Source organism: Pipistrellus hanaki (assembly GCF_964339955.1).
Source record: "Pipistrellus hanaki genome assembly, chromosome: 1".
NCBI classification, from domain to species: domain Eukaryota; kingdom Metazoa; phylum Chordata; class Mammalia; order Chiroptera; family Vespertilionidae; genus Pipistrellus; species Pipistrellus hanaki.
Window position 1 is genome coordinate 47978052 of NC_140503.1, and position 207495 is coordinate 48185546.

At 45.3% G+C, this 207495-nt stretch overlaps 2 protein-coding genes across 2 annotated transcripts; one reads left to right on the plus strand and one right to left on the minus strand.

Annotated features, from left to right (window-relative positions):
* Nucleotides 1–2548: 2548 nt before the first annotated feature.
* MYO1E (myosin IE) lies at nt 2549–180126 on the plus strand. The gene is made up of 28 exons (XM_084871309.1): nt 2549–2945; nt 77933–78076; nt 87231–87320; nt 90419–90513; nt 106647–106734; nt 109382–109471; nt 113128–113259; nt 115075–115209; nt 116843–116975; nt 122592–122788; nt 126137–126217; nt 126536–126622; nt 127935–128021; nt 129450–129617; nt 130633–130718; nt 132668–132749; nt 139117–139223; nt 144548–144646; nt 147448–147592; nt 151330–151444; nt 151649–151818; nt 153849–153994; nt 160529–160675; nt 162165–162322; nt 164604–164696; nt 164960–165161; nt 176878–177047; nt 179095–180126. Exons 1-28 carry the CDS (start codon nt 2943–2945, stop codon nt 179169–179171), a joined length of 3327 nt encoding a protein of 1108 aa, XP_084727435.1. The 5' UTR covers nt 2549–2942; the 3' UTR covers nt 179172–180126.
* A 3422-nt stretch (nt 180127–183548) lies between these two features.
* On the minus strand, nt 183549–201830 carry CCNB2 (cyclin B2). The gene is made up of 9 exons (XM_084873959.1): nt 201624–201830; nt 197683–197811; nt 197492–197605; nt 191317–191487; nt 191058–191216; nt 189091–189327; nt 188655–188795; nt 185057–185167; nt 183549–183821 (listed from the first exon to the last, which is right to left on the minus strand). Exons 1-9 carry the CDS (start codon nt 201645–201647, stop codon nt 183711–183713), a joined length of 1197 nt encoding a protein of 398 aa, XP_084730085.1. The 5' UTR covers nt 201648–201830; the 3' UTR covers nt 183549–183710.
* Between the last annotated feature and the right edge of the window lie 5665 nt (nt 201831–207495).

Sequence of the window (207495 nt, forward strand, 5' to 3'; positions counted from 1 at the left end):
AGAAATCTCAGCCAACAAAAGTGTCCAGGTAGTTTTAGAGCCCTGGCCACTGTGGATCCAGTGGGTGAGTGTCATCCTGTGCATGAGGAGGTTACTGTTTTCATTTCTGGTCAAGGCACATGCCTAGGTTTTGGGGTTCCATCCCTGACAGAGGGGGTCGGGGGGGAGGGTGGGGAAGGCGCGCATGCAGGAGGCAGCTGATTGATGTTACAATCTCACATAGATCATAGATGTTTCTCTCTTTTTCCTTCTCTAAAAATCAATAAAAACTATTCTTTTTTTTTTTAAGGTAGTTTTAGATAAATCCAAGATTGAGTAGGTTGTTGCTAGATTATTAAGTAATTTTAAGTGTCTCATTGGATCCCTGGGTTAACCTTGGGGAAAACAACCAGATCTTGGCCTGTATCACTTGAAGCCCATGTCAATCCAACTACCGGTCAGGATTGAGCACGGTAGCAGAGACAACATGTTATTTTTCAACCTAAGTAGTGTTTCTTGTGTTGGTAAACTCACATTTCCCTCTCAGTAACCGCTGGGCATTAGTTCCTAAAATGCCTGATGGTTTTCTGAAGCTGATGTGCCCCTGAGACATGGAATCAGATTTATCTGAGAATTTGGTGAGTCGTATCTGTTTGTACCTAGTAATGCCTAGCACATAGTGAGTGCTCAACAGATGTCTGTTTCCTTTATAGTCTATACTGAGGTCCCTCCCAGGTGAATTTTCTAACCTAATCTATAGCTACAAATATGGCAGTCCTTCACACAAAGGTACTGTCACATCTCATTATATTTGTACTTTTCTTGCCATTATTTATTGGTTTAAAATTTGTCTTCTCTCTCCCTCATTCTAAAATCATACGCTCAGTGGAGACACAGGCCATGATGCTCACAGTGGCTGTGATGACCTGTACAGTAGGCATTCAACTATATCTATTGCCAAATTGGGTGTATGATTACTGTAAGCATTTAGTCAACATGATTTTCTTTCCATTTTTAAAGTAGAGATATTACATATATTACATAGGTTCACTCCTTTAAAATGTACAATTCAGTGGTTTTTAGTATATTTACAAAGTTGTGCAACCATCACCACTGTCTAATTCCAGAACATTTTCATTGCCCCAAGAAGAAGATGCATATGCTGTAGCAGTTACTCCCAGCCCCTGGCGATCACTCTCACTTTGACTCTATAGATTTGCCCTATTCTCTACTTTCATATAAATGGAATCATAGAATATGCAGTCTTTTGTGCCTTGCTTCTGTCGATTAACATTTTTTTAAAATATATTTTATTGATTTTTTTACAGAGAGGAAGGGAGAGAGAAAGAGAGTTAGAAACATCGATGAGAGAGAAACATCAATCTGTTGCCTCCTGCACACCTCCTACTGGGGGTGTGCCCACAACCAAGGCACATGCCCTTGACAGGAATTAAACCTGGGACCCTTCAGTCCACAGGCTGACGCTCTATCCACTGAACCAAACCAGTCAGGGCTCTTCCTTTTTAATGGCTCATTAATATTATATGGTGTGGATTTTGCCTTTTTTTTTTTTTTTTTAACACATTCTAATCAAAATGGTTTTAAACATCCATTCCAACTTTAGGATGCTATATTCAAGTGAATGGCCACCACCTCGGTTCTTAAATAAATCACTATGTTTCATAGTTGCTCTTGAAACTTTGTTTCAAGTTTTCAAATCTTACCCAGATACCACAATCCTGTTGTAACACATCAAGTTTACTTCCGGAACCCTTAAAACACTAAAATCGATCCCTTACCTTTATTTCAGGATTCTATTTTTTCCCCCACCCCATCTTCTCCTTACTGCCCACGTGAGTTCTGGAAACCCCTCACTCTGGAATAACGTACTTTTACAGTTCTGATGGTCCTGCTAATTGCTCTCAACACGTATAGGTAGACCAAGGTTGAATGGTGCTTTCTCCCCACTTACCTCTCCCCTGCCCTGTTCGCTGCACGTGCAACTTCACAAAATAAAAAAAAAGGGGGGGGGCGGGGGGAGCCTTCCTTTGTTTTCCAAGGAAATTCAGGTAAAGGGAGGGGTGGGGGCAATGGTATTTTTTTACTTTCCTCACAATCCAGACGTTGGAAAGAAAAAGGATTTCCTTTGGGTTGCTGCCACAACTCTGATCTTCTATGCTGATAACCTGTTTCCTTCTTTAAAAAAAAAAAAAAAAAAAAAAAAAAAAAAAAAAGTTATGGGAAAATCATACCCCTCAAGCTTGGAAGCTACAGCTACTTTGACTTTCTGGTTAAGAAGAGAAAGAAAGAAAAAAGAAAAAAAAAAAACAAAACCGAAAGGTTTGCTTCTCTTTCGCAGTTTTCCTCCTGACAGTTCCCCGGGCAGTCGTCCGGAGCGCGCGGGGTGTGCAGGCAGCGGCGGGGCCGGGAGAACTACAGGATCCAGAGGCCTTTGGAAGCGCCGGCAGCTCCCAGCGTGTTGGCTGCTGCGGTTTCCCTAAGGAGTGACGCCGCGAAAACAAACCCTGATTGGCCGGGCCCGAGCTGAATTCTCCATTTATGGACAGATTGCCCTGCCCGAGCCGAGACTCGGCCAGAGGAGTCCGGAGTTCAGTGGCCGAAGAAAGAGGAGCGAGGCTGGGCAGGCAGCCGGGCGGGCAGGCGCGCGGAGAGCATCGGACCCCTCCGGGCGGACGGCGAGCTCCGGGTCCGAGCCGACCCTGTGCCCGGGGCAGCATGAGCCCCTCCTGCTGAGTCGCCTCCCTGTCGCCCTCACCTAGCGCCGCCGATCCCTCCTGGATGGAGTCCCCCTGAGGTTGCCATTGGCTCCCGGGAGTGAGTGCTCGGGTGGCGAGAGCCCGGTCTTGGCGAAGGGAACCAACTTTTGAAGTTTTGCCCAGGAGACTTTATCCCAGCAGCTCCAGCTCCCCGACCGGCAGAGGCGCGACCGCGGTGCGATCACCATGGTGAGTTGGCCGCGCCGCGTCCCGGGACGCCTGGCCCCGCGGCCGGGGCAGGAAGCCTGGGCGCGGGGCACCCACCTTGGGCGCGCTGCCCGGGCCAGGGGCGGAGAAGGTGGACGCCGGAGCCGGCACGTCGCGATCGCTGATTTCCTACCGCTTTCCTGCACCCGGGGACAGGGGGAGAGGGAGCGAGAGGCCAAGGAAAACTTTCTTGCAAGTCGCTTTCGTCGTCGCGAAACTTTTTGTGGCCGGGCAGCGATGGCTGCCAGCTGTCGGAAGCCAGGGTGTTGGGGAGATGTGTGTTCAGGGTCACGGCGCTTGGAGAGGGGATTTTTGGGGGGTGTCCCTTCCCTCCTGCTGGGAGGATGGGGCAGTCGCCTGTGCCTCTCTGGTCCCACTGGCCGGGCGCCGATCGCCGCCCGCACGTTGGCGCGGGAGCCGGCCGGCTGCGCCCCGCGGTCCCCGCGCTCCCCTCCCGCCCGCGGGCACCGGCGGGGCTGCCCGGCGCTCCCCCTCCGCACGCCGGTGGGGCGGCGCGGGCTGCACAAAGGCCGCCGGGGCTCCAGGTAGGGCGAGCACCTGGCGGAGGGCAGGCGCCCGAGAGCGAAAGGGACCGGGTGCAGCTCGGAGCTGCTCTGGCCTGGACTTGGCGAGGAGCCGGCACCCAAGGTCTTCGCTCTGCAGAGGCGAAATAAACACCCCAGACCCTTACCCTCCACCCCTTTCCCTTCCCCTTCCCCAGGGCGCGGTGACCGGCCCTTTTCGGGTGCATCGTGAACGGCTTGCTCTGGAGGAAGTCGAGCTCTTTTTGTTCCTTTTCCTTTGGCACTTGGGGAATACCTGGAAGTGGCCGGCTTTTTCTCTGACTTATTATGACTTTTCCTCCTTGGCCCCGGCCGCCCCGCCCCCACCACCTCAGCCGCACCCCTGGGGCCCGGGTGAGCTGCCCTTTCCCAGGCACAAAGGCGAGGGGCTCTGTTTGGAAGGGATTGGCGGTCCCTCCGAAGAAAGACGACAAAGTTCTACGGCAGGGCTTGCTAGTTTCCACCCAGAGATAATCCTGCCGAGGTGGATGGACTGGTCCTCTGCTGGTCGGGTTGGTTTTTAATGACCGTGAGAGTGCAGCTACGTCAGAGTGATAACAGGCACAGCAGGCATTTACCTATCCGCCCCGTGTGACCAGCCTCGGGGGCGTGTAGCTCAGGCCCCTCGGAACCTACTGAAAAGGAGCCCTTGGCCCAGTGCTGGGTTCGTTCAAAAGTGTAACTAAAAACCAACAAAATATTCAAAAGGACAGCCTTGACCAAAGATTTTTTTTCCCCTCACATAGTCCAAGATGATATCACCTTTGCCCCTAGCTAAGAAGACACTTGGTCTGCCAATAAAGCTCCTCGTTCAGTCTCAGGGTTTAAGAAGCACATCCACCCCACCTTGTTCAGGGAACACCTACAAAGAACCATTTACTCAAGCTGAGTGTGTGTCTGGGTGGGGCCACCTAACTGGGCCACTGCCTAATTGGCCACTTACACTTAAGCAATAGGATAGTCCTAGTGCTTTAGAATGGCTATAATTATTTTCCCTGGCTCAATATTTATAGAAAGAAAAAAGAAAGAAATCAATGTGTTTTTGTCAAAGAGCTTAAAGAATCTTACTGAATTCAGATGCTTGAGTAAGTGGTACCCTGAGAAAATTAACTTCCCCTGAGGGAGCTTACTTTTCACGCTGGGCAGGCTAACAGCCAGTCTGCTGGCATCCTCTTTCTGGTGTCTTCATGAGCGTGGTGCTCAGCTCCGCCCCACTGCGTGAAGGAGGTGGTCGGTCGTGTGGATACAGAGGAGGATGTTGAGCGAGAGAGCGGTTTCCAGAATCGTGTAGCGTGTCTATGGGAGGACAGGTGGGGCTTACCTGTGGATGGCTTCCCTGCCAGCAGCGCAGATGGCCACGTCGAGGGCCGCCTGGAGACTATCGGTGGTGCATCAGATACGGTTGCTGAGGCCACGATCCTCTGACAGAAAAGTTGAAACAGCTGGCTGCCCTGAAATAGGAGATTTGCCGTGGCTTCATCTACTGGATCTAGGGTAACCTGGCAAACATTCAACAAATCATTTCTTTGCTGGCTTGAAACATTACATTTGTTCATTCGGTGGGTGAGGTTGCCTGAGAACGGAGATCAGCCTCTCAAGTAGGAAGAAACCTCCGTGTTGACGTTTAATGTTTATGTAAGACCCTTCCAGCCAAATGCGGCTTCACATCCCTCTGGGTCTGCCCAGCTGCATCCCCCAGCTGCTTAGCACAGGAAGAGCCAGGGCACTGCCCCGGAGGGTGTGGCTGAGGGTTAGCGTGGAGAATATAATTCATCAGGCCCTTGGCTGGGCTGTAGGGAGAGCACCTGTGCTGTGGGTTTCTGTGTGTGTGTGTGTGTGTGTGTGTGTGTGTGTGTGTGTCCATCCGTCTGTGGTCTTTTAGGAAGTCTGGCAGGTCTCCATTAGGAAGGCTGTCCACCAAGACTCAAACGCAGTTGTGACTCATAAGGAAGACTGCCATTTTTCTGAGTTTATATTTACCTGGTAAATATAGTTTATATTTACCTGGTATCTTCCTTCTGAAAACTCACTTTGGGACACTTTTCTCCATCTTTGGAAAATCAAGAATACTACTCCTAGGCAATAGAAATTTTTAGGAGACTCGAAGAACTGGGAAAAGAAATCTGATGTCTTTATAATTTTGTGTACATTAATTAGGAGGGTATGACAATCTCTTTTGACTTTACTTAAAGTCAAGGTTTAAAATTTTAAATTTAGCCCAGCTGGTGTGGTTCAGTGGTTGAGCATCAACCTGTGAACCAGGAGGTCACGGTTCGATTTACATCCCCAGTGTGGGGCATGCAGGAGGCAGCCAATCAGTGATTCTCACTCATCATTGATGTTTCTATCCCTTTCTCCCTCTCCCTTTCTCTCTCTGAAATCAACTAAAAAGAAACACATATTAAAATTTTAAATTTAATTTAAGGTTTCCTTCTTGGAATCTCGCTTTATCATCATCCACAAGGGAAACTCTGCTTTCGTGGCCATGGCCAGTGTGGCCTGCTGAGGAACGAAGCCCATGTCTATAACTCTGCTGTATACTTTCAACCCAGAAATGATGATTCATAGGTCTTCTGTGACTTAGGTAAACTGAAATATTTGAGTAATCAGAATTGGCCATCTCCTCAAAATATGTTCATGATACGTTTCCTTGTCCTTACTTGCATGTTACTTGTGAGTAAACTGCAGATATTACGCACAGAAATAGATTCATGAAAGTAGAAGTCTGATGATAGCTGACTATAAGGTAGGTAAGTTCCTTTGGGCCTTCAAGGCATGACATGTATTTCGAAAGTCTGGAATCCATTTCAACTATGTATTTTTGGGAATGTAACCTAGTCCATCCCCACTGATTAGTTTATCAGATTGCTAAGTAGTTTCCTGGCCAAAACAACACAATACCTACAACAAAATAAAGCCAGGCAGAAATGGGATCAAGTGTCCTGGCAGGTGTTGCTAAGTGGTTAGAGCACGAGCCTGTGCACCGAAGAGTCCTAGGTTCAAATCCTACCACACCAGGTTTGCTCTCTCCCCAATTTGGGGCACGTGAGGGAGACAATTAATTGCTGTATGTCTCAGATTGATGTCTCTCTCTCTCTCTTCCTTCCTCTTTTCACTCTAAAAATCAATTGAAAAAAATATCCTCTGGTGAGGATTAACAACAATAACAATAACAAAAACAAAACAAAAAAACACACACAAAAGAAATGGGATAAAGTGCAGGAAAGTTTTGATGGGAGGCGAGGAGGGAGAGGGATGGAAAAATGGAGGAAGCAGACATTTGCAGAAGCTGAAAGTCATCTCCTCCACCATTTTGCCCAGGATTTCAACTCTGTCATTGGTTGCAAACTCGGCTGTCTATAGAGCACATGTGTCAAACACAAGGCCCTCAGGCCAAATCCAGCCCGCCAGGCCTTGCAATGTGGCCCGCACCGCGCTGTCATCACTGCACTCCGCTGTCAGTTTATGACATTGTCAGTTTATGACTGTTCAGTAAACCATTCGGCCCGCGATTTAGGCTGGATTTTAGATTTTGGCCCCTTCTCTGATTGAGTTCGACACCCCTACTATAGAGTGATGGAGTGAGGTTGGCCTCCTGAGAGTAACTATGGAACATATGCCCATCCTAAAGAGACACCATTACTTGATCCTAGGCCATAGTTACATCGACCATATTATTACCAAATCATCTTTTTTTAAGAGAAACTGGAAATCCAGATTTTAATGCCAGATGGGCCACCTTTTAAGTGTTCCGATCATCACTGAGGCCAAACAAACACCTGCAGGCCAGCTCTTTGCAGCCATTCGGAAAATCTCAAAGTGGTGGCCTGTGAACCACAGCGCTTCCTTCCTGTCACTCACCAGTGGGAACGTCTACACTTTAGCCACATCCCCAGAAATGGTGTTAGATTTTTATTGATTAAAGTCACACCTTCCCACTGAGTTTCCATTGAGGAGAAGTTAGTGCCTGGGCCTATGGGATCTCTTAGCTAAGAAACAGGGGAAATCAGCATCCAGCTGCTACTGTTTAGAGCTATCTGAACACCAGTGAGATAGTTCTGTGAATGGTGGCTATAAATTGAACTTCTCTTTCTTAACCCATCAATTCCCTCCTCCAGTGACAATACCAGTCTACCCTCCCCCCCCCCCAATATTGTATGATGCACCTTTTTTATTAGTCCTTTCCCAGTTGAATCTCATGAATTCAAGGTCTGTTTCAAGGGTAATTCTTTGGAATAGATAATGATGGATATGACTTGGGATATGGCTTTTTGCTCCTTAGTGTTAATGTCATGAACTCATGTGAGACTAAATGAAAGAGAACACGGAGTGCTTTTGCTCTTCATTTCCTGAGGGGGTTGAATCTTATTACTTAGTAGGAATGTATGAAGGCTCTTTTCACCAGCTTCAAAGAGCAGAGATATTTTGAAACCTCTATACAAGTGCAAGGTATTACGAACGTCATAATGGGATATGAAGAAATTACGTGCATTTGTGATTTTCCAGGTTTGAGCCATCTACTATTTTGTTTTCACAAAGATGAAGCAACTTATGCCTTTATTAATATGTGATTAAAATGAGTTTCTCCTTGGTGAGTTTTTAATTTTTTTTTTTTAATCTTGCTGAGACTTGATATTTACAGAGCAAATTAGGGGTTAAAGGTTAAATGCCAAGGGTATTAAAAATAAACATCTCGGCCTTATAAGCACATTCTGTAATAATGGTAAATAAATTATGTTTTGAGTTTCAACTTCAGAATTTATTTTGGCAGAGACAAAAGGTTTTTGGGGTATCCTAGCAAAGTTTTTTTTTTTTTTTTTTAACATATCTTTAGGACAACTACACTTGAGGAGAGAAGTAGAACTCCAAGAATCTCGCCTGAAGTAATGACATTGGCTTTGGCTAACCGTGGAACTTACACTACATCCATCAGCACCTCCTTCTGAGTTGCCAACATAGGAACAATGTCATTAACATTGTTCAAAGCACTTTTAAATGGTCTTTCTCTTTTTTTTTTTTTTTTTTACTTCCTTTGTGACCTAAAATGTTTGTGTCCAGCCTAATCACCCATGGTACTCACCAGAATTAGCTCCAGGTTCCTCTAAGCTGTTCCCAGAAGTTACATTCTGCCTTAGCTGAGGAGAAATGGGCCCTACTGAAGATGTGCAATATCGTGTAGAACAGGCTGTGGAGGCCAGAGGAGAGGTGGCTCTTTCCAGGATCAAGTGTAAGAACCGCTCTGGCCGAAACCGGTTTGGCTCAATGGATAGAGTGTCGGCTTGGGGACTGAAGGGTCCCGGGTTCGATTCCGGTCAAGGGCATGTACCTTGGTTGTGGGCATATCCCCAGAAGGGGGTGTGCAAGAGGCAGCTGATCGATGACTCTCTCTCATCGATGTTTCTAACTCTCTATCCCTCTCCCTTCCTCTCTGTACAAAATCAATAAAATATTTTAAAAAACAAACAAACAAACAAACAAAAAACGCTCTGAAGGCGGACCACACTCTCCTGCGTGTTCTGAGTTCTGATGTGCTTGTTAAAGTTCATTCACAGGACTTTATCATCACACGCTACATTGTAGAAAGTAAAACACACACTCCATTGTAGAAAGCCCAGAAGCAAGCTTCAGAATCCTGTCCTAAATCTTTTTTGCTGGACTTCACAGAGATCTAGAAGAGTTAGATGACTTCTGAAGTCTCACAGCTAGGTGTTGGCTGAGCTGGTGCCAGAATCCAGTTTTTCTGATGGCAATCGAAAAAGGCTTTGCCCCCAAACCATGATGGTGGGTTAGAGTCTATTTCCTTAGTGTCTAAACATGACGAGGCAATTTTCTTTCTGGGGCCAATAAAAAAAAAAAAAATGCCTGTTTGGAGATGGAAGATTGCTACCTACCTATTTTTGATTCATTACTATATTAACTTTAAAAGATTATAAGAAGTAAATCAGGATAATTCACCCATAATAACACTACCTAGTGGTTTTATCTTCATGTCTTCGGGTTTCCTTCTAGTCTATCCAAAACACATCATTTTGTGTACTTAAAATTATGGGACAAACAAACAATTTGTGCTCTGTATTGCTCCACTTATTTTATAAATCCTTTTCCTTGGTAATCATATGTTTATCATATTTTGGTGGCAGCATAACAATCCCATGTTGCCCGATTACCCAACTTGAGCCATAATTGTACAGGGACCTCCCCTGTTGGGACAGTGTCATTGTGTGATACTGTGCATCGGGAAGAGTTCCTCCTGCTCCCACTAGAACTGCTCTGGTCTGTAATGTGCTGCTCCTGTCAGTCCTCAGACATGGAGCCCTTCTTTGGTGTAGAGTCTGGAGCAAGACAGGCAGGTTTGGGGTGCACTACACACTCCCAAGTCTTGGCCCAAAGGTAGAAACTGTTGGTGTTGCCCTTACATTTTGGCATGCAAATGTGACACCAGTGGGTGCTCAAGCTTCTAGCTCCAGCTTGGCAAATATGAGTGGTCTTAGCAGAGAACACAAGTGGTTAGAGGTTGGTGCCGGGTGTTTCTCAGCATCTGGAAGGGTTCAGAAATTTGGAGAAGGGCCGAAACCGGTTTGGCTCAATGGATAGAGCGTCGGCTTGGGGACTGAAAGGTCCTGGGTTCGATTCCGGTCAAGGGCATGTACTTTGGTTGCAGGCATAACCCCAGTAGGGGGTGTGCAAGAGGCAGCTGATCGATGACTCTCTCTCATCGATGTTTCTAACTCTATCTCTCTCCCTTCCTCTCTGTACGAAATCAATAAAATATATTAAAAAAAAGAAAAAGAAAAAGAAATTTGGAGAAGGGCTGCGAGTAAATTAATAAAGGGACTAGACATGAAATATAAATTTGGGAAGCATTTTGGGGAGCCAGAGGAGACCTAACTTCAGTAACCAAGTTCTCCGAATCTCTGGACCCCTAGCTTTTTATTAACATAAATTGCCTTAAAGCAAAGCAGGCAGATATATATGGTAAGGTTTGGTATACAGTAGGCATTGTCAAGTTGGGGGAACTGCCTTCAGCTGTCCCAGTAGCAGGCAATAATATATGCAAATTTTCAGGTTTGGGGAAATGCTTTCAGCTATTCCAACAGGCAATAATATGTATCTTCAGCCCTGCTGAAGCCTCAAGGTCCACTAACCTTTTCATGAACTTCTTGCATTTATAATCTGCTGGAATTAGCCCCCAGCAAGTAGAAAGCTTTGATCCCTAAAGTGGAGAACACAGAGCAGTTACACAGGAGGTTAGCATACATGCTTGACATGCAAGCATTCTTACCAAATATGATGGCACCAGTGGGAATCAAGATGACTTAAATACTGCCTCTGCTTATGACGAGCTCATAGTCTAATGGGGAAATGATAACAGAAGGTTTTCATAGAAGTGATTTCATTTCATTCTTGTACCAATGATGGGTTTTGTTGCCTTTATATTATAGGTTAAAAAACAAAAAACAAAGTGTGGCCAGGTAAAGAGAATTGCTCTGGACCATACAACTTGTATATAATAAACCAAGCCTGCTAACTTTATGCTCTTTCAAAAGCAATTAGTTATTTCTAAATTTGAAATTTCTGAGTCCAAGTATCTGTATAACACTTCATCATTTCATATACTCCCACGGGAAGGCAATCTTGATTTTAAAAATCATCTATTTTAGCTCATTTTACTTACTAATACCAGGGTGGAATAATTTAAACCTAAAAACATAGTCTGTTATGACCAGCTTTTAATTTCTTTGTTTTGGACCTTTGCATATCAGTTTTGGGACTAGATGACATCACACTGGAAACAAGCATGAAAGTAAAAGTCATGCTAGAAAGATTTTTTTTTTTTAATCTCAATTAGATTTAAAAGATAGAAAATAAGGGAAATGAAATAACCACAAGAAATTCAGTTCTTTAGTCCATATATACATGACAGAAAACAAAGGAAACAAATAGGATATCATATCATTAGTCTCTTAGTAATTTAATTGGTGTGACCAGCATTTGATGTTAACAGCAATTTAGCATAGTATCATATTTATTACCTGGTAACAGTGATGGGTAAAACCTAACTTTAACATGGGTCACCATGTTTTGGGCAGAATCATTGCCTGATTCTAAGGAATTTTCAACAACAACAAAAATATAAGGCTATTTTTCTGTGTCCCCAAGGAGATGCAGACCTTTGTAATGGGAAATTTTGGATTTGAATATAGTAGCATTGATTGAGCTGTCTTAGGGTGTAAGTAAAGACAGCTTCCTCTAAGACTTGAGAATGTGCTAATGCAGAAATACCTCTGCAAAGTGATACAATCAGATTGTCAGAGTCCCGAGGTCCTCTGAAAACGTGCTGGGAGCTATTGACCTGACCTGTTCCTTGACAACTTTTGCAATAGCAAAAACAAACAACAAGGAGCAATATAAATGTCTTCCAGTAGAGAAATGCATAAAGACAAGACTTACTGATAATAGAGTACCAATATGGGTAGATCTCACAAAGGCAGTGGTTGGTGAGAAGCAAGTTATAGAAAGATACATATAATATAAAACCATTTGAGAAAAAAATTTAGGGGAGGGGAGGTCGGGAAACTGGGTGAAAAAGGTGAAGAGGTTAAGAAGTACGGATTGGTGGTTACAAAAAAAGTCACAGCATTTCTCTACTGGTAGACATTTATATTGCTCCTTGTTGTTTATTTTTGCTATTGCAAATGTTGTCAAGGAACAGGTCAGGTCAATAGCTCCCAGCACGTTTTCAGAGGACCTCAGGACTCTGACAATCTGATTGTATCACTTTGCAGTAAAGTGCAGCATAGTGAATATAGTTAATAATATTGTAATAACTATGTATGGTGCCAGATGAGTGCTGGAAAGATAAGGGGATGGATCACTTTCTGAACCACATGATTGTCTAACCACTATGTTGTACATCTGAAACTAATACAAAATAATATTGAATGTAAACTGTAATTGAAAAAAATTGTAAATAAAAGACTAAAAACAACTTAAAAACACAAAAGAAGACGGTAGATACTGTTTGGGGATATATATGTATTACATAATATATTTATGTATATATTCTTTTCAAAATATAAATCAGTGGACTAGAAAGATACCCAATTCAAGCTGCTGAAGGGGGAAGGAGGAAAGCAAGAGGACTAACTTTAATGTTATCAGTAATGTTTTAATTATTTTATATATAAAAATTCCAAAGCACCTGTGATGAAATAGTATCATTAATTCTGGGCAGTGTGAAAATAGACATTTATGATATTCTCCATAGTTTTAATATCTTTTTCCAATTAAGAAAAAAATACACATAAACATACAATTCTTTGTATAATTTTAGGAAGTTCATAAACTTCCAAAGCCCATGCAATATTCTTCCAAAAGTAGCAAACATTGTCTTGAGATGAATATTAGGGAATAAGTTCAATTTTGGACCTATGTCAGATTATTGTATTGGGAGTTGAGAATAATCAAACCAATAGTTAAGTTCCATTGAGTGTTACGTAAAGTGTCAGGAGGTTCAGTACATTTTAGCATCTTTTGGTCATCTTTTCTTACCCTGTTGTGTCTGTTAGCTTTTGGTATAAAAATGCATCCCAAACTTGGCGACTTCACTAATAACACATTTATTATTTCTTGTGATTTTGTGCATCAGCTGGGCAGTTCTGGGCTGGACTGACTCATCAGATCCCCATGGTCACTGGTGGCGTGGCTAGGGATGGAGGATCTAGGATGACTTCACTCACATGTCTGATAGTTGGCGCAGTTTCAGTTGGGGCAATAGAGATGACTTGGCCATGTGTCTCTTGTCAAGGATAGGCTAGTGCTGGCTTGTTTACTTAGCAGTGGTCACAGGGTTCCCAAGCATAGCAAAAGAGAAAGCAAATGCCAGGGCACACACATCTTTTAAACCTCTGCCTGCTGTGGTCCCACTGGCATCATACTTGGCTGTTGTCCCATTGGCCAAAGCAAATCACAAAGGAGAGGACTACCTGGGGGCTCAGATTCAGGTCTCCACCCACAACTTTCTTTCCATTTGCCTTAGTTGGGTGAATACATTGAGGCAGGAGTGGTTTCAGTGGCAGCACCAGTTTTTCTGGGCTGACCCTCTGAACCCCTGTGTATAACAGAAGCTCCCATGGATCCTGGTATGTCCACTGCTATTTTTCCAAAGAATGAGAAATTGGAAGGAACTGCAGGTTTTTTAAAAATTACAAAATGGAGACTCAGTGTGATTTTTTTTTAAGTTTATATTTTGTTGACTCAATATGATTTTTAAATTGCTATTTTTATTGGGGGGGGGGGAGTAAAAACAGAAACAAACAAAAAGTAAAAACAGAAACAAAAAAAATTCATTTCTATCTATTAATGAAAGCTTTGTGAGAATAACAAATATTTTATAATTAAGTCCAAACTGGGAGAGCAGTGAATCATGCCAAACAATTCTGGGCTAGATGGCCTATTGGACATAAGGGTGGAATAATTCTGTTGGAACAGGTGGGGACAATACTGCTGGACAGTACTTTCCAGCGAGCACTGAGCTGTTTATGTGGAGAAAGACATGCTTCTCACACAAAAATACTTTTTTTGTCTTGATTGAAAGTCATTTCTTTTGAACTGTTAGATGGTTGATTCTTAAAATAACCCTGTGTCAATTCCATAGTCTGTGCTATCTGTGGGCTTCTCAACAAGATGTAAATTGAATAGGATTAATTTGTGTACAGGCCTCAAAAAATCCATTAACCTATGGATGTTTCAGTTTGACTTTCTCCTCACTTTCTAAATGGAAAAAAAAAAAAAAAAAAAAAAAGACTAACAGTCAACAAATGGGAAGAAAATTCATCCCCTAACTTTGACAATTGAAAACTCATGGCCAATCTTATTTTCTCCATTTTGTTATGTGGTGCATCACGTTGACTGATTTGTGGATGTTCAGCCATCCTTGCATACCTGGAATAAATCCCACTTGATCATGGTTTATGATCCTTTTAATGTCTTACTGAATTCAGTTTGCTAGTGTTTTGTTGAGAATTTTTGCATCTATGTTTATTAGGAATGTTGGCCTGTGATTTTCTGATAGTATCCTTGTCTGGTTTTGGTTTCAGGGTAATGCTGGCCTTGTAAAGTGAGTTTGGAAGTGTTCCCTCCTCTTCTGTTTTTTGGAAGGGTCTAAGAAAGATTGGCATTACTTTTTTAAATATTTGGTAGAAAATTCACCCTTGGATCCATCTGTTTCTGAACTTTATTGGGAGGTTTTTGATTAGTGACTCAATCTCCGTACTAGTAATTACTCTGTTCATATAATATTTTCTATTTCTTTATGATTCAATCTTGGTAGGTTGTATATTTCCAGAAACATCGATTTCTTCTGGATTGTCTAATTTGTTGGCATATAATCATTCCAATCTTGTTTTTCCTCTTCTCACTTTCCCTTGGTTTATTTAGAAGCAAATCCTAGATATCACATCATTTTATCCTATGTCCGTATTACATTGGCTTTTAAACAAAGCAAAACTCAGCTCTTGGCTGTAACTACTCCTTGGGCAGGAAAAAGGGGTGTGTCCTGGTGAATCAAAGCAAGTAGCTTCCCTTTGACTTTTAACAGTAATGGCTTTGTTTCACAGAATAATGTAGATATCTCTAGTCACTGGGTGGACTTCTAAAAGCTTGGTCCATTCTCATCCACAGGAGTCTCTGGCACTGATATTGTAACATCTGTTGTCTTGGTGTGTGGGACAGGGATGGCTATCCCTTCCTTCCCAGCACGCCCCCCACCCCTCCACAGTCCCAGCTCTACTCAGACACTGCCTTTAGGGATGATGGATAGGACCAGTTCATGGTTATTGATCTCTTAATTTCTTATGCCTACCTGAATCATGGTGATAGCTAAATAAATAACACTTATTTCTTTCAACAATCAAATACCTTGAACACAGAATGTCAAGATGAGGAATACCCCAGAGATTACTTGAGGGTTTCTATGAAATTGTAAACTGAAGTTTGTGTCTGTTTCATGCATGCATTTTTTTCCTGGGAAGAAGATTCAGAAATCCCCAGTGTGGTCCATGGCCTCCCCAAAAGGCTCTCGAAGGTCCAGAGAATCTAGCCTAACTAAGCTCGCCGGGAATGGGAACAGAGAGGTGACCCTAGAAGACAAGTCTCTTGACCCACAGACCAGGGATCTTGGTCCTCAATCTGCTTTTACTGGAAATATTTGAAAATCAAACACAATAAAGCATTAGAAGGGAGGTTGAAAGCAGTAAGTTAAAGTCATTTTTTTTTAAATTCCTAGAGTCACTAAGCCAATATAAGTTACCGTGTGGTAATGATAGGTATTATTTTTGACAACTAACTTGATTTTTCAGAATGATAATAATAAAGCATAAAAACAGAGTCACAGCATTGGTCTTGAATTTATTACATTATAATATTCTCTTCTGATCACAGAGGAGGAATACATCTAATACAGACTTCAAATATAAATCAAGTGCATAAGGTTTTAACTTTTTAAATAACTGAAATCTCCTTTTCCTGGTGAGGACTTATTGTTATTTAAGTATGACATTAGTATTTACTAATTGAAGACTCAATAAGAAGGAAATTGCTGGGTGCTAGAGCAGATTTCTATGCTCTGTTGATGTTATCTAGGACTAGGGCTTGGGATGTAGAATAAAATATGGAACTGGGATAGTTTCTTGTTCATTTTATATCCCACCCTCTGGCTCTTTCCCCTGCTCCAAGCCCCAACTACATCCTCCACCTATCTACCATTCTCTTCTTTCCCTCAGGACTCATGTCCTTCTAGAAGTAGGAGGGGTGGGTGAGAGGGTGGGAGAACGCAGGAAAAAATAGTTGGCACCTGTTCAGAAGTGAGGATGTAGAATTAAGCCTGCCAAGAGGAGGTGAGTCCTCTTTCCGCTCCTCTGCAGAACCCTGCTTAGCACCTCTCCTGTGAGTTTGGGGCGGCAGTGTGTCACAGGTTATCTGTTCTACAGAGACAATAAGGCATTGTCCTCCTAGGGGTTATACATCAAAGTCTTCACTTTTTGCACCCATTGTATTTCAGTGTCGGTTGGCAAAGTTGTACTTTGTATGCGCTAGGTATAAAATGCAGTGAATCGCAAGATTCCACCATCCGCTGAATCCCGTGGATTCCATCTCTGCAATGTGACTTCAATCTACCCTTTTGCTTTTCTCTCCCCTAGATCGTCTGGCCAAGTTCAACTATCTGTTGTGTCCCTTGCGGGCTTGGGTGTTCTCACCTTTAGCGAATGTCTGGCTGCCCTCAATTCCCTCCTCTCCCTTACTCCAACGCTCTAATTGCCCTTTTAGGCCAGACCCAATGGCACCTGCTTGAGTCTTATAGTGGGAAGTTATTCTGAAATCCCCTGGCTCTTTATGTGGGAAGATTTCAGGATTGTTTATGCCCATTTCATCTTCCCTTCAGACCAGTTACTTTTCAGGTAGAGTCCTTTCTTGTTCATTTTCTCTCCCACCTGCCTATACTGTGACTTGCCATACTAGGTACATAGAACTGTTTGTTAAACATCCTGGAGGGGGAAATGCTTGCCTTCCCTTCTGCTGTGTGTGTGTGTGTGTGTGTGTGTGTACCTTCTTTAACTCGCCCCCGGGTCTCTATCTTGAGGGACCGCGGCAGCATGCTGAACTGCCGGCACAGAGAAGCACTCTGGCACCTGTGACAAAGAAGCGCTCTGAACATCCACTCCAGGAACCTGCTGTGCTTGGTTCCTCAGCTCAGGGAGTGAAACAGGCAAGGAGTTGATCAGCCAAAGAGCCCTGTGATTCAAATGTCACTGGAGCCTTTGATTTTCGTGAGAATGATGCAGTCCTCTGATGTGGGTGTCACTCCTCACTTCAGCCAGCCTGCCCTTTGGAGGGATGGAATGGTGAGGACAGCGGGATAAAGGCACTCAAAAGGGCACTTGAAAGCCAGGCTGCTCTTTCCCGTGAGGCAGGAGAGTCCATCCGGCTGCCCGTCGCCTCTTTCACTCAGCAGCCAGCTACACTGTGGAAACCGGCGCCCCAACTCTTTTAGAATCTGTGGAGAAAGATAGCTCTCCCAAGTATGGACATTTTCACAAGTATGGATATTTAAGAAATAGGCAGAGATAATGGATGGAAGAAGGAATTGAGAGAAACAGGGTTTTTTAAAAGCAGAACCATCGGTTTGTGTGTGGGGTTTTGTTTTTGTTGTTTGTTTGTTTGTTTGTTTGTTTTTAATTGTAGTTGGTTTGGGAGGACAGGTTGAATTCAGATGTTTAAAATTCACAGGAAATCCAAATGCTGGTAAATTCAAACCGTCCTCAGGAAATATTTGTCCCGGAACCCAACAACTAACCAAATGGGCAGATGTGTACTTTGGGAGAGTTTTCCAAGCTCAGCTCCAGGTGGATGTGTTACCGGGAAAGTGATGAGACATAGGTTCTTGTCTTCTTGAAAGAAAGATTTTAATCAAGAGACAAAGTGTAGAAAAGCAAGCAAAAATTTATTGACTGCCTCAAAAAAAACACTTAGGAGAGTGAAACAAAGGAAGAGATAGAAGAAGCAACAGGAGGGCCTCAGCTGCACTGTCTTCATTCACTGGGAAGTCAGAGAAAGGGGGCCTTGGAGACAGAGTAAGGGGTTAGGCCAGGGATGAGCTGCCACTGCCCAGTGCTTCCCTGGTTGCAAGTCTCATGGGTCCCTTAGAGGTTAGGGGCCACGTGCCTGTAGGGGAAGGGACAGAGGAAGGGAAAAGCATGAGCCTGTTCCCTGGAGGGAGAGAGAGTTGAGATCTTTTGGGGGGGAGGGGCGGGGGAATCAATAAAATATTCATCAGCTTTATGCTGATGTACCATAGTGAGATTTATTCTCTTAATTTGTCTGTCCTTGGGTGTGGTTGGCAAATGGCACTTAATTGGATTTCTTTCTGCCTCCCTGAGTAGGGTGATTTATTTACCCTCTGGATGGGGAGGAGAAGTGCAAACCATTTACTTTTAAGTTCCTTGGTTTAGGGAAGATAGAGTTACTTGGTGGCTGCCAACTGCTGTTTAACTATCTGTCTTAGTTTGCCTGTTCTGCGTGTCCTGGTATTTTCCTAGCTGCTTACCATTCTGTAACAGATGGGCAAGGTTTCTGAGTTCTCCAAAATGTAAAACAAATGGCCTTCAATGTGAGGGAAGAAGAGAAGTCCAGGTAACCCGTGGGAGTAGGAATTTTGAGTGGCTTGCAGACCAGGGATGGAGAAGTTGGTACAGGCAAGATATGGGGTCTTCCTGCCAATGGGAGGTTTTTGAGTGATGCTAATTCATTAAATACGTGCTTATTATTCTGTCCGAGTAGGTTGTAAACTCCTTAAGGGGACACTTTGTTATTCTCCTTTTTTGTGTGTGTTTCCATCACTTAGTGCAGTGTCTGCCATGCGGGATTTCATTGAATTGAACCAAACTTCCCCTGGGAGGGCTGAGCACCTCCCAATGCGACTGGGTGGTAGCAATGCAGCCTCCAGTGAATGAGTGATTGATGAGAGTGGGCGGACTAAAGCAGACAGTTAACTAATTGTAAACTGGAAATGTTTTTCTAAGATAAAAATAGCCACCTCACATAAAACCAGGAGAGCTTCCTTTTGAGTTTTCTTTTAATAGAACCGGATAATGGTAAGCTCAGCTCAGCTCCTGCAAAGGCAGACACTGCCAAGGGAAGCTGGGTAAGCTCCCTTTCGCTCCCTTTATCCCAACTCTCCTGCCATGGAGACCCAGGGAGGCCCAGACACTGGCCTGAGACCACACAATGCGTCCCAGTTTATCCACTCAAGGGGTGGTGCAGCTCTCCAGGCAAATGGACACAAAATTCCCCGGACCCTTTCCCATGAAAGTTCCCAACACCGAATGGAACCCTTCCAAATCAGGTGTGAACGTTAGGCTTTCTTTTTGCACTGTGGGCCCCCATAGATAAGAAGATAGAAAGATCGATAAGAAGGTTTTCCTTTTCCAGCCAATGTGGCCCTTCAAAACGTAGCATTTCCTGGCAAAGTTTGTATCTGCTCCGTTTTGAAGAGGAGGATTACGGCCTGTGTTTTTCCTTCAGCAGTCTCACCCCTCACCTGCCCAAGCGAGGTCTGGTTTTGCTCTCCAAAGGCCAGATTATTTCCAAGGAGACATGCTAATAGCTTAATTGTTTTTGTTGATTCTGTCCCTCACTAGTTTCAGTTGCTTCGTTTGCAATGAGAGCAGAACTTATTTCCACTGTCAGGACATTTCTTTTGGTTTTGAATGGCTCTTAATGTGTGCTCTTAATGTTTTGTTTGTTTGTTTGTTTTGTTTTGTTTTGTTTTTTTGAAAAGGGTGGTTAACCCTTAGTGAGCAGTGTGGCTTTCTCTAAACAGTTTTTCTGGGTGTGGGATGGAGAAAGTGAAAGGGAGGGTTTTTTTTTTTTTAAAAAAAGATTATATACACTCTATACAATAAACTGTCGATTATTTTGGAGCCTGGCATTTCTGCAGTTACATTCATTTTGCTCACATACTTTAGCTTTCGGGGTGAAAAGCTTAATGCATGCAAGAGAATGTTGATAGGTAGTCTGATAAAAACTGTGCATTTACAAAGATGTGGTTTGCTTTAGAAAATGTAGAAATGTAGGCAAGTTTCGCTTCTTCACCTATGACAAAGAACCCAAGTATAAGACTATTCTGGTTCATGTAGTAAATGCATTTTTATAAGTTCATTCAGTGACACATTTTAGATAAAATAGTTGCCCTAGGACAGTCATTCTCAGTGTGGGGTGGGGGTTGGATCTGACATTTGGGAAGGGGAAATGTGGAGGTTGGAGAAGATTGAATGCACTGATGTTTGCTAAATCTAGATACACTGCCCTCCTTTTCCTGCCAACTGGAGTTTGGGAAGTTTACAGCTGGGAAATCATGTAGTAGATCTCAGTGTTGTAAATCGCTCAGAGAAAGACAGGGTGATGCTATTTTTGGTCATGTTTGTAATTAAGCAGGGTTACATGATGGTAAAACGTTTCCAATGGCTTCTCCACTTTCTTTTCTTTTAAAAATATGTTTTTATTGATTTGAGAGAGAAAAAGAAACATCCATTCATTGCCTACCGTACATGACCTGACCCACCACCTGGGTATGTGCCTTGACTGGGAATCTGATGACCTTTGGCGCATGGGATGATGCTCAACCAACTGAGCCAACTGAGCTACACCAACCAGGCAGCCAGGCAGCCTCTCCACTGTCCACAGGTGTTTTGTGCTTTGCCTTCTCAGTAATTTGCTCTGGAGACCTTAGCCTGTGGTGGAGGGAGGTATGTTTTTGTGAATTTAACAGTTTTCCGCCCTGTTGAAGAGAAGAGAATCTGCTATTGGAATTAACCCGTGACCAAACACCCACTCTGAATTACCCAGCATTTGTACTTTCCTAGTGGTAGGTGTCATTTTTCTTGGTTTGCAGATGAAGAAACAGTACATGAGGTATGTAACCTACTCAAAATTATCCACCTGAAAAGTGGCAGCGGAAAGACTTAAGTTCAGTGTCCCCTGAATCTAAGGTCTGCTTTGGAGAGAAGCTCTCTGTTCCCAGGCACATCCACGTGCGGGTCCATGGGCTAGCAGCATGGACACCACCTGGGATGTTGTTACCGCTGCAGAACTCAGACTCCACCCAGACCTGTTGGTTCTGAATCTGCATTTGAACAAGATCAAATTGATTGATTGCAAAGCATGGGTGCACAGAAACACTGTGGTCCGAGCAAGGTGACACCCCTCTACACATGTCCCCAGAGTCTGATGGTTGTCCTCCTGGATGTCATCTTCCAAGGGCAGGGATGCAACTAAGCATTCTGTGCAACTAATCCATCATCTCTAATTATGCTGCCCAAACAAAAACCAAGTCCAGGAGGGGATTGAGGGAAAGTTTTTCCCCAGGCAGTTCTGGGGTCAGCTGTCCTCAAGCAGAGGCACGGGATAGGTGGCTGTCTGCATTGCGCTTGGAAAGCTCTGGCCCAGAATGCCTCCTCCATGGCTGCCTTGAAGCCAAGCTTCTACTGTTACTGATTCCTCTGAGCTACTGCATTGTGCTTCCTAAAAGGCTGCTTGCTTCTCAGTAACACCTCACTGTGAAGTCCCCTGTTGAGTCTTCTTCAGGTAGCCGAGAGCAGATTTTGTCTGGGTGGAGAAGGAAGAAAGTGGTCCAGACAGGAGCATATCAATAGCCTGGAAATACAGAAGGGCATTGAAATGGGTCCAACCTCCACAACATTATAGTCCTGGGACTGAAGAGAGTGCACTGCCTTCTCCTCCTAACTGGTTTTCCTTCTAGAATTCCCCCGGCCATCTAGGCTGTGGGCTTCAGGGCCGTGTCTGTCATTCTTCGTCCTCCAGACTCCTGTTGGCTCCCAAGCCCCACGAGTATGTCCTCACAGTGCCTCCCTTCCCTTTCACAGCCGTCGCCCCACTGTGTTTCACTGGGACCATCACAAGAGTTTAAGTGATCTTCACTCTCCTCCCGTCATTCACAGAAACAGCATTGCCTGAACCATCTTCCACCAAATACAGCTTTGTACCTGTCACTATCACTCAGAAACTCAGCTTTTCCTAAGAACAGACTAAAACCCAAAATGCGGTACCATCTCAGTTAACCCTATTCCAGCTGCCTCTGTCTAGTAGGCTCTCTGGAATACGTGAACTCCACCAGTACAGTCTGAATGCCTTGTCTTCACCGTCAGATCCTGGCATAATGCTCATTCACAATAGGTTCTCAGTAAATATTGAATGAATGAACGAGCTGATTCTCATGTTGATGTTTTACATTCTGGCTCAAATACACTCCTCGGTCAGGCCATTTTCCATGACTGGACTTCCCTTCCTTTTTTTGCCATTTATCAGGATCCTCTGAGGTCCAAAAAAAGGCTCATTTCCTGGAAACTTTTGATTTAGCTCACTGAGATCAGTCCTTCTTTAAATCCCCAGTCCTTGTCCTGGAGTTATTTATTTGGTACTTAATTATATGTGATCTTGCATTGTTATCTGCTCGTGTATGAGTCACACTGCCCAGAGAGAATGTAAGCCCCTTGAGGTCCGGAGTGATTCACATTTCTTTATGCTCTGTGCAGAATTTGCCATCTTTCCCTTTGGCCTTTCCACAATCCTGTGGACCCTCCTCATTCCTGCTCATTCTGCATCTCTTCCATAGCACTTGTGTGGTTGCCATGGACCAGGTTCCTCCTCCCCCCAGGTATGCGGAGGGTCCTTGGGGGCAGGGACTCTATCCTCTGTTTTTGTTTTGGGTCATCTACGGTTTGTTGAATGATGTATGGTTTGTTGAATGATGGATGCGACAAACTTTGTCCTTTTGAATTTTATCTCCCTTGTTTTCCTTCCATTCAATTCCTTTGTCAATTTCTGCAAGTATTATCTTAGTGAATAGAAGTCAATGCCTGTGACTTAGTGTGTCCTGCAGCCAGGGTGTGAAGGTGAGTCAGGAGCCACCGCAGACACACTATTGGGAGCAGGATTAGTGATCAGGACAGACTTCCCCTACTCATGTTTCCTGGAACTGAGTAGAACAAATTACTGAGCTCTCTGTACTTGAGTTTCATTCTTTTTGTTGTTTGGTTAATCCTCCCTGGAGGACATTTTTTTCTATTGATTTTTTATTATTTTTATTTATTTATTTATTTATTTTTAGAGAGAGAGAGAGTGGAAGGGAGCGGGGAGGAAGAGAAAAAGAGAGAGAAACATAGATGGCAATTGGTTGCCTCCCGAAGTCGCCCCAACCAGAGGGCCCTTGATTGGAATCTAATCTAAGACCCTTAGTTTTGTGGGCCGACACCAGGGCCACTTTCATTCTTTAAAAGAAGGAAGAATAGTTTCCATTCTGCATTCTAGGGTGCTGCCTTGAGTATTAATCAGAACAATATAGATGCTTTGAATCCATCATTGAGATCCGTTAAGTACCTTGTCACTGCTTGTGTTAGAGGCTGCTCCTTCTGGATCTCCTGTCTCACCCCAAAGTTGGAGGCAGCTATCCACAATACAGATGCTATATTAGCATTAAAAAAAAAAAATCCTCACAATAGGATATGTTTTTATTGATTTGGGAGAGGGAGAGGAGAGAAAGAGAGACATTGGTGTGAGAGTGAAATATTGATCGGTTGCCTCCTGTACATGCTCCAACCACAATCTACATATGTCCCCTACCCGGGAATCCACCTGAAACCCCTTGGTGTATGGGGATGATGCTCCAACCCATCCTGAGCTACATTAGCATTTTTCTAACAAACTTGTTCAAGTCCTGGCTCACTAAACTCTAGGGAAGCCATGCTATTTATCTCCAGTCTGTTAACAGATTGTCTTGCACGTTGCCTGTTAGAGAAATACATGAAAATTGGAATCAATTGAGTAAGGTTAGAAATGTTTCAGGAAAACAGACACATCTCTGCTTGACCTGTCCTGCTTCAAACTTTCACATTTCCTAGTTTGGGGAGAAACAAATGGCAAAGAGAAATCCCAGAGTGTAGTGAATTAGCAATGTAGTCATAGAATTTGGGCAGGGTAGTTTGCCTATTTGAAAACTTCTTGACAAAATTTCTCCTCCTCCTCCTCTTAATTGGCTGGGTGATTTAAAGTAGGCGTATGGCATTTGAACTTTCTGAATAGAGTGAGTGCAGTTTACCCTTTTGTATATGATGGATTGTTTGAAGTGCATTCCCCAGGGGGATTGGGGGGGGGGGGTGGCAAGACAACCATTGCTGCCCTCCCCTGGGCTGGTGGAAGTACAGCCTTGTTTAAAAGCATGCTGAACATGTGATTATATATCCATGTTACATGCAGTGGACAAAATATTCCATTACTTAATGACAAGTAGAAATAAAAAGAAAGCATATGTGTGTGTGTGTGTGTGTGTATGTATATACAATATGCGTGTGTGTGTCTGTGTGTATCCTATATAATAAAGAGGTAATATGCAAATTGACCATCATGCCCTTGCACAAGATAGTCACCACAAGATGACCGGCAGGGGAGGGCAGTTGGGGGCAATCGGGATGGTGGGGGAGTGGTTAGGGGGTAATCAGGCAGGCAGGCAGAAGCAGTTAGGGGGCAGAAGCAGTTAGGGGCAATCAGGCAGGCAGACAAGCAGTTGGGAGCCAGCAGTCCCGGATTGTAAGAGGGATCTAGATACATATATATATATATATATATATATATATATATATATATATATATATTAGTATATATGTGTTTACTCACATGAGAAGTTATAGGAGGAAAATGAAATAATCACTAACCAAACTAAGGTTTCTAATGATACCTCCCCCCCCCCCCCCCCCCCGCCTGGGTGCCCTCCCTCCATGCGCAAGTCTTAGACAGCATTTTAGATCTAGGCTCAACAAAAATCCCATCTCTCCAGACAAGCCTTCCTCTTCCATATGTCCTCGGCACCTTGTTTGAAATGCTCTTACCTCATACACCGTGGTCTACCTTGTGGTAGAACCATCAGGATTCTGTGTCTTGTTAAGATGTGGGACTCCAGAGAGTGGGGATTGTTCCTGGACATTAGCCAGTGGTCTCCATCTAATTTAGAAGCACCTGTGAGAGCTTTTTCAAAAAGTCCATCCCTGGACTCCATCCTAGACCAGCTGAAACCAGAGTTCCTGGGTGGTTCCTAAAAGCAGCCAGGCCCGAGAGCCTGTGTTAATGGATATTTAAGACCGCTGACTATGTCATAATATCTGTAACACCACATGCGCTGAGCAGGATGTATTTTGCCGAGTTGCAGCAAACCGCTGAACTTCGGAGTTTGGGGGGTTTTTGGCAGGTGGGGAGAGATGGATAGTGGAGGGTATTTGTTTAATACATCAGACTTCTGTGCAAAAAGGAGACTAGCTCCCAGAGGACTCTACAAAAGAGGAAAGCTTGTTCCTGGGGACCTTCAGTCATGATAGGACAGAAGCAGACTGGCTAACGCTTGCAGCCTGAATCCCCCTGCCCGCTCCCCACTTTGGTGGGGTACCCTGAACCAGAGGCCTCCACAGCATGGCCAGGTCTCAGTCCCCCTGGGCAACAGGTTTGGGATGAGGCTCAGGAAAGTCTTTTTTTGTTTGGGTTGCAGGTGATTCCAGGGGGGAAATGGATAGCTGAGAGCCACTGCACTACAGAGCTGTGGAAATGAAAATGACACAGGTCTTGTGTCATAAGCAGTGGTTCTTGTGTGTCTCTCCTAGGTTGTCTTTCTTACCCCCAAATCGTGTTCAGACACGAGCCACATAACATTTCCATCAATACAGACCAAATATATGAGGGTGATCCCATCCTATATAATAAAAGGCTAATATGCAAATTGACCAAACGGCAGAACGACCAGTCGCTGTGATGTGCACTGACCACCAGAGAGAATAAGCTCAACATGGAAGCTGCCCCCTGGTGATCAGTGCACTCTCACAGGGAGAGCACCACTCAGCCAGAAGCTGGTTCACAGCTGGATAGCACAGCAGTGGTGGTGGGAACCTCTACTGCCTCCATGGCAGCACTAAGGATGTCCGACTTGTATGGAGAGAGCCTAAGCCATCAATTGGACATCCCCCGAGGGCTCCCAGACTGCAAGAGGGCGCAGGCTGGGCTTAGGGGCCCTCCTGAGTGTATGAATTTCATGCACTGGGCCTGTAGTAAGATTATAATGGAGCTGAAAAGTTCCTATCACTCAGTGACATATCCATCTTAATGTCCTAACCCAACACAGTACTCCTGTGTTTGTGCGAAGCCGGTGTAAACAAACCTACTGTGCTGCCAGTGGTTTAAAAGTATGTACAGTTTCTAAAATTACATAGAGTTCATCATACTTGATGATAATAAATGATTTGTGTTATTGGTTTATGTATCTATACTTTTTAATTGTCATTTTAGAGCCAGGGTGGGGAACCTTTTTTCTGCCAAGGGCCATTTGGATATTTATACATCATTTGCTGTCCATACAAAATTATCAATTTAAAAATTAGCCTGCTGCCCTAGCTGGTTTGGCTCAGTGGATAGAGCGTCAATCTTTGGATCGAAGGGTCCCCGGTTTGATTCCAGACAAGCGCATGTACCTCTGTTGCAGGCTCAATCCCTGGCCCTGGTCGGGTGTCTGTAGGGAGGCAACCAGTCAATATGTCTCTCTCACATCCATGTTTCTCTCTCTGTCTCTCCTCCTCCCTTCCACTCTCTCTAAAAATCAATGGAAAAATAATCCTTGGGTGAGGATTATCTAAAAATAAAAATTACCCTGCTATATTTGGTCAAACGTTTAATTAACTCAATCCTAATGTCCTGGCAGGACCAGAGCAGATGATTTCTTAGGCCTTGTATGACCGAGCCTTTAGGGCAGTTATTCCCCACTCCTGTTTTAAGTGTATGCTTTCTCCTTACAAAAATAAAAATAAAATAAAAATTGCTGTAAGCAGTTTGCTGTGTTATGCCAACAGCAATCTCATACCTCTCATGTTTATTGCATTCCTTGTTTGCATCATTTCTCTTGAGCTTGATTTAATCTCATATTTTGTGCAGTTACATGCTCTACAGGCTTGTAGCCCAAGCACAACAGGCCATCCATCTCATGAAGCCTTAGGGGAGTAGCAAGGTGTGTAAGCCAAACCATCTAGGTTTGGGTAAGTGTACTCCGAGATGCTCGCACAACGACAAAATTGCCTAACGATGCATTTCTCAGAATGTATCCCCGTTGTTAAGTGGTATGTGACTGTAATCATATACCTATTTTCTCTACAACTTTTATGTATTTTTAAAATTTAGCTTCTTATACCATCTGAAATTTATTTTTCTGGTGTGAGGGACCTACACCACAAGACTTTTTCCAAATGGTCCTAAAATATTTTATTAAATAATCTTCTGTTTTAAAGTGCTGCTTTTATCCTACACTAAATTCACATCTCTAATATGTTTCTGGCCTCTCCCAAATCCATTGATTCTTTTCTCTATTCCTGGACCAGCTATCAATACTATACTGTGTAACATTCTAGTTTTAGAATGCTTTTATATTTGTTTGGGCAAGACCTCCCGTAGTTATAGTCCTTTCAAAATGAATTCTTGGCAACTCATATTCCTTTATTCTTTCAGAAAAAAATTTAGAATCAATGTCGAAGTTCCACCACAGAATTTCTTTAGAATGTAGATTGCCGTTGGGTAGACTCTGTAGTGCCATTTGAGAAGGGGAACATTTTTATAGCTGAGCCTTTTATACGCCATCCCCATCAGCTCTCCTTTCTATGACCTTCAAGACAATTAATTATGCTTTTCCTAACACAGTTCTTTAACATGTCTTACTAAGTTTATTATTACTTGTATTTTATAACTTCTGATTCAACTTCTAATGACCTATTTTTAATAACATTTTTTGGAAATATTTTTATACCTTTTCCTTATAATTTAATAGCTATCAAGTTGCAACCCACAGAATTAAAATTAAGAATCTCATTGATCTGACTATGAAGGGATTGTGGCATTCTGATTCACTCCATTTTGTAATGAATGAACTTTTTTTCCCCTTGAATAAAAAAATGAAACAAAACAATTTCTGCCTCTCTGAAATCAATAAAAAGTATATTAAAAATAAACAACAACAAAAGCACACACAAAACAATTTCCCACCGAAGAACCTAGTGAATTCTTAGTTCGGTTTCTTTAATAGATTGGCTTGAACCATTGGGTCATCATTCTGAAGCCTCTTGGCGCCTGTATGGCCCATGGGTACAGAAGGGGCAGAAGCTGGACTCAGTGTGTTGGTGGCAGGACACACCCTGGGCTTCTGAACAGTGGCCAGATGTTCAGGGATGTGCCTCCTCTTCCTAAAGAAAGCACAGTTCAAGTACAAAGAGGAGAGAAGTGTTTTAATTTTGTTTAGCAGCATGAGAGATTCAGAAGTGGGAGGGTGTCAGGCTTTTGCTTGGAATCTCAGTAGGGAAAAAGAATTACCCCAGGAATCAAATGAGAACTAGTTATATAAACGTGTTTTTTCAGACTACTTAAAGGGATATTCAAATATATTAGGAAGTACTAATTCCATGTGTGTTAGCTACACTGGAGAGACTTGTAGACAATAAACAATGTCATTGTTGGATAAAACCTGGTCCATCTAACCCAGGATTCTTGTCATGGCTTTAAAGGAAGTTTTCTGTGAAAGCAAAATAAATTGTAAGATAGCTCATTCATTCAAATACTTGTCTAAATCATAAATAACACATAGAAAGTTGGTAATTGGTGAATCAGCTGTTTGTTGTTAAATACCTCTCCATTTCCAGGTGAGGGCTTGGGAGAATAATACTCTATTAACAATAATTAATTAATCATGTCCCATTTCTGGTACTCCTCTCTTGGCCTTTCTCTGTCTTTCCTCAATCATTTCGTTTCTTCAGAAATGTAAAAAGTAGGTAGGCAATCTTGTCTTCTGTCATTAAGATAAAATGCTTAATCAGGTTCTAACAACTAGTGAGTCAAGAGTTTCATGTACAAGAATTAAGTATTCTGTGGTCCCAAGAAACTACATTACTTTTCTCATCATATTTTCACACTATATTCTGCTGCTATGAAAGAAGTAGATGTGAGATTTTTTTGAATGTTGACTTTCTTTCTAAAGAAAAGTTTAGAAAAGGAACCATTAGGAAAACAATGAAGGTGTTAAAATAAAATCTGTCCATGAACTGGAATACTTGTTTGTCATTACTGGGAGGGATAAGGGGAGGAGAAAATAACAGAGACTTCTTAATATAGAAACGACTAGGAATTCCTGGAACTGATATTTTCTTTAGGATCTTTGGGCTCATTATTCACATATATTTCTTTACTGGGTTTATACTCAAGTGAATGGAGAAGTCAAAATGGCTTTACTGCTGAGTTCTGCAACACTTTTCAAGAAATCAAGTTTTTTTCTATTATAATATGTAGTTTGAGAGCAGAGAAAAGAAGATTTTGAGTTTCTTTCTATGAGGTTAGTAATCCTCAATTTAAAACGCTGGTCAAGGATGGCTCAAGAAAACTAAAGACTAATTTCACGGATAAACATAAGTGTTATTGGCATCTTTATAGGGTGCTGTCTTTATTCACGACGTGTATATTTTATTTAGTTAGTCTTTGTTAATCCTCACCCGAGGATATTTTTTCCTTTGATTTTTTAACATGGAAGGGACGGAGGTAGGAGAGGAGAGAGAGGGAGAAAGATTGGTTGCCCGCCCAACTTGTCCCTACTGGGGCCAGGGATAGAACCGCACCCCAGGTATGTGCCTTTGACTTGGAATTGAACACGAGACCCTTTGGTTCGTGGGCGGACACTCTAACCACTTAGCAACCCTGTGCAAGGCTAAGTGTGTATTGAAAAAGGCTGCTGAGATGTTTGTAGTTCCCTCCTGGCTTTGGCCCTCTAGCACAGTGTATCTCACAACATCCCAAATTTCTGGCCACAGCGGTTTGTGGAAACCTGCCCCTCCTGCCAGGGGGAAGTGGTTACAGGTTGCAGAGGCTCGAAACTCCCCTATTGTCTTTCCCTGGTCGGCAGGCTGGGTGGTTACCAGCTCCCACACTCCTGAGATCCTGCAGCAGCCATCCTGGGTGGCACTTGGGGAGCAGGGCTGGCTCGGGGCTGTATGGAGCAGGCTCAGGGGAAGGCGTTCTGAAACCACAGAGGAAACAGTTGTCTGTTTCCCACTTCATCATTCAGCAGACGATTGGCCTTCACGGACCGATAATATAGCTCTCTCCCTAACCGACAGGTTGAAAAGGAAAATGGGCTTGGCACAGGTCTGGGAGGCAGGAATGTACTGCGTGCTGAGTGAAATATTTCAACCTCTCCCCGGAGCAGAAGCCAGGTCTCAACACTGACCTCGCTTACGTGGCTATCCTCTAAATATATATTAAACTGCCTATTGAAGAAAATAGAAATTCAGATGTCATTGGAAGAGGCTACCAAATTTCTAAGTTTTCAAAACATAATTCCATCGGCTTAGCCTCAATGCAATCGTTGCTGTGGGGCCACTTGTGTTACCTCCAGCAGCTGAATCTGCAAATACCACAAAGCTGACTTCCTTCGGAGGATTTAGTTTGATTAATTTACACTCTTGGGTGACGTTTCCCAGTTGCGTAGGAGGGAAATACTAGCTTAATTTAACCACATTAGCCACATCAGGGATGGGGAAATGGAGGGAGTGTGTGGAAGTGATTTATTGGTCTTGTGCTTACCTGAAGATGATTCCAACCTTGGGTTTTACCTGGTCCTATAGGAAGTTTCTGAGCAAGATATTTTAATCTGGGGTAGTTTCAATGATCTTTTAAGTCTGATGCTGCAGGCTAAAGCTCTGTTTTCTGCCAAATGTGAAATAGTAGAGCAGAATTAAACCATGTGCTTTATACAATAAAAACAATCTCTGATGGACATTCACGTTTAGAAAGATCAGAATCAAGCTCACCATTTTGTAGAGGTGGATAACACAACTCTACCAAGTTAATTTCATCATAGTTGCTTGCCTTTAAAACTATTGGGTCGGCAACTAAGTAATTGCGGGTTTCACACACATAAGGCTTCAGTTGAATTTTTAGGTTTGCAGACGTAGTACAAATGTAAAACACATTTTGTATTTGATAGTTGGCTATTCAGCTGTTAATCAGTAAAAAAAGTTTTTTGATCTGTTTTGTAGTTTTTGTTTGGCGTTCGTTGAAAAATGGAAAATCAAAAGGAACATTTTCGTCATATTTTGCTTTTTTATTTCCGCAAGGGAAAAACGCATCACAAGCTCATAAAAAGTTATGTGCTGTTTATGGTGACGAAGCCTTAAAAGAACGGCAGTGTCAAAATTGGTTTGCCAAATTTCGTTCTGGTGATTTTTCACTCAAAGATGAAAGACGCTCTGGTCGTCCAGTTGAAGTTGATGACGCCCTAATCAAAGCAATAATCAATTCGGACTGTCACAGTACAACACGTGAGATTGCAGAGAAGCTTCATGTATCACATACATGCATTGAAAATCACTTAAAACAACTTGGCTATGTTCAAAAACTCGATACATGGGTTCCTCACGAACTGAAAGAATCACAGTTAACGCAACGCATTAGCAGCTGCGATTTGCTAAAGAAACGTAATGAAAATGATCCATTTTTAAAACGACTGATAACTGGCGATGAAAAATGGGTTGTTTACAACAATATCAAGCGGAAAAGATCGTGGAGCAGGCCAGGTGAACCAACTCAAACAACATCAAAAGCTGAGATTCATCAAAAGAAGGTTTTGTTATCAGTTTGGTGGGATTACAAAGGAATTGTCTACTTTGAACTCTTACCACCCAACCGAACGATCAATTCTGATGTCTACATTGAACAACTAACAAAATTAAACAATGCAGTTGAAGAAAAGTGGCCCGAATTGACAAATAGAAAAGGTGTTGTATTTCATCATGACAATGCAAGGCCACACACATCTTTGGTCACTCGGCAAAAATTAATGGAGCTTGGTTGGGATGTTTTGCCACATCCACCATATAGTCCTGACCTTGCACCATCTGATTACTTTTTGTTTCGATCTTTACAAAACTCCTTGAATGGTAAAAATTTCAATAATGATGATGATGTCAAATCGTACCTGATTCAGTTTTTTGCTAATAAAAACCAGAAGTTTTTTGAACGTGGGATTATGATGCTGCCTGAAAGATGGCAAAAGGTCATTGATCAAAATGGGCAATACATTAAAGAATAAAGTTATTTAGTTCCATGAAAAAATTGTCTTTGATTTTCTTTTAAAAATCCGCAATTACTTAGCTGCCGACCCAATATAAATCATAGTTTTATTCTCATACTAGAGGCCCGGTGCATGAAAATTCATGCACTGGAGCGGGGGGAGGGGGGGGGAGGGGGGCGGGAGCGCAGAGAGGATCCCTCAGCCCAGCCTGCCTCTTCTCACAGTCCAGGTGACCTCAGGGGTGGGAGGCAACCCGATGATCAGGAGAAGGCGAGGCCCCATCACACCTCTGCTGCTGTCACTGCCAGCAGCATAAGCCTCTGACGGCCCTGGTTACCTGAGCCTCTACCAGCCCTGGTTACCTGACCCTTGGGCGGCCCTGGGCAGCCATGGGCAGCTGGGCAGCTGCCATCCAAGGCTTGCCTACACCTCGGGCCGGCTCTGGGGGGCTGAGGGGACTGGGCACCGCCATCTTGTGGCTGTGGGTGCCACCGTCTTTGAGGGCGGGACAGTGATTAGCGTATTTCCTCCTTATTGGCTGTGGGCGCTGCCATCTTTGTGACAGCATGAGGGTCAATTAGAATATTTCCTCTTTATTAGATAGGATTTGTAGTAAACTCAATTTGATTGTACTTTAAAACTATTCAGTGGAAATTTGTAATATGGAGCCTGGTCTGAATGCTGGCTCTTAGAATTTTAGAGCAATTTCCTCAGTTTTCACATATGTGGTGGAAATGTTTGCAATATTCATAATAATAATCACCTCCTGGAGTTGTTGTAAAGCTCACATCAAATAAAGTACTTGGAAGTATATTGTATACTATAAAGAATTTAATAACCATAACGAAGTATTATATAAACAGATTTGCTTTAAAACAAGGGGGTTTCGCCCAACTGGTGTGGCTCAGTGATTGAGCAACAACCTATGAACCAGAAACTCATAGTTCAATTCCTGGTCAGGGCACATGCCCCGTTGCCGGCTCGAACCCCAGTATGGAGCATGCAGGAGGCAGCTAATCAATGATTCTCTCTCATCATTGATAATTACTATCTCTCTTCCTCTCCCTTCCTTTTTGAAATCAATAAAAATATATTTATAAAAAACAAAACCAAAAAAAAACCTAAGTGGTTCTTAGAGCTGCATGGATTACTGGATGTACCACAGAATTTTCCAGATGGTCCAACAGGTGTCCAAAAATCAAGTCTGTTAAAAACACACATGTAAAATAATAAAAGATACTTGCCATGGCATTCTGATTTCTAGATTTAAAAGAACATAACCATTGAACACTTTTTTTTTTAATCCAGGAAAAAGCTTTAAGATTGTCTTTTGCTTTTGGTATTTGCCGAATGAAGCAGAGGAGAGGAGCAGCAATAGGAGTCACCGCAGGACTGGTCCTTCTGCGTGACCAGAGCGGTCCCCACACCACGCAGCCAGGAGGTTATCACCTGCAAAGGCCTCGGAGGCCTGTGAGCAGACAGCACTGCACTCACAAGTGACACTCCTAGCATTCCTCACGTTAGCCAGGGCCACACAGGTTCACATGATAAAGGTTCTTTCCCACAGTTCTCAGTGGGAGTCATTTGAATTTATTAATCACCCCCCCACCCCCGTCATGTCTGCCAAAGTGTATCAATAAGTAAATACGCAGGCTGCTTAGCAGTGGCTATTCTCTGAGGCCGGAAGTGTATGTATATATTTTAAATGCAAGTCCGTCCTCGCTTGGGAAAAGGAGCGAGGAAAAACAGGTGCTGCTCTTCAAAGAGACCTGGGAGGGAGCCTGGCCGGTCCCTTCCACTTTTCCACCCTGAGCATCATGTGGCGTGTGCATGGGACACTGAAAAGCAGCCCTTGACACAGAACCAAGTGGGCTTTTCTTGCTATTCCTGTTCAGCACCGAGCTGTTGATGCAAAAACCATGCTCTCCTGATGTGGCCACGGAATCGTCACTTGCTTCTTTCAATATCCCTCAAATCTTGTAGTATTCCAAAGGCATTTGGTGGGTCACATTTCAGACTCCAAATCTTGTGTGGCTTGTTTTTTTATTTTAACGTCAAAATTGTACTTTGTCTAATAATAAAAGTATAAAACCATGAGCTATGCAAGGAATGAATAAAGATTATTCTGAGTAGGCTAGTGTCCCACATGAATGCCCTAGTTTTTCTCTTGCATAGTTTGATGTTCATATTCTTTTCGACAGTTTTTTACTGTATTACATTTTTCTTACAAAAGCTATCAAAGACTTGAATCTTTAAACTAATTTGTTGAAACTTCCTCAGCAATATGAACAGCAAGGAGAGGTTGATGGGATATGTTTTTTGCAAATAAGCTCTTGTCTGCTTAGTAATGTCCTTCTGGGTTTCTGAAAGTGTCACCCATAGTGTCACCTATCTGTGGATGGAGCAAAATGAGGGAGACATCTGAGCCAATTTGATGAGAAAATAATCATAAAATAATATTAACTATAAGCTTAAGAAAAAGTTTTACTTATTTATTAAACATTGTACTCTATAATTGATGTTTTGGTGACTGCAGATAACTATGTAAAATGGGGTAGACAACTAACCAGGTGCCCTAGGTCTGTTTATTGGCTAACCTTTTCTTTTCCTTATATATTACATAATGCTACCTTTATAAATCACTACATTTGTGCTTATCTGGGAGGCTATTTGGGGACTATTTTCCAATGTCTTTATATTCTTGCATTAGTAATAAGCTGCTCTAAATTTTAAATAAATAATGCTTATACGTCCATGGTAAAGAGCTGGCCGGTTTCTCTAGGATTCCCCACTATTTCTGATCCTCCAGATGGAACTAAAAGGCCTGGCAGTGTGACAAGAAAGGGCTGCTGAACTCTGCCAACTGACAGGCTTTTGAGAATATTTGGGTGAAGTCAGTGGCAATTTTATTGCTATTTTCTAACTCTACACTGGGCCTGTAGCAGTTTCCGCCACTTTAAAACTGCCATCACCATAGTGGAAAAAGATGACATTTGGTAGCATTTTCCAATCGCCATTGGAGAAATTGTCTAAAATGGTCATATTTTGAAGAGCAAAGCATTTTGTTGATGCCGATGGGCCCCGAGACATTGATTGCTTCTTCTAATTTTAAACCATAGTATCCGTCATAAGCACGAGCAGCATGAAGTAACAGAAGCTGGCAGTGGGACTACATGGAGGTTTCCCAGGCCCCAGCTTTCACTGGGTCTTATATTCTCGCCAGGCTATGGCCCGAGGGAGTAGAGGGTCTGCCTCACTCACCACTTTTTCTCTGGGACTCAGTGCTGTGAGTGTAGAGTAGAAGCTCAATTTGTTGAATTAATTAAGGGAATGAAAAATCAAGTGGAAAAGGAGACTCTGGGAACAGCTGCAAAAGTAAACAATTCCCGTGATCACTCGCGTTTTGTGCGGGCTGTTTGGTTGGCTGGTGGGTTTTGGAAGGAAGAAGTCAGGGGAGATGCCACCAGGCCGCAGTCTTCACGAGGGGGACACCCATCCGCAGGAGAGCTGTGGTGCTAGGTTGGAAAAGGTTGTTGGTTCATGATGTGATGATGGATGGAAGGAAGGTGCTAGGTTTTTCCAACCTAGCACCACAGCCCTTCGGTCAATGGGTGTCCCCAACAATTCCCACTTTGTCCCCTTGTTGGTGATGGTCCTCTACTACTTAGCGATACTCAATATTGCGGGACATTTAGATTCTTATCATTTTCGCCAAACATTCCTGCTGGTGTTCCCGTGAAGCAGGATGGCTGATTCATGGGCCATATGCATGGACACTTGGAGAGGAACTCCATCACTGGCTTCTGGAGAAGTTTTGCCCATTTACATACTCATCAAGGACACACATGAGTGGAGTTATGAAAATAAGGTGGAGGATAACTCCAAGTCACTAAAAGCCAACTGCCTGTAAGCTCACCAACATTTGAGGACAAGAGATGCTTTATATTTCTCTTTTACCCACCACCACACAGTTAACTGATGATTGTAATTGACCTATTCAGTCAGGAAGTCTCTACCTTTTATACCCTCCCCCATTCCCTGGGCTTATTTCCAGGGGGTTTCAGAGGATGAACAAGTAGCTCTTTCCTGTGAGGACATGCTGGGTACATGGAAGCGCAAAAGGTATTTATTGAATTTACTCTTGTGGTTCAGCTTTCAACTCTAACTAAACATTATATGAAGGAAGGGGGGGAAAAAGGAAGAAGACCCGGAGGCTGAAATCTAGGCAGGAAGAGAGAGCAGGTCTAGACGGAAGTGAGGAATCAGTTTGTTCAGAGGAAGCGGAAAGGCCACCAGTGGGAAATGGGTGTAGTGGTTGTGGCGGGGAGAGTGTGGGGCAGCAGCACCTCTCACACTGTGTGAGAAGGTTGGTAAGTGGGTGGACTCTTTTTGAAAGTAGAGAGTGACGAAACTGGGGAATTAAAGTGGTACCTTGAAGAGCAAGATGTGGAATCGGAATGGATGATTTCAGAATTGAAAAGAAATGCGACATATCTCCGTAGATTGTACTTAGGTTGTGTTTACCAAGCAGCAACCACCTAGCGAGATGACTATATATGGCCAAATCAAATAAGAACACCAAGTCTTGATGGAAAGGAAAAAATGCGGGATTCATATCTCTGCCTAGCTCAACTCCTTGTACAGGGAGGACAGTTGGGGGCAGAGGAGGAGGGAATACCATTAGATTTGTCTCCATAATGGGGAACATGATTACAAAAACAGTATAGAGCCAGTCTTGGCAATCTAATTGGCTGTATCCAATAAAAGCCAACAAAGCCAATGTCTTAAACTCTTCTGCTCAGTGGTAACATAAAGGTATGACTTAAGTGATGGGGAAATTTTAGTTTATGCGGCTTTAGCATTAGACAGGTCAATGACAGTCCTGCTGTGGATTTATAGGACAGAGAAGACTATCTAAAAATACCTGTAACTTGACTGCTGTTGTTGCCAGGCTAATTTATATTCTAATAAGAATGAACCTCGCCTCCCCAGTGACTATGAAATAATGGGTACCCTGGACCAGTGTGTCCACTAAGTCCTGTCCAGCTGTGCGTTGTAATTTGGAAATGTTAGCTTTACTTTTAATTTTGAGAAGGTAAATGTTTGAGAGCTGTGAAAATGCATTTCCATGAAATTGGCTGCATTCTAAGACATTGTAATCCTATCACACACTTTGTATCACAAAAGAAATAGCAGCAATTCGATGCCTTTGAATTCTTTACCCAGGACTTTGAGCAGGTGATTTAGCCGCTCTGAAAACGCAGATCCTGATCTGCAAAATGGAAATGATGTCTAATTCCAACCACAGAGCTGTTTGAGGGCTCAAAATGGGGAAGGTGGATACAATACTGCAAAATTGTAGGGTACTTTTTTTTTTTTTTCTTTTAAATTAATTTGCACTCGGATGTCAGTTTTTATCTAGGGCCTACATTCTAGGCTAAGAGAGCTCTTGGGTTTCATTGTACTTGAATTAGCCCTACTTTATCCTTACTTTAAAATTAGTCTATTTCCTTTCATCTCTTTTGAACATCATCCCTATTCTTCAATAATAACATAGGTCTGCAAGTGGTGAAGTCAAACTGTGAAACTACAGTTGTGAAGCCAGAACTAACTACAGATCAAGAGAAAGCAGTCTGATTAAAATAACTCTCATCAAGGTTATTTGGCTTTCTTTAACAGGCATAGCTCTAGCAGGATTATTTTTTCACTTTTTAGAGATGTTCTACTGACTGTTAATCTAAGTAAATTTCACTTTGTGTAAGACATGAGGTTTCACAATTTGGGACTCATTTCCTTTAGCTCAGTCTTTTGGGGGTAGAGGAGTGCGATGTGTACATAATTTCCCATGAAGAAAAAAATTGAGGCTGATGTTGACAACCAAATTGATGGCAATCCATAGAAGAGGAAGTCTTTCCCATCTTTTTCTTGTCGTTTGTATATATTGTTTCACCTCCTCCATCTCAATATGGAATTACTGGGTTCTAAAAACGTTCCTTTTCTGACATGCTGCTGACCTCTAATTCCATAGAGGGTTCTTTTTTTAGGTCACGGTTTGCTTCTTTTAATTGTAGATTAGGGTTTGAAAAGAAAGGTAGTTGTGACTTAAAAGGCTTACCTCACCCCTAGCCGGTAGGTGGTTGAGCGTCATTCCATGCACCGGTTGAAGATCATCCCATGCACCCGAAAGGTCACTGGTTCTGAGTGCAGGAGGCAACTGATCATGTTTTTTTTCTCACATCTTTCTCTCCCCCCAATCCTTTCTTCTCCTTTCTTCTTTCTCTAAAATAAAATTTTAAAAAATTAAAAAAAAAAAAAAGGCTTGCCACCTCTCCAGATATTTCGGTGTTCCCCTGGGGAGTCCACAATATAGTGAGCACAGTATAGTGGGCTGTGAGAAGCTCCTGTCATAGCTTTGGAGATTTTCTTCAATTTGTCAACAAACTTCTGTAAAAGGTCGAGCTAGTAAATATTTTAGTGGACCATATGGTTTCTTTGAAACTCCTCAACTCTGCCATGGTAGTGTGAAATTAGCCACAGACAATGGGCATGGCAGCTAAATAAAACTTTATTCACAAAAACAAGCAGAGGGTCAGATTTGACCTATTGGCTATCAGTTGCATCATTCCCATAAAGACAGGACAGATAGGTCATTTATAATGTTAAATGGAAGGCGTTTAGTTAATTTGGGATGTTAATTCGTAAATGCCCTAAAGTTGAATCAAAAATAGATAAGTTTGCTTAGAAATATGCCTTCAAAAGACTGGGTTATCACAATTTTCAGTCCTTTACATTAGGAACCTATAGATTGACTCAGGCTAAGGCCTGCTAACAGGCTTTGGGAATATTTACTTTTCTCAAGTATTTACTTTACACTTTGCCGGCCATTTTTCACATCGCACTGGCATTTTAAATTAATGCCGCTGACCTAATGTAAAATGCACCACTCCCGGAGCTGGGAACGCTGTAAGAGGGAGAGCCAAGAAGGACTGGGAGAGGCAGGTTTACCTTAAATGGTCCTTGAAGCCAACCTCAGATACCTTGAGAAGCCATTGCTGCTGTTTGTAAGGTCTTCAATTACAGTACTTTGATTCTTAACCTTAAAAAAAGTCTCCTTCAACCATGTCCAGCCATGTGGAATATCTATTACTGCTCAGGAATTTACTGTGGTTTCTCATTGATCGCGGCCCCAGACTCTGGAATATGTATTAATTTATCTGGGCAGAGAGTGTAGGAATCCGCATGCAGAATAAAGTGAACTTTATGCCGAGGCTGAATGTCAAAGCTGGGAATGATTAATTCTTAAAAAACGAACCATCAGCATTAATAAGTATTGAACTCCTAAAAAGGTTACTTTGCAGTTTGCTTTTTAAAGGACTGAGGTAACATGACTGAGTTCCCATTTAACAGTGAGGTTCCCTTCCCCCTCCCCCATGAACAATATTTGTTTAGAGTCACTGGTAAATTATTAATCTGCGTTCCAGTGCTTCATGTCTGAAACACCAGTCCCCCTGTCCGTGGGGCACTGGATCTCACGCTGCGCTCAGCAGAGGGTTCTGGGAAGTGGGAATGGCTGTGGTTTGCTCTTTTGAAGACCTGAGGAGAGAATCAAAAAGCTGTCGTTACACAGGAAGCGGGCCTGCCCAGTGGCTGACAGCTGGCAGTTTCCACGCGCAGTCATATGATGCCACGAATTTGGACGAGACACGGAGCTGTGGGAAAGTTTGGGTGGGCTTCTCCCGCCTCTGATTTGCAGAGGTCCTGGCATGCTCTTGAAAGTGATCCTGCAGTTCTTTTTGAACAGACGTCAAAACCTCTTTTGGTTTGGAGCTACTCCCACATGTTTATGTTCTGAGTCTCGAGTCCATTTCCTCCAACAAGGCACATTTGGGGTCCCTGTGGAGGCGCCTGGTGCCCTGGACCGGTCATGAGGCTCCTCTGGCCCCGGCTCCACACCCCTTTCCAGCCATGACACTTTGGGTGAGTCACCTCACCTCCCCGACCGCCTCCCTGAGCGCAGGGTGTCACAGCATGGACATCGCTGTCGGCCTGGGGATGAGAAGGAGTAACTCCTGGGGCCTGGTGCGAGGGCTCCCCCGGAGAATGTCAGCTCCCTGGGGAGGCGGGCTCCTGGGGCCTCAGGCCGTGCCTGGCACACTGAAGGAGCTCAGTCAATATTTGTTAAAGAAACGACTCCCCAAAACTCCATGTTAGCTATTACTGCCATTGTCAATAGTAGCCTCATATTTATCATTCCTTACGCTACCCCCAGCTCGGGTCTCACCCGGTGCCCCTCTCCTTGCCTTGTGCGGGTGACAGTGAGGTCTGAAGCAGCCGTGGCGCCCGCAGAGGGCTGGGTTCCGGTCCTGACCTGCCCTGGTCAGCCCCCGGGCAAAGCTGCTTCCTCTTTGGGACAAGAGTGCCCTCTCACCGAGCGGAAGTGAGTACCATGTCTCTGCCTTCATTTTCTCGAGAAAAAGGGAGATATAAACAGTGCTGACAGCCACTCCTTTTCTCATTTCTTGGGTTTTCACTTGCCCTGACTGCTTACCCCCCTCGGCGCTGTGTGCTGCACTGGAGCCCGGGGCAGACTGCCCGCTGTGTGCAGGTGGACACTGCCGGCCGGGGAGGCCTCTCCTTAGAGAACAGCTCTGTTGAGGAGGTTGTCACCAGTGGCCGGGTTTCCTCTCCACATGGATGAGACAGCTGTGTTTGGATCAGGCTTATCTCTGAACAGTTAAAATTGTGTATGTCCTGTAAGTCTCCATGATGTGTCTTCATAAAATACTACTGCTTGGTGTCAGAGGCATTGGAGAGAGACCAGAAACAGCAACAGCACGCCTGGGGGTTCAGAGAGGCTGTAAAATTAACTTTCTAACACACACCCCCTCCCGGTCTGTCCCCAGCACCTTTGGTTCAGTGTCTGGTAGGTCACACACACGCACCCATGCAGGTCGGTTTCTTTTCAGAGCTTGCAGAGCTCACCGGCTTGAGTCTGGAAGTAGATGGAGTTCTTTCCTCCTGTCCCGTTGCTTCCAGTCCACACTCCCTAGGAGGTGGCACGGGTCCAAGGAAAAGCCACTTGCCCAGGGCAAGAGAATGCCCTGCTCTGCCCCACTCCTGTCTGTGAGAAAGGCCAAATTCCACAAGGCTTTCTTTCACCCGCCCAGGTAACGCCCAGGGATGCACTTTCTCTCCCTCTCCCTGCGACGGTCCCCTGGCCCTGGGACTGCTGGGCGAGCACCGTGGAATCAGGAACTGTCACCAGCACAGCTGCTCCTGCTGCCCCCATGCTGCCACCCTCCCCGCTCCGTCCCCTACATCCCACCACCAGCCCCAGCTCCTGCAGAGGTAGGACCCTCTGTGGGGGCTTTGCCTTCTCTGCCTTCTTTCCGCAGGGTGAGCTTCCGCACCCCTGCCCAGCACCTGCCCCCTTAAGACAGCTCCCACAGTGCAGGGCAGGGGAGAGCGTGTCCATGTGGCTAACACATCAGGCTGGCCCAGGGTGTATCTGAAAATGGCAACCTAACCTAGCCTTTCCCTGACTTCATTCTTTCCCTCACCCATCACACCACGAGCACATCTTGCATCTCTGCTTGTGAGGATACATGGAATCTGACAGCTGCCCATCACTCCCCAGCTGGCCCCCTGAGCCAGAGACCACCTACAGTGGCATACGCCATTCCTAGAGTGGCATACGCCATTCCTGTCCAGTCTCGGCCTCCACACTCGCCCTCCTGCGTTCTCCACACAGTGCTGCCGTTTTTTCAAGTAAACAAATGCAAATATTTATATAATGTTTACTATATGCCAGCATATAAAGTATGGCCAGCATTTAAATTTAGGACTGGCATAGGCACAGGGAAAGGTGAGCTGCTGGAGCCTGGCAGTGGGGCTGAGAGGCATAGTCTTGTCCCCCACAAGGGGGGCACCTGACCGGAGACTCCTGTGCAGAGCTGTGTGCTCAGTGAAATAGGCAAGTCAGAAAATACCGCCCCAATAAGGGAGATGGAATCGTAGACACCTGCTTCTTTTACTGAAACCCCACTTCCAAGTGGCTGATTGCTCAAACTTTAAGCTTCGCACCTCCCTACTGTCCTGTAAGCCTTAGGGGCTCCCTTACTTGCAATTTTACATACATGGGAAGTGGGCGGGATCTTGGTCACTCAGCCAATAGCAGGTAGGTTCTGAACTAGATGCTTTTGAGTCATTTTCTAGTGTCCATTCTATTATATTTCAGGAAGGAAGAATTCATGTATCCATCGCATCATCTCTAATTAAAGCATAGCTATATAATACACAAGTAGCAATGCACCCAAACTAATCCTATTTTGCAATTTTCCAGAGGAAGTGAAAATTATTTGTATATTGAGAGTAATATATAGTCATCTGGGTTTCCCCCATCCCTCACGTAAGCATCTGGTAATTAAAAAATGTACTCAATGAAAGAGGAACCTGATTAGAGTTTGGTCTCTAAAAAATTAAAGACCATGAAGAATGTGTGTGACTTTCCTTTTCTCATTACTTTGAAAGATCCTTTTGCTCTGTGAGAAGATTCTTGCGGCCTTCACTTTGTGACTCACTGGACAGCCCAGGTCATAGGTTATGGAGGTCAGAGTTGGAAGGGGGTGTGGAGATCAATCCATGCCTCCCATTTGTCAGGTGAGAAAATCAAGAGCAGATATTGACAATCTAAAGTCTTACCTAAGCTGACATCAGGCCACTACAGATGCTGTGAAAATAGACACCTGCTTCTACTCCCAGCAGCCTTTCCCCAGCCTAGGTCAGCTTAAGAAGGAAATGCTGGTTTAATTTTAATTCGTTGAATTAACTTCTTTTTAAAATAGGGATGAAATGTTAGATTAACTTTAAAAAAATAACTCCGTATGCTTTCAAGCAAAAACGTTAAAGTGATTGGATATGTACACTTCAACACTCATTTTTTATAGGCTGTATTATTGGGCGGCACTAGCAAACTCGAGAGAATCCTGAGTTGAAATATGTCAGTCATCTCTTCCAATTGGTTAGTGTGGAGTATCTGATCTCACACCTGCTGACTGGCATTCACTGCAGGAATGCAGGGCCTTCAGTCAGACTGGGATCATTTCCACTAAACCCCTGGTTATGTAATTTGAAGATTCGACCCTCCTCCCCACAGAAAAGAAAAATTGAATTAGTTTAGACCGTGAAACTCCACAGAAAGGGTAAATAGTTCTCCAGACCAGTCATTCCTTTCCAAAAAGGCCTTAGAATGCTAAAAATAAAAACAAATCCAACCCTTACTTTAAATTTGCAACTTGCAATTGAGACCCTTTGGATTCTGCTCTGGGCTGCTTTCTGTGGGAGGCGGTTGGGTAGGAACAAACACAGGCAGGACATGGCTCTCTCCTCCTTGGCTTCCGGAACGTCCACCTTGGACTCGGGGAGCGCTGTCTGTCAGCATCTCTGAGGTGCTGCTTCCCCATCTTTCCTCGACCCGGATTCTCCAGCATCCCTGGCCGCCAGCCCCACCACCTTCCCAGGTTCCGAGATAGCCTGATTTTCTCATGGTCTTTTTTTTTTTTTTAAGTTAAAAAAAAAATTATTCTCTCTCTCTTTTTAAATCTATATTTTTTAGTTTGAAAGAGAGAGAAACATCAATGTCTTATTCCACTTAGTTATGCATTTATTGGTTGCTTCTTGTATGTGCCCTGAGAGAGCAAACCCACAACCTTGGTGTATCAAGACGGTGCTCTAACCAACCTAGCTAGCCGGCCAGGGCCTCGTTCGCTTTTATATAACTTGGCATTTAACCGATTCGACCTACGCTTGCACTGGCGTCTGTTGACACTGTAAGGACACTGCATAGCAGAGTTACGTCTGGGTCCACCAGTTCAGCTAGCTGTGCTGCTCTGACTTTGGGCCATGCTCCTTGACCTCAGAAAGTCCAGTTAACAGCTAAGCCTTCTTTTCCTGTGTGTGGCTTGTGGCCAAAATGGGTCCTGCCTTCTAGGACTGAGGGCACATGGAAAGTCCACTTCACCCAAATAGGCAGCTGGAGCAAAGATTTCTCTAGGAGTCTGTTTCCATCCTGCTTTGGGGGCTTCCTCTGTCTCCAGACAGCCAGCGGGGTGCCCAGGTCCCCAGCCTGCTGTTCTCCCTCCCCCTGGAGGTGCCCTCCCTTCCGCACGGTGAGGCCTGCAGCCCATGGCAACATGTATGCAGTCATTGAACAAGCTCACAACCATTCTCCACATCGTCCTCCACTCTGACGTCTGGTAGTTAATTGTCACATCGAGATTGCTTCTTTTTGCATCATGTTCAGAAGTTATGATATTGCATCAAATCTAAGGCTCCGTCGGCTTAGTATTTATTTTTATTTTTTTTAAGAAGCTGATTGTTCATTTTTCATCAACTTTATTTCCGTTTTCGGTTGCCATAGATTTTTAAGAAGCACTGCCTTTATGTACCTTTAAGAAAGAACATGCTGCTGAAACCGGTTTGGCTCAGTGGATAGAGCATCGGTCTGCAGACTGAAAGGTCCCAGGTTCGATTCCGGTCAAAGGCATGTATTATACATTGGTTGTGGGCACATCCCCGGTGGAGGGTGTGCAGGAGGCAGCTGGTCAATGTTTCTCTCTCATCAGTGTTCCTGGCTCTCTATCCCTTTCCCTTCCTTTCTGTAAAAAATCAGTAAAATATATTATTTTTAAAAAAAAGAAAGAAAGAAAGAACGTGCTGTTAACAAAATCAAGGCCTGCCATCATTTGTAAGATGTATCCTGATTTCAGATATGTTAAAACGCAAAAAGCAAAACAATGGGCTTTCTTTCTCTCCAGTGTGCTTCTTAGAATCAATACAGTCTGGGTCAGGACTTGATTAGAGTCCACTCTCCCTCTGACCGAGCTACTTACGTTTTTTAAAATAGCCAGGTAAGCAGGACAATTTCCTTTCGGCCCATGCCCGGCTCTCAGCTTCCTTCTTATCCCTGCTAGATAAGCATTTTGAACTTGAAAAACACTTGACTGGACTCTCAAGGAGTCTGGATTGTTTAACCACAAAAGGTTTGGGCTTTTTATATCTAAAAATGCTGTAGGTTTTTTTCTTTTAATTTTACTTTTCAAAACTAAGAAATAGCTTTTAAGGTTAAAATGGTCACCGCAATGTGTAGGTATCGATAGCTTCATTCGGACAGTTTCTTAAGTTACAAAGGTGACACAAAGGACACCCTTTCTCTGGAGCGCTCAGGAGCATCCTTCAGGAAGAAGAGTGTCATGGAGAAGTGGCCAGGGAAGCGAAAGGCAGGAGTTCAAAGGTAACTGTCTCAGGTTCTTATCTTGCAGCTTTGCCTTGTCCAGGATTCTTCTGCTAGTTTCTGACAGAATTCCTGACCATTTCCAGAGATGAAGAACTCAGAAGGGGGCCTGTTTATTTTTGCAACGTCAGGGCTATTGTGTTCCTTTTATGTTTATTTTTAAACACATTATGCAATCCATTTGTTTATTTTTTTTTGAAATTAGAATAAACACAGGTTAATTTATTTTGTTATGACATTTCTCAATTCATATTGGTTTTGCTTCTTTAGAATTTGCCAGCCGAGCAAGCCTTTCTCATCTATTGTCTCCTATTCCTCTGAGACTTGTAGGAAATGTCCAGTACCTGTAAGATGTGAAGTTAAACAGACTACTCACTGTGTGGCCTTGGGTAACTTATTCATTTTCCTCGTCTTTAAAATAGGGAGAATAAAGAATTTTGTGAAGCGGGGGTGTGTGTGTGTGTGTGTGTGTGTGTGTGTGTAGAAGAGGTTAAAGAGGGTGTCAGATTAAAAGCCTCTCAGCTCCTGGTTCCAGCTTTCTCTGGAGAGGAGGGGGTGCATGTCTTACCCTAGGTGACTTTTATCAAACTTGGAATTGCTATTGACCTGTCTCATTGGACAGTAAGCTCTGTGAGGGCAGGCAAAGTACTGGTCTTCTTTGTCTCTGCCTCCCAACTCACAGCAAAGTGCCTGACACATAACAGACACTCAGTAGATATATATTGGGTCAGTGGATGGACGGATAGATGGATGGATGGAAGGAAGTACTTACTTCCTTCTCTGCCTAGGGAGAGGACCACTTCCAGCAAGAATATAGCTCAATGCTTAGAATACTTGGGCTATTGAGGTTGTTTGTTTGTTTTGTTTTTTCTCTGTTGCTGATAAAGCTGTTAGAAGTTAGTCATTAGCATTTATGAGTGATACCTTACTAATAATGTCAACTTTTACCGGTACTTGGACTGAATTCAGATTTACTTCCCTGGTGTAGTTTTAATTTTTAGTTTTCATTATTTGCTTTGTATATCTTCCTTACATAGCACAGTGCTTTCCTAGAGATGGTGAAAAAGAGTTGCTAATGAACCCAGACCTCCCACAGATCCTCTCCAAAGTCTGCTAGGGGAAGCAAGAAAACCAGTATTCAGTCCATTCATGATGAAATGAATTTTGTTATTGCAAGACCAATTAAAATTGGCCAAAAGTGACCAGAAATAAAGTAGGAAGGACAAATGTGAAAAAAGCAGATGTGATCATTTGGTCTTAATGTCGGAATTTTTTCTGGATTTTATTCATTTCCATTTCCTTTTATTTCTCTCTCTTCTCTCTATAATGCTGCTGGCAAGAGAATGCTGCCCACAGATTTCTTTGGCAGACGTGGGTATAAGTTAATTAGCATTTTGGCCTCCAGTCTAGAGAGCAGACCCTGTTCTCTTTGTAATGGGTGCCATCAGGGAAGCTTTTCAAAGCAAAGGGGAAAATGGCACCCACTCCACTGTCAAGGATTTTTATGAGGGTCAAGTAGTCTTGGCAAGAACGAAGGCCAGGATGACTTGGCTGCCGGAAAGAATGCCACAGCCCTTGTGACAGGTTAGATTTCCCATAAACCTGAACTCACTAAATTCTTAAAATGGTGAGAGATTGTTGCACTCTGGCCTAAGAATTTCTTGTACTGCTTACCACTGTTTTCCTTCTTCGTGTGTGTCTGTGTGTGTGTGTGTGTGTGTGTGTGTGTGTGTGTGTGTGGTTTGGATACTTTGACAGAACTCTCCTGCTGTTCATGCCCCTTCTCAGAATTACCATAAGCCACGTCGCCCTGGTGCTCGTTGGCCCACCGTGCATCAACACACAAAATACTCTCTGGCGTCCGCAAAGTGTTCCAAAAATGTGTCTAAGTAACCGATGAGTCGTGGCTTATTTGCCCTGGGAAAGACTGATTTAATGTTCAAGTTCCACGCTGTGTTGAGTTTTATGCTAAGCCTCAACCGAATATTAACATCACTCTTGACCTAAGTGGGTTGCTTTTGTTACTGGTGTCAGCAGCAGCCGTTGTGCCAACAGGAGCGTTCTTTCCGAAGGCAGCGGATTCAGGGAGGTTATGTGAAGTGTGAACTCAATCTTCCCAACAGCCAATGAACTATTCATTATTATCCATGTACAAATGAGGAAATGGAGGCACAGTTAGGTAACTTATCAAATGGTTTTCTTGGGAGGTCAGGACTAGACCTATTCTAAGGTCCCTTCCAACACCTACAGATTGACATTCTTGTTTGGATGGAGATCCTGAAGGTGAGAGAGACAGACAGAGAGACAGGGTGAGAGGAGTGGGGTAGTTAAGACACCTTTTAGAGAACTGTACACTTTAAACCTATGTAATTTTATTAACCAATGTCACTCTACCAAATTCGATTAAAAATTAAAGATAATAAAAATGAAGCTCAGCCCAATTTAAAAAAAGAGAAAAGAGAACGTTGGGGCTGCCATGGAACGTCCTGGGATGCCTCAGTGTCTAAGGCAGCGGAGGCAAGTTCAAGCAAAGAGACATTGGGCCTTCTCTCCAGATCACAGGTTGCTAACTAGTGACCTCCTAGGCTTCATGACGCCTGGAGATGAATTCATTTGGCCCAAACATTTAAAAATTTGAGGCAGCATTTAAAAACTAAAAGATTTCACATGAAAATCTGATTGGTACTTCATCTGGAAACATCAGACCTGGCCACAATGAGTCTGTTTCCTGTGCTAGCACTGGGCTGAAGCTCCGCAGTGACTGTTCCCTTCTTCATTCCCCGCCCCCTTCCTTTTATTCACACCCTCCCCCTTCTTTTAACCTTCCTCTTCCTGGGACCCTCTCCCTCCAGGCAGCACTGGTTCCCCAGTGCTTGAATCATTCCTTTATCACCTTCCGGACCCTGCAGACATTTGTCCTGTAACCTCTACCGGACATTCGGGCCAGGTAGTCCTGTGTTGTCAAGGGTTGCCCTGTGCGGTGGAGGATGTTGAGCAACATCCCAGGTTTCTACCCAGTAGATGCCAATAGTACCCCCTCCTCAGTGTGACAAACCAAAATGAACCTAGACTTTGCCAAATGCCCCCTGGGGAGTAACCCCTCCTTCCTATGAGAACAGGGGTAGTGTAATTAATGAGCCTAAACCACGGACATCTCATCCTCTCCGCCTCTCTATTATTTTTCTGGGCACAAGAATCTGACTGGTCTGCCTTGGGTCAGAGGTCTTCTGTGGCCAGGGGACAAGGTGGCATGGATCCTCATGCCTGCCACCTCCTTCAGAAAAGGGAGCAGGGCAGGAAACTCAGTAGGTATCCATCGTTAAGTTCAGAAAGAGAATGCAAGAGCTACGATGTGACAACACAACAGAGTCCAAGAACCACGCTCAATAGTATGACCATCTTAATTTCCGAAGGGTGGTCTTTGTGTCTATTTCCTCGCTTTGTTCTGTGAAACAGTTGAGGCACGGAGCTGCCTTTGTCGTTCTGTAGATGAGGGAGGTGGAGCACAGAGAGAAGTTTAAGCATAGCAACTAGAGAAAGGACTGGAACCCTGCTCTGAGGTGCCGATGCTGTCCCTCTGGTTACCCCTGAAATGGGAGCCCTCAGTAACACACACCCCTGGACACCCTGGGGAGATTGTGAGAAAAGAAAGCCGAGCCAGCCGGCATCAGACCCGCCGCCTGAACTCGATGGACGACGCAGTCCCTCCTGTTTGCAGAGCAGGTTTAACTGGCCAGAGGCCACCCTGTCTAACTCCCGCTCCAGCTCGTCTGGGTGTAACCCAGCCATTACGGCCTCTCTCAGGTTACGAATGCACAGGAACAATTAAGTCATTCTCATAATTTCATGTGGTACAGAAAGTCCCGAGCCAAAAATACCATCCTCAGTTCCTACTTTTAGACTTCCAGGGAAACTTCCCCCTGCTCCTCTCCCCACAGTCCACTTTGATTCCTTCTCCTCTGCTCGCCTTGAATGCCTTGGCCAGACGCGGAGTCCTGGTTTACTTAATGAGGAGCTGCAGACCCAACACGAATCAAAATAAACCCAGCCTTCATTTGGCGCAGGAGCGGTGCAAGTAGGAACAGTCGGAGGTTCTCAGATACAGAAACTTAAAATGCAAAGAGTGTGCCAATCTTATCTCTGGTTCTGTGGGGCGGGGGAGGGGGTAGGAGAACTGGCCACCATATCACACACACACAAAAAAATGATGGTGTGACAAGGGAAGTTGTTGCATCTACACTCCTCTTATTTGTGGGCCCTGGGTAACCACAGTTAAATCGATTTCTTTATCTTCAGCATATAGAATTTCTTGTCCCATGGAACTGTGTATCAGACCTGTGTTGCTGCCTTAAATGATTAATTTTTCCAGCTCTTCCTCAGATGTATACGACCAGTGACTTCCTGGCAGTCAGAGGGCTGAGCTGGTCCATGTGCACACACCACACATATTCCTGTGTGCACACGGTGTTTCTGCCCTGGTGCTGGCACATATCGCCGGACCTCCATTTAAGTTGTGTTTAGAACTAAATGAAATGATTTCTAATTAGAGGTGGTTTTAAAGTTTCCTCTGTAGGAATAGATATTATAAACTTATTGATAGCATGTCTTCTCCCTGGAGCTGTGGTTCTCAAAAAAACAAACAAAACGTTAGCCTGCTTCAGATTCACCTGGGGAATTTGTGAGAACAGATTGCTGGTCCCATCCCGTCCCCAACCCCAGAGCATCCTCTTCAGAATGTCGGGGTGGAGTCACGACTTTGCATTTCTAACAAGTTTCTGATGTTGCTGGTCTGGGGGCCCCTGGACTAATCAAAAACTAGACCTATAAAGCCTGGTGCTCTAAACCTCGGGGTCCCCAGCAGTGGTGGGGACTGCTCCTTCTGCTTCTGCACCTCCCTTTGTGTGGCCCTGGAAAACTTCCTCTTCCTGGTGGCTCATTCAGTCTTTTGCATCTCCAGGCCCAGCCCAAGTTCCCATTCCTCCACCGACCTCTTTCCAGACTGTTCCAGCGCTCGCGGGTCGCTTCCCTTCTCTGAACTCTCCCAGTCTTTCCATTGAGCCCTGGAGTTGAATCTGCGGCTTTTTATCATGTGCACACTGCATGCCAGTCCTTTCCCCAAGGAGGCTGAGCGGAGTTGATGAGTGAACCTGGCATGCCTCACATGCTCTTCTGTGCGTCCCTGCAGCTAGCACAGGGCTAAGCGCCTTGTAAATAACTCGATGATTTATCGGCTGGTGAAGATTCAAAGGGAATTCAGAGAGGAAACAGAACACTGCGTATACCACCCAGCTGATACACCAGCTTATGCTGCTGATATGGAAACCCCTGGGATTTCTGCGCCCAGGGCCACAGATCCCCCTGCCTGCGTCAGCATTGCCTGGACTTTGTCTTCCAGAGCAAGGACGTCATGGGCTTGCTCGGTACAGTGGACACCCAGGCCCAGCCTCAGGGTTGCCATGGCCAGCCTTGCCTGTTGTCCACTGCGAACAGGAATTGCTCGCTGGGCGCCAGGGCAGTGTGATGGCTGGAGGTCAGTGTGCAAGTAGGGAAGGGGAAAGCAGGAGGAGGATGACGATGAGGCTGGAAAGGTAGATTGGGTCAGACTGTGAAGGCCTTACATGGCACCTCAGGGATTTGGACTTATGTTGCTATACCTTCTTATTTTAGGGCTGAAAGAGGCAGGGAGCTGGCTGTCAGACCCCAGCTGGCCAACTCAGCTGTGTGATGTGCTGTTGGGAAGAGTTAGGAAGCTGCCTTCTTGGCCAGCAATAATAGCAGTTCACTTATGTAATTACTAGAGGCCTGGTGCACGAATTCGGGCACCAGTGGGTTCCCTTGGCTTGGCCTGTGGGATCCGGCTGAAACTGGTTCTCCTACATCCCCTGAGGGGTTCCAGATTGCGAGAGGGCACAGGCCTGCCCCAGGGACCCTACCAGTGCACTATTGAGCCTGGGGAGGGATGTGGGAGGTTGTCCAGCTGGGGAGGGACCACAGGAGGACTCCAAGGCATGTCCAGCTAGTCTCACTCAGTCGCAGTCAGCCGTACCCCAGCAGCAAGCTAACCTACAAGTCAGAGCTTCTGCCCCCTGATGGTCAGTGCTTGTCATAGCAAGCTGTTGAGTGTCCTTAGCATATCATTAGCATATTACCCTTTGATTGGTTGAGTGAATGACCAGACACTTAGCATACCAGGCTTTTATTATATAGGATGAAGGGAGGGTACACAGGACTGAAGCAGTGGTACAAAAAGACCAGTTAGGCTGCTAGTGCCGGTGAGAAAGAATGGGCCCTTAAGTGAGTTAGTAGCTGGAGGAGAAGGAGGGAGGAATGGAGTTGAGGAACAGGTCTGAGGTGGAACCAATAGGATTGGATGAAGGGAGAGGAAGGCGTCAAGGGTAGTCCTTAGCCTATGGGAAAATGTGAGTGTGTGTGTGCAAGTACATAACAGCGATGAGTGTATTATATATTTTGTGTGTGTGAACATAAAGCTTTTAGACAGCCTTCTCTTTGTCTCTCCCCAGTTACCTTGAATTATGCTGTATTGTGTTGGAAAGGAGAGTCATAAAGTGGAAATTATATGGAAGAAAGTGGGGAGCAGCCTTGGGAATACAGATGTTTTTAAAGGAAAAAGGGGAGGGAAACTCCCACAAATCTTGGTCCACAGCCTTCTTTCAAGGTTCCTCTAAATGGGCGTCTTTGTCTAAGGGAGTGGCCACCAGTAAATAACGTGGTTGGTGGATTTCTGAGGTAACCCTCTGTGCCCTGGAGGCCGGTCAGTGCCAGGCCACCATCTACCCGAGACTGTGCTTCTGGCCGACCACCAATGTGCATTGCCAGGCCTCGGCATGATCAGCATGGAATTCTCTCCCCTTCCGAAGCTTTCGCATCCGTTATCTCACTTCACAACCTTGGGACAAGGGGAATCCATCCCTGACAGATCAGAGGAACCGAATTCAAGTCCCGTTTTATTTTCTGGTTGTTTTTCAGAGGGTTGGGCGTTAGTGTTTGGACAAGATTCTTAACTTCTCAAAGCTCCACTTTCTCAATAGTAAGGATTATAGGATTATAATGCTTATAGGATTATTGTGAGGCTAAACACCAGTTAATGTATGGAAACTGCCTGGCCCAGAGCTAGTGCATACTTATGGGGTGGGCCAAAAGGAGGTTTACAGTTGTTTGCATAGAAAATAATACAATAAATAATAATAAAATCTGTTTCCCACACTCACTACTGTAAACGTACTTTTGTCTTCATCCTGAATTTTATTCCCTTCTCTCCCCACACCCCCCCACCCTCACCTCTTCGTTTTTCTTTTTCTTTCTTCTTCCAGGTTTTCTGACTCGTTAGGACTCTGGAAATGAAGCTTTAATTTAAAAAATTAATAAATAAGGTATAACTTGCTGTGGAGGATCTGTTTTAAACACATCAAAGCCTGTCATAAATTGCTTACTCACGCAAAGGGCTAGACCAGGGCGAGATGGGAGAAGGTGAGGAGCAAGCGTCAGAATTACCATTTGGATTCATTAGATTAAGTTTGAGAGGCAGAATCTGGTTCCCGCTCCGTCCCTTTCCCACACTGGCCAGTCGCACTCCTGCCAGCTGTCTTTCCAATAAAGACCAACTCCGCTGAGCCGCCTCCTCCGGGACCCGGGGTGCTGGTGCGGCGGCTGGCTGGCTGGCCTGGTTGGCGAGCCCACACTCTGGTGCCACCTGAGACGCTGGAGGGGGGGCCACCGCCCAGGTCAGCCCAGCAGCTCCCCTGGGTGACGGCCACTTGGACTTGGTCTAACTCAGAAGTTAGAGAGCCGCGGCCTACATTTCCAGCTGACTGAAACTAGGCTGAGGATCTGGTCAGGCCTGCCTCCTCAACCTTCCTTCCCTGTGCCAGGAAGGCCTTGGGGGGGGGGGGGGGGGGGCGGCGGGCTGTACCTACTCACTTCCTGTCCTCAAACCCCTGGCCAAAAGTTTCACTCGAGGGCTTCCCTCCGTACTGTTAGCCTAAGGTGTAGAGATAACGGCCCCCAGAAGGCTTACTGCAATCTTGCTGGAAGGCAGGAACCAGGAACATCGCCCAAAGGGCCATTTTCTCAGGGTTTTGTAGATAAATGGCACCACGAGCAAGTGACTCACCCTCTCAGAGCTTCTAGCTCCTATATGTCAATTGCTAGCAGCCATCCTGACTGAGAACCCTGAGATGATGATTATGAAAGCACTTTGGCAAATTGCAAATGGCTTTGCAAATGCAAGGGATATGATGAGTCAACGGTGAAAAAAAAAAATCCTTTCAGACCTTTTACAAACAAAGGCATTTTTATATTTAAACTCTTGGCACTCACCCATTTAACATTTGAGTTGTTGCCAACCTGTGGAGCCCTTTAGCAACTTGCACTTTAGCTGAGATGCATCTCTGCGTCCATCCATGAACACGAATGTCTCACATGGGATGAGAAGTGAATAAAAGAGGTGGGAGAGGTTGCAATGTGATTACATTACAGAGTCTTTTTTTAAAGACTCATTAAAGCAGACATTCGTTCAGTATCTTTTATGACCCTGTTAGGAGGCCTGGCATGGTGGGAAAGAGTGAGGCAAAAATCAGGAGTATACTCTATAATTGGGTAAACCGTAAATACACTCATAAAACAGTGAGTGAGCATAGCAATATGCACCAGTGTTGTAAGCAGATTCCTCTCTGTGCTGTGCATTCCTGGGATGAGGGGAGGACTGAAATGCAAAGCAAAGGGATTCAGGTCGGGATAGATTTGTGTGAGCTTGGTGCCATAGAGCAATTCCAGGGACTACATTTAATTTTATCCCGTTTAGATGGGAAAAATTCCCACCTGAGGATATGCAGCTGCCATGAGGAGTGCGTTTCATTGATTGTCACTGTGGTGTGAGTGTTTATTTCTCTGCCACTTAACGTTCTGGCTGTAGAGAGGGCCAGGCTGGTGTGGAGCTCTGCAGTTGCCCTGGTTGCAGGCTGCTCCCCATTTTCTGCTCAGCCACCCTCTGGGCGTGGCCCGGGTGCTTCTGGGCCCACGCAGCACTCAGGCTACCACCTGCCAGGCTTGACTCAGGGTTGGGTAAGTGGGACCACACCCCCTCCCTCCCTTTATGACGTCCGAGAACAGGCACACACCCCTTCCGCCTACATCACCCGGCCACTCCTAGCTGCACAGGACTCCAGGAATGAAGTCTTTATTCGGAGCAGCCCTGTGCCCACTCAAAGCCAGAGATTGTGTTATTCAAAGGAAGGAAGTGCGACCTTGGGGAACACCTCACAGGTGCTGTCTCAGTGCAGCCTCCCGGTCTGCCCACAGGCCGGCCGAGCTTCAGCCGGGAGGAAATGGGGAGGAGGAAGGGACAAGTCCTTGCAAGGAGACGGTGACTCAGAGCTTATCACATCTGCTAGGGAGTTCTTGGGATAGTTCAGCTGATTGTATTTTTGGTTTCAGTAAGTAGAGGTTTCATTTCGATTCAATTGTATTGAATGATCTTCTGACTTTCTGTTCCAGAGGAAGGCTGCTCAGAGGCAGTTGTTGGAGAAAGAAAGAAGCAAGCCCTGGCCTCCTGTTAGGCATGAGAACACTCAGCCAACACCCGCCTCAGACCAGGGCCCTCTGAAACCATGGTCCGGTGAGCCCAGGCAGGGCTGCTGCGATGTTGTCTAAGCAGACAAAAACAAGGCTCCCGTACAGCCCCCACAAATGCCTGGCAAACACCCCCTCCCCTAGGAGTGACTGCTTCTTTACCATCCTCCACTCCCTCTATGCTCATTGGCTCTCCTGGAGAGAACACTCATTGAAATACCCACCCTAGGACTCCCCAACCTAGAGCGAACCCCTGCTGCCTGACCACTCCCCAAATCCACCGGCCAAAGCCAGGTCCTGTAATAGGTCCCCGTACCCTCGCACTGTGGGGGCCCCACAGTTCCTGGGGTGCACGCTCTCCCTCATGCAATGAATAACGAACCCAACTTGCACAGCTGCCAGTGTGTTCCCTGTGGCTTTGGCTGGAAGACATAGACATGTTGTGGGTGTCCTGTATACAAGGGGTCCCCTCAATTCAGGAAAGCTGGGTTCACTTCAGAGAGGCCTCACTGCAACCTTGGGCCAATGTCTTCACCCCTGAAAGCTTCGGTTTCCTGATCTGTACATCAAGAAGGGCAAGATCCACTTCCCAACGATGTGGAGATCAGATGAAAGCATGCGTGTGAGAGTGCTTCTTAGAACTGCAAAGCCCTTGGCACAGCTGAGGCCGTTAGTTTTGATTGTGACAGAAAAAAAAATGGCATTCCAGTTTTCTAAGGGTTGATTTGAGTCGAGGTCTGTGAATAACTCAAGTTATATCTTCATTGTTATCAGTAAGTAATTTTTCATCCAAGGTTTCCCTCCAATCCAGTCTCCCTTATCTGTATTTGGGAAGGAACTCTAAATCCAAAGCCGGATTCCTGGGCATTTCTGCCTACACCAGGGTAGTTCCTTGAAAAGAAGTTATTCTGGAAAGAATATACAGCATGCGTGTGAGTAGAGAAAACAATGAAGGCAAAGGTCGCATCACGACTGACTGTGTGCCTCCCTGACTGCTTAGAAGGCAGCCCTTAACTTCTCCGTGGGCTCCAGCCTGAAGGAAAACTCTACGACCAAGGCTTAGTTCAGCCCCAGTTACTGCTCAGTGTCGTCACCCCAGTTTTGTGACGAGATGCAAAGGCTGTACCTGAAGTGGAGGAAGTGGAGTAAGCTCCAGCTCTGCCTTCTGCTTTATACGTGACCTTGGCCGAGGACCTGACTGTCCCTCTCCTCATTTGGAAAGTGGAGCTAGAGGGGCCTGCCTTATCGCTACCTCAGCCGCCACTCCTGGGGTTCCGGGAAAAAACGTACATTTCCCTGCCCACAGGGCACTCTGAGGGCTGTCAGAATCAGCTGCGAATAGGCCTAATTAGTGTCAAGACAGCAAGTCAAACCTGGCTAGCGGGATGGGTCCCTGGCCCTGCACAGTTTTCTTACCGTTTCTGTGAGTTTGGCTGTGACCCTCTCTTCCTGGATGAGGAAGGGAGACCCGCAGTGGCTGCTGTGGGCATCACTAAGGGGTCTGACGTGGGGCCCTGGCCTTTTCCAGCCCAGCACACTGCTCGCCCTCTGGCCTCTCAGCGTTCTTTCATAGCTGATGGCCACGTCAAGATGACAGATTAATTTCTGTGGATGATAAAGAAGTTATATGTTGGGTTGGCTTTCTCTCCTGACGTTTAGGAAAGTGCCTCGGTGATCTGGACATGTCCCCCAGTCTCCCGGCAGCAGCTAACTGATCTCCTCATTGCCAGGCTGGTTTCTGTGAGCTCCGAGGTGTACTGTTTCTCACCTTGTCTTGCGTCACCTTTCCTCACACCTGATGCTCAGCCTGCCCGGGACATCACTGGGGTTTTACCAGATCTCATCCTCTCCCGTTACCTCAGGGCTCCAAGCTTTTGCCTCTGCCCCGTGGTGGACAAGTTCACCTTTGTGTAGGTATTCTCCTTGCAAATTGAGGGGGAACAGATTTGAGGATGGGAAGGTAAGTTCTGTGAAGTATATCCTACTTAGTGTGAGAGCATACATTTCTAAATTAATAGCATCCCTGATTTGCTCTTGACATTATCAAAACTCCTCATTGATACGGCACCAGGAGGGTCACAAAGGGCTTTCTCCTTCTTTATCTCATCGGTCCCTCACTCAGAACCCTGAGAGGCTGGAAAGCAGGGTAGCTGTAAATCTCCCAGGCCACCCAGCCAGTAAGGGGCCGAAGAGGACGCTGGGGTCTGTTCTTCAGGTCCCACTCCTGGGCCCTTGCTCTCCGCCAGGTCACAGCAGACACGGGCTCCTGTACGGAGAGGGGCTGTGACTCACTTTATCCCTCCCACTGTCCAAGAGAACCTTCGCAGACTTAACATACAGACTCTGGCCTGAGCCCTGAGACACTGCTGAGGGGCCTAAATGCTTGCTCCGAACTCGGGGCTCCTGCTGACCAGGCTGTGAGGGGGATGAGTGCCTCCCAAAGGGAGGCTAGCTCTCAGGATGGCGGCCCCCTGGGGTACATTTCCCAGCAGTGAGGACATTTCCGAGGAAAGAAGGTGAACTCTGGTGACTGCCAGTTCCCATGGTATAAACGGGGGATTTATCTATTTTAAAGTACTTAGATATAAATACACATTCTGATTCGGAGTCCACATTTCCTGGGCTGTGGGCACACTAAGTAATGTAGGTCATTAACTAGGGAGACATTTCAAACAAATGCTGAGGATTCATAGGCCGTCACTGCTAACATAAAATGAAAAGAGGGCGGGCGTATAAAGTAAGCCTGCTCAGAGAGTTTGTTATTTCTGTTACTCTTGTTATGACTGTTATTTTATCATTTGGATAGTCTCTGAGAGCTAGGCTACAATCCCTTCAGGAAAGCCTGCCAAAATTCTTCATGCCCACACCTCCAATCAAAGAGGGTCACTTTTGGAATATCCTCTCTTTCTCTCTCTCTCTCTCTCTCTCTCTCTTTCCCTCTTTAACATATTTTAAGTCGTTATTTTTAGTTGCATTTTTTAAACACACAGACATGCACGTATTCCTGGGGTGTCTTTCTACGTTGGGACCCTGAAAGACATCTAGCTAGAAGGCGATGTCAGGTTTCTAGGTTGCGTTCCTGCTTATGGTCTTCAACCAGGGCTCCTTTATATCATGTGACCCACTTCCGGATTTCAAAAGTTGTGACAGCATCACGGATAGATTCACTTCCTCCCATGATTCGATCTGAGAGCGAGGAGTGTGTGGGAGCGGGTGGCTGAGAGCGGTGGTGGAGACCGTTAAATTGTTCCAGTGCTTTCGGTGGTGTCTTCTGCCATGAAGACCTAGGGAAGGGGATGGCCTCCGCGTGGGCCCGCAGGCAGAGCCTTGGGAACAGGAAAGCCCAGTCCACCCTCAGCCTATAGCCAAGGATGGTTTTGTTGGACCTGCCTGCAGGGAAGAGCTGCCCTAGGTTTTCATCGAGAAGCGATTTGGGAGGACCCAACCCCAGGCCTTTAACACTCAACACTGTGCCTGGTGATAAATTATAGAGCAGCTCGCTGGTCTGTAGCAAACGGTTGCTCAGATGCCCTTGCAGTTTCTCAGTGGCAGCAGAATCTGATCGAGATCTAACATCCCATGAAAGATTCAGGGGCTCCAGTTAGGATCTGTAAAACCTGGGGGAGATGGTGTCATATGCCTCACACCACATTTCTGAGTCTCACAGCTGGGCATCGAGATTGTTTAAAAGACAAAGTTGGAAGTGGAGGCAAAACTTTTTTTGAAAAAAAAAAATGTAACCATCTTAATTTAAATGGAATGAATGATGATTAAAGCTCATCGTTGCCTTCCAGAGCTTGGGCTGGTCTTTCTAAAATGAAATTAACTACAGAGTTCTTAAAATGAGGGCATGGGGGTTAGAAGTCAGTGGTCCGTGAAGATCAATGCTTGTGTGAACACAGGTCTCAGCTTACCTGGCAGCCTGGGGTAACGTTTCACAACTCCTGTGAACAGCGTCGCATTCTTTGTCCAGGAAGTCAGCCCATTCAGCATTTTTATAAGTGAAAGAATTGAGTCTTATGCCCACAGAATTCATTCTTCACACTGGGACTACAACTGCAGACTGAAGTGATTAATTTGTAAACCTTTGTATCTTAAAAAAAAAAAAAAAAAAAAAAAAAAAAAAAAAAAATCATTCTATCACCAGGGCCTGGCACAGTACCTGCCCAGGTTTTGTTGACTGGGTTAAACCATTGGATCAGGGAATGACTGAATACGTGAGAAACATAGGATGTAGTCAGGAAAAGACCACAAGAGCACAGTTGTTATGAAAAGAATGCCATCCCCGAAATTACTATTATTGATGCCAACTCCTGCTTGTTTATGAATCCCTGGGAATTTTGGCGTACACGCCAATACTTCCTGCCTCATGACTCTAGCTAGAAGAGGGAAAACAAATCTTAAGTGTAAAATTTTTACCTAAAAAGTGTAAAACTTTCATTTCCCCAGCAATAGCTATTGAAATCACTACCCCACACACCTTCCAGGAGTGCCTCCGGGCTTGTAACATGTGGGTAATATCGGTGGGGCTCGAGAGCCTGGTCTGCAGATAAGCTCCCTAGTCCCCAGTTCTGTGATGTGTGCGGTAGAGACAGTTTGGGGTCTTCCCCCCGTTTTGTCCCCGCCTCCCTGGGCGTGGAAGTGGCCCTCATACTGGCGGTCCTTGTCCTGGTATAAAGAAGTCTCTGAGGTCATATTTCCGCGAAGTGATTTTTAGCAGAAAGACCATGTTGGACGACTCTCTGCTGTGGGAACAAGAATGGCTGGGGTCTAAGGTGTTCCCTCTTCTGTGACTCAGAACAGTTGTTGGCAAACTCTTTGGACTGACTTCATCCTTTTCACTCACCTTGTTCTTAACCCCCAAAACGCTTGTCCCCATCTGGCTTCAGCTCTCCGGCCCCAAAGCACGTCCACCTTGTAAGTAGACACTCATTCAGCGGTACTGGAGCTAAAGAAGAGGTGCGGAGCAGGGGGGCGGTGGGGGTGGGGACCAGGCTCATATAGCACACGGCCAAAGGGAACCAGAGATGCATGTCCCACACACGACAGCTTTGCCTATGGACAGCCCGGATCCCCTTGTCTCCTTTCCACGGTGCTGGCTGGGCCGTTAGCAAGCACCCTGACTCATACTTCTGGGTTTCAGTTCAGCTTCTAGGAATGCATTACTGCACATCCCGCGGAGGTGGAAGTAGGTGTCACATGAGGGGCGCAGCCACCCAGCAACCTCAGCCTGCCTGGACCCCGCAGGTGTGGAAACCAGGTCTCCTAGAGCCCACAGAGATGCTCCACAGCCCGTGTCTGATTCACAGCTTCTGAGAGTAGCTCATTCTCCTTGGACGCCAAGTACTGGGCTTTACATATTAAATTTACTTACTTACTTATTCTCAACAGGTGTACTTTCCTTTCTTTATTAATATATTTTTTATTAATTTCAAAGAGGAGAGGAGAGGGAGGGAACATTGATCAACTGCCTCCTGCACGGTCTCCATTGGGGATCGAGCCTGAAACCCTGACAGGTGCCCTGACCGGGAATCAAACCTTAACCTCCTGGTTCATAGGCTGATGCTCAACCACTGACTCACCAGCCAGGCTGGACTTTACATTTTAATTCTGTCAAAGTTTGATGAGGAACAAGATATTTACATAGTCCCAATGTATCTCCCACAAATTGCATAGCACTTACAACAGGGGAAAACATAGAAATTATGCAGTAGAGAAATGGGACGAGACTTAACTAAGTAATAAAAATAGTGTCACAACAAACATCATGTACCTCCAGATGTGATGATACCCTGAGAAGGACACAAAACCTCTTGACTAGAATTGTAGCCAAGAAATGCAAAAGCTGAATCTAATTACGAGGAAATATCAGACAAAACGGAACTGAGGGAAATCTTGTGAAATAATTTTTTAAAATGTCAACATCGTATAAGACAAAGGAAAGCTGAAGAGTTGTTGGAAATGAAGAGACTAAAGAAATGTGAAAATCCTGCACGAGGAAAAAAAATCTCCTCGGAAGACATTATTGGGATAATTGATGAAATTGGAATTAGACTTGGACAAAAAGCATTAATGTTACATTTCCTGAAGTTGTTTATTCTGATTATATAAGCAAATTCCCTTCTTAGGAAGTACACATTGATGTATTCAGGAGTAAAAAGTATACAATCTATTTTCAAATGGTTTAAATAAAACACCAGAAAGAGAGATGAGGGAGGGAGGGAGGGAGGGAGGGAGGGAGGGAGGGAGGGAGGGAGGGAAGGCAAAGTATTACAAATTGGTAACAAGTATAAGAATTCTTTGCATATTTTGTAACTTTTCTGAGATGTTGAAATTATTTCCAAATGAAAGGTTTAGTAAAAGGCCCTCCTACAATCAAAAACAAGCAAAGTGAACAAAACCCTCAGTTGTCCCTCTCCCCGGAATGGATCCGCAATCAGTCGAAAGGCCCGGAGAGAGACATCTGTCCCCCATCTACCCCCGGCCTCACCCCGGAGTCAAAGCAGCCCGGGGTGGATGTGCGCGCCGCCCGCCCGCAGAGAGCCCACCAGCAGGTCCCCGCTCTGCCCAGGGCAGCAGGCCCGGGCCCGCGAGGCCACCCTCAGCCTCGGCCCCGCAGAGCCCAGAATCCTCTCTGCCGCAGTGATGGTGGCCGCAGATTGAGGTCAGGAGGAAAACAGATCTGCCTGGGGTTGTGATGTTGCACACGCAGAGCGATGAGTGGACAGAAAAGAATGTCCCCCCAGTGAAGGCACGGCCTGTGAACTCCGGGTCTGGTTCTGAATATCCTCACGGTGCCCCGCGGAGAAAACAGGAAACACCAGTTAAAATGGGAAATCGCTGTGGGCTGAATGGCTGTAATTCCTCTTCTGACTGAGAAGCTGGCATGGCCCCGGGCCTCCATCCACAGCCTCATGTCTCTCCGCCTGGGTAATTTGGCCCTTTCTCTGCTTTAGGGCGGCGGGGAGGCTTTCAGGCTGGAATTGCTACCTTTCAGGGTGCTTGGAAATGGTGCTTTTAAAGAGCCGCTTGTGTCTTCCTTGTCTTTAGGTTAAAAGCAATCTCCCTTGGTCTCTGGTTTCTAGGTGGGCGAGATCCAGCGCCGAGAGACTCGCAGCCCAGCTTAATAGTAACCCAGCAAGAAGTGGCATAGCCATTATGAGGCTGGAGGGGTCAACAGAGGACATGCCCCAGTGTGGGAGAGCCCAACAGGAAGTTTGCTCTTCAATCCCCCCCCATCTTCTCCACCATTCCTTGGGGGTCCTCTAAACTGTTGGGGAAATTTTGCCGGCCTGCCCACACTGCAACATAGAGATGATTATACCTGCTCCCCGCCTGCCTCACCGAGTTGCTTGGGACTCACGGGGGATGCTAAACAGCTCAGGGGTGAGATACTGGAAGCCACGCCCCACTAAGAGGTGGTGTTACTTCTCTGACTGGCTAGGGATCTGACTGGAGGAGTTGGGCCCGTTCCCTTTGGAAAGAGGACAGTCTGTCTGCATGACCTGGGCTGCACTCGGGAGGGGATTCCATTCTGGCTGCCGGTTTCCTGTCTCCACGGCTCAGTGCCCCCCTGGCCTTCTCTCTGCTGCCTCGATGTTTCCTAACTATCTGTTCCATCTGGTTTTTCCCCTGCCTCCCCAATGAGAAAGTAAGCTTGCTGAAAGTAAGAGCCTTGTCTTTGTGGTCTGCGTTTGTTACCCCCAGGCCTAGAACAGAGCTTGGCTCTAGTAGGGGCATAACTATTGGAATGAATGAATGAATGAATGAATGAGTGAGTGAATGAATGGCATGCTTCCCATCCTTAGTTTTCTTCCCTCCCATTTGGTCCCTATTCTGCACGGTCTCACTCAGATGCCTATGGTAACAACTTGTTAGTAGCCATTGGAGGGCTCCCACATGGATGTTCCCGGCTCCCAAGTTCCTGAGCTCCAGACCCTAACACCCAAGGCCTACCTACGTGGAAAAGCTAAAGAAAGCTCGATAACGATTCTGGAACCCGAGCATTTGCTTACTGCTGGTGGATCTGAGGGAAGCGGTGTAACTTCTCTGGGCTTCCCCGTCCGTACAGCGGGGAGTGATAATAATACCGATCATAGAGATTTGTGAGGACAATCGAAAGAGTTAATGTATGTAAGGAGCTTAGAGGGTTGCTTGGTACATAATGAGTCCTCAGCAGAGTGCAGTGGATTGGCGTCTCATTCTAGCTTAGTGATCCATCTGGTGCAGGGGGTGATTGCCTGCTGCCTTACATCCTGGTGGAAAGGAGGGGCTCTCTGCTGGGCCTTGAACCTTCTTCTACCAGAGCAGTGCAGGCTTATCCTTTGTGGCGTTTAGACATGGCTGTTCATGCCTCCCTGCTCAGCACCAGAGAAGCGGCTTTCCTCACCCTGCAAACGCGGTGGCCGAAACAGTTCTCGGGCTCTGAGGCCTTTCCTTGGCCTGCAGACTCCCATTTGCCCACCACCCGCAAGCCATAGGACACACACACACACACACACACACACACACACACACACAGTGCAGGTTCACTTCTCCAGCTCTGGCTCCTGGGAAGTCAGTCCCTCCTTTGGCTGTGAGAAGGATTCAGGCAGCAGATAGTGGGTTATGTCCCGATAAGAAAGACCCCCCCTCAATGGGTAGGCCCGTACTCCTTTTGCGGTCTTGTTTGTAACTATAGTAATGTCACAATGCAGCTGAGATTTCTATCGCCCTCGTCAGGAAATTCATAGTGAAGGTTACTACAGCAACCTTAACTCTGCTCGGGAAAGCATACCCCTCACAATGGGCCCTTTCAGAGGCCGGCCTCGGCGCTGGGCCGTGATTCAGTCCATTCAGAGCACAATGGGGCAGGACAGAATAGCCAGGGACTAAACATTGTGTTCAGGCCTCCCTTCGCCATCTGTGGCCTTGCCCGCTGCAGTCATCCTTGTGCCCAGCTCTCGTTTTGTTCCTGCCGCCGCACACTCTGCTTTCACAACGCGCTGGCCGCCGGTCCAAGCGCACTTCGTGGAAGTTTAAATAACGATCGCTCTGTAGCACTGCACCGCCTCAGAGCCAGAGGAGCTACAGAAACACCTTTAAGAGAAGGAGGTGCAGGTTTTTGGTTTGGAGACAAGGGAAAACACCAATTGGGTACATTTTAAAACATCTGAACCACTCTTCAAGACTGATCAATTGGCCTTGATGGCCTGAAAAACAACCATGGATATATGTTTGTGTGTGTGTGTGTTTTTTATGGAGAAAAATTTTAATGACAAAAAAAAGTAAAATCACCCTAGCCTTTCTTCACAGCCACTCAAAACAAAACCACCCAACAAACATAATTTGCCCACTGATTGGGAACGAGTGATCACTTAGGTGTTTTTTTTTAAACTAGAGAATGTTCTGTGGTCTTCTCAAAGCTGAATTTAGTAGCCACTTAGCACGGGGCTGTAGTTATAACAAATGAATCCTGGTTTCATTAAGAATGGAAGTTGAAAGGAAACCTTTTTCTTGTTAAATTTTTTCCCTTTAGAGCATTTACAGTATTTTATTTATTCACACGGCCGGCCCTGCGATCAAAAAAACGTTTCTTTGTTGTATATTTAGGTCGCTAGAGTTGTTTTATTTCCTTTCCTTCTTTAATGTTTCCCGCATGTTTAATTTAAATCACTTGCCTTTTATCTTTCTCAGGATCTCATGCAATTTCTCTCTTTTCTAACCTTTGTACTCTGCTTGCTCCACTAAATTAAAAAAAAAAAATTTTTTTTTTTGAAATGAAGCTTTCTCCTAGGTGCAAAACTAGCAGCTACGCCTGTGCCTTAAACCCAGCCAAATGCCCTCACACATGGCGGCGAGACCTTTTGCTTTTGATTCCAGCGACCGTGGTCACTCCCGGGTATCTCGGGTGTTGGTTATTTGATCAGTAAGTTGTACTGTGCTCTTGGCCCAGCTCCCAGGAAGAGAAGGGGTCACAGCCGGGGAAAATGTCGGGACCGCCGGCACTCCTCTCCTCCTGCGCTGGGTGTCGGGGCTCAGGTAGAAAGGGACTTTTGTGCACTTGGGAGCAGAATGAAGTACAAATCCTTTCAGCATTTTTGCAACTAGAAACCATGCAGATGTTTTTGCTAATCCGCTCGCGGTCTTGCTGGCAGTGTGGGAGCACAGCCCTCTGTGGGAAGCGGCGATGCTGACGGCTGATTTCTGTTCACTGTCCTGCCCAACATGGGCACGCTGTTTTCTCCAAGGCTGAGGGGCCACAACGCTCTCGCCACCCAACGTGGAGAGCAAGCCGCAGGCTGTCTCCGTTCCTTGCAGAAAGTGATTTCGGTTATTTGTGCGTCTGTTCCAGCCCCTGGACTCTCATGCCTGTCCTTACTGCAAGAAGACCAGCGTTCACTCCCTGCTCTTGGCCGCAGGGCTAAGAGCGCCCTTCGGTTTGACTTTGGAAGCTCTGTGACAGGTTCCTACCGCGGACCCCTCCCTTGGCTTGTGTTGGCATTTGATGTTTATCTTGCCTATTTTGTCCAAGTGAGAATTTCTGTGAGGTTATTTATGAAACGTTTCAATGGCCTTATTGTGCTAAGAGGCACCTTTGCCACAAAGGGGAATCATCATCTCTTCCACACACACACAAAAAAAAAAAATTGAAGGAGAAGCCTGAAGCCTGCAATTACTGAAATCTGGGTGTGGGACTCTGTCTTTGAAACGGGCTGTGAGGAGTGCTTTGAAGGAGACCATGTAAATGTACCTAAAATGCTCCTCTGTGTACAGCGCAGTCTCTCCCATAGCCACGGCGATCCGTCCAACTTCCCACATGGCACCTAAAGTGCTCTATTCAAAATCTCACCACCAGAGACTGTCTCCCTTGAGATATTTCTACAGAGCGGGGAATCCACTTCTGTCTTCCACCACAGCCTCAGTAAAACCTGCTGTGGACTTCGAAACCACCAAACCCAAGTACAGATCTGGACTCCATGACATTTTGACCCATTTTTTTTCATCCGTTACATGGGGATCAGAGTACCTCCTTGGTCCTGCGATTCTTTTGAGACCAAATGAAGCAAAGCATCTAACATAGCATTTGGCACGTAAGCGCTCAAGAAAAGCAATGCCCGTGCCCTGTTCCCTAAACTTTGTGGAGCACACTTGGTGATGTGGGTTGCCTTTAGGATCTGTATGGCATTTCACAGGACATGATAAGCAGCAGTGGACAGCAAAAATGTCTTGGGTTTTCTATGGACTCTGAGCCTCAAGCTGGTGTGACTCACCCATGACCCATAATCACATCAGACATGGTCAGCTTGTGTTTAGTTTTCCAGTTTAGTGACTGTGGCAGAAAAGCGTTACTGTTGGATGGGGCACCATGGGATTCTCCAGCTGGAGATCTCTAGTTAGATTACAGTTCTCTAATTTCTGCTGGCATTTCCCCTTATCTTCTGGAGTTTGCCCTTCTCCTTTACCTACTTGTGGCTTTCTTTTTTTAAAAAAATATTTTTTTTTATTGACTTCAGAGAGGAAGGGAGAGGGAGAGATCATTGATTGACTGCCTCCTGTTCGCCCCCCTCCCATCACCCCCACTCCTGCCCCGGGATCGAGCCCACAACCCAGGCATGTGCTCTTGAACCTGGAACCCTTCAGTCCACAGTCTGACTGATGCTCTATCCACTGAGCCAAACCAGCTAGGGCACCTACTTGTTTCTGATTGTTAAACCAATGCCCTGACTCTTATTCCTCCCCGCCCCCAAATCCCATGCACAGAGGCTTGTATCTTGGGTACAAGGCCAAGGGTTCTAGGAAAGTAGTCCCCGAAGTGTGGGGTCTGTGCACTTTGTATGCAAGATAACCCATGGGGTAGCAAATACTAAAACTTCTACTTATATTTGTCTTAATGTTTAAGAAAAGGAAGAAATCAAGCTCTTCCAATACTTAATATTTGGATGGACATCCCTGCCCTCATGCAGTCTGATTACCAGAGGGTTAAGGTTCACAAATAATGATATTTATTATTTGAGAAATTAAAATATTTAAGTGCCTAGACTCCCTGGATTGTTCTTCCCAGAACTTTTGTGGGTGATAAAAACCTTCACTCCAGGTTTACTCAGGAGGGGCTGGCTGTGGGAGCCACACAGTGCTGGGCCCAGAGCTGGAAGACCCGGGTTCCAGTCCCGGTTCTTCTGTCACGTAGCTGGCACCATGGACGTGGGCCACCTCTCTGGGCCTCCGGTTCCACACCCATAAAGGAAGAGTTCTGACCTGACCAGTCAATAGGAAGGCTCCTTCCAGCTATAAAATTTTACGACTCAGAACATAAATATAGAAGTATTCTTGCCCCTTCCTCCCTTCCTTTGTAGTTTGTTCAAACACCATCACTTTTTTTTTGTCTAAAAGGCATCAGCCTGTTACTCAAGGTGGTCCTTACTGTACCTCTTCATTTCTGACTTCTTTTTCAGTCAGTCTCTTAACTTCCTACCTGCCTTTTCTGCAGCACTGGTCTTTCTTCTATTCCGCTGTAGTGGATCCCTCATCTCAGAGAATCCTGTGCTCAAACGTCTCACAAATTGTGCGAACATACATCAGTGGAGCATCATGAAGCTTTAAAAGTCCCATATTTCTTTATTGACTCCTGTCTCTGCTATTACCTTCTTATTGGCCAGGTGAGATGATGGCTCTCCGATTCTTTCTTGAAATCTCAGGTATCTCATCAGGGCACCAGTCCCAGCCAGCAGTGTTCCCAGTTCACTTCTCGTGATGAACAACAGCTTTACTTAGCACTCACAATGGGCCAGGAATGTAATAGGAACTCCCCATGATTATCTGATGTGATACCCTCAGAAGCCCCAGGTACTGTTATTATCCCCATTTTGCAGAAAAAGAAACTGAGGGTTAGAGATTGGAATCCTTGCAAGGCCACTTTTACTAAAAATCCTTGAAATCTTTAACTTTCTTAAAGGTCTTTTTTTTAGTTGTAGGAATACTAAGACCTTTATTCGATTAGAATCCCTTCCCCTCAGAGAGAAAGAGGGTTCTCTCTCTCCCTCTGCATAACCTCTCTTTACCTTCCTCTCCAACTTCTGTATTTTTAAAGATCTGTATACACTTGCAATTGAGCCTTTAGCATAAGCTCACACAAAAGCCCTACTGATGCCCCAAATTGGTTTCATTGCAAACGCATCCCTATCCTTTGCTCACTGGGTGTGGGGTCACAGCAGGTAGGTGATAAGAACCTCTTGGAATTTCTGTAGCAAAGACACATACAAACAAGGTAGATTCTCCCATCCACGTCCCTCCTGGCTGCAAAGGCATCCATGCCCTTGACACGCAGGCCCAGTGCTGGCCTCCTGTAGTCGGGGTGTGGCTTCTGAGAGATTAGCTGATATCAGAGTCCACAGCCAGCATTCCTGTCTGTCCTGGGCCTTTGCATTGAATCATCAAGTGCACACACGATTCCCCACCCCCTCTGAATTCCTTCAGTTCAGCCCTGTTTTTATTCCATTCCTGAGGCCCAATGTGTGGGTTATGAGAAGAAACCGCCAGATTGTGAAAGGGAGTGAGAGGATGGGTTTTATCTTCACACCTGAGGCTTTCCTGAGCTTGCAGGATCCTAGGTGACCCTGGTCCATGATCCACAGAGTGGATTAGTGGCTGTTCTGGTGGTCTCCCCTAAAATGCACCCACAGAGCCTTCCTCCCTGCCCGTGGGGTTGCTATCAATTCTGCTGATAAATCTTTGCAGGTTTTTCTTTTTCCTCAGAACAACATTAGAATTAGGATTTCTTTCTTCCATGGTACAGAGGGGCAAGTAGTTCATTTTATGTCGCAAGGAATTGTTCAGAGACCTCTCTGTGTTTATCCCCATTTAAGTCAATAATACATACACAAGGCATTCATTGGTTGTTTCATTTCTGGAACTAGTCAGCCTGCCTCATTACTTTGACTTATTAATTCAATTAAAGCAATTTACGGAACAGCTGTCATTGCTTCGGGGACTGCAATTTTCGAAACAAAAATTAGGACACATAGTCTAATAGGGCTTTGTTTCCTTGGTTTATGAGTCTATTATAAAACCTGAACCACATTTAGGTGTTTACTGAATAGATTGCCTTAATTGTAAAGAATAAAATTCCATGAAACTGACCTTGCCCCAGGTTACAGAGGCAGGGCTTGTGCTTGATCCCAAGTCTATGGATTCTGATCAACTGCTGGATTAGCAAATGGAATTGCCTTCGCCAACCTTCCTACTTGGAAACAGACGTGATGACAGGGAGGTCCCGAGGGTCCAGCAGCAGCTGGAGGTCAGACTGATGTCGGAGTAGCTCTTCATGGTTTGATTGCACCATAAATAGAGGCCAATGTAGGATGCACATTTTTCAACATGAAGGGATTCCAACCATTGGATTCCTTTTATTCTGTAGCTTGAAATATCCTCGCCCTGGGGTCACGATTAGCTTGTTACCCTAGCCTGGACCGCAGTAGACCATTAAAAGAAGAGCTGTCTTCAGGGTCAACATTTCTTCCCTTGCATTTCCTGGGCCACAGGAAAGCTTTTGAAACTTCTATCTTCCTTGGGGCAGGCTCTGGTCCGAGGACCCCCAGTTTCCCACTGTCGCTGCCACAGGAAGATACACCCCTCGTTCTGAGATGAGCCCAAGCGACCTGGAATTCACTCACCAGACTGGCACTGCCCTGCATGCCGGGCACAGCAGGAAACAGACCTGCTCCCGTGGCCGATGCCATGGCCCTGAGTTTTCTCTGTCATGTGCAGTGCCGTGTGGAGTCAGGCTGCTTGCTCTGTGAGCGTCCAGCTGCCCGCTTTGCACGGGTATCCTCCAAACCAGCAATGAGGGTGCCTGCTTCCTGGTGTGTGTAGATGAATGAAGCTGATACATGGTGCACAGTCAACACGCAATAAGGCAGTTCCTGTGAACTTTAGAATTATTGCTGGTTTTCCATGGCACTTGCCTTACTACGAGAGGCAGTGAGCATAGTGGGTAAGGCCAGAGATTCGAGAGCTGCGCAGCCTGTGCTTCAGTCTCCTGCCCGGTAAGGCTGTGAGGATTTAATAAATGACCTTGTAAAAAATGTTAGAACAGCACTAACTGGTTTGGCTCAGTGGATAGAGCATTGGCCTGGGGACTGAAGGGTCCCAGATTCGATCCCGGTCAAGGGCATGTACCTTGGTTGCGGGCACATCCCCAGTAGGGGGTGTGCAAGAGGCAGCTGGTCTATTTCTCTCTCATGGGTGTTTCCAACTCTCTATTCTTCTCCCTTCCTCCCTATAAAAAATAAATAAATAAAATGTTAGAACAGTGCTGGTTTGTGACACGAAGTAGCCATTGTGTGAGAAGAGAACATTCACCCACAGGGGAGAGAGTTAGGATTCTATGTTTCCTGGAGACTAAGGGAGAGAAGGACACAATGCGCTGATAATACTTCAGCAAGTGCTTCCCGAGAGAAAGAAAGAATAAATCACAGGTGCTCAGGAGAGAAGTTCTCCCTCAGCCGAGAGGCAGGCCCTCACCTTGGGGGCCATTAACATGTCTCCACGTGTGGAGGAGAGAGGACAGGATGGGTCTTGGGACCCCGATGGAACGTGCAGGGGACGCGGAACATGATACAGAGTAGTTTCTGCCCGAGGCTCCCACCGACTGTCTAATAGGGCTCTGGTGTCGCCAGGTGAGCTTGTCCACAGCAGGGAAACATCGGTTTGGGAAATACAACAGTGGCCGTTTAAAGTGCCGCTGGACTTGAAGTCGGTGGGAACAGGCCGAATAGAGAGTGACTGGGCACCCAGGTGGGTGGTAAGAGCAGGATGTACAGCCCCACGGTGTGTATTTTAAATCGTGTATCTTCCTTGTTATTTTAAGACATCTCAAAGAAATAAAACTAATGCCAAACTAGGGGTTTTATAGGGATGATTGTTTTAGGATTTAGCCAAATTAAAAAGGACAGTTTATAGAAAAATTTTAAGCATAGGACTGGTGGGATTTGTCCTATGGATAAGGTTATCAAAAATTAGTTATAAAAGTAGTTGATATAGATAAACTAAAGAAGTTTTAAAAGTAGTTAAATGACGAAGGTTTAGGAAGCATGGAGCATAGTGTAAACAAAGGTGAGAATTCACCATTCCTGGGACGGGACTCTCACACCGGCGGCGGGGGTAGCCCACCTTCCTGCTCCAGGTGGCCTCGGCACTGAAGGAACTGGTGGGTTGAAAGAGATAAAGTCTGAATGTGCCTTTACAAATCGAAGAGGAACTCCCTCTGCGAGCTTGTGGTCTGGCGATGGGCAGCTATTACCCAGGACACCCCCCCTCTTCCTTTGGGATGGGGTGGGGTGGGGTGAGGGCACCAGCTACAGAAGTCTTCACAGCAAAGCCTCCAGGAGCTGTCATTACCTCACCAGTCAAAACCACCAGTTTCTGAAGTGGCACGAATGCATGGTGCGATGCTCCCAGAGCAATCAAAATCTTTCTAATAGTTTATGTCTTCGATGATGTTAAACATTGACTTAATATTTGTGAAGTGCATAGAACAGTGCCTCCCCCTTGTAAGTGTTGTGTGCCATAATTAAGTCTAAGGTGCTAGGAGGTAAGAGAGATGTCATTATTTTATTTTTTCAATTAAAAAAAAACCACCACCAAAAAAAACCACTGCCACTTAAGCATCTGTATATATAAAAAAGTCTAAGCAACCGGACAACTGGATAACCGGATGACCGGCTGGTAACTATAACGTGCACTGACCATCAGGGGGCAGACACTCAACACAGGAGCTGCCTCCTGGTGGTCAGTGCACTCCCACAGCCAACCCTCCTCCTCCCCCCCTCACAGGCCAACCTCCTACAGCCAGCTGGCCCCGATGGCCCCTCCCCCTGGCCGGCCAACCTCCCTCAGCCCCTCCCCCCACAGCCAGCCAACCTCCCGTGCCCCCGCTGGCCTGCCCCCATCAGCCCTGATCTCCCACTAGGCCAAGGGATTCCACCTGTGCGTGAATTTGTGTACCGGGCCTCTAGTTGCTGATAAGACACATTCTAATTTCAGAATGTTAGAGTAAGAAAACTATGCATCTCAGTAGTGATGGAATGTTAACTGTTCATTTAGAATATCTTTTCATTGGTATAGAAAATGTTCCTTCAGGGAGCCACATTCCCTGCTTGGGGTCCATTGTTATTTAAAGAAGAGTTTGGTGACGCTGGAAGCTGGGATAAGCAAGGAGAATGGGAGGCCTGAGCTGACATGGAACAGCAAACAACCGGACAAACAGTGTCATATATTTCATCCCACTTTATTGAGTACTTTCACATCCCTTATCTTATTTGATCTATTTTTTCCCATGAAAGCAGCTATATATGTGTGTGCACCTTTTGTAAACATATGCTCAGTAGAAAGAAAAAAAAAAACATGTAGAAAGTACACTTAAATATAAACAAACCATATCTCCATACAGAGACCTCTTTTTACATAAATAGCATCATCTATGGGCCCCAGTGTTTCCCAAAGTGTGGTACGGGTACCCCCAGGGGTATGGGAAGAGTTTGGTGGGGGTACGCGTTGCACCAGAGTTTGGTGGGGATATGCACTGCACCGTGCTTAGCTGCACCTAATTCTACGTTCTCATGAGTACGAGGGGTACTCAGCGTTACGAAAATTATAGAAGGGGTACACATATGTCAAAAGTTTAGGAAACACCCTGATCGATGTGGCTCAGTGGATAGGACGTCGGCCTGCAGACTGAAGGTCCCAGGTTCGATTCCGGTCAGGGGCATGTGCCTTGGTTACAGGCACATCCCCTGTGGGGAGTGTGCAAGAGGCAGCTGATCAATGTTTCTAACTCTCTATCCCTCTCTGTAAAAAATCAATAATATATATTTTTTTTAAATAAAAAAATAAAAAGTTTGGGAAACACTGATCTATGCAATTAAAACAAAATGGGGCACCTTAACTCTTGTTATTTTTTTACAAACGTTTTCCCTTTTCCCCACTCAATGCGTCAAAACAGTGTTGCCAGCCTGCCATGTACCCTCCACACTCTGCCCTCTGGTCTTGTCATCATATAAAACCAGCTCTCCCCTGGAGGAGTGGCCTTGGAAGTTAGATGTGGTGGAGCAGAAAGAGGAAAGAAAAGGAAGCCAGAAATCTCAATGACGCATCTCAGCTCTGTCCCTTTGTTGCAGGGATTAACTGAGGCACATGTGTGGAAATGTCAGATAAATATGGAACTTTTGTTTGGGTCACATATACTTCCATGAATGAAACAAATGAGCTCACCTTCTGCATTCATTGGGTCTCCCACACACTCACACCCACTCTGCACCACCCCACACAGTACCTCCCATCCCCAGCCCCTCCAAGCAGAGGCAACTTGGTACCTTATAGTCCCAGGCCTCAGCCTCACCCTTTTGTAAAATAGTAACAGTGTCTTGCAGGTGCTGTGTGAATTAGATTAGACCAGGTCAAGCATCGGCACATATTTCTGGGTTTGGTGTCAGTTCCAATTACCCCAAGGATGGAGGGGAGAAGGGGTGTTGGGTTGGCTACTGACTAGCCCCCACTCTTCCAGAAACACTCCTTCCTCACACTTTGTTTACTGTACTTCCTCTCTCTCTTTCTCTCTCTCACACACACACACACACACTTCTAACACACACCTTTACATCACCATAATAGTGGGGAATGGCTCTCATTCCATAAAGCTGAAATACATTGCCAGCCCGATGCTAGTTTGCTGAGCCTGGCCCATAGGAGACAAATATTCACGGTTGATAATCCCTCCTCCATCATTTGCAATGGAAGCAAGGGTTTGGTTCCAGTCAAATAGCAGAACCACAAAAGGTAGAATTCCCAGACTGTCAATTAAAAGGTTGAAGTCTAACAGGTCGTTGTGTGCCTTTTCTGTTATGACTCACTGGGGTCAAAAATAAACAAGCTCGGCTCTGTGGCAGGCGGGGTGACCGTGGCCCACTCTCCACAGCGGGAATAGGGCTCCTCTGCTTCCCAAGGTGAGATGCTGATAACGTAACCTTCCCTATGATCACCCCAGACATGCCATCTTCCCCTGCAGACATCGCCCAGCCCACCTTTCAGACCTGGAACCCTCACAGCCACCACCCCCAGGAAATGCTTGGTTGTTGTATTGGCATCATTTTCAATGTTTTCATTTATTTCAAAATTTTACTAAGACATGCATATGGGTTTTTTAATGTAAACTGGGCAGAAAAGTTTAAAACGTAGAGTAAGAGTCACCTTCTCCCAAAACCCCATTTCCCCAACGGAACCTTGTGCATCTTTCAAGGAAACAGTGATAAAGTGTCTTCGAAAAGTTTTAGACAAAGGTGGTCATTCTGTACTTAACCCACATGTTGACTGCTGTTTTCATGAGTTGGCGTGTCCCGAAGATATTCCCCTGTCAGCGCAGCGGGTTCCTTCCGGGGACTGCGCAGAGCTCCTCTTGGGGAGGGCACCGTGATCTAATCAGTCCGGGAGCTGCGCCCCCCCCACCCCCCCATCCTCCCATTGCACACTCCGCTGCGGGAACAGCCTCGTCCTGAGAGCTTGATGTATCTGGAGGTAAATTCCTTAAAATGCAATTGCTGGAGCAGAGAGGGTGTTCATCTCCTTTGTATTTAGGCAACTGCATGCGTATCCGTCTGTGGGACTGAGGTTTCGGTGCCTATTTCCATGCTGCTGTCTAGAAATACTTTACTGTCAGCTCCTCCTGAAGAGGGTCAGATGTGTGATCACCGTCCCAGGCCCTGCCCAGCACCGGGCCTGCTGTGTTTGCACAGCCTCCCTCTCTGGGCCTGTGAAGGCCGCGGTGGTTCCCCAGGGCCTGGTCTCCTCCTCCTCCTGGCTGGGCCTGGGAGGGAGAGCGCTGGCTGAGGCCGTGAGAGCGGGCCCAGGCCTGTGCCCGGGGCAGTGAAGGTAGCTTTTCAGAGGGAACAGCCCTGGCCTCTGTGCAGACTCACCTTTGCTCTGCCGGTCCCCACCCTACAGCAGGCGGGGACTCCGTTGGCCGGGCTCCTCCCCCGTGTGCGGGCCTCCTGCGTCTCGGTGCCATCTCCTAGACGTGAGGAACAGGCCAGGCCGTTGTGTGGATGGGGGTGCACCCCAGTTTCTAGAACCTGTGTGTGAGCCCGTTGCTTTTTAATAAACAGAATCATTAATCATTACGTGTGGGCCCGAGAAAGTCTGTCTGCACTCAAGCGTCATCTAATGGGAAATATCTCCTTTGTCCTTTGTAATCATTGTTGTGGGGGAATGCGGGGAAGAGTAACTTTTCATCAGTGTCACCGTAATTTTCAAGATTTATTACTTTCCTGGTCACGCCAGCTCCCCTCCTTCCTGCGGGCAGCCACGCCTCGCTCAGCCCGGACTGCTGGGAAGTGCAGCACCTGCCGGGTCCCCCCGCCCCCCTTGTTGAAAAAGTGACCAAAACTCAAAGGAGTTTCCCAGCCATAGCAGCCCACAGCGGAGCAGGAAGCTGCACTTGCTGAGGTGACAGCCTGGTAACCCGGCCTTTGCCACCTGAGGAAGGTGACCCTCCTCACCGATGGGAGGCCCCTGTCACTGCCCTTCCTCCGCGCCCCCCCCCCCTCCCACACACACACACACACACACACACACACACACACACACACGCAGGGCAGCCAGTTCTGCCCCACCCTCCCATCAGGAGTGTGAGGAAGGGAAGGGGTCAAGGTTGTAAACGTAATTCACATTCTCGAAGTTGAATAACAGCTTATAAATAGCTCTTCTGTTTCGATCAACTGTACTTACGTTACCCAAAGAGAAAGGAACTCTTTGAAGTAGGTGAATATTTATTGGGGTTAAAAGCAAATACAGCCGAAACTGGTTTGGCTCAGTGGATAGAGTGTTGGCCTGCGGACTGGAAGGTCCCGGGTTCGATTCCAGTCAAGGGCACATACCTTGGTCGATGTTTCTCTTTCATCGATGTTTCTAACTCTATCCCTCTCCCTTCCTCTCTGTGGAAAATCAATAAAATATATTTTTTTTTAAAAAAGCAAATACACAAACACACCTATTGGTAGTTACAGTTTTCCATGCAGAGTACTTGTGGAGAGGGCACCACCAGGAACGTCCATCGGGTGGGAGGCACTGTGGACGGGCGGACGGGCGGCGGGCCGGTGAGTCACGCTGCGGCCAGTGCTTTTTCTCCCGCTGCTTTGCCACAAGAGGAAGGGGGCGCGGTGAGGTCGAGGTAATTGTGAGGAACTGATGCTACATGAGGTTCGGAGAAAGCCAAATATATCGTATAAATCGTTTCCCTGTGCAAGGCAGCATGGGTGGCAGCCTGGCGGGACCCCAGCCTGCAGCCCGAGCCAGGGCACAAGCTGCGTTTTTAAAGCGGCTTTCCCCAGAGCCTCCTAAAATTTGCTTCTACCCCAGGGCCCATGTCTCCTGAAGAGAACACAAATCATTTTTAAAAGGGAAGTGTGGAATGGCGTCCGTCTTGTTTCCTTCCTTACCTCCCCATTCTCTCGGGAGCCTCCTGTTACCTTTCCTCGCTCGCGCTTCTTTGGTCATCTGGTCTGGCGTCCTTTCTAGAAATCCTTACTCAGAATCCTTCTCGCCTTTGTCCAAACTCCCCACAAAGAGAACTCCCGAGAAAGAGCAGAGTTTGCCTGAGTCTTGTCCAGCAGGATGCATGTAGGGTTTGAAGGGAAGGGGGAATTCTCCAATCTCCAGTCTGTGTTACCTGCCGTTATTTCTTATGTATTAGTGTGTGTGTGTGTGTGTGTGTGTGTGTGTGTGTGTGTACCCTTCCTCCACTACTCCGCTGGGAAATTAAAAGTATTTTAGATCCACATCCAATGGCACCTTCTCCAAGAAGTTATTTCTGCCTCTCCCAGGACAAGGAGTCTCCCGCTGCTGGAACACCCATTTTACCCGTGTTTGCAGACTGACTGTTGCTGATCATGAACATATCCATCCATATCTAGGTGCCCTTCAGTGGATGGTGAACTCCCCAAGTGCAGCCACCACAGTGCTCCCATCCCCCTCACCCAGGGCCTGAGCCTGAGGGGGGATGGGAGCACAAATGCCAAGTTACAGGAACCCCTGCCGGCCACAGGTGTTCAGAAGCCACTCCTGGTGCTGAGCTGTAACTCCGATAAGCAGATAAGGGCCACGGCTTTCTCTGTCCAACGAGGCCACGGGGCCCGATGAGGTCCTTCTGCCCACAGCAAGTTCTGGATTGTGTTTCAGCTCCGGTCCCTTTCCTCATTAATATAGCAGTGACCGCTCATCAAAACCTAGCTTATGTTTGAATGTAGAAAGCCAGTGTTCCATTGACAGTGGTAAGTTTACAGAGGGAAAACGATGATACTGTGACCTAGCCAGTGTGTGACACATTCTTCCCACTTCTGAGTTCGGTCATAGAAATTGCAGAACAAGTCTCGGAAGTTCCTATTTCACTGTTCATTTTCATTGATAAATATTATGAGATAATACAGTTGAAGGAATTGTGGGAGGCCGTCGATCATTTATTGTGCTATACTCTATCTAGACCCTGCTCGGCGCTTCACGTATGTCATTTTATTTAATCCTTACAACAATTCTATAAAGTGGGTCTCATTTCTCCCACTTTTCAAATGAGGAAAGAGACGCAGAAGTGGTGCAGTGAGCTGAGGTAACTTCTCCCTCTTCGCTTAGTCTGTCCGTGCGAAGCTGAAACTTGAATCCAGGTCTATCGATAGCAGAATCTTTGTTCCCTCTGTTCTGTTGCAGTTGTTAGGAGGAATATTTGGGAAAGGAGCAGAAGGCTTTTTTAACTCCAGGAGAAAACAAACTATCCTAACAGTTGTGTGTTTTCCATCTGCAGGGAAGCAAAGGTGCCTTCCGGTACCACTGGCAGAGCCACAACGTCAAGCACAGCGGCGTGGACGACATGGTCCTTCTCTCCAAGATCACAGAGAACGCCATCGTGGAGAATCTGAAGAAGAGATACATGGACGACTACATTTTTGTATCCTTCATTGGTTCCTTTGGACATTTCTAACTGAGGTGTCCACAGTAAAACATGGCTTCAGTCCTGGTGTGAGAAGATCCATCTGGTCCTGGCCAGTGTTGCTCAGTGGTTAGAGTGTGGGCCCACACACTGAAGGGTGGAGGATTTAATTCCTGGTCAAGAGCACATGCCTAGGTTTCTTGGTGAACTCCCCAAGGTTCAATCCCCAGCCCTGAGTTAGGGTGCCTGTGGGAGGCAACCAGTGGATGTCTCTCTCTCTCACATTAATGTGTCTCTCCCTCCCTCCCTTCCACTCTCTTTACAAAATCAATGGGAAAAACATCCTTGGGTTGAAGATTAACAACAAAAGAAGAAGAAGATTCATCTGAAGGCCTGTGCTCATGTCATCTTCACCCTTTCAGAATGTGGTTGTTACTTTTTAGTCCCTTGGCTCAGGCTGTGGGAAGGGCAAAGATGAAGCTGGATTGTTTTCCTGGCATTTCCCATAATCAAGATGCAGCCAGTATCCATCTATGTGAATCCATGGCACTGTATGACGTCCTCTAGCCATGCACATGGTGTCTCTCACCCCTTGTGGCTCAGAGAAAGTCCTGACCTGCAGAGAATTCTGTCAATAGCAAATTGCAAAGCAGTTAAGTCTCAGCTTAAAAAGTTTAAAAAAGATTGCCCCCTGCAAAAAAATGTGCAACTTGGTCAGTTTTTCTGCATTCTTATGTTTACTAAGGGAAACCTGAGAAGTGAGGCTAAGCTATTGAAATGCTTGGCATTCCTGAGTTGTCCTTTACGTTTCAATTTTAGCTTGCCAGATGCCTGTTTTAAAAATATTTCTAAAATTGATTTCAGAGAGGAAGGGAGAGGGGGAGATAGAAACATCAATAAGCAGAAAGAACCGTTGATCGGTTGCCTCCTCCTTCCCCTACCCCCCCCACCCCCCCTGCTGGGGATTGAGCCCAAAACCTGGGCTTGTTCTCTGACCGGGAATTGAACCCTGACCTCCTGGTTCATAGGTCATTGCTCAATCACTGAGCTACACCAGCCGGGCTGCCAGATGCCATTTTTTATGGGACTTTAAAAAATTCAGAATGGAAATTTGGTTCACATGCATGTTGACTACATTATAAACAGAGAACTGAACTATGATACTTAAGTTCTTACAGGATTCAGGAGTTTTGTTTGATGCAACTAGGTATAGTTCTCTTAGTGGGCTTACTGCAGAGTTGGTCACAGACATGTGAAGATTGGTGTAGAATCTGGTAGAAGCGCCGACAAGTTTATCTTTGCTGTTGGCGACTTAGAAGGGACGGCGTTGTGGAGGACCATTACAGGTGGAGTCTCTGCGACCCTCGGAATACACCCCCAAAGCACGGGGGGCGTAGTTTTCACACCGGTAGCTTCCTCTTATTACACTGCTCATTTGCCTGTTGGTGAGAAGCACCCGTCCCTGTCAGCAACACTTGTGCAGGACTGCCTGTCTCGTCATTAGGAGGGTTCAGCGTACCAGGTATGTATCGAGCGATACATTATTCTGAGGCACTTGGTTCTTCCCAATGCTGTGTGCTGTTTCTTATTTACCATAGGAGTTTTTGGGGGGTTTTTTGGTTTTTTGTTTGTTTGTTTTTTAACCAAATCTGAGTAGTTAAATCCCTAAACACTTGCTTTTGAGTATTAACAGCTATATTTGGATTTGTCAGCTGTATTGATCAGGCTGGCGGCTGCCGCCTACAGACAGGATCCTGCGCACTGCGCATTTTAGAACAAACGTTTTATTGGAACCCAGGCGGGCTCAGTTCTTTTATTCTTGTCTGTGGCTGCTTTCATGCTACCATGGCAGAGCTGAGTGGTTGCAACAGACCATCTGACCCCAGAGCCTAAGTTAATTACTTTTGTGGCCCTTCACAGAACAGTCTTTGCTGACTCCTAGACACCTGTGCAGACATGCCTTTAATTGAATTGAATGGGAGCAGTTTTGTATTCAGCTGTAAGATTTCATTTTATTTGCTTTAAAAAAATGAAATATGCTCATTTTTTCTGGGCTTATCATCATCAAAATATTTAAATCACTTTTTTAATATCTATTTTATTGATTTTGTATAGAGAGGAAGGGAGAGAGATAGAGAGTTAGAAACATTGATGAGAGAGTCATCGATCAGCTGCCTCTTGCACACATCCCACCGGGGATCTGCCCGCAACCAAGGTACACGCCCTTGACCGGAATCAAACCCAGGACCCTTCAGTCCCCAAGCCGACGCTCTATCCATTGAGCCAAACCAGTTTCGGCTTAAATCACTTTTATGTGCGAGATCCATGGCCCATGGAAACTGGCAGGGGGTAGGCTATAAAACGTTGGGTGCAGAAAGCAGATCGGTGCTGCCTGACTTTGAACTCTGGGCTGCCTGACTGGAGGCTGCCAGGTGGGCCTGGTGACTGGAGGACCTTTTGTCATCTGTGTGCCTTGATTTCCTCACCTGTAAAGTGGAAATGACAATAAAATCTCCCGCACGAGCTGTTGCAGAGTTAAATAAAATGATGAATGCAGTAAGTACACAATAAGCGTTCATTAGTATTATCATATGCTAAGGCAAGTGTGTAAGCTCCTCCATATTTCTGAGTTATATTCCAAAAATTTGATTGTAAAGATGCTTATTGGAAATTCAAAAGCTTGTTATCCTGAAAAATTATTTAAATGGAGGATTGGTGTATTGACAAGCCCATAAAAGGCTAACTCCTACAGAATGTAGTTGAACAAATTACTTATTGGAATGTTCTTAGAATACAGGCTCACCTTCTTACATTATTGACATAGACACATGGGTTTTGATCAGTTGGATAAGAGAAGAAAAAGGTGGTGCCAGTGATTATCAGCAGGCCATACTCATTTCCCCCCACCAGATCATTTATCCTAACATACCAAAGATTCGTTGAGGACAAGGACTGTGTCTTGTATGTCTTCTTTTAAAAAACAAAGTTTGAAAAAAAAGCCCTTTAAAGTAACACATTTTTATTTAACATGACTTGTAAAATGGAGTCTGGCAGAAAGGAGAACACTAAAATCACCCAGAATCCCACCATATAGGGTTAGTGCCTCTCTATCCTCTTGCTTTATATTTTTCAACTTATCTGCATATAAGCATGCGTATTTGTGTGCTTTCTTGTTAATTTCTAACAAAAATGGGATCCTTTTGCATTGTGTGTTTTAGTTTCCTGCACAGTTCTTGGCATGGAGTGCCATATTACGTGTTCATTAAAAATTTGTTGACTTATTAAAGACTTGCTTTTTATATTCAGACAGCAGAATTTTGAAGTGACTCACACAGAGGGGGCTGATTACTTGCCTCTGAATTAATGCCTTTGAATCAATGACTGACTAATCGTGTACTTTACCAAGGAAATGAGTTAGTTGACCACTAATGACTTCGTGTCTTAGAAATCTGCCCACTCGATAAATGAGAAACTCAGCATCAATGTGCTTTTATCAATAGCACAGGGCAGCTCTTGGCTTTGAGAAAGCTGGATGGCTCTGTTGGATGTTTATGAAAATAATGCCAAGGGCGGAGCTGCAAATCTTTTCCTCTGATAAGTGATAAAAGCCTTCTTTATCAGTTCAGTGCTAAGGGAATATTATTATGATAGAGTAGCATTATTTGTTTTTTTAGAGTAGCATCATTTTAAGGAAAAGTGTTTTCCCCTCTCTCTCTCCTAAGCATAGTAAAGGCAAGAAGAGATTCGATTTCACATGAAATTATAAAATTGCTCATTTGACCTCTTCTACATTTAATGCCAGCACATTGTCTTGTTTTAAAGGTCAGCATTTGGAGCCATCAGTTATTAATGCATTCAGCCTGAATGCTCATTTCTTTTTCTACATCAGAAAAATATCTACTTAGAAAATGCTAACATGGTTTACCAATACACACACACACACACACACACACACACACACACACATTTTTCAGCTATTTATCCTAAGACAAAGAAGGTTTGATTAACCATCCATTTTTCCCGAATATTGCCACACTCCTTACAATTCCCCTCAAAAATCTATGAGGAAAACATTGCAGTCCTTGCTCTTGTGCCTGGCATCATCTGTAGCCACTTGGCTGACGGCAGCGGTTCTGTGCGAAAGCTCCCTCTGCCCATTTGGTCCAGCCTCCTCCAAACTCGTTTTCACTCAAAGACCACACTCAAGTGTGTTTGGCAACTTCAGCCCTTGAATTAGGGGTTGAGATGTTTGTGCCAGACCAACCGGAGCTGAAGGCAGAGCAGTTGTTCTGAATGAAGTTTGGTCCTTGGCAGTCAGGCACGTTGTGGGTGGGGGCACCATGCTGCAGTGAGGGAGCTTGGTCTGGCGGCTAGAGCCAGGGGCTCCAGTTCCAGCTTGACCTTCTCCACATAAGTCTTCAGGCAAGTCGTCCTCATCTCCCCGCTCCTCCATCTTCGGGATAAAAACAGGAAAACCCGTTAGGTTGGTGTGGGTAGTTTGGGGGAATTCATTGGTTATTGACATTTTTTCTTAAGTTAAACTTTATCTTTGTCTAATAAGACCCTTAAAAACAAACTTACAGAAGCTTCACTACCATCACATTTCATAAAAGAAAAAATATTTTAACACTCCCAAAATAGAAAGGAGATAATCTAAGAATAAAGGACAGTCTTACATTGAATCAGTTGAGCTTTATGAAAAATCCAGGGCATTGTTTCTCTCTGTCATTCTTGCTGCAGATCACTGTACACTCAAAGATCCCCAATAAGCATTTGAGAACCAAGATCTGTTGGGTCCTTTCATCTTGCAAAATCTATTAAATAAGATGGCATTTATGTTATATATTTCTGAGTGTTTGTTTGTTTGTTTGTTTGATGAGGGGTTTTTTGTTTTTGTTTGTTTGTTTGTTTGTTTTTGTTTTTTGGTTTTGTTTTTGTTTTGTAGTTCCATACATTTTCACAATTAACCTTGGGCCACACCTTCATTGCCAAAGATTGTGTGGTAGAGACAATGATAGAAACAGCTTTTTCCAAAGGCACACCTGAATTATGTAGTAGGGAGTGGGAGGCAATATTTAAGGTCTAGAGAAGGGACCCAACTCAGTAGGGAAGCCCTGAGGTGTCTGCGGACCCAGCCAGGTGGAAAAAAAGATGAGCAGTGAGATAAACAAGGAGACCAAACTCGCACCTAAAATAACTAAAATAGGTGTGTTTCCTTTAAATCTAAGTTAAATTCTCTTGTCTCAATTCTTCCCTTTCAAACTAAACTTTATTTTTCTGGACTCCTCCTAAATAATATGGCAGCCCCATTATTTATGGGAAATTTAGAGAACGGCTACAATTTTCCCTCTTTCAACCTCAGTCATTAATTCAGGCTTGGCCTAGAGTTATCTAAAAGTTTTTTTCTCTGAGTGTCTCCTTCCCAGGCCTTAATCAGAATTTATATAGCCGACTGAGTCAAGACTCTTCAATATATCTCTTACATAGCAGATCATTCACAGTAAAAAATGTTGGCTCCTATAGGAGCTCTTATGCAACCCAACTCATGTACTTGATAACCAAGGGCTGGGTGGGCGGGGAGGGATTGCTGAGCAGGGCTTCCTTGGGTCACTCTTTCTTCTTCGCATGCGGTGACCAGTTTGTCCAGGACAGGCAGCAGTCACAGCATTCCCTTCACACTAAGGGAAGGAGCACCCTTCTCCATGGAAATGTCATACCTGCCCAAGTTCGTTTTCACCTGGAGATAAATGTAGCTCGACATCCCCTTCTTCTGAAACAAGGATGGTCATGGCAGGGCTCTATTTCTTGAAAACTGGGTTTACTGTAAGAATTACTATATTATGAGAAACAGAATGAAGGCCAAGTCTCATTTATTAAGTTTTGATTTGGTCCCTACCATGTGGTAAAGATACAGAAAAGAAAAAAAATCAACGGCTCAGCCAACATGGCTCAGTGGTTGAGTATCAACCTATGAGCCAGGAGCTCATGGTTCAATTCCCAGTCAGGGCACATGCCTGGGTTATGGGCTTGATCCCCAGTGTGGGACATGCAGGAGGTAGCCAATCAATGATTCTCTCTCATTATTGATGTTTCTATCTCTCTCTCCCTCTCCCTTCCTCTCTGAAATCAATAAAAATATTTTTTTAAATATCAACGAAGAGAGATAAAGTTTTTAGTACTCAAAGAATCACAGAATCTAATTGAAACACCCCTCAGTCCTGCAGGAGATCCTTGTGCTGCCAACTTAGGGTTACCAGTAAAATACAGGATGCCTGATTAAGCTTGAATTTCAGATAAACAACAAGTACCGTTTTAGTAGAAGTATGTCCCAAATATTGCTTGGAGCATATATATTGGGATATATATGCATAAATTATTTATTGTTTATCTGAACTTCAAATTTGCCTGGGTATTTTTTATTTTATTTCCTAAATCTGGCAACTCTACCAATAATAGTATCAGCAACAATAATAGAGACAATACTAGCTAATCCTATTAAGGTTTAGGATTAGCAAGCTAATATATAGCTTGTTGATTAAGAATGTGAACTCTAGCCCAAACCGGTTTGGCTCAGTGGATAGAGCGTCAGCCTGGGGACTGAAAGGTCCCAGGTTTGATTCCAGTCAAGGGCACGTACCTTGGTTGCGGGCACATCCCCAGTGGAGGGGGAGGGGGGGTGTGCAGGAGGCAACTGATCAATGTTTCTCTCTCATTGATGTTTCAAACTCTCTATCTCTCTCCCTTCCTCTCTGTAAAAAATCAATAAAATATATTTTTTTCAAAAAGGAATGTGAACTCTACCCCAGCTATCGTGGCTTGATGGTTGAGTGTTGACCTGTGAACCAGGAGGTTGCGGTTCGATTCCCTATCAGGGCACATGCCCAGGTTTCGGGCTCAATCCCATGTGGGGGACGTGCAGAGGGAAGGCGATCAATGATTCTCATCAGATTCCCACTGATGTTTCTATCTTTCTCTTCCTCTCTGAAATCAATTTTTTAAAATGTATTAAAAAAAAAAAAAAAAAAAAAAAAAAGAGTGCAAGCTCTAGAACCAGGCTTGCCTGGGTTTGGAGCATAGCTTTGCTACTCACTAGCTTGTGACTTTGAGCAAGTTTTAAAGTTTCTCTATGCCTCAGTTTCTTCATAGTAAAAAGTAGGATTAAAGTAGTAACAGAGTTGTGATTAGGAGCTTATATTAGTACCATGTAAACATGTATGTGTTTAATCAGTGTTGTTATTAACATTTAGTTTACAGCATTAGAGACATTTCTTACTTGCGTAATAATTTTAATAATAAATTTATCTGTTCTAAATTTTTGTCTAAAAAGAAGCAGGCCATTAATCCAATCTGGCGTTGGCACTTGGAATTACATTTGCTCATGCCCCTTCTTCTGTGACCCTGGCGATTTTCAGTTCCGATTCGCTGTCTCTTTCTCATTTTCTCTTAGTGCCATGGACTGCCCCCGCTGGTTCCATCTGGATGTGCTTTTAAAACTACCCCGTCTTCTGTACTATTGTTTCAAGTTCAACCCTTTCAAATCAGAGATCTTTCTGGTCAGTGAAAAAGAAAGCAAAATTGCAACCGAGTCATTCTGCATTCTTGCCTTTGTGTATAAATATTAACTTTTAAATATTGTATGATTTATATCCAACAGTTGGCTTATTTGTGTTCAATAATAGTACCAAAGCTGCATCTCAGAGGTGTTAACATGTGATAAAACATGCATCTTGAAGTATGTAAATTAAGGAAATTGCATCCACTATGCCAGACATGGTGCTAAGCATTTTATAACATCGAATTCTAATAACAGCCCTATGAGTAGGTCCTATTTTATTTACCCCATCATCCATTAACTGCAGCTTACAGATATGACTTACCCAAGGTCAGGAAGAACCGGACTTGGGGAATGAGGTCTTCTGACCAGAGTTACCGCATTGCTCTATTAGATACCTGGATCCTAACACATAAATTTATAAATTTCTCTCTTTGAGGGAGGACATCGCATAGCTTCACATCTTCAACTGCAAAATGTCTGAACAGTGGAAAATCATTGATTAAGAGAAACAATTTTGAGTATGTGTGAGGTTTAGTATTTTTTTCATTGTTTTCCCTTTATGATTTTTTTCCTCTGTGAGGGCAGGGACTACTGTCCAGTGTGTGTATTTTGTTCACTGCTGTATCCCCAGCTTCTAGAACAGCGCCTGGCATGTTGTAGACACCCAGTTCAAACTAGTTGGTTGCTGAATGAACACATGAAAATGTTTTTTCGTTACAATAACACTTGATGTATTTGGGCACGTAAGAATGTGTCGTGTAAAAGAATTAAGACTTAGTATGAACAGGTTTCTGCTGAGAGGACTTCCTGGATTCCCTGTGCAGAAATAACACCTCCTTCCCCTCAGCCTGATCTGTACGGGTTTGTGATTGTCTGCTCTGAATAGTGTCGATACAACTCAATTCCCTAAGCTTCGAAAGAGTTCATCTTGGATCCCTCTATCTGTTAAATGAGTAAATGAATGCATTCTTAGTATACCTAATAGTAAGAAAGGTCCCAGGGGAAAAATAATAGCATTTGAAAAGAGGAATGATAACTGCTCTTTCACTCCTTGGTCATTTCTGTTTTGTTTTGTTTTGTTTTGTTTTGTTTTCTAGATGTGTGTCACCAGTCTTAAAGGAATAAGCTCCAATTCATTGAATATTTCTTTTTGTAGCACCTTGGTAATTAAGTTCATTCCTCTTCCTGGAGAGGAACAATATCTGAGCTAGCTGGTAATTGCCTTTGTCTTTATTTGTAATCTTTTAGAAAACAAATACACCAGCCGAGACCGGTTTGGCTTAATGGATAGAGCATGGCTTGGGGACTGAAAGGTCCCATGTTCGATTCCGGTCAAGGGCATGTACCTTGGTTGCGGGCATATCCCCAGTAGGGGGTGTGCAAGAGGCAGCTGGTCGATGACTCTCTCTCATCGATGTTTCTAGCTCTCTATCTCTTTCCCGTCCTCTCTGTACAAAATCAATAAAATATATTAAAAAAAAAAAAAAGAAAGAAAACAAATACACCAGCTCTTTATTGAATAATCGTGAATTTCTTATAACATCTGTTTACTTAATTTTAAAAAAAAATGTGTAGCTATGAAGATTAACAATGGACCTTAACTGAATATAAATTCAGACATATATAGGCTCCGTCTTAATCTCAGTCAACCCCTTCAAGCAGATGCCATATTTTGGAGATAAGGAAATTGAGATGTACCAAGGAGCGGTAAGTGACATGCCACGGGTTTTACTGTAGTGTTTTTGGCTTCTTTGATGCATGGGTAGTTTTTCTTGATATTGGCAATATGTTTGCGTTTCCTTAGTATGAGTTATTATAATAAAACTACTATATACTAATATGTTATTACTCAAGTAGGTGACATGTTTGATGTTTTAAAAATATGTTTTTATTGATTTTAAAGAGAGAAGAAGGGAGAGGGAGAGAGAAACATCAATCGGCTGCCTCCTGTGCATCCCCCACTGGGGATCAAGCAAGCCCGAAACCTCTTGGTGCGCGGGTTGATGCTCAGTCCATTGAGCTATGCTGGCCAGGGCCGTTGTTTGATTTTTAATCTTGTGCTGCTCTTTCAAGTGCAGCCCAGGAAAGCACAGGACTATTGAACATTGGAGCATTGTGTATGAAATTAGTTACATGGATGTAAGACCTACTGGTTGGGGGATCTTCTCTTTCCACACACGCCATAAAATTCTAAGACTAAACAACGAGTAACGGGTGAAAATAAATTGGGCGATGGGCATCATTCTGTCTGAATCAGACCCTTAAACTGCGGCTGTGACTGGAACATGAAAAATGAATCTTTTATTACTTCATTTAGTAAGATGTCTTCGGGCCCAGTTCAGACCCAGCTCCACAGCCAATCCAGTTGTGGGACTAAAATGGAAACTGTAATTCCCGGCAATGTGTTTCATCACGTGGCTCATCCCTTCCCAGGCCTCCCCATCCCAGCATCTTTTCCCCCTCGCTCCTTCCTTTGCAGCAGAAGCACAAGAGCGTTCATGAATCCTGACCCCTGGAAAACAAACCAAAGAAAGCCCACACAAATCCATCAGTTGAAGTGGAAGGCAATTTACCCAGAGCAAGAGCTCACCCCATTGTTGGCAGATGAATGGTGCTGGTCGCTAGAGCCGAAGGAGGCTGCCACGCGAGAGACCCTTGATAATGCTGCCTTTATGGGAGCCCAGCACAAGGGGCACACTGTCAGCAGAGGCGGGGCCCTGCCCTGTGCCCTGCTCTGCGGGCCCGGAGCAGCAGGCGCGGGCTGGCCTGGCATTCTCAATGACGCCCGGGCGGGGTGGGTGCCAGGGCTGTGCATCGCTGGTGTTTCTTTCCAGTGCTCTGAGAAGCGTTGCTGCGAGTCCCTTTTAGACTGTTCATCTTTTGAAGAGTTCTCTCTAAAGCACATGTGTCAAACACAAGGCCCTCGGGCCAAATCCATCCCGCCAGGCCTTGCAATGTGGCCCGCACCGCGCTGTCATCACTGCACTCCGCTGTCAGTTTATGACATTGTCAGTTTATGACTGTTCAGTAAACCATTCGGCCCGCGATTTAGGCTGGATTTTAGATTTTGGCCCCTTCTCTGATTGAGTTCGACACCCCTACTCTAAAGGAATGCCCTAGAATTTTTTTTTTTTAACTGCTAATGATAACCAAGTGTTGTAAAATTGCTATTTACTGAGTGCCAGGTGTTATCTTACACTTGTGACAAATAATACAACAGCCCTGGATGCTGGCTCTGTATTGCTCTCTGTCCCCATTTCACAGGTGAGAAAACTGAGGCTCAGAGAAGTTAAGTACTCAAATCTGTTGACTGTTGGAGCTGAAGTCAGATGTTAATGACTTTCAGGGGCTTCAGGGGAGGGAAGAATCAGGTGGAGGAAATAACCACCTAATAATTCTCATAGGTAGCTAAGAGGGTCCATGAGGCCATAGATTGGACACCATCTTGAAAAACAACCACTTGCTGAGGTCAAGTATGACTAGTTAATCAGCTTTAAAGCCTTGTTGGACAGTGACTTGCCCACACCTTTCCCTACAGGCCCACAGCTTTCTCTTCACTCCATTTCCTTCTGTTTTCCTCTTTTCTTTCTTATAATCGATTTCCCTGTTTTCAAAGAGGTGTTAAAAATAATCCTGCATAAGCAATCTAGGCTTGAACAGTTGTGTGTCAGCAGAATTTTTTAAAACATCTTAAAACAATATCCTGAGGTTCATCCATGCATCCCCTTCTGACTGTAAGGTGACGGCAGGGACGTATTCTTGTTCCTGTTTGGCGTTGTTCAGTCAGCAAGTCCCAGGAATAGTCTCCGACGTCCCTGGGCAGTTCCCCTGGGGAGCCTCCTGCTCACAATATGAGGGAAAGCGTGGACCCTGGAAATACCAGCTCTAAACAAGTGTGCAGGCAGCAAGCGCCCTCTTTTCATCCGCTCTCATCACTCAGTTCTGACCTACCAGAGCTGGCAATGAATGGCAATCTGTGGGCCAGGCCCCCCTTTCTATTAGTAAGCCATTGTACCATAAGGCCCGAAGCTGGGTTGGTAAATGATACCGCACCTGTGCGTAAGACTCTACTTTTTAGCTTTTCTTTTTAGCATTTTCCTTTTGAGCGAATGGTGGAGGTGTGGGCCAAGAAACGGAAGAAAGCAGGGCTGCAGTTGTCCCGACACAGTGAAGGTGTTGGTGAATTTATATTTATGCAGAGCTAAGATACCCCACAAAACGAAAACCCAGGGAAATCTCTTCGTGTGCCGGGATTTTTTCCCCCTCTCATGAGATGAAACAAACTGACCAAACCAGTTGATCTCTTTAAAGAACCACACCTCTTGTTCTCTTCTTATGGAAAATTTTGGTTTTCTCCTCCTTCATCGCCATCTCCAACTTGTCTCTAAAAAAAAATAAAATAAAACTGTGTAGGAATTTAGAATTCTAGTAGAAGCAGGCCCAGGTTTTTTAGGAGGCCTGTCGCCCCAGGGCCTTTACACATGTTTCGCAGTGGGAGGTCACCTGCAGAGGCGTGCTGGGAGGAAGGGTGTGGGCTGGAGCCTCTAAAGGCTTGGGGCATGTCTGAAGGCTGAGTCACTCAAATACCGACAGCACAGCACCTCCAGATTCCACCTTTATTTTGTTAGGTGTAACTCCCCGTGACCTAGACAAGTTTATGAAATCTTGTGTTACATAACCTGTACGACAATAATTACAAGCATTGGGACTATAGAGTGGTCTAAGCCAAGGCCAAGAAAGAAAAAAAATCTAACGTGTTGCTTTGTCTGACCATGGTTTGGTTTCGTTTTGTTTTGCTTTTCCAGGCCCAGTACGAAAACCCACCCCACATCTATGCTCTTGCAGACAATATGTACAGAAACATGATCATTGACAGAGAGAACCAGTGTGTCATCATCAGGTACGGACAGAGCCTTCCTCGGGGCAGAGGATGTGAGGTCGTGCTGTAGCCAGAGCTTCTCCCGAGAAGCCGCGCTTTCGCAACAGCTGCAGGCGCAGCTGAGTAACAGTCACGCTGCCTGCTCTGTCTCGGTTCGTTTTCTACTTCCAAATCATAAAAGCTTGGGAGCTTCTGTGGGGTTGGGCTGCTTCTTTAAAACTACCCCGTCACTTATGGCATGAAGGCTGTAGGGCACAAGGTGTAGCCAGATCTTTTATTGATCATCCCTGGGGCCCTGGACTAACCATTGTAAATCCCCTTCCCTCCTGTGGATCATGCCGTGGCTCGACTCGAAGTTGAAGATCTTTGATGTCATGAGCTTCCCTGTTCTGTCAGCGAGAGTCCTTTTCTCTCGGCCCCTCTCTTTTCTTTTCCCAGTAATGTAGTTCAAGTTGTAGCTTTCTGGTGTACTTTGTCATTTGTTTTTAATTTTCTGTGGGCATTAGTGGTAAATGCCAGCATTAACTGTCTGTCTGCAGCTACATGTCAAAATCCTTTTAACCTGACCTAACTCTGGGTCTTGGCTGGGTTTAAGAGCCTTTACAATTTTGTTTACTATTATGAACATTTGCAAACACGGAGAAAAAATAAGCATCCATAGTCCCATCGCTTAGAACTTGACAGGTGTTAACATTTCGTCATATTTGCATTCACCTTTTTTAGCGCTTTAATTTTTTTTATCTGAAGCACTTCTGAAAATTTTTTTATTAGGGATATTTGCAGACATATGCAAAATTTAAAAAGAGTGTTATAATAAGGGCCTGTGTGTCTCTCATCCAGCTTGTACTTCCATTAGCATATGGCCAGTCCTGTTTTACCTCATCCTTCCATCCTGCTTCCACTTGGTCATGTAAAGCAAATCCTGGGTAGCAAATCATTATTTGTCAATAATTTATTATGCACCTCTCAAAGATAATTTATGTCATGCCTAAAAAAATGAATAATTCTTTTAACATCATCCTATATTATCAGTTCTATTCCATGACTGTGTTGTAAATTTTGTTAATAGTTGTTTTTATTTGGGTTCCAAACAAAGCTCACATATTGCCCTTGATTGCTATGCCTCTTAAGACTCCTTTTTTTTTTTTCTTTTCTTTTTTTCCCCTTGGCATTTATTTGTTAAAGAAAAAGTTCTTTTGTCCTGCAGGATTTCTGTAGTGTGGGGTTAGCTGATTGTATATGGTCCCCTCTACCTCCTGTTAATTGGTGTCTATAGCTAAAAGCTTGATTAGGTTCGGATTCAATTCTTTTTTTTTTTTCGGATTCAATTCTTTGGCAAAAAAAAAAAATGCTTCATCAGTGATGCTCTGCACTCAGGGCTTTTACTGGTGAATAATGCCTGTTGGATTGCCGGTGGGTCCACCCATTAAAAATTCTCATTATACAGTCATTCTTTAATTAATAATTAAAAATTTGTTATTTTCCAAAAGAAATCATTATTTTCTAATTCTATTCTTTCACATTTATTATGTGGAATTATTTTATTAGGTTAACTTAAAATGCAATATTATCTGTTTAACCACTGCAGTTTTCCTGTCAGGCTCAAAAGGTCCTAACTTTGACCTTGAGAGCCCTGTATATTGGCTGCCATGTCCTTTTTAGATGACCCTGGTAGTCTTTGGTAGCTTTCTTGTTTAAAATGTTCCAGACTCATCTTGTACATTTCCTACATTTACAAAGCTATGTAAAGCCAGTCACTGAGTGCTCACTGACATATGTTGTCAGTGCTACTAGTTCTTTTCAAAGGACAAGGAAATACGAATTTTTTAAGGAAAAGAGATAAAGCATAAGTTCATACTGGTAATTTTAAGTTCATTTTAAGATTATAGGATTTTTATATTTTTATTTCATTTCTCTTAATGCTGAAAAATTTGGTTCCTAATGACATTATCACAATTATTTGATTTATACTGTGTGAATAAATGTAAATATATATACAAAAGAAGAAATAAATATGTGTCTACATAGTTATAGATAAATATACTAGAGGCCCAGTGCATGAAATTTGTGCACTGTGGGGGCTCCCCTCAACCTAGCCTGGACCCTTCCAATCTGGGACTCCTTGGAGGATGTCCAATTGCCTGGGATCAGGCCAAAACCGGCAGTCAGACATCCCTCTCACAATCCGGGACTACTGGCTCCTAACTGCTCACCTGCCTGCCTGCCTAAATGCCCCTAACTGCCCCCCCCTGCCAGCCTGATCACCCCTAACCATCTCTGCCTGCCAACCTGATCATCCCTAACTGCCCCCATATTGACCTGGTCACCCCCAACTGTCCCCTCCACCTGCCTGGTTGCCCCTAACTGCCCCCATGCTGGCCTGGTCACCCTTAGTGCCCGCCCCCCTGCTGGCCTGGTCACCCCCAACTGCCCCCTCTGCTGGCTTGGTCGACCTTAACTGCCCCCCTGTGCAAGCTTTGTTGCCCCTAACTGTCCCCCCTGCCGGCCTGGTCGCCCCATGCAGCCTGCTGGTCAGTCATTTGGTCATCCCTCGCTAACCCCCCTGTGGGCCTTGTCGCCCCATGCAACCTGTTGTTTGATTGTTACTGTGAGGATATTGTGACCAATTTGCATATTACCATTGTTTTAGTATAGATAAATATATATTAGGGGATAAAGCAAATGAGTGATTTTGTTAATTATTTAAAATAACAGTAACAATGTTATTAATAGCAATACTGAATTAACTCTAAAATTTCTTTGTTGTTCTTTTTGTCCTTGGCATGTACAATCAAAATATTGGGTTTTAAGAGCCACTTAAAATAACCCTTTTCTGTGTCATTAACATTCCAACTTGCCCTACAGTTAAGTCCATTTAGTAATTTCATTTTGATTTTTAGGGGTTTAACATTTAAAAATTTTAAATTGTATAAAATATTTACATGGTTCCAAAGTCAAAACTATAAAACAAAGAAAGCTGAATTGTTTTAAAGGTAAATAAAGACTTCATTATAATTTACCTGTAAAATAACCTTTTTTTCCCTTAGCTCCAGGACCATTATCAAAACTAAATAATTAATAAAAACTTAGTATCATCTAAAAATAAGCAGTGCACATTCAGATTTCACTAATTTTTGCAAACATGCCTTTCCTGCTAGTTTGTGTAAATCAAGGAATACTGTTTCATTTGCATATGAGTCTTTCAATTTTTTATTTTTATTCTATCACAGTTTCCCTAATACCATCATGGCTTTTTTTTTTTTTTTTTTTTTTTTTATGGCATTGACTTGGTGAAGACACCAACCCAATTTTCCTATGGACACCTTTTAAATATATCTAACTGCTTCCTCCTAATCTTATTACACTAATTCCTCCAATTGGATTCTCGGTAAGTTGTAAGGTAGATCTAAATAAGCAGTGCACATTCAGGTTAGTTAGATGCAGGTTAAGTCCTTTTGGAAGGAATACGTGAGTGATGATGAGTTGGGTTGCTTAACAGGAAATGCTTCCGTTTGACCCCAAGTGGAGGTCGCTGGCCAATAGAGAGGAGTAGGGCGTTTTCGTAACTAGATCCAATGAGGGTACAGCATAAGTTTTCTAACTCATTCCCTTGCCTATTCTCCTTCCTCCTGAGCCTCTAGTGAGATGAAAGAAGAGAATGGTCTTGTTGCATGAGCTTCACAAGTCTGGCAGCTGCCGTCTTGCCCAGCCCACGTCTCTCCCACTCGCAGATCCCCCTGAATGTGTCCCTGTAGGGAACACTATACTGAAGAAGGACCTGTGCCCACTGGTGGGAGCCTTCTTTCCAACTGTTCAATTGGCCTGGGCCTGAGGGCTCTGCATCCAGGATTTCTGTCATTTAGAAGCTGGTAGAACAGGGAGCTGCTTTGACTTCTGACACTAATTACCCAGTCAGGCCGCACCTCACAAGTGAAGGGCACAGTCCTGCTCAAGACGGTCCTCTCTTCAGACACCGGAGGGTTCTGCAGACCACCCTCAGTTCTGAACAGCTAGCTACAAATTCAGGGGTCCCTACCACCCTCTCAGTTCCAATAATTTACTAGAATGACTCACAGAATTCATGAGAGCTCTGAATTTAGGATTACCATTTTGTTCCAGCAAAAGGATACAAATCGAAAACAGAAAAAAGTAGAGCTGCATAGGGCAGTGCCTGGGAGGGGTCCAGATGTGAGGCTTCTGGTTGTCCTCTCCCCATGAAGTCATGAGTGCTGTCATTTCCTTCCAGTTATGGCAACAGTATTGCCAACCAGAGAAGTTCACCCATGCCTTTGGTGTCCAGAGTTTTTATTGGGTTCGGTCGCTACATGACTGACCTTTAGTCTCCTGTTCCTCCAGGTGGGTGGGCAGGGTGAGAAGTTATATGGTGTTTTCCAAAGCCTCCACCCTAAATCATATTGCTAGATATCACAAAGCCCCCAGGCAAACAGAGAGACTCCAGTCAGGCCAGACATTCCGGGGCTCTAGAGACTACCCCCCAGTAGCCCAGGGCAAAAGCCCCGCCTCTCTTGGTGTAACTTACTTATTTCCCAAGAGCTGTGGTTTCTGCATTGAGAAAACAGATTTGCTACCTCTGGCCAACCATGCTTCTTTCTAGTGGCTCTGCAATCCTGGGCAGCAAACTTAGCACTTGTCTGGGCCTATATCTCTTCATTTGTGAGAGAACTGATTGACCAGAGGACCTCTGAGGTCTCTCCTGGTTTTGGAGCTCTTTCTTCCAAATAATGCCAGAGGGAAGGGAAGGCAGGAAAATGCTTCTGTGGAGAGAGAGGCTCAGGTATGAGGCCAGTGATATTGGGAGAGCTGGGTGCTTGTCCAGCCAGGGGCTGAGTCAAACGCAGACTGCCTGTGTGCGTTTGTGAACAGGAAGCAAACAAAACCCATTCTCCTGGGGCTGAAAGAGAAACTTGCTCCTTGTGTTATGGGCTTTTGCCATAGCTGGAAAGACTAAGAACTTTTAGTATCATTTAATTAGAAAATTAAAAATTAATGACCTAATCTCTCTGGTGTTCTTTTCAGACCTTCACTTCCCAATTTCCCTGGTGTGACCTTGTCTACATGATGAAATGAATACTCTTTAGATGGGATAACACAGGACAGAGGCAATATCATCAGTTTCCTCCCAATCTTGCTCATGTTTTCTAAAGTGGTGGATATGCTGGCAGGGTGGACTATTTCTGGGCTAGAAATCAGTGTAACAAACTGAATTAAAAAAAAAAAAAAATCAAGGGAGGAGACAAGGTGTTTTGTCAAGGATAGGCCTCCACCAAGGGCTTGGTCCTGAGTTTTGCATATCTACAGACTCATCAAAATAGTTAGAATTAAGCAGCTTCAGGTAGACTGGCTTTGGCCAGCCAAACTCACAAATGATAGGTCCCAACTCATGAGTTTGTGAGAATTCTGCCAGTGGACAGCTCAGGAACACCGTCCAGAGGGGAGCCATTTTATCATGAGAGGGGTGGAATTCAGAACAGGGATGATCATACTAGCTATTACCATCAGATCCAGGCCCCCACCTCTATCTGAAGACAGGAACTTGGTGTTTCTCTATTCCTCAGAGTAATCCATTCAGTTAGGGAAAATCCATCACTTCTGGTGTTCTTCTCCTGTCCTGATTCCCTGTGGTCAACCCCTTTTTATTAGCCTCCACTTTCTCCTGCCAACCCCAGCCATCCATTAGGTGAAGATCCAGAAATAAACACCCAGGATGTGCCTTAGATGTTTCCCAAGTTTATCCCCAACAGTCCACTGGCAGACAGAGCAGGGGGAGTGGCTGCTTTAGCTGCTGATTTCATCCACTGCCTTGTGGTCACTGATTAACTTTCCAAGGATAGACATTTCCAATCCCTGTGTTGCCTTATTCACTTAGTATAGATATCTGGGCTATACATCTAGAGATTCTGTTTCAACTGATTTATGGTAAGCCCAGAGCGTCAATATATTTCTCAAGTTCCCTAATTGATTCTAGTTAAGAACCAAGACTAAGGCTTCTGAAATCCTCATATCCCAGTCACCTCTTATCTTTTTTTTTTTTTTTTTAATATATTTTATTGATTTTGTACAGAGAGGAAGGGAGAGGGATAGAGAGTTAGAAACATCGATGAGAGAGTGTCATCGATCAGCTGCCTCTTGCACACCCCCTCCTGGGGAATATGCCCGCAACCAAGGTACATGCCCTTGACCGGAATCGAACCCGGGACCCTTCAGTCCCCAAGCCGATGCTCTATCCATTGAGCCAAACCGGTTCCGGCGTCACCTCTTATCTTTATTACCATTAACTGGTTCAGACAAGATACACTTCCTGAGTGCCTGCCCTCTGCTGGGTGCTTTGCATGTAGGTAATCTGTTTCCATCCTCACAACCACTCTGGCTGCCAGTATTGTTATTGCTAGAGGTTCCATCCAGAAAATGAGGTTTAAAAGAAGCCTAAGAGCCTCAAACTAATAAATGGTAGAACCTCTATTGAAACTTAGTCAACTCCTGCCTTAAGCACCAGTTATCACTGTGATAATCCCATTTAGGTAACATACCTACATCTCGAATTTAACAAGTTCACAATGGTTCTTTTACGTTACCCCAAAATTTATCCTACCACTGACTCCCTCTTCCAAACACAGATGCCAGATGAATGCTCCTTAACTATTATATCTTTTAGTCTATGTCCCACTTCCACTAAAATGTCACAGTGGCTCTCCATTGCCCAGTAGAGTCCAAAGTTCCTAGCTTGGGACATATCCAACTTGATTTTTTTTCGACTCTAACCAAATTGTGCTAACCTTTGCCCTGGAATGTGTCACGTTCTTGCCCAGGTTGGTCTCCCTGTCTGGAGTGCTTTCCCCCATCCTAAGCCTTTCTCATCCAGCTCAGCCCAGTGTCTCCATTCTCTGAATTTCAGTAGCACCTCATATAACCCTCGTTTTCAGCATCTTCTTAATATTATTGTTTTTTTCAATTTGCATGTGCACACTTTTTTCAATCATTGATTATGGATGGGAAACTGGTGTATGCTTTTTTGTTTCGTGGGTACACACAATAAATGTTTAATGGTAATTTTGAAGCTGAAATACTTGAAGTAAGCTGTAAGTGCTATTGCATTTAGAAAAAGGAGAGATCAGTTTAGACTGGAGCAGTCAGCAAAGGTGTCATAGAAGTATTGGGACTTGATTTGGGTCTTCCTTTTAGGGTGGAGAAAGCATGGATGGCTTGAGAGCCTCTGGAACCCACACTGTGTGATGGAGAGGAAAGATGATATATCAGTAGGGTTGTTAAAAAAGACTTCTATTGACAAATGGTCCTTGTCAGTTACTCAAAGGCCTGCACTTGGCTTCCACTTCTGTTTCTGTATTACAGCCATATGGCATTTGTGCAGTAATGCAGGAGAGGCTGATTTGGGGAGATAAGATTGTTTGGGTGACAGGCACCTCCTGGAGTGATAGGTTTGCAGATCTCTGAGCAAGAACAGGATTCCATAAAAAATTGGTTCAGAAAGTTAAGTCTATTGGTAGAAAAGAGATGGGATCTTGAGAGAAGACCAATACCTAGTGAGGTTATGGGAAGCCTGACCTGAGTTGGAAAGTCAAAGAGGAAACTGATGTGTGACATTCCATAAGCCTATGCAGGAATAAAGGTACAGGCAGTGCCGATAGAAAAATGCAACAGCTATAGCTCCATTAGTATCAGACAATGATGAGCACTGAAGACACAGGTAGATACACTTGCGAGCTCAGTAAGTGAGCAACAACATCTGCTCCGCTCATCACCTTTTTTTTTTTTTGCTCTAAAATTCAGAATTTGGATTTGTGTTTTGGAATTACATGTTATATCGCTGGATCTATCAGAGACACCTATGCAAATCTATTTAATAAAAGAATCCGGTGTGGCAAAGGGGAAGGAGAAATAGCAAATTTTTCTCAATTTTCTACCATCTCTATATCACCAGACAAAATCTTAGCCAGAGGCACTTCTGATGCCCTGACCAACTGACCCCTATGGAGACTTATGAGACCTTGGAGAACATTTATTTGGCAGTTTTATTTCAAATCAAAGCGAATTTCTGTCCTTTTTGGCCTACATCAGCTCCTGCTGTCCTAGCCTTTTTCAGGAAACGTATTGACAATATGAAAGCATCGCCTTTAGTGCAGTTTCAATTTTTTTTTGCTTGAAATATTCTGCAGCTGGTTTTTCTGCAGAGGAGGGCATTCTGCCTGCAATGTGTCCAACACCAGTTTGCAAAGTTTGTAGATTGTATCCTGAATACGTGCTGAATAAATACTTTTTAAAGAATAAATAAAGACGCGAGCCGAAACCGGTTTGGCTCAATGGATAGAGCGTCAGCTTGGGGATTGAAGGGTCCCGAGTTCGATTCTGGTCAAGGGCATGTACCTTGGTTGCGGGCATATCCCCAGTGGGGGGTGTGCAAGAGGCAGCTGGTCGATGATTCTCTCTCATCGATGTTTCTAACTCTCTATCTCTCTCCCTTCCTCTCTAAACAAAATCAATAAAATATATTTTAACAAAAAAAAAAAAAAAAAAAAAAGACACGAAAGATACTTTGAAGGTACACCAAAAGGATTTGGTGACTCACTGGATATGAGAAATTTGGAAGACGAAAAGGAGCTAGTCATCGCTACTGGACCTAAGATCTCTGACCTACCCGCTTCAAAAGACAGTTTGGAATTGGAATCCCTAATATTTACAGTAGTGAAGATTCAAAAGGAAAAGATTTTAAAAATCAGAGCAGCTCTAATATTTGCCTTGTGTCTTGTCTCTACGTAAGTGTCTCACGGATCCTCAAGTTGTCTTCCTGCCTTTGATGTACTTCAGGAATCTTTTATTATTAGTATTGGAACTCTCCTCTGGTTCTGTGGGTCCACCCAATTTCTTGTTTGTCCCAGTAGCACTGATAGGCCTTTGAGGCTCTCTGGCCCTCTGGCCTGGCTTTGGGAGGTCCTGTCAGTTCACAACCCTGATGGTGGAATCTGTATGAAGCACCACCCTCTCGCTGGGGGCTTGAAGAGCAGGGACTCAATCTACCTTTTCCCCAAGCTCTCTGGCCTATGTGATTGCTGACATTCTTCTTTTTTTCTTTCATGTATTTTTATTTATTTCAGAGAGGCAAGGAGAGGGAGAAACATCAGTAATGAGAGAGAATCGTTGATTGGCTGCCTCCTGCATGCCCCACAGTGGAGATCAAGCCTGAAACCTGGGCATGTGCCATGACTGGGAATGAAACCATGAAACCGTGACCTCCTGGTTCACAGGTCAATGCCCAACCCCTGAGCCACAGGGTGCAGCCGGGCTGGAATTCTTTTATCACCCGTCAGTGTTACTCAGGAGCCCTGACTCACTAGCTAATTAATATGCTCTCTGTAATCATAATAGTTAACCTTTTTTGAATAGTTGCTTTATGTCTCGGCATCTTTTACTTACTTGTCTTTACAGCCCGGCGAACCAGGTATTACTACCCTCCTTTTTGCAGACCAAGGAACTGAGTCTTAAGAGAGACAGGAAACATGTTAAGCATCTCACATCTGAAATAGGGCAAAGCCATGCTCCAAGCTCAGGCTGCCTGGCCCATTGTTACCCTCTTTCCACTTCTCTGCTGCGGTGAGTCAGCAGGTGTCAGGTTATCTGTTTGCTAACCCATTACCACCACGGTCACGTTGTATAGTGGAAAGATCTCTGGGGTTGAGTCACAGGGTGGATTCTTTATACTCTTCTGTCTAAAGTGTGTGACCTCTGTATGCCTCGGCTCTCCATCTGCAAAATGGGTATTAATACCTTCAAGGAATATAAAGAAGTAGACATACACTTATTTAAAATTGTTCAGGAGTAACATAAAATATCTGCTAGTCGCCTTAAATGGAATTTCAGATATGATAACTAGCTGAGCTTGGGCTCAAACTTGGTCTCCATAGGAAACAGTGGATTCCTCCTATTGCCTGGGGCTGGGCCAAGGTGAGCATCGCCATGGGCCATTTTCTTGGCCGGCTAGAGAGAACATTTTGTCTGCTTCACAATACTAATTGATTGAAGAGAAATAACAGCTTTGACTTGTTCACACTGTGCTCATTATGTTAAAGTCTGAATTTTTATCCTTTACTCAGTGGCTTGGGTGTGACTCTTTGATTTTGCATTTTTATCCATTTAGCCTTTGCATGTCCTTGAGGATTATTTGTCAGTGTTCTTTCAAGGTCTTGACAGGCCACCCTTTCTCTTCAGAGAAAGAGATGCTTCACCTCAGGCTTCTTTCTTTCCCAGATGCAGCAGGGCTGCGAGGAAGGGGATGGTGGACCTTCTCTGCTGGGATTCTCATTCTCGATCACATCTTGCAATCACAGCGGTGCAGGCAGGCTATTATTTGTTAGTTCCAACTGTGTGTGAGATAATAAGTGTTTTTGGCAGAAGCCTTACTTAAAGGGTTGTGTATCAGAAAAGATTCAGGAGTGGTTGGTTACAAGTTTGATTATACTACGAACTGTGCTATTCATGGAGTTACTTTGGGAACTATTACTGGTTGTAATTGGCTATCTAACCCATGTGTGGTTTTTAAATACAGACCCTGGTCTGAAGCAGTGTTAACTCCTGAATCAGTCTGTCCCAAATCCTTTCCTAGCAATGTCATCACTAGCTATGTGTTCCTGGGCAAGGTGATTAGCATTTCTTATCAAAGAATGGGGATAAGAATAGCACCTACCTCCCAGGGCTTTCATTCACATCAAATGATAGATGAATGTAAAGCCCTTAACTGTTCCTGGCCTGCTTCAGACACTCGATGGACACATGCTACAGTATTACAACCAGAATATGTTAGTTTGCTCCTTTCTTTTCATTGAGGTCTAATTGAAATATAAGTTTTAGTATACAAGATGATTTGATAAATGTGTATACTGTGCAGTGATCACAACAATAAGTCTAGTTAATACCCATCACCACACATAGTTATAAAAAAAATTTTCTTGGGATGAGAACTTTTAAGATCTATTCTATTAGCAGCTTCCTAATATGCAGTACAGTATTTTTAACTGTAGTCACATGCTATATATTACATCCCCATGACTTATTTATTTTATAACTGGAAATTTGTACTTTAAAATATATATATATATTTTTTATTGATTTCAGAGAGGGAGAGATAGAAACACCAGTGACGACAGAGAATCATTGATTGGCTGCCTCCTGCATGCCCCACACTGGGGATCGAGCCTGTAACCTGGGCATGTACCCTGACTGGGAATCGAACCAGTTGTTCATAGGTTGACGCTCAATCAGAGCCCACTGGCTGGGCAGGGAAACTTGTACTTTTTTTTATCTCCTTTACCCATTTCACCCACCCCTTACTTCCTTGCCTGTAGCAATCTGTGGTGGTCAACCATCAATCTCCTTTGGAATTGGTGTTGTTTCTCATTTTCTGGACTACTTTTTAGTCACTAACATGTTCACTTTGTATAACTCTAGAATTACAAAAGGTCATTTTGTTAAAACCACCCTTGTATTCTTTTATCCTTGGGTTTTACCTTTTGAAATAAGAGTCCAGCCGAAACCGGTTTGGCTCAGTGGTAGAGCATCGGTCTGCGGACTGAAAGGTCCCAGGTTCGATTCCAGTCAGGGGCATGTACATTGGTTGCGGGCACATCCCCAGTAGGGGGTGTGCAAGAGGCAGCTGGTCGGTGTTTCTCTCATCGACGTTTCTAGCTCTCTCTCTCTCCCTTCCTCTCTGTAAAAAATCAATAAAAATATATATATATATATTTTTTTTTAAAGAGTCCAGTTCCATCCTAAAATGTCCCTATGTACACACAGTAGGGTCTCAGTGAATAGGCCCCAGTGGGAATGTTCAGAACTTCACTGTCTCGTTGATCTGCACAGACTCCAATCAGGGATAGATGCCCCTGGAGTCCCTGCAACAGTGCCCCCATTGCCTCAGTATCATCAAAGCATTTGTGCACTCGCCTTCCCCAGGAGGCGGTGAGCTCCTCCAGGGCAGGAGCCACATCTCCAGCCTCCAGCCTAGAACATGGGCTTAGACGATGCATGTTGGGTAAAAGAAATGTGCACATGTCCAGCCAGTGGGGCTCAGTAGTTAAGCATCAACCTATGAACCAGGAGGTCATGGTTCGATTCCAAGTCAGGGCATATGCCCAGGTTTTGGGCTCCATCCCCAATAGGGGGTGTGTAGGAGGCAGCCGATCAATGATTCTCTCTCATTGATGTTTCTATCTCTCTCTCCCTCCCCATTCCTCTCTGAAATTAATAATGATATATTTTATTAAAAAAGAAATGCACACACAATTTTTGCTTTACATTTTTATCCTTTCCAACATGCAAACGAATACAAAGTTGGAAAAACAACATTTCAATTACATTAACTTGATCAATTATAAGGGAACAACAGCTACTGTGGTTAAGAATCATGAGACATATTTTGAGACTAGGAAGGGGAGATGGAATAGACTGCTGAATCTTCCAACAGTCGAAATGGTTGACTCTACTTATTCTATGGGATATCTCTGAAAAAAATTTGACTGAAATATTTTACATTTGCTTGAAGAAGTTGAACTGATTTGAACACATTATTAATTTTATGTGAGGAACAACCTTCAGACTAAGAAAAACAATTATGGTCCTTGAATTCAATTATTAATATGCCATTGTAAATAGGTCCCCTCCCAGAACATTCTTTCCATTTCTTTGAAGTTTTAGCATATGTTTTCATTTCTATAGCTAACGCACACAGAAAATGCATTGTTTCCTATTTGAATTCATATTTCCTATGAAGTCTGTTTTGACTTCGTTTTAAATTTGCTTGGCTAATTCCCGGCCAGCTATACAAGATCATGGGACTTTGTTTAAAATTCCTATTGCTAGGCCCTGTCCCTAGAGACTGGGATTCAGCAGGTCAGAAGGGGGCCCAAAGGTGGGCATTTATTAAGTACTTTGAGGATTGTGACAATCTGCTGGATATAGGGACAAATAGGGGGCATTGTTCTAATTTAAGGTACATACATTTCTAGAGGATTTTTTTTGTTCTCTTCAGAAGTCAAGTGAAGGCAATTAAATTAAGAAAGGCTGCCTATTACCACAAGCCAAGCAAATTGCTCTAACTGCTCTGAGTTGCAAAGCAAATAGTTTTGGGTGTGCTATATAATTTGTCTGATACTTTCGCATTCTTTTAACTTTGGTTTTAGTCCAGGGGAAGAAACAATATTTTCCCATCCAGAAAAAGCCAGTATAATCATGTTTGTATATACTGTAAGCTTCAAGTAATTATCTAACATTCCATTTTTGTACCATATTCTGGGTAAATTACCTGCCTCCGATCAATAAAACTTTGTGTTAAGTGTCTGTAAATCGAAACCAAAGAATGAAAGTTCCGATCAGTGTTCAGCCAGAACTAATTATTTTAAATCTTCTGAAAAAATATCAGAATTCCCAAGAATATAGATGTCCTATTATTGGACCTGGCATACTTATTTCAATATATAAAACAAGTTACTTTCCATTATTATTCTTTTCTTTTGCTTCCAACAAAAGAAACGAAATATTTCATGTCTGACCACATCATTAGCCTAAGACACAGGGGAGAGATTACTATACTTTTATTTCATAATTCTAATAAAATTTGTTCTTTTTCCCTTCTGTCTTTCACATACATGCACACACATGCACACGCGCACACACACAGAGTTTGCTATAAATAATTCTAAAATGAAAATATGTTTACTCATCATGGTATAGTAAGTTGAATAATAATCTAAAGAAATTGATCTCTGTTGGTTATCTCTGTGATATAGATTTCCATTTTTTCTGGAAATTTTGTTTTTAAAAATCTGAAATATATGGATAATTGCCCATCTAAAAAATGTAAGCATTAAGAGAAATCATATTTTAAAATACTGTCATCTAAATACCAGCTCCCAAGTCAAATTTTTTTTCCTTGTTACATTTCTAATCAGCTGAGGGCATTATCATGAATATCTATAGTGGTAATTATGCTATAGATATATTATCATTTGCTTATATGGCCACTTTGGTTGCATTGTTTTTATTTGTCACATAGTTGTTTTTTTGTTGTTTTTTTTTTAAATATATTTTATTGATTTTTTTTACAAAGAGGAAGGGAGAAGGATAGAGAGCTAGAAACATCGATGAGAGAGAAACATCGATCAGCTGCCTCCTGCACACCCCCCACCAATGTGCCCGCAGCCAATGTACATGCCCTTGGCCGGAATCGAACCTGGGACATTTCAGTCCACAAGCTGACGCTCTATCCACTGAGCCAAACTGGTTTCAGCGTCACATAGTTTTCTAATTGTTTTAAATGTCTGTATAATATTATATTGGGTAGTTATACCATTGTACTCTTGGACTTTCCAATATTCTTGAACATTCACATTATTTACAAAGTTAAAAAATGGAGTTTCATTACTGACAAGACCTGTGCTTCCAATGAGCAAGAATGTATGTTTTGGCCCTGGATCTAGCATATAAATCATCTGATTATATGGGCCATTTAAACAGATAACTTCTTCGTGGAGCTGAAATATTTGCTATACGTACCAAATCTGTGCTGTGAGGAAGCATGTTCTTTGTAAATGGTATGGCACGTCATCTCAGACTCACTGTCTTTCTACTTGCCACCGTATCTTCTTTATGAAATATCAGTTTGTTTCCTCCAGTCATGTGGCCCAGAAGCCTGGAGCTGAATACTGGGATGTGAATGATTTGCTTAGGTGGATTCAGACCTTTGAGGTTCTCAAAGAGTATGGTTTCCTCATTCTTCCCCATACCCTCTCTAATTAGTTCAAGGAAATTGAACAAAGGTCTGAGTTTTGCTATGATGGCTACTTTAATTATTTGTTTTGTTTTGAAATATTAAATCTTTCCGTTTCCTTTTGAGGTCATCTGGTTAGATTTGTACCCTAAACGAATGTTTCCTCTTTTCTGAAGTAACTAAGTAATTGATAACAGTTCATTAGGTTGGGTGTTCATATAAGAACATTTGCTCTGTACCCTAAAAATCTTGATCACCAATTGCAAACAAAAATATTGTCTGGCAGAGACCAGGTTGGCTCAGTGGATAGAGCGTCGGCCTGTGGACTGAAAAGTCCCAAGTTCGATTCTGGTCAAGGGCATGTACCTTGGTTGTGGGCACATCCCCAGTAAGGGGTGTGCAGGGGGCAGCTGATCGATGTTTCTCTCTCATTGATGTTTCTAACTAAAAAAATATTGTCTGAATTTTTTATACTAAATTTTATCACTTTATATGATATGGATTCCTTTCATTATATCATGGTAGCACAAGGGTCACCAATAGAAGATGAGATATCTGACTGACTTAAGCATGTCTTGAATTGACGTCATCATCAATTCAGGGGAATTTTGAAGGGAGGCAACTGGTATTTTGTCAAACAGACTATGTTAACAAAAGAGTTTCCCCATACAGTAAGACCACAAAATGGGAGGTAGTCTTTTGTTATTCAGGATATGATTAATTTTGCCTCATCATTTAATTTTAGGACTTCAGTTTCAAAGTTGCTTGCATCAGTTCAAGCCACTGAGGGTGCCTACTTTTTCTTTCTTTAGTTACTAAATATTTGGTAAATAATGAACTTGAAGAAGTCTCCCTTGATATCTTTTTCTTTACCAAAACCTCTGCTAATGTTTTGTGTTAGTTCTAGTCTTTTTTCTTATGTACTTTTTCATTTACATTTTTGTAACTGTTTTATATATCGTTTGAAGCAGATTTATTTCACTTAACATTACTTCATATGTTTTTTCCCCTGTGTTTACACTCTTCACATCAGTTGTAATTTTTGTATAACATTCCATCCTTCTGATATTCCATAATGTCCCTAAGTGTGTCCCCTATTACTAGGCATTTAGAATGCTTCATTGTCTATCAAATGCATGATGGCATTTGTTAAGACCCTAGTCCACACACCATGTTGATATTGCTCATCTAAGTCATTGAGGTGACCTGATCCTGGCATGATTTGTCTTTCTCACCCAGTGTTGCACATTTTTTACTGAATTTCTTTCTTTTTTGTTTAGGGATAGGAGTCAAAGGGGAGGGGAGCAGGTTGTAATCCACTTCATGGGTGTAACCCACTTCATTTTTGTCTTTCTTTCCTCAGTGGTGAAAGTGGTGCTGGAAAGACAGTGGCGGCCAAATACATCATGAGTTATGTCTCCAGAGTGTCTGGAGGAGGCCCCAAAGTCCAGGTGAGTTTGTGATGTAGCCCACTGTGAGACCCAGTCCTAGATGAAATGTAAGAGGCTCCATAACTGTCAGAATGGCAAAATTTTTGAAGTGTTTGAAACATTCTATTGATAAAAAGCAGGGCATAGTCCTTCCCATACAGTCCTGGTAGGAGCATGAACTAGTATACACTGAGTGGCCAGATTATTATGATCTCTAAACGCATAATAATCTGGTCATTCAGTGTATATCCTATATAATAAAAGGCTAATATGCAAATTGTCCCCTCAACCAGGAGTTCAACCAGCAGGCAGGCCAAGACCATGTCTCTGCCCCCTGGCCAGGCTGGCCGGACCCCACCCATACACGAATTCATGCACTGGGCCATATATATATATATATATATATATATATATATATATATATATATATATATATATTTGTGTGTGTGTGTGTGTGTGTGTGTGTGTGTGTGTGTGGCCACACACTGAGTGGCCAGGTTATTATGTGTTCAGAGATCATAATAATCTGGCCACTCAGTATATGTACTTTTCTGGAGGGCATTTCAGCAAACTTTATCAAATCTACACGCATGCACCTTTTGACTCATTAATCTGCTTAAGAGAATGTATCCTTTAGATGTGCTGAAATGTATGCAAAATAATACTTATATAAAGTTATTTGATGTGACATATTCTGTAAAAAGAGGCTTATGAAATTAATTTTTAAAATCTATTTTATTTAACCCAACATATCAAAAACATTATCATTTCAATATTAAAATATTGATGAGGTATTTTATACTCTTTTGGGTGCTAAACTGTTGGAATCCAGTGTGTATTCAACCTTTACAGCACATCTCAATTGGGACTAATCCCATGTTGCAAATCAAAGCCACCTGTGGCTCATGGCTTCCATCTTGGACAATGAGTGCAGCTCCAGAACTAGATTGGCACGGTGCAGTCCACATCCTTTTTCCATTCATGTAGCCACACCCTCTCCCTAGAAGACTGATATGGAGACAGGAATCCAGGATACTGGTTTGTGGGTGGGCTGTTCCTTTGCTGTAATTTGTCCTTTCTCTTTTCCCCAATACACTTACCACAAAATTCTACGGGACATCTTGAGCGTGGATGAATGGATGGATAGGTGAATGGATGGAAACATGAATAAAGATCCTCAGTTAACACGTCAGTAATTAAAGAAAACAAGAGACAAGGAGAAACCTTTCTTTTGTTCTATCCCTATGAGAAACTGAGTGTTGACAAGTGGTGTAGGTGTGTCTGACTAGCAAACAGATGTAAAGGATTAGGAAGATCCACATGACAAATTTAATTTTACAATGGAAAGCAAGACTTACATAAGTCCATCAGGGTTTTTTTTTGTTGTTGTTGTTGTTGTTGTTTTTATAGAAGACTAGTTAGATTGGAAGTGATATTTCTAAATTTTGAAACTTACCTCATAGAGGGACCACCCAGAACTGGCCTGTGGTGCCATTGCTAATGATATGTCCCTGGTAGATGTGATTCCGGGTTTTCCTCTTCTGAATGTCCAGGAAGCACCAAAGGGTGCGCTTGGGCTGTTACATAGTCAGTTAGTAGTTAGTGCCTTAATCCAGCCCCGTTTTCTCCAGACCGTGACTTAGTGGCCAGACTGCAGACATTTCATGTTGACTTTTCTCTTCCTGTTTTCCTACGAGGACAATGAGGCAGAGCTCTTGGCTTGAAATTAGTCAGTAGCTACAGAGCACAAACCAAAAAGCCTTGTTATTTCTGGAACATGTTTAACCATAGCATGTGAATAATTAGAAATACAAGGAATGACTCACTTGTGGAAAGACCTCTCCAACATCAACTCCTGTCTCCTGAGCTATCTTGCCCAGGGAGGGGTTTTGCACACTTTGCAGTCTGGTACCGAACGAGGGTCTTTGAAACCCAAATTCTTGCCCTCCGGTGGGCCAGGAACTGTTCTGTACAAGCCGGCGTCTGCCCTTGCTGCTCAGAACATGGCTCCATGTTGGCAGAAGCAGGAGCACCAGGGCACTGGTTGGAAATGCAGGCTCTCGGGTCCTACCTCAGACCTTCGAGACCCCCATCTGCATTTTAACAGGATCCGAAAGTGAGTGCTGCATATGAAAGTTTGGGAAGCACAAAACTCTACAGCAGTGCTTGAGCAGGAGAAACTGTTTCATTTTCCTTAATGTCCCTGTCCCTCGCAGTGAAGAGGGTGGAGATGGGGGTGCAACAGGCAGGGAGAGCAGTTGGGTAGAGAAGGGATAGGGATTGCCAAGAATCAAATCAGAGCAGCAAGGAGATGCCCCTTCCTTCCCCTCTCCTTCCTGTGTGAGTCCCGGCACGGCACCCCAGGGGGTGCAGGGTAAAACACAGCAGACGTGGGAACCCCAGCCGGGAGAGTTTGGAGATCCTGATTCACTGGTGGGACCCTGGCTCCAGGGCTCCTGCCTGAGTCCAGGGAGTTGGAAGACACAAACCCACTAACAGGTTGAAGTCTGTCGAGAAGAAGGAGCAAATCCTCCTGAACCTGCAGGAACATGTGGACCTGAGGCCGCTCCCTGCTGCATCCGGGACCCGGGTCCTTAGGGAGCGGTTGGCATTGCTCGGTGTGGAGGGTGTGTGTGCCTTCCTGACCCCCGTCTGTTTGCTGTGACAGCACGTCAAGGACATCATCCTGCAGTCCAACCCGCTGCTGGAGGCCTTCGGCAACGCCAAGACCGTCCGGAACAACAATTCCAGCCGATTTGTAAGTCTCCTCCCTGGTTCGGGAAATGCTGCCTGGCTGGTGGTGTGGATGCTCCCGGTTTAAGTCCGGTGTCTCCAAGGCAACGGGAGCTTTCACGTGTCATCAGGAGGCTGCCTTTTGCATCTTTTCTTCATTTTCTCTAGCGGCATGCTGTCAGGCTTCAATTCGCCCTTTAGCTGAAGTTATTTTTGAACCTGGGAATATAAATCAGGTGATTTTTTAATACAGTTTTCAACTTGAGTTGCCTTCCTAAGGAAAATAGAAATTGGTGCTGGAGGAGTTTGCTTTGTGCCCTGGAGGAAAGAGGCCTTCTTTCCCAGACAAAGTAATAAGTAGGCTAGGTCCCAAAGCCTTTTTCTTTTCATTCATTCATTTATTCATTTAAAAGCCTTTTTCTTTTCATTCATTATTTATTTATTTAGATTGATTTCAGAGAAGAAGAAGGAGAGAGAGAGAGGAGAGAGAGGAGAGAGAGAACCATCAATGATGAGAGAGTCTAATTTATCGGCTGTCTTCTGCACACCCCCTATTGGGGATCGAGCCCACAAGGTGGGCATGTGCCCTTAGTGGGAATGGAACCATGACCTCCTGGTTCAAAGGTCGACGCTCAGCCACTGAGCCATGCCGGCTGAGCCCAAAGCCTTCTTGCTTTGCTCTTGCTCATAGACTGGTTCTGTGGAAAATGAAGGGAACACACTGTGACCTCGCACCTTCTAGAGAACCCTATGTCAGGCAGAGTGAGTTGACGGCCTCCCCCCTCATAGGTTGGTGTGTTTTATGTATTTCACGTAACATAACAGCACCCCAAAATGATTGGACTTAACCTGATAGATTGCCTCCTGACTGGCCCACTTACCCAAGGTAATGAAAATGTCAGCCGAGAGCATTATCACGAATGCCCATGAAAACACTTTTCTGTCTGAGTATCGCCTGAGAATTGAAGGCTGGAAAGGATGAAAATAAATATATTCCCTGTGACAAAAAGCCACATTTCCAAAAACCTGAGTATTTGCCCAGGTTTTGATTTGTGTAGATTTTGCATCTTAGCTCATAGACTATGTCTGGCAGGAAAGCAATGAAGGAGCTATCTTTGAGGCAGATGCGGAACGGTTTTAATTAAGATAAATAAGTGGGAATTTGGGAGACAGATGATTTCTTTCTCACCCTTCTATTTTGTAAGGAAGCTTCTATTTTTCAAGAGAATTCTTATAAGCTCATGCAGTAATTGTTTGTTTCCCTGGTGATTTATATCAGAATTGGCCTAATTTTCATTGCTGTTCAATATTATTCAGACTATTTGTTTATTTGTTGATCCATCTTTTTTTTTTTTTTTCCTTTCTCATTGGCTGGGTCATATTATCTTGAAGAAGTTTCTAGGTAATGCAATAGGAAAGAAGATGGGAATATTTTCCACTTGACCTTTTTTCCATTTTAATCTCAATCTTCCTTATAAAAATGGATTTGACCAAACTTAACTCTGTTGCGACTAGCCCCTTTTGTTCACTTAGAAAGTGAACAAAGCAGAAAATAATTAAATCAATAGTCCTCTTGATTTTTTTCGCAATAAAAATTATTCTTTATCCTGAGACAAGGATGATAGATTGATCAATTTTTGTAAAATAAGACAAAAACATCCAGCAGTTTTTATTTTTCTGATTACAAAATAATGTCTTACATAAGCTCTGGGGGAAAAAGATGGAAAAGATATGGTTGGGCACATTTTTCATAGAGTAAACATCTAATGGGCATCAAAAGATGTTCCCACAAATAATGAGAGAAATGTAAATTAAAACCATGTATCATTTTCTGTCTCTGAGGTGGGCAAGTATTAAGGAAATTGATACAAAGAAAAGACACTATTGGTTAAAAGTGGACACATTTCTGCTGGAGAACAACTTACCATCTTTATCAAAATTGAAAATGTTCATTTCTGTGACCCAACAATACTTTTAGGGCACAATATCTAAGTTCTCTGTTAATAATGACTTAAAAAAAGATAACCATAGAATATTGTTAAATTTTTTTAAAAGGTTAAAGAATAATGTTTGCAATATGGTCCCATTTTCATTTTAAAATGCACGTTCCATAAAACATTATGTAATTAAGAACAGGGGATCCAGGATGGCCATAAAGTAGGAGGGAGTTGCACTCACCTCCTCCCAGCACCACATCAAAATTACAACTAAATTACAGAACAATCCGCCTGGATAACCATCAGAAGACACGTTTAGTTGAACAGTCTTAAAGCTAAAGATACACAGAAGAAACCACATTCGCATTTCTTAAAGGTTCCCCCAAGGTCTTTCTAACAGTCGACCAAGGTTTGGAACCACTTCTAGAGAACTTGAGAATCTGCCATGTACAATGTCTACCCTTCCTAAACGTGACGTCCTGTTTGGTTTCATTCCCTCCCCCACTTGATGGAGGTTACATGGATGGGCACTGCATCCTTCCCTCCAGAACCAGCTGAAAGGAAAAGATGAGAAGAATGGCCACAATGGGACGCAAAGGGGAGCTTCTAAGGAACCACTGTCATTCGGATAGCAGTGGTCTGTGCTCCCTCTCTGTGTCTGACACTTCTGGGAGCTTATTTTGGGGATGGATTAGGAGGAGTCCTCAGATGAAGACAAATAGGCCATTCGAGAGTAGCCTCCTTTTGTAGCCTCTCGGATACCTGGAATCCAAGTGACTTCGCAGGGACACAGCAGGCTCTGGGTGCCAGGGCAGGAGGAAAAAGATGCCCTGTGCTTTTCTTGCCCTTAATGAGTTTACAGTTAGTCACAGACTTGCGGCCTGGCAGGATCAGCCCTGAGATGGGTGGAATTCATCACATACACATTTTTAAAATATTACATGTGAATGCAGTTAGGCCGGGCATGCTTTCCCGGGTGACCCTAGGCCACACCATTCCTTAACACCCACATTCTCATCTTTTTCTTCATTTAAGTTTACTCTTCTAGACCTTTCTGAGGACTAGAGAGAAGCTAAATTCTAATTAAAGGGGGGTGGGGGGGAATTCATTTATTTAACAATCTGGGCACCTTTTCCAGCTAAATGCTAAGGTTTCATTCTCCTTTGTTCCCTCTTAGCAGTAATTTAAAAGGAAATAGTAACCACAACAGTAACAAAAGTCTCCACACCCACACTAGCTGGAGAGGACCTTCTTTATAGTCAAGTGTTTTTCTTTTATATAAGAATTTTAGATTCTTCAGGGGTCAAAGGAATTGCTTTCGCTCAAAATCTGCAAGATGCCTTTCAGAGGGAAAAGTTGATTTCTTCTTAGAGGCTGATAGAGTTCACTCTCCTCAGATCAAAGGGACCTTGGGATTTTCTGTCCCATTCTTTACAGCTTCCGGCTTAGCAAGCAAACCCCTCCTGGGGAAAACGGGCAAGGAGAGTAACATGTCCTTATTTAGTTGTACTAGAATGGCAGATTCTCGTTCTCAATACAGAATTGTATGATTGGACAAGAGTACAGGCTATTGTCTGATTAAAGGGTGGGAAAAAGTCAGGAAATCTAGACCAGGACTGGGAATAATTCAGAATGTATCTAGCATTAATGAATTTCCTTGAATTATATACTGTATCTAACGCCTCTTTGGAACATCATGTTTTTGTTCACTAACCACTGAAGGAAACCCCTAACTCCCTTGCAGGGAAAATACTTCGAAATCCAGTTCAGTCCAGGTGGGGAACCAGATGGTGGAAAGATCTCCAACTTCCTTCTGGAAAAATCTAGGGTGGTGATGAGGAACCCTGGAGAGCGGAGTTTTCACATATTTTACCAGGTTTTCCTTTATATTGTTTCTTTCCTACTTCCTTATTCCTCCTCCACATGTAGATTTGCTTGTTTCCTCTCAGTCATCGGGTTTAGACAATCTAGTCTGCAAGCCAAGGAGCATTTATCACAATGGTATGCGTAAGTCGGCGTGCAGAGAATTGTCAGAACGAATGTCCCTAACCTCACAAGAGCGTAAGTTCTAGTCGGGGTGAGAAGACAAAGTTAAATAATCAAGAAAGTGTTGATAAAACTTCCAAACGAAAGCTTGGTTCTTTGCCGGATGGAAGTTCGTCTGGGGAGAATTGATTGGGATGGGAAGGGGAGGTCTGTGAAGAGGCCGCAGGATGACAAGGATGGGAGGTTGTGCGGGCAGGTGTGGTGGCCTGGACAGGGCACTAGAGGTGTGAGCAAGTCCTCTACGAGTTTGCAAGGGCAGAGTCTTCAGAAGGGGGTTAGTCAGGGGAGGAAAGCCAGGAACCTGCATTGTCACGGAAGCCAGAGGAAGCTCGGGAGTGAGCTTCAGGATCAAATGCTCAGAGCTCTTGAGGATAAAGGATGGGGAAGGGGACTAGGGACCAAGAAAGGGCTGTTGGACTTTGCCTCTGGAAGTAGCATCAGGAGTCATTTCATCAGAATGGCGAGGGGAGAGGCCAGAGTGCAGATGGTTAAGTCGTGATTAGAAGTGGAGTCTGCAGCTTGAAGTTCACGGAGTCAATGAAATGCTTCTACAGAAGGCCAAGAGCACACGTTTGTAGATAGAAGAGAGCTGGGGGAGGGGAGGCGCGGGGGGGGGGGGGGGGGGGGGGATGTAAGTGAGAGAGACTGCCATGTGGGTGGGAAGAAGACAGGAAGAGTAAGGAACGTTTTTTTCTCAGACAAAAGAAAAGAAAAACAGAAGGGAAAGATAGGAAGAGGGTGGTACAAAAAGATTTCGAAGAGACTAGGAAGAAAACTAAGGGAAGCTGATGTCATGCTGCTGTCCTGGGACTTCTCAGCAATGGAGATGAGGTTCCGTTTTGGGGATGTGCTGCTGAGTTGACACGAGGAACTTGACCGCAATGGAGAAGTGTGGAGAGGAACTGTCTCCATTTTCCTAAGTCCCATTGGGTTGGAGGCAGCAGGGAGCTGCGGCCGGCTTGCCTGGGCTGTGTGCATCTCTTTCCATCGCTTCCTTCAGGGACATTTTCTTAACAGTTGCTCATCAGTCAGGGGAGGAGCGTTTACACCATGGAAACGGCAGACACTACAAATCCATTTTCTCCCCAAGAGTTGATGGTTAAATATTTGCAGCACGGCACTGATGGGAGTCTTGCTCAGACCTAAGGCAGATACCAGAGGTGGAACAAAAAGCCTGGGACAATCATTTGCTTCAGGGGTTTCAGAATGCCAGAGTGTGGACCTTCGGTGGCTTTGTAACATGCACTTTTCAGTGAAAGCATGGGGGGCTGGGGCGGAGGGGGGCAGAAAGCCACAGGCCAGGTGAGCAGGAACGGAGTGACTATAACCTGGCTTGGTTTCCGCTCTCCTGCGGGATCTCACCACGGAAGCACTGCAGTATGGGACAAGGGGAGCTGCTCAGGTCTTGCAGGTCCGATCAGACAGTTAAGGACGAGTATGTGCAGAGATGACCTTGGGCTAGCACCAGTAGAGCAGAAATCCTGAAGCCCTGTCATGTTTCGGAGGTGAGGACCACTGGTCAGTTCAGAAAGCAGGGCTAGAGAGTCCCGTCACCCTCGTTCAGGGCGGAGGCAGCAGGAAGCATGAGGTGCCTTGGACTACTTTGCGGGCCACATCACACCCACCCCGCTCTCTCTTGTTCCAGCTCATCGAGGGCGCCTCTGCCGACCAGAAGCAGAGCCTGGGCATCACCAGCATGGACTACTACTACTACCTGAGCCTCTCCGGCTCCTACAAGGTGGATGACATCGACGACAAGCGGGAGTTTCAGGAAACTCTGGTACGTGCTGGTGCGGGGCCAGGCGGGATCTGCTCGCAGGCAGGGCGTTGCCGCCGGTAGAAAGGGCAGTGAAGGTTAGCAAAGCCAAGAGCAGCATGAAATGTCCACCTCCTTCTGCTGTAAGCGGTCCATTTCGTGAAACATGTTTAAGCACCCTTCAATAGCCACCTGCCCAGCTGCCAGAGGACCCTTAACGATTTGAGATGGCTAATCAAAAGGAGAGAGAACGTGCCCTGGCCGGGGGTTAGAGCGTCCCGCACACCAAAGGTGGGGGGAGGGGTCAGTTCCTGCTCAAGGACATGTAACTGGGTTGCAGGTTCGATCCCCAGTCGAGGCACATGTTGGAGGCAACCAGTCAATGTGTCTCTCACATTGATGAGTGTGTGTGTGTGTGTGTGTGTGTGTGTCCCTTCCACTCTCTCTAAAAATCAACGGAAAAAATATCCTCAGCGAGGATTAGCAAGCAAACAAACAAAAATAGTACTTGCATCATTACCACCACCACCACCACCACCCCCCCCCCCCCCCCGGAGTTCTGATGAGCAGGTAAGGACGGTTGTGCATAATACATTTCCCACACCTGTGTACTGACAGCTCGCACAAGTGCTGCTTCCTTAGAAAGGCAAAGCAGAGCGCTCTTAGGACCCCAATCAGGTTAGACAGTTTGTTAGAACACCTTCAGGCTTTTCCCCACCCACTTTCTCCTCACTCCTTACATACAGGTCAGAGAGCTCTTCACACCCTGTGAATGTTATAGTGCTTTAAAGGGGCACATCCTCCAGGAAACAACAAGTCGAGATAGAGCTTTCTGGGGGTGGGCTGGCCACCCATTTAGCCTCAACAAAATGCATCGCTACTGTCCTTTGAGTCAGCTACCAGCCTGGCCCAACCTCAGCCCAGGGCTGGAGCCCAGCGGGAGACCCTGCAGGGCATTTGGAAGTGCAACTTGAAGGGCAGGATGTTTTTCCGGGGCCAGGACCAGAGGGGACATCAGGAGGACCAGAGGGGACATCAGGAGGCCCCGAAGGAGCTGGTTGAGCGATGCAGACAGGGGGCCTGCATTGGTCCTAGAGCACATTTCCTTTGGGGTGTGAATATCCAAGACTCCAGCCTTTCAGCTGCTTTTATTCGATCGTATAGACCTCAGAAATAAGATTCCTCTGATGCTGTTATTATTTGAATTCCTGGAGATTTTTACCGAGATCTTTTGTAAATGTAGCCTATTCTCAGTCCTCCCAGTGACGGAAAGCCTCTGCCTCTATTTGGAGTAGTTGGCCCGGTGCCCTAGAGGGAGAGGCACCAGGATCACACCAAGGGACGCAGACAAACGTGTTGACTGTGCCCAGCTGCTGCTCCAGCTGCGCATCTCTCCTCCTGCAGCTCTCTGGGCCCTTACCCTGGAGGGTTCATGCTCTATACAAGGACACAACTGCCTCTCCAGCATGATGTGGAGACTTGAGAGAGGAGAAAGAGTGCATTGGTCAGGGGTAATGTCTGAGACCGGGACTTCCAGCTGCCGTCCCTAGCTAAGCCACATATCACTGCACCATCCAATCCAAGCTTAGGCTCCTGCGTTGTGTGCTTCTGAGGTTGGCGACCAGCTCACGTGGGTAATTTCTCTTCCCGTCTCCAGCACGCGATGAACGTGATCGGGATCTTCGCGGAGGAGCAGGCGCTGGTACTGCAGATCGTGGCAGGCGTGCTCCACCTGGGAAACATCAGCTTCAAGGAAGTCGGCAACTACGCCGCGGTGGAGAGTGAAGAGTGTGAGTAGCTGTGGCACACAGGTGTTGAACAAGGGGAAGCCGTTGTTTAGCTCCATCAGAAGTAACCCACCGCTTTCCTTTGCTTAGATCTCAACTGGGGTATTTTGGGAAGAGATGAGAAGTCTCACGCGTCCTGCTGTGGCAGAACAAAAGGGCCTGTGAGTGTCCAGGCCTCTTCTGCACACCTGCCCTTCCCCTCCCGCCCTTCTCCTCCCGCCTCCTCATTAACTGTACCAGAGTCACCCAGAGACCATTCGTGAATTAGTTTCAACGTACCATTAACCTTGGGGAAGTCTGCGGAAATCTCACCTCTAGGTTTAAAAGTAAATTGATACTTTAATGAGGATTAGGGTAATGGCCGAATAACTCACAAGATTTTTCTCCTCATACAAACCTTTTCTATCACTGATCTTTGGGGTCTACATTCACCGAAAAGTCATGAAGAACAAGTGACTGGGTATATGTAAATATGGAAAGCTCACAGATTCCGTTTGCCCCGTGGCTTGGATTAGATTGGATTTCTGAACATGAAAAGAAAAAGAAAAAAGGACTTGACTATTGTGTTGATATTGGTAATGGTCACTTTTAATGGTCACCTCTGAGCCTGAGGACCTGCGTGGCCATTTTCACTCTTTGAGAAGGAACCAGGTCCTTCCTGCAGAGACATCACTGGTTTTGCATGGCACAGGCCCCCACAGTCACCAGAGCGTGTGACTGACTGTAGCCTCTTGGGCATCAGACGACTTTCCATCCTTTAACCACCCAGGAAGACATTTCTCCCTTTCTCAGCATTCTTCAAGGATGATAAATTTAGAAGCTTAGTAATAAATAGTATCCCACTCATTGCTGACAGTGCAGCAAGGCGATTTCCATCCCAAATAAGGTTCTTTTTATATTTTTGTTTTCTTTTGTGATAAAAAGGGAAGCTCTGCTAACTTCTGTTGTCTGTCTGATAAAGAGCAAGATGAATTATGTTCACCGGGGAAGGAACCGGGTGGAAAACAATAAATAGACAGGGTGTCCACAGAGTCTAGAAACACAACCTAGCAATAATAATAACAACTATGTTTCTAGACTTTGTAAAGATGGCCCTTCGCATTTAACAAATGCATGGAGCGTGCAGGAAGCTCATTAACACATGGCCTCTTAGCACTGGCAGTTTTGGTTTCTGTGAAAGCCTTCCCTTAGTGGATGGTACAGTCCTTGACTGCCCTTTTTTGCTGAAGAACAAAGTCACCACTCTGGCACACCTAGCATTTCCCCTGTGGCTGAGCCAGGAAGTAGCCTCCTCAGCCAACTGCGTGAGGCCCGGGATTGGCAGCTGCCTGTGGAATGCCCTGATTGGTGGGGGTGGAGTGATGGGAATCAGGAAAGGCTGTGTTGGAAACCAAGGAAGTCCAACAAAGAAATGTGCCCTCCTCCCAATAATTTGTTTTCTGTTCAGTTGGTAAGACCTTAGCATGGTTCAGATCGGTGCTATGTTAAAGCTTCCCAGCCCCACCCCCACTTCCCGTTCAGCCAACCTGTTCCCTTCCCCAGAGGTTTCCCGTCTCTCATATTCCATTCAGGGGACACGTGTTCCAAAGCAACTACACTCACCCACTCATTTTTCTAACTTTGTGCCTCAGTGGGAACGTAAAACATAATCTGCAGTTGCCTTTGCACTTAACATTATATCATGAAGGTTATTTTATATCAACTCACTGAGGAGCTTCATCCTTTTCTGTGGCTGCATAGCATTCCATTGCTTGGCAGTATTTTAATTTTGTGAATTCGTCATCTGTTGATGGACGTTAGGATAGTTTTGGATCTGCTGCTTTTACAATAATGAACGAACACTACTAAAATGAATCACCTGGTTTGTGGTATCTTTCTGATATCTGAGTATATCAGTGGGATAACTTTGTAGAGGGAAATGCTAGCCCCTGTTTTGATAAGGGAAGAAAGCAAACTTGCTCTAGCTATTGTAGGGGAAGGGGGAAATGGTAAAATTTCCATCAGAGCTAAAGCAAAATAGCCATTAATAACAAGTTAAATTGTTACATTTACCTTAGACTAATGGAGCTATAGAATTTCCTGAGTTAAACCTTTACATTGCTCAGAAGTCAAACAAACCTCAACTTGGGCACATGTGTACCTGTCGTTATCAATGGCATAAGATGGTGTTGTGGAAACAAGTCTTGCTCAAAAGATACTAAATCCAAATTAACCTAAGAATTTTATTGAAGGAAAATAATGTGACATAAACAACAATGGGGAGTACAAGTGACCATGCCTCTCCTTGGCCCTGTTAACTGTTTGGTGTGTGTGTGTGTGTGTATGTATATATATATATATATACCAAATTGATCTGTTTGGTTTCAGAGAGGAAGGAAGAGGGAGAGAAAGATAGAAACATCAATGATGAGAGAGAATCATTGTTCGGTAGCCTTCTGCATGCCCCCTATTGGGGACTGAGCCAACAACCTGGGCATGTGCCCTGACTGGGAATCAAACCATGATCTCCTGGTTCATAGATCAACCCTCAACAACTGAGCCACACCAGCCAGGCTAATATTTTTTTTTTTTAACTTTTTTACCTTGCTGTTTCTTTTAAACTTGTAAAATGGAATTTTGTTTTGCTGCACCTCGTCAGTTTCTCTATCTTCTCTGCACTTCACGTGTAAAAGAAAAAATTAAATATGACATTTTAATGCACTAACAGAAATTTATCTTCATTATCAAAATGTGCTAAAACATTATTTTCTAGCAGGTTCTTTTATGTTCTACATAATTCTGATGAACTATGCCAGAGTTACATCAGCATTTAAAAGGAATCAAGGCCCGCTCCCTCCTCTTCTTCCCCAAGCCTGGTGCTGCTCCTATGCAGCCCTAGTGTAGCCACCATCCTGGCTACTTCATGGAAATTCACAGCCTGAAGGAAGTCAGTAGGAGCAGCCCTGTAATTTCAGCCCCAGGGCAGCCACTGCAGAAAATGCGAGGACATAAAAGGTTATACTTAAAAAACATGGCATGGACTTTTTTCAAGGCCAGTACTGGATTTCCTTTCTAGACTTCTTAGCTGTTTCCCTCAGCCTGTGGCTCTGAATCTTGGCCAGATTCCATGCCCTGTTTTTCAAGTGCCTGCGATCCTTCATTTGTGCCCTCTGCAGAAGAGGTGTGAGCCATGGAAGTAGCAGGGCATGTTTCCTTTACAATTTTGTGTGTCTGTTTGATCTCAAGGACTACTTCTCTTTTGTCACATTTCTTTAGCTAAGGTCATAAAGATAATGGGATAAACTTTTTCACCAAATATTTGAACTGTGTCCCCATGTTAACATGGTTATGGGCTTGGCAGGAGCTCATATTTACAAAACCAACGAAGTGAGGCTAATGATTTGTTGTATCAAACTGTTCACTGTGTCGTTGCCATGAAGTGTGAGGGGTCCTGGTGAGTTTACTATAAAACATTGACTACCGGTATGTCAAGTGAAACACACATGTACCTGACTGTCTGCCTGGTGACAGTGGCGACAATCAGCATTGTAGCTTCCCGTAGTGAACCTCTTATACCTCAGACTCTTTGGTAAATGGCTCTTGATTCTCACAATAATCCTACTTTGTGTCTAATCTGATTTACCAGCACCTGATGTTTTTGCTCTGTACAAAGGTAAGTTTTTGTTTAGTTTAGTTCCTAAGAATACATGTGAACACCAAAACTAAACTAAAAAAGGGTGGGAGGAGGGTAAAGAAGGTGAAGGTTATCATGTCGATGGTGATGGGGAGAGACTAGACTTTGAGTGATGAGCACACAATGCAGTATACAAATGAGGTATTACCGAATTGTACACTTGAACCTAATGTGATTAACCAATGTCACCCCAATAAATTTAAATTTAAAAAAACTAAATTAAAATCATCGCTTCATGGCCTTTGTGCCAAGATCAAGTGTAAAAACTAAACTAAAGGAAATGGCCATTGGCAAATTAATGCACTTGATTTATTCACATGCCCTTTCTAAAAGGAAGCTGTCTGCTAGTGGGAGCATTTCTGTGGAACACTCACAGAGATCATATACACCTTGTTCTGGCATTACACTTCTCCTAAATGCATTCACTGTCTTAATCTTGTTGGAAGGTGTATACTGAGAAATGTCAGCCTGTTCTTTCTAACACCATCTGTGAAATTCAGGCATTATTTTTTTATTGGGAGGCTTGTAATTTTGAGCATTCTCATGATACGGTCTTTAACAAAGTCCTTTTATCAGAGAATTTGGGTAAAGCTTTATGCAGAAAAAGAAGACTTGTAGTCCAGTTAAGAATTTTGATTTGTGTCCATAAAAATCTTCCATTAATATTGGGAAAAATCTGAGCATCCTTTCATGCCCAGAGATGGTTGGTGTCACTTATTCACATTAGGATGTTTTAACCAGAAAAAAAGAATCCCATTTATATCACTAGTCCTCCTCTTGCAGAGTTTCACAGCCGGGAACGGGTTGCTGAGCCTAAGAACCTCAGCTTTTCTACCCAAAAGCCAAACACTACATCACTGCATGTCCTCAGGGTGGAATGGGTGTACTCTGTGATGTGAATGACACCAACACCCTGCATTTCATTCATATGCCTCGCCCAGAAAAATCTTCTGTCACCATTGTCCAGATGCCACCCAGGTCCCCTTGACTCCAGCCCGACCATCTCAGACCATCCAGTGATCTCCACTATTGGAACTGGTCCTGACCTTTTAATCCTCTACTTTAGCCTTCAGCTGTAGCCAATGCTGGTCTACTCACTGTACCTCAAACTATGTCTCCTGCATTCCTGCCTCCTCACCTTTACACATTCCATCCTCCTTTCTCTCATCCTCTGCATCTATACCAATCCTGTGCATTCTTTTAGACCCCACCCATCTTCCTCAATCGCCCAAGCAAGTAGTAATATCTTTCTGTTCTAAATTCCTCCAGGACTTTATTATCTATCTGTGTCACACATTTAGCTTTTATTTGGCAATCTACTTTTGCCTCCTCTAGATTGTCATCAGAATTTCTTCAACAATTTGTGTCCTGTCCTCTCTCTTAACTATTCAAAAAATAAGTGGCTGGTTGTAATTATTAGTTCGATGATATCAGCTGCTTCCAGCTCTTTGTGAATGATGCTATGAAAACACTGTACCAAAGAGGAAGAAAACAATATTTAGAGCCAAAGAAATGTTGCTTGATTTAGTTCCTTCCGGCTGTCTTGCTGCAAGCTTGAAGAGATGTCCATTTTAGGCATTCAGCTGTGATCTCAGTAGGGGGGATTGGTTTAATGCCACCCTTCTTGGTTAACTGATTTGTATTATTGAAAGTCTCAGTCATCATAGGAATTGACTCATGTAATAGAATGGGGAAAACAAAGTGGATGGATGTGTGTGGGATTGCTCATAAATGGTCTTCACTAGCCTGAAAGTTCTTGGGGACTAAAGGTGCTGGTGTGTGTATGTGTGTGTGTGTGTGTGTGTGTGTGTGTGTATGTATGTGTGTGCGCGCGCACGCACCCATGCACACATAAGCATATAGGCACACACACAAGTGCCTCCCTGTTTGTGAGATGCCTTGTTAACATACTTAAAAACAACTGAGGTTTGTTTTGTTTCCTATAGTTTTGGCTTTTCCTGCCTATCTCCTGGGGATAAACCAGGACCGGTTGAAAGAAAAGCTAACTAGCCGGCAGATGGATAGCAAGTGGGGAGGCAAGTCGGAGTCCATCCACGTGACGCTCAACGTGGAGCAGGCCTGCTACACCAGGGACGCGCTCGCCAAGGCCCTGCACGCCCGCGTTTTTGACTTCTTAGTGGATGTAAGTAAGCATAGTTGACGTCGGTGATGCTTCCTTTGTGGCTGCCAAGAGGAAAAACTACTATGAGTTTCGTGTTCATGTGGCTCACTCCTCCTAACCATCACCTTCCTCCTCCACTTTTCACCCTCTCATCCTGGGGCCAGTGAATCCTGCTTTTACTTCTAGAATTCTCCACCTAGACACCAATGCAATAACAGCTTCTTATGGACAAAATACAGGGTGGGGCAAAGGTAAGTGTATAGTTGTTCATATGGAAAATAATACAATCATTAACAAATAGGAATAAGGTGTGATTCACATACTCACAACTATCAACCTACTTTTGCCCCAGCCTATATTTTTAGAGGCAGGACCGAAGACCAGGAAAGGAGGAGACCCAGGGTCATGAAGGGGTCTTGACTTTGAGCATAAAGATTTAGGGATGTTGTATTTGTCATCTATTGCTGTCTCACAAATTACAGTAGTCCAAAACTTAGTAGCTTCAAACAATAAGCATTTATTCTGTCATTTGGAAGTGAGGTGGCTTGGTGGTTCTGATTCAGGGATGAGATTGTGGCCAAGATGTTGAGGGGAGTGATGGTCATTCCCAGGCTTGATTGGAGTTAGAGGATCTGATTCCAGGCTGACACATGCACACGGCTGTTCACAGGCCTCCTCCGGTCCTTGCTGCATGGTCCTTTCTTTTCAGTTGCCTGAATATTCTCACAACATGGCAGCTGGTTTCCCCCAGAGTGGGTGATCGAAGAGATCACTGTATTGCTTGTTGTTATTCCCTAAGCAATACAGCATAACAACTGTTTACATAGCATTTACATTGTATTAGATATTTTAAGTAACAGAGATGATTTGACGTTTATGAGAGGATATGTATAGGTTATATGCAAATACTATATGCCCTTTTATATAAGGGACTTGAGTCCAAGGATGTCTGTATTCGAGGGGGTCCTGGAACCACTTCTCCACGGATATCAAGGGATGTCTGAATTTTAAAACTACCACCGATTTTTTCAATTATAGAATAATCATATATATATATATATTCTATCTTTTTAATTATAGAATAATCATATATATATCAGGCATCCCTTAATATGTGTGTTTGCATAATATTTGCATATATATACATATTTATGTATACCGTTTATAGATCCTGAAAATTAGCCTTTGAGCAGTGTAGCACTGCCAGTGACAATCTATGCTAATCACCACAGCCTGAGTGAATAATAATAGCAAACACTTATATAGCACTTACTATGTGCCAGATACTGTTCTAAGTATTTTAGGTGGGGGGAAAACAAAACTCATTTAGTTCTTAACACAATCCTGTGACTCAGATAAGCTAACTGAGGCCCAGAGAGGTTAAGGAACTTACCTAAGGCCACACCCGCCACTCTTAGGTAATAGACCTAGGAATTCAACCCAGGAAATTGGGCAGTGATCCAGGATTCTACTCCTCTGCCTTTTATATGAGCAAGGCAGGAAGCACCCTCAGGAAGCCCAAGTCAAGGGCAGCAACATGGTCATTAGACCCTAGAAGTCTGTATGATGGGGTGTGGTTAGGGTTGAGCAGGGCAGGGCAGCATAGAGTAATTATTCTGTGTACTCCTTCTGGGTAGTTTGTGGATATGATTGCTTGGGAAGGTCAATCATGCCAAGCCTTAGCCATGTTTTTAACTTGCTCAAACCCTCGTTTCACTGACAAGGGAATCTTTGGCCCCAGTACTGGTAGAATAGCCCAAGGCCATCCAGCAAGCAGAGCCAGGACTAGAACCCACACCTCCTGTCCCTGCTCAGTGTATCTTCCAGCACTGGGCTTTCCACCTTATTTCCTTTCCATCTTTTTCCAGTTTTGTGTGTGGTAAAGGGGGTGCATGCTCCATGTAAGTGATACTAATTAGAGCTGACAGTGCCCAAGCACTGACTGTTTACCAGGTACTGGGCTAAGTGTTGTATATAATTACTCATTAGCTTGCAAAAGATGATTATCTTCCTTTTCTTTTCTTTTTTTCTCTCTTTTTTTTCCTGGAAAACAACTCTGGTACCTCAAGATTCATCCAGGTACTCACCACCTCCAGGAATTTCTGTCCTATGTTCCTCCCCTGCAGTCCTCACTAAACACCTCTCACCTCCACTGCCCTCCTGTCATTGAGTCTGTTCCGTTGAATTGCACATCTCTTCTCACAGTGACCAAGAACACAGACTTTTAAATAAATGCTTTTTAATTAAAAAAGAACATAGACTTAGGCATCGTCCCACTTAAATGTAATCCCAGGCCCTCCCTCTTGCCCAGTGTGATCTCAGGGGTTGCATTGAGACCACTATTGGTATGAGAACTGCAGTGAGAATTAAAGGACCTGACACATACAAGGTACTTAGCAAAGCCTGGAACAGGTGAATGTTAAATATTCGTAAGCTGCTTTTATTATCATCACTTTAATGGTAATTACTGGCATCATTAACCGTAGTTGGCTCAACCTCTCTATAAGCTCCTGGGAACAGAGATTGTCTTCTTGACATCCCTGGATTGTGTTAGGTGATCATTAAACTGTTATTGAGTGGGGTTCTTTATGTAAAATAGGTTTTACTTACATCATCCAAGATGGCATTTTCTTCCAATTCTCAGGACTTCCTGAAGGAAACTAACTCTGCCGGAATTCAATGGTTTTTATCATAAAGCAAACATTGTTTTTTCTTCCACCATAATAGTTTTCTGGGATTCTGGTGGTTTCCCAGAGTACTTGACATTGCACTGAGACTTTTTTATTATTATTATTATTCATAGTATTCTTTTTTTCCCATCACCTATACCCTCTATGCCACATGTGTCAAACACAAGGCCCGCGGGCCAAATCCAGCCCGCCAGGCCTTGCAATGTGGCCCGCACCGCGCTGTCATCACTGCACTCCGCTGTCAGTTTATGACATTGTCAGTTTATGACTGTTCAGTAAACCATTCGGCCCGCGATTTAGGCTGGATTTTAGATTTTGGCCCCTTCTCTGATTGAGTTCGACACCCCTACATGCCCTCTTCCACTCCACCCTGCGATCACCACACTGTTGTCCATGTCCATGAGTCATCTCTCTTTGTTTTATTTATTTTATTTTATGTTTTGCTCAATCCCTCCACACCCTCCAACACTCCCCCTTCCCCCACCAGAGCTATCTGCCTGCTCTATCTCTGAGGCACTGAGACGTTTTTAAAGCTGTAAGTCCCCTGCCTTGGTCTCTGTCCAGCAGGCACTAGTGTTTGCTGTGTGTGCAGTCTGTTTGTTGTGTGCAGGATCGCTTCCCTTCCCCACTGCGTGTGAAGGAAAAAGAGTTAACTGCAATGCTGTTTACTTTCTCCTAGTCCATCAACAAAGCGATGGAGAAGGACCATGAGGAATACAACATCGGCGTTCTGGACATCTACGGCTTTGAAATATTCCAGGTAGGACCAGTTTAAGTCATTGCGGACTGGGGAGGGTGATACATTTCCTCTGGCTTGAAGAAATGGTTAATTCTAAGAGATGAGAAGGAAAAAAAAAAAAAAAACACCCCACTATGGCCCAGTTTTTGCCTTTGTGAGTTCTTTGTGCACCCTCTCCAAACTAGTTTCTCCTCTATATAAACTATGCGGCCTTCTCCTGATGCCTCCAACATTTCTGCTAAGGCTTGTCACATGGAAGCATCTCACTCAATCACTCAAGATATCTCTTCAAAATTATTTTGCAGAAACGATTAATGGAAGTAACTTTTTATTTTTCAGAAAAATGGCTTTGAACAGTTTTGTATCAATTTTGTTAATGAAAAATTACAGCAGATTTTTATCGAACTGACATTAAAGGCCGAACAGGTAAGCATTCTCTCTTCCTTCATCGTGTTCTCCTTCTAATTTGTTTTCTTTTAAAGGGTGTATATTTCTCTTTGGGAAACAGATTCAGATGTGAGTCTTAACTTAGGAAATGTCCTTAACAGTGTCAGGCAGACAAACTGCCTGCCCCGGGACCATCTGCTACATTTTCTCCCTCCTTTGAGCAAAGGATGCTATGAAGTTGAACCTGGGAATGGCTGCTTCCACTGCTCTCTGACTCACTGAGCAAGTGCCAAGTGGAAACTCTAGCTTTACAGACTTACAGAGTGGAGCAAGATGGGAAAATAAAACAGGAATGGACGTTTAGAAACCACTTAGGAGACTATGCAGGAGTCTGTGCAAGACATGGTGGGAGCTCAGACCATGATGCTATTAATAGGGGTGGTGACACTGTGAGAAGTGGTCAGAGTTAGTATACATGTTAGAGACTGAGTCACCATGATTACTCAAAATAATTAGCAATAAGCCAAGAGGGAAAGAGGGTCGAAGATGATTTCTGCCTTTGTAGCTTGAATAACAGGGCCAATGGTGAGACCATTTACTGAAGGATATAGTTAGGGGAAACGGTGGGGAATGTAGAGTCAGAACTCGGCTGAACAAGTTACATTTGAGAGGCCTGTTATACATCCAAGTGCAGATTCAAAAATCAAATGCCTATGAGTCTGGAACTCAGTGGGGAGGTCTACACTAGAGAAATTAATACAGAGATCACTAGCCTGTAGATGCTATTTAAAGCCATGGGATTGATTGGAATCACCTAGAGAAGGAGGAAGCAAGAAGGCTGGAAGATTGATCCCTGAGAGTCTGCCTCTTATAAAGCTCTGGAGAGATGCTAACAGAGCAAGCTTGGGGGGAAGGAGGAGAACCAGGAGAGTGTGCTAGTGTTCATCCAGTTAGGTGAGCTCCTGACCCGAGTGAGGGGCCTTCCCCTTAAGTGCCTCGATGCTTATCCACACTGCTGTCCGGCGTTAAACTCCGAGATTATTGTGAAACAGACCTGTAGGTTTAACCATATTAAACGGCCATTTTTTAAATGTCAGAAATGATTGTATGGTAATGATTTCATATGGTTCAAACGCAATAAAAATTACATTACCAAGCAATAAAATGTTGCTTTTCTAACCTCTTTATGGGAAAAATAAAAAATAAAAAAATCAAGTTCCAAGTTGTTGTCAAAGGGCTTTCAATGTGTTTTTTTTTTCATGGTGGTTTATGTGCCTTTGATATCCATATGTGTGGAGGTCAACTAGTCTTCACTGGGTAATCATGTGAGTTCCCGCTCTCTGTCCTACAGGAAGAATACGTTCAAGAGGGAATAAGATGGACGCCCATAGAGTACTTTAATAACAAAATCGTGTGTGACCTCATAGAGAACAAAGTTGTAAGTATCGGTCTGGTGTGTATCCTCACTGTTCACAGATTTGCATTGAGTGATTTTTTTTTTCCCCTCTGTGTCGTTATTTTAGAACAGGCAAGGTGACAACTCTGATTAGCACAGAATTTTAAAAATTACACTTATTTTGTGTATATATGTATGTCAGCAAATAGAGCAATAGGGTTTTATTCTTGTAAATACAAACATGGGAACATGAGTAAAATGTCAATTTACAAACAGGAGTTGTTACTGAATTAATTATATCATTTGTGTTGATGGCTTAGTGCATATAAAGACATAAAATTGGCCCACCTCTAGACCACTCATATATCATCTAGGACTTGAGACCTAGAAGTTATTCCAAAAAAAAAAAGAAGAAGATGTAGACAGAGATCTCTGCAGTGCCATTTTTGTTTTTTATAAAGCTGGAAACAGAAAGTCCATAAACAGTTTGGTCATTAAGTGAACTACAGCATATCAGAGCATTAAAATAATTACTATGAAGTCTATATGAAACTTGCCAATTGTTTATAAAATAGTGCTGGGTGGGGGGAAAAAGTGCAGCATGATAAAACGTATACACTGAAGAACTGTGTAAACCATGCCTATCAGGGTAATAAGCTGAAAATGAACATTAAGAAATGAATTAGAGCCCTAGCCGGTTTGGCTCAGTGGATAGAGCGTTGGCCTGCAGATTGAGGGATTCCACTGGGTTCAATTCCGGCCAAGGGCACATGCCTGGATTGAGGCTAGATCCCCACTAGGGAGTGTGCAGGAGACAGCTAATCAATGATTCTCATCATTGATGTTTCTATCTTCCTCTCTGAAATCAATAAAGATATATATATATATTATTGATTTTTTACAGAGAGGAAGGGAGAGAGATAAAGAGTTAAAAACATCGATGAGAGAGAAACATCGATCAGCTGCCGCTTGCACACCCCCCACCGGGGATGTGCCCGCAACTAATGTACATGCCCTTGACCGGAATCGAACCTGGGACTCTTCAGTCCACAGGCCAGTGCTCTATCCACTGAGCCAAACCGGTTTTGGCTATATATTTTTTTAAATGTTGAAAAGAAAAGAAATGAATTAGAGTCAAAGGGAAATGTTTTAATTTTTTGAGGGTTTTTTTTTATATCAACTTAGTACAAATAAGATTGTGCAGATAATGATCTGTGTGTGACTTTGAATAGAATTTCAGGGAGTTAAACCATTTTTTGAAAAATGGGCTTTTCCTCCATCTTAGATCTAAGTGATGACTCCCATTTGGGGTTACGAATGGTATTCTTGCTCAGAGGGAAAGAATGACTTCCAAGATGGTATCTGGGATCTAGGGAGCTGTTGTTTCCTTCCGTAAGGAAAGCCCCGAGAAGCATTGTATGTATTTGGGAACGGTCGCTGAATTGGCGTTTTGGCTTTTGGTCCCATCAGAACCCTCCTGGGATCATGAGCATCCTGGATGACGTGTGCGCCACGATGCACGCGGTGGGCGAGGGGGCGGACCAGACGCTGCTGCAGAAACTCCAGATGCAGATCGGGAACCATGAGCACTTCAACAGCTGGAACCAAGGCTTCATTATCCACCATTATGCTGGGAAGGTATGGCCAGCAAGCCGGGTCAACAGGAGGGAGGTTATCCTTTCCAATGTCTACTTGTTTTAAGCCTCTGGGTCTGTCATCTGTTTTGTCATGAGGCAACTGAAAACAGTGTCCATATAGTTTCATCTGCCTCACTGTGTTTTATTCATTCAACAACAGGGGACCCATGAAGTATTTGGGGAGGTAATACAAAAGACAATAGACACTACTGTGTCCTTTTTAATCACGAAATCACCCTGGTACATATATTAACTGCTGAAGGAATGGACTTTCGTCTTGCTTCTTGATGCCCTCACAAGCCTTCATTCCTTATCTGCCCATGTCCACAGGGAAGAGAAATAGGGACAAACGCTCACATTTGGTGTTTGTTCTCATAAAATACGTGATTATTGGAAGCCTGCTGGGTACCAGCTTTCTGTGGGTGCTAGTGATACAAAGATAAGTCAAGGTCCCAATTTCATCATGAACCAGTGGGTTTCCATAGGACTCCAAAGTCCATAGGGAAATGGAAATCCACTGGTCTCACCTTTCATCCCAACTAATCTTTTGTTAGTCCGAGTCCCTGAGCATGTTTTTTTTTTTTTTTTTTTTTAGCTGAATTGATCCAACTCTGACACCATTTGTAAGAGAAACTGCAAAGCCTTGGATGACAGGGCCCATTGCAAAGGGTTCATGAGCCTAGGAAGTTTTTTATTTTATTCTGTCTTAGCTAAAATTTAGGGGAAAGAATTACATTTATTACTTAGACATGCCTATGAATCCATTGAAGAAAGAGTGTGTGTGACTAGATCCCTTGGGCCATATAGGCAACCAAGCACCATTCATCAGCATTTATAGGCCATCACTAGCTAAGATGCTAACAAGTAAGATATGCACGGCTTTAGTGTGACGGTTCATGATGAAATCTGGAACTAGACACATTTTGGTAAGAATAGCCATGGCTACTTGGCTATTTTTTTTTTCTTCAATAAAATACTTAAAAGATAAAATTGGATTTCCTCCCGTTTTTTAACAGGTATCCTATGACATGGATGGCTTTTGTGAAAGGAACCGTGACGTGCTTTTTATGGATCTCATAGAGCTTATGCAGAGCAGTGAGCTGTAAGTGTGTTTCCTCTTATCTGACATGGGATGTGGGTTTGATCAGATTTTCAATATGAAACTTGTGGAGTGGTCAGCATTTCATTTCTTTCAGCTGGTGGGTCTGGGTTATCACTAGACAGTTTGGTTTCTCAAAATAGCTTTTTTTTTTTATCTAGTCTCAGCCCCACCCTTGTAGCCCTGACACTTCTCACCCCCAAATTCCAAGTGCCATCTACATGCCATTCAGGACCCCTAGCTTCATCAGTTTCAACACTATTATCAGGGAGAGGTGGCCATCCTGGCTTAGGTTGGGATGGCCATGTCTGACCACCTAAGAGTGGAATAGTCTGCTTCTGATACTTTGCTCTTGGAACATCATCCCAATAATTTTTTGTGGTTACTCGTATTTTTAATGGCTTAAAAAGACCCAAGTTAACCTGAGTCCCTGAAGGTTGTGGGAAATGGCTCCAAAATTCTGAGAGGGACAAGTCAAGAGGGATTTCCTCAGAGATCCATTTTCGCCCAAGACCCTGTCTGAGCTATAGAGTCAGAAGCAGTAGAGGCTTCCTCCTTGCAAGCTGCTGGAGCTTTCCAGACCATCCTGCTGAGTCCTTTCCTCCCCTCTCCTCTGTGAAGGGTTCCAAAATCCTAGGTAACAGATATGGGACATAATGTACATGATCAGAGCTGCACATGCCAGGCAAGTACCGCAGTGTTCCAAATTCACAATTTTAGAGCTGCCTCAAGTCATAGCTGTTCCGTTAGTCCCTGTTACTTAATCAAGGTTAACTTCCTTACTCCACAGCAGCAAGCCTGAAATTTTTCTAAGGAAGGCCCCATTACAATGAAAGCAAAAACCAGTATCCTTTTCAGGCCCTGGCCAGCTGTGTTCTGCTCCATTTAACTCTCTTCCCTTTCCCCCAGCCTCCCACTCCTCCCCGGCCCTCATCTCCACATGCCTGCACTTCCTTGCACTCACACCTCCCCACTTTGGAGATTCTGAATTTCTTTTCATTTGAAAACACATAAAATCTCTTAATAGGGCAGGGGAGCCAGGAGCCCTGTTGGTAGGTTTTATAACAGCCAGGTGCAGACAAGCTTCTAGAGGGCTGTTGTTGTTTTGTCTACAGTACTAAAATTACTGCCAAGTATGAGAGCTACCAATGCTTCCATGTACACTCTTATCCTGTAGACATGGTCCGTTGTTTATTAAACACATTTCCTACAACAATCCATAATTGTGTCTGATCCATTTAAAAATAGATTATAGGATTTCTAGAAAAGTCAAGATGCCAAAGAGCCATTCAGAAGGAATTGAATTTGAGTTGTCCCATTGCTCATTTATGTGAATCACTTTACTCACCGAGTCAGTGAATATTTATTGAGCACCTACTGTGTACCAGGCTATGTGCCAGACAGAAGGGGCACTGCAGTGTCTAAGACATGCTGGCATCTAATAAGCAAAGGCCACTGATGCTGTGAAATAGACTGCAGGGTGTGGGACAGCCCCCCCATGACCCCCAACAAAAAATTATCCAACCCTGAATCCCAGATATCGATAGTGCTTTAGAGCAAAGCAGACCTGCATTGCATCCAGGAAATGTGTGCAAGTCCCTGAGCCCTGGTCTGTCTGTCTGATCCTAACTCAGCAAACCCACACTGTGCCGGGTCCTGCTGTCAGGGTGCACCTTGATGCCAGTAAGTAGAGGGATTCAAAAGACAGAATTTTATGATTCACTTTCAGGTTTGAACTCCAAAATGCTTATACTTTAGAATTTTTTTCTGTCTTTTGTGTTCTGTTTGTTTTTTTGTCTGTTGCTTGTTTCCCCGGGCCACATCTTGATGGATTGTGCTTTGAGTCAGATGGCCTTTCTGTAGCCGAGGTCACATGCTCCTCTCTCCATTCCCCGAGGAAGCAGGCTTTCAGCCCCCTCTGATTGCTAATCCATTCTCTTCTCCTTTTCCAGACCTTTTATAAAGTCTTTATTTCCGGAAAATCTGCAAGCTGACAAGAAAGGGCGCCCAACTACTGCCGGAAGCAAAATAAAGGTTTGTGCTATTCGGGGAAGTTTTATAGATTCCTATAAGAGGCAGGGTTTTTTAGGGGTTGTGAACGGCACCCCTGAGCCAGGATGAGGTCAGTGTGATTAACTGGCTGCCTACAGATGCCCAGAAGTAGTGTCGCTGCCTGAGCAGAGGTCGCAGGATGCAAGCTGAGTTTGACTTGGCTGCACTGAAACCCCCGATGGATATTAAGTACCTCAGAGCTTAACAGTCAGCAGATGATAATCAGCTACTTTCTAAGAGGAAACGGCCTTAAACTGAACCTGGAAGAATTCGCATTAAACTATGAGATAAATTTTATGACTCAGAGCCACATTATGAATTTTGATGACCATTTTCCAGACCAGAACCCAAAACTTACCAATTATGGAACTTTATGTACTTGAAATTCTGCTGGGTCTAACAGGGGCAATTCGTCCACCTCCCCGGATCTTGGGGGGCCCCTTCTTTCTGAGAATTATAGGCACATCTGGCCCTGTGGCATCTCCAAGTCAGAAGGAATTCTTTCTTTTTTTATGTTTTATTGATTTTTTACAGAGAGGAAGAGACAGGGATAGCGAGTTAGAAACATCGATGAGAGAGAATCATCGATCAGCCACCTCCTGCACATCCCCCACTGGGGATGTGCCCACAACCATGCCCTTGACCGGAATCAAACTTGGGACCCTTCCGTCTGTAGGCCGACGCTCTATCCACTGAGCCAAACCGGTTTCGGCAGGAATTCTTTGTGTGTGTGTGTTTTTAATTGATTTTTAGTGAAAGAGAAAGGGAGAGGGAGAAACATCTGTGTGAGAGTGAAACATCAATCAGCTGCCTCCTGCACACCCCCTATAGGGGATAGAACCCATAACCCCAGGCATGTAGCCTACACAGGAATCAAGTCCATAACCTTTCGGTGCACAGGTCATCACCCAACCAGCTGAGCCACACGGACAGGGTCGGAGGAAATTCTTATTGTGTTTCTTGGGAGCCTTTTGTTATCTGAGCCAATGTGTGACAAATTTAAAGGTTGTGTAAAACTTAATCACTTAATCATGTGATTCTCTGAGAAATAGTCACTAACCTGTTTTTAAATCATATCAGTTGTTAGAAATAAGGTGAGCCGCAAAACAAGGGGTCCTGGTAGAACACAAACCATACTCGGGAGCCAGGCAGCAAGGCAAATATCTTTACTCCTGCAGGAGGGTGCGCTCACACACAGGGTCTGGCAACTCTGAGCAGGCGGTCCGCTCGGGGCCTTATTCCTGATGTCCGCCACCTGTCCCTCCCTCTTGATTGGTCATAGCTTAGGCTCACATTCTTATTCGGTTGACTATAATAATTTAAAGGAAAAAGGGGAGGCATTGACCTTTGTCATTTCAAAATGGTGGTTGCCTAAACTCCCTTCTTTGACAGAAAAGATTACTTGTTTATTCTCACATCAGTTAAAGACATTTTTTTAAAAATCATACCAGTGCCCTAGCCAGTTTGGCTCAGTGGATAGGGCGTCGGCCTGTGGGCTGAAGGGTCCCAGGTTTGATTCCGATCAAGAGCACATGCCTGGGTTGCGGGCTGGGTCCCTGGTGGGGGGCATTTAGGAGACAGCCAATCAGTGACTCTCATCATTGATATTTCTCTCTCACTCTCCCTCTTCCTTCCTCTCTGAAAGCAATAAAAATATATTTTTATAAAAATAAATCATACCAGTGAAGGCCACCCCAGTTTTGTAAGTGATGGGATCACCAAGTGATGAACAGCAGGGTTCCAGGGTTCCATTGCTGTGTGAGAGCTGGAAGTTCCCTAGACTCTCAGTGCCTCTGTTGCCTTAGCTGTAACATGGAGCTCTTTATCTCAAGGGGCACTGTGTTCATTAAATTCAGTAATCCATGTGGGGCATTGAGCACACTGCCTGAAACAATAAATGCAAAATGTGTGTTCTTTCCTATTACATTATGCTCTGCCAGCCCCTCCTTGTAGGCCATGCTTATTCTTCTCTGCTTAATGTTGTGGGCACTTCTATGTATGTGCTGGGTCCTGCCTAGACTGTCCATTCCCCCTCAGTCTTTGTGTGTCCAAGTCCTACATGTCCTCCTCACAGTGTCCTCCAGGATTGACCCCAGCCTCATGGGCACCGGCAAGAGCATTAGCTTTGTTGCCTTATCTGTACATTGGAGCTCTTAGTACTCATTTCATGGGGTACTGTGTTCATTAAATTCAATAATCCATGTAGGGTATTTAGCACACTGCCTGAAACAAAGGAACCCATCGCCCATGGGAAGATTCCAGTCAAGGGTACAGTCCTCTGGGATTAGGGACAATCCTGTTCAAAGAACTGGAGAAATCGGAATCTCTGGATTGAGTTCCCTGGAGCAGAGCATGGAGGGCAGAGAGCAGATGCAATTCCCCAGAGGCCCCAGATATTAATGTCTCATGAAGCCTCTGACTCATGCCTTCACTTCAATGATGAGGATTCGCTCTGGGCTGGAAAAGCTAGTCACAAGACTATCACATTCAGATCCAAGGGGCCGGGATCGTCAAGGTTGCAGTGGCTCACTTTCAAGCGCTCTAGATTCTCAGTGGAGCTTATTTCCTACAAAAAGGAGGGTGGGGTTAAGGGTTTTTTTTTAATCTTGGAAGACTTGGCTCCTTTTCCTTCATGTTCTTGTCTAGTTGAACGCTCAAAATTGCCACCTTCTGGCTGCACTCACAATGTTCAGGATATCAAGGTTTGCAAGGATTGCTATTGTCTGGGGTGGTCAGCCTGAAGTCAGCGAGCTTATCCAGTAAGGACTTACTAGTGCTAGGCGTATTCTCACCCCCAGTAATACCCTCCTGGGTGGACTGTGGCACCTATGATTGTCCGATGCTCTGCCTCCACCTACTCCCTGTTTTCTACATCCCCTCTGAGACAGCGATGGCTCTATTTCTTATAACTTCCATACCCACCATATTTTGCTGCTAATAACTATTATCTTCATGATATCTCTGAGATGTAAGGATTTAAAGGGACCCTGAGTTCCTTGGAAGAAAAATTAAATTTAAGGTAGTTTCAGTGTTGGGCATTCTGTTGTATTCTGATTCTTTAAAACTTAAAACTGATCTATAGGATTTAATTATTGATAACAGACTATGTGTTTGGTGAGCACTCCCATTATCTTGTTTATAAGTAAGAGTGTTCTATATTTAATAACATGACGCTGATGCGTCACTAAATTCTACATCATGGCTGGAAGTGACCAACTTTGAAATGAGAGCCAAAGATTGATGCCATAGGAAATGGACTGGACCGTAGCTGCATCTAATGACATGTGGCCTCCAAAGGCATTATGTGACGGATGCAAGCACCATGCAGTGATTGGATTGGTTGACTTTTACCACCTATTCCAACCTTTCCATTAAGACAGTGGTCAGCAAACTGCGGCTCGCGCGCCACATGCGGCTTTTTGGCCCCTTGAGTGTGGCTCTTCCACAAAATATCACGTGCCAGCACGCAAGTACAGTGCGATTGAAACTTCGTGGCCCATGCGCAGAAGTCGGTTTTCGGCTCTCAAAAGAAAGTTCAATCGTTGTACTGTTGATATTTGGCTCTGTTGACTGATGAGTTTGCCGACCACTGCATTAAGATATCAGAGATCTTCTAGTACAGCCTACTTAGTGTGTAGATGGGGAAACTGAGACCCAGAGAAATTTAGGGATCTGTCCTGTAGCTTACAAGTCACAAAGCAAGGACCCCAACTCAGGCTTGCTAATCGTCTGTGCTGAGGGTACACAAGGAGCTTCTGCCCTCAGCCTTTCTCACTGTCCTGTCTGCAGATTTTGCCTGGAGCTTCTATTGGGCAAGTGCCTTTGGTAGTTCATGGATTCGTGGACTGGTCTTGCCTGGAGTCAGGGTAAATCCAGTTCCTGCTCCCCCCTCACCACTTCAGGGGGCATCTAAGGTTGACTCACAGTAGATTCAGGATAATTTTAATGGTTAAGATGGATTCCTGTTAGATAAAATGGGTTATCCCACAACCCAAAGGCTCTGTCTAATTAATCCTGGCTTAATTCCTTTCACATCACACTAAGTTCCCCCATACCTTCCTCAGGAAGGCAGGGTAGCTTTGTGGTTAATAATCAGACTTGGTAGCTCACAGACTCGGGTTCAAGCCTCAACTCTGTTGCTTACTAATTGTGTCATTTTGAGCAATACTTTACTTAAGGCCCCACTTTCTCATCTGAAAAATGGGAAGAAGAATAATAGAGGCTACCTCTTAGGACAGTAAGGCATGAGTGAGAAAATCCATGTGTCTAGCCCATGACGCATATTCAGTATTGTTAGCCATTGCTATTTTGAGCTAGAGAGAACTATGTCAGGTGGCACTGAAACTTTGTCACACTTGCCCCTGTGTTTTCTTACACTACGGTGGAAAGAAAAGAAGCCATTACATGCTTAGGACTAAAGAGTCAGCCAAGCTATTTTTTGAAATTAAAAAGTTTTAATTAAGCCATATCCAGTTTGGCTCAGTGGTTAGAGCATCAGCCTGCAGACTCAAGGGTCCCAGTTCAATTCTGGTCAAGGGCATGTACCTTGCTTGCAGGCACATACCCAGTAGGGGGTGTGCAGGAGGCAGCTGATCGATGTTTCTAACTCTCTATCCCTCTCCCTTCCTCTCTGTAAAAAATCAATAAGATATATATTTTTAAAAATAAGTTTTAATTAAATTTTTTTTAAAATCAAAATTAAAGAGTTTGGGGACTTAAAAAAAAAAAAGCTTTGTTAAAGCAGTCCCTCCCCAGCTTCCCCTTATGTGTTGCAAAGACCGTCAGCTCTGTTCTCGAGTACTGTCTATATCAGAGGCCATTCATCTCTTCCTCACAGGGCTTAACTTTGGTCCTGTAACCTGTGCAGCTTCGTCCTTGGCTCCCAGCACCCCACAGAATGCTACATTCCGCACATCTGAGCAGAGAGCTTGATTCAGGAGTGGGCATCTTGCTTTGAATACACCCAAGGGATTTTCTCATGGGTTTCAGGTTTCCCGAACCCATGAAAACAGAAAAGCCCTAATTGAGAGAGGGTTGTCTACTACAGGCACATCCCGTCTGCTGACTTTGTAATGGTTTTCTGGCTTCCGAGACCCCTTTTCTCAATTTCCCTTCAGAGGTTTTCTCTCTTCATACTGATTTGCCTGGAGGGGGAATTTGCATGCCTGCCCCGTTCTGGGACACTCAGGGCGAGCTTAGCCGGTGATGGTGGTGGTGTTGGTGGTGGTGGTGGTGCTGCTGCTGCTGGTGGTGGTGATGGTGGTGGTGGTGGTGTCGGGCAGTGGTGTGGATGCTGATGTGGGCTCTGCTCCTGTGTCTTCAAACTACATTCATGATACTTATGACTTGAAATACTTCACCAGCAATGTCAGCGTTATGTGGCTTTTCCTGCTTAAACCCAGGTCCACTGGGTACCCCAGTGCATGGGCGGTGAGAGCCAACTTCATGTTGACTCTGAGCTTCGTGAAGGTGGAAGTTGCCGCGCAGACAAAGGGCTCAGAGGCTGCAGGGCTGTAAAGGGGCATGTGAGGAGGAAGGGAGTGGGGTGGCATATAAAAGGTCTCTAAGTTCCGGGATTTTGTGGATCTCACACCGTTGACTATGAATTTCCATCCCCTTACAAGATGATGCTTTCTTGGTTGTGTTGCCAGAAAAGAAAATACGAGGGGGGGGGGGGGGTGTTGATTATTAATCCTTGCAAATAGTTTGCCTCTCCACCCCTCCTTCCAAAAAATTGAAGACAATGTACTTGTAAAAATAACTTAGTTTGTTAATAACTGGCATGCTTTCTTGTTTCTCATTTTAAAAGTATTATGTGAAGCCAAAACCGGTTTGGCTCAATGAATGGAGCGTCTGTCGGCGGACTGAAAGGTCCCAGGTTCGATTCCGGTCAAGAGCATGTACTTTGGTTGCGAGTACATCCCCAGTAGTGGGTGTGCAGGAGGCAGCTGATCGATGATTCTCTCATCGATGTTTCTAACTCTCTATCCCTCTCTCTTCCTCTCTGTAAAAAAAATCAATAAAATATATATTTTAAAAAAATTGTATGTCAACATTTTTGCTTGGTTGTTTGGTTGGTTGGTTGGTTGATTTTATTAACTGTACTAAAAAGGCCTAGTTGCTTTCAAAATTCTAATTTCAAACCCATTTGAGAGTAAAAATCATCGTTAAAGTCAGTAGAGCTTTAGGAAGATGTGTTGGGCCTGAGTCAAGCCTAATGAACAGATTGTCATGAAGATTGATTTCCAGCTGTATATTTCCACTCTCCGGTTTCACGGGTCTCCTTTGAAAGCTGGTCTGCTTCGGAGAAAGTCCCGTGTTTCTAACTGATGTTATTCTTCCTCTCTAGAAACAAGCCAATGACCTTGTGAGCACCCTGATGAAATGTACACCTCACTACATCCGCTGCATAAAACCAAACGAAACCAAGAAGCCCAGGGACTGGGAGGAGAGCAGGTATGTGAAGGCAGTGGGCGCAGAGGGCCCCGCCAGTTTCCGGGGCCTGGGCCCATCCCCTCTTGCCCTCCACCAAAAGCAGAGCCGTTTAGATGACCGTCAGATGTGTTTCATGTCCTTGTATCTTTAACTTTTCAGAACAAAGACTATATATATAAATATTCCCCCCCCCCCCCCGCCCCTGCCTTTTCCTAAAATGTTAGCAGTGTCATTCGGTTCAGAATTAGCCATTTATAATGTTTATCTTGGCTAGTCTGGGGGCAGATAGGAAAAAAAAACAAAAACCACCCTTCATACCACAGAGTCAGGATAGTTTTAAAATTAGTCTGAGGCTCTGTGTAGACATTCCTAGCACACTCAGCTCCTCATCGGCACCCACAGGATGTGGCCTAGAATGCTTAGCTCTGGGTTGAAAGTGAAGGTCCAAACAGCTGGTTAAAAAGCCACCCCTCGTTTACTGTTGCTCATGAGGATGCTGGGGACACCCTCCAGCTCCTGTCATCCCCCCCACCCCGACTGTGTTGATGGTCAGAGTGACCCTGAGAGGGAACACACCCGAAGATGAGTGGAGCACAAGGATGCGGTGAGCCCAATCCTGCCTGACTCCTGAGAAAGCCACTCACTATCCGGCCCACAGCTGGCACGTGGGGGAATGGCCTATGCAGATGGAATCAGGGTGTTGAGTAGGAAAATAACTAGAGAATAGTTTTTGCATCCATCTCGAGGACCCAGGCACACATTCCCAAGAGGCCTGACCCAGGTCCATATGAACATGGGAGGCAGAACTGGGGAGAGACCTTGTGGGTGGTGTGGACTACAGAGGACCCGTCACTGTTGTCCTCTGGACTAGGACATACCTTTTTTCTTTACTCTCTTGGAAAAAAGTAGATAGACTCTTAGGTATCAAGTGACTTAAAGTTAAACATGAACAGGAAGACCAGGATTAAAAGTCACAGCTGCTCATTACTTCCTCTGAGAGACGGGTGTAGGTCCGTTTCCCACTCTGTCGGCCAGATCCTTTCTAGCCCCCGGCAGACAGATAATACTTAATCCTTTGGGTACGTTCCGTGCCATTGAGTGGGCTCTGACTCCTGGTGACCCTGTGAATGAGTGATGCCCACAGTGTCCTGTCCTCAGCAGCCCTGCTCAGCTCTGGGAGACTCCTGGCTGGCTTCCCTTATGGAGTCCAAGAATGTGCATTTTTAAGACGCTCCCAGGTGATGCTGGTGATGGTGGGCCAGGCATTATATTTTGAGGACAGCTGGCTGAGAGCCAAGGACCAGATTGGGATTTCAAAGAACTGTGCTCCAGTGCTGGCCTAAGTGAGACACTTAATCTCAGTCTTCAGTTTCTTCCTCTTTAAACTAAGGGTCAATCAGAATGGAATCTCCTATAGTCTGACAGGTGAACGCTCCCAGGTCTGTTCCCCGGGTCTGTCCACCTGCCTCTGCCTGTCCCCATGTCACTCCTATGCTCCCTGTCCTGTTCACCCGCATACACACCTCATTCATGCACATGTGCACACGGTAGAAGTGTGGTGTCATAGGCAACCTCGGAAATAAATTATGTGAGTCTAGAGGTAAGACTAATGGGTGCTTCAGTCCACCAATCTCCCCCACTTCAGATTTCATCCGGCTTCCCTTCTCCAGCCCTTCCCAACAAACATAATCTTAAACAAACAGAATCATAATCCCGCTCACCCTGCAAATGCAATGCCTCCCCAGCACACCACCCCTTACCCCACACATCAAGGTCATAGAGCTTTAAGATCCTCTGCTGAAAGTCCCTCTAACATAAAGATTTTGCAATAGCTACTGGTTGGAGGTTCCCCAACCCTGACGCTACTGTCTCGTGAAATCCAAACTGATTCATTGGAGGATCAGAAAATGGAGAAGTTAGCTCAGTAAATCCTCGTAGAACTTCCTCATGCTGGATTGTTGTGTGTTTTTTTTAAATCACACCCCTTATTCAACTTGCCGCAGAGAACTTCATGACATACATTCAAAAAGTCCGCTGGTTTTAAGGACTCGGAAATATTTGTTGGTCCGGTGCTGATTTATATATTCACTAGGGTTGCTTCCTGGGGTCCCATCCCGGTTCAGGTTTCACTTCATCCGTGCGTGGGGCGTGCAGGGGCCCAGGAGAGGGCAGTGTGCTTTGCTGGCGGAGATGACACGGTCAGCTGAAACCCTTGGTGCATAGGGTTACTCATTCCACAGGTTGATGGGGTGTGGCTTATTTTTCTCCTCCTGTTGGAAATGTGTTTTTGTTTGGCTCTTGCAAAGCTGCCTGCCCTGGATTCTGAGTTGCTGCCCTCGCAGGGTTCTCAGGCCTTGACCTACTTGTGTTAATGGCCAAAGACATTCAGGACGTGGACTGCCCTGCCTCCCTGAGGGAGGAGCGGCACAGCGCAGGGACAAGTGGGCATCGGCAGCCGGGCTGGTGTTTACTGGGAAGGCGACAGCACCCAGGGACATGCAAAAATGAAGTCGGATGCTTTGATTACATGAAATCTTAAGCATTACAAAATTTCCTAAACTGATTGTATTGTTAGAGAAAAGGTCTATGAGAGATTTCCTGGTGATGGAAGTTAAAACGAAGGAAACAATGTTTTAACCTAATGACATTTTAAGCATTACTACATTTGCTAGCCTGCTTGTCCTGTTAGAGAAAATATCTCTGAGAAACTTCCTGATGGTGGAAGTAAGCCATGGTTAACATGCAGTGACCCATGTTTCTACTTGAATCAATGGGCGATGCATTCCCTGCTTCTGAAGCTTGGGGAGATGCCACTTTTTTTTTTTTAATATGTTTTTATTGATTTCAGAGAGAGGATGGGAGAGGGAGAGAGAGATACATGGTTGGCTGCCTCCTGCACGCCCCCTACTGGGGATCGAGCCTGCAAACCTGGGCATATGCCCTGACTGGGAATCAAACCAGCCTGGGCTCATGGGTCAACACCCAACCACTGAGCCAGACCAGCTGGGCATGACACCAATATTTACGGAAAGCTCTTAAAATGAGCAACTGTCTCTAAACGGCAGCCTCTCGTGTGTTTCACTCAGTGCAGGAAAGGCCATTGGTGACTTTTAGATTTGGAGTACAGGCAAAAGGAAAATTACTTTCCTGAATCAGACTTCTTCCCCTTTACTTAAGCAGATATGTGTCCCCAATCAAATGTGGATATGAATTCTTTATATAAAGGGATTTAGTAAAGTTAGTTATCCTGAAGGGGCTGACATTTCTGGATGCTGGTGTGAGACAGGAAACATTTGAAACATCCCTCACTGTGTGGCCTCATCCTTCCCAGGACAGCCAGGGCTCTGCCCTTTTCCAACTTAATTTTCCCACCTCCTCTTCCCCACTCAGGACCCGGGCTCGCATCTCTGTGCCTTCGTTTTCACGGCCTTTCCCTCCTCTGCCTGATAAATTCCACTCAGCCTTCCAGCCCCAGCACATGTCACAGCTTCTGAGAATCCACTCACTATGAAAGCTTCCTTTCTTTCTCGATTCCCCTGTCCTGCTTTACCTGTGGTGGCTGTGACTACATTAAAATAATAAAAGCTTTTATGGCTCACACCAGGAGCTGGCTAAGTGCTCCTGGAATGTACCCAATAGGAAGCAAGAACCAACATCACTGTTCCCATCTTACAGAAGTGGAAACTGAGGCACGGAGGAGTTGCACAGTGGCAGGGGTGTCCCTGGCTCTTGGCCTCTGTGTCATCTGTGATGTGTCCAGCCGGCACCATCGCTAGCACCTTGCATAGCATGGGACATGGTGGCACCTCGTGGGTGTGGGGCTTTGTTGGAAATGGTGGGTTTCGTGAGAGCCTTGCTGGGGAGACAGCTGCGGGAACCGATGGGAAGTCGCAAGGAGCATGCTGCTCGCTGCCCTTCCTGCACAGCAGATCGTGAGGGGCCCATCGCCTTCATCTCAGTACCGTGGTCCCCAAATGTACTAAACGGGGGGAATGGAGAAATGCCTCCATGCCGCAGCACAATTCTGTCATCCATCTCAAAAGAAAGAGGAAATTTACTTTTTAGTTCTCATTTTCACATTTCCAAGTGTCTGCATTAAACCAGTCTGCACACTATTCAGCAAAGGCCCTATTTATCTCCCCAGAGGGGACCATCAGAAGCTGGTGTCCAGGCCCTAACCAGTTTGGCTCAGTGGATAGAGCATCAGCCTGCGGACTGAAAGGTCCCAGGTTGGATTCCAATCAAGGGCATGTACCTTGGTTGCGGGCACATCCCCAGTAAGAGGTCTGCAGTAAGAGATGTTTGACTCTCATTGATGTTTCTAACTCTCTATCCCTCTCTCTTCCTCTTTGTAAAAAATCAATAAAATATATTTCTTAAAAAGAAGAAGCAGCAGCAGCTAGTGTCCAGGATCTGTCCCTCGGCTTCCAGGACACTTTGCTGTCTGGGGTGGGAGGAGGTCATATTTCTTAGGCTCGAGCACCACCCAGACGCTCCGGGCCCACTGAAGCAGACTCCAGGCGCAGAGACGGGCACGGGGCCTGTGTCGTCCTAGTCCTACCCTGCCCCCGTTTCCCAAAATACACTGCCAGCGCTTGGCTATTACAAAACTGCACTGAAAGTATAATTTACATACATTTTAGAACATTTTTAACTTAGACATTTGAAATTAATAGTTTTATATGCCCTATCTTGCCTCATATTATATTTTAAAAACCTAAAAGGGTAATCTCATTACCTGTAGCGTCACTATCAAACTTAATGTTGATAACAAAGGCAGCTCTAGTGTCATTTAATTCAAGTTCTTTCCTTTTGCCTTTTGAAAAACAGATATTTTTGTTCACAACCTGGGCGATAGGTATATGGCTTTTTTTTTTTTTTTAATATATTTTATTGATTTTGTACAGAGAGGAAGGGAGAGAGATAGAGAGTTAGGAACATCGATGAGAGAGAGTCATCGATCAGCTGCCTCTTGCACACCCCCTACTGGGGATATGCCCGCAACCAAGGTACATGCCCTTGACCGGAATCGAACCCGGGACCTTTCAGTCCCCAAGCCGATGCTCTATCCATTGAGCCAAACCGGTCCCGGCGGTATATGGCTTTTTGTACTATCTTTTAAAATAGCTATGTAATGTCTCTTTTGTAATTGCTGTATTTCTTAACAAAATATTTTTAAATTAATATTCTATAGCCTGAGGGTGAGCTCAGACTTGAACTCTGTACGCTGTAGTCTTTGTAGTATGTTTCCCTGCATCTTTGATGTGGGGGTCGTGGGGCTGGTGGGTAGGAGAGCGGGTGGGAGAATTGTCCAGTGATGCCCTGCCTCCCTGTCTCCTTTCTAGGGTAAAGCACCAAGTGGAATACCTGGGTCTGAAAGAAAACATTCGAGTGAGAAGAGCTGGGTATGCCTATCGGCGCATCTTCAAAAAATTCCTGCAAAGGTAATGAGCTGCCACTTTGTTTTAAATAGGTTTACTGAGATATAACTCACATACCGTGCAATTCACCCACTAACAGTATACAATTCACCAGCTTTTACTATACAGAGTTGTGCCTTCATCACCCCCGTTAGCTTTAGAACATTTTCCTCACCCCAAAAAGAAGTCCCACTTCCCTAGTTGTCAACCCCCAATTAGGAGACACTGCTTTCTGTCCCTGTAGATTTGCCTGTTCTGGGCATTGCATATAAATGGAGTCATACAACATGTGTCCTTTGTGTCTGGCGTCTTTCAGGTAGCGTAATGTGGGTTTTCAGTTTGGTTTTGTTTTTAAATATATATATATTTCAGAGAGGAAGGGAGCGGGAGAGAGAGAGAGAGAAACATCAATGATGAGAGAGAATCCGCCTGCAACCTGGGCATGTGCCCAGACCAAGAATCAAACCGTGACCTCCTGGTTCATAGGTCAGTGCTCAACCACTAAGTCACACTGGCCGGGTGAAAGATATTTTTAATTCAAACGTCATGTAACAAAGGGTGTCAGGCTGAAGTAGAGCTTAGTTGTATGAAATCCAGCACATCTAGCAAAGTAATTTTCCTCCAGGGCTGTTTCCTGTGCCGTGAGGTTGGGGTGGCTGCCCTGCCATCATCTGTGCAGTCATTGGAGTGGGAGGCCAGGAGAGGCTTACCTCAGAGGTAGATCCTCTCATACAATAAAGCCTCATTGACTCTGTCCTCTCACATTCAAGTTTTTGATCATTTTGGTGGTGGATTAGACTAGGAATAAATTCACCCCCAAGTCTCTATAAATTAAAGGGACCATTCCGCCTATTGTGTAAGCAGCGCTGTATGAAAGGGAGTATGTGGGAGGCTGAGAAAATAAATTTGTAGAGCTCTTGCATTGTTGTAACAGCATCCCTTTGCTGGCAAAGAGCTGAGATGTTGATTATGAAAGGCTTTTTAACCAGGTCGGTAACACTAGCTTTGGCCCAAGTTTCTCAGCCTCAGCTACGGACATTTGGGCTGGGCGAGTCTTCATTGAGAGGGCCATCCTGTGCTTTGTAGGATGTTTAGCAACCTCCTTGGCCTCTACCCACTAGATGCCAATAGTGCGCCCGCCGCTCCCCCCTTCCTCTGTACCCCTTTCCTCGAGTTGTGACAACCAAAAACATATCCAGGCAATTACCTAATGTCCCAGGGAGGGGGTGGGAGTGGGGGCAAAGCCAGTTGCAAACCATAGCTTATATAATCTTTTACATTTTTGCAAAACTGCATTTTTACAAAATATTCTTTTCCAATTAAGAGAAAACAATTCAATGCAGAAAATAGTGAATGAAAAGTGTTTCCTCCATCTTTCCCTAATTCAGAAAAGCCTGCCATAATAATTTCAAAACATTTATAGTTTTATTCCTCAATATTTTTCCTATACTTAAAAACTTTGATCCTTGCAAATTCTCTCTGATTGGCATTACTATTGCAAAATATCAAATATTTTAAGCATCTAACCTTGATTTTTTTTTTTTTTTGAGAAATCAATTCTGAAAGACCTCCTTTCTTCCCTAATATTTAAAAACAAACAAACAAGCCAGAGAACCTGACTTCCATAAGCAATGCTGTGAGCTCTCAGCTCTTGGACGAGCAGGAAATCCACGCTGTCCTCACAGGAATGAAGCGAGCTGTGACATGACCTCCTTGGTTATGAGATTCCGACCTTTCTCAGGTGCCATGCTAGCTTCGTGAATCCATGCATGACACGTTCCTCTGCAGCTCACACAGAGTAGACATGGAGATGATCTATCCTAGGTGCCTCCCTTCTCAGCTCTTCTGCTGTGGGCTTTCCCATTAGAAGAGACAAATGGACAGCCCTGATTGTAAAAAGCAGGCTTTTTTGGTGTCATACTTCATGTGATTTGAGAAGACTAGGAGGATAATAAAATTTGGAAGGAAATTTATTTTTCAATAAAAAGTACATTTCTTAGTCTCCCACTCAAAAAAGCAGGCCATATGTGTCAATGGGCAGAGACAACGCAGTTTTCCATTAGATGTGTGAGTCTGGGATCCTGGTCATAACAGAGTCTTCCACTGACTGTCTCAACATATGATCCTCTGTGAACCATTTCCTACCGTCACTCTCTCCGCGGCTGAGAGAAAAGGCTTTGTGTATAGAGTTATTTTCTAGGTGTCCACAGAAAGGCTGCCCACTGAGAAAAAGAAAGTGACTAAAGGGAAAGGATGTGTTAATACCCAGCACAACTATCCACATGTGCATGCATGATACACCTTGGGAAGGAAGCCCACAGGTCTAAACAGACCAGTGGTTCAGACCCTACCCAGAGCTTAAAAAAGAGGGTCCCAGGTTTGATTCTGGCCAAGGACACATGCCCAGGTTTCAGGGGGGGGGGGGGGGGGCGGTGTGCAGGAGGCAGCCAATCAATGATTCTCTCTCGTCATGGATGTTTCTATGTCTCTCCCTCTCCCTTCCCCTCTAAAAACAATAAAGAAATATATTAGAGACAGAGAGAGAGAGGGAGGGAGGAAGGAAGGGGGAAAAGGGAATGAGGGAGGGGAGGGCAGTGGAGGAGGGAAAGGGAAGGAAAAGTAGATTTTAAGCAGAGTATTACCATGAAAATGGCCAGATAGGGAGGGAGGAGGACATATCCCAGACCCAGTGGACTTTGCAGCTGTCGAGATCCATCCCTAAGCCTTAAACGGTGGTGAATGGATCGCCTGGACCCAGCAACACCAGGTGCGTTTGGGGGCCGTGCAGTCCGGGCCTGATCCTTCTCTCCCCATTACCCTCACAGGTACGCCATTCTGACCAAAGCCACCTGGCCCTCGTGGAGAGGAGACGAGAAGCAAGGTGTCCTCCACCTGCTGCAGTCCGTCAACATGGACAGCGACCAGTTCCAGCTCGGGAGGAGCAAAGTGTTCATCAAAGCGCCCGAGTCTGTGAGTACACGCCGACCCCTCCCACAGCACTGCTGGCCTCCTTTTCTCGTCCTTGGGCTCGTGCCTGAACGTAGTCTCCTCCAAGGTCTTCCTTCGCTCCCAATCTAAGCATGGGTCATTCCCATACCCCTGCTCCCTCATAGCCTTCAGAGCACTCAACACGTACAGAAATGTACCATCATGTCACAGTTTCTTTTCTTACTTAGTGTCTCTGTCCGTCCTAGATGGGCATCTCCTTGAGGCCAGTACTCCTGCCTGCTCTGTATGCCCCTGTGTCCTCGAGGCCTGGCATAAAAAGCAGCTCATGGCAGGTGCCCACTCATGGTTTATCGTGTCCAACAGTGTCTGAGCTAAAAGGGGCTTCTTTGTCCCACCACAAGGCTTAGCTAAACCCAGGTCCTCACCTGGGTTAACAGCAAACAGCCCCAGGCTTCCTCTTAGCAGGTGGAGCAGGGCTTGGGGGTGAGAGCAGAGGCATCTGGAAGACCAGGAGAGAGACGGAGAGGAGATGAATAGAAAGGAGGAGAAATCTCCGGGTCTATAGAGAATCAGTATTTGCCTATAAGGAATTCAAACAATTTTGCAATTCATAAACTTATCTTTCCTGGTCGCTGGGAGCCCAGTGAGTGTCCATAAGAGATTCTCTGTGGAGCAGAGCCCCTCCGCTCTGGCCGGTGAGCGCTGGGTGGTGGGATGGAGCATTGCTTTTTACATTGGAGAGAACCTGCTGGAACTAGCCAGGTTTGGCATCAACGTTTCTCCAGATTCCTAGAACAGTCACAAGACTGCATTTCAGGGGGCTGTGGTGAATGTGGCAAAATTACTTATTCAGTCGAAGGGAAGCTTGCCGTGTAGAGAACACGAGAACTCGCTGTGCTGGTAGCAATGGGAACACTTGACTTCAGTCAGGTCCTGGTCCAGCGGCGCGTTTTCTTCCTCTCTGGAAGGGAACCACGGCTGCTGTCCGGCCTGCCCCAGAGGACCAGCCTGACACCCACAGATGATAAGAGCTGTGAGTGAATGGCTTTATGAACCATAAAGGTATTAAATAAATAAATGGCACACATCAATAGGGCCCTTTTATGAAAAGTTTGTGGTAGCATTTTCCCCTCTTGAGTTATTTGTAGCTTCCCAGTGACTTCATTTCCAAATATAAAATGAAAATGTTGTGTCATGCACCATTAGGCAACCCACAGAGCAGTTCCTGTTCTTTCTAAAACGGGGTGGGTGATTGATCAGGACAATGCAGAGCCCCTCTGTGGGCTCATGCCCGCTTTTACTCTTTCCACTTGTTCAATGTTCACGTATAATTAAAACAGCCTCAAGAGTTTGCATACTCTTTTTTTTTTTTTTTTTTTTCTGATTCAGTAGAGCTTTGGGGTTTTCGTTCCAAAATCAAGATTTATTTTTGGTTTTCCTTTTCCTTACCTTCCTCCCAGTTGCTTTATCATCACCACTTGGCTCTTCTTTTCCCATCTATTCATGCTCACACACACACGGGCACACACACACACACACACACACACACACACACGGGCACACACACACACACACACACACACACGGGCACACACACACACACACACACACACACACACGGGCACACACACACACACACACACACACACACTCCATCACCACCACTCTCCTCCCCACCACTCATCCGCCCACAGTGAGCCCTAACATTGCAAATGTTTGTACAAAATATTGGTTTTTGAAAGTCCACTTGGTGATGTTTTTTTGCTTGCCTTGTACAGTGAATGTGCTGAATATACGAAATAGCCATTTGTTTTAAGAACCCACAGGAGCCATCAGGCACCACAGGGTTTGGTTTTGCTTATTTGTTACATGTGTCTGCGATTGGGGGTTTCTGTTTTTGTTTTTTCTCTCTCTCTCTTTTTTCCTTCAACTTCCCTGACTTCGAACCCAGGCGGCCTTTGAAAAGAACCTAAAACGCAGCTAATCTTTGAAACAGTCTATTGGACGTGGGGAATCGGTTGCCTCCCCATCCTTTCTGAGTCACGGTGTATTTTCTCCGGCGCTCCCAGAATAGTTCTGGGAGAGAAGAAATCAAGACTTACACAAAAACCCAACACACAAGATAAGAAACACCCACGAGTAGTCTCACAACAGGCAACCGCAGGCCAGTGTTGTCAACATTCTGTCCATGGGAAACCATGTCGTCCCTTTTGTACGTGGCCCTGTGGGCTGCGGATGGAGCGCCCCGCCCTCGGTAGTTCTCCTTTGAGAGGTGGTTGTTGCTCAGCTGGGTTGTGGGGAGGGGAGGTTGAGTGACAGGAGCGGGTAGATGTGGCTCCTGCGAATAGACCCAGATAAACAGAGACAACAAATCAGGCCCAGCTGCCTTCAAACCAAGGAGGCTTGTTTACTTCTGGAACACTTTTGCAATGACCATGCATCCTCTTTTACTTGGGGTTTTTATTGGTGCATTTTATTATTTTTCCTGGAGAGTCACATGAGCCACCTCCTGGGTGAATGCAGAAGTTTCCCACCGTGTTATGAGTGGAATAAGTGCGGGTTTGTAGAGGAGGACTTCTGTGGCAAAGGGAGGAAGAGCCGAGGCTGGCAGAGCCGGAGGGCCTTTGGGGCACTTTCCAGCCCGACCCAGCCTGCGTGCCAGTGTCCTCACCTGTAAAATGGAAATAGGTGGCTTTGTGCAGTTGTTGAGGGGCTAAATGAAAAAAAAAAATGTATAAAGCATCTAGAATGATCCCTGACCTACGGCAGGCACGCGTATATCATAGTTCATTGTTATCGTCTTCATTATTCCAGAGCTCCACTGAGTGGGGTGCAACAATCAGTACTCATTGTTAACACAGCCTGCGTCTCAAGACCTGCCAGTGTCTGATACGGGCCCTTCAACCAACAACCTCGGTTCCTCCTGGGGAACCCAGGTCCCAGCCAGCACATCACTGGTCCTGCTCTCGTCACCATGGTGACTGTCCTCTGCCCTGGGGCTCCTGGGAGAGCTCCCTGCACTTCCATGGAGCTGAGCGCAGGGCAGTCCTCCTTCCACAGCAGCACAAACTCGGCTCCTGGTAAAGCCGGAATGTCCTGCTAAGAGACTGCAGCACTAACCCGCAGCCTCCACCAACTCATTCGATCCTCTTTGGATCAAGGTGGGGGGAGTAAGTGGAGAAATCCTGAAGCATTTATGTGATTCTCACAGAGATTATGAGCAGGTACCTTTATGAAGGTCCTACTGGATACACTCAGATCCAACTATTTTCCTTTTTTGTTGTTAAAAATATATGTGTGTGTGTAGATAAAAGTTAAACAACATCCCCTACCAGTCATTTCTTTGTGTGTGTGTGTGTGTGTGTGTGTGTGTGTGTGTGATTGAAGTTATGTTTATTTGAGAGGAAAATGAGAATAGTGGACTTTGAGGGGGATCTGGATTGCAATTCTGATCCTTCTACTTGCTAGGTTGGGGACTTTGAACAAGTTAGTCTTCCTGAGTATTAGTTTTCTTATCTATGAAGTGGAAACTAATGTTAAACAGAGGACATGATTGTTCAGGGGCAGTAAATGAAATTACAGGTTGAAGTGGGTAGAACAGTGCTTAATACCAGTCATTTCTTCTCCTCTGTGCCTGAGCGTGAGGCGCTGCTTGCCACGTGTGGCGTGGACTAAACCACGTGTCCCTGCAATAACCGAACAAAAGTGATGCTCAGGTCTTCTGAACTGGCTCCCATTTGTCTTCTTTACGGTCACAGCTATTTCTCCTGGAGGAAATGAGAGAGAGGAAGTATGATGGGTATGCTCGAGTGATACAGAAATCCTGGAGGAAGTTCGCGGCCCGGAAGAAATACGTCCAAATGAGGGAAGAAGGTATTTCCGTCATTTTGTTTCGTGCTTCTGACAGACCTCAAGAATAAGTTTGAGCTTAGGTGAAAGTTACAAGTTTATTGTCCTTCGCATGTCATATGTTGTGTGTGAAAAGCCTTGCATCCCTTCAGAGTTTCTCCGTGTGAGTATGTCCCTCCTTTTTCGGGGGCCTGACCCTCCTCCCTTCTCTGCCTCATGGACTTGCAGCCTCAGACCTCCTGCTGAACAAGAAGGAGAGGAGGAGAAACAGCATCAACAGGAACTTCATCGGGGATTACATCGGGATGGAGGAGCACCCAGAACTCCAGCAGTTCGTGGGCAAGAGGGAGAAGATCGATTTTGCAGACACAGTGACCAAGTACGACAGGAGGTTCAAGGTACATGCTGCCCACCCGAGTCACCAAGCAGAATCCTTAGTTGTAAAACTAACTCATTTTGCTTTTCTTATTATCAAAACGGAACATGTTCATTATAGAAAAATTTAGAAAATACAGAGAAGCCAAAAGAAAAATAGCTACCTATATCCAGAAACAGTGTTAACATTTTGTGTGTGTCCTTTAAGAACTTTTTACATAGACATATTTCTGTATATTTCATTTTATAAAAATGAGATCTATATTACATGCTGGTTTATTTTTCTGGGGTTTTGTTGTTGTTGTTGTTGTTGTTTGGTTGTTTGTTTTAATATGCCAGAAAGAACTTTCCATATTATACATGTATCAATATAGGTTATTTTGTTTAGCTGCATAATATTCCATTAAGCAGATACTACATTTTTAACCAACTTTTCATTAATCTTTTTTTTTTTACTATCACTAAAAAAAGGTGCAGTGAGCATCCTTTCATGCATATCTTTGTGCATCTATCTGCTGATGCTTTTAGAGAAAATTATAGGAATGGAATTGTTGGGCCCAAAGATTCAGAATGTCAGGCAGGATGGCAGTGCTCTAACTCATCTTCTCCCAGGGATTGACTAGCAATTTTCTCGGGGCCACTGGAGGGACAGCTGACGTTTTAACCTATTCCCTTAGGCATTTTCTTTTGCCTAGTAAAATCTTGGCCCTAAAAGTGAAATCTGAAGCCACTGTAGTTCATGATCCATTAAGAGCTTTTTTATTTATTTATTTGGTTTTCGGCCAGGTTAAAAAAAAAAAAAATGAAATGAAATAAATAGCCGAAACTGGTTTGGCTCAGTGGATAGAGCATCAGTCTGCGGACTGAAAGGTCCCAGGTTCGATTCTGGTCAAGGGCATGTACATTGGTTGTGGGCACATCCCCAGTAAGGGGTGTGTAGGAGGCAGCTGGTCAATGTTTCTCTCTCATCGATGTTTTCTAGCTCTCTCTCCGTCTCCCTTCCTCTCTGTAAAAAAAAAATCAATAAAATATATTTTTTTAAAAATGAAATAAATAACAGTATTAGTAAGAAGAATGATGCTGTTTTGCTGAAATCAAATCATCTCTTACACCCCGAGTGTGGTGCCAGCTGTTCCGCATGAACAAGCTTGGGTACGCATGTCTCTCAACGATATTTGGGTATAAGGTGGTCAGTGGCCCCCATATTCCAAAACCTGTTCATATTTTATTTTAAAAAATGTTTTTATTGACTCTTTAGAGAGAGAGAGAGAAATGAAAAGACCATTAATTTGTTGTTCCACTTATTGATACATTCATTAATTGCTTCTTATTTGTGCCCTGGCTGGAGATTGACCATCAACCTTAGCATATCAGGATGATGCTCTAACCAACTGAGCTATGCAGCCAGGGCCTCATATTCAATTCTTAAAGATTATTATTGAAATGAAAATTTATCCATTTTCTTTTTTTTATATTTTTATTGATTTCAGAGGGGAAGGAAGAGGGAGAGAGAGAGATAGAAACATCAATGATGAGAGAGAATCATTGGCTGGCTGCCTCCTGCACCTCCACTACTGGGGATTGAGCTCATAATTCAGGCATGTGCCCTTGACTGGGATCGAACCTGGGACCCTTCAGTCCACAGGCCGATGCTCTATCCACTGAGCCAAACCGATTAGGGCAAAATTTATCCATTTTCAAAAGAAAAAATGTCATGGGCTCAAAAAAATACATATGCAGACACTCGAGGCATCCCTGTTTGAGAAATGTTCTGTAGCAGATAACTGGCAAGGTCACCTTATGCGTTGGTTTGCCCACAACTGTCCCTTTATACCCATTATCCGATATTTTAGGTGGATCCAGCTGAGTTTGCCGTTTTTGTGATCAGAGAGAGTCAGATACCATTAATGTCATATATGTCAGCCTAATAATTATTAATAGTGTTCCCATCACTACCCAAAGCAGCTCCCCTCAGGGGGTAGCAGGTGCCCACGCTCTGGACAGCTGTCCCTCTGGCTTGCCTACCCCCTTCTGAAAGCGCCTCTCCTTCCAGGGCATCAAGCGGGACCTGATTCTCACTCCGAAGTGCTTGTACCTCATTGGCCGAGAAAAGGTCAAGCAGGGCCCAGACAAAGGGCAAGTGAAGGAAGTGCTGAAGCGGAGAATCGAGATGGAGAGGATCTTGTCCGTGTCCCTCAGGTGAGTGGCAAGGGGTGCCCCGGGCCTCCTCACTATTGCCATTGCTGTTCCTAAAAGGCCGATGAAAGGCCTGTCAGGTCCCCCCGGCGTCGCCATCGTGATGAAGAGAACAGTCTCCTCGTCTTCCCTCAGGGGGCGTGGCCTTCCTTGGTCCCAGGGATCCTGATGTGACAGGAAGACCCACCTCAGATGTCTCAAGGAAGAGCTGCAGGCGCTGTCTGGCTTCCAGGTCTTCCTGAGCCTGGGGCTCGTTGGCTGGGTTACAGCCTGAGCCACACCCTTCCTGGCTCGCTTGGCCCCGAGGCTGAGCTGCCCTTGGTGTTCGGAGGAACCCAACTGAAGCTTCTCCCTTCTCTGGCGTGGGGACCAGCCATCCCGGAGAGAAGCTGCGTTAGCTGCAGCGAGGCCAGCTCCGGAGCACGTGCTCGTCAGGCTGAGAGTGATTGCTGTTCTTCCCATTCTATCACCCAGCTCTGTCCTCAGAGCATTCGAGGGGGACCTGATGGTAAAGAATCAGGCCTATGTTTGTATCACACACTCTGACACCTTCTTGGGTCAAGTCCTTGAGGCTTATCAAGGTGTCGGGCATTCACACCCAAATGTTTTCCTTCTCTCTTTTGTTGTCTTTCTGACAACATCTGGGAATACCTGTCTCCTGGTAACACCAGCTTCTTTTTCTGCTTCCTCTTTAGCAGTCATGGTCTGGACACGTGCTTCCTTGTGGCCTTCCCTTGCTAGAAGTGGCAATAATAAAAGAGGAATTTAGCCTGAAAGCTGTCCTGATACGATAGGGAAAAGAAAGAGCTTGAGTCATTTTAGCTTGTGATTTCTGCACGTTGTAGTCACCGAGCCTCACGTGAACCAAGATTAACACTGTCCCCTAGTTTCCTTCATTCATTGGGCTAACCAGCCACCTAAACCAATGAGCAGATGGGGGGTGGTGTGTATAGAATCAAACCCAGAGTAGAAATTGATTGTGGTTACCAGACTACCAAGTGTGTGTGTGTGTGTGTGTGTGTGTGTGGTGTTCAAAATATTTCAATATAGAGGAAGATTTTTTGCACTTCAGAAAAGACCATGTTATAACGTGTATGTGTGTTTTGAGGCTGACTGTGTGACTACTGGCGGGAAGGATCACCTAGTGACTCTAGTTAAGACCATCAAAGTGTCCCACACACTTGGTCTTTCAGCCCCTCTCTGTCTGTTATAAAATAATCACTGACAAAGCGAAACGGGCCCTCAGCTCCCTGTTCAAACAAACCACCATTCAGAAACAATTATGAGACCGTTTGGAAAATGTGAGCATGACTAAATATTTGAGAGGAAGGATTTATTGTGCATTTCTTTAGGCGTGATAATGATATTGTGATTATTTTTATTTAAAGAGGCTTTGTCTTTTAGAGACTCACACTGAAATATTTAAGGATAAAGTAATATGACTTTACCCTTTGGTCCAGAATAGCCTGGCTTGTGTGTGGAGTGAGAGTGCAGATATGACTGTGGATTGGGAATTGTTTACACTTGACATGTGGAGGTTCATTCTACTCTATATATTTAAAATTTAGAATTTTCTAATCCTCCAGTAGACATCATATTTTAGAAGTCTTTTCTTTACCTTTTATAAATATGCTGAAATATACCTGGTTGAATTAGAATTGAATTAGAAGAGAATCATGGATCAGCTGCCTCCTGCAAGTCCCCCACTGGGGATATGCCTAATTGAAATTTTTTAACTTAACAAGAAGAAAAAAAAAATAGGGTCGGCCCAGTAGCTGGGAGAGACGAGGACTACAGCTGTCCAAGGGACTCTGTGAACAGGAAAATCCTCATCTAAGATTCATTAGACGGGACCACTGATGCTGGCTTCCGCCTTCCCTGGAGACCTGGGGAGAATGTGGGGAGGTGGCATTTAGTTGAGACATGAGGTTTTCGAGGCCCGGAGTCTGCTGACAGGCCAAGCACGCGTCAGTTTTGGAAGAACCCTTCCAGAGCTGCTTCCTGTCCAAGTACTGACCTGGCTCCTATTGGAAAAGCTCAGTTTGCTGAAAGGGTGGCCACAAGGTGTCGAGCCTATGCTCTTTGCTTTCCTGTTTTTAGGCAATGAAGTTGGTACCATAAAGTCTCATTTGTGGGGACTCTGTCTGATGAAGCTTCCAGTAGCCCTTCTCATTCCCATAGCTGATCATGCCTAAGACCAAAATGCCACGTGGCTGCCTGCCTTTGTACGCGATGGGCAAAGCAACCTGTAAGAGGGGCTTTAGACAGAGGCGCCAGCTTCTTGGGTCACAACATTCTTGCCCAGGTGTTGCATTGGCCACTTGCCCTAAGCCTCTGGTGGTCAGAGCAGCCCGCTTCCCCACCTGCTCAGCTGACCTGAGGACATACTGAAATCTTGTTGTGACTCGTTGTGGCCTTTGAGGGTTGGGAACCTAGAAGTCATCGGCAATTGGAACTGACCACCGACCTTGTGTTCAGCCCTGGATTCGAAGGTGAATGAGACATAGTCACCACCTCAGGGAGCCCCTCCCACTCCGGAAGGGGGAGCGGACACCTGAGGAAACATGTTCCCCAAGTTAGAAGCATTCGGAGAGGGATGCACAGGGCAGGCCTGGTGTTCAAAGACAGGAAGGAGCCTTTGCACCTGCAGCCAGGTGGCCGGTGATGTTCTCATACAACCTATCCCTGCACTTTCTCAGAGAAACTCATAGATTCCCAGCCTGGTGCCACGGGTTTCCCTGATGGTGGAGCTCTGGAGAAGGTCTGTTTGCTTCTGGGTTTATCTTGGTACTTTCCAGGTTGCTCAAAGGAGCATTTATTTCATAATCAGGAACAATTTTTACAAAGGCAGGGCCAGCTCAGCAAATTGCCTTTTCGGCTTTCAGGCGGGGAAATGCCTTTCAGACTTCACTCGGTGTGTTGTAACAAACATTTTTTGAAGAAGATACTGGTTCAGGGAGTAAAACAAGATTTTCTAGTGTTGTCAGCAATACCACAAGAAGCCACGAAGATGTAGGGATAAAAACAAGCAGAGAGCCAAGCAGGGACAAGACCGGGGCGGGAGCTTTCAGCATGGGTGCAGACATCTGCAAGGAATTGCAGCCTAAGCACATGAATAAGACGAGGGCGAAATCCAAAGATAAGTCTGGTGGGTTTTTTTTTAAGAATAAATACATGTAAAAGCTTTGTTTCCAGATCTAGGAGCATGGCCTGAGGAGAAAGAAATGGGCTGGAACTCTGGCCTGGAAAGGATGGGTTCACCGACTCCCAAGCTTGGGTCAGGAAAGGGAGGGGTTTTGAATTTGATGGTTGAAGTCAAAGTGTCCAAACCATCTCTTCTTGTTTCCAGACTCATGCTGGTAATTGACCTTGAAATTTTGGCCTGCTTGCTTTTTTTTTTTCTTCTTTTCTTTATGGTAATAAATCTAAGCACATTAAACTCCTCAGGATTACTTAAGTTGGGCTCATTTAGCCCCGCTGAATAATCAATCCTGCCTACAGTACAGCCAGACAAACAGACATGTCTGGACAAGTCAAAGAATGTTTTGAGTCCAGTCACCTCAACAGGAGTGTCATACCTCACCCCACATGCCAGAAAGTGGTGCTTCCTGTTTCACTCTTCCCCGTTGGGTACACTCCCTTCCTAACACAGCTGTCTCTCACTCTTGTGCTAGGATGCTCAGACTTCATTTCATCAATTCGAAAGGAATGGGAGAGCTGTTTTGAGCAGCTTTTATCTAAGTGTCCTTTGGATTTTTGAATTAAGCCAATCCCAGAATTTTTCTAAAAATAGGAAGATGGCCCTAACTGGTTTGGCTCAGAGGATAGAGCATCGGTCTGCGAACTGAAAGGTCCCAGGTTCAATTCCGGTCAAGGGCATGAACCTTGTTTGCTGGCACATCCCCAGTAGGAGATGTGCAAGAGGCAGCTCATCAATGTTTCTCTCTCATCAATGTTTCTAGCTCTATCCCTTTCTCTTCCTCTCTGTAAAAAATCAATAAAATATATATTTTTTTAAATAAAAATAGGAAGAGGATAGTAGCTTTGTAGCCTCAACCCTCTGAGGTATATTATTCTCAAACTTTAAGAAAAGTTTCTAATTCTTAGTTTAGGAACCAGAAGGTAGAGTGGAGATTGTCCACTGTCCTGTAATATCCATTCTCTCCTCTACCTATTAATGGCTGGCAACCTACCCAAGGACTACATTTCCCAAGCTCCCTTGCAGCTAGGTGTAGCCATGTGACAGTGCTAGCTAGGGTGGTGTGAGAAGTGACTTATACCACTGCTTAGTCATTTCTATAAAGGGAAGGAATGGAAAGATGTGGGGCTCCCTGGCACTGTAGAGCTGTCGTGTTGGCCCTGGTGTTGATTTTACACATGCTGTTGAGTGACAGATGCAAAAGCTGTACCTGTTGTTGAAACCACTGGTTGTCAGGGTCCTCAACACAACAGAAAAACCTCTTTCCCAACTCTCTCAAGAGTGAGGAAGTCTGGCTGTGATGTGGGGAGGTTTGAAAACAAACTCCTGAGGAAATGATGGTGACCAGGTGCTCTACCAGGTCGCCATTACATGTCCTAAAATGCCTGGGAGTATTCTGACTTCACATCCAGGGATGACTCCTTGGGGTACTTGTCTTCAATGAACAAGCTAGGGGCCAGGTCCTTCTCCAGGTGATGGTATCTTGCTGCTCGTGTGCCCCACCCCCCTGTGGTTGGTTTACGCTGCCATGCTGTGCCTTTGGATTCCAGCTGTGTTGTGGTCCTGCCCTGGACCTCTCCGGTGGATTACCAAGCTCCTTCCTGTAGGGAGGCTGGGGCTGAGGTGTCTGGGAGAGAGGCTACGGCTACAGTCTCTGGCCTGATCGGTTCGGGTCCTGAGCTTCCCGCCTCAGCCCAGAAAGAGAACGTTCCTGACAAGCCTGGGATAGCCTGACAAGGCCCTCTCTGCCCAAGGAAGACCCCTGGTCCCACAAACTGCCCCCCGACCTGGTATTCATGGGACTGAACAGAGAGACCTCATGAGTTGCAGTTTAAATGGATCAGATTCTACATGGAAGAAGGATCCCTCATCTCAGATTCTCCACACTCCAGCCCTCCTTGCTGGCCCTGCCCTCTGGCTTTGTCACAGACCACAATCCCACTGGACCGTGGTACCAGGCGCCCTGAGAGCAGGGCACAGCTCCTGAGTGACACCCCTGGGCTCTGCTTCCTAAAGAGCCATGTCGTTGGCATTTCCTGCATGTGAAGGGATTAAAATTTGTGTGTGGTCAATTCATCAAGAGGGTTCGCTTACTTTGCTTTGAATGCCTAGAATAGGGGTGTCGAACTCAATCAGAGAAGGGGCCAAAATCTAAAATCCAGCCTAAATCGCGGGCCAAATGGTTTACTGAACAGTCATAAATTGACAATGTCATAAACTGACAGCGGAGTACAGTGATGACAGCGCGGTGTGGGCCACATTGCAAGGCCTGGCGGGCTGGATTTGGCCCGCGGGCCTTGTGTTTGACACATGTGGCCTAGAAAAACGCTTACCATGGCCAAGAAAATGTCATGTTAGAGGATTGACTTCGCTGGTGGACAGTGGTGCTCGGAGGTCATTGTAAACCTGTACATTATAAAGCCTTTGGGGTGGTAGCCTCCTTCATCTGGGCTGGACACCTAACAGCAGGGGGAACCCCCATGGCGTGCGCATTGTAATTTCCACAGAGTCTAGCTGGGCTGGGAGGTGTCACTGTATGTATAAGTGATTCCCCACTGCCACTGGGTACTTTCCCCAGGACTGGGTTTCCCTCAGCCTCTTCCTTCCATCACCCCTCCAGGCATGTTTGCCCCCCTAGCCGTACCCTTTCCAAACGTGCATTTCCCGCAAAGATGTGCTTTCCCTGAGCCAGGAAATGCACCGGGTGGCACACGACGCTGGGGCTTGCTGCTGTCGGCCGGTGTGTCTGCCCTGCGGTGTGCGCACCTTCAGCAGCACCTGGCAGGTGAAATGAGCTGAGTACCGAGGACCCAAAGGCTCCTAATGATGAGTGCATTCGAAGCCCAGGATGTCGGCTTCCCCTTTGGTAACTGAGCTTCCAGTTCTTCAAATTAGGATTTATCACAGTAGCTGCAACCATGCCATCAGCTCTACTAGCTCGGGATTTATGTAGGACGGTTCATTCTCAGCCCGTTCTACTCAGTCGAGTTCTGGATTTACAAGATCTTAAGAACATAGAAATGGAGTTTGAAAATGGATTTTTAAGAAAGACTAAATGGATTTTTTTTTTTTTTAAGAATAAATCGTTCTTAAAGTTCTGCTTTTAGCCGTGATGTGGGAGAAGGGCTTCTGTGGATGCTGTGGGTGGGCTGTACACTTCCTCCCAGCAGCTTTCAGCGGCTCTGTTATGTAATTCCTTGTTGTGTTTTCTTGTAAAGATTATCCCTTACCGGAAGAAAGGCTAGAAACCTGGGGCTGTCTTACAGAACCAAAAAAATGAGTGAGAAAAGGATGGGTAAACAAAAGTGCAACTTTTCTTTTCTTTCTCATTTCTGCAGCACCATGCAAGATGACATTTTTATTGTTCACGAGCAAGAGTATGACAGTTTGCTTGAATCCGTCTTCAAAACTGAATTCTTAAGCCTCTTAGCAAAGCGTTACGAGGAAAAAACACAGAGACAACTACCTCTGAAATTTAGCAACACGTAAGTTGGGGCCTGGGGCCCTGAGCTCACTGCCCAGGTCCAGGCTGAGAGGAGGGGAGGGCTGTGGGGAGGGCTTCTCGCCTGGCTGCCTTAGCTTCCCCCCATCTCCCACCCACCCCGCCCCCGCCCCCGCTCCCCACTTTCCGGAATCATAGGGCTGCAGATTACAGTCCGATGGCTGCCATAGACTTTGAAAAGGTCACTTTTGTGTTTCTGTGAAACAATGACTTCACCAAAGGGTCTATTTTGCCATTTGGACAAAAATCTGCAGGAAAGGGCAGATTTTTTTTTTTTATATCATCAATTAAAAAAATACTTTTATTTAGCAGAGTAGAGTAAGATTGGAAGAAAGAGAAAGTGAACAGAGTGGGAGCTTATTTCCCAAAATCAATGCATAATGGCTATGGGGGTGGGGCGAGAGGGGGCCTGAGCCGTGGGTCTTGGCTCGCCTGCCTTTGCTGTAACAACATGGCCTCGTGGGCCAGGTCCTGGGATGCTGTCAAGCTTCTAATCCTAATTTGTCAGGTAAGAGTGATTTTTTTTCTTAAATTTCTATCTATCAATGGAAATCTCTCTTACTACCCACAAGAATTCCAAAGTAAAGCCTTCATTCCATGATGAGGGAAACTCACTGTGATTGACGCTGTTGTGGTTGCATTGAAATAGATCCTGGTAATTGTATGGATTCTTTGCAGCTTCTCCAAGGAACCATTTGGCTACTCGGACCAGGGGCAGTTATTTTTTCTGGGAATTTGCAATAAGGGAATAACAAGAAAGGGAGACTAGGAAGAGCCAAGCCACTCAATAGAAAAATAGACAGCTACTTAAAATTATGGGTTTTTTTGGCCCAACAACATGAAAAATAGGGTTTTTAAAAAGCAGACTATGGAATGGAATTATGTGAGCATAGAGGCAATATGAAAAATAAAAACTGGCTGGGGGTTTTGGAGTTGTGAGGAAGCCTCTCTGCTACTTGGATTTCGGTTGCTGAGCGCTATCTTTCTGTCTGGAGTGGGGTAATGGTGATGGACTAGAACCTAAGGAAATAATAACCATATTATATGCTCAGGAAGACCTGGGCTAACGTGTATCTGGCAGCTCCCCGTCCTCCACTCCCAGACCAGGGAAATCGGAGAGGGGCACCAGGACGCACCGCGGCAGGTGTGCCCTGGAGGATGTACCCTTCCTCCTGTCCCCGGGCAGTCCCACCGGAGTCCACCGCGGAGGGACACTGGTGCCTCCTCACCACCTGGTCCTCGCAGGTGCCGGGCCCCACAGACTCTGCCGCTGGCCGCTGTGCTCACTCTCGTGCCAAACCGTGGCCGTCAGACGCATCCCCCCTGGCCTGGTGCTGGTTTGCAGGTCCCGGTCTGGCCTTGTTTGACAGCAGGTTCGCCCAGCAGCCGAACTCCACACTGGGGAAGGGTGAGCTGCATTTTCTCTCTTCTGCTTCATTCTGCCTTAACTCCAACCCATATGCTTCTCGCAGGCTTGAAGTCAAGTTGAAAAAAGAGAACTGGGGCCCCTGGAGTGCCGGAGGCTCCCGGCAGGTGCAGTTCCACCAGGGCTTCGGGGACCTGGCCATCCTCAAGCCCAGCAACAAAGTGCTGCAGGTCAGCATCGGACCCGGGCTGCCCAAGAACTCCCGTAAGTGTCTGCGGGCCCGAGCACCTGGGCTGGGCTCCCGGCTCCCCCGCGCCCCTCCCCTCTGCCCCGCAAGTCTTTCTTCTCACCCAGCGCTCGTGATAGGTGCGCAGATCTCACCCAGCGCACATAATAGGTGCGCAGATCTGCGGGGCAGTGACCCAGCACCTCTCCGGCCTCCTGCGCCCGGTTTTCCTCCGACTCAGACATCTCAGACTAAACCAACATCAAGGCAAATGCAGTTCGGCCTTTCTGAATGGTCCGGTGGTTATGCCCGGTATTCCTGGCACCACAGTATTGTGTCGAAAACCAGTCAGTTTGCTGGCTTAAAATTTCCCAGCCCTTTCTAGTCAGAGGGTGTCAACACTGCAAATTGTATCCTTTCTGTCCATTTTAAAGAAATTGGCCACATTCACCACTCCCCACGGGGACTCGCTGTCCCTGTGCGTCACATCTAGCACCTCCCACCTCCATTCAGAGCTCGGCATTGAGCAACACGCATGTGCCCACACACCCCAGGCTCACCCCTTCACCGGCCTTTGAGTCCTTTTCTATTTATAAGTCATATTTATAACATTATATTTATAATACACAGCATAGCATAATCATATATGCTACATATTTGCAGACAGAGGTATCTCTATAAAGTTTAGTCTATATATATATATATATATATATATATATATATATATTATATATATATATTATATATATATATATATATATATATATATATATATATGTGGTCAATGAAGAGTATGCCAGATATAAGATAGGCCTTTATGAAATCCATCTAACAGACAGGCTCTGGCATGCACTATGAGGACAGATCAATATAGATAAACAGCCAATCAGAAATTGGTGAATGTCTGTGTATTACTCGGTACTTGCAGAAAACGGACCACATATTTAGGGGGATTATTGAAGGCACTTCTTTTTTTCTTTTTTTTTTTATTGATTTTTTACAGAGAGGAAGAGAGAGGGATAGAGAGTTAGAAACATCGATGAGAGAGAAACATCGACCAGCTGCCTCCTGCACACCCCCCACTGGGATGCGCTTCTTTTTTTTAAATCTTCATTGTTGAAAATATTACATAGGTCCTCCTTTTCCCCCCATAAACCTCTGTCCTTCCTCCCTCCTCCATGAAGGTCCTTTTGAGTAGAAGGATACTTTACAGAGAGGTGGGCAGGCTGAGGGAACAAAGTGGGGACCCGGGACAAGAACTGAGGACCCTGGCAGCCCCCGGAGCCTGTGGGCCGGGGGAGGAAAGAGCTGGGCTGCAGGCTGCAGGCAGGAAGCTGCAGGATAGACACCCCAACTTCCCTCTCCCCGGGCACTGCAGCTTCCCGCCAGTGCCTCCCCTGCCCAACCCAACTGGAAGCAGAGGCCTGGCAGCCCAGGTGAAGGGTCCAGTGGGCTCAGGTGCCAGGCCCAGGGCATGGCAAAGGAGGCAGCCGATGCCCGCAGGATGTGTGCGCAGTGTTCCGGAGGCTCAGTGTGGAACGTTGTCTAAAAGGGTGACTTTGCCCCAGAACCCCAGGATCACTCCTTTGTGCTGCTCGCACCTCGACGCTGCCTGCCTCCTCCCTGCAGGGGCTGCCCTCCACACCCTCTCCAGCTGCCCGCCTTGAGACCCTCTTTATCGGTTCCCTCTCTGGCGCGTGTCCCAGCTGGCCACCGGGGCCCTGTCGTCCCAGCCCTGATTCTGGCCGGCAGTGATCATCCATTAGCACCAGCTCCTTTCAGGCTCCTCAGGCTCTGTCCAGGGTCCAAGTCTGCTCCCATCCTCCGGGGCCTCTGTTTCCCTGAAAGACTGTGGAACACAAACTCTTGCATAAAAGGCTCAACATAAGCAGATGTGCCATTGGTGCCGAAATGTGCCTCACGCCCGTGGCCTTGCCATGTAGCGCTTGCGTGTTCAGCTCCTGGGCTGTATTCAGGACATGAGTGCAAGCATGAAAATCTCCCTCCTGTCTCTTGAAAAGTCTACACAAATTGGAACACCTTTGTAAGATTATTAATAACTCGTTGTACAGTTATTGTCTCTAGCTAGCATTTCAAAACCGTTCCTCCATCCACCTATCCTCCAGCCCCGCCCAGCCAGCAGCTACCAGGACAGTATTTCCCCCAAATATATCTTCTCCGCCGCGGCCAGCCTCCTGCAGAGCCCACCCAGATCTGCATTCCAGGGTCTCCCAAGTTTTGCACAAGCAAGAAGCCACCAGGAGCCATGAAACCGATGAGCTGTACTGATTGTGACGTCGTCCTGCTTGTTTATTTCAGGTCCCACCCGGAGGAGCATGAGCCAAAACAGAGGTTATTCCGGTCAGACTCACAATGCCAACTACCCGATGAGAGCTGCCCCTCCCCCGCCAGGTAAGCCAGGCCAGTGCCACGGACTGGGACCACTCACCTGAACCCATAGCTTACAAAACATAACTGGGAAGAAGCCCATGAGCAGATAAATGCAGGTAATCAGACAGCCTGAGCCACCTCGGTGCCAGGCGTGCTCCCAGCGGCGCTGCTCGTGGCCCTGAGGCCTGGTGCTGTGAAGTAACTTGCTTAATCAATGGTAGGAACCTGGAGAGACTTTTGGCAAAGGATCGTAAAATCGAAGGCTCATGGTGTCCTCTTTCTAGGATACCATCAGAACGGAGTCATCAAAAACCAGTTTGCGCCACACCCGCATGCTCCCGGAAACCAGCGGTCAAATCAGAAAAGCCTGTACACCTCCATGGCCCGACCGCCCCTGCCCCGACAGCAGTCCACGGGCTCGGACCGCCTGTCGCAGATGCCGGAGAGCTTGGATTTCCTCAAGGTCCCGGACCAGGGTGTCGCAGGGTAAGATTCCGCCCTCTGTGGGGGAGGCCGCACCTCCTCTCCATCGATCACACCGAGGTCCACAGGTCTCCAGCCACACCATGGTCTCAGCACCCACCACCCTGCAGCCCTTGGTTGGCATTTTCGAAAGTACGACCAACCTGATGGCACACAACTCGTTCTGCAGAGAGGGTGCATCTTAGAAACATCAGAACAGGGGTCCCCATCCGCCCAGAGATTCAATCCCTCCGTAACCGTTCCTGCTCTCTGGCACGGCTGGGGAACAATGGGGTTTTGGTTTATGTCTGTGCCTGCAGTTGCATAAATAAGGTAGCTCCAAGAGTCATCAGGAATGTTGAGAATAACACCCCAGAATTCTATGAGAAGTAGAAGTTTGTGAATCAGCTCATTAGGGTTTTAAAATGAGAGCCTTCCTGCCTTTCTAGAACAAAAAATGAAGAGCAGTAAAAAGAAAGCCAGGCTTTGGACCTGAGGAAGGGAAGATTCCTGGAACTGTGTAGATTAAGCATGTCAAACTCACGGCCCACAGGCCGAATGCCTTTTTTATTTGGCCCGTGTTAGCCTTTGAGTTTGACATGCTTGGTGTAAATATTCCAAGAGTTATCAGTGTGGAAAGGGGGTTAGGCCAATTTCAAGACAAGTGAGTGAACTCTGACAGGGGGTAAGTAGCGGAACCAGTAAACCAAAAACATTCAGTTGTATTGTCAAATACCAGAGAAGGATGAGAATCCTATTTCAACCCCTATTGCTTATTTAATATTGGACCTGCTGCTGCCCCTCTTTGAGCTTTATTTTCCTCAGCTGTACATGGATGTAATACCACCGAGCTTGCAGAGTTGTTGAGAGGACTAGAAATTATATACAAAATGTCTAGCCTGATACTAGGCATGTGGGAAGCTGCTCAGCCAACTGCAGCTTGATGTAATGGTGATAGTGGTGATGGTGATTGATGATGGTGATTGATGGTGGTGGTGGTGATTGATGATGGTGATGGTGGTGGTGGTAATGGTGATTGTGATGTTGATTGATGGTGATGGTGGTGATTGGTGATGATGGTGATGGTGGTGATTGATGGTGATGGTGGTGAATGATGGTGATGGTGGAGGTGGTGATCGATGATGGTGATGGTGATGATGGTGGTGGTGCTGATGGTGATACAATCATTATCTCATGGTGGGCATGACTTAGGAACCTTCTACCTCTGCATGATTCTTAGTAATGGAATAGTTCTCTCTGCTGAACCCAGGGAGGGGCCTCCTTCAGCCCCAGCTCTCCTCTCTCATGCCCTCCTCCATTCTCCATTCTCTCCAAGCCTCTGGAATGATGGTGAAGCTTCTCATGGGATCAGAAGACGTGTACGAAACAGAGCGGAACAGCAGCTCCTCCCTCTGGGTGGGCAGCCACCACTCACCTCCCTGCCCCATTATGAGAGGTTTTCCTGCCTTGTCAGCTTCTTTCTGAAGACCACAAAGCTCTTAGGAACTTGGCCACGTTCGCTCCTGCTGTTTCTCTTTCCTTCGTGACTCTTACCCCATTTGGGCTACAGATGGAAGCACGTGGGTTGCATACAGGTGGCCCTCAGTAGAGTGGATGCCACCCCTTCATTAGATCTCTCCCCGCCTCCCCCCTCTCTTGTGGAACTAGCTCTGTTGCATCTGTTCTGGTGACCATGGCTCACTGGTCGGCTTGGTCTAAGGCAGTTGCGCTCAGACTTTAACGAGCACCAGGGTCCCTGGAGAACTCACTGGCCCACCTCCAGAGATTTGGATTCAGCAGGTCGGGGTGGGACCTAAGAATTTAACTTCTTCCAAGTTCCCAGCGCTGCTGCTGAACCAGGACCACACTTTGAAAACCACTGGTCTAGACTGATTGTTAAAGGGAAGGGCCTGTGTAAAGGTGAGTTGAAAGGGTGCTGTTGAGGCAACAGATTTGCTCTGTAATCCAGACCCAGGCTGAAGCAATCAAGCAACCCTTCCCGGGCCCAGCTGATTGTCATGAAGGAGGCAGGGGATTTAAGTCGGTGAACAAAATGCACCCCATCCCTTAACTCTGCCTGCTAGCTTCCTACTTGCTCTGGTTTTGGCAAGCAGAACCATCTTTCCAGCCTGCTCCTGCAAGTTCCAGACTTGCACACCAGCCAGCCGGGAGCATCTGTCAGCCAAGGGCAGGCAATTTAGGAACGTTGTGTCTTCATCGAGGCTGCTCCCTTCCAGCCCTCAGCCCCGTGGTTCTCTGTTCAAGCCCATCACACCCTTCTCCACAGTCAGGCCTGAAGATCAGGCATGCGTGGTGTTGCCCTGGCAATGGCTGTGAGGCCGGGCAGCACGATGTTCCCAGCTGTGTGAAAGTCACGATCGTCATTAGGCACTGAGTACAGTAGCTGCGAGCATCTCAGCCAGTCTCCACCGGACATTAAATCTGCTCTGGGTACACATTTCTTAAGAACCTGCATGTACTCTGGTCAAAGGACTGAGCTTTTCTTAGAATTCATTTTCTAAAACATATAAAAGTGAAATAGAAAATAATTTCTCATGTGGCCAGAGACCTTAGATGTGCATTTCAGGAGCCTTGTCGTTCCGTGCACTGACTAGCTCCCCTTTGCCAAGAAAACGTGAATTGCTTTATTCCGCAGGAAGCGGTCGGAGCCAGCAGGGAGCTCTGGGATCCCACGCTTGTGCCTTTCCTTAAACATGAAAATGCGTTTAGACATCACAGTCCCAAGCAGTGACCTAGAACTCGCCAATCTAGAAAAGCAAGATTAGCACAGTCTTTCACACCCTCGGGTTTATCTTTCCTCTCCCTCTCCCGCCCCCGGTGCACTCTTCCTTCCAGACATATTAAGCATAAGCAATCATTTCTCTTGGATCATGCAGTGTGGATAAAATCAAACGGTGTAATTAGCACCTCGAGTTAATTCAGGAAAGTCTTTGTCAGTTTATTTTATGTTCCATCATGTTATTTTTTTTTTTTTTGGGGGGGGGGGGAGCATGCATGAAGCTTTCACTAAATTGATGACCGCCCCCGCAGGTTTCTTTACCCTTGCCTTACCACATGTGTGACATAGTCATTGTTCTTGTCGTCGTCATTGTTTTCGTCATCCAAGGATACTAAGCAAGGTGGAGAGGGGCCAGCAGCTTGCAGTCCTTTAGCATACCTTCTGAAAAGTCCGATTCAGGTGAAAAGCTCCGTGCTGATTCTCAGGGAAAGAGGGCAGGTGAAGAAAGAGCCATACAAGCAGCTCATTCATCAGCCTTCGCTCTGACCTCCTAGGAACACGTGATGTGCCAATCAAGGGTGCTTTATACCTCCCCCCGTAACTGAGATGACCTGCACTTCATTGCTGGAAGTATCAAAACCCAGACCCGGATGTCTTTTCTGTTGGCCTTTTTAACCCCGTGACCCATTTCATGCGAGGACAATTTCAGGAAATTTCTAGATACCCCAGAGATTGCTCCAACTAGCGGTTGGAGAACCAGGAAAATACTGGGAGTGCTCAGCGGTAGGGCTTCTGGCCACAGCGCAAAGGAGGGATCGATAGAAAAACTGAAATGCTGCCCGTGTGTCTCTTGACAAGGTTCTCCTAATGGAGTCATATTTTCAAGGGGCTTAAAATTTCCAACAAGTGTCCAATAGCAATATTTCTCAACCCGTAAGCTACAGGAGCGGCAGCCATATCCTGGCCCAAGCCGACATGAAGCTGAGGAATTCCTGGCATCCATCCCCTCATTTCCAGTAATGTTTATAGATTCAACCTTTTGGAACAGACCCTATTTTAAAGAGCCAGTGAAATAAAATGCCATTATTTTCCTTCCTGGAATTTCAAGACATAAATTTCACATCTGCAGAACAAAGAAGTGATAGCTGAGAGCTTAAGCCCAGCTAACCCTGGCGTGAACTAGTGCACCGCTGCCTCAGGCGTGGCGGCTGCAGAGTTCACAAGGGGGAGTGCAGCGAGCGCACGACTCGCACTGCAGGGACGGTGTGAGTCCCAGCTTATGGGTTTGGTTCTTCATGGATTCGTTCATTGAATATTGACGGGGCCACGTGCCTTCCATGTGCCACATGCTGGGCACATGGATCATTTTGCCAATAACCTGCTGCATTGCCTCTGATCTATCACTTGCTCTTTCTACACCTTGGTGACCTCACCTGCATAAGAGGGATCGTATATATAAGCCTAGTGTGCAAATTCCTGGCCAAAACTCTCTGGCTCAGGAGTTCGATCACTCGCTATGACATGTGCTGACCATCAGGGGGCAGCACAGAATGGAGGGAAGCCCCAGCAGGCAGCCACTAGAGACCCCACCCGTGCACGATTTCGTGCACTGGGCCTCTAGTAAGAATATAATTTGAAAAGCTTCTCCGCGGGGTTTCTTGGAGGTGAATAAGGGCTTTGAAAATGGTAAAGCACTATGTAGCTTGAATGTTTAATTGTATTGGTTTTATGACTGTTACTCAAGGGCTTTGCTCTCTTAGGGAAATAGTCATGTCCTACCAGGATTGAAAACTGGGTGTCCCCTGGCCACTGGCTTTTCTTGTAAGAACTCTGATCTGTGGCCTGCACAGAGGGTCTCTGGGAAGGTCTAAGCTTTAAGCATCGCTGGCTTTAACAGGGAATATGCAGCCTAGGGAAGCAAGAAAGGGACCAGTCAGGGAGACCCCTTCATATCTCTCTCTCCCTCTCTCTCTCTCTCTCTCTCTCTCTCTCTCTCTCTCTCACACACACACACACACACACACACACACACACACACAAACATACACACAATAGCTATGCCACTCTGTAGGCTCAGAGCAACAGCAGAACAAGGGTTGCTGAGGTAATATTGCAGCAGACACTGCTGCATTTGGACAACGTCAATGAAGCCCAAATCTCGTCCCACTGACTCTTCCCCAATCTTTGCTCCAATCACTGTGAGAACTCACATCTCCTGGAAAGTAACTGGCATTCCCAGGAGAGAGCACGTGAACCCTCGCTTTAGAAAGCGTTGTTGTCCCTGATGTTATTTGCGGTTTTGTTTCCTGCGGGCCTTTGGCATCTTCTGAGGCTGAGCAGCTGTGCACAGGGGTTCAAATGTCAGTCAGCATCCTGGTGTTTCAGGGCAAAGGCACCCTCGGCCTTCCCGTCCCTGCCACTGGGCTTCTCCAGCAGCGCAGGTCCTCGCTGAGCAGACCAACGTAACGTGTTCAAGCACTCAGGGGACTGTCATGTTGGTTATAATGTGGTTGCGTTAGAGGTCCAGTGCCCGACTCAGGAAAAACACCTGCTGTACAAGCAAGTCCTTCCTTGTTTGTTTTCTTACTGGGAAATAGACACAATAAAATGGTAAGTGTGTACGATTAGCCTGAAACGTGGGTCCAGGAGTGATAGGAGCACTAAATTGCCATGTGCTAGCTATATACAGTGAAACACGGGGTTTGGTCAGTGATGTGGAGTTTCTTAACTACAAACTATTACGTGTAGAAAGTGAACCGTCACTATTGAAATGGCAATGGGGAAAATGACTTCGTTATCTGTCTGAAATTCTTGCTCCAACCCTCGTGATCCCAGTAACACAGTTTCCAGTCATGTCAGGTTTATTAGGAATGCACATCTCATAAAGTTCCAGACATAACAAAATTACCTAAACCCTGCACACCCACTGCTAAACAAATCTAGGCTTTGTCGCTTTCTATCGCTTTTGGACGAGTGAGTGTGAGTTATCGCGAGGGGGACGGGAAGTGCTGGCGAGCAGCTGGCTGTGGGGAGCTGGCCCGTTCCACTCTCGCCGTGGCCAATGGCAGCTGCCAGCGTGGCCACCGTTGGTCTCAGGGGTGGGGAGAGCCCCCACACACCACTGTCCGTGCATAAGCAGCAGACAGTAACTTCAGAGCATAGACAGAAGATGTAGGAAAGTAGTTAGGAAGGGTTGCTACGAGTATTTATTGCCTTTGCTTTATTATAACTTATTCAATCATAAATGTGTTGGATTTCATCTTTAATAATGACTGTTTAACAACTGGCTCACAAAAATCCTGACAGTGTGACCGCCTGTCCCCGCAGGCTGGCCGGGGCCAGTTCCAGCTCCCGGGCACCAGGCCGTGTCTGCTGTGGAAGAAAGTCTGAATCCCTTCTTCCCTGGGCTGGCCAGTCGGCTCCTGGCTGCCAAGGGAGGGCTCCAGGCCCCTAAGACTTCATTCCCCAGCGCTGGCAGCTCACAGAAAGGCCTTCTCTCCTCATTATTGATTACACAGGATCGCCCCCTAGTGATGCAAAGGAGATGGTCTGTTGAAGGCTGAACCCATGGAGATGAGCCTGGAAAATGGCTATTCTCATTGACCGTTTTTCTATGGTTTCCAAGTCCACATGCAGTGGGCGGGAGACAGTGACCACCCGCCGGGCACAGGCGTCCTGTGTTCCCGCCATAGCTGACGGTAGGAATGTGGTTGGGAGCGCTCTGTGAGGCTCTGTCAGAATTAGAGGAAGGACCTGGGCCCTGGCCTGGGTCCCCCTTAGTAACAGGTGAGACGCCTGAAGAGGCGAAGTGGCACATCCACCTTATGTGCAGCCAGTGGCAGAGCCGGGCCACCCACCTGGGACACCAACTCTAAGCCGGTGTCACTTCTGTGCCCTGTCACTGCATCAGAATGTGCGGGCTGGGGCCACATGGTGCTCCTGGGCCTGGTGAGCGCCAACAGGCCAGGTCCCGTCCCGGGCAGCCTCCTGTCCTGATAGTGACACAAGCCTCTGTCCCACCCTGTCAGTCCCCGGCTGGGAGCAGGTTGGGTACCAGAGCACGTGGCAGGGGCTGGAGATGAGCTTGGAAGGCTGAGCAGGCATTCGCAGTACTGGGTAGAGAGTGGAGGCAGAGGGTGGAGGCAGCCAGGGGAGCATGGCCAGACGGAGGGACCAGAAAGGTCGTGTGGCTAAGAGCAGTGAGAGCCTTGTGCCTCTGCCGTCTAGTCAGTCAAGTCACCGGTGACGAGACCAGCAGGAAGCCCAGGAGTGCTGTGAGGTTAGATGAAGCAACGTCTGAAAATGCCTAGCACAGTGCCTCACCCGGAGCAGGCAAAGCCAGCACGTTTGTCTGCATCTCAATCAGCTACAGGCAGGGGTTCCCAGATGGCACACCATCTGCTGACACTTGCGAGGAGAGTGGAGACGTGCCCAGATGTGTCAGTGCTGCCGGAGTGCTGGTGAGGAGGAGGGCTTTGCGTCTCCCGCTCTCTTTGGGGAGACGCTGCCTTACAACAGCCCCCTCCTGGGCACAAGGACATTTCAACAGGAAAGAGCCCAGCATGGTGACCTCAGGGATGCAGAGCTGTTCTCCACATCCACATCCAACACTCTCTCCCCAGCAACCGCACCCACCTCAGAGCCACCCGGACTCCCCCTCCCACCTGCGGAGTGCTGGGAGCTCCATGGGCCAACTGAGGAGGGACCAGTTTATATTGCCAGGATGGTACAGTTGTCCAGGGCCTGGGACAAACAACTTGCCCGGGGTCTACCCGGGAGCCCAAACTCCCCAGTAATCCCTGAGGTTTTACTTTGATTTTTCTGAGGACGTGGCCTCTGGTGCCTTGGGATCAGAGACCCTGCAGTGGCTGTGTTCACACCTCCAGCCCCTCCTCCACTCTGCCCGCGGCTGCTGCCCACAGCTGGCCCGGCTCTCTCTGGGCATCCGCAGTGCACTACAGCGCCCCAAGGGGCTCATGCAATTTACTCGTGTGTGTGTGTGTGTGTGTGTGTGTGTGTGTGTGTGTGTGTGTGTTTAACCAGCTTTTGGGGGGATAAAAAAAAATCAACTGTTTTAGAGTATAATTCAACAGTTTTTGGTATAGTCACAGAGTTGCGCAATTGTCATCATAATCTACTTTTAGAACATTTTCATCACCCCCCAAAAACAAAGTTTTCTGCCATTAACCATCACTCCCCAATCCCCAACCCCAGCTCTAGACAACCACACTAATCTACTTTTTGTTCATATAAATTAGCCTTTCCTGGACATTTCATATAAAGAGAACCATCCTTCTTTTGTTACATTTTATTTATTTATTAATTTTAGTGTATTCCTTAGGGTTTTCTACGTGCAAATCATCACATGTGCAAATAGTGGTATTTTCACTTCTAATCTGAGTGCCTTTTATTCTTGGCCAATTGCTCTGGCTGGAGCTTCCAGTGCAGTGCTGGGCGGACACGGTGTGCGCTGATGCCCTGTTTTGCTCCTGGTCTTCGGGAGAGAGCACTGTCTTTCACCAGCAGGTGTGACGTGAGCTGGGAATGTGTGGACGGGGCTCCTCACCCTGCCAGGGCTCGGGCTTCCATGACAAAGGTGGGGAGGCACTATTGTGCCCTGTGGCAGGATGTGAGTTTGGGGCCAGCAGGGGCCACACCTGGCAGGGCCCTTTTTGGCCCATTTCCCAATGTTGTAGACAACGGGAATGGCACCAGTTGTCTAACCAGTAGGGTCAGACCAAACGTGGGTTCAGCAACCTTGGTACTTGGGTTCTGGGTAGGAAACCACTCAGAGTCCAGACCCAGACTATGAGAGAACACGTATTGGGTAAATCACAGAGATAGAAAACATAATTCCTAGAAGAAATGGGCTTAGGAAACAAGTTATCGTGGTGAAGGAAGGGCCCTCGGAGCTTGGGTGTGAGGAAGCTAATGGTAATGTGCCTGCGGCCAGGAGGGGAGGAGAGAGGGGGGAGGCACTGAGTTCTCCATCCTATAGGTTTTAAGGACCTCGGTTTTAGGGGAGATCAGGGGAAGGTCTCAATAGAATCTCCTAGCTTTCCAGGTGTGTTCATTCAAGGCTGTGGTCTCTGGTGATTGATTGGCAGGCGCTAGGACAGGGGGTCATTATTCAAAGCAGCTGGTCCTCACAGCAGCCTTATCTGGTTTTACTGCTTATCTGGTCCTGGAGCTGAAATACCACGGAGGCCTAGATGCTATCTCTAAGGAGGAAGGGTTCAAGGGTCCAAACCTCCTGACCCTGGGGGTGAGGTCTCACCCCACCATTGATTGTCCATTGCTAGGCACCTGGGCCTTTCCACCTGGTGACCTTCTGTGCCTGGCCCATCGCCCTTGCTCTGCTCCTGTCTAACTGCCTGCCACAGTGGTCGGCAAACTGCGGCTCCCAAGCCACATGCAGCTCTTTGGCCCCTTGAATGTGGCTCTCCCACAGCACGTACAGTGCAATAAAAACTTCATGGCCCATGCGCAGAAGTCAGTTTTCAGCCTGGGCGAGTCTATTTTGAAGAAGTGGTGTTAGAACACACGGCTTGCCAACCACTGGCCTACCACATCAAGAGCAGAGAGAAGCTGTTCGGAGGGTTTTTAGTAGGGGTGAGGTGAACTAATAAGCGCTGAGCTGGGGCGATATTCTGGGGGCTCAGGAAGGAAGCAGCTGGCAGGGAAGAAATGGAGGAGGAGGAACTGAGGGCTTAGTCAAAGCTGGAGGCGGATGGGCAGAGCAGCCAGGGAGGGGTGACGGCCCGGATGGCTGCAAGGAGGATAGTCCTACCTCCCAGGGTCATCCAGCTCCACTGAGAGGCCCCTGTCCGGGGACCACGCCTGAGGCCCAACTCTCTAGGCTCCAGATGCCTCATCAACCTGCCCTGGTGGTAGGTTTCCCTTATCTAGGGGCCCCGAGGAGTGAGTGTGTGTGTGTGTGTGTGTGTGTGTGTGTGTGTGTGTGTGTTTGTGTTCGTTCCTCCCCGCCCTGCTCCCTGGAACTATAGGCCGGAGCTCTCCTCCCTCACAGGGTGTTCTAACACTCACTCAGCCCTCCGCCCCACTCCCTGTTGCTGGGAAATCAGCTGACTGCTGGTATGCAGGCTGGTGGCTCTTATTAACCAAATGCTGACATCCCTAACACACAGGTCTGCTCTCGGGAAGCCAGCAGGGACTGGGGATTTCCGGGGACCAGGGAGGAAGTGGTGTATGCTGGTCTCCCAGGCGCCTTTCCTCTGTGATGGAAGTGCTTGCTGGGGTGGGCGGTGGGGACGTGGTTGACCTGAGGAGGCTGAATGAAGCCTGTGTAACCTTGGGGTTGCTCCGTCCCACAAAGGATGGGAGCCCCACCCCTGCTGGGAGCAGCCCTAGCACCCTGTTGACATCCAGTGCCCCTCCCCCATCATCCAACTTACTCCTGGCACCCAGTGAGCACCTGGCATCACAGGGCCTCAGCGAGGACACTGGGGCCCTGGCCTCCTGAGAGCACAGCTCCGAACCAGGTGTGTTTGTTCCTTCCAGAACTCAGGCCCCAGGAGAGAACCCCTTCCCCCCTCCCTCCCCCAGGTGTGAGCAGGTGCTCACAGACCCGCCAGACAGAACAGCCCAGCCCCAGCCCTGCTCTGCTGAGTTCAGCCCAACCCCCTTAGAGGAAACCGTAAGCTTAACTTTCCTTTGGTGTGTCCTTAAGCAAAGGGGGCAGGGGGAGGGTCTATATTTCTATTTCCTTTTCCTTTCTCTCTAAATGCTTTCCTGATCATACTTAATAGTTGTTTCAGGTATAGGTTTAAAGATCTCCTTTAACAGGAAGAAGCGATAGTTACATGCCTGAGACAGTGCTGAATGGAGGCAGGAGGCAGCGGTGTGTATTGGGAGAGTACACTGAGGGCTGGATTAGGGTTCTGGTTCTGGCGATATTTTTGATGATCTTGACCAAGGGGAGGAGGTGCCACTGGCATCCAGAGGGGAAAGGCTGGAGACGTTGTAAACACCCTCCAGTGCAGAGGACAGCCCCACAGCCAAGAAAAGTGGCCCCAAGGTGAGCAGTGCTGAGGCGAGAAGCGGCTCTGGGTGAGCTCTGGCACAGCAGCGTTTCTGTGATGGAGCTGGGGTCATCCACACGAGCAGGCCAGGGAATCGGGACGTGTGCACGGAGTGGAGTGGGATAGAGCAATGAACTAAAATTCCACACATTGCCGAAACCAGTTTGGCTCAGTGGATAGAGCGTCGGCCTGTGGACTGAAAGGACCTGGGTTCGATTCCGATCAGGGGCATGTACCTTGGTTGTGGGCACATCCCCAGTGGGGGGTGTGCAAGAGGCAGCTGATCGATTTTTTCTCATCGATGTTTCTAATTCTCTATCCCTCTCTCTTCCTCTCTGTAAAAAATCAATAAAATATATTAAAAAAATAAAATTCCATACATCAACGGGCTACATCTCAGAAATGGAGTGAGGGGTAATAGAATGGGATTCCTTCGTACAGTTAAAACAAGCACACTGCATGGTTTGTTTAGGGAGATGTGTGTTGTAAAACTACAAAGAAAACCAGAATTATTAATGCAAAGTGTGTGTGGGAGGGATGGCAGCTGAGGAGAGGCTTCTGTGGCACCCTCAAAAATGGTGTCCAAAGTTGGGGAGGGAGTAGCTTCGTGACTGTTTTATTATCATATATCTATGAATCTATCTTTTCCACAATATGCTAGGGGTGCAGTAACAGCAGCTAACGTTTATTGAGAGCTAGCTATATGCTTTTACAATGACCTTATCAGGAAGGCTGTTCTAGTATCAGAACAAGTTTAGGAACTGACATATCCTTCTAAGGATAGAGCTGGATTGGAGCTCAAACAGGCCAGTGCTGGCCCCAGGCCCTAGACCAGCAGCGGTCACCAACCTTTCGGACTTCATGGACCACAGGTTGGTGACCGCTGGTCTAGACCACTACACGGAGCTGCTGCTGCCCCTGTCCGGTACCCTCTCACCTGCCTCCCCTCTCTCCACAGGGTCCGGAGACAGACCACCAGCAGGCCCAACCCAGCAGGGGGCAGACCCAAGCCCCAGCCCAAGCCCAAGCCTCAGGTGCCACAGTGCAAGGCTCTGTATGCCTACGACGCTCAGGACACAGATGAACTCAGCTTCAATGCCAATGACATTATCGACATTATCAAAGAAGGTACGTAAGATTCTATTTTTTAATTTTTATTTCAGAGAGGAAGGAGGAGAGAATATAAAATAAAGAGGGAAAGATAAAAACATCAATGATGAGATAGAATCATTGATTGGCTGCCTCCTGCACACGCCACACTGGAGACCAACCCTGAAACCTGGGCATTTGCCCCTACTGGGGATCGAACCGTGACTTCATGGGCCGGCGCTCAATTCCCGAGCCACGCCAGCCAGGCCAGATTCATTTTTTAATGCTTCTTTCAGATCTTCTTTCAGCTGCTCCCTTCCCTTCTCGGGCTGGTTTTCCTCCTGGGAGCAGAATTGCTGCCTCACTGCCAGACCAACAGGTCTAACCAGATCTGAAAGCTGCTCTGTCTCCAAGACAAGGTCTTCTCTTGGCCACTGGACACAGTGCTCAGTCTCACTGGGATTGGGCCAAATTGGTCATGTGCTCACCCCTGATCCAGTCTCCAAAGCCAGACCAAGGCTTACCCGAGTGGGTGAAACCGGCAGGGACTGCACTAGAAACAGGAGCTGGGCCTCTCCCCCAGAACTTCATGGTCCCCCCTAATGAAGGGGATGGGATGGAAGCCAGGGAGGCAGCCTGTAACGTCCATTTTAAAAGTGGCTGGATGTTTTATTAGTTTGGTAGAGAAGGTGAGTTGGAATGTAATATACATAAAATCAAACTGAGTGCCTAAAGCATAAAAAACAAAGATGACTCCTGGCTTGGTGATAGAAGACACGCCATGAAGGAAATGGCATTTGTGGGGAGGGCGGGGGAGACAGACAGAGAGAACAGAGGCTAGAAAGAACAGGTGGTTTTAGGAAAGGCAGCTGATGCCTGGCCTTGGTGCAGAATCCCCAAGGAGATGACCAGGAGATGAGGTGACACGGGATGGCCTGGTCACCGAAGGGCCTGAGCGTCAGGCTCGGGAAGACACTGTAGAGCCGCCCCAGGCTTCGGAGGACAGCGGAGTGAGCATGGTCCTCGGCAAGTTCCGCTTTCAGGAGGAGGGGGCCAGGAACCGTGTCTTTCACAGGCTCCTTCCCTGCACGGCTCCCTGAGGAGGATTCTAGTCCCTGGACCAAACTCCTTCTAATTGGTCCCTGGGCTCTTTGGTGTTTTGTTTTGAATCTTTTTTTTAATCATCTACTTTTCCACAGGTTTTAATAGTGTAAGCCAGTTAGTATCCTTCTTCAGAAGTGTCCAAGTGAAAATAGGTATTGAAATAAAGTCTAGTAAACACAAACAGGATTTTTATTACCAGCTTTGTTCAGCACAAATTCTGGAAATAACCTAATGTCCAATAAAGCAGTTGATCAAAGACCATCGGAAAACACAGATATTTACATCACAATTCATAACAGTAGCAAAATTACAGTTCTCAAGTAGCAACGAAAATAATTTTATGGTTGGGGGGGTCACCACAATATGAGGAACTGTATTAAAGGGTCGAGGCATTAGGAAGGTTGAGAACCACTGCAGAAAAAGGTCGGGAAGAATATATACCAAATACTTACTACTAGTGAAGGGCTTGGGGGTGAGGTGGGAGGTGGGAGGTAAGGGTTGGAAGTGAAGGGGGAGGAAACAGGACTGGGGCCATCAAACCAGGACACAGCCAGTCTCTGCCAGCCTCACAGCTACCCCAGCGTTAGACTGCTTGTTGCAGAGACCGAATGTCCAGGCCCTGGCTCCGATGGGCCCCAGCTGCCCCAAAGAAGAAGAGCCGTGGCCTCATCTCAGTCCTAAAGGACCGACAGCTGGACCCTGTCACCAGAACCTCACATCTGGGCAGCAGGTCCTTCCCTGAAGAGGGCCCTGAGTGGCCCACCGGTGTGTCTGCTGTAAGGGACAGGTTAGAGGGGTGGGCGGAGGTGGGAGAGGGCACAGAGGGGGATTAATGCTGATGGAAAAAATAACAGAAAATAAAGAAGGAAAAAGAATGTGGCTGGAGACAAGTCTCGCTTGCCCTGGGCTGCACCGTGGGCGGGGCGCTTGGCCAGGGTAGAACAGCCTGCCCCCTTCACTCCTGCCCTCTGTCTTCCTGCAGATCCTTCTGGCTGGTGGACGGGCCGGCTCCGCGGCAAGCAGGGCCTGTTCCCCAACAACTACGTGACCAAGATCTGAGCGGCACGGACTGGCGCGCGGGCAAAGGCGCTCCAGGCCGGACGGGAGGGGACACTGCTTCTCCAAGGCCCGGAGTCACTCTGGCCCCTTCCCCAGGACGTGGAAAGGCTGGGTCCGGGAGAGCATCGTCACTCCATCAATGACCCTACAAGACGGCCCATCATGGGAACCCAGGAGGGCAAAACAACCCCCCGCTAAGTTTATTTATTCTATTTAAACCTGGCCAGAGGGCGGGCGGGTCCACGCACACCTTGTTGGCTCCATCAGAGCAGCACCCCGCTCGCTCACCGGGCCCAGGGAACGGCTGTGGGCGGCTGCCGACAAGTGCCTTTAGTTGAAGAGCACATTTCTCTCATCCCTCTCTTCCTCTCCTGACACACATTCCCTCTGGGAGGGCCCCACTCTGCAGGAGTGAGTGGGCACTTCCGGTGCAAATGCCAAGGGCGGGCCTGGCCTGCCGAGCCCGTGGGAGCAGAGGGGCGCTGGTTTACACGTGCTGGGACCCTCGGGCTGCGGGGCTGCGTGGGGCTGGGGGCTGGGCTGTCGGCCTTGCTCTCCCGGGTCTTCAGTGGGAATGTGGCTGGCCCATGTTGGTTTTGTGTTTATTGCTGTACCTATTACTAGAAGGGTCTCTTTTTTTTCAAGCTGTACATTTATAAAAACAGATCATATACTGTATATATAAAAAAAATCTCGAGATGGTAGAAACATGTATGAATGTACTAAGTAGTATTTCACTGTGCTTATCCATAAGGTAGGTTTTATTACAAAACTCGCACCAGGTACTTACTGACGTGCACTACTCCTTCCAACTAGAGAATCAGTGTTACTGCTTTCTAGCTCCGCCCCGCAAGCCCCTCCCAACCCTTCCCCTACAGCTAATTACCCGCCCCCTCCCACCCCACTCTGTGGTCCCCCCCCTTACCTCCTAATAAATAAAGGAATCGGTGAACGCCTTTGTTCTTTCTCAATATTTATTATGGGCTAAATTGGGTCCATCTCCCCCAAAAAGATACTTTGAAGTCCTAATCCCCAGTACCATCGCATATGACCTTATTTGGAAATAGGTTTTTTACAGAGGTGATCAAGTTAGAATTAGGAAGCACCGTAATCCACTATACCTGGCATCCCCAGAAAAGGGAAATTTGGACTCAGACTGACACACAGAGAGGGCAGACGATGTGGAGTCAGCCAGCCACAGGCCCAGGAGAGGGGTCCGGAACGGGTCCTCCCTCAGAAGACCGGCACCTGGTCTCAGACCTCAGCCTCCACAAAGGGAAGACCACAAACCCGTCGCCAAGCCACCCAGGGTGCTGTGCTTTGCTGAGACAGCCCAGCCAACGCATTCAGTGTCACTGCAGAAATAGTGAGAAGGTGGAGGAAATGGCATGTGCACAATAAGGAAGAGGTTATAGGGGAGGCTCACTTCTCTACCTCCACTCCCAGTTGCCAGTCATTCTTTCTTTTATTTCTCTTTTTTTTTTTTTTAAGTACAATTTCCATTTGTTTTTCCCAGAGAACTTTTCTTCAGTCCTTAGGACTTCGCTCCTTACATGAGCTTTGGCGGAGGTCGTGGGCAGCACCCACAGGTGTAAATCAGGGTGGGGGTGAAGGTCCCTCTGGGCCCAGGATTCCTGACCACCTCGCTGTGAAGGCACAGCTCACACTGTATTTCACATGCAGCTTGGGAAGTACAGAGGCATGGGCCACACTGGCTTCAGGAATGTCCCTAAAGGCTGTGGCCTCTACTGTGTTTTGATGAACTTCTTAATGGCTTGTCCTTGGGCACACGTGTATCAGGTGCTTTGGTGCAACCAATACATTACACATGGGCGCAGCTTGCTTTGGCACAACACAGCGTGAAATCCCTGCATTCACAGCGAAGACTCCTTAATTGACGAACCCAAGAACAGCGACCCACTTTATTCAATTTCAGCATTTTTGCTGAAATCTAGGGCAAAAAGGCGTTTCTCACATTTATCAGTGCACAAGGTGACCCTGGGATTATTCGTAGCTATTGGGAAAGGAGAGTTTGACCAGCACACACCTTTTTGTCATTTCAGGATCCCTAACTCCTGTGGGGGGAAATTATCAGAGGTTACATATAAAGAGCAAAATGTGTCTGAATTCGGTACAAAGTAAACCACTGAATTCTGTGTTTTATCAAGAAACAGGAAGCAAACCCTGTTCAGTAACAATAACATAACATTTTTTTAAGATATATTAGTTTTTTACCGAGAGGAAAGGAGAGAGATAGAGAGTTAGAAACATTGATGAAAGGAAAACATCTATCAGCTGCCTCCTGCACACACCCTACCGAGTTTGTGCCTGCAACCAAGGTACATGCCCTTGACAGGAATTGAACCTGAGACCCCTCAGTCTGCAAGCCGACGCTCTATCCACTGAGCCAAACCAGTCAGGGCATTAACGTAACATTTATAGTATATTTCACTTCCTTTTTTTGTGACCATTTAAGAGACTGGCACTATAGTTTAGGATTTATAAAACTTGACACTAGGATTTCAGAGAGGAAGAGGTGGCCTAGTCTAAAATCTCCACTGTGCAAGTGAGCAGGCTCAGCACAGCTCACTCCTGTGCCCAAGATCACATAGCTCTGAAGTAGAGGTACCGTCATTTGAACCCCAATCTGACCCCAAGGCCCACGCTTTTAATCTCTGTCTTCAGCGAATATTAAGGAGTTTGACAGTCAGTCTAATTTGTCAACCTTTAAGCATCTAATATCTTTCTCTCAAAAATCAAAAGCCTAAAAAGAAAAACTCACAAATAGGAGTCAACAGCTATACATCTGTAACTCCTTTGATAGACAAGAGCTGCATCTAACATACCTTTGAATACCCAGAGTCCATCCCAGACCAGCAGCCTCATTAAACTCACAGCCACTCACGTTCGAGCGCCTCAGACACCGTGCTCCAGGCCTGACACACGTTAGCACATCTGAGGTCGACACTCTCACCCCAGCTCCCACAGGCCACCCTCTCCCAGGCTCGGGCCCAACAACCCAGCGTCAGGGGGCGTGCTCTCCAAATACTGCGGTTACATCACCACGTTTTCTAACTCCGGTGTTTTCCTATTATGACTTCTACCTTTATAGCTTACTGCACATTTATAACACATGAGTGTGGGTGCCGGCTGTGGCACATAAGGAAGTATCTTAAAGGTCTTTTTATGACATCCTGAAAGTAGGAATTTCCTGGGTCAGAGTATTTAGTATTTAACTAAGCAGAGTGTGCCATAAAGAAGCTATAAATGCCTTTGGAGTATGCCGACAAAACCTTTCCTGATGGAAGTCGGGAGCCAGGGAAGCCCCCTCTCGTGGTCTCACTTAGTTACTATTCACACTGTGAGCTGTCAGTGTCTGAGGCTGGCATGGGAACGAGTCCCACTATCTCAGCAAGGAGATTTATCAAACTTTACACTAGAACTTCAACATATAATGACGCCCAGTGTCTATCTAAATGCTTCGACTGCGGGCCTGCCCAGGGGAAGGGGTGAGAAGCCAGTCCTGGCCGGAGCGGTTCTCCTCAGGGCAGTCACAGCCAGTCACAGACCAGGCACCTGTTGGCTTCGCTGCCATGTAGAAGGCAGCTTGTAGCGACACCCAGGTTCCGAAACACTGAGTGAAGTGGGTTTAGTTTACTGAAGCACCTCAGAACCTTTAAGAATCTCACATGCACTAGTTTCCCAAATGTATGACTAACTAACTCCTTTTTCTCAAAAGTCCAATTAGCATCTTGTTGAACTAATAGTTTGGGAAGTTGTTGCTGTAAGAGACTCATTTATTTTGGGAGGATTTTGTTTTTTAAATCAGTGGTTGGAAACTGAGAATGCATTCTCCCTTAAAAAACAATGTTAAATGTGATCACATGCCTACTGGGGAAAACAAAACAAAGCCATAACATAGTTGAAACAGCACAACAGGAAACTGCATTCCAAGTTTCTACTTAACAGGAAGTCACAGGCCCCGTAGGGTTGCTATTCCCAGCCTCGGTGAGCCTGTGAGATTGAGACCCATCGCGATGGTTACTTGTCGTAGCCACAGTACCAGTGGGCCAGGTGTTCCTATGGGAATCAAGAGAATAACTGAGAAGGTTCTAGAAAGGGAATAGCCATGATTAGCCTCTCCTTTTAAATGTTCATAATGAATCAATCTTTTCATATTCAAGAACTTTAGGACTCATTTGGCAATCACTAAAGCCAAGTTCTAGATTTTGCATTTGAGAAAATGGTAGGAAGTTCAGGAAGGTCTCTCCCAAAGCCATAAAGGCAGTAATTTATATGCATTTAGCTCAAAGAGAAATTAGTCAAAGCAAGAGTCTACTGGCTTCTTCAGTATAGAATGCACAAATACACACAGGATACGTTAAGAAAAATCAATAGCTTTATTTTTCTTCAATATATAGTTAGAAAATAGGTCTGAGAAGGGGTTTCATGGAGTAGACCAAAGAATTACATACAAAGTCAGGAGTTCCAAATGAGCAGGAGAAGGTGCCAGACCGAGCACCTTCCGGGGACCGGGGCCTAGGGCCGCCCCATCACAGGGAGGGCGAGCTCTTTGACGGCTTTCGAGTTCAGCTGAGGGATCGTGCTGATCTTCAGGAGCTTGCTGCTCGCATACTTATTCTTGATGGCCTGCAGAAGCCATCTGCGGTTAAGGACACATCAGGACCCCTCCGGCCCCCCTTACCTGTTCCTGTCTAATTTACAAGTACTGAAGGGCCAGACCCACAATCTCAATGGCAGGGGGAGGCCGAATCACAGAGGCCAGCAAGTGCTCTGAGGCCACACTGTGCTGGGCCTGACCACTTCCCTCCATGCCAAGTGAGGGAGCAGGCCCAGCTGGTGGGACCACATGACCTCCAGCTCCAAGGAGCAGGCGCTCTCCCATAAGCCACCAGAAGGGGGAGGTGGTGCTTATTGTACCTAAGTACCTACCATCAGGATATAACAGGAGGGCCAGGCCTGGCAATAAACATGAGTGGCGACTGCCTAACAATACCCTCAGGACTTAAACATTATGCTTCCACTGTGTGCTGACCACGCTGAAGCGCCACGTAAGAAAGCAAACCAGGGTGCGGGGTACAAATGCCTTCCTCTGTGAAGCTGATATTCTGTGTCATACAAGCTCAGGACAGCGCCCCGCTCCCCGGTTCCTTCTCTCAGGTGGGCTACACCGGATGCTTCCTGAGTGGGCTTCTCGCCATGCAGGTGCCTCTCAGTCACTGTCCCAAAGGATCCTGGACAAAGGCTCTGAGCAATATCACCCAGGCTCCCAAGCCTTCCTCTGGGCCATCTGAGTGGACCCGCTGTTCCGGAACACACGCCGACCAGCCCTCCCTGCCGGCCGAGCCTCCCGGGGCGCTGGGACAGGCGTGGATACATCGGTAGGACAGCTAGCTGCCTGGCTGGCTAACCTGGGCCTGGACAAGCTTGGCCTGTCTTAACCCTTTGTACGCCACAAGCATCTACAGACACAAGCGGCGGACCTTCCTCACACACCAGCTGCTTCTGTAGCCGCAAATCTGGCATATCCACTTGGATCGCCCCATTTTAAAATCAGACTCGTTAGTGACATCTCTAGGTTTGTAATAAAGATTACGGTAACTTAAATTCGTAAATATTCCAGCGCACATGGAAGAAATGGGGATGGCTTCTGTTTTGGACGCGTGGCAGTGAACTGGTTAAAGAAACTGCTTTCAGTGTTTGTCGGTATGCTCCATCCACTGTGTGCTAGGAAAATATAGAGCTTGTGCTAAAACAAACTCTCCCACAGATGCCAACATATTTACATGAAAACACAAACAAAGAGATACACATATGCAAACACCACAGTCAATACCTCTCACAGCTTAGCAAGGAGTACTTACGATGAACTTGGTCAGGTTTTCATTCACGCGCACGACGTTTTTGGCCATGTGCTGCATGACTTCCAACACATCGTTCTCGGTGTACCCCGTGTAATACTGCTGCTTTAAGTTCTGGAACACACCCAAGAGAGGGGCACGATAAAGCCTCACCTCTTTAGAAGAGCCCATCTTACTCATGCTGACAGCCCTCCGGGAAATGCCATCACAGCCCGCATCACTACCGCGGTCCCGGCAAAGCAGCCAGCACACAGAGAATGGCTGACTGCGCAGGACTGAGCCAGGGCGTCGTGCGGCTCTCAGCTAAATCAAGCCAAAGTGCCCCATCATTATTTCTTTAAAGAAGGTTCCTCGGGTTACGTAGGGTACTTCACACAACAAAGCTTCATGCTTACCCCTCCCACCACACTGAAAGGGGATGGCGAGTGGGGCAGAGGAAAAACAAAACCCACAAAGGAACGCCTGTCACACTCATGGCAGAGACCTGGGACTAGGACATGCCACATCCCCCATCAAAGCCCAGAGCGGCAGTGGCTGGTGGGGAGCTCAAGAGCCATATTGTCAGTCAGAGGTCCAGAACTATGACAGCAGATAGGCCACAGGTAGCAACCTAATTTACTGAACCGGGAAGAGCAAAGGCCACCCAGGACTCTCTCAGCCCTGGAGAACAGAGAGCACTCAGAGAAGCCCACACCCAGCCTTCCAGAAGACAAAACTCAAGCAAAGGACAGTTGTTGGTTGAAAATAAGACTTCATGTATGAAGATACGTAACCTGACCTCACTTCAGTTCTGTAATAAATACTAAAAGCTGAAGTACAGCTGAAACCGGTTTGGCTCAGTGGATAGAGCGTCAGTCTGTGGACTGAAAGGTTCCAGGTTCGATTCTGGTCAAGGGCATGTACATTGGTTGCGGGCACATCCTCAGTAGGAGGTGTGCAAGAGGCAGCTGATCGATGTCTCTCTCTCATCAATGTTTCTAACTCTATCCCTCTCTCTCTTTCTCTCTGTAAAAAAACAATACAATATTAAATAAATAAATAAATAAATAAATAAATAAAAGCTGAAGTACATCTCTTTCACATGTACAATGTAACTGGGAAAATAAACCACAACTTAATCTTACTACTAAAAATGATTTAAAAAAAAAAAAAAAAAAAAGAAAGAACTAAGCAGAATCAAATCCTGAAATAACACACAAGTATTGGTACTATGAAATCAGCTCCCAGAACACAGGGAGAGCCAAACCGGTTAGGGCTCCCACTTCCTTTTGCTGTAACCCACTGCATTGACCTTTGCTTGCTATCTGGCTCATCCTGTACTTCTTCTGCGATAGCCCTGTAATCAGCCTTCTTAAAGGAGCCCTAGTTGTAATCAAGATGTGGCTACTAGGTATGTTGACTGTTACCACTGTTTCTCGGCTCTCTCATTATGCGTTTACTGACATTTCCAAAACAGATTTAATATTATCGAGTTTTCTCTTTTGTTTTTAATTGCTAACAATATTTTCTCTACTTATAGTGAACATTTTACATCATTAATAACAGAAATGCTTATTTATTTATCCTACAATACAAAAATAGTTTCAGCCGAAGCCGGTTTGGCTCAGTGGTAGAGCATCGGTCTGCGGACTGAAAGGTCCCGGGTTCGATTCCGGTCAAGGGCATGTACCTTGGTTGCCGGCACATCCCCGGTAGGGGGTGTGCAAAAGGCAGCTGGTTGATGTTTCTCTCTCATCGACGTTTCTGGCTCTCTATCTCTCTCCCTTTCTCTCTGTTAAAAATCAATAAAATATATATTTAAAAAAAAAAAAATAGTTTCAGAATTATAATAACAGATTATTAACCAACTTCCTAAGTAAACTGTAAGTATGTTGCCTTTTCTGGTCCTTTGTTTTGTCTAACTTTGAATCCCACTAAGAATGCAATAATCAGAATGCTGTGTTCACAAGACGTTTGAATTAATTCTTCCCTATGTTCTGTTACCAATTTGATAGTGACATTGTTTCTTCTTAATTCCATTTTATGATTTGCATAAAACATTTGCATTGTTCAAAAGTTAAAAAGTTACATTATATTGTATACAAGTTAATAAAAATTATAGCCAGAAGTCCTGCTCCCACCCTCCACCTTCTCCCTTGTTCCCACCTAAACCTATGGGTATCCATTTACACTCCTTTTTGGTCTACTGCCTTTATTTTTTTTAAACTTAGCAAATACAGCTGGGACCGGTTTGGCTCAGTGGATAGACCATCGGCTTGGGGACTGAAGGGTCCCGGGTTCAATTCCGATCAAGGGCATGTACCTTGGTTGCAGGCAGATCTCCGGTGGGGGGTGTGCAAGAGGCAGCTGATCGATGACTCTCTCTCATCGAAGTTTCTAACTATCTCTCTCCCTTCCTCTCTGTACAAAATCAATAAAATATATATTAAAAAAAAAAACTTAGCAAATACATAAACACACATACATATACTCTCTTATTTCCCTTCTTTCTTACATAAAATGTTAACTATACACACCTGTATGGAGGAAACAGCTCTGCCATGATGCCTTGGTATCTTGCATGTGTCACATGGGCCATGCAGGCAGAGGCCTGAGCCACAGCTTCTCTGTCTTGTGACCCTCCCAGAACAAGGGGATGGCCAGCTTGGGAGGAGCTGTCTCTAAGCCAGCTCCCACTCACCTCCCTATCTCCCCCGGGAGGCTGTTAGGAGACCATTCCTCATACCCTCCTGGGTTCTGAGGAGGCTCTTGCTCTGCTGCTCTCAGGTTCAGCTACTGACTATACAACTGCCTGGTGGCAATCCAGAATAGGCTCCTGCACAAACGGCATCCCATGCCCTGCACTGTGGTCACACGGTCCCCTTTGTTTCCATGTTGTTCTCTTTGGCGAGCAAGACAAGGCCCAAGGCTAGCATCTTTGGCTCCTTGTATGAATCTAAAAGTGGCTCATTTTATCTATACTGGTGAATCAGTTGGGCTTTGGCCTTGCTTTGTCTTGTGTGCTTCACAATTTGCTTTTTTCACTTAACAAAATATCCAAGAAATCTTATCAGTTGTTGGTGGCCTTCCTTATTTGTTTTCTTAATCCTTACCCGAGGAGTGAGAATATTTTTTCCACTGATTTTTAGAGAATGTGGAAGGGAAGGTTGAGAGGGAGGAAGACAGAGAGAGAGAGATAGGAGAGAGAGAGAGAGAGAGAGAGAGAGAGAGAGAGAGAGAGAGAGAGAGAGAGAGAGAAATATCCATGTGACAGAGACATAGCATTGGTTGCCTCCTACTGGCACCCCGACCAAGGCCGGGGATTGAATCTGCAACCGAGGTATGTGCCCTTGACCTGGAATCAAACCTAAGACCTTTCAGTCCTAGGGTTGATGGTGTAACCTGAACAAACTGGCCAGGGCCTTGGTCATTCTTTATAACTCTGTAACGCATTGTGTACCATGGTGTCCTCACCTACTCTCTCCATCTGGAGCATTCCAAACAGCTTTCTTATGCCTTTGGACAATTGCTTAATAATAAAGTTGCAAAAATGCTAATGCTTTTCCTGCCAAGAGGTCCTAAAATATGACTTGACAAATTTCTTGTTAAATCCAACACTCACCCATTTTCCTTGGCCTAGAACCTTCTGGGACAGACAGGAAGCAGCCGCTGCCACTCTGGACGGGTGATAATGCACCATGTCGTAGTCAATGAGAGTCAGTTCCATCAAATATTTGGCTAAAGTGTGCTGCTCAACATCAACCTACGAAAGGACAGCCAGGGACAGGAAGCAGCACAGTTACTGTATTGCAAAATTCTGCGTGGAGGCCTCAGAACACAAATCCACTAAACTCACTTTTCCTTCCCAGGAACCGTTCTGCTCTACAGTATGTCACAAACACAGAATGTGAGATCATTTCTCTTAAGAGCTGACGCAATAAGTATTAGGACTCATCTAAAAGATGTTTCCTGTAAGTTTCCCTTTAATTGGATCAATGTTTCTGGGCTGAGACAACAAGGAGCAAAATAAAGTCTCCTACAGAACTGGAGGCACTTACCTCCCCAGCTTTTGATGCCCGCCTTAAGAAATGTAGTGGTAAAGGCCGACCCAACTCAAATTTCAGTTCTTTCAAAATCAGCGCTTCCATTTCTCGGATTTGGATACTAGTATACGCGTTGTCTGTGATGTAAACAAAGTCTTCTATATTTGGAGAAAACATTTCCTCATACTTGGAGGCCAAAAGCAAGGCTGTAATCCCAACCAGCTGAAGCTTCTTACGAGACACTGGCTGAACCTAATTGGAGAAGAGCGTATCCAAGTCACACCAAACAAGAAGACTGGAAATCCGGGTGGAAGAGAGTGAGAGGGAGCCGAGTGCTGGAGATGTGCACACCGACTCTCCCACATCAGAAGCCTAAACGTTAACAGTCAGTACTCACGACATGCCAGGCACAATGCTGAGATTCTAACCATCACCTCATCGGATCAAAAACCCTAGGAAATATGTATTTTCCCCAACGTAAAAGCAGATGGCCTGATAAGAGATTCAGACACCAGTCCAAGAGGACTCAGTTGCTGAGTGGAGAAGAATTATGCATGACAACCAAACTCCCGGCCACTGCTCCCGGTCCATCGTCCTGGCTGAGTGTCTAGGGAAGCCCCAACGTGGCACTCAGCATGGTCTGAGTCAGCATGAGGCCACGCCAAAAAGCAGGAATTTAATGGCCTCGTAAGGATGAGGAATATATTTTTTCTTTTAATATATTCTATTGATTTTTTACAGAGAGGAGGAGAGAGGGATGGAGAGTTAGAAACATTGATGAGAGAGAAACATTGATCAGCTGCCTCCTACACACTGCCTTGGTTGTGGGATGTGCCCGCAACCAAGGTACATGCCCTTCTAAGTGGTTGGTGTTTTTGAGTTACCAATTGATAAGTATTTTGATAATCACTCTGCCTCTCACCTTAATTTCTTACATTCCTCAGTTGAGATTTCACATTCTAAAACACTCCCACACACACCCCAACCCTTTTATAAAAAATTCTGCCTCCTCCATTTCTACCATGATTCAATGCCACACCTGGTTGGAAACTTAAAAGTTCTCTAACCTTGCCCTAACCGGTTTGGATCAGTGGATAGAGCGTCAGCCTGCAGACTCAAGGGTCCCAGGTTCCATTCCGGTCAAGGGCACATCCTTGACCGGAATGTACCTTGGTTGGGGGCACATCCCCAGTCGGCAGTGTGCAGGAGGCAGCTGATTGATGTCTCTCTCTCATCGATGTTTCTAACTCTCTCTCCCTCTCCCTTCCTCTCTGTAAAAAATCAATAAAATATATTTTTTTAAAAAGGCCGAAACCAGGTTTGGCTTAGTGGATAAAGCGTCGGCCTGCGGACTGAAAGGTCCCGGGTTCGATTCCGGTCAAGGGCATGTACCTTCGTTGCGGGCATATCCCCAGTAGGGGGTGTGCAAGAGGCGGCTGATCGATGACTCTCTCTCATCGATGTTTCTAACTCTGTATCTCTCTCCCTTTCTCTCTGTACAAAATCAATAAAATATATTTAAAAAAAAAAAAAATATATATATATATATATATATATATATATATATATATATATATATTTAAAAAAAAAGTTCTCTAACCAAACTCTTCACTTTTCAGAGGAAGCTCACCAAAGAATACCACACTATGGAAACTGCAAGCAAGCCAGGAAAGCCAGCATCACAGTCCCACACGCTTCAGACTGACTGTGGATCATCTGCTGGCACACCTCCCTCAGGAGTGACGGTGGCAATGCATTTTCCCCAAGCACTGTTCAGCAGGCTGGCCTAACTAAAATGCCCCCCACTGCTCAGAACCCCCAGAGGTTTGACACACTTGGAGAGCTTCCCATCCTAGCTTCTGAAGTTCTCTGTCTTCTCATAAATGGGCTTTTGGTCTTTTCTTCAGAGCTGCCACATCTTGGCATCCCATAAACACGATGTTCTGTGAGCCCTGGTACCAAGTCCCCGCAGCCGCACTTACCTGTAAAAATCGATCCATAATGGCGACGCACATGTAGAGGGTCTCCTGTAGCAGCCTAAACTTGGAATGGACCTGGACCAGCCAATCCACCAGGATGGCTCGCATGCGTCCGTTTATATCTCTTCCATCTAAGAAATGTGGATTTATGGTTTGCAGAACCTGTTGGGAGGATTAAAAGTTTAAAGAGCTGACCTCGTTTCCTTCCCAGCCCTGTGGTGCATTCAACATTTACACAAGCAAAACACAGAGGACCACTCACCTCGAGCTGCTTCAGATACTGGTAGATATCCTTCACATAGTCGCTGCAGAGCTGAGGGTTCTCCCAGTCTTCATTATCAATATCTTCGATCTTGCAGAGCAAAGCATCGGAGAAAGCTTGGCAGAGGTTCTCTTCCTTCATGGAGATATCCTCAGGTGCAGGATGCGGCTCCTACATCGACAAAATTAAAGTGCATGCATTACCTCTTTAGGAGCAGCCTTCGTCAAATACGTGCAGAGCCAGTTGGTTTAAAAGTATCAGATAACCCTGGTCGGGTAGATTAGTTGGTTAGAGCATCATCCCAATATGCCAAGGTTGCAGTTTCTATCCCCGGACAGGGCACATACAAAGAGAAACCAATGAATGCATAAACACGTGGAACAACAAATCGATGTTTCGCTCTGTCTCTGTCACTCTATCTCTAAAATCAAGCATTAATCAATAAAATATGTTAAAACCAAAACAACAAATTTCAGGTGAATAAGTCATGATGTAGTAGATGAAGTCTCTAGAGATAGCCTCCTCTTTAAAATTCTCTAATTCACTCAAAGTGAAACCCTAAGTCTTCACATCGGCTTCCCGGCTCTGCAGGGCCAGATCTTCCCTGTTCCCTGTGACACGTCTCCTGCTCCTCTCCCTGGGTTTGCTTCACTCAAACACTTATGTCATCCCTAACATACAGTAGGTGTTTGATGAATATTTATTGAAAGAAGCTTAGACACCTGGGTTCAGAGATTCCTGGAGCTGACAGTTCACATTAGCCTCTTCTGCCAGTGTAATGTTTTCTTCTCTCCAACTAATTTATTCTAAACTGAGAAAATGTTTGACAGATAAAAAGCAGAAAAGCACATTCCAGCCTATGAATAAAATAGGAGAAGGAAGCAAAGACCGAGCAAGTGTACACCCACTAATTATTTTCTTATGTTGATGGGGTGATATTTTAAATCACACATTAAAAACATTTTAAGTTAAAGCAAGTGTTTAGTAAGTAAGTATAAATAACCATCATTACTTTTTTAAAAGAATGAGAGGTACTTCTCAAAGTAAAACCTAACAGAATTGCTACGTTGTAAAGAATATGTATTAAAGTAATAAATATAGAAAGAGTATGCTGTATAAAAAACAATTTTGATTTACATTAAAGCTCAATGATTACAGTTTCCAATCTTAGAAAAGAATAAAACATTAACAACAAAATATGCATAGCAATTTAAAACAGACCTTTCCCTCTTAAATCAAAGTTATTAAACCAAGTAAGGGCCGGGAGAACAAGAGGTATGCTGGTAGGTATAACATTTATTCAAGAATATAAGAATTTCAAGGGGCTACAATAAATAAGAAATGCTACTTGGGGTACTGGGAAGAAACCTAGGGACAGTTACCAGAGAGGGGAAGTCCTTCAGGAAAATGAGTAGGGAAAGGCACACCAGGACAAAGTCCGAGCGGAAGCCAAGAGTTAAAGGCAAGTGAGGGGACTATACACTGATTTGGGAAGGCGGGAGACAGAACGTGAGGTAGCAAACATGTGCTGGAAAGATGAGCAAGATCTACCGAAGGAGTTTAGATTTGTCCTAAAGCAACTGAACTCACTGAAGGAACTGAGCAAGAGTGACTGGAACCGAATGCACGTTTTAATAAGCACATGCAGCTTAGTGTAAGGTCACCTTTTTCAAGGAGAAGCATTTTCACTCTCCCCAGGAAGGACAGTCAGTTCCAGGAAGCTGGTGTAAGGAAGCAGAGATTATTGCCATGTGCTGCCTTAGCAGCGTGAAATGTTTACTCATGTCTGTTCAGAAGTACACCTGAGTTTAGCTTTATCCCAAAACTCCCAGCATAATTTTCTGAAAGCATTCCTTTTGGACTCCAGCTTAATTATTCCAGAATCCTTCTTAAGGATCATGCAAGAAGTAGCCTAAGCCCTGTAAACCAACTGTGGGGCCCTCTGCCCAGGGCTGCTGCATGTAAAATAAAAAACTGTATCAGCTAGTTATGCAGCACAAACCTCTGAATGACAAAATCAGCCTAAAGAATTAAAACCTTCAAGTTAGATGAACAAATGAGTTATGTGAACTAAAGTCCTATCAGAAACAATGAGGATGAGAGGTTTTGCTGAACTTGAACTTCTGTTTGATCAAGAGATGGGTGAAGTGTGAGTCAAGGCTACCGAAGTTCTCCAAGTACCGACACTGAGTGAGCTGGGCCTGTTGAGAGAACGATTAATACTGATAGGCAAATATATAGGTATTTACACAAATCTTAGTAAAACACAGAGTTGCTTCTTTAAAAAAAAAAAATGGCCGAAGCCGGTTTGGCTCAATGGATAGAGCGTCGGTCTGCGGACTGAAAGGTCCTGGGTTTGATTCCGGTCAAGGGCATGTGCCTTGGTTGCGGGCATGTCCCCAGTGGGGGGTGTGCAGGAGGCAGCTGATCGATGACTCTCTCTCATCGATGTTTCTGACTCTCTATCCCTCTCCCTTCCTCTCTGTGGAAAATCAATAAAATATATATAAAAAAAAATGTTTTTATTGGTTTCAGATGGATAGAGGGAGAGAAACATCAATGATGAGAGAGAATCATTGATCGGCTGCTCCTGCGCACCCAACAATGGGATCAAGCCCGCAACCCAGGCATGTGCCCCGACCAGGAATCAAACTGTGACCTCCAGGTTCATACGTTGACACTCAACCACTGAACTACACCAGCCAGGCCAGAGTTTTTTTCTTTTTAAAAAAATATATTTTATTGATTTTTTACAGAGAGGAAGGGAGAAGGATAGAGAGTTAGAAACATCAATGAGAGAAACATCCATTAGCTGCCTCCTGCACACCCCCTACTGGGGATGTGCCAGCAACCAAAATACATGTCCTTGACTGGAATCGAACCTGGGACCCTTCAGTCCACAGGCCGATGCTCTATCCACTGGGCCAAACCAGTTAGGACCAAAGTTTATTTATTTATTGAATTTTTGATGCCAAACATCATAAATCAATGTCAATTAAGTGAAACAAGGAAAGACTCCAAGTAAAACTTGATTCTGATCAGTTCCCAATTTGTAGCAGACTGTGTACTCATGAACACATAGGCACACACAACTGCAGAAAGGTGAAATCGGTTTCCCTGCTCAGCTTTAGGGGATGTAATATGCTGTGGAATGGAATTAGACACCTGTGCTTCACTGGCATTTGAAGCAGCTGTAGGGACAGGTATTTTAAACACCTGTACGGAGCAACAATGACTCTGCAGATGGAGCAGAAGGCAGAGCCAAAGCCAGAGGGCTGACGAGAGACAGGCGAGCAGAGGGGCTACCCTCCAGGGGGGCTTCCCCTGCATTGCAGATGTCATGGTCACTTCTGCTCTCTTTCTCAGAGGAAGGTGCCTTTGAGTTGGAAACAATTCTTGTTCATCAATCCCCAATGCATTCTGAAACTGGACGCACGTTTCCATCTCAGAAATGACTTTTAGATAAACTGAGCCAGAGGCCCATCATTCTTTATCTGAAACACAGTGGCCTCAGTTTTGTCCGGAAGCTAGAGAAAAGGAGTGAGCCAAGATGTGGAGAAAAGGGAACTCGTCAGCGGAGTTCTGAAGGGAATTCCTCCCTTTGTTTTGTTCATATTTTTGGTTCTTTGGGGTTTTTTTGGATTTTTGTTTTTGTTTTGTCTTTTTTCCTTCTTCAATTCAAATAGTAATATGTACCTATGGTGAAAAGTCTGACAATTTGTAGGAAGAAAATAAAAATCAATCTTAAGCCCAACATAATACTAAAAAGTAAAAGTATCATCAATATTTTACATATAAAAACATTTTTAAAAGCAAATTTGGGGTTTCATTGCATCATATCATGTAATAATTTGACTTTTCTAATGTAACATGCATTTTTTTAAAAAGAATAGTTTGTTGACTTTTAGAGAGAGAGGAAGGAAGAGAAACATCGATGTTAGAATGCAACATCAATTTGCTGCCTTATGCAGGCCCCCCACTGAAAATCAAGTGCACAGCGGGCATGTGCCCTGACCAGGAATTGAACTGGCAACCCTTTGTGCACAGGAGGACGCCTAACCTACTGAGCCACACAAGCCAGGGCTTAACATGCATTTTGGCATCTTTAAGTATTCCATTAAAACATGGTATTCACAGCATTTCATTGAATGGATTTAACTGATCTTTTAATAGAGAATATATCTCTATTATGAAAAATTCATTACAACACTATTTAAAAGTCCTCAATTGTCTCTGCAATCATTTTCTTAGGATAAATTTTTAAAAACAGATTTACTAGTTATGGAGAATGTACTGACAAAAGGCCCTCCTGTAGTGCAGGAGGGACCACATACACAGTCATCCATATAAATGCTTAGTCATAGTCAAGAGCTCAAGGTCTGAAAAGCTGCGTTGGGTCTGGCAGTTAGGCCACTGGAAACCTCGCGGGAAAGGCCCATTAAAGGAAGGCTGATCTTGAGTATTTGTTCTGAGCTTTATAGCTCTTAATTTAAAGGTTTTTTGTTTTATGTACAGCAACATCTTGCCACCATCTCTTCCAGGTAGAAGCTTCCCACTTCTGTCCCTCCTTCAGATGTTGCTGGTCCACATTTCTAACTATATTTCCCAGAGGATGTTTCCTGTCACCTCAATACATCTAAAGCCAAACAAGACACCTACCCCTAAGCTATCTCTCTCTCCTGACTGCCCCATTTTTTATTAAATTTTTCCTAACTGGTTTCTTACTCAGTGCTTAAGGGTCTCACTCCTCCACTCCAAGCAACATATCCAAAGACTTCCTTCCACCTACAGGATGTGTCTGGGAAAGGAGCTCTGGTACATCCTGACACGTTTGATGTTGTCTCCGAGCACCCATATAGACTGCTTCAAGACGCTCATCAGCTCCAGCTTAGACAATTGCAATTCCTCCTCATTTATGGCCCTTTCTCCCACCCTACCCAGCCGCCATCACTCCTTCTCCTCAACACTTTTCAGATTCCTCACTGCCTTACAGCAGCGATTTTCAACCAGTGTGCCGTAGGAGTTTTTAAAACATGCAACTCCTGATTAATCAGGGACACTGACCTCTTTTCCCTAATAGTCAAATAAAAAATGACAACAGTCAACAAGACAATATCCATTCAGTGTGAGTAAATCAAAATCATACTTTTTTTTTGTCAGATCAGAAAAAAATGTATTTTTTGGTGTGCTGCAGAATTTTAGCAATTAGTTTATGTGTGCCATGAGATAAAAAAAAAGGTTAAAAATGACTGCCTTCAGAAAAAAACCCAAATTCCAAGGCCTTCAAATACAACTGTAACCTTCTCCCAACTTAATCTTCTGCCTCCTCACAACAATCTCCTGACCCAACTTAGACTTGTAGACTCCTCACCCAAAACACATTTGGTGCCTTGGTTCTTGCTTCTGCTTTGTTTCCCCCACCCCCACTCCCACCCCACCCCAAAGGTGCTTTTTCCTGTCAGCTTCTCCCTATCCTTACAAATGCCACTTATTCTATGAAGTGCATGTAGGATGGTTTCCTAGGATTACTAATTTAATTTTCAGGTACATATGCCCCTTCTAGACAAGCTTTGTGAAGGCAAGATGCCCCTTTATCAGCCTTAACATAACTGGATGCATATAGTAAGTGTTTGATGTATATATTTCTCTTCTAACCAATGTTTCACCTCAAAAAACTTCATACAATAATATATACATATCTTTGAACTGGAAAGAGCTAAGTAGTTATTGTTGTATTCTCAGCACCTACCACAGAGCCAGTCTCATGCTAATCACATGAATGTATATAATCTAGGGATGACAGCATAGCATGAAGTTGAATGTGGTGGAAGGGAAACAGGCTGAGCTAACCAGTCACAGATTGGTGAGCTTCCATAGTCTTTCTGGGCAAGTTCATTCTTGCGGTGGATTATTTTAACAGAAACTACCAAATTTCACTCTGAGATCACTAAATTTATTTGGGTATTAATGTAATTAGCTATTATTCAAGGTCATAAATTAAATTATGGTATCATCACTAAAATGCATATATACTCATTTGTTATACAATGTTATTTCAAAGTAGAGCTCTCACTGTGAATGTTCTTCAACAGTTGCAGCGCGAAAAAGGCACCCTGCAGCCTAGCCAAAAACAGGCCACTTCATGAAGTATGTTTATAAATTCAGAACTTCCTACCTTTGGTGCCAACATCTTCATCTGTACCGGTTTCACAGAAGCAACAGGTTTGGGCTGTTTGTTGACATTTGTTGTTTTGTTGGGCTGAACAGGAGCTTTTGTGTTCGGAGCTTTCTATAAGGGAAAGATGCGTGAATAGGGGGACAGCCAATGTTGCTCCAGTGGGTGCCCATACAGTCCTCAGCTGTTACCTTAGCTCCTTGTGTGGCTCTGGTTGTAACTCTATTTCCAATTTCTTCTAAAACTGCTCTCCGGAGTGTCACATGACTCTTCGCTTTGGAATTAACTTCTGTGTCAACGTTCTCCAAATCAGTGGAGACCTAAAAAAATTTAAAAAGAGTTGGGACAATTGAAAACACTTGGCTAATGTCAGATAACCAAATTCAAAATTGCTTTAGGAGATTAATATGATGAGATCTATTGGCAAGAGAAAAAAGTACATTTCAGGAAATCTAAAATTACTATTTTGTTTGATAACATCACTCTAAATTAGGCAGATCACTCATCTACCTTAACTATAACTAGAGACCTGGGGCATGAAAATTCATGCACTGGAGGGGGGTCCCTCAGCTTGGTCTGCCCCCTCTCACAGTCCAGGAACCTTCAGGGGCGGGAGGCAACCTGTGATCAGGGGAAGGTGATGCCCCATCACACCTTTGCTGCTGCCACTGCCAGCAGCGCAAGCTTTGGCCAGCCCTGGTTATCTGAACCTCAGGTGGCCCTGGGCGGCTGGATAGCTGCCATGTGAGGTTTGCCTGGGCCTCAGGCTGACCTTGGGTGGCTGGGCAGCCACCATCTGAGGCTTGCCTGCGCCTCGGGCCAGCCCTGGGCAGCTTGGGGGACTGAGGGGAATGGGAAACTGGAGACAGTCCTTGCTGCCTGCCTGCAGCCCCAGCAGGGTTGAGGGGACTGGATGCCGCCATCTTGAAGGCGGGGTAGTCAATTAGCATATTCCCTCTTTATTGGCTGTGGGTGCCACCATCTTTGAGGACAGGGCAGTCAATTAGCATATTCCCTCCTTATTGGCTGTGGGTACCACCATCTTTGCAATGGTGTGAGGATCAATTAGCATATTCCCTCTTTATTAGATAGGATAATGACATTAGGAGCTTAACAGGTCAGTGACTTTCTCATATAGTACCCATGTCACTTGTTAGAGAACCCTATATATAAAAGATACCTGGAGTATTTGAAAACTTTCCTTTACACAGATAAGTCACAAGTGCAATTAAGACACTATATTAAAAAGTTATAGCAATCCTGGCTGGGTGGCTCAGTTGGGGTATTGTCCTGTACATCAAAAGGCTGCAGGTTCAATCCCCAGTTAGAGTACATACAGGAGACAACTGATCAATGATTCTCTTCCCCTCTCTCCCTCTCCCCACCGACCTCTCTCTCTCTCGTTTCCTCTCTGTCTAAAATCAATAAAAACACATCCTCTAGAGAGGATTTCTTTTTTTTTAAGTTATAACAGGCTGTTTAAAAGCTACACTAGCTTTGATTCGAATACCACTCTAGAAATAAGACGTGCTTGTGTAGACATGATCTTGTGGATACACAGCCTTTTAAAATGAGGTTACCATAACATGGACTTTCTCTTATGTTAAAGTTACTTAGAAAAAAAGTAGTTTTTATGGGTAAAATAGTTTTACTCTGAAATTCAGATAAAGTTGGAATTACATGAAATAACAATTATTAGTTGGCCTTAACCTGTTTTAGACAAAATGTGCTTAGAAACAAAACCTGCTAGGAAAAGCAATTCATACCCAAGAAATTTAATTTTATTATAGAGGTTAAAAGTATGTCACAGCCGGGACCGGTTTGGCTCAATGGATAGAGCGTCGGCTTGGGGACTGAAGGGTCCCGGATTCGATTCCGGTCAAAGGCATGTACCTTGGTTGCGGGCACATCCCCAGTAGGGGGCGTGAAAGAGGCAGCTGATCGATGACTCTCATCGATGTTTCTAACTCTATCTCTCTCCCTTCCTCTCTGTAAAAAATCAATAAAATATATATTTTTTTAAAAAAGAATCCTATCTAATAAAGAGGGAATATGCTAAGGGACCATCACACCCTCACAAAGATGGCAGCACCAGAGCCAATGAGGGAGTATTCTAATTAACTGCCAAGCCCTCAAAGATGGCTGCACCTGCCAAAACCGGTTTGGCTCAGTGGATAGAGCGTTGGCCTGAGGACTGAAGGGTCCCAGGTTCGATTCCGGTCAAGGGCATGTATATTGGTTGCAGGTACATCCCCAGTAGGGGGTGTGCAGGAGGCAGCTGGTCGATGATTCTGTCATCAATGTTTCAAGCTCTCTATCCCTCTCCCTTCCTCTCTGTAAAAAATCAATAAAATATATATATTTTTAAAAAATAAATGCCTGCACCCAGTCCCCTCAGCCCCCCAGCTACCCAGGGCCAGCCCAAGGGACAACCAAACCACTGAACAAACAGGCTGTATGGGGCAAACCAGGCCGGCGGGGAGCTGTGAGGGGCAAACAGGATGGTAGGGTGGGCAGTTGGGGGCGAACAGGCTGGCGGGGTGGGGGGGTGGGGGGCTACTAGGCTGGCGGGGAGAGAGGGGGCAACCAGGCAGGCAGGCAGGCAAGTGAGCGATTAGGACCCAGCAGTCCAGGATTGTGAGAGGGATGTACAACTGTAGAACAGCAGTCGGACATCTCCCTAGAGGTCCTGGATTGGAGAGAGTGCAGGCTAGGCTAAGGGGACTCCTCCCCCTCCCTGTGCATGAATTTTGTGCACTGGGCCTCTAGTTTGACTATAAAAGAACTTTATGAGGTAGATTAGAAAAAAATTACTCATCAGTTTGACTTTGATCACAAAAGGATAGGAAGTAAAAACAGAATGTATTCAACTTAATAGGATTCTCAAAAGTCATACTGTTCAACCCCACCAGTGTGGCTCAGTGGTTGAGCATTGACCCATGAACCAGGAGGCCATGGTTGGAATCCAATCAGGACACAAGCAGGGTTTCCAGCTCCATCCTCAGTAGGTGGTGTGCAGAAGGCAGCCAGCCAATCAATGATTCTTATCATTGTTTCTATCCCTCTCCCTTCCTCTCTGAAATCAATAAAAACATGTGGGGGGTGGGGGGTTAAAGTCATACTGCTCAATTTTTCTAACAGTAAAAGCCAACTTCTTTAAAAAATATATTTTTATTGATTTCAGTAGGAAGGAAGAGAGAAACATCAATGATGAGAAAGAATCATTGATTGGCTACCTCTTGCATGGCCTCTCCTGGGGATCAAGCCTGCAACCCGGGCTTGCGCCCTTGACTGGAATCCAACCTGGGACCCTTCAGTCCACAGGCTGACGCTCTATCCACTGAGCCAAACCAGCTAGGGCTAACAGCCAACTTTTTAAAGTGTTTGAAAGTTTCATGCTTATAGGTAGAAGCCTGGTAATGCCATTAAATTTCTACCCAGCTTTTTAAAGCCAGCCTTACAGCCAGGAAGTTGGAACTCGGCACCAAAGGAAAAAAGTAGATCCCAGTACAATTCAAAGCCCGCAGGGAAAATATCCAAAACACCGTTCACACTTGGGTTTTTGCAAAGATGAAATAAATGAGGTCAAGCTTGCTCAAACATTGAGAACATCTTACTGACCACGGGAATTCCTTCCCGTCCTTCTCCCCATCCCCACCGCGGATCCCAGCTGGTAAGGCGCCTGCGAACAGAGGAAGGAAACCCCAGGAGGCGGGTGTCCAGATAGCAGCTATCTGATGGCTCTCTAACGACAAAGAGCACTCGGATGGCTCCCAGGGTCCCAGGCCCAGCTCCATCCTCGCTTCACAGGGGCCACCTCCCGGGGTTTGCCTGGACTTCCCACCCTCTCCCCAGCTCAGAGGCCCGCCGGGGCGGAGAACCGGCCGGCGGAACCCAGGCCCGGGGAGGCCGGCCAAACGGGACAGGCCGCGGGGAAGCGGGCCTCCGGAGGATGGGGGAAAGCTGGGGTTAGAAGGAGGGGAAGTGGGGGGCCGGAAGAAGAGGAAAACGGGGGTCGGTTGGGACGTCCTATTCCCCAGCAGCTCGGAGCTGGGGGGAGAAGCGAGAGGCGGCCGAGAGGGGCCTGCGCGGCCCAGGCCCGCGGCCCGGGCTGTTGGCCGGGCTCACTCACCGCCGGGCGTCGGAGCAGCGCCATGACGGAGCAGGCGAGCGGGCGTGCGGCCGCCCGAGGAGGGACGCGGCGGGACGGGGGCTCAGGGTCCGCGGCGCCGTTAGGTCCGCACTCGGAGCCCGCAGCGCGGGGACCTTCGAGGTCGCCGGGTTCCAGGATTCAAATGCCGCGCCGCTCGCGCCCCCATTGGGCGGCCGTGCGCTCTTCCCATTGGCTAAGCGGGAGGCACTCCCGCGTGCTGATTGGCTGAGCTTTCCGGACGTTTGATTGTCATAACAACCGGTTGTTTTTCTTCCTGTCCCTTTACAAAATCTCCGCCTCCCCAGATAAACAAAAAATTAAATGTCTCGTTGAGAAATCAGACGTAGGATGTCTTCTCTGAATGTTCCTAAGGCCTCCGCTACGGAAGTTTCTCTGCGTTGGTACGGGGTGGGCGGAAGTTGGCTCGAGGGAACGCCCTGAAAATGCCATTTCTGATTTTTTTTTAATATATTTTATTGATTTTTTTACAGAGAGGAAGAGAGAGGGATAGAGAGTTAGAAACATCCATGAGAGAGAATCATGGATCAGCTGCCTCTTGCACACCCACTACTGGGGACGCGCCCGCAACCAAGGTACATACCCCTGACCGGAATCGAACCTGGGACCTTTCAGTCCGCAGGCCGAAGCTCTATCCACTGAGTCAAACCGGTTTCGGCTCATTTCTGATCTTGATTTCCCTTCCGGAAATTTCGAATTGGAGTTCAAGTTGGGTTGGGTTGGGTCTCGAACCGGCGTCCTTGGGGTGGCTCGGAGTTGCATTGTATAACGTGTTTGAGACTCAAGCGTATGCTAAGGGAGTGGGAACTGTGGCATTTATCTAAAAGCTAAGATTCCCAGGAGAGGCAAAAAGAGAAAATGTAAATGCCATTGGAGTGATTTGTGATTCATGTAAGATCTTCATTGTGTTGCCAGCACCTACTACCATTGGTATGTGTTACGGTTGGTGCTCAATAATTTGTCGTTGAATAAGTGATCCTATAATGTTCAGAATGCTTTAAAAGGAAAAAGAAGGTGTGATCCAGCTAGGAGGATCAGGTCAAGACAGGAAAACAGGAAAGAAAAAAGTGAGAACTGGAAAGGGGAGAAGGAAGAGGTAAAGAAAAGCCCAATACCCACAATAAAGGTAGTGGAATGACTCCTGAAAACAGGCTTCATCTAAGCATTTGAACCAGAATTCCTACACACCTAGTATACGCTTTAAAAAATGGTTTACCTCTCTGTTATCGGGGTAACAATAAGCCTTAAGTGAAGTTAAATGATCTGGATTAAATTCCTTCCCTTGTCCTTGCATCAGACATTTCTAACCCTGCTTCCTCTTTCATAAGACAGGAATAACTGAAGCTACTAAGCAGCATAGCAAGATGTTAGTGTATTCATCCTCCTATAAGAAAAAGTCTTGGGAAGGAAAATAGAAGTTTAGTGCACTGGGGTTGTGACTAAGATTATATTTCTGCTCTATTATTATAATAACAGTGTTAAGAGCTACAATTATAAGGGTAATCTTCACCGTCTTTGAAGGCTTTGTAAACAAAAATGCAATGAATGGTAAAGTGTTCTTATTAACTAACGTGACATTGTCAAAATAAATTACTTTAATCCATATTAGACAGATTGTATTTTCATTATAAATGGAAGTCATTTCTTTTGTATCCCTCACTGCAACTAACCTAGAACCTTACAAATTAACTGATTCAACCTCTTGTTGAATGCATTACAGTCCTATGTTTTTATGTCCTGTTCCCTCCTGCCTTCGACATTGATCACTTTTCCTATATGCTTATTTACGTAAACTTTCTTGTTGAAACCTCGTAACAACCCTTATAAAACAGGTAGTGCCCTATCCGGTTTGGCTCAGTGGTTAGAGCATCAGCCTTTGGACTCAAGGGTCCCAGGTTCGATTCCGGTCAAGGGCATGTACCTTGCTTGCGGGCACATCCCCAGTAGGGGGTGTGCAGGAGGCAGCTGATCGATGTTTCTAACTCTCTATCCTTCTCCCTTCCTCTCTGTAAAAAAAAAAAAAAAAAAAAAAAAATCAATAAAATATATAAAAATAAATTAAAAATAAATAAAGTAGTATCCCAATCTTTTGTCATTTTTTTATTGAGGTTTAATGGACATATTAATTTTAGGTGTACAATATGATTTTATATTTGTATATAGTGCAAAATGATCATCACAATAATTCCAGTTAACATTTGTCACATATTATCTCCATTTGAAAAAACTAAGGCTCAGAGAAGTTAAATGTCTTGGCTGCAGTCCTATCACTTGAGTGTCACAGCTAGGATTTGTAATTGGCCTAATTCCAAAGCCTGTGCTCTTTCCACTACAGTTACCATTTGTTCACTCTGTTTACATTTGGCAGAAAGAGTGAAGGCTGGGGACAGTTTGGAACAGTCATCGAAGGAAATTGAATAGAAAATTAACCAATTGATTGTGTAAAATTCTACATGATCAATCACTTTATTTTCATTTCTTGGTCAAGTACTGCTTCAAAAAGATGCATGTGAATTTCAGTGAATACGGGGTGAAGGAAGAATATTGCAGGCAGAAGAGCACCCCAAGAAAATCACAGAGCACCAGTACTGGACTGGTATGGTGGGAAACAAAGTGAGTGGCTTGCTTTGGCAGGGCCTATTGGGCTTCAAGATAACTGTTGCCGAGTGTCTTCCAACCCCATAAAAAGTAGTCAGAGACAGAGATTCTGAGATCCCTACACAAATGTCCAGGCCCTAGAGTGCCAAATGGGAATTCTGTCCTGACACCTACCTCCCCCAGCTGGGGGCACAGGCTTGCAGTTTGGCTATGAGGATTATCCTTCTGAATCACCAAAGATTTGCTTGCTGTTTGACAGACCCTTCTTATTTTCTATTTCTTATTCAGATACCCACTTCGTTCCCCCAGTCTTGGGATTCTTTTGATGCAGGACTTTCACCATTGAGACTACTTCACAGTCAGATAGCCACTGTTGATTGAGAATTTAAAATTTTAGGAGGCAAAAATTGCCCAGGTGAAGTCAAGGCTGGAAGCCTCATAGCCCTCTTAGCAGTCCCACTAGGACCCGCTCAAACTCAGCCCTAGGTGCTGCTTAATTTCAGCAGATGCACTGCCTGTGCTCCAGGTGGGAGGGGGTGTTGGTTTTTGGCACCATTTCATCTCCAGGGCCTACAACAAGGTGCTTTTTTATTGTTGCATTTTACCACCGATTCACTTGGGTTACATGCAAGTGTATCACATAGGACAAGTCCGAAAACTTACCTCATGTTCATGGTTTCCTTATATAATACTTTCCCCTTCTGTCCTTGGTGACCTTCAGTAGCCATTGTTCCAGATCACAGAAAGGACATCAAGGGCCCGGTATAATTAATATACCATTAATGTGTGAATGACATAATTGACAAATGATCTTCAGCAGCTGATTTTGATCAGAAACCAGCTATCTTCCTAATGTAATACTAAGTTCTCTCCCTCAGTTGCCCTTATCCAATTTCTGTTTCCCACCACCACCCATTTTTGCTACCAGTTTGATTTCTTCTTTTAACTGGTTGGGAGATAAACTACACTATAGTTGATATATTAAAATTAACATGTCTGTGTGCTAAGCACTGCAAGGAACACAGAGAAGAATATAGTATGAGCCATGCCTTCAAGTTCAAAACAAGAAGGGGATACATAGAAACAAGATTATTCTAAGAGGCAGAACCTATAAAATACTGAGCACAAAGGAGAGATTAATTCAAAATGGGGAGAGATGAAGGAAGGCTTCCTAGAAGAGAGACAGTTGAGCTGAGCTTTGATGGTTATATTTTAGCAGGCAGCGATGGCAAAGAAATTTAAGAAATGGGAACAACAAGAATAAACATGTGGGGGGGAAACAATGTATGTAGTCTTAGGCATTTGGATGATAAGATATTAAAGATAAAGCTGCAGCCGAGACCGGTTTGGCTCAATGGATAGAGCGTCGGCTTGGGGACTGAAGGGTCCTGGGTTCGATTCCGGTCAAGGGCATGTACCTTGGTTGCGGGCATATCCCCAGTAGGGGGTGTGCAAGAGGCAGCTGATTGATGACTCTCTCTCATCGATGTTTCTAACTCTCTATCTCTCTCCCTTCCTCTCTGTAAGAAATCAATAAAATATATTAAGAAAAAAAAAGAACAGGTATCAACTTTAAAAAAAAAAAAAAAAAAAAAAAAGATAAAGCTGCAAAAAGTCCAGAAAATGAGGAATCGAGGACAGTTTTTAAGAAGGATAATGACTTGGTTAAAATTTTGCTTTAGAAATATGACCCCTGAGAGGCATGGAGTGGGGATTAGAATGGGTGGGAAAGCTCAGGATTTCCCAGGTGAAACTTGGACGAGTTTGGAGAATGGGGGGGAAAGGTTTGAGAGGCATTTTAGGAGAAATGCCCTTGGTTGGAGCATCATTCAATGTCATACCCATGCACTAAAAGGTTGCAGTTCCATTCCCAGTCAGGGAATCAGTAAACATATCTTTGAGTGAGGATTTAAAAAATAAAGTTTTGCCTGCCGGTGTGACTCATGGTTGAGTGACAACCAATGAACCAGCAGGTCATGGTTTGATTTCCTGTCAGGGCACATGCCCAGGTTGTGGGTTCAATCCCCAGTGTGGGGCGTGATTCTCTCATGATTGATGTTCCTATCCCTCCCTCCCTCTCCCTTCCTCTGAAATCAATAAAATAAAATAAAAAATGAATAAAAGTTTCAGGGTTTTGGTTAAAATTTTGTCAAGAGTTATACAAAAAAAAAAAAAAAAAAAAAAGAGTTATACAAACTGCCCTAGCTGGTTTAGCTCAGTGGATAGTGTCAGCCTGCAGACTGAAGGGTCTCCGGTCAAGGGCACATGCCTGGGTTGCAAGCTTGATCCCCATTAAGGGATGTACAGGAGGCAACTGATTAATGATTCTCTCTCATCACTGATGTTTCTCTCTCTTTCCCTCTCCCAAATCAATAAAGATATATTTTTTTAAAAAGAGTTACACAAAGTTATAAATATAACTTTCATGATAATTTCCTTCTTACAAAAATAAAGCCTTTTCTTCTGCCTTGCTTGTGTCCATCTTGACCTATTGCTTTCACCTTGACCAATATTAGCTCAACATTGTCTTTTCCAGTATTGCTGACTAGGCAGGGTTCATGAGTATGTCTTGGTCTAGGGCCTGTACATTGCCCAGAAATAGGGAGGCCTGGAGAGGTGGAAAGAAACACCTTTCTAGTGCCTTTATGAGACTTCACTCAAAATGATTTCTTAAAATCTGGACCTCAAGCTTGTGGATTATCTGTCTTGTTTTTGTTGTTGCTTTTTAATCAACCAAATGCCTTCTATTGGCAAGGTACTATGCATACTACTTAGGGCAAAAAACAAAAGCAAAAAAACTACGTCTCTACCCTCATGGTACTTAAAATATAGAGATAAGGTACATGAAAGGACACCACCATAATTCACTCATGCTTAGGAAGTGAGTAGAAAGGCAAAAGGTCTGTGGAGGGTAAGAAGCCATTGACTCAAGAGGTTTTACATTATGCTGTTCAATTATTCATGCATGTCTGGTTCTCTATTACAATAGGTAAACATTGTGAGACACTCCAAGTTTTGTATCATATCCTAGTCAGCTGTAGTGGATATTAAGGAGCTAAAGAATGTCCCAACTGGCATATCAAATTAACTTTTTCCATCGCAGCCCCAATTCTAGGCTATGCTGTGCCTGTGAGGTACACAGGTCCATTGGGACATGAGAGCCAGTCCCACTGTCACATAGATGATGGTGTCTCATTACTCTTCAGTTTGTAATCCTTTTCCAATCCATTCTTAT

What these genes read in the sequence shown, in the direction of transcription:
- MYO1E (XM_084871309.1), top strand. An exon ending in TTGAGATGTACCAAGGAGCG is followed by an intron (nt 87,321 to 90,418) that starts GTAAGTGACATG and finishes TTGCTTTTCCAG; the next exon opens with GCCCAGTACGAAAACCCACC. An exon ending in GTTTTCACATATTTTACCAG is followed by an intron (nt 113,260 to 115,074) that starts GTTTTCCTTTAT and finishes CTCTTGTTCCAG; the next exon opens with CTCATCGAGGGCGCCTCTGC.
- CCNB2 (XM_084873959.1), bottom strand. Translation starts at nt 201,647, where the DNA reads ATGGCGCTGCTCCGACGCCCGGCG. An exon ending in GAGCCACACAAGGAGCTAAG is followed by an intron (nt 197,606 to 197,682) that starts GTAACAGCTGAG and finishes TTTCCCTTATAG; the next exon opens with AAAGCTCCGAACACAAAAGC. An exon ending in TTCTAGGCCAAGGAAAATGG is followed by an intron (nt 185,168 to 188,654) that starts GTGAGTGTTGGA and finishes GGTGTGTTCCAG; the next exon opens with AACTTAAAGCAGCAGTATTA.